The 288,358-nt window shown below is 48.4% G+C and overlaps 1 pseudogene across 1 annotated transcript; it reads right to left on the bottom strand.

The window, feature by feature from the left end:
• Positions 1–4,169: 4,169 nt before the first annotated feature.
• LOC149341139 (secretin receptor-like) lies at positions 4,170–136,492 on the bottom strand (annotated as a pseudogene). Its single transcript, XR_016282874.1, has 14 exons — positions 136,274–136,492; positions 124,309–124,414; positions 85,838–85,951; positions 61,777–61,904; positions 60,543–60,637; positions 58,380–58,518; positions 51,007–51,163; positions 50,572–50,632; positions 46,422–46,491; positions 39,167–39,258; positions 38,352–38,493; positions 34,018–34,059; positions 31,966–32,122; positions 4,170–7,261 (listed from the first exon to the last, which is right to left on the bottom strand). The product of XR_016282874.1 is annotated as a secretin receptor-like (transcript).
• Positions 136,493–288,358: the final 151,866 nt, after the last annotated feature.

The following is a 288,358-nucleotide window of genomic DNA, read 5'->3' on the forward strand; positions in this document are numbered from 1 at the left end:
TTGTAGCATCTGACACCGCTTGAAGCCGTTTAAAAGGGTTCTTACTGAAGTGAAGCTTTAAAAGAAAAGCTAACAGAGTGTTTCGATACCCACATGTTTTTCACTATCACTATCAATGGTTGTGTTTAAGCTGTTTAGCAGGGCTCGCTGGAATCAAAAGCTTTGGAGGATTGATGACTCGAATCCGTTTGTCGTTCGAGAGATTACGGTCGCTGGGGATGCGTAACGAGGTACGTGGCAGGTCTCACAAGTGAACCCTTGGGCTGTATACTTTTGACGGGGGGTGTACGCCTCACAACTGGTCACAATTCAAGCCAGGCCGCGCGCTCCTATTTACGCCTGTCGTCACTATTCATATGCAAGATGTGCCATTTGAAGTGCGTATGCAGCTCCATGTTGCTTGCCACGCTAGAGGTCTGTGGTGTCACGTCTTTGTAAGGTTCGTATGACGACGACCACGACGGCTTCTCGTGATGAGCATATGATTTGGTTGTTTCTGTCGTGTATTTTACTCAAGCCTCTTGACAAGGAAAACTAACCCTAAGCGGAAAGGAATGCGACAATTGTCTACTCGTTCTTTCCGCAGGGAGCCTCGTTCCCTAAGACACGATGACTCTTCAAGGGCCGAGGTTCCGGGCCGCACATGCAGCCGCTTCCTAGAAGGCTCTCGGACAAGTATCGAAAATAAAATACAAAATATGAAATGCTCCCTTGTATGCGTGCGTATAAAAAAGTTTTGCCTTTTCGAATTTTCACGGCGCTCGGTGACACATGTCAGTAAATCAAAAGAAGTGGCCGAATCGCGATGGGCGTAAGTAAAGAAAGGGCCATTTCGAGTTACACGTGGTCGTTCTTCCTACACTTGTCAGCCTATGTCACCAACAAACGACCTAGCATTTATTGCTTCCAAATCAGAACTGTGACAAAAACGACGATCTATCTCCCATTTCATCACCGGGTGCTTTTGGAGGTTAACGACGTGTTTCGTGTACGCCACAGATGCTATAACTGTGGTGACCCAGTGGTTTGAGCGCCCTCCTTGAATGCCTGAAGTGCGAGGTTCAATCCCCAGTGGGGCAAGACGTTTTTTCCCTGATCCGGTGCTCCGCGTCTCCGCGCTGAAATACGCTCGGAGGTTTAATAGCGACCATCTTTTTTTCGACCAGACACGTTACCGTGGCGCTCTTTGGCAGAGTCGGCGTTCAGATTAAACAATCACCACCTCCACCATCATCATGACCACGCTCACTGCAGGGCGAAGACCTCTCCCATGTCTCTCCAATTAACGCTGTCCTTTGCCAGCTGCGCTCACCGTAATCATGCTGTTACAAATCAATGAGCCGAACGAGCTGCCTGAAAAGAACCTTCAGAAAGTGAAAAACAAACTGGGCATGCTGAACAAATACACGGTTTGAAGTGAAGCTGTGATGGTCACTTCCATTACTTGCAGACTGCTCGCGCCACTTCACGGGCTACTTCTGCCTTGGCAGTTATTTTCTACCCTTCCAGGTGCTGCCTGTCAGTTCTAGCCGCAAAAATTTTCCATATATGCTGACCGCAAGAATTCGAATGTCAGGTTTGCGACCCACAGCATGAACTGTTTTTATATAAGCATGCTCACACAAAGTGTCACAATGCTAGGAACTTACGTGAAAGCAGCATGAAGATGGACATAATGCTAGAAACGCAAAAAATACGCCGGAGGGCAATCTGTCTACACGAGTATGTCGAAGGACTCGCTACCACACTTACCGTGTTGTGTAATACTGCTTACTGTGTTCGCTAACGGCGGCAGAAGGTTAGGTGGGCGGATGAGATTAACATGTTTGCTGGGATAGGGTGGCCGCAGCCGGCTCCGGACAGGCTTAATTGGAGAGATATGGGAGAGGCCTTTGTCCTGTAGTGAGCGTAGTCAGGCTAGGCTGATGATGATCATCATGTGTTCGCTAACGAACATAAAAAAATGCACCGCAGTTGCTTTGTAGACAGCGCTAAATTATTCTGCAATAAAGAAATCATAGCTGACTGTACCACACTCTCAGAAAAAGCTGCGAATTCGTGATCTGCGCAATTGTCCACAGTGCCTGAAAGCGTTATGCACGAAATGCTTTCAGTTCTATCGAACATCGAACATCGTTTCGACATCGAGGCCGAAACGAAACAGTTTCTAATGCGAATTTTTTCGTCCTCCAAGCGGAAAACTTTCCCAGCACTCCGAGTAAGATTCGAACAACCCTTGAGCAGATCGAACAGCTTCGTTTTCGACGCCTCTGATCCCCCGGGTGTCCTCGTGCTAGCGACTTACAGCTGATGTTACTGACTTCCTACTTACTGCTCTGGAGCTGTAAATTAAGGACAGCTTCACGCACGAACAGGATGAGCGCTGGTCTCCCCTAGTTTGGGGTACAAAACGTGGAGACAATTTACCGCAATTCGCGCGCTCCATAAACCGAAGTCAACGACAGTAAGCCTCTTCCGTACCACGTCGTCCCTGCGTGGAAGCCTGTGATACCTCTTTCTGCGCCACTTTATTCTCTTTCCATGTGAACTTGCAGTGCTGCTGTCCGGCATGCGCAAGTCTTTGGTTCGATAAGTGAGATGCACTTTGTGTAACAGTTTTCGAAAATAAGCCTGATTTACAAGCGTCACCCGTATCCGTTACTTTCTCTCGTCTGCAGTGTTAGGTGCTTTAAAGATTCCAGATGAGACACGATGCTCGTAGCAAAGCACTGTGGAAATCGCTTGATACTGAATCTGCGTGTCCTGAAATGTAAAGTGCCTGCAACCCTTTAAGTATCGCCTACACAGCAGGCTATCAAGTTGAATACTAAAGCACGCCTCATGCCACTTAGTTGCCACGTCGTCCGGCCTAGGCCAGTGCCGTTTAGATGCAAAATACCTCTACACTCCTCCTGTGACGTCAGCATACATTGCCCGGTTGACCATACCATGCCATGAATTTAGACCACAACGCGCAAGAAGCGATGGCCACCAAGATAAGAAACGACAGCCGACAAGATTTTGGTGACCATGATTTCTTTAGCCTTGCGGTCTAAATTTACGACATGGTATGGTCAACCGGGCAAGGTGCGGTGGCGTCACAGGAGACGCTCAGGGACCTTTGGTTTGTAGAAGGCACTGCCAAGGCTCCCCACCTGAGACCGACTAATGTCATGAAATGCGCAGCACTTTTATGGCATCCAAACATGGTTCCAGTTTCTCAGGGACTTGTTTTTCATCGCTGGATATTCTTCGTACTTACTTGGAAGTCCAGAAGTGCAGTAGTTGGGAGACTGCGCTGAGTCGTTGAAGTGCGAGTAAATATGAATGCGATGCTAACATGTTCTCAACGTTTCTCAAGGCGGCGAAGAAAATCCTTAATTTTTAGAGTATGCATGAATGATTCCCCAGAGGAACTCTGGTTCCATCCAGCACGCATGCTACCGTAGCAGGCGACCATGTAGGCAGCACACACACGGGATCTGTACACGCTGTGCCGGTTGCCTTCCGCCAGTTCACTCCCCGTGGCTGTCAACGCCAGTTGCTCGTTTAATGTACTTTCCGTACACCGATGGTTGCGTATTGCGCAACATCGTTTCGTTGTCCCATTTTCATAATAAGGGAGTAATTTCTCATTGGCATCCACCCGAGCGCAGCCATACGGCTACAAAGGAAAGCTATACAGTTTTCTCAGAAACTTCGCAGTTAAAGAAAAATTCGTCCTGGTCCGGGACGAATTACAAATCTACTCCACCTTGGGGAATTCCCCTAAAAACATTTGACCACCCCATTTTCATTCTTAGGGTTCTTAAAATGTCTTTGATAATAAACGGGTCAAGCTTCCATGTTACGAACAAACAAAGACCCCGAGCGCCTAAAGCACCAAAGTTTGAAGCAGCGGAATGCAACCGCTGATGCTGAGCGCCAGTACCAAATTCTGAAACTTCTTCGAATTACGGTTTGGCTTCGCAGCCTTCTTGGTGAGGCTGCCTTAAAAGGGGTTCGTAAGTCCTCCCTGGTGAGAAAGCCTGGTGGGAATCGAAAATTTACCCCTTGCTTCTTCACGTCTGTTTTCTTTTTTTCGTGATTCCTAGCACGAGCTAAGATATAGGCGCTTCTCCAGCTGCCTAGCCCAGCGAAACGTTATCGTTGACTCAGTCATATCATCGTCAGATTCTCCGCTATTTTATTGCTGCGATATCATTAAAAGCCGCATTGGAAATAAAAAACTGCGTTGTCGGTCATAAAATTCGCCCATTGGTCGCAGGAAGTGACGTAAGAAGACCAGATAATTCCCATTGGCTGGAGGCACGTGACGTCGCCAGACCAGATGTGACGAGACTTCCGCTGAAAGCATCAAAAGCTTCGAATGTTATCGCATTGGGAATACATAACGTAATTGGGCCACTCTGCGAATGTTATTTTTCTTGCAGCTGCTTCTGGTCATGGCGCACGTGATTGGCCGGCCTGCGGACGCCGCGCGGCCGCGCTTCGTCTGCAAAAACGTCAAAGGCCCCGTTACGCAGAAAATCCGGCGTCGGCGTTGTCCGCTTTGTGAGCGAAAAATAGGATGGCCACCCGCCAGAGAAGCAACCTAGATGGGCCACCAAGGTCACGTGACCTTGTGACGTCATCACAACCTGCCCACCGGATTATGAGCAAACTGACCACCGTGGCAGGTGGCTCTTAACCGCCGCACCATTGCGGAAGGAGTGTTGTGAGGACTCCCAGGGACCTATGAATGTAAAGTAGAGAATAACCAGTTCTGCATATAAGGGCATGAACTCATTAACACTATCGCATGGCGGAAGTAAGTGTCCCCTCCAATTTTTTTAGATTGTATTTCGCAGTTTTTGCTCTCGAAGGCATCTCGAAATCTGCGCACCTATGCGCGTTACGCGAAGAAGGCCTGAGTTTTAGAGCCGAAGCAAAGAGCAAGCCAATTTTCGAGCGTTATCCCACGTTCTCTGCTTCGTATAGAGGTGTAATAGCTAATCGAGATACTCATGGCACTGCCATTTAACGCCCGATCGAGTTTAATTGCGATGTTCCAAAAGTGTTGCAGTGCCCTGAAAGATATAAAACACTTGTTTGGATGCACAAGCCTATGCTGGACACATAAACGGGCACGAAGTAGCAGAAAACAAAAAAAAAAGAATCAGGCCACCGATTCAGAATCCTCGGATATTTTTGTATTGTCCAATCACTTCGTGTCCTTCTGCTTTAATAATTGACCCTCTTCAACTGATATTTCGAATTAGATAGGAACACATCTTTGCCTACGGTAAAACCTTACCGTGACATGAAATCACTGCTATCATAAATTTTATCCCCGGGTATAATTGTGCTGCGGCAAAAAGTCTGCAAGAATGAAGCCTGGAGAGGACCCACGTTGCCAAAGTAGTTTTAGTGCAGCGCAGCGAAGATTAGCTACACAAACTCAGAAAGCCAATACGGCCGAACTAAACGAGCTCAAAGGGCGAAACTGGCACAAATATATGTCGCCACTCTGTCAACCAAAAGATCACAAGGGCGGAGTGACATGAAAAAGCACTAGAGGGAAGGCTTAAGGATGCACTGTGATGGTAAGATAACACGAATTTCTTTTTTCTGCATCGAAGTGAGGAGGGGTCATGGCTTTTATAAAACAGGGGTTTCCAAACACGAGGCAGCGATAAACCGTCACGTTTACAACAATGGTAGTATCGCAGTCAGCACAACGCAGAGAAAAATGCAGGCTCACGATATAGGTATGAGATAAAAGACTAGCTGGCGTAGGCTGCTCAGCCTTAGGACACTGTTAGATGACGCGAACGATTGCAACAAACCGATGGAACGCTGCGTGGAAGCATGTAGGCGATTCACTGAACAAAGGTTGCCATGAACATTAAATTTTTTACGTGAGCTTTACGTTTTCAATGGAAATCTACGAGACCGGTTGTGTTTGTGTACCTACTAGCACAGTGAACTGACACATAACGGAATGGGCACATGAACACTGCTGCGGAGAAGGTGGTGACACGAAGATGTAAACTTCGGGAACTGTGCGTCCTCCTATAAAAAACAACAACAACAACAAAAAAAAAAACAATGTGTTCTACACCGCACAGAACATCTGGGTGGAGACGTCGTGAACATTTGGGAAGACGAGGGAAGCTCGTTTCTATGGATATGTCGGATACGTGAAGTGATTAAATGCAGACTCTGCGCTTCATCTGAAAGCTCTTTGAAATCGGTCAGTCCACAGACCGATTTGCGATTCTGAGGTGAATGGAGGTCGCATTCTGCCGTTCCGATTTAGCGCACATGATGTCACAAGTGATCACCTTCGGTACCCTGTGCCGGTAAAGATTAACAATAGCGTGCTGTGGTTCTGAGCACTCAGGAGAAGCCGATGGTCTTGAACTGCGGGTAGAACTTCCAGAGGTCCAGGTCAGTTCATCTCCTATGCTCGCAACTAGAACAGTAGCGTCCACACTAGCCAGGCCGAGTTGTGCACAGCTGTCCGAGAGCACGGCTTCCAGCTGAGCTCCTCCTACAAAAGCGGCGTATGTCCATAACTTCTGGAGCTTGCTGTTGAGGGTGGCATTGAACTCGATGCGCGCTCACTGGCGTCCTGTATGTGTACGATTAGAGCGTCCCGTCCTCTCTTTCACAAAAATAATGCATTTTTTTTTTGAGATGGCAACACGAGAAAGAACGGGCACGCAAGAGACATCGTTCTTGAAGCACAGAAACACACAGAGGCTGCGCTGTTCCTTCTCTCCAGCGGGCCATGGTGGCGCACTCGATTCTTGGCATCGTCACATGTTTGGGCGTCCTCGCCAACTGCGCCAACGCAATTTCCGGAACACTGACGTACCGCCCGAATGCTTACTGTGCACCCGAGGAGAATGCTTGGCGCCTTGCAGCGACAGTGGTCACGCGATGCAGAGGGAGCAATCAAGGACCACTTAGAGGCAGGTCTCCCTCTGTATGACTCCTTCGAGGAGGTTGTCCTTGCTTGTGTCTACGTGGTCGTGCTCAGGTGAGTCCCACTGCGTAGTGACGCCGCCATTAAACTTGCGCTGGCTGCCGGGCGTTCTCTCATCCTGTCCCGCGCGGTCTTTTCTGGGGCTGTCCTGGTATTCTTCCACGCTGGTCATGCGCTTAACCGTGGGCGTGTCCAGCTGATCGGCGTTGCTCAGAAGCCTCTGGCTGGAGCGGGCCTTCATGGCAGAGTTTGGAGAGGGGCTCTTGGTCGCACCTTCGCGCTTGTCCACTGCACCAGAGAGGGCAAAGGGAAGAGAAGCACAACACCAATTAGATGCATAAAACTGAGCGTACGCTTATCATTGCGTAACTCGAGATTCAACGACAACTATTTGCTGCTGTGAATATAATGTTTATTCTTTCTCACATGTCCTCTTCTCTGAGAGTGCGCGTCACGTCACTATGCTGTCACTCCAGACGCCATTGCGTGCTAACCAATAGGCTCGGCGGGGTGTGTCTGCTTCGCCCTCCCTTCCCGGTCTCCCCCGCACTCACTGGTGTCACGTGATCACCGCAGAATCGGAGAACATAAAGCATAAAGTGAAGTGTGTTACCGCTTTTCACTATGCAACGAAGCATGCCGAAATGAACAGGTTTTTTCCAACGACTGGAAAACGGCACTTGTCAGTGTTTAACGCAACCCCGGGTGCGATCGTATCTGGGCGACGGCACTGTGAACTCAAAGTTGTCTCTTTGAGACATCTGTGGTACGCTCATGCTGCCAGCCCTGCTAGCCTGATGATAATCAGACTAGACTGCAGAGTAAGTGACTGCCTCAAGTCGGGGCTCAGATAACGCTGCCCGTTCAAGGCTGAGCCTTTCTCTTTATTGCTCTGATAGTGCTGATATCACGCAGGATAGAAGGCCTGTTGCGTCAGACCTGCGATGCAGCAGAGGGTGCTTCCGGGCAAGCAGCCATTGGCAACTGAACGTTGCAAAGTTTGACGCAAGAACGATTTCGACTGAGGTTAAGCCAGCAATGATATTCGAGGAACTAAGGGACTTTAAATGAAATGTCATAGTGCTGTGTGAGGTTAGGAGGACAGATGAAACATATACAGCGTTAAAGTGTGGGCACGTTCTATGCAGTTACGTTTAACACACAGGCGAGAACCATGCGAAGGATTCCTGATATAAATATAGCCGGTATCATGATTGAGTTCTTCAGCATTAACGAGAAGGTGGTGCTTATCGTATTTAAGCTTGAGAAAAGGTACAATTTGAAGGCTGTACAGGCCTACGCACCTACATGCAGTCAAGAACACGAGATGGTCGAAAGATTATATGAAGACATGTAATTAAATATGAGTAAAGTAAAATCACAGTCTGGTGTGCTGCTGGGCGGCTTCAGTGCCAAGGTAAACAAGAAGAGGCAAACGACCAGGCAGTAGGGGATTACAGCACAGGTTCTAGGAATAGCAGGAGGATGCATTAAATTCTTCAAAACGAAACAGTTGACGAATTATGAATGCCTTCTTCCTCAAACGGGAGTACCGGCAAAGGACTTTGGAAGAGCCCGAGCAGTGAAACGGATAGCGAAATAGACATCAAATTGTGCGCTTATCCCGAACACCGTGCTTGATGTGGAGGTGTTAGGCGCGGTGAAAATTAGAGACCTTAACGACGACAATTTATAGGTCCCCCTTGGAGTGTCCACAAGCACCCGAGTGCGAACTTCATTGCGGCACATGAAAATAACTGGAGATGAACAGCGATGCTAAGCAACGAGGTTAGATAGTAGCGCCACTAAGTGGCCCCTTTGCGATGCTACACTAGCAGTTGCAAGGAGGATTAACCGTGGCATCATGACAATCGGACGACGTGAATGCTTGGAGGGCTTACTTTGAGGTCCATTTCTTGCATCTTTCTTGAGTTGTGTTCGACAGTAGACCATATCCGAGTTCACTGTGGTATAGGTCAATCACCTCAACCGCGTTTAAAGGGGTGGAGACACCAAATTTTGAAGCTATAAAAAGCCTGCTATGGGATTCCTATGTATGCAAGGGCACTCACAGCCAGGTGTTGGACGCAACAAACGTTTAAAAACTATTTTAATTCGGTTCCAAAGATTACCTAAATGCTCACTCTCACGATCTAGACCCATCGCTAGCGCCATCAACCATGACGTCACAAGGGGTGTAAAAAAATAAAGTTTTAGTGACGTCATACCAAAATACAGTGACGTACGATGAGCGGGGCACAGCCGCGTGAGAGCAGTCGACGCACCAGCGAGCCGCGTTTGCTGCTAACCGCCACTCGCTCGGTTTGCGGCGCGCCGGCGTCCGGCCTGCTAGATGTCAACAGCAGGCCGCTCGCGGCAACAACGACGGGAAGCGGCAGCCAATGCGAGCGCGGAGAGCGGCATGACATAGGGCGCACTCCTTGGAGTCGGGCGGTCTGCGCCAGTCTTCGTGCCGAACGCCGGCATCTGAAGAACACGATAGTATTGTTTGTTCACGTTCATAGCAAACCCTGGGATATATGAATATCAAAAATGCATCGTTTCTGACGATCGTTGGCAAATACCGAGTTCCTGGTAGAAGTGATGCCTGCGTTGCAAGCAAATTTCATCAGCCGGTTTGATGCTGCTGCTACCTGGTGCGGTTCGCCTGCCGTCTGCTAGCTCTGTTGCTGAAGATGTCGTGGAAATCGAACATATATTTTATTATGGGAAGAGTTCACAGTAAAGGGGTGCCGAGCGGAGCACGTTTCTGAGCGCTGGCCAGTCCCTCAGCTCCCTCAGCTGCGGAGTCGATATGCGAAAGCAGCTAGGCCTAGCGACGACTAGGGCAGTCTGGGACCAGCGCGCAGGTCGTCGGCCGGCGTTGCCGCAGGCAGTGTCGCTGCCGAAAGATCCACTTTTAGCACAGTCGTGCTGTCGTATCTCGAATCTAGAAAGCATCCTTTCTGGTAGCATGGCTGTTTTGTATTTTCTTGTGCGGACGTGAAGTACGCCGAGTCTGCCGGCCGGTAGGTCAGCCTGGATACCGTCTGCCGACGTCATAAAAGCGAGTTAAAGAGTGTTATTGACGTAAATAATAAACCATGGGACAAGAAATGTGAAAAAAGTGTCATTTTTGAGGATCGCTGACCAATACTGAGCTGGTAGTAGAGGTAACAACTGTGATATGAGCAAATTTCTCACAACCGCGCCTAGCAGCTGCCGCTGGCGCGACGTTGGGGTTCGGCTCGCCTGGCGCCCGCTAGCTCCGCTGCCGAAGGCGTCGAGGAGATTGACCATACTATTATTTTATTGTGAGATGATTCTGTTAACACTACAGCTATTTGTGAAAAGTACGCCTTTTATTATAGCGCAGGCGACTTCCGAAGCGCCAGCCGCTTGCTAAACAGGCTATAGGCCTAGCGACGACCACGGCAGCCAGGCAGCAGCAGAGCTCGTCGACCGGAGCGCCCGCGAGTGGTGCCGTTGCCGAAAGCTCCCAACATAAGCAGACATGCTTTGTCGCTGTTCGAGTATAGCTGCCAGTTCTGATAACAAGGCGATCTTGTCTTTTCTTGTGATATTTGTACACCATCCCAAGCAGCGCTCAGGTACTGCTGCACGGCAGCGAAGTGTGACACCGGTTGTGGGCGCAGCTTGGGTAGAGCGGAGCAGCGATGCTTACTGGTATTTTGCAAAGTGTTTCGAATCCTCACGCGAACCCGCGAAGGCGATATTAGCGTGCGAACAAAAAAGAAAGTCGATGTCCTCACTCATTGGAATCAGATCTGTCAGTATCCGAGCTGCTGGGATTAGACGTGCAGTTGTTTGTTTCCATGCGCTGGTCAGCACGTGTGTGGGAAAGCAGACGATGCAGCAGTAGGTGCGTCACAACTTTTGTGGGCCCACGTGACCAAGCGAAGCAGTTGATCTTCCCCTTCTGTGACGTCACTGTACAACTCGGCGTTCCGAAACCGAAACCGAAAATCGTTCACCTAAAAATGCTATAATAAATTATTCACTGTGAATATATGAATCTTTGAGTGTGTATAATGCTTCCTGGAGCCATAAGAAACGTTTGAAACTAAGAACGCGCGAACCACAAATTTGGTGTCTCCACCCCTTTAAATGTGTAGCAAGTTGAGAGAAGCAAAAGGAGAAAAGGGACAGACGATCAGACATTCTTACCCGGCGATACCGATAAGCAGTGGTAGTACTGCTTACGCAGTAGTTAAGCCATCATGCTCAGAGTGCACGCCCAGCCAATCATCGAGACAGCACCCAATCCCGCTTAGCACATCTCATCCGCTGCCAGGAATGACAGCTGTATGGCGTCCGTGTCAATGCGAAATTAGGACTTCTGGAGACGAATATGATGATGATGATGATGAATTTTAACGGCGAAAGACAGGCTTCGGCCAAAGAGCACAATCGAGCAAGGTATTTTCATTGCACAAGGTGGGGTAACGAACCCATTTCCAAGCCCATCACCCCATAGAAGTCGAGCTCCAGGCCTGGCAAAAAAATCAGCCGTTGGAAACCGTTGGTAAGCCGGCGGCACTGAGGGTCGAACACCGCACCTCCCGCATACGAGGCGGATGCTCAAAACACTAGGCCACCGCTGCGGTGAACATGATTTCCCTGGTCTTACTGTGCTTTGAGGCAACACCATGTCCAACACTATGCCAATAAATAACAAAAACAGCATGCTCAATTTGCATCGCCGGAGCCCTTCAAGTTTGGAACAGCGCAGTGAGATATGGAAAGCTATGGAGCGTTACAAATGTAAAGCTAAAAGACAAGAGGGCAGAGTGGGTCAGGGAATAAACGTGAGTTCGATCGTGATATCCTAGAAATTAAGAACAAAGAAAGAAACGGGCATGGGCAGGGCCTGTAATGCGAAGGCAAGGTAATCGTTGGTTCCTTAGGCTAACGGAGTAGATTCCAAGAGAAGGCAAGCGTAGCAGGGGGCACGCGCATTCAGGTGACGGATGAGATTAGGAAACTTGCGATGATAAGGTGACCGCAGCTGTCGCAGGCCAGAGTCATTTGGAGGTCAAGGGGAAGAGGTCTTTGTCCTGCAGTAGGCATAGTTAGGCTGATGATGATGATCATGGTCAAAAAGAGGGATTTGAGTGGCTTCGAGATATGCGATATCCGCCTCGCTGAAACAGATCTTACAGTGTGCGAATCTCGGTTCATGATATCAGCGGGCGCAAATATCTAAGACATGCACAAAAAAGAACTCGCCTGCAGTGTGCGCAGAGCTAAAAGACGAAGCAGAAGCGATGGTTGCCATGACCAACCAATAATGCTGCCGCTTGTAGCCAACCCATATGTCCACCCTGGATACTTCGACTGCCATGGCCCTCCCGAAAAGAAGCTTGTCTTGGGCCCCGCTGGGCTTTTACACCACGGCATGTTAATACTGACAGGGCGTAAACGGTCAGGCTCGCGAGCCTCCAATCACCGGAGCCAATGTGGCGAAACTACTGTTGGTGTTGCCTGTACGTTCAATCCGTTACGCTGTTATGTGCTATCAAGCCACAGTCAAATATTGGTAAAACAAAGGACACTCTCCTTCACATTTATCCGCAAGGGCTTGGTTTCTGCCCCGATATAGCTTAAGGTGGACCGACTACAGCGACATGACATCAAAGGTAAAAGGGAATTCACATTTAGTTTCGATCCCACCCTTCGATCCTAAGCGCACTCGGCAGAAAGACGAATGGGCGCTCCCCGTGAAAGGAGAACTCAAAAGCTGACGGCAAAGTGCTTGCAGCGCTGTAGCTGTAGCATCGCTTACATTGTTATTACGTGCGAAATTTTCTCAAACATCCGCCCACATTACGCTCGGCCACAGGGTTTTCTCCGTTCGCTGTCCCGATGTCTCAGCGAAATTGAGGCTCGTTCAGGTAGCCAAGTTCCTACGTGCGTAGCGTGCGTAACAGCAGCCACATCTGAGCGGGTCTCTGGGTAACCGCGACAGCAGCGGTGCCAACAAGCGCATCTAAAGAAAACTCACGGTGAACTCAAGTTGCGGCTCAAAAGAAAGAGCAAAGGTAGGCGCGCCGTGGGTGGCGGTGTCCATGCATTGTCGATGCAGTTCACGTACAGAGGCGCAATGCGGCCAGAGAATCACTCAGAGGAGGAGCAACAATGTAAATTTGCTAAACAGCCCGGCCTCACTATATTATGTAAACTAGGCCTGATGACAACATGCATATTAAACTCATTCCTTTGCTACTCACGCACAAATAAAGCGAGGAGAAGCTTTGCGTTGTTTTTGTTGGTTACCATCGTTGTGTAAAATATTCAGAGGTCAGACTTGTCCTTTTCGCACGAGAGCCTCCAGTTTCAACCGATGAGCTGTTCCCCGATTCGCGCAGCATCATGGTCCTTGTTCTGAACCGAAATTTGGACGCCTGCCGGCCTTTCACATGCATACCGTATACCACTGAGAAGCTCCTGGGGTTTGTAATTATTCATATAGCCGCGGTGGTACCAGAATGTGAGCAGAGTATGGGGAAAAACTCGTCTACTGCGTTGGCTGCGCATCATTTTGTTTTACAGGCGCTGAGCCGCTAAGCAGACCATGCTTCTTATAAACGCACGACCAGCGGTTCCTAAACGAACGGGACTGCCTTTGCAACTCACGACTGGAGGAAAATTCTCAAAGTCGTGCAGTAACTGACGTGAGACGGCGTTGCTTGCTTCGCTTCGACTGCTGCAACAGAGCAGGCGGCATCAATTGTTTCGCTCACCTTCCCAGAAGACGGGGCGGGGGAAGCGAGCGTCCTCGCCGCTCGCCGCGGACTGTTCTTTGTCCACGTAATTTGCCATTTACTCAACGCTCGGAGGATCCTCCTCGGGGAGCTGAATGCTGGCCTTGTTTCCGTTCCCCATTTGCAGCTGGCCGTAATTAATCCGAGCGGATAAAGCCGGTTCCGATTCCCAGCGGGGGTCTCGTATAAACAGAGGAGCGAGCCCGCGCAGCCCCGAGCTGGCGCTGCCATCGCTGTGAGGCAGTGACTCTATCTGAGGCGAGCCGTTCGTTCCGCCCGCAAACTGTGGTGTTGCTGCTAGCTTGACACCAGCTGATTGCAACAAAAGGGCACTTATTGCATGAAAAGAAACTGCGTGTGCACCCTTTACTCCTTCATTTTAATCATGAGAGAAACCGTCAGTACGTTGTCTGAATGGAAGGACAAAGAAAATATTATTTAGGTTATGCGATCGATACGCGCACTGACTAGAACACGTCTGCCCCATATCAACTGCTGCTGCAGTGGACGAACGCAGTATGGAAGCCTAAGGCAGTGGCTAAGTCTAAAAAAAATGAACAAACAAACAAAAGGATGGCATCCTTTCCCAGCCGTTTTCTCTCGTACACAGTTAAGCTTGAGGTCGTTGCCGGAGGAAACATGACCGCGTACAGCCTCCACCAAAAATGTAAATCTCAATGCTCGTAGTATAGTTGCTAAGTAAGAATCGCTCGAGTCCTTGCACTCTGTGTGCCGTTACCGAAGCATGGCTAATATTTGATACCCAAAAATCTGACATAATACCGCCAACATATTCAGTCATACGCAAAAAGAGAATAAAACGTGACGATTGAGTGGCTGTCTGCCTTAAAAAGGTGATACCTTTCACAGTATTGTCGGATGTTGAAAACTTGAGGCTGTTATTTGCAAACTGAATTTTGGCTCACGTAGCATTAGTATGGGATGTTTGATTTCTGATATATGGCGTTTAACGTCTCAAAGCGACTCAGGCTATGAGGGACGCCGTAGTGGAGGACTCAGGAAAATTTCGACACCCCGGGGTTCTTTAACGTGCACTGATATCGCAAAGTACACGGAACGTTTCACCTCCATCGAAATGCTACCGCCGCGGCCGCGATCGCACCCACGTCTATTATTATGGCGGCTATTATTATGGGATGTGTTTACCGCAGCCTTATACCAGATGGCGACGGTTTTCAGACTGTATAATTATTTACGGCGTCATGTTCCACGATCCAAATCAATACTGCTAGGTGATTTCAATCTCCCTGATATATGGCAGACGATGGAACTTCACTCGGCTTGCTCAGAACTTGTCATCGACACCATGTTAATACTTCAACCCATCGGAAATAGTAAATAACCTACACATGTGGAGGGATCCACACCAAACATTCTTGACACTCTGTTCATAAGTGACCAGTTTCCTGCTGATAAAGCCCAAATCGAAATCATTCATGCATGGGATATCTGAACACAAGCTAGCTTTATGTACTGTTCCCGTTTATGACATTATAGTCCTGTCACAATCGCAAATTTAGTTTTCTGACTTTTGCAATATTGACGACACCAGTATATATATGCTTGACTATCGGATAAGGTAAAGTAGATTTGTAATAAGGGACTAATTACTCACTGACATCCCTCCAGGCGCAGCCATACGGCTGCAAAAAAAGAAAGGAAGAGAAGCTATACAGCTTCCACTGAAACTTCTTAGTTAAAGAAAAATACGTCCTGGTTCGGGGTTCGAACCCAGGACCTTCTTTTTATCGAAGCAGTCGCTCCACCAACTCAGCTAACAGGGGCTTTTTTTTTCTTTCAAGAGGGGTGGCTAGCGTATGGTAGGGCGATAGGGAATTGATTATTAAAGGGCAACTGCATAGGTTTTAGAAATCGATGAGCTTAATAAAGGGGTCGAATGTGTAAAGCTTGCAGGTAAAGCAGGCGAAGTCAGTTTGGGCTAGCATTTAAAATGGTGACGTAATCGCCGATTGAAATCGCGACGGTCTTCAAGCTTCTTCGCAGCGCACAGCGCCAAGTGGGGGCGCGTGGTGACGTCATCGAAGGTACCGGTACATTTCCAACGCATAAACACCTGCTTTGAAGGAAAAAAAAAAATCAACGCCACCGAAGGCGAAGCCCGCCGAGCGTTGTTTGGCAGCATCCAACGAAGTATGGCATGATGTGGTTGACGGCAGGGAATTCTTACCTTCCATGATTTGATTTTTTTTTATGACGTCACACCGAGCTTCTCCGCATATCTCCTGTACGTTGAGGAGAAGCCTAAGCTTGGATCGCTGATTACGCCATTATTTTAAATGCGAGCGCAAAAATACTTGATATGCTTTACCTACAGCCTCTATAGACTTGAATCCTAGAATATCGCGGAATTCTGTAAAAGTGGTGCAGTTGCCTTTTAACTCCAAGTGGGAATAGTGTTGATGATATGATTCGGGGAATCTCCCAAGGTGGAGAAGGTTGAGTAGATTCGTAATAAGGGAGTAATTACTTAATGGCATTCACTCAAGCGCAGCCATAAGCCTTCAAAGGAAAGCTATATAGCGTCCACAGAAACTTCGTAGTTAAAGAAAAAAATATTCTCCCCCTTTGGGGATTCCTCTAGCCATTTGACCAACTTGACTATCTAAGTTTTGAACTTTGCTGTTTTGAAGATTTATCTATTAGTGTTTCTACAGACAATGAAATTTTTTGGCTGAGGTTCAAAATAATTGCATCCTACGGCATGAAAAACTCAGTACCTACTAAAACAAAGAAGTCGAAAAAACAATTCAGGGATTACGCGCGAAATTAGTCATACGAAGCGCAAAATACAACGACTGCGAAAACAGATGAAATCAAAGCGATGAGTTTAATACCTCCTTACTACAGCCATTTAAGACATCAAAAATTAAATCAGCGAAAACTAACCACTTCGCGAACACGCTTTCAAGCTTTCTAAAAAGTTCGCCCCGGATATTCTGGAATTATCTTAAACGTAACTGAAAAGCGGCGGAATTCTCTTGAGAAGCAATCCAAGTTTCTGCCACTCTGCTAAATATTTGTTTTCAATTAGTTTTCACTGAAGCTGATGGTAGCCTCCCAGGCGCACACCCTTTCAATCACAGGCACCCGGAACTGTTGACGGTACCAGAAGCAAGAAAACTCAATCTACTGTTAACAGACACAGAGAAAGGGCTGTAGCCAGAGAACATAACAATTTTTTTTTTCTGAGAAGTACTCAGTGTGGTTTACAAAATATATGCGCATTGTTTTAAGAAATCATTGTCATCATGCGCCGTATCCGAGGAGCGGTAAATTGCGAGAGTTATACCAATACACAAATCAGGAAGCAAAATCGACATTTCAAACTACAAACCCATAGCAATAACCTGCACCGTTCTCAAACTCCTCATACACATCATATAGAAACACGAAACAACATATCTTACATGGGAGCGTGTTTTATGTCCTTTACAACACGGATTTCGAAGGGGCCTTACGACAATCACGCATTTAATAAAAACACCGTATTTTCCGCACGTAGTATATAGTCAGCAGGAACGAATTGAGGCTGGAAATAAGTTTTTCAGATTGTCAGCGATGAGCAAAAATTCTGTTTCCCAATAATAAAACTCTGGGCCTTTTCAAGACCGGATAAGAGTCGGTTCTAAAACCCGTCAAAATCACTTTCCCCGGGGCTGTCGGCATAAAACAAGCCAAGCATGTCGGATTCAACGAAAGGCTCGTCGGTGTCTTCATCCCCTTCAGAATCCGACACTTCTATTCCAGCAGTTTACAGTCCCGCTTTCGTGAAACCGTTGAGGACAACTTCCCGAATACCTTCTTCAGCACGAGGCGTTACCTCGCCGCCTCTGGCGTTATTCATCCAGTTGTGCACACGTGCTCACATATCCGCGCTCTGAAAAGCAGTCGCTATTCACTTGGATATGGAAGTTGATTGCACATGGGAACGAATTTCGCAATCTGATCTTATCACAGTAAATATCGCAAGTGTAGTCGGGCCACGTATTTTTGTTTTTAAACTTTGACAGTCACTATAGGCTTCATCAGCTCTAACGAACAATCTTTAAAAAATTCAACCATGTATAGGCGGCGCACATTGTTAGTACGCAAGAGGCAAAATTTCAAATTTTAAACATGTACAGTCCGCTGAATTAGTACGGAAATTACGGTAGTACATCACATATTCTTTAGCATTGATAATATCAAAACAATGAATCGAATCCTACTAGATTTTTCGAAGGCCTTCGACCGAGTATCCAATCAGAAAATAATAAAAAAGAGTCGAATCTACGTTAGGTAATCGCCCCATGGAGATTTCGATTAAAGACTGCCTAAGTAACAGATCACAATACATAACAATTCATCACGAGACCTCCAGCTTAGTTTCTGTAACATCGGGAGTACATCAAGGTTGCGCTGTAGCTCTTGTTTTGTTCTTTATCTTTATTAATGATTTGCCGTCAACTATTTGCTCTAACATCAGGCTTTTCGCCGACGACTCTATCATCTACCGCGAGATTAATTCAGCTGCTTTGAACAACGCCGCTGAGACTGTAATTAGTGGTTTAAAGACTAAAAGATGAACCAAGAGATTGAAAAATCCGCCATTTAATCAATAACTATGAATGAAAATTTGATTTTCAGCACAATGATAATCTAATCATTCCAGTTTAGGAACATAAATATGTTGCATTAATTATGTCACGACCTCACGTGGGATTGTCACCTAAATTATATCGCATCCACTGTTTTCAAACGAATGCGTTTTCAAAAGGCGCGTAAAGCTCGCACCATCGCATTGAAGCTATTGGACTACAGTGCACTAGTAAGACTAGTACTAGAATATGTTAATATAATCTGGTTACGCTTAACTAAGCAATACATAAACAAAGTAGAACGAGCGCAAAAAAAGAATAAATTTGCAATAAATATAGGTAGACTGATTAAAAAACTGCCTACTTAATACAGCTGGTTTGCTTACCCTGCAGGCGAGAGACAAACTGGCCTGCATAAGATTCCTGCACCAGATACATCATAAACAGCATAACAATATATATATATATATATATATATATATATATATATATATAGCGAAGTATACGCTTCGTTAAAGGAAACATTCGACTCGACGTTTCGATCGGAAGACCATTTCGCAACCTATATATATATATATATATATATATATATATATATATATATATATATATATATATATATATATATATATATATATATATATATATATATATATATATATATATATATATATATATATATATATATATTCCGACTGCTTCAGGTACAGGTGCAGTCAAAAGTAAATGGAAGGCGACTTCGTCAAAAAAAAAAATAATTTCTTTAAATCTACAGCATACTGGTCCATTCTTGTTGGTGCACAGTGCAATTCGCAAAATCGCAATCAGGCTGCACATATGTATTCAAAGATGCATGAATTGGGGGGCCAATGATTAGTTTTTTTCGTGAATATTGCCTTCCATTTACTTCTGACTGCACCTGTACTCATTCTGTACGCTTACCATACGTGAATGAAGTGGCGTTGATCCGCTTATCACCAGCTGCTCATCATTAAGTTTGGTTTGGTTTATGGGGTTTAACGTCCCAAAGCGACTAAGGCTATGAGAGACGCCGTAGTGGAGGGCTCCGGAAATTTCGACCACCTGGAGTTCTTTAACGTGCACTGACATCGCACAGTACACGGGCCTCTAGAATTTCTCCTCCAAAGAAATTCTAGCCGCCGCGGCCGGGATCGAACCCGCGTCTTTCGGGTCAGCAGCCGAGCACCATAACCACTGAGCCACCGCGGCGGCTCATCATTAAGTAACTTGGTAGCTCTGGCCGAACTTTCCTTACTGACACTGCAATTACGAATGGACTTTCGACCCGATTAGGGGAGTATAAGCGACTCGTTGGCTGTGATGCTTATTTTGGAGCACTTGTTCTATCATTGGTTTTACTGCAGACTGGTAGTTCTTCACTACGTTGAATTCATTTGCTACAAATATCTTCCTTCCATGTACAGTTGACGTTCAAGCACAGGTTCATATACAGGGCTCGGTGGCAGAGGGTCAAAGCGCCCCGAACCAAGACGCGCACTCTCTGCCTCTTCCTCGTCGCTATCCGCTAGTCCCACAGGGATGCTGCTGGGGCATTTTCGTCACTACGCCATTATTTACCGTTACTGTGTGAAAGCGAAAAGTTCATCTATTTCTTCTATTACGCCCTTAACCGCAACGCTATTTTTTGTTGCATTTTGTACCGGGGTAATGCAATACTTGTCTACTTTATTCTGTTTATTTTTAACATGCGCCCTCATAGTTATAAAACAGTGGGGGATTGGCAGCATGTGTAGTAACTAGAGCCCACGGGGTTCGCTCCAGGGTGACTCGTGTAGCATCACCACCGTTTAGAATCTCTTACAGTCGGCAGCAACCCGTCCACGGGTCAGCAGTTTCAGTGGCGCTAAAATGACTCCATTAAACGGCTGGAACAGAAAGCCGGCGGTCTGTAGGTGCGAATCGCCAGCTATACGATAGTGCGATTTTTGTAGCGACCACAGTACTGGAAGCAGGTCGGAAAGTATCTTCGGCGTATTAGATCTGGCGCTTAAAAGTTGAGCGAAGTGAATTTTTGGGCGAGTTGGCATTGCATTCTTCAATAGCAGCACAAGAGAGCAAGGGAAAATAGAAAAAAAAGCACAAATACGGTGCCGAACCGACAATTTATATGTACTTAAGAAGTGCTCCCGAATATATGTACAATACAGAGAACCACAACCGCCACTAATTTCAGTGACTTCAACCCGGCGTTTCTTTCACCGTCTTGCCCTAAAAAACAGCAGCTCCTTTTCAAGAAGTGATTCGAAAGGAACCTTCACACGTGTTGTTCGCCTCGATAATTTCACGTGTGGTCCATCAGAACATCTAATGCGAAGGCAAGAAAACCGATAGTTGTTCAGGGTGACTGGATTCCAAGAGAGGACAGGCGTTGCAGGGGGCAGCAGAAAGTTAGGTGGGCGACAGTCCATGTGCGTACTGTCTGCGGACGTTTTTCTTGTTTCCAAGAAATTTTTATTTTTTTGGTGCGAAACCGTCTTTTTTACATGCAGAGGTGCAAGCAGGAAACCGTGGCACTCATCAAAATAATATAGACACATTCGCATCATGGTGGGAAAAATGGCACATGCCACTTAACCAAGGCAAATACCAACTCATGTCCTTCTTTCGTAAACAAATCTCTATTAACTGCACAAACCATATTAATTCAACTCCCATTGCCCGAACTTCCTCTTACAAATACCTTGGCGTTCACCTGACATCATCCTGATCATGGGTCACTCATATTAATTCAATATACTCCCAGGCCTCACGCACTCTTGGTTATCTGCGACGGAACCTAACCTCAACACTACCTGAAATCTGACAACTAGCTCATCAGACATACGTACGCCCAAAGCTCGAATACGCCTCACCAATCTGGCACCCTTCGCAAGCATACCTTACAAATGAATTAGAAGCCGTTCAAAATCGAGCTGCGTGGTTTATCATGTCACAGTACTCGCGTGATAGTAGTGTCACTGCACTAAAACGAGCCCTTTCCCTCCCAAGCCTCCAATCACGTCGCATCGTATCACGCCTATGCCTCCTTCATTCCTTTTTCTACCGCCTCATTAACAGGCATCCTTTGCTGCAGCCGCCATCAAGAATATCCCCTCGCCTAAACCACAGTCATCCCATAGCTCCCATGAAAGGCCCCACGTCAGCGATGAATGATTCATTTTTTCCAGATGCAACAGCCCGATGGAATGCCCTGCCTGATAATACTGCTTCTTGCACAGATCGAGCAATTTTCTGCACTAAACTAGCGAGTCATCTTTGTCTTACGTGATGTATTCGGCTTTACCAAATAATCTGATCCTGTGTTACTGTCTCTTTTCATGATTTTTTCGCTTTGTTTCGTTTTTTGCTTTTTTGTTTTCGTTTTTGTTGAGCTGGTATTTGTTACACACTGTTCTTGCCCCCGCCTTATGTAGTGCCCATGGGCCCTTAAGGCTTCAATAAATGAAAAATAAATGAAAGAGTGATTTTGAAGTGCTATTTATTGTGTTCATTTTGGTTCCATTCTGTTCGCAATAGTCGGCTGAACTCTTTTCTCTACTGTCCATTGACCTCGGTACAGGGACGAGCAGAGAGCAAAGTAACAAAAAATATTAAAGCTGTTTTTATATATGACATGTCGTGCAAGGGGCCTATTGGTTTTTATGCGCAATACACCGGGAAATGCACTCATCACGCGCCAAGCGAATTCGCTTTTTGCTTCTCCGAACGTTTTGATTTGTTCCGCGCAATGGCAGCTTCGGAAAAAGCTAAAGAAGACAGTACGGAGGACGGACATGTCCGAAGCAGCTCAGATGTGCCGCGTGAAGGTCCCTCAGCGACAATGGAAAACGCCGAGCCGCGCTTTATTCTGTTTGCGAATCTCAGGTCTTCGCAGATAAATTCGGAGACAAGGGCAGGGCTCTTTCCGGGTGCAGTTTTGAGACATGCTCGGAAATAAAAGCATGAGTTGCTGTTCTAGTTGGAGCGACGGGTTTCATGGTGCTGCTGCAGCAGCTGACGCGGAAACACGAAGCAGAAGGAGCGCGACACGACAGCGTCGCTGTGCTGAATTTCTTCTCTTTTTACCCGTTACGAATAAATAAAAATAGAGAAAATTAAATAAGCAACGCAGGACGCAGTGTCTTAACTTTGGAGTGATGCACAGGAGCTAACAACTGCCGCATAAAAATAAAATCCTCCTAAAAAAGAATCCACATAAAAAATTAAAGCCAGGGACCCTTGATGGGCTGTTACCATGACGTCTGCGCTGTTTCACGACTATAGATTTGCATGACAGGTTAGTTAAATGAAGCTGGGTAAAATTATAGTATCTGGAAAATTGTGTGTTGTTTCGAAAAAAGCAATATTGCTCGGTGCGAAAGGGGAAAGCTGAGAACAGTTCCCGCTGCGCGGATGTCCAGAGAAGGAGGAACACGTAAATTACGTTCGTATGCTATACCTTCGTATGGTGTAGATGCAACGGGTTGTTCATGGGCAGTAGAAGCGAACAAGAGAATGAAGGCAGCGTTGCCCACCGACATTTATGCCACTCGTAATCGGTGTCAGTCGCAGTCTTTACGAGACATGGATGGCGACCAAGACCGACGCCACTCGCGTTCGCGTGCAGCCGACGCGCAGCTGGCGTCCGACTTCATCCATTTTGCACTTGCCTGCAATGCACGCCAGCTGGGGAGAACGCTGTACTGGACGGTAACGCCAGAAGAAGCGGGTTCTGCCGGAGCAGGCTACTGTCATTGCCTGCGTGCTCATCATTCGTACGTGGTGTCAGAACTCGGCATAGTTCCGTTGGTACGCAGTGTCTGTTGGGGCCCAGCCCATGGTGCATGCGCAAATCAATACGAGAAAGAACGCACTTCAGCTAGGCGTATCCGCAGACAAGTCAGCCTGGTCATACACAATTCAGGTCATGAGAGTGCTCGAATGCATCCAGGGACGCTCATTCGACGCGTTGGGAAACAGTGAGCAGACGCACTTCAGTACAAACATTCATGACGCAACCAGCGATGATGACTTGCCAAGTGTGTTTGTCCTGCGCACTGCTGACGCTTCAAGGGAAGCGTGAATCGCTGGGCGAGTTGGTTATTCATGTTCTAGCAAAAAAAACTAGCGAACGGCGAGACACAGGACTGGCGACAGTGTGTGTGTATGTGTGTGTGTGTGTGTGTGTGTGTGTGTGCGTGTGCGTGTGTGTGTGCGTGCGTGTGCGTGCATGTCTGTGCGTGTATGTCTGTGCGTGCGCGTGTGTGTGCGTGTGTGCGTGTGTGTGCGTGTGTGTGCGTGTGTGCGCGTGTGTGCGCGTGTGTGCGCGTGCTTGCGTGCGTGCTTCTGGCCCTCAGTCTCGATTTTCGCTGTGTTTTTTTGGTGTCGATCGGGAGAAGTGCCTCTGGGTTTTGTTCTTGAGATGGAAGCTAAGTGGGCAAGGTGGTGAGAGATCGGTACTCCAATTTCAATTCGAAAATAATCCGCACATTGTAAGACACAAGAGCTTACCCACAGCTAGAATTTATGTAAAAAAATATATGTAGGAAGGAGTAAGGGCAATACACAAACTTGTGTAAATTTCGTATTCAACGTCCCGCGCCCGCATGTGAGCGGTGAGGGACACCGTAGTGGACGGCTCAAGGTGAACTTTGACCACATCGAGCTCTTTCACGTTCGCTGATAACGCACATCACACGAGTGCTTTTAAATTTCCTCTCCGTGAAAACGTGGTAGCTGTGGGCAGGATTTGATCCTATGTCCACTGGCAAAAAGAAAACGACAACAAAAATAACAACAGCGCGTGGGCACGTATAAAGATAACTTGTATCCAGATATGCGATTTTCTTCATATAAACATCCGTTGAGGGCATGCAGGTTGATGCAAATGTTTGGATTTTTGTTGTTACGGAACACCTCCCCAGTCTTTCTCTCTCTAATCAGGTGGCTCGAGTGAAGAGAACTGTAATTCTGTCATAAAGTAGATCACATTTACAGAATTGACAGTATGTAGCAGATGTGATTAGTCACCCGACTTCACTGATGCTCTGGCCGCACATTAAAGGTGCACTAAAGAGGAATCTGAACTCGTCTTTTTACCGCGGGAACTAGATCTGTACGTTCCGAGCCTTCTCAGGAACTTCGAATTATTGTCCGGTGCGGCCGATTTCCCTAATTTAATTCGGATTAAACGTCCCGGCTCCCGCCTTTTCTTTAACTCACCGGCGTCACCACTGAAGGTAGGAGCAGTCAACTAAAGCGTGGAGTGCCTTTCAGGCATTTGCGTGGCGGCTTCGCTTTCGCTTTTATTTTGTTTTTTAGGTTTCCGTGAGTAAATAGATCCAGTCAGAGACAACATAGCTGCAAATTAGGCCCACGTAAATAAAAATACGTCTGGACTGTCTGCTTTCGCCGATCGCTACGTACCACTCCGCCGATGGCAGAGCGGCAAGCCGACACGGGACTGGCTGAAAGCCACTCCACGCGTTGGTTGACTCCTCCTACCGTCAGCGGTGAGCTCAAAAAAAAAAAAAAAAGGCGGGAGCCGGGACGTTTAATCCGATTTAAATTAGGAAAATCGGCCGCACAGGACAATAATTAGCGGTTTTTAAGGATGCTTCGAACGTGTAGATCGAGTTCCCGCGGTAAAAAGACGAGTTCAAATTCCTCTTTAGTGCACCTTTAACTCACCGGCAGGTCTGCCTGATATATGCTTGGTCGCTAAATAAAGCAAGCACAAAAACAATCCGTAGACCATGTGATACCTTGAGCATGTAAAGAAACACAACTGCTCTTTAGCGCTCATTGAGAGCGAATATCCTTTCATCCAGGTAAGCAGCTTTACGGATGTCCGTGAATTCACCTGATCAGGGAATCTGGCAGTCTTTAATCTGAACAATCATGTATAAAAGCTTTCTTTCAATGTATGCAAACAGGATATCGAAAGTGCAACACGTGGACCCGACACGCAGATCTCATTTCCGACTACTCGGGGTGGCTCGTAGTAAGACTCAGTCAACAGCGGCTGTTCCAAGAGAGGACAGTGCAGCCAGCAGACATGGCCGAGTCAGTAGTGCAGCTCCAAGAACCGTAGTTAATTGTCCGTCAGCAACTGCAACGTACAAGTCAGCCCGTAGCCACATCGGTGTACTTATCCCTCCGACCATCCGATATAAACAGACGCACTTACTAACGCCATATTTTGCCAAAGCTGGCTGCTATGAGTTTTCGCTCTTTCCGATTACGATATCCGTTTGGAACCAACTTATAGCTTTGTCATTGTTTTAGTGAACAGGCATTTTAGTCCCACATCTGTGTAGGTATACTGCTGTGTAGACTTGCTTTGTACACATACTAAAATGCGCCTGTCCTGCTTGGGCCCTGTTGTGGCCTGCAGTATGTACTAAATAAGAAAGATGAACAAAAATAAATGCCACTCACTTCTAGACAGAACTTCAGTTTTGTTCACGAGTTCGAAGCGGCTGATTAGAGAGGTTGTATAGATTGTAGGGACGCACTCGTCCCCTGTGGTTCGCTTTCCCGCAATGCACCCTCTCTAGTTGTGTTACTTTAACTAAAAGAGGAGGGCGCTGGCGTCGCAGCGACACTAAAAGCGACATGAGCGCCATGGATGGCGTGTTTGCTGCGCGTGCGCGGGGGAGCGAGTACGACGGGTCTCTTCTGCTCGGCACCGGGAAAGCGCGCGGACGTGTCGCCCGCCGCTCCGCTCTTCGTCGACGGGCGCCTCGTGGTCGGAACATGCTCCCGCCAACCCGTCCCGTCCGGCCTCGGAGTTTTCCCTTGCCGCAGCGTGAGCGAACATTCGCTTGTAACCGTGCTGGTGAGTCGGACGACCTCGATTCCTCAGCGTATTTTGTTGCTAGCTGGCGTTATTGTTTTTGCAACAATAAATGCCTTGTTTGTGTCAGCCAGTGTGTCGTTCCTTTGTTCCCTCAGAGCACGGCCCGCCGTGGTCGGCGTGCGTTCGGTAGAGTACGCGACCACGGGGTGGGGTCTGGCGGTTTTGAACTGGGTCAGCCACGGTTAAACGGGGAAAACGTATTTACCTCCCCATTTTAAACCCCACAAGATACACTGCATATGAATAAAAACGCTAATATCTGCAGCAGCCAGTCACCAGTGGAGCTTTCTACGAAAGGAATCGCATGCCTATATGCAACTTCACTTTATTAAACAAGGGAGTCATGCACGTCCAAACGAGCACAGCCATGTACAGCTACGAAGGAAAGCTGCGCTGACAGCGTGATCAATTAGACCGCCACCTGTATATCCATCCTGGTTAGGTTAGTTGGTAGAGCAGCTGCCTCGGGCAGGCGGTTGTCATGGGCTGTAAAACTTTCCTGGGTAGCTCTAAGGCTGCGCTTGGGTGGATTCTAATGCATATCCTCTCGCCTCATGGCGTCAGCGGTCGTGGACGCTACATTTCAAACTTTGTTTCGAAGGGTGTAGGGCTGTTTTCACAAAGTCAGTGAAGCCGGCTACATTTGAAATCCCAAAAAGAACGCAATGGGAGGGCCATTTCGGGCCCAGAAGAAAGGATGGCTTTTCAAAAAAAAAAAAAAGATGAACGTTGTGAAGTTATACGGTGCGCCTAGTAAGTGCTGTTGACGCTGTAAATTTTTTCTTTTCTCACGCAGTACAGTGCTTTACTAGATGACTATGTAGGTTATTTCTCCTTGGGGAAATATCTTTAGATGATAAAGAAAATAATTTGTCATAAATGCGTGAGTGTGTGTGTGTGTAAGTATGCAGCTGAAATTCTGTGATCGTGGAAAATCGCGGTGTGAGTGAATTCTTGAAGTTTTTTGAGTCATTCGCGTCTTTTTTGTGAAATAGGGGACTCAAAAATATTGGTTCTACATTTCACTTTTACATCGATCACTTTCCCATTGCATCTTCGAATTTAATTTCGGCGTTTCTTTTTCGCTTCACTGTTGGCGGGCTTCTGGTGGAAGGTGGAAGATCGCGGGTACGAAATACATTTTTTTCCGGCGGTTGCTCTGGAGAAGGCTTGGTTCAGGCCCAGAAGGTGTTCCGATTTGCCATAGGGCCGCTGGTAGGGTTAAGCTTCACATACCCACACAACTAGACCACTGCTTTTACTGAGATAGCAGTTCGTGTGGCACTTGATGAAAATGCCAGTGTAGACTGTGTGAAGCGTCTCTAGGAAGCCTCGGTGAGCGAAGCCGCCCCCTCCAGAAGCGCGGCTCACCGACCACCTACCAACCTCCCCTCATAGCTTGGCGCATGCTCTCCCAACACCAACGTCCTCGATCCACCTCTCGACCCTCACCTGCCTTCACCCTCCAGAAGCGCCACCCACCACCAACACTCCTACTTACACCCCCCGCAAGGCCTCACCCACTAGAAGCGTATGCAAAACCCTCTGCCACCCTCTGCCCACCCCACCCCACAATAAATAAATGGCTGGAGTTCAACGTAGCTTGAACCTAGTCATACGAGTGAAAACGTTGTTAAGCATGGTATCCACTGTCTGAAATTAAGTGTCAAGGTCAAATGTCAAGGTAAAGTACCCAGTGGTATAGGTCATATGATCACAGGGCCATACTACCATACTACCACGCAGTTAAGTTCGGTTTGACCTGTCAGGCATTGACGGTCATTGCCGATGTGGTGCCCACTGTCTCAAATCAAATGTCAAGGTCAAGGTCAAAGGTTAGGTACCTTACGGTCATAGTCATATGACCACGTGTTTATACTACCATAGCCTGGGCCATACCACCACGCAGTTAAGTTCAGTTTGAGCTTGTGAGGCATTGAAGGTCATTGTCGATGTGGTGCCCATTGTCTCAAATCAAATGTCAAGGTCCATGGTCAAGGTCAAAGGTTAGGTACCTAACGGCCATAGTCATATGACCACGTGTTTATACTACCATAGCCTGGGCCATACCAACACGCAATTAAGTTTGGTTTGACCTTGTGAGGCACCGAAGGTCATTGTCTGATCCACATCGAAATCGCAAGTTGTGCCCCAAAGAATAGAGCTCTTGCTCTAAAAGCATTCATTGGAGTAAAAACGTTAAAGATTGAGCATAAATACAACTGCTATCGCAGTTGTATTCATGACCGTCCTGTCAATTTTTTCGCCTAAAGAGGAATATAGTGTTATTGTAAAATAAAGGCATTTGGTCTCTAGCCGAAGTGCCTTTACGAGTTCGAGAGTAGCCCCACGTAAGGGCCTTTTCACATGCTGCGACTAGAGCGAAAATAGTCGGCCTAGTCGGTGACGCCGCAGCGCGAGTTTCGGTCAGTACTTTCACATGAAACGCGTACCAAGCGAATTCGGTCGGGAGGACAGGCAAGGTTTTTCGATGTTCGCATAGGCAGCCCGTGATTAAACGCGGCAGAAACGCTGCATGGCATGTGTTGATGATGTTATGATTAGCGTGTTTTTAGATGCAAGGCAATATTTCGTATGTTTTGATTAAAATTAACAGTTCTGTTTACTCCGCGGCAACAGCTCCCACGTGACACCCCGTCGCACGCCGTCCCGGCGCTCCCCATTGGTCAGTCGCAGCGCGAACACACCGACGCTGCGACTGACTTCCAACCGGACAGAACTCGATCGCTGGCCGTCTGTGGCTAGACCGACGGCCCTCCCCAGTCGCAGACCGACAGAATTCGCAGCATCGCTGGGTTTCGCGGATCTCTTTCGCGCGGATGTCTCGATATATGTATGTGGCCAGGTTCAAACGTACACGCTTGTGCGGCTGTACGTGCGCCTTGCGCTGCATGCGCAGTTCTTATTTTTATTTGACGAGAAGCTCCTGTCTCCGTGATGGAATCTTTTGCAGCCGCACTGAACAGCGCCGTAAAATAATTTCCATTATTACTTTTGAGCAGCACCCCGCTTTCATGCGCCCCTAGAAAAAGAAAACGTGGAGAGTGGGAAGAGATCGGAGTTTTCTTCAACATTTATACCAACAGCCTGTGGCGCGTGCAAAACATACTCCATTTTATGATATCTGTACGATAACCGCGAGCAATTTCCTACATTGACCATTAACGATATGCTTTTTCGAGAGTAGGCAATTTCGACTGCGCGTCGTTGGGTGACACGTCTACACCCTTGGCCTTTTCTCTACACGGGCTGGTCTAGTAGAGGTGCAGCACGTTACATGGTTAGACTGACACGTTAGGGCAGCCAGAAGAAGCAGTCTGACTTCCGGTAGCACCATTCATCGTGCGCACGCCGCTTGGACTGGAGCCGGCTTGCGAAGCCGGCTACTTCGGGCGAAGAAGAGGTTCCACGAAGTGAGCGCAATTTGGTTCACCTGTTTGAACACTTATCATGCTCAAGAGACGTCGCGAGCCGATGGGAACAGGTCGCGCCGTCTTCGCGAGATGCCATTGTCAACACACCTACGGTCCCTTTTAGAACGCTACCTTTAAAGGCGAAGGTTCCTGGCCTATGCGTATTTGTGAAAGTCAATACAAAGCGTCCGCACATACGCCGGCTGACGCGCGAGAGGACGAGAGAGGAGGAGCGGAAGGGGAGCCGCGTGTGCAGTGGTGAGTCACCCGCACGCGCCGATAAACAGGAACTCGATCTCGTGATAGAGGGCGCCAATGAAGCAAGGAGCGCTCTTATTGCATCACCACTCCCGGAGTTGCCATGTGCGGGTGGAGCTCGCGTCATTCGCGTGGAGGAACAACGTCGAGCACAAGCTGGAGGAGCGAAGGACGCGGTGGGCAAAAGAGAGGCCAGGGCTTGCAAGCAGGAAGAGGCGCTAGCTGAGAAAGGGCCGTCGTGTCCACATCAGCGTTTGCAGCAAGAGAAATGCACCGAACGAGGCCTAACGCTTGGCACGTGCAAAACCCGTGGTGTGGGCACGCGAGCTGCAGGCCGCTCTTGAAAGACTCCAAGATGCTCGCGAAAAGCACAACAGAAGCCTTTTTAGCGCTCATCATCAGCATTACCACGAATCAGTAATCTACGTATAATGTTTTTTCGAGGACAATTTATTAGTATATATAAGCGCTTTGAGCGGCCTTCCAAGCTGGTTTATTTGTCTAAATCAACTTCCTGGTCCAAGCTTCTCACGTTTCATCATAATTTTATATGTAGCTTTCATTTTGAATACGCGTTCTGCCGGATATTTATCTAAGTATGCGGCTTCAGGCGTGTCCGTATGTTTCTGAACTCCTGTATTAGAGGCCCATAGCACAGAACCCCGAGAAATGTGTGCTACGCAAAAAGTTCTGTTTACGTTCAGCGGTACAACTAGGAGTATATTTTGAATAACGCTGACCATCGAACTTTCGCTTGGGTCTGAAGAGGATGTGGGGGCTGTGTATAGAGTGGCACATTGCTCAGATCTTTCATCGAAGTCGTGGTCCCTTGATCACTTCTACTCACTATGACATTGGCTATCCTATAACAAGCACGACAAGGGTTGTGATCCTCATGCTGATCTATCCAATTATGAAAGGTTACCGCTCGCTAGTGGGGTAGGCAATACAGCACTCAACTATGTGCAGAGGGAAGGGAGAAAGCAGTGCCCTTTGACGCGACATCTCTCCACACTTTCTGAAGCATAAACACTGCACGAAGACCCCTACTCAATATCAAGGCTCCGTAACTTATTACAATAGTTCGGCAGAAAAGGGCTTATCCCTATTCGGTGCAGAGCACACCTCTATTTGGGTGCATTAAAAAAAATACGTTTTTTTTTTCGGGTGCATACTCTTGCATAGCCCGCATTTTTTAGAGGGCACTGTTTGAAAACGGACAGTCCTACAAATGGGAACACTGTACACGACACGGAGAAATGTGTTAAAGCTCAACAAGACGGCTAAAAGTACTCGCTTTTTAAGATCTGCTAACGCGCTCTGTGTCAGGACTTATGACATTTTAACGAAACACAACAATGAGAAGGAAGTGCCTTGAGAACGACGTGGCAACAGACGTCTTTCAGTTTCCGGCTTTTCTTCGTGCACCTCAGTCCGGTGTTGCGTAAAATAATGAGCTTTCTTTTGTCTTAGCTTAATTCACAGGAAAAACTGTAGCGCCTAACGTTTCGTTGCAAGCACAGATGCAAGGTTTTTGCGCAGCAGTGTTTTACGCGCATACATCGGATTGTTGCGCGAAAGCTTTCTCAGGACTTTTACATAAGGGCTACATTTACAAGCATGCGACGAAATGTTTTCGCAAGGGACGCTCGGCGCGAGGGGAGAGGCTACAGACAGTGGGGAAGGAAGGGATAAAGCACTCCGGGAGCAGAAGCTGGACCTACTACGCGGGTTCAAGTATCAAGGCTGTCACTTTTCAAATCAATCTACGGCCCACACCAGTGGGGACCAAAATGGAGATTTGATGCTAGTGAGAGGGCAAAAGCAAGACGGGCTCGAGTTGCTCCAAATGTCAAGTTACTACGTCTAGCTTTGGGAACATTTTTCTTTGGCCCACTTTTTCCAGCGTGCATAGGTCCAGCCTGGGGTGGGGGCACTGAGGGGAGAGCGAGCGGGTGTCTACGGCAGCCCGTGGCGGGAGGACCCGGGCGAAGCGGTGTCGCGCGATGCTCACCGGAGTGCAACGATTGGATGGAACTCCGACCTCTGCTGAGGAACGTGACTGACTGCGTGAAGAGCGAGTGGCGGTGCTGGAGCTGCTTGTCGCCTCGGCCGGGCCCTCGCCGATCGCAGCGCCATCTCTGGATCAACTTGCGAAGCTCCGTCTGCACCTGGGGGTAAAAAGCATGCGCGATTAGGGTTCCGACCAACCTCACTTCACGGCGAGTACAGTTCAACCACGGAAAGAAAAAGGCGGCGATAGAGAGAAAAATGCCATCTATGTGAGAGGCAGCGAAAAAAGGACCGTATGAAGACAAGGAGAGAAAGCCACCTTCTGAAATAATGTTACAGCTTGTGAGCCGGCGGCTAATTTCAAGTTTCTTGGTGTCCATCATACGAGACGTTGAGACGTCACTGTACGTGACGGTTATCTGGTATTTAGTGAATGTTATTTATATGCGGCGAGGGTGGGGACGGCAGAATGCAATTTGTCACACGCGTAAAATAGGCACGTAAGTCAGACATGTAAAAAACTTCACCGTGATGCGTGTCGCTTTTGACAGCGTAACGCCCTGCACATCACGTACACTATAAACTACAAATATCAATAGTTTTAATTTCAGCTGGCAGTTAAATGTGAGATCCTCGCAATGTCACACAAATTTCACTGCCGAACATATTTCTCACAGCAAAGTCATAGCGTTGGCAGCAGAAGATGCACATTTTGAGATCGCTCAATGAATAGTCTTCATCGCGAAACAACTGCACATTTCAACGGGCTACATCAGCTGCGAAGGGAATGGGTTTCTAATTTTTCTGTCACTTCACTGCATAAGCTTGAGTATGTGGGCAGTGTGTTAGCATTTTTAGACATTCATATATTAGCCTATTTTGCTGTTCTCAAGTAAAAATTAATAAGGATTCAGCAAAACGTTTCCCAGATTAGCATATTTCTGTAATGTAGTGTGCTTGTGACGAACAATTTTTTGAGGTTCGAGACTTTCAGACACATTTTCATTGTTTGGGCATTTCAAGGTTAGGCAGTACGGCGCAAGTACTTTAAATCCCGAGCTACACGAAAAAATATCTACCACGTCAGGAAATTTTATCGCGATTCCCTCGGATGTCCTGCTATCTGCTACGGAGCGGCTCCATCCTCGAAGTGAAGAGAAAAGGGGGAAAAAGAAAAAGCCGGGCAGGATTCGAGTGACGGGCATTAGAAAAGGTAGTACCGGTTGTCAATGTGCTCCTACTCTCCTTGTTATCTACCGTTTTATGCTGCATTCATTTCTGCACGTACATTTCGTTACTCACTGCCTTGCACTCAAGTACGTAGTTGCGCCGCCATTAGAGTAGGGACAACTATGCAGGAAAGAGGTGTTTTAAAGCCAGATAGCGTTGTCATTTGGTAGCAGAACTTGATATAAGTATGAGATCCTATAAAGATGTAATGCGTTCTGTGTAACCTCTCTGTAGGGAACTTTCCACGCGATACCAATTCTTCTCAACTGTGTTTTTCTCGCTTTGACGGTTATCTAAATTTGCCACGGAAACGAAAACAAGAGGTTCGAAGCTGCACAGTCATTGCTGGCAGTTACCATCATATATAGGGAAGAAGAAGTGGGGACATGTTGATGGAGCTAGTTGTTGTTTGCCCACTATGTGCACAAAGCTACAGTTTATTGAAGAGTTGAGTGCATAAATTCAGAAAATATTAACGGATGTGCAGCCGACATTTCCGTCTGATTTAAAAAGCACAACTATACCGTCGCATGGCCAACGACTTTACTTCCGCCTCCGGCCATATCACAAAGTGTCGATTATACGCTGGCTTGCTATTCGATGGCTGATGAAAAAGCGATCTTTGAGTCCACTCACAACCTTGTTACTTCTGCCTAACTTTTTATAGCTATCGTGCTGTTACTTATTCCTCGTCCGTGTGTTGTGTTTTATGCGACCCCATACGCCCACCATAACCAAACGTTGTGTTCGTTGGAGGTAAATCTCTTAGATGAGCAACGCACAACCGATCGGCAGCTTTGGTCTATGATGACGTGGTACTCACCTCGCCGTTCAAGAAGCAGTACAGCAGCGCCACCACAAACCCCTGCACAGAGACAGACGAACAAGTGAGGAATGTATGGCGGCACCGGAAGAACACACCTGACGTCATGAGGTCACGTGCAAGGACCGGGGTAGCCTTACGGCCATTCCGTACACGCAAATTAACTTTGCTTCCTCTATGGGCCGTCCAACTTCGGCTCGTTTGAAAGCGTGGAGTCAGCACTCCTCGGGCGAAGCCATTTTGCTCTCCAGAGAAATGCAAAGCAAGCGAGGCGAGAAATGAGCATCTTTCGGGCAGCGAAGAACACTCAAGGAACCTCCGCAAGGTGGCGCAGTGCTACAGCTATTCCAGAAGATGGCATGCGGAAACTCCCTGGCCCTCATCCTTTACTGTGCGTGGCTCGCTTCCTCATTTCCTTTGTCCCCACAGCCGTCAAGATCAGACGGCGCAAACCGGCAGGCCAAAGCGCAAAAAGGGCGCCATCACCAGTCAGCCATTGCGCCTCGTGACGACTGTATAAAGGACATAAAGAACTCTCTATCTTTTCTATGTATCCCCGGCGTATTCCAGGGTGTGCATGTGGTAGAATCATTCCTTCTGCTTCAAGAAAGAAGGCCCGAAGAGCTGACGGGCCTTAGCCTGTTTGTTGGAATTGCATAAGGCCATGGATATACGAATCAAGCAAAACCATGTGCACGTACAGTACAGTGCTGACAGGCTATAGAAGAAAGTTTAAAATAAGGGCAAAAAGCTGCTTTATCTGGAAGCGTCGCACTCCGTGTGGCCTGAGTAAAGTTCTCGCACAATAAAGGGCATCGCGTTTCGCTATTACGCCACCCCATCAAGCCTGCTCTGAAGATAGCAAGAAGTATGGTACCCTGAGAAAACAACACAAAGAACCCATGTCGAAACCTCATGTGCAAAAAAAGTAAGCAAAAATGGCTCCGCGACGAAACATCGCCGCTGTTGCCGTGTCGTTTTTTCGGCATAATGCGTTGACGCGCGCTATTTCTCATGTGTGCTTCTCTTGCCGCTACGCTGTTTTGCCTCAGAGGCCGTTTTCTGCGTGCCGTTCTGAGCTGTTTTCTCATCGGCTGCTTCGTCGCACCCGATAACATTACACTAAATGCTCAGAGAAGAAAACATTGGGAAACTACACATAGTACGGTGCCTTTCTGCAGTTCGAAGTGCTTAGACAAGCCTCATTTATTACTTCCGGCTGCAGGGGCAGCCCCCATTGAAAAATTTCAACTAGAACATTTTTAGATAGTTAACCGCTTAAAGATTACATGCCATGGTATGGTATGGTAGGGCACGGTACAGTGGGGCACGGTACAGTATGGCATGGTGTGATATGGCATGTAAACGTATGGCAGGTATTGTATGGCTCGGCAGGTACAGTACGTCGCGGTATGGCATGTCTTGCATAGAATGACATGGTATGTATGGTACGGTACTGTACTGTGCAGTATGACATGATATGGCATGGCATGCATACGAATGACATGGTATGGTACGGTATGGTACGGTACTGTACAATACAGAATGGCGTGATATGGCATGACATGCATACGCATGGCTCAGCATGGTATGGTATGGTACGATACAGCACGGTATGGCATTACGTGGTATGGTATGACATGACATGGTAACGTACGGCATAGTATATAAGATATGGCATGGTACGCATGATACGATGAATGACTCCGGGGTAATTTCGACTGCCTGATATTCTTTAACATCCGCTGACACCACACGCCACACGGGTTTTTTGCCTTTCACCTCCATCTAAATACAGCCGGCATGGCTGGGATGTCATGCCACGACCTTGGGATCAACAGCCGATCGCCAAAGCCTAGCCAATCAGAAGCTACTGCTTCTGAGAACTTGCAGTGTGGCTGAGTCGCTCCTGGAACTGTTTTCGTAGAGCCAAGCACTACCACTTTGGAAGCTGGGCTCAGACGCTCTGCTGCTCATGGACAAAGCAGGAAGGAATAACAGAGATATCTGTCCGGTAGGAGAAAATAGAAGAAGAAAAGTGGAGCAGTCCGGAGTTCATTACACTGCCTTGCAAACAACCTCACCAGGCGGCGTCTCGAGAGCACTAAAGAAAGGGAAGAGAGCGGGAAATTGACCTACGCGGCTTTGGAGGCCAAGACTCTAGTGCTGCGACCAAGAAACACAGTAGGGCGTAAAAATGGCGCAGCAAGCTCATGAAAATGCCGCTTTCCAAAAGAACTATCTGATTATTAACAGCGGAATATGGTTTGGTTTTTGGGGTTTAACGTCCGAAAGTTACTCAGGCTATGAGGGACACCGTACCAATAGCTTCGGCCAATCCCTTCCCTGTGTAGACCAGAATTATAGTGAACTATAGAAGTATAGTACACTATAACCAGAATCCAGAGCCGCTCCGCGGCGCGGCCATTTTCCGCCGACTGGAGCGCCGCAGTGCGGGCGTTTCTTTGGGGACTGCGGGGCTGCGGCAGCTCCGCGGCCGCGCAGGGCTCTGGGAATTTCGTCCACCTGGGGTTCTTTAACGTGCACTGACCTCGTACAGTACACGGGCCTCTAGAATTTTGCCTCCATCGAAATTCAACCACCGCGGCCGTGATCGAATCCGCGTCCTTCGGGTCAGCAGCCGAGCACCATAACCACTGAGCCACCGCGGCGGCTAAAATGGTTCCTTCGACTGACATAAATAGAACGGCAATGTAACTCGAAGCCATATTGAGTTGTCAAGACTCCGCGCAGAACATATGGTAATAGGGATGAGCTTTTTGGCTGCGCGTTCAAAACACCTTTTACTGAGAATGGAAAAGACCACTTAAGTTCGGTTCTGGCTACAAAAGCCAGAAGCGTGTGGCGCACTTTAATTCGCACCGAGTGAACCCATTACGCCACCGTATCTCTGCCGGAACACGTCTGCCGTAACGTTTCGAAGCCGACACCAGCTCCGCGCTTCCTCGAAAGTGCACAGCTCCGTGGGAGGCCGCCTTCGAAGGCGCAAAGCTCGGCGCCAGCCCGCAACGTGCGCAAAGGGGGCACCTCACAACTGGAAGGCGACAAGTTCCTCGACCGGAACGCAGCCAAGCGCATGCAGTCTCGGCCGGTGGGAGAAGCGGTGTACGAGGGCGCTGCTCCGACCTTTGTTCCTCCTGTTCGGCATGCACCCGAGGCGCAAACGGGGCCCAAGGGTCGGACGCCGAACCAATTAAGGAAATAGCCTTTTCCCGAGCGCCTTTTCGCGGCGAGCAAAAATGGAAATGCGCTCGCTGGTCCGCGCCGCCGGAGAGGCAAGTTTGCGGAGGAGTTGGCACGAACACACTGGCAACAAGAGAACTTGCGTAAGCGTGAGGATAAATGAAACGGTAGGAAGCGCCGCAGGCGGCGGCGGCGGCTCCCCTTTCCGGGAAGCAGGCTAAGTGCGCCTGCAGCCCAAAGCAGGCCGCTGCTTCTCTTGTCTGATCAACTGCGTTACTCTAGCTAGTCACGCGCCTCCCTTCTTCCGAGCGGCCAGGCGCAAAGAGAGGAACTAAGGCCGAGGCTCAGAGAAGCCTCGGGAGCCGATGTGCGCTTTGAGCACGCGCAGCCTGCCTCGTCTGACGTACTCTGCGCCTTCCATCTATCCCATGCGCGGCTACTCTGCGCCGCCACCCGGCAATCCGTTTATCACCGGGGAAAAAGTTCAGCTTGCGTAGGCTACGTGTTGACGCGCTGCAGGCCTGTATACGAGGAATGGACGACAACGACGTGAAACTGGGGTAACTATATGTGCTAATACAGCTGGCGCTGGAAAATTGTTGCGCGGAAAAAGAACACGTTTTTGACACGTGTACCCTCGAAACATTTGGTCCTCCTCGAGGGGAAGTGCTGCAGCTGTACGCAGTAAAGAAAGCTGCCTACTTTTAAATGAAATACTTCTGCGGCAGCGGCGCCGCGGAACAGCCTTGTTCCATTTACGCAATGTGCCGAGAACTCGAGGCAAGGTTTTAGTGTGGTTACTCAGCTGGCTTGACAATGTCAGATACAGTCCACGTCGCGTAGGTTTGCGCCATAATAAAGGACTAAATAGTTCACAGCGGCGAGAGAAGCGAAACCGCTTGGCATGAGTGTGCAGTTTTTAGCACAGGCTGAGAGACATGAAAGGCTCATTATATGCGCCAGTTTCTCTTTGACAGGGTGAGCGAGGGCCAGTTGTCGCTAAGGTGCAATATCAATTTGCTTACTGTCTTATAAGGAGCTATGAGAGAAACACAATATGAAATCTAGGGGCGCAGTGCTGCGTTCACGTACTTCGGACGCACAGCTCGTCGCAGAGTCGTTTCACTTGCCTGGAATGAGGAGAACAGCTGGTCGATGTAGAGCCACACGAGCTCGAGCATGTCCCCGGCGGCGGCCAGCGACATGCCCAGCAGGAAGGCGTAGTGGGCGCCGAACAGCGGGACCAGCACCAGCGTGGACTTGAACCACTTCCTGCCGGCGCAGCGAAGGAGAAAAAAGGCGCATCATCGCAGTAGTAAATGGCGTCGCCGATCAAGCCTGACCGCATTGGAACAACAGAGAAGGACTTAACATAAAAGGGGGGGATCGACTGCTGACCCGTAAATTTGCGCCTTTTATGCCGGTTGTGCAGTTAAACACACGGGCTCCTCATGACAGTTCCCATTCAAGGACCTGTGATGGCCCAGACGCGCTCTCACTGGCCAACAGCCGAAGGGGACAGGCGACGCAGTTTTTCAGCTGAAGACTTCCGCATGGAGAAAGCCTTTGCCATGGCTATCGTTGCATAAGCGAAAGCAGTCGCAAAAGCCTCTCGCGCCACACGCTGCCTGTGCACATGGCGGCTATGTTCTGTTGGTAAACCTAGAACTTACCGCGTGCCTCATGATTTCGAAACTACTACACTATTCCAGACAGGGAGACGAGTCAGACGAGACACGCACAGAGCGCTCGCTTGTCTGTTAGTCTCGCTCATGCTCTTGCCTTGCGGTTCGCTGCATAGTTTCGAAATCATGGTACAGAAGCAACGCTCTGCGCGCTTGCATGCTGAGCCTAGCGACTTGGATGAACGTAAGGGCAACCGAAGGCCGGAGAGACTGGTCAGTGAAGTGCGCTGTCACAGCTACCAGAAGCGTGGTGGCCTTACCTGTAGCGCAATTTCCTTGCCTGCGGCGTTTGCGAGGCAAAAAGTTTGGCGAACAACACCCGCGTGATGTTTAGGAACAGGATGAAGTTCACCTGCGCAAAAGAAGGTGCAGCTGCGTGAGAACCAAGTTTAAAACGTCCCGAGGCACAGCTCGTCTGTTAACTGTTCACACGTCCAAGGTACACGGCCATCGAGAAGGGCTGCTAGTGTTTGCCAAACAGTGGAGAGCGTTCCCGTGGTCCCAATACTCAGGCACATATTGAAAGGATGAGTGGTACGGCAAGGCCTAGCACAGTGGCAGACATGGACATGTGGCCAGGTCACTTCCTCCACATTACCGCCGACGTTACACTGCCTTCGAATAATTTACCCATTCATTTTCCCGCATCTTGCGCGCCGGAAAACGCGCACGGTGGCCAATTTTAAATGAAACAGAAAGAAGACCTCTTTGTTTCATTGATATCGATCTGTGTTTTTTGTACGCGACCCGAGGTGCCGGTAATGCCGCTGCGAGCACAGTCTGCCGTCCTCGCAGGCAATGAGGCGAAACAAGAATAAACGCTTCTTTCTCGAGGAAAGTGAGGTGAAATTAAACGCGCTAATTAAACACACGGCTCTCTCTCTTGTTGCGCGCAGCCGAGCACACCGAGGGTCCGGACCGTGGATTTCCAATATTTGTTTTGACAGGACGAGATGAGCGCACGCATTTCAAACGAGCCGCTTTGAGGCTAAGCCGAGAGGGCGACCCCTGCGGGGCCAAGCGAAGGAAACGCGACGGCTACAAAGCGCAGAAAGCGGCAGAACAATGTGGAGTCAGCGGGAACGGAATGCGACAGGCGGATGAAATGCGGGCAAATAAAATCACTGCCAGCGTATTTAATTAGTCCTTTACAGCGGCGGCGAGCCCTCACTGCAGGCTGGCAGCGAGTGCCAACTTGTCTCGACGTGTCAGCTTAATTTAATCTCTGCCGCGATCTAATCTAATTGCGCTCAGCCGCAGCCAGACCGCGCTCAAACTGCTTTGTGACCGCGTCGACCGACTGTCGGCCCCCTCTTGTCTGCCGCTCTCGATGCACCGGCGCAGGACTCTATAGGAGGCCGACTGTCAACAGATTGTCACCTCGCCTGGGCTTCGCTCACCAGCGTTTGCTGGGCGCATGCTTGAGCATATGGATTTGAGTCGTTGAAAGATGACGGACTGCGCGGACGCGTGCTGATCTGAGGCCAGTGCTTTGGAACCAGGTCCTTTGATGTTTATCTTAAACGCAGTGGTGCTCACTTTTCGTTGCGCTCGATGAGCAGACGACCTCTACACTCATGTATTTCTGTGCAGACATGGGCACCCTCACGAGAGCATGTTCATGAGGGCATCCTCACCCTTACCTCATGAGGAATTCACTCGGTGAGGTGAGGGAGGGCAGAGGTGGTGAAGTGAGGGTGGGCAAGATGCATGGGTTGAGTTGAGGTTGAGGGCGTGTCACAAACTTCGTTCTTGGCCCCGGCCATTCGTTATGTTTTCCGTCCAGGGGCGCAGCCAATTCCAGAACGCGTGGACGACCACCAAAGGAAAATTACAAAACAAGCACTGTCTAAAAACGAGCTAGGGTACGAACGCCTTCTTTGGACAACCCTTCTGTTCTACGACAACCATCGATGGTCCTACTTATGCCACAGGACGTTCATCAGAGGCTCTTTTCCCTCGCAGCTCACATCGCCCCCGGACAAGCGCATGGCAGCGGATACTGCTGCACATGGTGCCGACAGGGGTTCACGCAGCCGCATGGCGGCGCTTGCTTCTAACAGGATGCTTGGAAGCTTCGTGTCGAACCCCGCGGCGCCTTGCTGAGTTGCTGCTCATTACGAGGCTTAGTAAGGTGTGGGTGTGGGCTAGTTGGCAATCGATGGTAAACGTAAGGCGCGGGAAACACAGGGACGTAAGGAACACGACGGACAAGCGCTACTTCCGGCTGAATTTTATTAGAATGATTGATCGGAATATATCGACACATGAAAGGGGGAAGAATATAGAACCAACACAAAGAGCATACAATACTAAACCAAAGACATGTCCCGCGGTTCATGCAGAGATACATAATCTCTTTTCTCGAAAGAGCGACTGAAGGCGCACTTAAGCAGCCACTCCCTGTCCTGTCTATCTCCATAGCTTCTAATATCTCTCTTACAGGAGCGGATGAAAACGGTGAAAAAGGAGCTTACTCGAAAAAGGAGATTATGTATCTCTGCATGAACCGCGGACATGACTTTGGTTTTGTGTTGTACGCGCTTTGTGTTGATACAGTTTTTTATCCCATATATGTGCCTATACATTCCGGTCAGTTATTCTAATGGAATTTAGTTGGAAGTAGCGCTTGTCCGTCGTCTTTCTTTTGTTCCTGTGTTTTTAGCGTCGGACGTTTATCATTCTAAGGGCCTATCGTTGTGCTGCTGCCCGTTTTTCGCTAATGGCTAAGCGCTGTAGAAAAGTCTGAAGACATACAGACTTTGCGCCAACTTGGGCTACCACAGCGATCGCAACGAGCGCACAGTCAGGTGCCTGGAGCTGGTCACTTGGGCGGTGCTGGTCAGGTTATGGCACGTGACGAGACGGCGATAGTCTACGCCCTGAATTTACCGGGGAGAGCTCCGTATAACAGCTTTCGCTGTGCATATTTTGTCTATTCCTTCAAGACATGTTGCATTATTACTACGTAGATATCAAACGGTCAAAATAGCCTATATATTGGAAAGCGAACGGTCACAGTCAAAATGCAAAACTCCTAAAAGAACCGAAAGCAAAAGAGTTAGAAGTCACTTAACCCTCCTCCGCAACTCCACAAGCACCATTACGGTACGCACGCATCCGTCTCGGAACCCCTTTCTCATTGACAAGCGCTCCTTCACCGCTCCTCTACCCCCAAAGCCACACGGTGCGCCCTATCACATGACTCGACGCGCCAACCACGAGCAGTGGAAACTTAGCACACGCTCTGACTGCTTCGTGTCTCGCTCTCATTGGTTGACTGCGGTGTGACGTGACGACCTCTGCTGAACAGTCCTGTATTAGTGGGACGACGCCCACGGCTTTTCCTCCGAACGTCAGCTCTAACATATTGTCGCGTTAAAACTGCGTGTTCAAGCATTATTACTCGAGTTCACGATGTGGCACTCGAAGGTAGCCAATTGAGATTTTGGTGCCCGCGCATGTCAAGACTTCAGTCATGTCTCATTACCTCTCACAAAAGTCGAATGAAGAAACGCGAAACAAGGTGGCTGGCCGGTAAAATTGTTGGCATATCAGTTTATGGCAGCGGGATGCAGGTGGCCTCATAGGGACAGGCAGGGAGACCATTCCTGTGCAAAGCGCTGCATCAACGACTAACTGCGAAAGGTAATGCACACGTACATGCGCGAAAGGTTACAGCGCCGACTAGACAACCTTGTGCTCTCTTTTGACTATTTGTGCGATGTGGCCTCCGCAAGCTATACGCCCGGTGTGACGAAAGCTGGGTCTGCCCGACACGTGGCGTGCGCAGCAGCCATCTGTCGAGGGAGGCTCGAACGTCGCTAGATATTATTTTGCCCTCGAGGGAACGGTGTGAGAGCGTAATGCAGCCGTCAGCTCGCTGAATAAGTGATGCCTGCCCAACGCCGAGGGGGCTTGCGGCTCGATAGCGGCGGATCTCATCGGCGAGGCCTGGCTAGACCCGCCTTTGTACTCATTTCTACACATTATTATTTTCCACCAAGGCCGAGTAATTGGCGCAAGGAGCCGTTAACAGCAAACAGGAGCAGGCGTGGATATATTGGAAGGAAAAAGTGGAAAACGCTGCCTTCAGTGTGCAGCGAGGGAGATTTGCTCGAGTTACTGCCAGTTCCGGACGCGGCCGGGGTGATATGCTGGTACCTGGTGAACCTCTGCGGCTACTAGTAACTACCACGAGAGACGCTCATGAGCTGAAGAAAAGAAAGGACTTTTAGCGTTCTCCAGGGCTCGTGGACTGCATGACTACGGTTGACGACAGTGGCTGTTTAAGCAGGGTGCTGTTTCTTTGAGTAGTTGGTCGTTAATTTGAGAGAAAGAATTGACGCCATGCCAGTGTGACGCGAAATACAGTGACAGACGGAAGAGGGCCCTCGATTTCGCTCATCCCCCTACACTACTCCTCACCCTGGCGCTCGTTTCGCTGTTACATTTAACTCACTCTTACTTTCAGAAGTTTTGTTGTGTCGAATTACTGTAGCCTCGACTGACTAATAACCGTATAACACAAGTTCGCAACGCTCTGGTTGGGCGAGAAAATTTTTTACTGTTCGTGGGAAAGATTTATGGTTGAAAGCTTATACATAATGTCCGCGAGATCTACCTATAGGTGGCGGCACCACCGCTACGTTAGTGTAGATACGTAGCCAGCGGCTCACTTGGAAGTACACGCAGCGGCAGTTCACTTTGAGCTTTACGGTAGACATGATAGTTTATTGTTTATGGTTTATTGGGGGAAAGGGGAGGGGGGGGGGGCTTAACGACCCAATGCTATTCAGGCTGTGTGGGATGCCGCAGTGTAGGGCTCCAGAAATTTCGACCACCTGGAGCTCTTTTATGTGCGCTGATATCGCACACTACACGGCTCTCTAGAATTTCGCCTCTATCGAAATTTGACCGCTGCGATGGGGAGAACCCGTGTTCTTCGGGTCTGAACCGAGCGCCATAACAAAAGTTGAAAAAAGAAACCTGCTCCTTGCAAGAAAGGGTAATACACTATTTAAAAGCGGTCGGCTTATGCACAAGAAAATGCATAATCCTCACATGGTGCGTAAAATAAATGCGAATTATAGGGAAACAGCGGGATATTGCACAACCGCACATCCTTTCGTTTTTGGTCCTTGCTTACAGCTTGTGCACGTGATCATATTGCGCTTTGCTTTCGCGCCTGATATTTGACTTATGTCATATTTGATGCAGTGTCTTTTCGCAGCACCCCCACCAGCACGCAATCCGCTGCCCGCCTTCGACTCAGCAGATAGCTGCTTAACGACGATGGTCAAATCAATCAAGTGCAGCTGTTAGTACACTTCATTTAATGAGTTTAATCGTTGGCTAGGTACGCTACTTTGAAGGAACTGCGAACGCCCGTGCATGAACGTGCTTAACCTTGCGTTAAGAGTTTTCAGAGTAGAAAGACACTTGATATATAATTATTATGAAATAATTCATTCGTTTTTAAGGCTGCCTTTAATGACATCAGCAGAATAATTAGCTGATTTTAAATCCTTTATATTTAATCACTAATCGTAAAAAAAAAAAAAACAGAGTTGCCTTCGTATTCATGGTACTAGTGATTTATAAGTTGACACCGCTCTCTCAAGGAACGGAGTGAAAGAGACGGACGCATCGGGCATTCAATGTTGCGGTATCGGGTGCCATGCTACTATGTTAAACATTTCGCTCATATTTTACCTGTCAGAAACAATAAGATGCTGATAGCGAGCATGCAGTCGTATGTCGTTAACATTCCCACAATGAGAAGGCACGTATGCGTTTCGACTCCCTGAAATAAATTCTATTAGACTTAAGTGTACGGAATACTTACTACGCAGATTATATTTAATTTGTTCGGACAAAGTTCGACCGGCGCACAGGTGTCGACGCCACGCTATTTAGGTTCATTACAAAAAGAAAATGCCTTCAATGCACCCTTGCGAGATCGGGTCACGTCGCAGTAAAACAAAACTTACTCAACGCCTCCCTGCACCGCCTGGCGCGGCACGCTCAGATGTCGCCTTAGCTATGTAGTCGCTCCGCATTCTCTTCTAGGCGAGCTCCTGTTGGCTTCGCATTTTTGACAGGATCACCGGTTTCTTTCCCCGTCTTGAGCACGTCCCAACGCTTGCTCGAAAGCAGGGCGGGCTTCCTTTGGCGACGGCCGGGCGTTGAACAAGGCGCAATGCAGAGAACAGCGGTGGAGAGAACGACGAAGGGGCGACGACCAATGATCAGTGCCTTCTCCTCTCAGCGGACGCCCCGGCCGACGACGATCACAACGGTTACCTGGGGATATTTTGACGTGCACGGACGCTGCACAGCATATGAGCGCCTTTTTTTGTTTCGCTTCAAATGAACATTGGCTGCCGTGGTGGGGGTTGAACACGGGTGCTATTGAACCGGAGAACCCGGGTTCAATCCCGGTCGCGGCGACAGCATTTCTATGGGGGCGAAACGCAAAAGTCGCCTGTGTGCTGCGGATGCCAGTGCGCGTTAAAGATCCCCTGGCGGTCGAAATTATTCCAGAGCCCTCGACTGCGGCACCTATTTCTCCCTTTGCTATTTCACTCCCTTCTTCATCTGCTTCCACATGGCGCGGTTGAGGTGTCCGCCCAGAAGTGCACCTATTTCTCCCTTTGCTCTTTCACTCCCTTCTTCATCTGCTTCCACATGGCGCGGTTGAGGTGTCCGCACAGAAGTGAGTTACTGCGCTATTTCCTTTACGCAAATATCAAAATCTCTCACCGTAAAGTTGAAGTGTCCACCGAGATGTGAGAGAAAATGTCCTTTTCTCAGAAAAAAAAAATTCCGCTCGGGGACAAGACCGTTTCTTCCGAGCCTCTCTCGTTTTTTTCGCGCAGAGTCGGGCATGCACACGGAGCTCGCATCTGCCAGTGGCCGCCTTCACCCATTCGCCCGGCTAACGCGGGCCACTGATCGCTCCGTGCCGTGAGAGCGGACCATGTGATGTGAGCCGTTCTCTTAGCTTGCATGCGCTCCCCGTTTTGCGGTTTTGCTCCCCGCACATGTGCGGAACGCTTCGTCGCTGCTGTGGTTGCATGATTAGTGACATGAATGCATGTTTGAGAGCAATAAACGCCCATTCGAGTAGAATACTCGTGTTTGTCCTCTGACCTGATCCCGCCGTGGGGGTGACTCATCGCACCGCAGGTCTGCTCTGATTGTTAGGGCTGCGCTGCAGAGGTGCTAGAAGATGAATACCACGTATAGCCGATTCAACGTTACTCACAAGAATAACTTCCGTGACTACGATGCCGACAGAAACACCGCTTGCTCCAGACGAGTTCTCATGTATTACAGCATGCATTGCTGTGAACGACAGTCTTTGTGTTTTACATCAATGGACACGTAAAATACACCGCTGACACTGTTGTCAGTACTTACCACTAACAGTCGACCTAGACGGTCAGGGACTGCTGCTGTGATAAATCGGTGGTTTCAAGGGTGCTGACTGTGTTAGGAATGCATGCTTACCACGATGGAGGCTGTGATCGGCCCTCGTATGATCCAGAACAGATCTTGCCTCGGGTTAGTTGTCCAGCAGCTGTTAAGAAAGAAAGAGAGTGAGAGAAAATATTGAGTGTTAAATTGGGCTGCTACGCTGCCACATGTTTGAACCCGTACTCTATCGCAATAATCAATTCCCAATTAACTGCAGAATCGTGGCTCAGCCGTACATCTCGAATATTACATACAGCGAAGCACGTCCGCCAAAGGCTCACAGCGACGGGCGCCCTCTTCAGAGACGCCGAAGTGAAATCTCCAGTGGCCCTTGCTTAATCTGTTAGCATATTGTCACGAGCGGGCCTGCCTTCGAGTTACCATGTGATGGATCGCCCTGAGCGATGAACCCCGAGTTGGAAGGAATAAGCGGAAGAGAAATGGGGAACTAAGGAGAATATTTCCATCACAGAAATATTCAAATTCCAGTATCTTCGGAAGGAAGTAACGATGATCGACACGCCTCGTACCTTTCTGCTCACAACGCAATATATCATCGCGCTTCTGGATTTCCCTCAGGCTTGCATTGCTGATTTCGTCGCAAGAGGGGCCCTAGTTTGTGTGCGCCGAGTCAGAAGCCACATTGACAAGTGCCTCATCATGGCTGCACACGTAGAACAGCGCGATGACTAGAAAATACGACATCAAGACACTGACGAGAATTCTTGTTTGCGTTTCTTGCTACTATTCTGCCTGTTACAATATGCGCTTCTAACACAAACTTTTTTTGAGAAGGCCCCTGCCAAAAGCGGTGGAGCAAAGCGACGCCTTTAAGTTATGTGCTTGCAGATCGAATAACTTCCGCTAAACGGTGCTGTAGTTTCAACGCATTAGATTTCTGAGCAAAGCAATGCGCAGTTGTCTTGCTGAGCAAACCACCCTTCAGTTGTCCTCAGTACGAAAGAAGAATTACTGAGTTACCTGCAGTTATAGTGCCGGTCTTTGCGTAAAGCGATTGCGCGGACAATTGCTTGCTTACCCAAGTAAATTTTGCTTAAAGTAACTGTGCGTAAAGAAACTGTGTGAGTTCGGCTTCATGCAGATGTCCAAGTCATAAAAGTGCGCGCTTGGAGAAAGGCCACCTTCGAGCTAGAGGCAGGTAGCGTTGACGGACTGCGGAGCAAGCCGCTCGAGAACCGCGAGTGTGTGGACGTCTGTATCAAAACGAACTCATATTAGTACCGCGTTACTTTATTTATTTATCCAGCCTAATGGCCTTTGATTTAAAGGAATATGACCTAAGGACATTTACCCTGGGGGCATTTACACTGGACAACTTCAGCCGGGTGTACCCTCCACGCAGGCCTTCACCCAGGTGAACGCCTGCCTGCCAGGTTGCCCACAACCGGGTGGGCAGGTTGGCCGCTTGCCACAAAGCACGCTTCAGGGACGTGCGTGCGCATGCGCGAAATCGGAAAATCGGCCAGTAGCGCTACTGCACTAAAATGCCGAGCCACCCGTTCTTGCTTTGCGCGTAAGTATTTCCGTCTAGCCGAAATGATTACTGTCATACTTTGCTTGAGGTGCAGTTTGACCTCGAGCCATCGAATGTCTCAACCCGCACTCATTACCATTTCAAAGTTCTGACATCGTCGTTTCGCACCAGTGGTTACCTGTACTCATTCATTTATTCTCACTTTAGACGGATAGAACCACCTTCCAACCTCCATAGTTGCGATGTCTGACTGTACTAAATTCGAAGAAGCTGTCACCAATTTAACGGTTCCCCTACTCCCGTATGTAATGCCTTCAGGCATTGAGAGTCCGGAAAAAAAAAAAAACGATGTTCGAAGAGCAAATGCGATCAGCACCCACCTTCACGGGAAAGAAATTTGATTCATATGAAAACCTTTCAGGGTTGTAGAACGTCTTGTTTTGGAGTTGTTGAATAAACACTGGATATTTGCTGTGGTCGTCTGAGGAGACTTTCCTCATTTTGTCTGCGCACTGCGGAGTCACCTGGACGCCGCGTAAAGCATGCGCATAAATAATGCGCCTCGTCGCTTTCAGCGGTAATGCCTGCAAATATATCCCTCGTGGCTACCCCTTTTAAGGACAGCGGTAACTTTTTGTATTTCGCCAGTGTTCCGGTACTGGGAGCGCGGATATTTAGATTTCGAGCGGTAACTGGAAAAGGTGTGACGCCAGAGAGTAGCCCTATTTCACGAAAGCTTGCAAATGCTAGAAACTTTGCTTTGCCGATAATGCAATAATCATTCCGCATGTGCTCGAAGGTTATAATGGAACAAGACGAAACAATAAAACTGTGCTTACGAGTCGTTTGAATTTGGAGGTTCAACAAGGTATGACGGCTTCGTTAAGCTTGGATAGCAGTGTTCCTAATGCCATCAAGTACTTCGGTGTTATTTAGTAGCAGCGTGCTTCTTACCTGCACCCTCTCGTCATGAACGGTTCCTCGCTATCAATGCTGGCCAATAAAGCATAAACAGAAGAGGAAGTTTTCTTAAGCAGCGCCGTCGAAATCAGCGTCAACACTTATACGCTGCGAAGCGCTTTCAATCGCCCCGAGGTGCCATCCAAGTCCTTCGCTTATTCTTACCGAACGAGAGGGATGTGGGAGAAAAGAAGCACGCCGTAAGGCACGGCAAACAAGAGTGTTTACAAGCCCCTTTTACGGGACGAGACAGGCAAATATACACAGGCCCTGCGCGTCTCCGAAATGCATGGAGACTCTGCGACGAGGCTTGGGGAGATTGAAGCTGCCGTCGCCCCGAGCCTTTTTCCTTCACGATCAACAGTTTTAGGGGAACGAAATTCGAGTAGACGTCGTTCTTTGAAGTGGATCCCCCCTCCGGGGTCCCCGCAGTGCGGCCGCGATTTGCGGTTAAAAGCGTCTGCGGAATGCGCCCAGCCTCCCGTCCATGAGTGATGGGGTTTGGCAAAATCTCGTCGGATCGGGGTCATTGCTGTTCCGCTCCGTCACCGCGGTGGTGGCCTCCGGCAAGCGGAGAACGAGCGCCGCTGCCGTTTATAATTTTTTTTTCTTCGCTTTCGTGCCGCGCTCGAGCTCCCTGTGCGGCTTATACCCGCCCGAACGCCGGCGCAGCTTTAAAAGTGGCTGTTTGTCTTTGCCTGACGAAGCTCAAACGGTTTCCTCTTGACCACGTGCTGTTAGCTAAAAGAGGTTGTTTGCTAAACCTCGAACGGTGGTCTCCCCACCGGATGCTTTCTGCATAGATGTACAATTCCTCCCGTTTCAAGTTCTTCCGCGGAAATTAACTTATTGCTATACATACCTCACTGTTACCGACAAAAGGTAGACTTAGTAAGAGAACCTCTGTTAAGAAAGAACACAGAACACTCAGAAAGCTCGGGGTTGGACGAACAAATCGCGAGTCACCGGCGCAAGTTAGGCCTCCTTGCGACTGCTTGGCGGCGCCCCAGCATAACGGTTTGTTGTTCGGAAACTTCATGCCGCTGGTGAACGAGAATTCCAAAGTGCCGCTGCCAGGAGTGGGGACTCCGTGAAAGTGCGCTGATGTCAAACGATGAAAGAGCTGCTTCTGAAGCTAATGACCGATTGTTAACCGCGGGTGCTCCATACAAGGTGCCTGGCGCAACGTGATCGGAGACCTCAAAACGGAAGAGGACACGAAAAGAAAGGAGCCGGTGCGTGTTACGACATTGAACTGAAACAGTATATTTGGTGGTGGCATGGTCTAGACATGAGCACCCACCAGCGGCACTGATCAAGGTTACTACCCTCAGCAGGATAAGCGTTTTTCTTTTGAATCGTTAGCTCACATCGCGTGGGACAACCTGGAAGAATGTATGCTCGGAAAACTGCACTTGTGAAGAGTACAAGATGAATTAGCAGCAGAGATAATGGGATACTTGCACGCATGTATGGCCACGTACCACGTAGATAAGATAATGGAACCGCATCTTGAGTGCAGAATTTTTGTAAAGAGACGACTTTTTATTTTTTTTTTGTTCTACAAGACCACCCATTGCGCGGTTCCGCAAGTGCAATAGGCGCTATAACCATGCGTAAGGATCCTGGGAAATGACTGCTGAAAGCACAGCTGAAGATAGTCTGAGGAGTTGCTGGTCATGCATTCTGAAGGTTTAACTTTTGAGAAAGGATTGGTGCTCCACTTACAGTGTGTCGTCCAGTATCGCCCTAACGACCACCCAAGGAACGATGAATAGCACTGGGAGCCCTGAAAAGAAGGCACAGTGAAGGACCCGCATTAGCGGAAGACGAAAACAAGCCCCAATAAAGTAGCACTCACGACACAACAGCACTTGTTGCCAACAGAATGTAAGTGGAAGTAACTTTTCTTCAAAGCTAGAAAACCAAATTTTTCCTAGAATATTATTAAAATTTTCACGAAACACTAAGCAGAATAATTCTTCGTTGCTTTTCTTACTGCTCTCTTCTACGCGCACAATACAGCGAATCACAATTATGCATAATTTCTTTCCTAGTTTTGTTGAATTGAGATATGTGTGTCTATAATCATTGTTTTTTCGGGAGTAGCTGAGTGTCTGCATCGCTCTCCTCTTAAATAAAAGGTGGATGTTTGGCACGCACCCCATCCGAGGGCGACGTATCGCAGTATGCTGGAGCTGTCGGTGAAGAAGGCGAGGAAGACGAGACTGTGCAGGTACAGGCCCTCCATGAGGATCCAGCAGTAGTTGGCCATGAGCACGTAGTGCCAGAAGCTGGTGAACACCTTGCAGTCCACGTTCTGCACATGCGCATCGGAAGGAATAAACACGCCGCCCATTTCCGAGAATATTGAGGGCTTTGAGCGACGCACTGAACAAAGTCTGCGCTGGATTTTCCAATAATATGCCGCCACTGGCTGAAACTGCAACGCCTCTCTGGATACGGTAGGTACGCGAACCTAAAACACAACGAAAACAGGGCAAACTTCACGAAGGACGCAGAAAGGGGACATGAGACACAGGCGCTGACTAACAACTGAAATTTTATTGCTCTCACACATCGGTAAATGTACTCAAGGCACCAAAAACAACAAGAAGGATAACACATGAATCATAGACAATCGCAGCAGGAAACGAGCAGGAAGTCATGGCTGCTGAGCTGTCGAAAGAAAACGAAATTGCTTAAAATACCCCTGTCCTGTGCGTATACACTGGATTCGCGGGCATGCCCAGGATCCGCATAATATTCATGTGGATGCAATGACACACCTTGACACATCCGATATCCCGCCACCTTCCCCTCTTCCCTCAGATCCGTTCCTGTCCCATGTTTCCGAGAAACAGTCTTTGCGTCAGCGAACACGCGCTCTAATTCCTCCGTGTTCGTACCCTCTCCCCCGGAGTCTCACTCGGGAGGAGGAGGTATCTGTGCGCCGGATTCGGGCAGGAGCGGCTCTGACTCCTTGTGTGCGTCATCGGTGGCGTGACAAACGTTACGAAGTGACAGACAAGTGTCCCCATTGTGGTGCTGCGCCCGACCAGTGTGATGAAAAACACTTGCTGTGGACTTGCCCGGCTACAGCTTCCGTGAGACGGCGTTTACTAAGAAAGGTTGGCCTGCGATGGGACGTTGCAGACGACTATACCAAGTGGACTCTAGATAATCGCTATATCACGAACTTTTGCCGCTTTTTAAGCGAGGCTTGTTTGCACTCCTTTTTATAACTTTCTTTCCTTTTTCATTATGCCTGACGGCAAACAGCTCGAATAAAAAAAAAATTGCTTATCCAGAAGGGCCACGGATGGGGTGCTGACACAGCGATCTTTTAGGCTCGCGATTTTTTTTTTTTTTTGGCTTCAATTATCTCTCGCGTGATTTGGTCACTGCACCTGCTCAGCACGCTCGTGTCACTCAAGTGAGGAGTGCATTTACAATCGTGGCAATAAACGCCCAGATGGCCTGAGATTCGTGTGCTCACATTGTAGTTGTTTTGGTTTTGGTTTTATGGGGTTTAACGTCCCATACCAACTAAGGCTATGAGAGACGCCGTAGTGGAGGGCTCCGGAAATTTCGACCACCTGGGGTTCTTTAACGTGCACTGACATCGCACAGTACACGGGCCTCTAGAATTTCTCCTCCAAAGAAATTCAACCGCCGCGGCCGAACCCGCGTCTTTCGGGTCAGCAGCCGAGCACCATGACCACTGAGCCACCGCGGCGGCACATTGTAGTTGTGCTCTGACAGTCTTTTGTTAAGGCATCTACCGTTTTGGCCTATGTAAGCATGACCACAAGACAAGGGAATCGAGTAAACTACGCCTTGAGCACAGGAAACAAACCGATCGCGATGATTCGTGGTGCAGCCAACGTATCTGCGACCCATCTGAGTTACACGCTTGACCTGGCTTGGCAGACAGGAAGGAGTTTGCGCTGTTTTCGTTCTGATGGAAAATCAACTAGCTCGTGATGTGTGCTTCAAGAACGTAGAACAACAGCGTGGCACTGGTGGCCGTGTTTTTATTGCTGAAACAGAGGCCACTTGCATGCAGTGCGGTTGTGCGTTCGGCAGAGAAGCGAATGGAGCTCGCGTTCTAATCAGAACTAGTGGGAAATTTGCGGACGCCTTTCACAAAGTAGCGCCGACGAACAGAAAGGGCGCTCCTAAGGAGTCTGTATTGCGCGCTTCCCGTGAAGGACGCCGCTAAGCCCACTTGTTACGCCCAGCTTAAAAACGGAAATTGTTTCGGAGCCCGAATGAAGTGTCGGAAGTGCAGAAAGTGATTAGTCAGACAGACGGACAGCGCGCATACGACAGGTAACTGGGCCGGAGTGATGTATAGAAAAACTCAGTTCGCTGGCGGCTACAAGGGAAGAGAATTGACAAAATCTAATTGTACCCAATATTTCTTGACAAAACCATTTTTTGAACGGCAAAGAGTTTATGAGCCATTTTTTATATATATTGTGAGAATTAACTACAGCAATCAACACATCCGCAGATCTCCCTTCGACAGTCTTGCATTTTTTTTTTGCGATTAATGCTTTCTCGATCGTCAAAAGCGTTCCCCATTGTTTTTGGATGATAGTATTAACTGCTTCATGCGAGCGACGGAAGAAGTTTAACAGAAAATTTTGCTACACACCGAAAGAACATACCACTACCTTCAATATTTCCGTAACATTACCTTACAATTTTTCAGTACTGAAATTTTTGTCCAAGAATGTTGGACATGAAAATAACAAAGTTTCACCGCAAAATGTGTTTCTTGCGTTTTCAGGTATCCTTCGCTGCGTGGATAACGTTGTTCGAAAGTAAAATGCACACAAAAGTAATAAGCAACAACAAAGATATTGATTGTATTTGTACGAGGCTGACAACTTCAAGAAATTCTATTCAATATTTTTTTTTTTTTGCGGGCGACATAGTGTTAAGAAAATGCGGTAGCTTTAAAATCTCTGTTCGAACAGTGCTGGAGTGTGGATAGGCTGATGTTGTCTTCTGAGCCTTGTAAGAAGAATGGCACAGTAAAATGAGAAGTGGACAGGTTGGCTGGCTGTTCAGATCTAAAGAAAAACAAAACGAGTCGGAATAGCTTTATGATTATCTCAGTAAAGTATCGGAAAAACGCGCGGAGTGAACGCAGAATCGATTTCACCTGCGCTCAGCTCGCCGTGCGAGAACAAAGAGACCGAATACCACACGAGCTAAGTGCAACGACGACAATAGGCGCAGTGAAACACGAAACTTCCAAGAATAATATCTTCGGCTTGACTGAAGCAAGAAAGAGAAAACCGCTTGCTGTCCCGATGCAGGCGGCTTTTAGCCGTGGACACCGGCTACTTTGGGCAGCTTGACACACGGGACAATGTGCTTTCTGCTGATCCAGTTCTAGAAAACTGCGGTCTCGAAATAAGAAAAAGAAAGAGGAAGAAGTGAAACGTATGAGCTTTTTACAATATATAATAAATAAGATGCAATATTACAACTTTTCGTTTAGTTCGGCCAACTTTTCAACGGTTCATACGAAAAGAAAAAAAAAATAAATATTGGAACGGAGAAAAAGACCTCAAAGTGGGGAGTGGAAAACGTAAAGCGTGCTTCTCCTGCACAAGCGTACTGTTGAGAAAAAGCCCCCTTTAGGAAGGTGAGCCCTGTGCTTGCGACAGGGGCGCGTGAGAAACCACGGCCTGCACAGCGACCCGGGCACGTTCGGCGCATTTGCGATGAGGTTAGTCTCCTATTCCAGTCGCACAGATGCATTTCCTGCAGCGACGTCTTCCTTTTGTGGCGGTGAAATTTTTGAGAGTGGAGAAAGGAAGAGGACGCCTCAAGACGGGGGGCGCTCGCGGAAGCGTCGAAAAAAAGGGACCGACGCCACGCGGAGCTCGGAAAGAGAATATGGCGAGACTAGAGCGGCTTCATCCTTTGACGTAAACGAGATAAGACACACCTGCACAAGCGCGCCTGAAACTTTCGTTCTACAGAGGAACGGGGCTTTCAAGGGTTGAGAGAGAATCCAGTTGCAGGGGACTGGACAACGGTGGTGTCCGAACGTCGCACTCTGGGGGGCGAATCGCTCGAGCGGGGCTCGCGAGTTGGAAGCCTCGACAGAGGAGACAGTTTGGAAAAAAAGAGGAAAAAGAAAAGATGCAGAAGCTCACGAGAAGGCGGTCAACCGGGAGGCTCGAAGAAAGCTCGCGCAGTAAATCGAAGAAGAAAAGCGGTTTTTGGCCACGCACCGAAGGCCCGCTAGAGCAGATCCAAGCCTTAAAGAAAGCAAAACGAAAACATTTACTAAAAATAGCAGCTGGGAAGCGTAAAACCTAGCGGTCGATTTTTTTTTTAACAATATCTTCATGGCTTCATGAAGCGCTTCCGTCTTTGGCAAGGTGGCTTGTTTTTAAACGAAAGAAAACACCTCCGAGTTGTTTCACCATTCAAGCGGGCGGAGAGATGCTTCGTGCTACCCAGGCAATTCTTGAGCATTCTATAGCTCTTAGAATGCAGCGTACTGTCCGGTGTACTAGAATGCGCCACTTGTGGCTATAGCAGCCGGTTTTGAACTAAGCCTGTCCTGGCATGCCGAAAGAATCTTGCCCTGCGGATGTGGTACAACGCCACAAGTGCTTCGGAAAATGATAGCCGGCCCGAGGGACTATAATCGGTGGGCGGGCGACGGCTGGCAGGCATCGAGGCGTGGTGTAGCTTAAGCTCTTCCACCGCGTAACTATGTCTGCCAAAGAAAAGCCATGTTTTTTTTTTTAGCGTAGAAATTTTGACAAAAGTGGCATTTTTGCTATCGACGATATACTATATTTACTCGAGTAAGACCCACATTTTTTCTCCGAATTCTGACTGTCTGCGGGGCTTACACAAGTCACGCCTTCATGCATCATGGAATGCTCGTAAACACAATGTGGCTTTGCTGCGACTTCTAGGGTGAATAATGCAAAAGCTGGTGTTAAGATACAAACACTTTTTTTTTCGCAGCTTTCGCTGTCGTTTCTCTCCGATGACCCCACCTAATTAGCGCGTTTCCGTGCTTTCACGTTAATTTCCGTGCGTTCCCGTGTGTGCTTGCGACCAGTCCTTAATTACTACATAATGCGTCGCTACAGTGGACCAATTGCTGGCATAACTAAAGCGAGGCTAATTCCACCTGTAGCCAACAACAACCTAAACCTCAACGCCAACCTGCCACTGAGCAGCTGGTGCAAAAAAGGATCGATTTCTAGAAACCGAATCTTCGGACGGGGAGGGCAAACAAGTATTGCGGAGGCTCGCGCCGCGAGGCACGCAACTGCTACTAGGGCGCCGCGGTGCGGCCACCGTGGCTTTCAGCGACGGTGGCCCGTGCGTAGTTGCTGCAAAGAAAAAAGGCATCCCAGAGCGCTGATACCTTGCCTGAAGCGAATACACAGCAGCGCTGATCTTCCATGTCCCGCCGGCCTTCGGCTGCGTCTCTTGTCTTGAGCAACAATAAGTTCCAACAATCATGTAGAAGGGAGGCTTTATGCCTTCTTTTCAATTTACTCCAGGACACGGAATTGAACTGCCGATGGTGACAGCAGGAGTTGACCATTGACTGTTATGGGTGATAGTGTTTATAGCTGTGTAGATCGGTCAGGTATCAGGTATATGCCTTACTTGTAGACCGTATAGTTAGCATTTAAGTGTCGCTACGGTAGAGAAATTCTCGGTAGAATCCGCAAGGCTGACCCCTTCTGTAGCTTGCAACAACCTCAACCTCGACCTCTACCTCCAGACAAGCAGCTAGTTTATCATTCTTATCTAGGCGGGCAGCAAACTTTCAAGGAATTTTTAACATGTTTACGAGCATACACCATGAGACATTCTTGCTCCACAAATAAAGATTTATGCAGCCTATATAGACATGATTTTTCAAAAAGCAGAGGAAAAGGATTGGAGATTTGAAAACGCTGTCAATAAAGAGAACACCTTTTTTTTTTTTTTTTTTTTTTCGATGCGTTGCTCGCAAAACCGCTCGCAGGACAGACTCGCTCGAAGCTACATGCGTCCCGTCGTAAAGCTCCCAGCCAATACGTAGCACACGTGAAACACGGGGTGGTAAAACCGCAGGCTCCATCTGAGCCCTGCTTCCTCTTCAGGCCTCAAGGAGCCAAGAAAAGTTTAATGCTTCACCCGCAAGCATCCCTGCGCACAGGCCGTCAAAACTGCGCTACAGGGAGCAGGGAAAAGTTCGTGCAAGTTTACATCCCGCCTGTTTCTCGAATAACAGAATGCTGCCACCAGGCAAAATATGGGCAGCGAAACAACAACAACAACAAAAGAAGCTCAGAGCTGCTCTCGAAGCCGCCTTATTACGAGTAGTTTGTGGGCTGGAGTACAGCTATTCGTGCGAAGGTGAAACCAGGTTAAGCGCATTGACTTGACTCGTTCAAAAACCACGTTTTATTCGTCTTTGCAACGAAGTGCGCTACAAAGCTGCCGAGCCGCCGAGGCAAGCCGATTCAAGGAAAGTCTGAAGAGCTAAAAACATTTCGATACCTCAGGATTAAGCGCGAATTAGGCATGCATTGACTAAACGAATTGAAAATTCCCGAGACTAAGTTAAATATTGACAGCGTTCTTCCTCCGCAGGTTGTAATAAACCGATATGTGACTTCGGCCAGTTCAAAGCGTTGCCGTAGCGAATGGCGCGCGCCTAGCTCGTGCGGTCTTTCTTGCTGAACGCGCACTAAAGTAAAATTTAATTACATGGCGCCCCGGGCTGAGGAGACGGGGAAGGGTTCATCGCCTGGCCGTCAAAGCGATTACGCAAGCATCGCCGGTGTTGGGCCCGCTGTTACCTGGCGCGCTGCTTTGCACGCGCCACCTTCATTTGCTTATGTTTAGCTTGTTAGCCATGAAAGCCAGACGAGGGCGACGAAGCGCGGAAAACACGGGGAAATTGAACGCTGCAAGGTGTATAACAAATTTTGTACCATCTTTTCGAAACCACCTTTTATTTTATTCATACCCGAGCATTTCAATTTTGTTTCTCTCGCTTTCGCATGTGTAGATAGTGTCGCCACACGTCGGTGGAAGCTGTATCTTGTCAGTACGAACTCCATACCGGCACTCGGAGTGTATAGGGAGAATAAGACGAAGAAAAAAAAGGGGGGGGGGGGGGGGGGGGAACGAGGAAAAAAAAAAGACCTGCGATAGACTCTCCTTGGCGTCGTTCCTTTCTGTTGAGCTCTTTTAGCCTTCGCTGTCTGCGAAGGCAGCCATGTTTATCGGCTGAAAGCTGAAAAATGACGTTCTGGCATATTAGCTGCTACTTTTCTTTTCACAAGCTCAACGTGGTATACCTGCCGTCACTGAAATGGGGTGAGCTGGGAGAACAACCCGCACCTTCATACTGGTCTCGTTTCGACATGAACTCAACGAGCTGTCGTGTCTTCTTTTTTTTTTTTTCCTGCTAGGTCAGCATGGAGTTTCAGTTCCGGAAGAACGGTTGCAAGGTGCGAACTAAACGCGTGCATACTCGCCTCTTTGCTGAAGTCGGTGTTTCCGCTGAGCCCGACGCCCTCGACGAACAGGGCGTCCTTGAGCAGGAAGGCCAGCGCACGCAGGATGAAGGAGACGAAGAGGTGCATGTGCAGACTGTTGCGAGGACAGCGCAGCCGCCTGCGATGTGGTAACGCACGCGTCGCATGCCACTATGAACTTCGCCTGCGTCGACAGATTACTGCATTCTCACGACTAAGACACTAGTTTCCCTGTAAATGTAGCTAGGAGAGTTTTTGGTTCTTGGTTTTTATGGGGTTTAACGTCCCAAAGCGACTAAGGCTATGAGAGACGCCGTAGTGGAGGGCTCCGGAAATTTCGACCACCTGGGGTTCTTTAACGTGCACTGACATCGCACAGTACACGGGCCTCTAGAATTTCTCCTCCAAAGAAATTCCAGCCGCCGCGGCCGGGATCGAACCAGCGTCTTTTGGGTCAGCAGCCGAGCACCATAACCACTGAGCCACCGCGGCGGCTAGCTAGGAGAGTTAATAAAATGATGATGTTCTTCTAGTTGACCGGGGAGGCTAGACTGCACTACCATCCGATGACAGTAGGGTGGACCTGGAGTCCTTGGTGCAGACTCCCCGAACGCTATTCTTTACTGTCGGCGGCTTGCACCTCCCCCAATTATGACCGGCTCTGCTTATGCTGTTTTTTTTCTTCTTAAGGTATGAAGATCAGCCGTCATGCTCTGTAAGATGAATGCTAGTATATTTAGAGTAAAAATATTGCTGCCGACGGTGTCGTTGTCAATTATGATGATTTTGTTTTCAATAAGCTTCACGATTGATTAAACATCACGAATATTTCCTTCCAACTTCTTTCAAAAGTACTAGGGTGTCCTTCTGTAGATTCTTTGCGTACTTTTTTCAGTCATCTTTCTCGTATATCTACAAGTAGTTTCCACTGGGCAGATTACTTTGGTTCATTTATTTTATGCTCTAGCTCAGGGATGGCTAAAGTGTTGCTGCCGAGCCGCATTTAGCTTCTTGCGGGTCCAACTGCAGCCCGCGACTCTGGCATCTGTACCCCCCTCTCGCTTTTGTCTGTTAAGAGAACTTCCTTTATGTTTTAGAAGAGCTGCTTGCTTTTCCAATGAAGAATCGCAATCCAGAGGCACAGTGAGAAATCGCTGCATGAGTGGGATTCACTGTTACCGCAAGCTTTGTTGCAAGAAATACAAAAAGTATTACCAGGGCCACTTTATATTACCAGGGCCCCTTTATATTATACTTATGGCTATGCGATGTCAGTGCATGTTAAAGAACCCCAGGTGGCTGAAATTTCCGGAGCCCTTCACTACGGCGTCCCTCATAGCATCAGTCGCTTTGGGACGTTAAACCCCATAAATCAAACCAAACCACACTTATGGCCCTTCGCACATGCCTGTCTGGCCACCCGTGATGTAGCTCATCCTCTATCGCTGATGTGCCTTATTTCAGCTGAGGACAACAACAACCACTGTCTCACGCTGCGTGGAGAGCTTTACATTGCCCCGAAGGAAGGCGTGAAGGAAGGAAAATAAAACAGGCAGCGGTAAAGACGCCCCACGCCTGCCGTCCACTCCGGGTCTGACTAGACGCACTTGTTTGAATCTACAGAACGACGCGTGCAACACATTAGCCCCGTGTAATGATCATTGATACTGTGCTGCCTGTAGCGACTACTTCAAGTTTTTAGTCTTCTGCTCGACTAGATGAGATTACACCTCGGGTGCGTACAAACTACGGGAAATAAATAATTGCGTTGTACATCACAAACTACACTGAAAACGGTTCGCTGAAATTTTTTACTGCATTGAAACATTACGAAAAGAGGACACTTGCGTGGGCGTATGTCAACTTTCATGCAGATCTGCGCTTTTTATTTTCTGGTTTACACTAACTTTTAATACCACGAATGTTTTGCTGGTCTGTGCTAAGCACGGGTCCCGTAGGCAAGAATATAACTTAATACGTCCACTGCGACGCGTGCGCCTACTTAAGCCCATGCAGCTCTTACACCGGCCTCAAAGATCTTGAAGCGGAGGGCATGCGCTCATTTAAAGGCGCTTTAGTTTCTTCGTGAGACAAGCAGAAATGGCACAATGACAGCGAGCATGAACGTGCACTCATGTACGCTTGCAATGACTGGTCACTTACTTTATTGAAGACAGTATCACGAAGGCGGCGACTAGGGTGACTAGAGACACGGTGTAGCCAATTTTCGAGATGAGCTTGATGGTCGGGAGATGAGGCTGCGCAAGAAGGAAAGAGAATACAAAAGAAGGATGGGAGGGATAGTTGGTACGACAGTTAAAGAAAATACACACGAGCCTAAGAACTTGAGCTAAGCGTCAACATCGCCATACATGGGTGCGACATCAGCGTACAGCTCGCTATGTTATTGTCCCCTGCCTGTCCAGCCGCACTTGACGAGCACTGCTGTCAGCCGCTAAAGATCGCAGCTCTGAGAAGGGTGATTTGCTTTTACCTGACTGTGCCGCATGGAGATTACTTTAAGCTGGAAGCTAGGCGTGAGATGATTGCTCTCTCGCTTGGCCGAGCATTGTTATGAATTAGTGATTCTATTGTCTTCCCATGAATTCACGATTCTATTATCTTCCCATCACTATGAGCAGCCACAGCAGGCACGTCGCTGTGAACATATTTAATTAGCATTGCCAATGCATGGCTCGAGGCTGATAGCTTTCCAGATTACCGAGGCTTCAGTTAGTTCAATATTGTTTTGTTATGTTTTTTTTTTCAATTGATGCAAACAGCGCCATGAAACCGCAAGTTTAGCGATAAAATAAGCGGAACATTCTAGGTAATTTTAGCCTATAGTTATCCGCTATACGGCAGCAACAGTGTCGTTATTTTCGCCGCGCAGGTTTCTCTAATTATTTGACTGAGTACGCTGCAGGAAACAGTGAAATTGATATGTAGCTACGAAACTACAGGGAGCGAGATGTCACGACCTCTGCCTTCATTGTCAAAAGGGCGCAGCTGATGGGGAAGAGCGTTCGCCCGGTTTGATGCCGAAGGGGAAACAGAAGAAAGAAAAACTACGAATGAAGCTGTCCCGCGAGCTCTCAGCAAAGAAAGAGAACATTGCAGCTGTTTCTGACACCTGTTCCCTTCAGAGGCGAATGGCGAAAAACTAGAGTTTTTTTTCTCGGCTGCGTCACTTTCTGTGAAAAACTTCGGGCAAGTTTTTCCACACAACGGCAACCAAGCAATTCCCCTTTATTTATTTTGCACGCCAATTACGCTTAGTAATAAACCCACGAAGTAATGAGTCGCAAGCAGCAGTCTAAATTGAGGACGGCAAAGGGTCACGCGCAAGACCAACTCTCTTTGCCCGTTAACCTCTGCGTCTCGTATTAAAGCGTACCTCGAAAATGGATATGTTCTCCGACATGTACGCCTGACGTGTGCAGCGTGTGTAGTTAGTCCACGTTATGTTGAGGGCCGTGCTGTAGAACCACGTTCCGTTCTCCAAGCACCTCTTGGTGGCGATCTCTGTAAGAAAACGGGATCAAAATTAATCAACATGGCCACGAAACAACGGTGAAAGAGAAGCGTTTTTGAAAGTGATCCCCCTTGCCTTCTAAGTTTGCGAACATCCGAATAGATTAGAATCAGGCGGTGGAAAAATTAAGAAATCAGCCCACGACGGGGTTTCCTTAATGCTGAAATGCATTCGCCCCCGCACTAAGTCTTTTACCGGTTCTCCGGCGCACTGAGATTGAGTTTTCCGCCGACGGCGAAGTTGGGCTCGCTTTATCCCAAGGCCGCTAAAGCTCGCATTTAGCAACTTCTTGTAAACAAGGTTGCCAGAAAAATTCTCTTCTGGCGTTCACCGAAATTCTGTTGGAAAGCTCACGTCCACTCTTAAGGTTGGAGAGTTTGAGGATGAGTTCACTTTTTTTTTGCTCGAGCCTTCATTCAGTTTTCAATCGGTTAGTGTTAAAACTTTGAGGCCGAATTCAATACTTTCGACGGTAGTCCCATTTTAATTACTGAATGTATGATTCTAGGTTCTGGAAACTAGCAAAGCTTTGCATTAGCCTTAGTCCAGAGGAACAAGGTAAGAGGTTTAGGAGAATTACTTTGAAGAAGAAAAGAGAAGAAGCTGTTTTGCGCTCGAATGTGAAATAATTCTACATTTGGCAGCATTCTGTATCTAAAAAATAGTAATAGAAAACAGAAAAATCAGGCAGTGAAGTTCCGTAAATAGACGCAAAAGACTACTAAGGAAGTCGGCATTACTGTAAGTCGAGCTGGTGACGGGAGCTCGTGTTCAGAAAGGAGCAGATCCGGATATGGCGGCTACGTGCCTGTCAAATGCCAGCCATTGGGCTGGCATTGGACAGACATTTAGGCTTATGAGAATCTCCCGAGCTAACCACAAGTTACCGAATGCTCTGGGGAGGTCACAAACGGCCAGCGTGCTGGAAATTTCGAGCTTAGAAAGAGTAAAACACAAAAGTCAACAGCAGAAAAGCACGTCCAGTGCCACACTGCAGTGCGCAGAGCCGGTTCCCAATGGCGTTAGTACATCCAGTCTTGAAGCGCGCCTCCGACTCGCCGCCAGGTGGCGGGGCTTAACCGCATTGCACACACTACTACTGCAGCAGCGACACTGCGCGGGGGGAGGAGTAGTAGACCGAGATGGATTGCCAGTAAATTTAGATGACAAGGGGTTGGGCAGGAACAGAAGATGCGAAATTGAGAGAACATGCACTAGGCAAGGAAACTAAAATAAACTCCCTTTAGAGTCGTACACGACGGCCGCATAACATGGACGAAAAACAGCAAAATGAGCGAACCGAGCTCAATTCCGTTGTTTATCAGCCGGAATACTGCAGAAGGCAGCAAGAGCCACGCTGCTATGCGCGCCTCGGAATAAAGCTGCAATCCCTTGCTCTTCTCTAGTCCGATGTTAATTTGCCGACGCGAAAAGTTGCGTTTCGCCCGAGCCGAAATATGTCGCTATGCAATCAGGTTCCATCAGACGTTGCCGGAATGAACACGAAGGTGCTCCTTATGCAATGTAAATTGTAGTTATTTATTAATTTATAACCACTGCAATGACCGGCACGGTGATTTCGCAAGGCGGTACAGATGTAATTAATAATACAATGGCAGACTGCTTAAAGGATAATACAATTAAAATTGCAGAAAATTCACAGGATGAAAGTATGGCTTAGCAAAAGAAGAATATGCACAACGCTTATGAAAATCGCGCGAGGTCAAAGAAGCAACAATGGAGCTAGAGATTTGCAAATAATAAAATTAAAATTCTATTACCGTAAATATGATCGAAACGAACAGAGGAGACGTCATTATTTAGCTCATTCCAGTCTACTATTGTGCCCTGGAAGGATGGATACTTGAAACAGCTTATTACGTGCGCAAAAGGAAATTACAGTTAGATTATGCGTTCCGAATTCTGGAATCCCTCTTTTATAAAAAAAATGCAATGTAAAATTATTGAATAGCAATAAATATTTCTGATTTCTGACCGGCAGCGTATACAGAAGCGAAAGACATGACTTCTGCGATATCAGTTTTATAATGCCCCTTAATTAGTGGGCGCAGGAACTTAAATCGCTAACAACGATTCCTTTGTGTCAAAGAAGAAAGATTAGTTCTGCTTAACAGGTCTGCAACAGAAGTCCCAGGAAAGATGTTAAAAAAAACACGCTGTTCTTCGTATCTTTTCTAGTTTAGTAAGGTTAGATTTTGTAAAACAGTCCCCAGCGTACAGTGTACCCTCATATAGGCAAAACAACAGATCTGCAAGCTAAGAAGCGAACTTGACTTAACCCAAAGCTGCGTTGCTGCGTGAAGACGAGGTCTGCGAAAGAAGATATGGTATGCATTTATTTGTTCTTCAGACTAATGTTCTCAGTTTCCTGCCGTTGGCGCAGGGCATTATAATTTTCCTTTCCACGCGAGATGTGACTTTGGCCATACTTTGTAACGATCCAGTGGACTTTGTTTTCCATTTAATTTGGTCATGACGAAACAACAGCTGCCGGGGAAGCAAACGACCAATCATGGTCTCGACGCCGCTGCATCCAGACCGGCTGAGTAATTAGGATCACGCAGCTCCAATCCGTCTTTGCTCAGCCGATGTCCAGTTTCTTTGCCGAGACTGGATTAGCGTCGATACACTCTGAAAACGTCGAAACTTTGCAAGCGTAACTGTTTTGATTTTTTTGCTCGCTTATTTTAGGCGTGATGCTTATGCACGCTTATAAAATAACGCTTTCTGGGCGTTTCACTCTTAAATCAGCCGTGCTTACCAAACATGGTCACATTTTCTGCTTTACGTTTGGCAGGCGTAGTAGCGATCATACCCCCCCCACCCCCCCTTCCTTCATTTTTTCATTCAGGGGTCAGAAACGAGCGATGGTGATGATACCTCCGAGCGCGAGCGTTGAGTTACCCCAGGCCAGACAGGTCGTGCTGGCTAGCTCTGACCCCAGAATGCAAGTTTTGGCGGTGGAGTGGGCTAACAAAGTCGTCGAGGGCTGCGTACTCTCGACCACTTAACGCGACCTCTTACCAAGCTCTTTCCAGCGAATAAAATGTTTTACAATCAATCATGAGGAACGCAAGTATGCCTACAGAAATTAATTTTTCTGTTGTGAATTGGCCCTTTCCGAAAAGCATGCATGAAAAAAAAATTCGAACAGCAGCGCCATTCGTGAGCTTCAAAGTGAATACGGCTGATTAATGACATCACTCCGAGGAAGAGCGGTCGACCAGAGCACAGTATCTTCAGAAAGAACATATTTTCTTTCGCAAAAGAAAGGAAAAGAGGGAGTAGCGAAAGGGGCAAACGCAGCCCATTCCGGACGGCATGCCAGGCGCATTAATTTATCACAAAATTCATACAATGCGCGAAAACCTCGCGAGCGAGATTTCGTGCGCGATCTCTTTTGAGGCTCACAACTCAGACACCCAAAAACCTTCACCAGCATGATCCGCGACAGGTTCACAAGCAGCAAAGCAGTCCCTCCCAGTGTTGAACCCTGACCGCGCCCGCTGCGGTCGTCTTTTACCAGCAGACTTCGTATTCTCATCACACTACTTCATTTTTTTTTGCATAGTGCAATGCCTTTGTTTTGCACCTTACATGTTTGGCCCATTCTTCTTTCTTCTACAATTTCTCCTAGTTAGAAAGTAAGTAAATAAAAAGCAAGCAGTTTGAGCAGCGTGTTAATGTGTGTGTTATCAGAGCAAAGTTTTGTTGGTGCAAAGCGCGACGCACTACCATATTTACTCGCGTAATGAACCCACTCTAATAACTAACCTGGCCTCCACTTTTGACGTTAGGAATGTACTTTTTTTTTAAGCGTCAGCTTTTCTTAGAGCGTTCCTCAGTTTTGCGTCGTCCACAACGCAGACCCTGGCAGCGCGCCAAGAAGCTGCGGGCCGATAACAGCACGGCATGTTTATATTATTAAGGGAGCTCCTGCGGGGGTGGCGCACTTGGTGAACTTGGCAGAGCGCCAAAATGCTGTGCGCCCTTGACAGGAGCGCCGGAGGCGATGGCTCCAGTGTATGCTAGGAGCGCTCTAGCGTCGGAGAGGAGCGTAGCAGTCTAATCCAGACCGCTATAAAACAACCTCTACACTGAAATGCTACTGACTGTTGCAACGTTAGATACGCACCGTAAAATTCTTCTCTCGCTTAAAGCTCTCGCTTATTCGCGCTGAAATCTGACGCAAAGATAACATACCCTCTGGCTTTTTTCAATATCAAGTTTGGATGATGTACTCGCCTGATTCGATCGTGCACTGACATCGCACAGTACACGGGCCTCTGGAATTTCGCCTCCATCGAAATTAGGAATACGCGTCACCTGTCGCATCGGCGACCCAAAACAAGCAGCTTTCGGATAACTGGTATCACTCCTCACCTCCATTATTTTTGCAGATCGAGATCAAAGTGCCCAAGCTTTGTTTTAGATTTTTTAAACAAGTACGATGTGTGATAAGCTCGACGTGGGGAAATCATTGCCTGCGAAAGAGGCAAGCAAATACTTCTGCCATATTATACCGTGCGGGGAAAGCGCGGTAAATGTGAAATCTATGCGATTCTCGAAAGCAAAGAACCAAGTGGATTGGGAAAAACTTGCGTAGAGTAGTCTTGCAGTTGCGTTAGAATAACCTTTCTTGAAAAAACAAAACAAAACAAAAAACAAAACATAGAATCCTTCTTACAATCGCAGAAAGCACAAAAAAGCAGTGAACACATCTATGCTACGCCTTCGTTTCGTACCCAATCACAACCAGGAAAAAGTAATCGCCGCTAAATGGGCCCGCACATTGGCAAGAGAGAGGCGCCGTGGTGTAATTAGCGCGGAATTTTATACACCAGCTTTACTGCACAAACAAAATAACGTACGCAGCAAACCAGAAGCAAAAGTGCTCTTCTTACTGCGATACCCCGAACGGTGATGTATGGCTTGATAATAGCCACTGAGAAGGCGCAATCTACGCGGGAAGCATTACCTGTGCTGACGCGGAACCCCTTTGTGCAGATTAAATCCTCCGTGCGTACGCAAAATCCAGGCAGGCGCCTGATGCAGTTCAGCTACGTGGACCTCATTCGAGCACCTGACGCTCATCACCATTGCGAAGTTGACGAAAAATCGCCGTTATACGTCGTCAATACCTTCAGCAAATCTAGCTCAACGGTCGTCGCTATTCGAACCTTCTACAGGGCTAATAAAATGTTTTTAGCGCAAAGACGGGCAATACGCAAGAAAGAAGTCCACACAAGTGAACAGGAAGACGTAACCTTAAAGATAATATTTGAAAATTGACATAATTTATCTCAGCTAATGCAATCTTTTAATTCTAATCCGTTTACAGGGTGTTTCGCGTAACTTGATCAAAGGATTAAAAATATATGGTGCACCGGAGCTGGGTGACACCAACAACATATTTCCCATCGTGCGGCACTCCTCAGAGTATTTTTAAAATGCCGCTTAATTACTTAAGATCGATTATGCGTAATTTTTTAATATCCACTTTAGTGTCATGTTCGTTTCGTTACATTGTAGAGGGGGCTACGAAACGACGAATCCAGTTTTTGTAACAACTTGTCGTTTACGTGGTCTTCCCGCATTTGAAGAAAGCCTGGGAATAATATAAAAAAAACGTGATTGCACTCTTGCGCTACCTCACTGTAGCGCTGTCAAGCGCCTTATGAGTAAACAAAGCCTGCGCGCTCACCGCGTCGAAGGGAGCGGCCGACGCCGCTCCCAGCATTTTCTTGAAAGTGCGTCAGCACATTCTTCCTGAACATGGAAAGCGCGCGCCATGATCTCGGATAAGTGGTAGGGAGCCCACCGAAGCCAATTCAGGCGAGGTTTTCATTCAGCCACCGCAGAGGCAAAGCAAGAAAGGAAGGGAAAGCAGTCAAGTCCCGTATTACAATGTAGCTTCTGTTTTTTTTTTATCATTCTGGGGCTCGTCGTACTGGACGGCAGCTGTCAACTTGGGCATTGTCAGCGCACACGCTTCCTTCGTTCAAAACATGATTGGGAACGCTGGAATATGATAGTGGATGCGCACTGTCACGTGTTCTTTTTTTTTTTTCATATTTGGCGGGCTTTATTTAAGTGCCGGAAAAAAAGGACCACGTAGGAGGTACGTTTTAGAAGAAACTGGATCGGTATTTTCTTAACCACCCTCTGAAACTTTACAAAACGCACGTAACCACAACGAGAATATTTGAGAAAAATGCACAATTTTTCGTAGCTAATTAACAAATGAAGCGGAATTTAAAAAAAATATTCTGAGGAACGCCACACGATGTGAAACAATCTGTTGTTCGTTTCACCCAGCTCCTGTACGGCACATTTTTTTTAAATCCGTGGTTCAACTGACGTGAAACACCCTCTATACAAGCGATTTCCCGCTAAAAGTAACGCCATGAGCTCTCAGCGCAGCCGAGGGAGGGATGAGCACCAAGAAAAAAAAATTCTCCATCAGGCATATACATGTCCGAATACTAAAGTATGCGATCAGTGGTACGGCCTCAGACAGCAAGTTTTCGTATTCAGGTATGTTCGTGCGTGTTGGAGAAAAGGAGCGTGAGCGCTGGCACCGATCTTATCGCCTGTTTTGCATTCCGCGCGCTTATTTTGTATGACGCGCGCAAGACAGCGGGACGAACTCTGCTCCCGCTTGGATAGCGCAAGATCACCCCTATTCTTGGTCATGTGGTGCTCAAAACGTCATCCACGCCTCACTAACATGCGCATCACACCTATAACTTGGCGTAAGCGTGGTGTTAGTCGGGGTCTTTTTTAGAATGTATAGTTCCCCAGGCTTGTTAAACGCGTCGCCATGCTCCGTCATTCTTTGTCGACAGTCCACCAGCACGACCTGAACACGGGACGCTTTTATGGAAGTAAGCGGGATCATGGGCGAGTTTCTGCCACGACGAGGGTGACGTCATCCACCTTAGCCTACGTCAGTGGGAGCAGCGACCACGTTAAAGAACCCCAGGTGGTCGAAATTTCCGGAGCCCTCCACTACGGCGTCTCTCATAGCCTTAGTCGCTTTGGGACGTTAAACCCCCATAAAACATAAACCAATAATAAAGGACGAAGCGAATGGAAAATAAAATGAACCGTTAGGGTATACGGTTCCAGATTTATTTGGAAATATTGCAATGACGCGCAAGTGTTAACACGACGCTCAAGATTGTTGACGGTGATTTTCGCGCCTTATCTCGAAAGTTCTTCATCGTCACATAGAGCGCGGCCGAGAGCTAGCGATGACTCCGATGCTCGTAGACCGCGGAACGTGCTTCCTGGTGTAGCTGCCGCCGAGCTCGATTACTGTTTGCGGGCACAATAGCGCCAAATGAACAGCTTTCGAGTGTGACGTGACCGTTTTTCCTTCTTGACTGTCCGTTGCCATGACTATCCTGATGGTTCGATTGCAGTCGCCCTTTCGAAACACGTAGCGCTAATTGCGTATGAAAACCGGTGATCCGGAGCAAGTTTTCTTGCTTCGCGAAACCAAGGAGCGCGTTTCAATGGACGATTTGGATTCAGATCCTGAGTTCTGATCGGACCGCGACATCATGGTTCCTATACTCGGTGGACATCTTACTCCTGTGCGGATTCATAGAGCTCCCCCGGATCCGGCGCCAGCTGTTCCTTTCAACGGTACAGTGCTCTTTCCATTTTGCAAAGAATTTTTCTGAAGCTGCTTAACGACTGTGAGGCAACAGACTGAGCGTTGCAATCTTTGAAGAAGCAATGAAGTTGAGCTTGGTAAGGCCAATCAAGTTTTCTTTCGGGAATGTCGGGTTGTGAGCAAAAACAAGTTCACCAGCGAGAGCCTTCAGAAGCGCTTTCGTTTTCGCAAACCGAGGGAATAGCGAAAATTCCGAGCGAGGTTGGTTAAGTTAGGCGCCGCTAAAATGAGTCGTGGGTGGTTTCAATTAAGAGTTCCCAGTGCAAAGTTTAGCCTATAAAACTCGGCCTTTACTGAGAGTGGTTGCAAAATGAGAAATATGCTCTTAACGAACGCATAAGATTTCATACTTGTGTTCTTCAATGCCCCCATAGATTAACCGCCGAGAAAGTTATTCAGTTTGGAACCCAGTCAAAGCGCCGTTGCTGTAGGCTCAGGTTTGTATGTTTTTCATGTCGACTGGCTGAGTATGGCGAGCCTTATTCTCGGCCCTACGCTGCCAAATGTTAACCCCCGATGCGCATTTGGTCTTGAACGAGGGTTGTCGTAACTTATACTCACTGGCAGCGCGCTGGCTTGCCGGGAAAAGCTCGTGCTCTGCAGGCCACGTTGGGCGCAAAATAACCAGGCACTTTGCGCGCGTTCCGAGTTGCTAATGGCTCTCGCGCGCGTTTCTATATGTAGGCGCCTTCGACCTTCCGCGCTGCCTCAGCTAACGGCCGCCTGCTCGGGACACGCCTTCCGGTTGGGCCCCAAAACAGAACTCTATCGACGTGAAGGAGACGCACTCTGGTTATCAGCGATACAAAATGGAGCGATAATGGGCTTTGCCATTTTAGACGAGCCGAGCGCACCCGGTAATGAAAGGAGGGAACAAAAAGGGTAGATTGATTGCTCACGGTTGTCTATTTACTTTCTGGTGAGGCGCGGGAATGAGTAGGCGAAGTGTCAGCCGCTTCCAACTAGTATTCATCATGCCAGCGAATAATACTGCGCGCAAATTTAAAGAATGAAGCGCTTGAAGGAGCCCCGAGATGTTCTGGATCAAGCAAAACCAGAATTAGTCGATCCTCGTTATAACGAAACGGTTTATTACGAAATAATGGAAGTAACGAAAGAATCCCGATTCTCCCTGGAAGCTCGGTCAACACGGGCTGTAACGAAGTAATCTTTCACTCCTACCTTCCTTCCTTCCCTTACGGCGCGGTTCGAGTGCGGAACGAGATATGTGAGACAGTTACTACATCATTTCCTTTCCTCAAAACCAATTTTCATTTTCATCAGCTCTCTATTTAACGACGTTTCATTGCACCTTCTTATCAATGTGAAACAAACATTCAGTTTTCGATCTTTTTTGCAAAGCGTTAGAACGTAGTGATAAAATGGACCGAAACCTGATAAGTAATTGATAAGTAGTTCTCGTGCACGGACGCTGACGACGCCCGTTCCCTTAGAACTGCAAGATGTGCTGGACGTCGGCTAAAGCCGCGAATCCTGTACGAGCCGCGGAGGGAATGCGTGCCAGGCAGCCGTATGCGCGCGCAGGCATTGGGCGTTTCGCTCGTAAATGGCGGAAACAGTGTGCAGTAGCCGGCTTCCATCGGCACAGCCCGACTCACGTCGGTGAATTTAGATAAACCGGCGATCGGCGACTGCTGACGACGCTCTTAGGGCCCGAGGAGATTGGGAAGTTTCACCGGAACCGGCTGGAGCTAGGCGTCCGTTTCTGGCACAATGGCCTTCCTCCGCTCGTGCCGGACAGCAGGCCAAGGAAACGATTCGGCTTTCCATGGGGCGCCCGATAGCGAGCAGCCCCAACAGGGCTGAGCGAGATCTCTGTAGGTTCTTCGAGGCTGCGGCTTCTCCTTTTTTTTTTTTCGTTTCGAAGGCGCCACTTGCCCTGCTTTTTCTACTGCTTTACTGAAGCCTTCTTCTTCGAGTCCCCATTTCCACGATCTTCCCTTTCTCAGCGCTAAAAGGAAATGAATGCGCCGTGTTAAGCTTTAATCCTCGGTGCGCCTTCCTGCCTCAGCTCGCCGTCAACCAACAGCAGCTGCACGGGGAGTTATCTCAGCTCGTCAAGGTGTCCCTTCTCGTTGTGACATAACCGCCAGGGCGTGTCCCGGCAGGTAGACATGATTATGCTCGTTCAGTATCGTTCAGTGCGTTATAGCAGGTCTGAGTGCAACATCTGTGTTTTCCACTTTTGTCCCATTCAATTTAGCACATGCGTTGTGCACCTGCAAAGTGGCCTCGATGGCTCCTGCGCACATCGACCCCATACATTCGTACCTGTGCTTTGTTTTTCTTTTGTTATCTAAATTCTAATGTTTGTTGCGCACTGAGAACAGTAAGAAAGAAGAGAGAGCCTTGGTCTTCTCTAAAGTGAACACCGCTCCTCTTCGTACTGTCCATCTTTTTTTTCCTCTTCGGCCGATGTACAGGAGCAGTTAGAGGTCTATGTGCTCGTGACAGTGCCTACCGGTTTCATCTCTTATTTTTCTTTTTCTCTCGAATAAGCCTTAGCTTTCAACTGAAGCCATCCACAGACATACCCAAGACAACCCGCTGCATCGCTTCTGGGATTGTTTTTCGCACTTTCTAAAGTGCGTTCACTGTTGTGAGCCCTGCACAGTGTATGAACAGTGTCCCATGCATCCTCCAGCAGAGCTCATCATTGATCGGCGCTCGGCTGACTTAAGGAATGGTGGGATCAGTGGGTGTTACGAACGGAAATACTTGCACACTTGTCTTCAAGAAACACACACCGCCCTACAGAATTTTCGCAACTTACTGCCACAATTATCTACACGTGGCAGGCAGCGCTTCAGCGGCTGCTGATTAGAGCAGCGACGGCTATTTCCGTTATGACCACAAAAGAAAGCGCTTAAAAATCTGAATGCGGCAACTCATTCCCGCAAATCGAAAAAAAAAGCAACAACACAAAGTGGGGATTCTGACGGGGCCAGAGCAACCCTAAGAAGAATGGTCGTCGTTGCCATTTCAGCTTTACCGCTGTTATGATTGTACTTCTGGCCACGTGGGCCCGAGCAAACAGCAACCGAGAACGGTTGACAAGGCCGACAACCTCGCGACGGCGGCAGACCAGTGTAGTGCTTGTGATGCCCCCCCAGCCTAAGTGGATTAAGGCAGCGGACTCCCTCGACCGGGGTGAACACGGCAGCAGCGGCGAAGGTCGAAGACCGGTGAAGGCCGAAGATGCGAAGGGGGCTGGCGAGGGCAATGGCAGCGGAAACAGCAGCGGAAGCAGCGGCGTCAGGTGGCCGAGTCTACCTTCGGGTCGCCGAACGACGGAGTAGTGCAAGGTCAAGCTGTTGCGGTTAATTGAAAGACAGCTGTGTCCTCGACAGATGTCTCGTGTTTTGGACATCCGGCGGGGAAGCACGAGCACGTTCGTTCACCTGCTGGTAGACTGCGGGAGGTTCATTTCCAGCAGTGTTTGATTACTCAGCATCTACCCCTTCCCATCGACCGAGCTGCGAGAGAGCGGGACCGCCCAGCACCGCCCCGGCCGTGGGTGGTACCACCGGCGTCCACATCTGCCCATGCGATTGGACATCATTCTTCGAACTTTATTCCCCAGTCAGGGATCTGGGGAATCCGAACCCTATTTAACTCGGCTGTGAGTGTGGCCGAGAGACGCCTGTTAACTCCTGTCGACTCCGGTTGGCGAAGACGTTCCCTTCCTCTGAGAGTTACTCTCAGTCGCTCTTTTGTAAATAATGTAAATAATTGTATAAAGTTTTCTTTGCCTTCCTCCTTTCCCAGTCTCCCATCCTCCTCGTCCCATCACCGGTCAGTCCATGCTACCCGGGTCGCAATACCTCCCTTTTACAGTACTCTGTTTTAAAATGCGCCGAGCATGCGACCCAGTGCGAGCTCTTAACCCAGCTTTTGGACGAGGTCGACGTTTTAGGCCGAGGAAAAGTTGAAACCGTCACTACTTTTATGTAACTTATAAAATTTCAACACTTTTTCATGCGTTCATTTGCTTTTGTTGTTTCACTGACTAACATTTTATTCCAAGAACTAAATTCTCTAGAATGACGCTCCTACCATCAATTTACTTGCTTTCCACATTTGCATAAATCAGTGCAGTCGACGATAAATGTATACAAGTGCTGCGAAAGCAATGCAAAGCCTGTAAAAGTGTGGATAAAGTGTCATGAAATTTAAAGAAAAACCACTTGAGCCAGGATTTTTATTTTTCGTCGATGCTCTTTTGAAGGCAGAAACTTTTTATCGAACGGGGGCCGAGACGAGGAAAGCAAAAAAACAAAAACAAAAAAGTCACTGCAGCTGTGCAGAGCTTGTCTGCCAGTGGGGAATTTTTCTCTTTCGCAGTGACACAGCACGCTTCTCGACAGCTGCGCAACTCGTATCAGCCGGCAACTCGACTGGAAACCCCTGCGCGAGTTTACGTCTTAGCGAAGGGCCGTGGTTATGGTTTCGTCTTTTACCTCTAGTCCGTCCCACTAAAATCATGCAGCATTGATGGTGTCAGCAATACGCGAGCTAATCTATAGTCGGATTAGTAGGGCCGTACTCGGAGGAGAACGCGTTGTGAGGAGCGCGTGCTGTCGGCAGCTGGGAGACAGCCAGCGATTAGGGAAGGGTTCTGTCGTGGACTGCGTGCAAGTCGCTGCTTGATTGGTTCTGAGGCTTTCTTTAGCTTCCGCAACTCTGCACGTTTCTCTAGCGAGACTGACTACAGTGCCCGTCTTGAATATTCATAAACCCGAGAAGATAGTTCGGCAACTCATTAAATTCCAATAGCACAACCTGTTTCTTTTTGCTTTCATTACATATTTAAGCGACAGGGTCGTGCTTAAAGATGAAAAAAAAGAATAAATTTGCCTTCCCAGTGCTCGCGCGAGAACTACCGAGATAGGCACACTTCGAGCAGCGACGCTTCTCCAGCGGTGTTCGCGCCAGTGTGTAGCATGACCGCCCGTCTTAGCGTGTCTTCCCGGTGGAAACATCGGTGACGGCGACGGTGCTGTTCGTTCAGCCTTGCTTATAATAGAACAAAAGTAGAGCTGCGCGAATAAGACAGGATAGAAAACAGAAACGAAAACGACACCCGGGGCGCAGGCTTCCATTTATTGATTGATGAGTGAAAGCACATGCTACATAAGCGCGAATACGAGATGCACAACGCCCTTTTCCAAATCGCACACCTACTGATATAAGATAGCGCACAGTAATACTATTTTTCTTTCCTCAAGCGAACAAAACTCAAGAAACAAAATCGATTCATTGGGGGAGGCCAGATAGAAGTAGTGGGAAATCAGACATCCTGTCTCTAAGAGCTCCATGCCAAAGCAAAATAAAATAAAATAAAATAAAAACAAGAACCGAGAGTAACAATCGACCTATACGAAGGTGAGGGGAAAATAAAACGCGACGTGACATTGTAGACTGCATAATGGCAAACAACAATCAACGAAGATAAAGGCGACGGTGTTAGGATAAAAGCATGCTACGAAGTATATAAAAACGACCATGACAGGATGGAAACAGCAAGGAACAAGTGCATGGGCGAACATTAAAACCAGATAAAAGAATACATTTTCAGGCCGGAAAAACAGTTTGCAGCCTGGCATGCCGCCTAGCACACCAGTGCAAGAAATGCCAAGGCAAAGATGGTAGGAAAAAAGTGCCTTGCGCTCCGGTCTCTCATAACCACACGTTTTTGTTCAGATTCAAAGACAAGACCGAAAGGGAGGTCATCGAAGCTTTTCACATTATAAAAACTGGCGAAAATTGTGTCAGCACTCCATATATTTCCCTTTCACAGAAAGAAATCGCTTTTCTTTAGAAGGCCGCTTATTATTTATTGATGTGTTTCATGTCCCATGCTCGGCCGTAAACTGTTTTAAGGCCCTAGAATGTTTTCTTTCATCTGGCTATAATGTTCACCTATACATTTGCTCCTTATGGTTCCCACCCTGTCATGCTTGCTATTACATTCTTCATCTCATGCTTTTATCCTATCACCATCACCATGCTTGGCTGTAAACTGCCCGCAACCTACTAACCAACTAGATCGCAAGAACGTTCTACCGCAATAATATGGCTAACTCTGGCTGGTTGGTTCGTGTTGAACGAAACAACGAAGGAACGCTGATAAACGGGACGAGAGAATAAGAAGACATACACAAGCGCTGACTAGCAACGAAATGGTTTATTGCGAAAAAAGGGCGGCAATATATAACCGCAGGGCAAGCCAAAGCACAGAGGGGAAACAAATCGGCACAATCAAGATCGTTACATACATCCGGGAGCTATCAAAATCGTGGCATACACCCGGGAGCTAACAAAACAGTCACTAATTAAGAAAGGACAGCTCCTTTGGGAATAGAGCCACAGACGGTTGGCTGACACAAGTCTCACCTAATTCATGTATGTCAAAAGCTTGCGCCATGATGTTGGTCTGGTTCAAGAACGCCTAACAGTCTTTGCGATCACGGAATGAGTGACTATGTTATTTCGGCGTGAATGATTTTCTGTGTCTTTTGCGTGTCCGCGCAGTCGCTCACTGACGCACCATCTGGTCTCCTCGATGTAAAATGGGCCGCATGATAGAGTCTTATAAACAACGCCACAACAACAGTTAGCAAATTTCTTTCGCTGTTTCTTCTGACATACCTTCTTTCTAATTTCTTGGTTCAATCTCTTGCGCAGCCCTCCCAACTTATTCCTGGCAGAAAAAAGAAGCTTTACGCCGGCTTTGATCACAATCTTTTTCATGTTGTGCGCGAATTTGTGAACATACGGTATGCACGCGATGATGTTATTATTTAGTTTGCGCGCAACCTTTTGAATCCTGCTTTCAGAAGTATTGACTTAGCTACGCTCAACAAGATCTTCATCGGGTAGCCTGCAACGGTAAGCCTGGTGACCTGCGCATCAATGCTGTTTTAAGGCTAAAGCCTTTAATAGCACATGCTCGCGGTGTCCGTCCATGCTCGCGGTTCCCGTCCTTGCGCTGGAATCGTGCCAAATGTGGCCTCTCCTCCTCGTTTCCTTTCCTCAAATTTATTTTCTTCATTACGGGCCCTCTTTCTGTTTCTCCTTTCATTACCACTTCCTCCCTTCCTTTACAAACTGATGACAGCTAGGTGTCCATCGAGATATGCGAGACAGTTAATGCAATTTCCTTTCCTCAAATACAATTTTCATTTTCTTCACTACGGACCCTCTTTGTCTTTCTTCTTTCACTCCCACTTCCTCCCTTCCTGTACGGTGCGGTTAGGGTGTCCACCACGACGGTTGCTAGGCAACGGCTCATACGGCCGCATCAACAACACAACAGCGAGATTCAGGCGTCCGTTGACCCAGGGAGCCGGTTATGCACGCTTCCTTTCCTTAAAATGATCGGAGTTGATGATGATGAAAACGTTTATTAAAGCCTTAGTTGAAGGGAAGGCTGATCGGGTCCCTAGTCCGGGACGCCGTTGGTGAAAGCCGCTGCCCGTGCTCTGGCGACGAGGGCTCGTTGTTCCTCGAGGTCCGAGCTGGACAGGGCCGCCTCCCAGCCCTCCCGCGTTGGCTGATTTATGATCTCAATGCTGTCATTTTTCTGACAAGCCCATACCATGTGGTACAAGTTTGCCTTCTGGCCACAAAATTTGCACTGTGCCGAAAAGGACTCGGGCTCAATGGCGTGAAGCGTAGCTGGGTTATTGAAAGACATAGTTTGTAGCCTGCGAAGGTGACATTCCTCTGATTTACTGAGACCCTTAGCGGGCCTCGGAAGTGTCTGCCTTTCAAGGCGCAAATGTTGCAATATTTCTGAATATGTCGTTAGCGGAGAGGGGGAGCCAGAATCAGGAAGGGAGGACGTAGAAGGATGCCGGGGAAGAAAAGCTCGGGCCGAAGCGTGTGCGCGCTCGTGTAAAACGTCAACGCCTACGCCAATGAACACAATGAACGCCCAACGGACAACGGCGACGACGACGCCGCGATACGGGCGCCAAAGAGCTGCGTTCTAAAACTACAATAAAAAAAAAGCGACCATAGTCGCCAAAGACAATAAAAACCGCACATGTGGTAGGCCTTCACGCGCCAAGCGGTTTGGTGAAGCGGCGGTAGGTTGACCACAAGGTTTTCGCCAAGCACACTTTAGAATTTCCAAAGTGTCTTCGGTATTTTTTATGTACGCATGACCTGCGGAGAACGGCTTTCGTGCAAGTTTTTGCTATACCACACTTAACTATCTTAGAGTGGGCCGACAGGAAGGGCAGAAGGCTCTTCTGGCAGCGCGAGGAGTACATCCAACATGAATGGTCGTCCGAAGTACAAGTTCCAGATCTAAAAACCCCACTTTGTTGTCAGCAGGAAACTCTGTGGTCAGTTGTAAAGTATTAAGTTTGGTACTAAACACGCAAAAAATCTGAGCAACTATTTGTTGGGTGTCAGCTTTTCGATAAAAACCAAGAATTCATCAACATAACGCATAACTTTAATGACGGAGCCATCATCAAGCTTGGCTCGAAGTCGTCTATCGCACGAGGCTAAGAACATGTCACTAAGGAAGGAAGTGGCGAGACTGCATCCTTTTCATACACCTTGTTTTTGGATGAAAAGCCTGCTGTTGCCTACACTAGCGAATGTGGACTGTAAAAAAGACTGAGCATTTCTAGAAACAAGCTAACATTCATACCACAAGAGTTCTGGAAATTCGTGACTTCATGACGATAAATGCAATTGCTTATTTATGCGGTCACAGCGCCTTGTGGCAGGGAAGAATGCAAGTCCTGCTGAAGAATGCAAGGCACACTCATTTTGAAGAAACTGACACTGTCTCAGGATTTCTGATGAAGGAAATGTCTTCAATGCCTAGGTGCGAGAGGCACAGTGCCTGTCATACCCAGACGTTGAAGACCCTTTCGTCAGTGGTTATGGCGCTCGGCATCTATGACTCAAAAGACTCAGTTTCGATCCCGGCCGTGGTGGTCGCATTTTCGATGGAGGTGAAATGCTAGAAGCCCGTGTGCTGTGCGATGCCAGCGCTCGTTGGAGAACCCCAGGTGGTCGAAACTTCCGGAGCCCTCCACTACGGCGTTCCTCATAGCCTGGGTCGCTTTGGGACGTTAAACCCTCATAAACCATCAATACGGACAACTTCTCATGCCCGCACTTGGGAATTCAACGGGGAAAGAGGCGGCAGACTGCGGGGTGGCAGGCTTAGGGTTGCGCCTATGAATGTAATTCAAGCACAGCTGCACCCCAGAATCATTGTCAGGAAATACTTGGGACGCATCGCAAAGTTTTTTTACAGAGTAAACGAACATTGAAGGAGCAATCTTCGGTTATTTTTGAACGTTTTTTTGGGAAAGTAGTTTTCTCAGAATAATTCAAAATTTTTAGGACAGCAGGACGCGGACGGTCAGCGCGTTGCCTACTAATCCTATGACAGCGCTCAATTCTCGAATTTCACACTTTTTCCAATAAGCCCTCGCAATCCTCGTTCGGGTCTCCAGGGAGGCCATGCAAGATTATATTATTTTTTTTTTGCGCTAAGATCTGTTTTCCAAGTGAACATTTTTCTCAGTTAACTGTGCAACGGCAAAAGTTGAATCAATCTCAGTACGCAGCCTTTCGCACAGTACCGGAGACGCAGCAGCGGCGAGCGCTGTCACACGAGATTCAAGACCTTCAAAACGTTCGTCGACAGATTTCTGAAATGACTTTATGTCTGCAATGTCAGTTTCAGCGCGTGGTTTGATGATGTCGCGCACTTTGCCGAAAATTGGATGCGCGGCCCGTTAGGCTACGCAATGCTGCTCATGGATTCAGTTGCCAAGGTCATTGCAGCTACCCGTTTTCCGAGCCTTCTCGCTGTAGACAGTCCACTGCGAGCACACTCTGCTTCTCTGGCTATATGGGCCGTTTAGTTTCCGTTTTCGTAGCATGGTTATAGCCTAAACAATATGAATCTTCCTGCGGGAATGGCACTGGGTTAGCGTTAGGTGAGTTTTCTGAGCAAGACTAAATTTGCTTGTAATGAAAACTTTTCATACCGAGGACCATGATGTATTACTCCAGAAATTCTGTAGCTATCGCCTCCGAGGTAATTTCCTCTTTTTCCTTGATAATTATTTGTGTGCTAGAGCTCAAGTCAGAGGTAACTAGAAATATTCAAAGCGAGCCTGCACAGCTGGCCAATGAAGTTCCGCACAGATCTATTTTAGCACGCCTCGTAGTTGACGTATATGTTAATGACCTCAGTCAAAAATGTTATCATTTCCAGGTCTTTGAGTACGCGCATGACACTCTTTTAGTATCGCGACATGTTAATTACGATCAAGCCGTCGCTAAACTACAAATGGACGCTATAAATGTCATGAGTTAAAGTGCAATATAGCTTTATTTCGGTTAATCAAAATAAACTTAGACTAACATGTTTACACCACCCTCTTAATTTTTTTTTCAGTAACCATTCCAGTATTTCTTCATTCTTCTCGGGGTAATGATCATGCATGCTCTCCTATATGCCAGACATTTCAGGTGTCAATTATTTCGGTGTTCATTTTAATTTCATAAGATCTTGTAAAAATCATTTAGCTTACGTTAGCGAACGTTGCACAAATTAGCATGATTATATGCCCTATTAAAACATTACGGGCTATTTATATAAAAAAATGCTTACACATTTATTAGCTTACGGTGATACGCGCTATGAATTTTGTTATTTTTATTCCTGACCGGCATTTTGGCGAAATATGATTCATTGTTTATTAAAGTCTATTATTCGAGCTGATATGTACAGTATGCCAACTACCAATGATTATAGCTTGTTTTTGTGCTCGCATATGCCTTCATTCATCTTGCTATTTAAATAACGTGTTATTCTTAAGTACATGTGAACTAAAAGGATTCTGCCTTCCATGTGCGCCTGTTCGAATATCGCGTCCGCGGAAGTGTTTCATTTTTATTCGACTGCGGAGAAGATATGAAGTACGAAATTGATCTAACGGGTTGTTAACGACTTGCGTGATATTGTCTTTTTTACAAGGGGTCGCAAAAATGTGAAGCCTCTTATCCTTATTTTATATGCTTGATTTTTTGTTTAACTTTTCTCACAGTTCTTATCTTCCTTTTCCTGCCTTTAACGCCTCTTTTTTTTTCGGTTTATGACGCGAACTGTCGTCAGCAGTTTGGTCTAGTGTGCATGACCTGGTGAAGAAATTACGTGGTGAAGAAATTACTCTTCTTTACGTTTCGGGGACAAGAAAAGTAGTTCCTTCCCCACTCTCCGTTCTTCAAGTGTGTATGTATATATATATATATATATATATATATATATATATATATATATATATATATATGGGTTGGTTGGTTTGGTTTATGAGGTTTAACGTCCCAAAGCGACTAAGGCTATGAGAGACGCCGTAGTGGAGGGCTCCAGAAATATATATATATATATATATACAGGGTGTTTCACCTAAGACTTTCTGCAATTTTTAAAAATAAGCTATTTGAATTAGATGCGCGCTTTTTCTGGCATAGCATTGCCAGTGGTGTAGTACTTACATCATAATTCAGCTAAGACGTGCTAACTAGCAGGCTTGTTAACAAATATTTAATATTTAACTTTTAAACTATTACCGTTGGGCTCCTTAATTATTGAGAGGCATGTAGCCCACCGTAAGTAATGTCCATATCCGTTTTTAGAATTTCGAGAACGCGATTATCCTCGGCGCTGTGGCCCAACAAATTTTGGCTATTTCGACGAGTTAGGTTCACTGGAGAGGTTGCTTTGCCTGCAAGCTTCTCAAACCGCATGTATTTTGGCGCGATGTAGGCGAAATTTGTTGGGCCACAGCGCCGAGGATAATCGCGTTCTCGAAATTCCAAAAACGGATATGGACATTACTTACGGTGGGCTGCATGCCTCTCAATAATTAAGGAGCCCGACGGTAATAGTTTAAAAGTTAACTATTAAATATTGGTTAACGTGCCTGCTAGTTAGCATGTCTTAGTTGAATTATGATGTACTACACCACTGACAATGCTATGCCAGAAAAAGCGCGCATCTAATTCAAATAGCTTATTTTAAAAAATTGCAGAAAGTCTTAGGTGAAACACCCTGGATATACATATATATATATATATTGAGACTGCGTACTTAAAGAATGCGTTATCGTTTAAAGAAGAAAGAGAAGACGAACCTATTTTTGCCTTTGACTTCCAGCTTCTGCGAATTTCAGTTGTGGCTCCATACACCTAGTCGCCTCATTTGACAGTATGTTAATTAACAGCAGTCAACGCTGATACTGGCCCCGTCCTTCATGATTGCACCTCACCTGATAATTATTCTGTTCATGAACAAGAGCGACGAGTCTGGGACGAAATCGGATCGAGTAAAATCGCACTTAAATTGGGACAGCTCAGTGAGCAAAAATTTTTCATTCTTCGCATCAGTCATCGCGTCATCGCTTAGCCGGTTTCAAGTGCCTATTAAGTTACAGGGTTGCAAGGTTGCAGAGTTCTCGCCTTCCTATAGCCTCTGTTCGTTCCAGGTGCAGTCACACGCTCACGTCAAAAAGTGCCTGGCTAAGAGAAGCTTCCTTGCGCGCCGTGCTGCAGCTGGAAGACCCATCAAAGAAAGTGCATCCACAGTAGCGTGCATTGTGTTTAGAACGCGCGTACAGATAGAGATGCAGTTTAAGGGGCAGTCTACTGAATTTTATCTACTATATTTTCTGTGCAAGAATCGAAAGATACTTGCCCAAGTAAACGAATACCCGGCTGTGTCGCGAAGGAAGACGACAGAAAAATGCATAACATAATTTTTTCACGTGGTAGTCATACTTTCTCGTTGTAGCCGGCGTCTGCAAACCATAACGTCGAGGACTCGATATATAGTTGGTATAGCAACCATGGGCAAATCTATTGAGATGACTGCTGCTGCGCCACCTAAGTCGCGTGGAGTGGTAATAATGAGCTTCACATTAACCGAGATGCAAAGGTTTTATTAAAATTACAGTCGAGAGCACTAACATCGTTTTAACATTACTATTCATAAACAGAGATGGGTAAATTTTTCGAGTTCCGTCATAATCAGCAGTTTCAGCGTTTTAGTTATTTTTCCTTATTGCCGATATGTGCCGATGTTTCTGGGTAGCACTAGGCGCAAGCTCTTGTGCAGTGGGTCCGGTCTCAGCTTTGTCCCTTTTAAGCTTCGCACTCCGAAGTTATGAGTAGGCGAGAGTAGCCGCTTGAAATGCCGTAGGGGCTAAACACATGCTGTAGCCGATCACTGGTAAGAGCCGGGTCAATTTGGTACCTCATGGCAGCGACTTCAATGCACTACGCCGGAGAATCGGGACCGTGAAAAGCGCAGCCAAACTTTTCACGAAGCTCTAAATAGCCATTCTTAGGCGGCTGCTGGAGAGTTGCATCCAGGCTTACCAAACAACACTTTACAGCGCCTCCTGTTTCACAGCTGCAACCACCTCCAAGACCTTCGACTCCTTGTGGAGTACTTGGGCATTACTGGTCTGGCTGCGGTTTTGTGAGCGAGCCCACGGTCAGCAAATCATGCCCCGAACTGACGACACCCTACTATATGCCCATATATGTCGAATTAGTTATTCTCGACTTTAATTCATAGATACCTGTCCACATACCACTCCTGGAGTTGTGGCGCAGTGGTTAAGCGATGCGCGACTGCCCGGCGATGGCAGGAGCTGCCACCAGTGGTGCTTGTGCGACCTATGTTGCTGTTCCCGAGTAACCTCTCGCGACCAATCATCAATTTAACTGCCACCTGACACGGTGGTCAGTTTGCTCACAATACGATGGGCAGGTTGTGATGACGTCACAAGGTCACGTGACTTAGGTGGCCCACTTAGTTTGCTTCTCCAGAGTTTTTTCCCTCACACTAGCTGCAGAAAGGGAGTTTTAATGCTATCGCTTTAGCAAGCAAGGCGAAATAAAATAAAAAACCATAGAAGACGAGAACAGAATAAGGGAAAACCCATGTTCGATTACCATTCCAATAGCACAAAGGCGTGCCTTTTCTCTTTCAGTAACGGCGATCGAAGGGGCCCTGTTAATTCCGAAGGCTTCTATTTTCAACCTTGAGTATTCGCTCTTATTCACGGAATGTCCGGGGCGATCGAGCTGAAGTTTGGTGCAGAGCTTTTTTAACATCTGCTTCAATAAAAGAAACGGTGAAGAAATGGGGGCCCCAAGTCCCTACAGCCACCCCTGCATTCTTGGGGAAGAAACGCAAGAGAAAGCCGAGGCCCTCTTAATGAGCTGCGCCTCAGCAGGGTGTCGCGGGGTTCGACGCGAAGCTACCAAGCATCCTGTTCTTGAAGCGGTCGCCGCCATGCAGATGCGTGAGCCCCTGTCGGCAGCGTGTGCAGCAGTGTCAGCGGCCAGGCGCGCGCACGGGGGTCGTGTGAGCGGGGAGGAAGATAGAAGAGCATCTGGTGGTTGTCTTGCAGCATAAGTAGGACCGTCCGGGTATGGTCGAACAGAAGGGCCGTCCAAAGGAAGCGTTCGTGTCCTAGCTCGCTTTTAGATAGTTCTTGTTTTGTAATTATCCTTTGGTCGTCGTCCACATATCCTGGAATCGGGCGCACTCCGGACGGGAAACTTAACGAATGGCCAGGGCAGGAACAAACATTGTGACACATCCTCACCCTCAACTCAACCCGTGCATTTTGCCCTCCCTCACCTTTACCTCACCACTTCTGCCGCGTCTCGACCTCACCTCACAAATTATTCTGCGCTCATTCTCCCTCACCCTCACCGACTGAATCCATCATGAGGATGCCCTTGTGAGGGTGCCCATCTCTGTTGATAATTTACGCCACCTCTAGTTACAAGAGAAGTTAAGCCGGCAGAGATTTCTCCCAGCAGAAATAACGAAAATAAGACTGTGTATCGCGATCACTGCCATTCATAAGGTGGTTTAGTTTATGAACTCCTGGCGGCGCTGCCGAACTACTTCGAGATCCGCGAAGTTCTCACACCACTGTACAGCGGTTGGTTACGGCCTGACATTTTTTTGCCCATTTAAAACATGAATTCCAGCTAAAACTGCGAGCTGTGCTCCCGCTATATTGCGACCACAAGGAAATATCTACAATAATATATCAATATATTTTCTTTTCTGTCCTAAAAAAATATAAGAAAAGAAGGCAGCCGACACGTGGAACAGCAACAAAAAAATGGCGGCCATGGTTAGTGTGTGCTTTGGTAGATAGCGTTTGCCCCTCACGCGCGCGAATATTCTAGGAAGCGCGCTCATAACCTGGTCTGAAACAGCCTGAGTATGAAAAAACAATGAGAAAACTACAGGTGAACGCAAGCGTTGGTCCTGTTGTTACCATGTTCTTTGCCTGTGTTTGTTCGCGCTAGCTATTATGTCTTCACATTCCTTTGCAGAAACTTCAAGCTCATATTATTTATTTATTTATTTATTCAATACTGCAGGCCTTTACGGCCCAAGCAGGAGGGGCATACAAATGACATCAGCGTATAGAACGAAGATAGCAAATAATAATTTCAAAACACTTGTTCTATGGGCAATAGAACATGAGCAAAACAAGGACTAAACGAAATGCAAATCGAGCTCTTCATTTGGGAAGTGAAACATAAACAAACAGATATATTTTTTCTTTATATTTCCCAGGCTTCACAACAATGGCCTCGTGGACATAAGAACTCCCTCTCTATCAAGCTTGGTAAGTGATGCTTCTTCTGAGATTTTAAACAAATTTTTGATGTCTTGTCTCTTCTTTCGCTACGGGGCCTTTCTGTCCCTCCAGCACAACGCAGAGTAGCAATGTGTTCTTGACTTTTACACTTTGTAAGGACACCCTGATCTTCATTAGAATGCCTTCTCTCTCTGCCTAAGGCAAAATTTATGCTTTTGGGAGAGTCATAGCGTAACGCGATCCGCTACCATGATCCGCTGCCGCGAGGTGCCAATGCGCGTGCGCAGAACGCCCTAAGGGCGTCAGATGGCGCCACTTGCCCGGTATTTGACGTTATCATCATCATCATCATCATCATCATTATCATTATCATGACTGCATGCGCGCCTGCCGCGTCGGGACCAATCAGCCCGTTCTCAGTAGCACCCGCGGAAGGGGGTCACGCTATGCTATCTCTCTATTGAACAAGTAGGCCACAGGAAAGGCACAGGCGATCGAGCCCGCACCCTCGTACCTGTGTTGTCGAAGCCGAAGACGTAGCTTGGGCAGGGCATTGCAGCCACGGTGCCGGCGGGCGTCTCCTCCCAGCACAGCAGGCCGTCCCACGTCTGCGGACACATGAGGCTCCCTGCACAAAGAGGACAGAAGCAGCGTTGGAACAATTGCGCCGACCGCTGCTCGGCAAAGTTTCGAGGCTGAGCGAGGTTGCTTTATTCTGCGGTTACCGACGACGCTTTTGAGGGCGCCGCCAGCCGGACACTTTCAAAAGATGCTGCGCGGTGCTTTGCGACCAGCAGTGGCGACAGCTCCGGCCCCGGCACAAGCGTTGCTCAGACGAGGCCGCATTATGTAACGATTCGTTTAGTTTTCATCTCATTTGGACGTGACGCCAGTCGTGAAGAAAGGAACAGGAGGTAGGGAAATAAACGACGAATCAGAGGCAAGCTCGGACCGATCGCAGGAACCACCACTGGCCCTCTTACTCCCGCCGCCGCAGCCTACATGCTGGTTGAGTGACACGGAATGTACTCTGCCATTTCACCTGGCAACCCCAGCACAGTTTCTTTACGGAGACGGGATTAGGGCCGATAAGCTCGTCAGGCACGTCATGACAGCACCGTATATAGGGGTATAAAGCCTGGCCGTTTCCTCATCTCCACGTGACTGACATTAGAGCGTTGGTCGGTGTCTGGCGGCGAGCACAGGCACTCCTCGCAACCATGGGCAGAGGGTAAGCCCACCATGCAAAGGACAGCTCTCGCAGATGGTTATCGCTTCACGGGAATGAAAATTAACCTGAGCCGTTTTTTTCGTCCTGATATGCGAAATAACACAGGTATTTGCTCTCACGGGCACTTCCCGCGGTTTACTATAATGATAATAATAAAAAAAAACATTTTCTCCCGAGATGCTGAAGCAGAATAGTCTCTGGTTCTCACGGACGCCTGAGACACCGGAAGACGATGAAATATTTTCTCTGGCGCTTATTTCTTCCCGGAACGCTGAACAAAAGATGGAGCTGCTGAGCCACTACAAAGAATACGAAGCCACATGTTTCTTACGCTCTGAGAACTTTGGGAACTCCTTAGACTATTTTACGACTTTCCTTTCCTGAAAGGCCGTCCCCTGCCCAGAGTAGCATGCTGACAGTTTTAAGCTAGAAAAAATACGCGCTTTTTCTATTGTTATTCCCTGTCTCGGTGTATATCCCCCTCTTAACGCAGATATGTACCGTACTTACTCGCGTAAACGACGCATCCCTACTTTGACTGTAAAAAAAATGCATTTTTTCCCTCTAGCGCAATGAACGCATTTCTTTTGGTGCGTAGTCAGCTGATGATGAAAATGAACGCTAGGAGGCGAACTTTCTTTAATGCCGAAACAATTACGCAATACTACGCCGTGCTATAAACTACCATCTATGGAATGTGAACATTACTGTATATGACACTACGGGTCGAAAGGCCGATAAGAATAGTACGAAAGGAATCTGAGAATCGACAGAAACCACGGCTGTCCCAAAGTTTTCTTTTTCATTTAACTTATTAGATTCTAGCAACTTTTTGCGGTTGGGTTTCGCGCTAAATTCTGTGGGCTGTGCTGAAGTAACCTGCAGTGGTGCTCTCTTTACAGATCAATATGGACCGCTATACGGGCGGCTTTAAGTTAAAAGTGTTTGACTACGCTCTCGATCACTGGTACCGTGTAGAAGAGAGAGCTTTATTTTATTTTGAAAGTGACACATACCGGATGAACTCTTTATTCCACCACCATACTTGCGATCCGGTTTTTGCCACTTTCAAATTTTTCTGAATATTTTATTCTGCGTAATGAATGCACTTCGATTTTGGTCCAACTTTCGGAAAAAAAAAAAGTCCGTTCATTATGACAGTAAATACAGTATTTCTTTCATTGCTGTTTAGTATATGCAATGCGTTTTTTAGCGTACCTTTTGGGCATAACGCCAAACGATTCTCGCGAATACCGCGACTGTACAAGAATCTCAATGCCCCTCGAAAAGTGCTATAGCCACGGCCTGAGCAACCTTTATTCTTTAAACCTCGAAACCCACGGCGTTCTACGGCGATTCGGTGCTTGGTTGATGTACACGTAATTCCCGTGACCTATCGCTACTCTGCAATGAGTGGCTGCCATGAAAGAGCATGAGAGGCATAAAAACTCACGGTCTATTTCGCCGTTTAGAGTAGACGTAAGCACACAACGCGCTGCAGGAAAAGCGTAGGGTATGCTAGGACGGCTCAATGATACTGATATCCGCACTCCAGTCTTGGGTAGCGTCCCGCGCCAGCGGCTTATCTTTCCTCAACTATCCTTTGCGAGCGACAGCGCTCCTCTTCTTATGGAGTTTTTGTGCATGGCGACCCGCGCGACTAGAGGCCAGGTTAGTGGCAGTGGTAATGGATGGTGCCATGGGACCTGCTTTGCCGGCGCGCGCATTACGTTATGACGGCAACTTACGCGGCGTATTCGCCTCGCTCTTGAAGTGCCTCCAGGGCCACCCGTGCGCCTCTCGAGCTGCAGGGCAGAACTTACAGGCTCCTTCTCGCCGCGTACTGCCATGGGACAACGAATACGCTGTTGTTGTTGACGCATGCGCTGCTTCGACGGGAGCACAGCACGTAGGCACCAGGGGCGAGTGAACTGAAAGTTTTGCCAATGTTCGCCTAGGTTCGGCTCCATGTTCTCCTCCGTTCTGAAGCCAAGATCGCCAGCGGTGCGCCGACAACGAGAGATAAAAGCATTTCATGCTTAAAATGCGCAGGTGATCGATCATACGAAGTGGCGCGAAAAACTGCGCTACATTTGGCTTTTACACTGACTGGCTTTCCATCGCACCTTTGAACTTGATTTCGCCTTCGCTTTTGCGCACCGCTGATGCGTGGGTTTCTGAAGGGTTGAGGCTTCTGGAGGATGGACGTTGATGCAGGGTGGAGGCGGGAGGAGGCTCGCAGGTGGGAGATGCATTTTTACTGGTAGGTGCCGGGAAGTGCAATTTCCAGCCCCTGAGGATGCCTGGGACCGGAGAGTGCCCGGTCCGATAGGGGCGCTAGGGGGTGGAGTATTGTCGCGTCAACCAGTCTCAGGCCGGAAGGAGGGAAGTAATGGCTGATTTATTGGCAGCACTGCCAGGGAACGATATTCTGTCTTGAGCCAGCCACAATAGACTAGCTCGAGGTACCAGAGCGAAGTTTCAGCCCAACTCAGACGTTCACTGGTGTCGTCGCCATCGGCGGCCGGTGTCCCCTATGCTTCGTGAGACCGGTGCTGCTGCAGCACACGCACACAGTCCACAGCTTTTTCTCCAAAACACGGCTACACTGTTAAATGAATGAAAAGAGATGTCCCTGTGCTCCGGTAAGATCGAACAAATATGCCTCAAAGGCAGCAGAGTCTCGAAGGCACAGCTCTAGAAAGGATACTGCGAGGTGGATGATTTGGATGCGAGACACCACGCTGTATTAGTGGGCACTACAGATGATCACTTTTAACGGGCCAGCATTAAGGCTGCGCAGAAACTCCAGCGTCGTCGTCGTTGGCGCTGCGAGCGAGAAACGTGCTGAGAAGCAACCCAGGTAGGCTACCTGTCATCACAACCTACCCACAAGATTGTGAACAAAGTGACTACGGTGGCAGGTAGCAGGCAATGATTGGTCGCAAAATGCTGCTCGAGAAGAGCAACCTGGGTCGCGCAAGCACCGCCGGTAGCAGCACCTGCCATCGCAGGGCAGTGGCGCGTCGCCTAATCGCTGCAGCACTGCGCCTGGAGTGAGGTGAGGACTCCCAGCCTTAGGGTCCCCTCCAATTTCTTTTCTCCTCACCTCTGCATATACCTGCTGTTGTCAGTTTAGACATTCGCCTCAAGCAGCAGTAAGTGAGGACTTCTGGATTTGATTGAAGCGAAGACGTTGAAGTTGGCGGCAACAGCACTAGCAAAAATCTCCATTTAGTTTTCGTGCGGCAGCCGTCTTCTTCATTGATGTCTTAAGGACTGAGATGATGCGTCTTCCTTCATTGACCTCAAAAACAGACGAATGGACCAAGAATTTGACTCAGACTTGGTGAAAAAGGAGCACAAATGCCACAGGGAAGAGCGCAATGGATTAAACGGTTAGCGCAGGTAGCGAAAGAATGCCTGCATATAATGCAAGGAAGCTTGGAAGCGGTGTAAGAGAAAAAATATTCACTCGTAAGTTGCACTCCCGTTAATAATTTAGTGCGGTGAGAGCAAAGTGCGCGCCTGTTTACGAACGAAGAAGAGTATTTTCCTGAGCGCAGTTAAGAACGCGAGTTCTCGGTTCTGAGAGTAGAGAGTGAAAAGAGGCCGCTTCATAATTCATTTCGCGAAGGCACGCGGAAGTCGTTTAGTTTCACTAAACTGCAAGTTTCATGGCTGGCTTTGAAGGGGCGACTCTACCCAAGCTTAACCTGAAAACTTCAGCTTCATTAGCATAGTAGACGGAACCTCACGTTGCTTTGCATTGACTTTTCACCCCTGTTGAGAGACGGCGAAACTCCCGGCACAGTAAGTAGCTTGTTTGCAGTTTAACACACCACGTGTTTTAAGAGCGCCCAGTGCCAAACGGGCGAAGAAGAAATAAAAAAAAAATGAGGGATGACACTTCTTCATAAACGCGTATTTTGCAGTTAAAGCGAAAAAATTAGCAATGGTTTATCTCTGGTTAAACCTGGACGATTGCGAAGGCAACGAAGAAAGAGAAAGAGAGGTGATGGAGAGCGCGCGGCAGCGGCGGCGGCCCCAGCACGCTAGCTATGCGCTGCTACTACGCATGCGCAACTGGCGAGCGTGGCGGCGACACCTCTGAGTCACCCGTGCAGCGACGGCGCCGGCGCGCCAGCTGTGCGCCCTGTGACGTGACTGTCCTCGCGCATGCGCAGTATGGCCTTTCCTCAGCTCCGCGAAATGGCTCGACGACTCGCGTAGTGTTGCTTTCGCAACAAAAGTGTGCCCCTATCGGGAACCAAAGTCCACAACGCCACTTTGATTAGCGGGAAAGTCCGTCCCGCAGCTACACTCTAAACAAAAGGGAGTAAAAAGGGACTAAACTGTCCTCTAGTGCGGTCCCTTTTATGAAAGGGAGTATGCTAGGAGGACAGCTTACGCTCTTTCTACTCCCATATAGGCGTATTTGTGTTCAGAGTGTACGACTGTGAATCCAGCGAACTTTCGTGAGATGTTTGCAAGTGCAAAGATACAGATGACCTGGAGAGATGATACTGCAGGGGAGTTAGTTCCGCGGTACAGAATTTGACCTAATAAGAAGGCTACAAAGAGAGGAAAAGACTTCCCGACTCTGGGCGGTAGCTTGAGCGCGCCGTGAGTCAACAGTGAAATGGACAAGACGGAGAAAGCAGAGTTGGGGTGGGACGCGTTCCCTGGACGGTGGTGTCGCAAATCACCATACGCTTCTTGCACAGTGCAGATGATCTCGCGGTTCATAAAAGTTCCTGCTTTCTTCAGCGCTTAGTTCATACATAGCGATGCGAATATAGATTCATTTTTTTTCTGTTTTTCCCGTACACTTCATAAATGGCGGCATATATAAAAATGCAGAAGTGGAAAAGCGTCATGAACAAAGAAAGTGGCGGGCAAAGGACGGAAAGACTGCGACGAGGAGACGTCCTCTCTGATGGCGCTTCTGGAGCTTTCGCACGCTTTGATGCCAGAGTAAAGAAGGCGTGCATCTGCTCACAAGCCTGGTCAAAACACTCGGCCGACGGGTCGGTGTCAACCCCCGAACGACTGCCAGATCTTCCTGGCATAGCCCCACACGCCGATGCTTTCCATAACTTCAGTAACTGCTGACTTCTTTCATATCTCTTGTAGCTGCGACAAAGTCGACGAAGAGCGCCTACAAAGCAATAATGCTAAACAAAAAAGTGTAAATCTCTCAGACAGCCACGCATCTCCAAGCACGGAGGCGCTGGTGCCAGCAACAGGTAAAATATGATTCATCACTACATATCTAACAATTCTAGACTAAACCATTTTTTAGCGAGAAACCTTTTGTGAACGCATTTTTTTTCATATAATGTAAGATTTCACTATAACAATCAATATATCGGCGGATCAATCGGCGGCAGTCTTGAAGTTTTTTTGCTACTAAAGTATTTTCAACCGTCAAAAGCGTTCCCCGTTGGTTTTATATGGGAGTCAACGGTTCGATGCCATCGATGGAAACACTTTAAAAGAAACATTTTGCTACATACCAGAAGAATCGACCATTACCTTCAATATCTCTGTAAAAATAACTTGCAGTTTTCAGTTTTGAACATTGTTGTCCGAAATTGTTGGACATGAAAGATGACTTGATTCCAGTCTTCAAGGGCCTAGTTTTGATTAGTGTTGATATTGCCGGTCAGATTCTAAGCGCTTCTGACGAGCTTCACTCGCCAAGAGCGGCTTTCCTGCTTGAAGCCGGTTCGTGAGCCCAACACAGTATTATTTCTGCTTTATTTAATTTAGTATGCCCTGAAAGCCATTAAGACATTATGAAGGGACACTAAAGGGAAATACCAAATGAAGCTAGACTGATAGGTTAAGGCCACCGGACGGAAAATATGTCATTTAACAACGCTTTCATTAGCCGGAAATTTACGCGAAAGCGAAGTACACGTAGAGCCACTACTTGAAGATCAGTGCAGCGGCGACGAGTGACGTATTCGCGAATTTCTGGATGAACACTATTTCACCGTCTCGATGTGCAATTACCGTCGAAATACGAGAAAAGTAGTGTGAAGCCTGCCATTTCCAATATTGGGCCAATTATCTGTGCTGCTTCGGACGTGCAAAGCCGACAATGCGAAGAGTCTCGTAATCGAAACAGCGCAAAATAGAATACGAAGACAAAGGTCAGTCACAAATACGAACGTTGAATCTTTCGCCTGGCATTCTCTGCACTCAGGCTGCGTGTAGCCTTTGCACAAGGCAAATTTAGAACTGCAAGCTCTCAGCGGCATTCACGGTGTGTGTGATGCTACGCGGCAGGTGAAGGGATTTCGTTCTCACTTCAGCCGTCTAATCGGCTACTTGGTACAGAGAGTGGGCGTTATGAAATTTCAAAGTTTTTGTTTGTTTATTTTTAGTAAGCGCTCATGCAGACGCGCTCATGCATGCACGTCGTCATCGTGTGAAGCTCTATGCGAGCGCGTAGTGTTTCATGTTTTCTGCGCAGTGGAAAGGCGAATACGCTTTTAGATGTGCATTCAATCATCTGAGTGGTATCACATTCACGCTCCACCACCTCTCATTTGGGTCCTGTGTTCCGCAGCGCGGGTGGCCTGCACTTGCACCATGCCGCCGTGACCACTGTTCTGTCGACTTTCTGTGTTCGCTTTCCGGCCGCGTTTCAGGCCTTTGGAAGTCGCGGCTCTGATTGGTAGGGATGTAAAGACGTCGCAGAAATGACATCACGGCAGTTCATTTTTCGCGGGTACTTTGATTGTGAAAGGGCTTCAGGACCTCCATTCGCGGCTTTCTGAGCAACGCAGCCACCTTTCCAAGCATAAAAAAAACTTTGATTCTATCGGTAAAAAAAAAAAAAAACTTTGGAGAAGGCCAAGCTCCTTTTGTACGCGGTACCCTTCATGTCGTTTTCACTGTAAACGGCTGCAACAATGCGGTTTGCCCGCCTTCAGTGTGCTCGAGTTTCTGTGAATAATCTTACTGGGATAAAAATTTACGGAGCAGTGTTACCCTACGGCGCTCCTCTAAGGTTAGTCTTCGAGGAATTTTTATGCCACTAGTGGTCTGGGATCGAAAATACCAGCATTTATACCTTTCTGCAAATACCGTTTCAGAATTTTGATTAGCGCATATAGACAGCATGAAGAGACAGCGTTGTGACGTTTCAGGTTGTTGCGAGCAATACCTTGGCCGGAACTAGCCGCCTTCGGGAAGGAAACCGTGGTACAATTCGTTTTCTTCAATGAAGGATCACCGGATTGTCGGCTTTCTGTCAGATGTTGACATCGCTGCTGAAAGTCATATGGAAATAAAGTGCACGAGTGCAAAGCACAGAAAGCTGAGACAGAACGGGAAGGGGACAAGTCTGTAGTGGGAGTCATTGTGGAAGCATGAAACAAATCAACGAGAGAATCTCGATCTCCGCTGCGCCGTACAAGTCCGCGCTGCGATTCTGTGTTCTACGCTCGCATGATAATTTTGGCATGGTTATCACACTGCCTTTCCGGGCATGTGCCTGGGAATTGTACGCACAAGAATGGAAGGCTGCTAGTTAACCAGCATCCATTTCATTTGCCGGGCGTAACACTTGGTCCAGGAAAATTCTTACTAGGCATCAAAAGTGGACAGTTCGGGCATTTCTAGTCCTTCGTCAGACTAGGCTGTGAAGCGCTTTGTATTTACCTTGGCCAGTCGGGAGAGAAGAAGCGGCAGACTGATGAGGGAGCTTAATAAGCTGACATATTCGTTCAAGTGAAGAAGCTCTCAAGAAAGTACCTACTATAACGACAAAAGAGAGGGCCGAACCACAGAGTGCTTAATAATAAAGTGACAGGTTATGCGCAGCGTAGCAGCGCCTTTTTTTTTTGACCGTTTCTGTAAATCGCCTTCCTGTGATGAAGCCTTTATAGCGTTTTCTGAATTTTGTAGCACTCTCTTTTTGTCACTTTTTTGCATTCCATTTTATAATTCGCCTGCTTTATCCCTGTCGGCCCCATCTGGAACCGCGAACCGTATATCAGGGCTGAAGGCGAGTCCGATATCGATCACTGCGAGTGTTCCCTTGCACACGGGGTATAGTTGCCCCGTTTTTAACGGGTGAACGGTGGCGTTCATCACGCGACTCCACCGTCGCGCCACGGCCCCATATCGGAAGACAAGGCAAGTGGTTGACCCCGTTAGGAGCGAGGGTATCTTCACGCCTCCCCAATTTCAAGCGCGCACAAAGGGGAAGCACGGCCGGGACTTGATCCTGACCAAGGAAGCGCTCTAGCATGGCCGGATTGGGTCTATATATCCTGTCGCCATTCTAAGTTCCTCATTTATTTCTCCCCAGTGCTAGCAGAAAACGGGCTTCGGGTTGTTTTCGATGTAATGTCGCGCGGCGTATCGAAAACTACTGGCCAGAGATGGCGTGAGGCCACTGAAACGGCCCCTACTAGACGGACGTCCACGACTTCCAAAGACCTACGGCTTGCTCGGGTGCAGCCCATTTTCACAGCTATTTTAGCTTCGCCTCTCGAGTTTTGTGCAGTCAATGGTTCCACATGCATGCTCGTATAGTGCATGCAGTGACCGTGCGGTGAGTTTTTATACTGGGCTACATGCTGAGCAACCGATCTGAGCATGCGTTCCGTGACATTGTCGACTACGTTGGATTGGTTTCGTACTCTGTTGGTTTCTACAGCGAAGTCTTGTGTTGCGATGCAGATTACCAGTTCGCTACTCCGGAAGAGGTCACGTGTCTGGCAAGACTGCACAACACAAACAAAGATGGCAGTCCTGTCCTGGTCCACGACGGCCCTTTGGCTTTGTGTCATGCTTCGATTTGCAAGCTTTGGTGGAGAATGTGGCTGCTTTGTCGAAGGCGAGAGGATCATAGAGGCCGATATCACCTAATCCTAATCAGCCTGAAGAACCACACCGATGGCCACGCCGAAATGTCACTCTGTGTGTAAGGACGTCTATATTGTAGCCTGAACCGCACCACAACTATTTCAAGTCAAAATGCCTCTATGTGCTGCCACCTTTCTGAAAGGTTCAAGAAGCTTTGTACTTCCTTTATTCACTAATAGATTCAAGTCACATTGCGGTCCTTACCAGACAAACTGAGCGTAGATACATATTCACGTTCGGCTTTTCTCAACCACTTGGGTGTTGAAACGCTGGGTATATATGCAACCGGCTATGGTTGCCTCATTAGAGCAGCATGAAATTATGGCAAGAGAAGTAGAGAATTAGCTGTACTTGCCGTTGACTGCAGTTCCATAAGCAAATTTTGAAACCACGCTTCGAGGCTTTCTATTGGGAGTCAAGCCGTATTGGCATAAAAAACATGGAATTCCTTGGATGAAGCTGTTGTCATGTAGTTTACTTTAGAAAAGTTTGTGCCATGCACGATATGGCAAAATAAGGCAAACAACTCTTTATCGAGGGGAACGTTTGAAAAAGTCGTATTGCGGTCGTACTTATTTACGCGAACCAATCTGCGTTCGCAGGTGGATTCGCCGTATGTGCCTTATGGACGACAGTAGCGTCTTGTGTGAGCACGGCGAGCTTGAGAAGGGCAGGCAGCATCGGAACATGATGCGTGAGTAGTTTGAAAGCAAGAGAGGATTTAAAGGGAAGTAAGAGGAGGTAGGGGCTAGAGGTTGAGAAAACATGACAATACTAAAAGCCTGGCAACGCCACCTTAGTGATCACTATTTACATCCACCGCTCTAATCACCTCATCACCTACTTGCGCACAATTTCGTCGGTCCAGTTCTGTATTCACCGCCGCATTGACGTACCACTATGCGGAGCGAAGCGCCATCAGGGGCGCGAGCGGATTGAAATCTTCAACACTATCATCATAATCACCACCATCATCACCATCAATATCATTCTGACTACGCCACTGCAGGGCAAAGGCCTCTCCCTTATCATCCCAATTACCCTGTCTTGTGCCAACTGAAATGTTAGCCTCATCGTTTACTCGTCGACGGCAAGCATCAAACATAGCAACGCAAAAGAGCTGGAGATGATAAGCGAAAGCTCGAGGTCAAGTTCAGTTCTCAAAGAAGCCGTGCCTACAAAATGAAACCACTCTCACAACGCGATCATGCGACATTAATCAGTGAATACAAGGCAAGTTTACGGTTACCGGGAAGAAAAAAGTGCCGAGTGAAACGCTTGGCACGAGTGACCATGGTGCCGGTCACTTTTTTCCAATCCTCAGGTTTTTGATCGATAACGCGCTCTGGGGCGCGTCGTCTGATTTCCTACGGAAACGACAAAATGACACTCTACGGACTTTCCAGCGAGAATACACAAAAATGGAACGCAGCAAAACGCTTTCTATATTAGCTTTTCTGTTTTTTTTTTGTTTGTCCTTCACACGGCGGCATCACGACGAGTCGAGGGCAGAGATGCTGTTTTACGACGCACGAGTCTTGGAACCCTAGAGCGCTTTACTATGCCAGTCTTGAATCGACGGTTCCTAGCTCCGTCCGCTGGGTGGCGAGGAATGATCTGGAGTGTCGAATTGCTTGCGTTTCACGACGCCGACGTTGAAGCGACGGGCTGTCGCTAGCGACTTGGCGAAGAGAGATAGAAACAAGCAAGGTATAGACTAGGCTTTTCGACGCCTGTGGCGGCGTCTTATTTCTCTTACCCCCTTATTTCGATCTTATTTCATTCCAGAGTCTTATTTCCTTATTTCCCTTCAAGGGAACTTGCAAGTGTGCAAAGTGCAAGCAGATCTGAAACCTGCACTGAATGTTCTGTAGGAATCCACTCTATTTCGTCATGCGCAGTCCATGACCAATGATTAGAATATGAATTTGTACCCTGCAGACGGTTCAAGAAGGGGCGGGGGGGGGGGGGGGGGCACTTCGGGTGCTATATTAATCCAATGCTATCTTAATTATCGTTATAGCATAATGAACAGCCCAGAGGACTTACAATTTGCTTCCGGTGGCTGCCGTTTCACGTTGTAGTCGTAGGTAATATTGCTGCAGATCTTGCCCAAGAATCTCAGCCATATTGTACTTTAATTGCTGTCTCAAAGCGCAAGAGCTTCACCTCTGCACACTTGCTTTACAAGAGGCGTGTCGAGAGAAAGAACTCCTCTCTTGTAGCGCTTGCGCAGTAACTCCCCCTACACGTCGTGGGAGATGTAAATAATCTTCTTTTAGCGTGCCCACGTTTTCGCGACGAGCGTGAGACACTCCTGCCGAACCTGAGGGGAATGAACGTTCATTTCGAAGATGTCTCTCTCATCGGGTACCCTGAGAAGCGAACGATCACAAAATTACTCGAAGTTTTCACAAGATAGTGACCTTAATGGACAGTATCCTCTAAAATACAATTAGGTGACTCAGGCGGAGCATTTGCCCGTAGACCACTGTAAGACTAACCCAGCGTGTACATAACCAGCACCACCAACACTATATGTTTCTTAGTCTTGACAGTTTGTTGTACGTTGGCACTGAGATTAGGAGAACTGAATCGGAATTCCGTTGTGCACGAGAGCAGTTCTGATTTATTCCGATTTCCTTTGGCATGCGGTAAACGGAGGATGCAGGGGGCGAACTCCACTGTGTAGTTGGGACTCCTAAAGCTTCACATCAATGGCCGTCGCCCGAAGGATTTGCGCTGTCACTGTTCATAAGGTTTGTAGGCGCGCACAGAAATGATGACCACTGAAATGCCGACAGGCATGCGGTAGTGTTTTTCTTCATGGACGTCGGAAAACTCCGGGGGATTTCCGAGTTGCTGAATTGTAGACGCGCCTACATCTACTGGCTTGTGACAACGGCTTTACCCTATAGCGCTTTTACTGAAGAGAGAAAGGGGAGGGGGCTAAACACAGTTTGTTGTCTCGGTGCTCATTCTTGTCAGAAATAAGAAGAGACCGCCTACAGCAGTGGAAGCTGCGTGCTGGAACTCGACATTTTCCTGGCAATGCTGCTTTGATGGCTTGTCATGATTTGTCGGAGTCACAGGTATCCCACTTATTATATAAGAGGACGATAGTGTATGCGAAGTCAATTTAAATAGCCGCGAAGCCGAGACTGAGTGTGGCCCCCTAGTCAAATGCCGGTGGCATGAACAGACCCTGCGAATGAAGCGCGACTATAGAATGTGCAATAGAATGGGATATAACAATACAATAATACTGGAAAATTATTAAACAAGAAATCCTATGTTTTTACATGTATAAAAAATTGAAATGCATTGTTTAGTATTGGCTATTGTAGTCAGGCGACTGTTGCTGGCAGAGCATATGGTTTTCGAAATTACTTTTTTAACTTTGGAGTTGAAAAGCCAGTAAATCCAGACACCTAGGACAGTACAAGCAGAATTGCGGGCAACTCACGTCAGTTTGTGGTAGCGAACACTCTGCGCGAAACCTGCGCATTGTATGCAAGTGCTGTCCAAAAGAGCAGCCTTATTGAAAAGAACACTGCTGCCATTGCGCATGCCCTCCTTCCCTCTCTCCAAGAGTACACAGTCTATTCAGACTCACAAGCCGCTATACACCACATACAGAAACGCACCCTAACCCCTTCTCTCCAGCAGGAGGTCGAACGAGTGGTCTCCGCACTGCAGCCTTCCATCGTTTTCCTCCGCTGGGTCCCTGGGCATTCAGGGATTGACGGCAATGAGCTGGCCCATCAGCTTGCCCACGACACACTTTTCCGGGCACCGTTGATCGCCTGGCCAAGCCCTCGGAGGACGGTGGGAGATTCACCCTTCGCCGCACCATAAAAGAGGTCTACCTCGAGCTCCGCCTCGACAAACGCCTTTACCCTCCCCCTCATCCATCACTCACGGTGCCGGAGGCTCGCCTTCTTCGGCACATTCAAATGAATGCAGTCATCGCCCCGTCCCGCCTCTTTCTCTATCGCTATCGATCAGACCCTTCCTGTCCCAACAGCCCCTGTATCTATGCGGACCTGGCCCATTGCTTCTTCTATTGCACGGCTGCTCAGCAGTCGGTTTCTACCCCCCCTTCATTCTTTATCCATCACCACCTGGCTCGACTGGCTTGGCGACTGGCGACTTCAAGTCGCCCAGGCGGTCGACATGCTCGGCCTGCAAATTATGGTCGAATAAAGGTCATCCTCTACTACTACTACTACTAAAGCTGCCACACTGGAACGGACGGAAATGCGACACGACTGTAGAAGCCTGCGCCATTGTACGTTTCATTGAGAGTTCTCACCATTTCGTTTTTGCCTATTAACATCGCGCGCGAACATGACAGGCTATGCAGTTATCTCCTTTGCGACTCCCTTGGTCCCGCTCCCCTGTGAGTAGGGGATAGTTATCTTCTCTGCCACTCCCCTCACCTATCTTTAGAGTCATGCCACACGTCCGTGACCTCCATGACGCCTTGTATACAGTTGTGCGCAGTCGCTGCTGAATAATAACGGAGATCGTTTCTCTTCGTAAAACAAGTTAATTGCCTTTCTTTGGACCTGCAAGGGCCATCTGTGGGGAGGATCGTTCTGGTTTCTGTCACGTGGTATAAAGAAGTGTGCGAGATCTCCTGCCTCAGCATTGCCTACATGATGAGGAAAGGCGTAAACAATTTTTTTTTTCTCCGTGAGCAGGGAGAGCTTCTCGTTCATCGTGCTTCGATTCGCTCGGGTGGTTTAAGTATAGGCTGTTTAGAACCGTCGGTCAGACGCAACGCAGGCCAGTATACTATCTGAGCTGTGCGGGCTTCGCTTGGAATAGATGCACGTGGCAGACAGGAGAGACCTTATCGGTAGTTTATCCAGCCGTCCAAGCAAGCATTGGTGACGCTTGCCGTGCTCCTAGCATAGTACAATCTCGTGCAGACTTCATGCGTACGCAGTCCGAGTCGCAACGTCACTGACTTCCTGCCGTGTTAAGGCACATGCAGCAGTAAAAAAAATAAGAGGGTGCCTAATTGCACCGCCACTGTTCTGAGCTTCGCATTCAGGTGGACACTCTACACATTACGGCAACGTTTTCCTGTCCACGGCTATAAAAGCCAGCGCTCTGCTTTTGAACCGAATACCGGCCATGTAAAGAATCGATAAATTGCCTTTGAAATTCTGTGGTTAATCTTAGCACCTACTATAGGATTGTTTTGTTGATTGTAGCGCCCTAGAGCACATTGTTTAAAACGCGCGCTACCGCGCGCCACTTAACCACGCAATCTCGTGGGTTCGCTGAGAAAGAGGACAGGAATGGCCAGTAGGGAGAATTGAAAACGAGGGGGGGGGGGGGGGGTGTAATCCGTCGCTGCTACCCTTTAGAAAAGGCCCCGGCGTTCTTGGGGGCGGTTTATTTTCTTGCTCATCGCCTGTTGCCGAGCGTGCGCTCGGCTGACCCTGCAAAAGCCCTTGAGTAGTTTCCGTTCAACCGCACGGCGCTTCAATGGCCCATCTGCGCTTCGTTGTTGTTCCTCCATATTGGCTACCTTGACCCCGATTAAAAGGCATGAGTTTCTTTCTACCTCTTTGTAGCGGAGTGTTCCTTTCCGGAACCGTGGTTACCCAGCTTCAGGTTCCACAAGATAGATTATAAATAGATTTTGTGAAAGCTATCACGGGCCACTATCTGCTCATTTAATCGAAGAACCGCAAAGGAAAAAGACAATCAGCACGGCAAAAATATTTACCGCACGTTTACCCTTCTGGTAATGGTAAATTCATCAACAGCTGGGGCGCTGCGAATTTCCGATTCAGAGTGTTTAGTAACCCTGCGGTTATATGTTTAGGCTGTCTACTGCCTTTGTTCTGCTTCACTTGCATTAGCGCCATGCTGTAGTAAATGCGCCATGAGGGCAGGAGTGATGTCACCGTGTTAGATGCAATCAGTGATTTGCATTCTGGCCAGTCAATGTGCCGCGTTGTTATGGCGTCATGCATGACGTCACTTCATTCTGATCAATCAGCGCAGAGCGTTGCACCTCGTATGCTGCGAAGCCAACGCCACCCCCGACCTCTTTCTTCCTTTCTGCTGACGCTCCCTCCTTTATCCCTTCCCTTCAGGCGCGGTTCGGGTGTCCACAGAGATATGTGAGAGAGTTACTACGTCATTTCCTTTCTTCAAAACCAATTTTCAACGTCACCATCGACGTCGCATAAATGGGAAACCTAGCCTTAGCAGCTGCAGCGCTATAAAATTGCTCGAGCGCCAAGGAAAATCAGCGCATAGCAGTGTTTGTACAACGCGTCTCCCGGAAGCGGGTATAGTACGCAGAGCACTGCTACGCAGGCGCCTCAGCGACGTTCGTTGCTGCCGTCATTACCACGGGATGCGAGGAGGCGAACAGGTGTGCAGACGCCTTACAAAGGGTCTGCGTAGGCGGCTAACCAGCGAAGTCCCGGAAAAAGACTGAGAAGGCCATTGCTGTAGGGCTGTCCGAAATTTAGCAAGAAGACTCAGTACAGTTTCTTTTTTCCAGAAGAGGAAGTCAGGCCAGCACAAAATTTCCACTGAAGACAAATCCAATGTGATACAAAGTTCACTGTTAGAAGATACTATGCTCTAAGAAAAATTAATTAAAGCATCTAATATCACCCGCTGTCAGCCTCGACAATGAGGCTGACTTTTGTAGTGTTCCCCTCAATATCTGATGTGCCACCAGTGATGGCGCAAACTAACAGGAAGCACGTGGTGGATACGTGGCCGACATGGGGAATTTTTAGCTAGCACGTTTCTGGAAGCGTTCCCCTCAATTAGAGCGCGTCCGTCAATGAACAGAAAACGTTGCACATTACCTATTCAGTGACGATGACTAGAGGGGACCTTCGCCTTTTGAGCCACACGGTCCTGGGCGATAAAAGCTGAAACGTCCCATTCGGCGAACTTCTAATGAAGGACTGGAAGGCGGCCTGCTATTGCTGTACACATGGTTATGGGACCTACTGGCGTCCTCGACAGGACAACGAGGATCCGGTAATAAGGCAATCTCAATGTATACCCGGCGGGAGTGCGCTCTTCACAGCGTGAGGGTTCCTCATCGCCGAGATAAAAAAACCGAGATGAGGTAAAGAAAAAAAAGCGAATGTCAACAGACAACAAAGAACGAATCAAAGAAATCGGCCGCTCTTCATTTTCTACGCACCGTGAAGACGCCTGCCTCTATCGCGTTTTCTTTTTCTTCTCCCTCCTGCCGCGGCGTCAACACATCATTTTCTCTGTTTTCTGTCCCCGAGAACGGTGCGTGCGCGCGCGCTCTCACATCATTGTGTGCCTCCGGGTCTTCCCCATCTCGCTTTGAGAAGGAGGATATCAGAGCGCGCGCTTTTCTTTGACGTGCGCCTGGTGCCGGCGTGTTGGTTCGTCGACGGGCCAGGGAATTGTTTGCCGACGCCTTTCTGTTGACTCGGCCGCTCGATGACTGAGCCGCGCTGCATTTACCGCTGCCCTTTCCAACCGACAACTGAGGAGGAGAGAACAGAGAGCCAGGAAGTGCTTGGAGACCGGAGCAATGATGTGACCCGAACACATGCGGCCTGCCAGCCGTGCATGGGCCGGGACCGTGCCTCGTTGATTGGAAACTTTGCTCACTCGCTCTCCGCTCCGATGGCCGCCCCGAAACACTTGTCCCTGCAGCGCAACGGGCGATGTTGACTGAAAAAGGTCAATCGTGCTCGAGGGGTCTCTTAAGGGATATATCTAAGGCTGTCAGCGTATTTTCACGACAGGCCACACGCCGAGATAAGGGCGTTTGTAACGTTCTTACTTATCGATTAGCTGCGAGCAGCGAAGAATCGAGGGCTGGAAAACAAACGACGCGGAGCAGATTAAGCACGTCACGTCAGCATAAAGCAAATATCGTCTCGGAGAATTGGGAGGTTGCCTTCTCGGGTACCGCTTTATATATATGGCGGCAAGAAGAAGAAGAAGAAAAAAAAACTAACTCGTCAATCGTCTGTTCTCTTTTTTGCTTTGCGATACTTATTTTCTTCTTCGTGGCAAGACACTGGTGAGTCACATTCGTTCGCCCGTTGACTCAAACAACACACAGGGAGTGTTTAGGCGGTTCTGCAGTATGCCGGCGCTTACGTACCACAGGTCAGTTGGGAGAGGAGGGGCTATAGTTACGAGAACGAAGCGCGATATTACTGCTGCTTTGGACATGAGACCATTCGGGCTGTTTTAACACATTTAGCTGTGAGGCAATCCGCGAAAGTACTGATTAGATCAAAGTTAGCGGAAGAAACTATGCCAACCTCATGCGAGAGCGAAACATTACAACAGCGGGCGACCGAAGTTAAGGAGAGCACATTGTTGCGTTTGGGTAAACGTCATTGTATTAATGTATTATGTGTATTAGTAGGTAAAGCGCGATCTGTGACTTTCGTTGCTTGCATGGAACTCATGCATTAAGAGAAAATGCTTATCTTTCTTAAGAACGGAACAACGCCAATTCTCACTTTGGTGTTGGGTGTGCTAGTTGGCATTCCTTGCAGCGTAAGCAGTGCGTTTATTTAGCTTTTTTTTTTTTTGTGGCAAGAATATGTCTCGTAGAGAAACGGAATAAGATGAAGTCAACTTCACGACATAGCATGTCCGCCGCGCCCGACAATCCGACGGGGACTGGTAACCTTGCACTGCGGAGCTTTGAACTCGTGAGTAAAAGACAAAAGCCCTCTGAATGCGTATTGAACCTACAGCGGCAGTCACGCCCCGCAAAAAAGTTGTGCACGGTCTTCATTCACGAGCCACTTGAGCCCAGCAGTGCTGCGGAATTACGAATATCATCACCAGTCCAAAGAACAGGGCTCTCCGTAGTGTGCACACCTGCTCGCTGCTCTGTATATCACGATGTATTGAACAGCTATGAGAAGCACAAACCGCTACGAAGCTCCATGGTTACAAAACGTGATTAGGCGACCGTCCGAGTGTCTCCGGTGTATTCAACGCTACTCTGCACAGCCTTTCAACTTCAGGTATTCCCTTGTACAAAGGATCTGCACGCCGCTCTTCAATACTTTCAACTCAATACTTTCCCATGGTTTAAATCCCTTCCGCAGTTCATGCTTAGGTAACTATTAGCAAGATACCTCTTGATACGTTTTCACTAGAAATTGCTTGAAAAAGACGCCTGTCGCATTATGACGCTTATACCTATACGAACCTACAGGAGTTGTTAAAAGGGCCCGAAGGGTCTTACTTCCACTGCGGTACTGAGAAAGCCCCGCTGAAGAGCGATTTTTTCTTCGTTGCAGAATGTGAGACTGAACAAAGATAAGCACGCGCGCCGCAGTAAGGTGGGGGGGGGGGGGGGGGGGGGGGGGGCGTAAGGGCGTGTTACAATAACCTCCTAATGGGAGCGCAGAAGATGGTTAACAAGGTCAATCGCAACTTTCGTTTCGGCAGAGGAACTGTACCGTAAACAGTAAACAATAATTTCGAGAAACTACAGTACCAGCAGTACGTTCGGCCGGAAACGAGTGGACGAAGTCTCCCTCGCCGTTTCGTCACATTCTTTAAGACTCAGTGTTTTGCTTATTTTTTTTACGGCTCTTCGCTTGCGAACGCAAAAAAATAAATAAAAAAAACGCCAACATTTACCGCCGTTTTTGTGGACGGATTGTTTCGTCAGGTCGCCGAGGAGGCAGCCATGGAGACGCAGCTGGCAGACCATTAGTCTCCGCTCGCTTGAGTCAGGCCGATGACTCTAAGGAACCAAGCGACCTTGTTTTTTTCGCTGCCGGCAAAGAAGCGAAATGTTCTTTTGCAGAACTTCCAGTTCTTTTGCAATCCGTATTGCCGTGTCCGACCGTACCGTGCAGTTCTGGAGAAAGAGCCAGTGTGTGCTATGAAAACTATAAAGGTGAAAGTCTACATCGGAGTTTGGAAGAAGTTCGTTCAATTTTCACCGACTCCTTTCCCCTCTCTCAATAGCGAAAGTAAAATAAAAAAAAAAAAAACGTACCACGCAGTTGGAGCACAACGTAAAACATGTCCTTTCTTGTTGCCTAAACAAATGCAATCACAGCTTGGTTCAAAAGGAGCTTAGCTGCGTGATTGGACCTAGTATCAAGCCTGACACACTCAACAAAACGTAAAATATCATGGAAGACTACGCGTATCAAAAAAGTAGGGAGGAACAGGATGCGCATGTTTTTAAAATATCATAGAACAAAAAGAAACCCTCAGTTTCAAAGTATGAGCGATTTAGCCGCACATGTATCAAATGAGAGTTATTCGTTTTTGGTTTCTTCCGGTGGTGGTGATTTCGTTTTTTGCACTGTGCATATCAGTAACTGGGCAATGACGAAAACATCCTTCCTTCATATCAATTGGGGCTACTTATAAACAAGGATTGGTGGTGAAATGCAGCTGTTCTGAGTCGGTGAAGAAACGGTTCTATTTAATCTTGACTCGTGACCCCGAGACAACTTATTCAGTTTATCGGGTTCGGTCCGAAAAAGAAAATCTCTTTAACGTGCCGTAATTCACTGGGACAGAGCGCTAATTCCGTGGGACCCAGCAACCGTGTTTAAATGCCCTAAGAGGCCGCATTTTGGGACGTGCTAGTTCGTCTGCACACCAACCTCTCACACCATGCGTTAAACGAACGAAAAAAATTCTACAAGTGCACTGCCAAGCGACGCTGTCAATTCGCCGACGGTGCCTATCGTTGTCGAAGAGCAGTGTACGACAAAACGATGAACCATTCGTGGCCGGCGGAGAACTCCTGTCACCAAGCGCAGTTGTAGAAATCCGCGAGTGGTGTCGCCACGTGTATTTCACTTCTGCGTGATTTTCTAGCTTATCAGAGCTATGTTTTTGATAAAAATGACACACTTGCTATCTCGCTAGGCTAAACTATCAGCGTAGCTCGATGGAGGCGAAATGCTTGAGGCCCAGGTGCTGTGCAATGACAGCGTATGTTAAACAACCCAGTGCGGTTGAAACTTCCGGAGCCCTACACTACGGCGTCCGTCATAGCTGAGTCGTTCTGGTACATTAAGCCCCATAAACCATCAATGTAGCTAGAGTTAGTGTTCTATTTTAGTGTCTACCGATATCCCTCTCAACCGCCAGCCACAGAGGCATCACGCCAGCGGGCTTGAAGGCAAGTCGAGGATGTATTCATAAATTTATGAAGCGGCACCATCTGTCCATACGCCGCCGAAGACGTTTTGCCAGAGGCTATACTAGCAGAATATGAGAACTTGCTGTTGAAGCTCCATCGTTTCTCCAACGCGCGTCATAGAGACACGGGTACGACCTGTCACAGATGGTAAATACGGATGGTAAATGCGGATCTACGCTCGAAATCTAGAATGGAACTGAATACTGAAGAGTGCGTTCATGTTGCTTTTACTCGCAAAAATATTAAGTTTATCTCTCAGTATATGATCCACAATAATATAGCGGCGCGAAAATTTCAGCGTAAATACTCGGATGCGACATTTTAAGCCGACTGTTCATGGAAAGCTCCTGTTTACAGCGTGGTTGCAAAGGTCGCCAGAGCCTTAAATCTTACACAGCAAACCCTGAGTCATGCGCCTCCTCGCTTAAAATAAACGGCTTACTTATCGTTTCTTCGAACACAGCTCGAATATGTCTATGCCGTATGGGACCCTTGGCACAATGAGAAATAAACTTGCAAATATTCACAAGAGATGGCCAAGGTTTTCCAAGGTCGGTACTTAGGAAAATTATAATTGCTCGACAAGAAATACGAAATGATGGGAAATTACAAAGGAATAGAAAAACTAGCAAAACAGGACGCGTTCACACGGCGAAGAAATGCACATGGACAGTGCTGGAACACAACGTCCTTTTTTACTGGTTTTGCTATTCCTTTGTAACATGCACTAACTGGCCCAACAAGCTACGCTTCTTCAATAGGATGGGGAATTATGTCGTCTCGACGAAGGAAAGCGCGCCTGAAACTCCTGTATTAAACATCTTACGAAAAAACGTCATTAGTAAGGGGAAACATACTCACATTGGCGTCCTTATTTATTTTGTTTTAAGGTCTTGGAATACCGTACCGGAATTAATACGCATGCTTGCTCCTTTTTTATTCGCTCCAAAAAGAAATGGAATTGCCTTTCGGGACAAGTGTGCTTTATCAATGAAAATGTGTTTTTTCAGCATTGTAGCCCACTGCTGCAGCGCCTTCGGACTAAGTCGGGTAATGATTGAATAAAATATGTATATAGACCAACATCCACCTGTGGCGCACGCAAGATGCGGACGAAGAGGGTAAAACCGGGGTGAAAAGTAGGCTTAGAGCCCATAGATATACATGGAAGCAAAAGCTTTAAAAGCTGATTTTTGATTTCATATTGCATCTAGGATGCCGTGGCTCAGTGGTTATGCCACTTGGATGCTGACCTGAAAGACTCAGGTTCGATCCCGGCCATGGCGGTCGAATTTCGATAGATGCGAGATTCTAGAGGCCCGTGTACTGCGCGACGTCAGTGCACGTTAAACAACCCTAGGTGGTCGAAATTTCCGAAGCCGCTCACTAAGGCGTCCCCATAGCCTGAGCGGCATTGCGACGTTAAACCCCCCCACACAAAACCAAAACCTTTGTGATGAACAATTAAGTTCATTCTAGAACAGATTCTGAAACTCAGAAGCGTCATTTTGAAGGCTATGTATTTACAGAATACCGTGAAAGGTGCGAATGGAAGTCGCCCGCCGCTGGGGTAAGAGGCACTTGTGCCGTTGCTCGAGCAATAAAAACACATGTAAGCAAAACTTACTAAATTATGTTACTCATTTGACGCAGTACCCATGGAGGCGGCCTTTCGTTACCAGTTGGCGAGTGCTTTGAAGAAGAGTGTGACGAAGTACACGTTGTCATTTCGAAGCTATCTTTTTATAATGCCACGATAAATGAGCGTTGTGAAGCCGGGCATACCCCCAAACGGCGCTCTATCCACTCCCACGCGCACATATGATGTTTTAAAAATACATCGCCTTTGAAATGACACTTCATACTTACGCAGTGTGTTCTAGGACGTAGTACTTGGGTTTTTTTTTTTTTTACGAGCGACGACATCATAGGTGCACTGTGAAATCAGAAACAGTGCTTTGAAAACTTTTGATTCCATGTATTCCTGTGGGCGCTAAGCCGACTTTTCAACCTAGGCGATTCAGGCTGCCGCGAACTCCCCTTTTTTTTGTAAGCACGGTGTTGGTATAAACAGGAGAAAAAGGTCAATTTCCAGCATCGCAACATGACTCACTCTCATACACAAATAATGGCGCGTGAATTACAAACGAATGGAAACTACGAGCCTTTGTCTTCTCGCGACATGTGAAGGAATCACAATAAAAGCTCCGCGCCGCCTTCTCGCCAGTGCGCACCCCGCGATACCCACCCACTCCGCGTGAATCACGCGAGCAGCAAAGCAAAAAAAAAAAAAAAGCGCGGTCAATTGGAGAAATGCGGAGGAAATTCGATAACATTTTTCTTTCACTCACTGATCAATTCCAATTCTGATTTTATTTTAATCCAGACTCCATTGTCGTCCACACACCATTCTGTTGCCATTCTAATTCTATTTTGATTCTATTTTGTTCTTTTTATTCATAAACACCTATGTTATTCATTTTTGCTGAGTCATTTTTCATTCGCTGTTTCCCTCCTATGTCCTGCAAATAGAGGGGGACGGAAAGGGGCCAGGAAGAGAGGGGGAAGGTACGTACGTAGCGGTTGGACCGAGGCACGCACGCCGACACCGCTGCCGCCGGACAGTTTGCGCCTTCATGGCCCTCCTACTGCTATCATATTAAAAGTGGTATCGATAAAAAGAAAATAGAATGACGCGTTAATTGCCTATTTTCTCAGTGAACACCTTAACCACACCGTGAGGGAAGAGATGAAAGAGTGAGTGAAAGAAGGATGACGGTGAAAAGGGCTGTAATGAATGGCTCCGCAATAATTTCGACCACCCGGGGCTCTTTAGCCCGCACTGGCATCGTCTAACGGACGGAAGGCTTCTGCGTTTCGCCTGCATCGAAATGCGGCTGCCACGGCTGGGATTCAATTCGCGTCCTAGCTGATATTAGGAACGGCGACAGCAAGTCTCGCCTGGAAGCTGCCAGCACACCTGTTTCTCCTGGGTGGTTCCGAGCACCCCCGTCTACTCGATTACGATTGCTCCCAGGCCTGCCGTAATGAACCACTCGGAGAGGGCGCCGTTGTCATCTGGCTCCAATCACCGCGCTTTGCAGCGTCGGAGTGGGGCCGTGTTCGACCCAAAATAACGACGGGGTGAAGTTCTAGCACAACAGGGCCCAATTTCCGGTGTCTCCTCACGTGCCGAGTGCCGCAGCCGCCAGAAGGTGGGTGGTGTCATCCCCAATTGCCGCGACCATGTCTGGAGACAAAGGTCCTGTTTCCGGCGATTCCCCTCCGGCGTGCCTGCCACGCGCTTCGGGGGTTATGAAGCACAGGTGTTGGCAAGACGTGTTGACCACCACCTGGCCATGGAACGACACGTGTTGGCCTACCTCCGCCTACGATACTTCGGCGGAATCCTCCTCTCCCTCAGGCTCAACACGTGACGGGGGGCGTGTCGATAAGTGCGGGGGTGTGAAGCTGTGCGCCAAAAGTGATTGTTACGGACCACTCCCTCCACGGCGAGGCCGTCCTCCATTTAGGGATTTAAAGGGCCCGTGACCACCCTCCGGTCGAATACACACTCTACCCCACTCGGAGCGAGCCTCCTCTCCTTCCGTTCCCTCCTCGAGATTTTTCTCTCCCGCTCCTCGTCGAGTAGGCTCGGCAAGGCAAAATCACCCCTTCCTTCTCCGATGTTAGCCGGAGGCGTGGTGTCTGTGGAGTGCGTCACATGTCTACGTCATGGCCCCGCCTTCAATAGAATTCTTTTCTTGGTTTTTGCTACTGGGTCTATTAGAGCGGAGGTGGGGGGGGGGCGATGCGGGTTTCCTAACACCCTCTCTGTTTTGCTCTTTGGGTCTCCTCGCGGTGTTTCGCCGCTAGACTTGTTAGCGAGCGCATCCTTTCATACATCTGTTTGTCATTCTCAGTTAGCGAGCCACCTTTTCTTTTTTTTAGGCCTCTCCACCGTTTCACGAGCGGAGGGCCGGAAGTCGGTTGTGTTCGAAAACCACGGCGAAGGGCGGACCCGGCAACCGCCCGTTTGCTTTTCTCCATGCGTGTTTGTGTTCTGTGTGTTTGTGTCTTTTCTCCGCTCCAAAGCCCATGTCATTCATTGGAGTCAAGGCGTAGGTAAGATGCACGAAGGATAAGCGGTGTGTGTGCGGAGTGGTCAAGTGGGCGAGCGAGGGAAAGGCTCTGCTGCACTAGTAATTAAAACCTTGTTTTGGGGGGCTTGCATAGAAGAAAAAAAAAAACTGAGAAGGGAGCGCGCACGCAGAGTGTCTCGTGACGTGATCACGGCGGAGGGGGGGGGGAGAGAACCAGCTCACTCAGTTTTACTGTTTTTTACTTTTTATGGCTAGGTTTCAAGGCTGTCGCCGTACGCTCCCTCCGCAGTTTTTTTATTGTTGTTGTTCCTTCATGCGTGTTTGTAGGCATGTGCCAAAACAGAAGGCGCTGCGGAAAGCGTTGTGCAGACGACGCGACGCCAAGGCTACGCCCAACCTTCTCCCGTCAGTCAGAACGATGCACCAATGGAGTGCCTTTAGCGAAAGTAACCCCCATGACGTCAAGGGGGTTCGAGTAGTGGGGCGGGGACGTTTTTGTTGAAGGATAGAACGAGCGGGCTTTGATTTGAATTTTTTCAGCTTTTCGGGGCGCGCATGGCTCTAGTATTTTGCAGAGGTTATGTTCGATGCCTCATCTATGCAGTGGGCTTGTTTTTCAAAAATGTCCGGACCCTGGTCAGTGGCGCTTTAAGGAATGAGAGCCCGATAAAACTCGGCAACGAGTGCCGACAGGAGACTCTCACATTTGATCTTTACGCTTGTACAAAATATAAATGAGTCCTTTCGCCTCCTTTCACCTCAGCGAACTCCTTCACTCTTTCCTGGTCGGAACGTGCGCGACCGTCGTTCCATCCAGCCGCGACCTCGAATCCCACCTTCAACACTGAGAAGATGGTGCAGCGTCGTACGCTGCCTTCAGCGTATGGTTCACACTCACGCCCTGTGCCCACAGTTTCCGGTTACGACATATTACGATGCGTTGAGCGTGGAGTAAGTACTCATGCAGCTGTTGGTACGAAAGCAATCGACTGGCCAACAATAGTATTTTAGGGATTTAGCGAGTGGACTACGTCAGACTACAGGCACAGCATCAATAGGCGTGATATCGCCGGGGCTATCTGCCCCCTCAGAACCGTTAGAGCCGCTGACAGTGGATGCTGTTTGGCGGCTCCAAACAGGCACAAACAGCGTGCGAGAAAGAAACTCTGAGAAGCTATAGCGTGAAGAATACAGCTTTCTCTCTCCGCCAACGCAGCATGCATGTGCGCACTGGCATGCTTGAACACGGGGCGCAGACGAAGTGAGGCCGACCGATCGAATCTAGCATCGCGGAGCGCACTACAATGGAAGAGGAGTGGGTCCAACAAAAAGAAGCGCAAAGCAGCAAACGGTGAAAGTGACACACGGGCGGTGCTGCCACAAAGAGCAGAGCGGGTAATCATAGACGCCTCCGGCCAAGCACACGCCGCAAGCACACAAACGCAAACAGGCCGCCAGGAAAGCTCAGAGAGGTGGAGCCCGCGGTCGCAAGGCGGGTGGCATCCGCACGGATGGTTCTGTCGCGCGGAACAGGCCTCGCCGATGAGGCCGCGGGAAACAGAGCCGTCACGGAGCCGTCTGCGCAGGATAGCTGGGGAAAATGGAGCGGCCAGGGTCATTTGTCACGCATCCGTGGCACCGTTAGGAAAGACCTTCCACTCCGTCGGCTCTCTTCCCGGACTCGACGGTGTGCGATGCGAGCGCGACCCAAAGGCGGTGAACCCCGTGGCACGATCCACGGCCTCTGGACGCGTCCCATGATGTGCTCATTGAGGTCGCCGTAGTGTGGTGACCTCACTGACGCCTAGGAGTCGTTTCGAGTGACGCTGCCGCGGCCCTAAAGTTCCATCGTTGTTGCGACGCCTATCACACCAAACAGGCAATCGCTGAGATCGTACTTGGACATAATTGGAAAGTATTTTTTTTTTGCCTTCTACCTTTCAGGGCACGGTGTGCGGAGTAGTTATTCAGGATGTAGGTTTGCTGTTCGCACAGACTGAGTGTCGACAGCCGTATAAACTTCAGTACAAAAACTAAAAACAACGTTTTGTATATATACGCAAAACTGATTAAGCCGCGTAGTTATACCGGAGGAAAACACAATGTAAAACTGGTTTCTCTGCTATAGTGCACACATTCAGAACGATTGGTAACGTTAGGGACGGCCAGTGCAATACACAGCGCGAAAGTGGGCCAGTTTAACAAGAAGCGTGATTGGTTGTTGCGGTAGCGATAGCGGCGCCGCGAACAGATCAGCTTCGCAGGCCGCTACGCGAGAGCGTTAGGCTACCGCCGCAGCCGATCACGTCTCTTGTTAAACTGCAACACACTCTCGTGCTGTGCAATGCACATTGTCGTCTTCATCAACTTTCATCTGCAAAGCGGACAGTTCAGATCAGCTTAACCTCGATCAGAGCTTAACCTGAGTCTAATATCGTCGCCAGATGTGCCGTCGACCTGCAGGAAAGCAAAACCATGAGCCAACCAGGCTAAACAGATGCTTTCGCACATCTACTCGGTCTAACTACGTTAAAAACATGCCACTTTTTTATGCGCCGTATCCTCCGTGCTGAATGGAAAGCAACTAGTCCATCTCTCAGTTCCATTGCATGACACGACGACGAGTGGTTCGGCTGCCGTTAGCATGCACAGTTGTAGGCAGAATAATATGGACCGTGCCTCGGTAGTGAAACTTTCCTGGCTCGTTACTTGACTAGAATTAATGGTTTTATACTTAGACACCTAAAAGCAAGAATTTAGAAAAAAATATGCTTAGTTGTTGCAGTTATGAAAGCGCATTCTTTTCTGCATCTTTTCCAGTATTGCACTTCTTCCACCGCGATATATTTCCTTTTAAAAAATGCCTTCGAAAAGCAGGGGGCGAGCGGCCAGACCCTTTTTTCGTGGAAGAAATGTTTTACCCGCCTCATGAAACCCAATCCTATCGCCGGAAGAGCAAGTGTCTTGGTCCAGATGGTGCGAGAACATATTTGGCAATAATCTTGGAGCTCTCAAGTCTCCGCGTTAGCCTCCGAGCTCTCCACTAGCATCGGTCATGGACAAAGCTAAAAAAAAATATGCCTCTCCAGTGCTGGCACTAAGGTGTCATATTAGATGCTCTCATAACATCGAATGACGGAACGATAGCAAAAGCTGAGGTTCTAGAGGCATACGGGCTGAAATCAAGCAGTAACACTCAACGCCGGCTGTGGGAAGTTGACCGGCGTCGAGTTTATTTTGCTCACCGAGCAGCACAGCAAATCAGTAAACAAGTTCAGAAAGTTAAACAGCGGGTAAAAGAACGCAAAAATTAGCTGAATAATGACTACGGAATAAATGCATCAGTAAATGTTAGCAGAGGGCAAAGTTTTTATTTTTAACTCATTTATCTCAAAACAAGATTTTTTTGTAACAACGGAACCATTGTTTTGGAAACCAAACGAGACAGAAGGTGAATTCTTTTCCTGTAGGTCATATGGTCATGCGGGAATGTACTGAGCTAAAATGAAGTATGTGCAATAAACTGCTTTTTTTCTTACAGCGAGAAACATCACAAAAAGTGATATTAAATTTCGTTCTCGAGAGAAAAAATAAATTTACAAAGTGTTCTATTATGTTAAGCAGTTTTGTTCAGCAGAAAGGGCAAGGCAAAAATCACAGAACTAAACGATATAAACAGGTAGCCGCTACCTCTATTTGTTTAGCACGTACTCTTGAATAAAGTATACCCGAAATTCCCTAAACATATCCGCGAAGGCTAGGGCATACCACGTCCCCTTACGCATTTAAACTTCGCTCGTGCGTTTTCACGCAATGATAGCAAAGTTTTATTTTTACGCAAGAGTCGGAGGGCCAAAGCGTGGTCCATTTTATTCTGCCCGCGACTGTACGTGACTTTGAAAGTCGTCATTTGCCGTAACCATCGATGAGTGAACACACTGCCTTCTCGGGAGGCACAGAAAGTCTGGGACGCGATTATTGTTTCTTCGTGAACGGAATGAAAAGGAATGAACGATGAGATTCCTTGGCGCTCATAAGATGCATGCGTGTTCCAATAGCAACTCCTCTAACGAGGAACTCATACGCGCCTCTCAAGAAACAAACAGTGGAATGGAAAACACAAGATGAGTGAAAGAAAAACTGCGACAGAGAAAAATAACAAAAATGCGCAGGCAGAAGACGCATGCAGAGTAGCCGAGGAATTTTTAATTATCTTCCGGATGGAGGAGTTGCTCATGTAGAAATTCCCAGACCGCGGCTCTGCTGGAGAAGAGCAGTTCTTTTTGCTGCTGGGCTGGGTGAACTATTTTCTTTCTTCTTTTGTGTTCTCTTTCGCCCTTTCGCTATTCGTGCGTCGGCAGCGCAGGAGGCAGAAGAAAACTTTGCGTAGAGCACTGACCGGAGAGATCCGTTGAGGCGGCGCAGGCAGAGAGAAGAGTCGCTTCGTGTACGCCGGCCCGCGAGAAACTCCAGCTTGTTGCGCCACTGATTAGACACGTTTGACCTATTCCTCATTATGAGATGCTACACAAGGTTGCGCTTTCAAGAAACTGAAAATTCTGCCTCCCATGGTGCTTCACGAACGGGGGAATTCGTCTCGGTTGCCTCTCAGTGCCTTCTTCATTCGTAGCAGCCCAAGAGGGATGGAATGAGGACGTTGCCCGTAGCCTTTAAATATGTCGGAATGTAAAAAAAAAAAGTCTTATCCTGGAGGTATTTTTGTTGCCTAAGAAATTTTCTGTTCTGCCGAATTACTGCAAGGACAGAACGCTTTAGGAGCGCTTGCATGCTTCCACAAAATGTAACGGCAGTACTTGAGCGGGTATAGCCAAGAAAAGTGTCCAAACTAAAAACGAGAGCAGCTGAATCCGGCAGCTTAGATGTCCACTCATCTAAGCGCTTCGCATAGTCAAAGCAGTGCGTCATTACGGGGCAACGGCTCGTCAGGGGTGGAGAACACGAACCTTGCAGCACGCAAGAGTGACGGCTGACTGGCCGGAGCCCCGGCCAGTCAGTTCCTCGGCGTCCGCAAATGCAGGCCAGAGTCCCGGGTGCAAAAAAGGCACGAAGCGCCATTACAGGCGCCAATCATCTCACGCAACGAGTGGCTCCTTTTGGATTGAAGCCACCATCGCAAAACTGCACACTTTTTCGTTTCGGATTGCTAGAGAGGAGCGACCAGAAAACGTGGAGTTGATGACTATCACGGCAAGGGCGCCAATCAAGACAGAAAGTTGGGGGTCAGTTTCAGCAAAGCAACAAAGCAAAACAGGAAGAAAAAAACCATATGTGGTGTTTTGTCACAAAATACGTGCTCTCGGTGTTGCCGGTTCCTGCTTGCAGTCCACGTGAGCAGCTGCGAGAGGTGAGAGGAATGGAAGGAAGGAAGGAGAAGGGGGGGGGGGGGGGGGGGGGCGTGGTGTCACGTCCGTTCCGCGCGCGGCGCGTTGCCTAACGCCACCGACATCCAGCAAAGAGAAGGCCGCTTATGCAACGCTCGCGACTAAAATATAAACCGGAACGAATGAGAGAAACTAGAAGGATAAAAATGTCGTCCCACTTCCGCACGTGTGCCGCCGCGTAGCGGTGACGGTGAGCGGGACCACCGCGCCCGCAAAGCGCCGAAGATAGCGCGCAACCAAAATTGCGCGGCCGGAGAGACCGCCGCGCCCTTCCATCTCTCCCTGGGGGTGGAGGGGGCTGGACGTAGGGGGTGCCCGAAGAAATGGCCGGCGGTCGCTGATAAGAACACGCATGGAAATCCTCAGGGCTTGAACCGCGCTGGTCTGAGAAGAAATATGCAGACACGCAAGGGCAGAGTTGAAAACAAAACAAAACAATAACAAAGCAATAATAATAATAGTGCAGATTTCTTATCGCTCCACTTTCTGCGTTCGTGGCGAACGTAGTGCGGAAATAGGGGTCCGGCTGCGATGTGTGTTGCACGGGCCGCCCACGCACGGCGCAGTTCTTGAAAATGAGATGAACACGCGCAGTTCCTGCTCCCCCTTACGAGTCGAATTAAGCGCCGCCTGGTTCGTGAAGAAGTACTGACACCGCACTTTCGTGCTCCGTCGTTCTCCCTCTCATAAACCAGATATTTCAGGGAAGGTGATCGCTAATATTCAATCTGATTTTTGAGATGAAGAGAAGCCTTTTTTTGCGGAATAGTAATACCAGTGTTGGCAGACGCCAAAAACAGGCGAATCATGTTTATCAGTAAAAGTGATTGACTAAATTCTATTAGTTAACTTTCTAACTATTACCGATAGACACCTGATTGCAAATAGAGATTTGTAGTCGGCCGTTAGTAAGAGCCATATCGGGTTCTAGAATTTCGAAAATGTTGATGCCGTCGGCGCTCTGGCTCGACAAAATTTGGCTATTTCGACTAGTTACGTGCACTGGAGGGGCTGCTTTGCCTGCACGCTTTTCGAAAGCGCCTGTATTTCGGCACGATGCAGCCAAATTTTGCCGAGCCACAGTGGCGAGGGTAATCGTGTTTTCAAAATTCTAAAAACTGACATGGCTTTTACTAACGGCCGGCTACAAATCTCTAATTGCAGTCAGGTGCCTACCGGTAAGAGTTAAAAAGTTAACTATTAGAATTTAGGTGATCGCTTTGCTAGTTAACGTGATTCGCCTGTTTTTGACGTCCGCCAACATTAGTATTACCATGACGCAAAAAGTTTCTCTTTATTTCAAAAACCCTATTTTTAAAGATTAGTAATTAGCTTCCCTAAAACACCTGACATATGCGGCCATTGCTCTAGAAAGCTTCGCGCGTAGCTTCAAATATTGCTCGAAGCGTCGATGTTTGATTCATAACGTGATCAGTTACGAAAGCGAGGAACGGTTTCATTTGCAACGGGGACCTTAGAGCCAGAATTTGTTTCTGCCATTTTGGTGCTGCCATCAAATGTTGCATTCCAAAGCCCCCGTAGATCTTTGCCGCGGTGCCCTCGTATCAGAGAAGGCAAAAGAATGCGAACTCTCTCACTGTCTGCCCTCTTTCAGGATGAAGGAGAAAGTGCTTGTAGCGGAGACCCCCCCCCCCCCCCCCCCCCCCTTCCACGTCAATGACCAGGCCGACCAAATCACGTGACAAGGATGGATGGATGGATGAAATAGGCTGGTGTCAAGGGCCATCAATCTCTGTAGGTTCGCGTTTCGAGCTGTTTCCTCAAACCTCAGAGACTAGTTACTTTAAATTCCTGTTCCTTTAAAAGGACATTAAGGAAAACGCCATTCAGTTATTGTGCCAGTGAAATTTCATTCCCTGACTTTTTCTGGCTATGTTGACGTGTGTCAGGCAGCGAAAGGCGCATTTACCAGTGAGAAAATCGGAATTAAATATCTTCCCCACAGTCGAATCAAGCTCGTAATGTCGAAAAGGACGGGTTGCCACAGTTTTGAAGTGAACGTCTGTCTATCGTAGCCTCTGGGATCCGCACACAATTTGCTTGCGAAACAGGCCGGTGATGGCGACACCTGTATCCCGTTTTGTGTTCTTTTCTAGCTTAAAAGAGCTCCGTTTTCGGTGACAGTGGCCTCTCTGCGATTAGAACGCAGTGCTCTGTCGATGCAAAAAGCCAACTTCTATTTGCCATCACGTCCAGTCCAGTCCAGTCCAGTCTCTTCATTTTTTTCTCTAGATTACAACAGATCTGACTTCTACAGCTCTTTCTTCCTGCATCTTCCCTGGTGTTGCTCCACCGATTCTCTAACCTTCCTATTTCCGTCTGAACACGCCCAGGTTCTTCCTTCGTCATCCCTCAGCACTGAGGCACTAGAAATGCTGATCTCGCCGACGTCGACGTCTTTATAAGCGTTAGTTACGATGAATGCTTTGAATTTAACGAAATGCACATTTAGTACCCGTGCCACACAGGCAGGCACGTTGAAAAGACATTTCAGTCGAATGGCATTCGACACTCGGAATCGCATTCAGACTCGAGAAGCTCCGCGGTGCTTTACAAAAGGATCCAAAAGCGTTCAGAATCTGGAGTATTCACTTCGCACATTGCAGTGAGGCTGCTGCAGCAAGTTTTAGTTTTGATAACTACAGCTGTAACTTTGGAGTACGCGGCTGCACTCTGCGAGGAAACTTGCTAGCAACAACAAAAGGTTTGTAATAAAAGAGTAATTACTCTTTAGCATCCGCCAAGCCCAGAGATACGGCTGCAAAGGAAAGGCATATAGCTTTCGGCCTACCATATACTAGCCTTCCTGCTTCGCTTATTTGGTAGAGCGACTAACCTGGTGAGGAGGTGGTTCCGGTATACAAGGCGGGGGTCTCGGGCTCGAACCCCGGACTGGGATGAGTATCTCTTTAACTACAAAGTTGCTGAGGACGCTGTGTAGGTTTCCTCTGTAGAAGCGCGGCTGTGCTTGGATGGATGATAATGAGCAATTGTTCCTTTATTACTAACCTACTCCACCTTGAGGGATTACCGTAAACATATGACCAATTAACAACAACTTGTGGCGAACGCAGTTCGACGTCTTCGTTCCTGTTGTTCTTTCTTCTTTGTGGGCTCGAATTATGTATGGTTCAATAGAGAGTTTTATAAAAGGGGAACCCAACGTTTTGGGATCTCAAGAAAATAGCGGGAATGAGAAGACAGGGGTCTTTTTCTGAGGCCTCCGGCCACCTCCTTTGACAACCCCCTTCCCGGTGTAGTCGTCGGCGGCTACCATATAGGGTAACAAGGGTCGTCGCTACGTCCAAATATGGGAATCATTCCGCGGGGACAAGATGCTAGGATGGCGCGGTCAGCATGTTCCAAAAAACGCCCCTGACAGGGGTCTTGCCGCGGCGCACGTATAGACGAACCGTCACATATACACTGACCAACAGTGAATGGAAAGACTGTTGCGTATCATCATCAGCCTGACTACACCCACTGCAGGGCAAAGGCCTCTCCTATGTCTCTCCAATTAACCCTGTCCTTTGTCAGTTGCCGCCACTGTATCCCCGCAAACTGCTTAATCTCATCCGCCCACCTAACTTTCAGCCGTCCCCTGCTACGTTTGCTTTCTCTTGGAATCCACTCCGTTACCCTTACGGACCAGCGGTTATCTTGCCTTCGCATTACATGCCCTGCTCAAGCCCATTTCTTCCTCTTGATTTCAACTAAGATGTCATTAACCCGCGTTTGTTCCCTCACCCACTCCGTCCTCTTCCGATCTCTTAACGTTACACCTACCATTTTCCTTTCCATAGCTCGCTGCGTTGTTCTTAACTTAAGCTGAACCCTCTTTGTTAGCCTCCCCGTTTCTGCCCCATAGGTGAGTACCGGTAGGATACAGCTGTTGTATGTTTTTCTCATGAGGGATATTGGTAAGCTACCATTCATGATCTGAGAGAACCTGGCATATGCGCTCCAGCCCATTCTTATTCTTCTAGTTATTTCCCTCTCATCATCCGGATCTGCGGTCACTACCTGCCCTAAGTAGACATAGTAAGTAGACTGTTGCGAATAGTGTGCGAAAATTCATTTACTCACAGCACATATTCACTCGGAAATTGTTGTTTATCGGACGATGGATAAGAAGAAAACTTTTTATCAGCACGCTGCATTGGGCAAGTTGGAAGCAGTTCATCTTGAGAACCAGCGCAAAACAGACCAAGAGAGAATACGACACGGGCGCTGTCTAACAACTGAAGGTTTAATGCAAAGAACTTGAAGGTCACCCTCGCCTGCCAGACTTGCATAATACGACGATCGCATACAAGAATAGTAACCAAATAGGGAGGGAAATTTTCGAAGCATATTGCATCGCTAAGAACTCGGACACGTGTGCGGGAAAACTCTCCGTTGCTTTACAGGAAAACGAGATAGCGTTCCTCTATAAGTGCCTTTCCTTTTCAATGTAATCCTTGATGTTTTTACTGTGTTTTGTTTAGTTTTAAGATTCGCGCTTTTCCACCTTATTTTTTTCCTTAGTTTTCGATTAAACCATAAGTTGTTAGACAGCGCCCGTGTCGACTTGTCTTTCGTTGGTCCTTTGCCTGTATTGCGCTGGTCCTTAAGGTGAAGAAAACTTTATTAAGTCTGGAAAATTCCAAGCGATGACGTGAAGACGCTGTCCACGAGGTTGAACGCGCCCGGGTCAGTTGGAAAGCATTTGAAATTCTAGAATGTCTCCGCGTCTCTCCGTGGTGCCCAGTAGACTTGAATGACATTTCAGCCACATGCTTTTGAAGCGCAGAATTTTGGATTGAGGCGAATGACATTCCATTCGAAAGGCATCTGAAGCCCCAATATAACACGGGTGTGTCTCTTTTTTTTTCGGACTCCGGGTTCCAAGCCACTCTAATCTCGCTTCAAACTTCTTGAATGAGTTCGTGTTGCTTTAAACCGCTTTGAAGTCTAACGTCTTGCATTTTCTCAAAACAATCCCTTTTTTTAATGCAGCCTTTAAATTTCTGTACTGGCGCATAGCCGCCCTCCTTGTCTTTGGAAATATTCAAGGGCATGCCATCTGCCTAATTGCAACGCTCTGTATTAGCCTTCTCTGATTCGGCGCCCATACTCCATAGTCTGTCTCTTCTCCTTCACTGCGAGTCAGTCGGGTACGAATACCCGAAACCCTCAGCTGCCCATCTGTTTTTGTGAATCTTCCTCAGTTAATCTACATGACATAGGGCCCCGAGACACTTGTAGCTTTTCGTCTGGGGTCCATCCTCCCTCCTCAAGTGTACGCGAAAGCTAAATAAGTCATTCATTCATTCATTCATTCATTCATTCATTCATTCATTCATTCATTCATTCATTCATTCATTCATTCATTCATTCATTCATTCATTCATTCATTCATTCATTCATTCATTCATTCATTCATTCATTCATTCACTTTTCTAGCCCGCGCTTGCCGCACACTAAACAACGTTCAGTGCATGTTCCTCTACACAGTTTAATTAGTTAATTTGTAGTTTTGACCTTAGCGCCTGATGCTAATTTTCCTGCAACTATCTGGTTGACTTCTGGTCCCAACATAACTTCTCACTTTACACGCAAAAGGCCGGGTATTTCCAAAAGTGAACCCTGCACACAGGGTAACGCTTTCCCCATGAAGGGCCTGAAGAGATTGCTTCTCCAGGGCTGCAATATTTAGGCAGAATTCATGCGATAAGCTCCCAAACTGGAGAGGAACACTTGACACTGCCACTGAGTTGACACTGCCACTCCTTAACCTTCTTACTTCGCATGGAATGAAGTAAACTATTTTTTTTTTGCCTGAAACTACTATTTCCTGACGCTGGTCTACTTGTACTACATCTATACCAGGAACTGCCAACGTTAATTTTATTTCACGGAGCCAGTGAGGATGCGAATACAAGCAGAACACCTGCTGCCTTAGATTTAAAAACACCAATGCAATAAAAAAGAAAAGGACAGACCGGAGTAAACTACGACTATAGGGATGCGTCCGAAGCGATGTGTCGATATTTTTTAAAGGGGAAACAAATAGGTCTACACAAGTACCCGCGCGCAGGCACAAAAAAACAAACGCACACGCGTGCACGCACGCACGCACGCACGCACGCACGCACGCATATGCACGAAAGTACGTACGATCGCTCGCAAACGCACGCCGTAGGTAATGCAGTGTAGCTTTTCAAATAACATCTCCGGCAATAACGATCCTTGGCCCGGCCAGCTGACTCGTTCCCATACAAACCTCTCAGGGATGACATTTAACGGTACATCGAGTCTAACAACACGCCTGACGGCACCTGCCAGCAGGCAGCACTGCAATTAGAGCTTTATTTTTTGTTTGTGAAGCACGAAAAGGAATTATTACCGTCAGGGGCGGCCTTAGACACAACGGGTTGTGAAATGTCACCCGCGCGCGAAATTCGATCCGCGAGCTTGGCGAAAGACTTCTCTTTTTTTTTTTTTTTGACAACGGAACAAAAACAAAACTTGGCTCCAGACTCGAACCCTGCGAAAGGCGAGCACGCGAGCTCGTCGGTGCGACAGCACTTCAGGTGCAAACAGCGGTACTGCATCATATGGCAACAAATAATACAGTTTTTGTCGAGGAGCTCGGTTAGAGTGAGGAATATCAACATTCTAAGAGAAATATGTTAGAAAGTTCGGAACAGACGAAATTGATGCCGCGAATTTATTCCATGCTAGCCCTTTGTGGCGTTTCCAGCATGCCATGCGCTCCATCTACACGTATAATACCGTGTCGCGAAAAGTGTATTGGTACTACCACGCACAAACACTCTTCTCGAATGCAGTAGCCACAGTGTATGGATAATTTTACGTTTCTCTGAGGGCGTTTGTTGTAACTTTCTGTCTGAGTATTACCTTTTGTGATTTACACTGAATAACAACAGAAGGTAAGCGCATCATGTGTACTTATATATTGATGGCCAAAATTTGTTTTTCTTAGACAGGTATAAGTTATTCTATTGAGCCTGTTGCCGCGGCTACCTAACCAAACACTTCAGGGATATCCGCAACTTCATACAGGTATTGGGAGTTAGCTGCAAGTACAGTTTTCTCTGTAACCGCGGGCACTGATGCTGGTGTCTTGCATAAAAATGGAGGAAAAGGTGAGGCCGGTAATTTAAACTTGGAAATATGGTCACTCTGAGGTAAGGGCGCGGCTGAGTTTGCAAGGAACTGGTGGTACGAGTGTGAACTCTGGACTTAAATGATTAGGTAATCACGGCGTAACCCCCTGGTTATACTGAACTCCGACGCGAAGACCTCTAAAATACTCCGACACCCTTCGTTTGATGAGTAGTGCATTGTGCGTTCTCAGCGTCGTGCCTTTGTGGAACCGTGTCCTCGGAATTTTCATTTGTAGTGGCGGAACACATGCTGGTAATATAAGTTACACTACCATGAAACCCTTTTCTGTGGCTAACGCAGAACCAATTACAAAACACAGAATCGATTAGATCGGCTTATGCTGCTGATGACCTTCGCGCCTCCGATAGCGAGCGGCAGGTGGCATGGCTGCACGCTCATGGAACTTTTCGCAGCTAGTCGAGCAGCTCGAGATTTTGATCTTTCTACTTGTCTCTCTGCAGCAGCGTCCCTTCATTTTATTCCCCTACTCCTCTTATTTCTCCCTTGACCGCCCTTCTTGCTTTCTTCTTTTCTATCCTTCTTTCTCCCCTGGCCACCGTTCGCTATTCTTTCAGTGTACCTATCGGTAACAGCCTCCCTCCATTTTCTCTCTCTGCTTTTTTCCTTCTTTCTCCCATCGACGCCCCTCCATTCGTTGTCCGATCTTTCTCTCCTGGCTGCTTCGATCGGTGACCTTGGACGGACTTCATCCACGCGACGGCTCGAGGTGGGCTCCGTATAACGGCTCACGTCGTAAAAAAATAAATAGGCAGAAATGAAACGAAATGAGCATGCAAGCTTTATGCGCCGTACCGTTTCCATGAAGCGCATCACGTGATAAGAGCGAGCATGAGGAGAGGAGTTAGCTTGGAGTAAACGACATGAAAGGCGGCTCCGTAAGGCAGGCTGTGATGCCAGAATACTGTAGCCAAGTTGTGGCGTCAGGGGCAGCTCGACTGACCGCAGCGTGCTCGCACTCACCGCCAGTGTCGAAGACGGCGCTGCTGTCAGCCGGCTCGCACTCCTTCTTGGCTTTCTCCAGAAGAAACATCTGCATATCGGTGTCGCGCGGGTCTTCCAAGGTAATCTGTCAACAAAAAAAGAGAACAGACAAGCCTTAGCGGCGATCAGGGCGCAGTCACGTTACCAGAAGCTCACAAAGGCACGACCCAAAACTCTTCCTCACTGCTTCCAACACATTTAGGTACCACTTTACCAAAGGAGATATGATATTACAAAAATCACGCGAGGAGAATAATTGGAGATCGCCTTGCAGGCTGACTACTATTGTTTCATCAGCTAAGCAATTAGTTGTAATTATTTGAATCTTTAAATAATGAAAACAACGGTAACGTTCAATAAAGGAAGTGGCAGACTTTCAGCACAAACTTAACTTCTAATGACGTCATAATAGGAAGGCAGATTTATTCAGGGCACCTCATCTTCATTACCGCCAAAGGTGAAGGGAGGAAAAGAAAATATTTTACCCATCATGCGCAACATTAGGAACATCTGAGCGCCCACATTGATGTCCCCGCATCAGGCGGCGCGCACGTGGTGCCGTCCAGACTTGGATGTAATGCGTTACAAATAATTGATCACATTTTTCTTCGAATTCTGTGATGGATTGATTATTTCTTAAAGTAATTCGAATGCATTCTTTCAGCGCAAAATTAGTCAAGACATAGCAAAGAGACACACTCAGGACAATCGTTCTCGACAATTCCATTATTTTTTTTCTCAATAAATTCATTACTAGTAATCTCCTGCATTTTTTGTCTCCAAAAAGAAGTTGTTGCCGTGGTATAACTTCGAGAACCCGAACTCGGCGGCAAACACTGGAGCAGCACAGACCGCGTTGCAGCGACAAGCATTGAGCTACGGAGAACCCGCACGCGCGATGATGTGCGCACATGCAAGCCCGAGAGGCCTGTGCCTGTCAAGCACGGGTTTCACGCTTCGTATTTCACCACAACGGCACAACCGAATGTCACGAGTCGCGCGAGCTTGGTCTTTCACTCCTTAGAGCGCGGATAACAGCGAAGTGCAGCGCTTACGCAGCTTATAGGCCATGCGTAACTCCTTAGAATATGCTAAAGCAACGCACTTCAATTAAAAAATTCCCTAGAAAACTTCGAAAAAGAACTGCAGGTAAAATTACCAAAGTATGTGCTGCAACAGACTATAGATCAAGCACGACTCAGAGCTCATTCTCGGCCGCGTATATTTGGGCTATTCTAATAAAATATGGATGAAAAAGTAACGTAGTAATAATCGATTATCTCTCTGTAATTGGTCAGTTACTTATCATGGGCTGTAATTGACCACTTAAATCTGTTACATTTGAGGTGGAGAAGTTGTAGTTGTAATCGGTCACTTGTTTTCATTTCATTTTATTTCATTTTATTACCTTAAAGACCCACGAGGGGTATTACATAAGGGGTGGGTACATATATTTTGGTGAGCAAGTGTTAACACAAAGAAACATGACTGATAACATTATTAGCAAAGTTGGATGAGCACATGATGGCTGCGATTTCGTTGGGTAGGTCGTTCCAGTCTGCTGCAGTACGGGAAAAAAATGATGCGGCAAAGGTGGTAGTACCGGCACGAGGTCTGGAAACTTGAAAAGGATGACGAGTGCGATGAGATATGCGGGCTGGAGGGACGATGTAGGGAGCGTGGCCTAGTGAATTATGGAAAAATTTATGGAACAAGCAAAGGCTGGCAATGCGGCGACGAAGCGATAAGGGCAATAAGTCGGATTCAGCTTTCAACGCTGATACACTGATGTTGTAAGAATACGATGAATGGATGAATCTGGCTGCTCTGTTTTGGACTGATTCGAGTGTATTTATAAGGTAAGCTTGGTGCGGGTCCCAAATGGGTGAAGCATATTCTAATTTTGGTCTAACAAGAGATTTGTATGCTAATTACTTTACATGTTTAGGGGCTAGGCGGAGATGACGTCTTAAAAATCCAAGTGTTTTATTAGCAGATGAAATTATGTTCGTAACGTGTGTGCTCCAGGACAAGTCGCTACACAAGGTAATGCCTAAATACTTGTACGATAAAACCGGGTGTTCAGGGACGTTAGCTATTACGCATGGGAAATGAAGCGGGTTGCGGCGACGCGTGAAGGACAAGATTTTACATTTATGAGGGTTAAGTTCCATTAACCAATTAGCACACCATTCTTGAATGCGGTTAAGGTCGTCCTGAAGAGATTTTTGGTCAGATGCGTTATTAACTTGGCGATAAATTACACAATCATCGGCGAACATCCGAATATTACTGCATACATTCGTTGGTAAATCGTTAATATAAATTAAAAACAGAAGCGGACCGAGGACAGACCCTTGCGGGACACCTGACGTTACTGGAATAGGACAAGAGTTGTGGCTGTTAACGATAACGCACTGTGAGCGGTTAGTCAGGAATTCTTCTATCCATTTAAAGATATTAGAGGGGAGGTTCAAATATGAAAGTTTCAGTAGTAAGCGTTTGTGGGGAACCTTATCAAACGCTTTCGCATAGTCTAGAAAAACAGCATCGGTCTGTAGGTTAGAGTCAAGATTAGCATGCAAATCATGGATAAAAATGTTTTCTGCAAGCGTGTACAAGACTGGTGCTGTACCAGATTGCTCGGGCGTACACAACGGGTGTTTCGCACGCTTCTCTAAATACTATCAACGAGGTCTAAGATACCGTCTAGAATATAGCCGACTTTTCGGAAATCGCGCTGCTTAATTATTATTTAGACGCACTACAACTCCCAAATTCAAACTCTTCACGCATTTTGAGCACTCGCAGAGTTCACTTATCGTAATTTATTACTTGGCCAGGCAATAAAAAAAAATGGCTGCGGCTCAGCTCGGCTGAGCCGGGTTATACGGAGCGAAAGGCAACTGAACCAGCGGCCGATGTCGACGCGGAGACGTTGGCAGCATCCGCCGCCCTTTTCCGCTTGAGATACTCTGCCATACTGCCGCCTCAACTGTGGCTGCGGCGCACGCGAGCTCTCCTTTTCAGTCCCCCTACATGTTATCAGACATGCGACACAGCTGGCGAAGCGAGCGGAGGCAAGCGCAAACGACGAGGCAAGTGGTGTGACGTCATACCAAACGGCGACGGCGGCTACGCGGCGAGGCGCGCGGTGTGACGTCATACCAGATGGCGCAGCGAGTTCGCGGCGTCCGCCAGCTGCGGCGGTTGCTAGGCAACGGCTCAAGGTCGGTCTCTGTGCCTCCTCGGAGCACCGCCACAGCGAAATCGCAAGTTCGTGGCCAGTGTAGCTTTCGCTACAAAACATCCCCCCAGTTTCACGCAGCGTCAAGAATACCAAGACTTTGTTGCCCAGAAATAAACCGGCATATTCTTAAACTTTGTCATCAGGTAGTTGAAACAGCATGCGTATACACGCCCAGGATTGTGAGACATCGGCAGCTTGCGTACCCTTTCGGTCGCTTGCTCAGGACGGCTTTGCATTTCAATAGGCCGCCTTTGTTAAAATCGTCTTCTTCAAAGCGTGGAATTACTCTTGCTCAGTACTAACAAAATATGAGAAAGCCTATTGCGTTGCCGTTCACGTGAGATATTGACGTAAACACTGCGTTCCTTTAGGAGTAAGGAGCAATTTTCTCTCATCCAGCTCGACGGTGCAGCCCCCTTGCGGACTTAGTAAAGGTGATTCGGTTGAGTTACTCTCAAAAACTGTCTGATACATCGTTCGTAGCTCCCGAAGAGTGGAGGTGGAAGCAATTTCATTAAATCCTTCGCACCCCTCACAGCCTGAGTCACCTTCGGTCGTTAAGCCCAATAAAACCGTTAAGTCCTTTTAAATAAATCCACTCGCAAGAACATTCGGATATGTTGTAGCATTGACATACACCAACGTAGGCTCAGAATGTGGGCGACAGCAGCCGCTTCATGCACCCTGAAAACACTACGGGAGGTGTTTAAAAATAAATAACAAAGTTTAACTGTGGTATTCGACTTAAAAGCCTCTGAAACAACAAGGAGGTACGGTATCCTAGGCAGCTTAGCTGGCCCAGGTAACGCGGCATGAACGGGGCCTAGTTTTGTTCATAGTGCAGGTAACCGCGTTGTTCTGGTTACCACGAAATGACATCAAACACGAAGGAAAGATTAGACACTCGAAGCGCCTACTCACGACGGATTTAAGAGCTCGGAAAAAAGTCGTTTTTATACAGAAACGTAGATACGATAGCAGGATACAAGGTTACAACACGAACCGAAAATCCTGCAAGCCACAGAACAAGCCAAAGAACAATATCTCCAGTTATTCCGATTCCCTATTTAAAATATCATTGGATTTAGTTATGACATAATTTAATCATTCCGGAAGTTGCATTCAAGTATACTTCAATAAGTTCCCATTACAGTTTTCGCCTTTCTGGTGGTGTCAGAATCCCAGCTCATTTAAAGACGGAAATCGAAATGATGGTGCTTGTATAGATTTGCCGGCAATAAGAGCAAAAAACATTCGGTGGCTAAAAAGTACGTTAGGTGGAAAAGGAGAGCAGTTATTGAATTCAAAGAGGTTGAGTTCATCTTGATTTGAAGACAGAACCGGCTACCCAGAAAGAGGGAGCAGAAGGCTAGAGAGCTGTGAGAAAAGTACGAAAGGCAGAGAAAAAATATGGAAGAAGAAAAAAACGCGAGTACGAGCCTGCGTTCTGCCGTTCCCGACAGGCGCAGAGCTTTGTCGTCGTACACGAAACAGCATGGCGCGTTGAATTCTGGAGGTGGGTTTCACCGCACTACATACAAAAAGTATTATTATTATTATTATTATTATTATTATTATTATTATTATTATTATTATTATTATTATTATTATTATTATTATTATTATTATTATTATTATTGGTTTTATAGCCAGCTTCTCCGCACCCTTAATTTGTTGGCAGGAGTAGGAGTGGACGATGACCCGGAATTACGGGCATACAAGGGGCAACCAAATGCGAAGGTTACGTACAGCTATGATGATGAGATGATGATGAATTTTTATGGCGCAAGGGCATCTGTGGCCGAAGCGCGCCATGGCACAAGGTTTTTTCTTCTTCTCAAGGGGGTGTCAAAGACCCATTTCCTAAGCATTTCACCCTAAAGAAGCCGAGCACCAGACTAGGGAAAATCTTGTACCCATTGTATCACCGGTGGGTGACCGGCGGCACTGGGGATCGAACGCCGCACCTCCGGCATGCGAGGCGGATGCTCACACCACTAAGCCACCGCGGCGGTTCTACGTATAGATACCAAGGCGCTACATTATCATCACAGCCTATGAAGCCGTCGGTTTATGAGAGGCGCAGTGATCAGGCCAGGCCATGTTATTAAATATAACCCTGCGTCACAGTGTACTGTGCACAGGCATTTCGTGTTCGCATTTAAGTGCGCACTGGCCGCAAACTGGAAAGCAGCTCAGAAGGAGGTCTTCAAAAGCCGCCCTGTACCTCCTCCTGTTGACGTTCGTACACGCTAACATAAGTGCCAAATCAGCCGAACTGTGGGCTGCTAGAAAGCGTATGTCATCATCACTGATGCTAGCGTTCACATCAACGTAGCACGATTTGTGTCAAGTGACAAAAAACAGCCGTCTCTATAAGCGTCGCTCAGAAGCCAGATGGCACTGACGCGAGCGTTGAGCACCGGCCTTGTTTCGACTCGGCGACCACCAGGGCTGCACGATTGTTCGTTATCGCAGCGACACTATTTATTTTCTGCGTCTTTTTCTGTTCCCCCTACTTTCTCCAGACGCTTTGTACCGATAAGTTGAACGGAACTCGACATAAGCTTTTCGAACAGAGCTAGCAAAAGCGTCTTTCACTGAGCCCATCTTTCTTCTTCGGTGGGTCGGCAGCCGCACAGTTACGCTGTTTTTCACCTCGGAAAAAAGGCACAACAGCAGCTCATTATCCCATTGTACCACATAATATTAAAGCGTGTACTGATTATGTGGTTTCATGCTGACCGCTGCGGCGCTAAGGAACTATTATGTATTACGATTAGTGCTTGTTCTTAGAATTGACACTTAAATTTGGTCTTAAACGGGGCTCCCAATCGGTTTCAAATGTCTCCAGCTCAATGATGGCCATTGTCCCATCTTCCCGCGTATGTGGTAGTGCCGTGCATTATCGGCAGTCCAACTGAGGATTAGACGAAAAAAAAAATGCCTTATAATTCTGCGCTGCCTTCGGCAGAGAGATACGAGACTGGGCGGCATAATTAAAAGAAAGCAAGCCCCATTTTAAAGCAAGAAGCGCTGTACTCACGAGAGAAGAGCACGCGAGAGCGCTACGGCCTAAACAGCGGGAGCTCTGAAGGCATCCATTGATAATGAAGGCGGCCAGGAAGTTTTCGTAAGACACAGAGTAAACAAGAGACGAAGAAACTTCTACATGCTTCCCTGTTTCAAGCTTCTGAGGCCGGATGGGGCTAATTCCAGCGGGTAAACACACCGGGCTCACTGCTGCTGCCTAGCACTTTTTTTTTTGCCGTTTTTTATTTTTGTTTTACCCCTCTTTCTCTCATCGGCAGCCAACATTCCTCGTCCTATTCTCGAACGAGGGATTGCAGGGAAGGGCAGGCTTCGATCACATTCTGTTACCAGGATAATTTCGCTGTGATACGGTCGCTCGGGCAGTTCAAAGTATTTGTGACATAAAATATGAGCGAGAATTTTAACGCCATAGCGTTAAAGATCCCGCTACGCGCTGAAACGGCGTTAACGCAGTTGTCGGCGTTGTCAGCGATAAAGGGCGGCGTAGAGTGGCTCAGGCGGCCACCCGCGGAGAAGCAACCAAGGTGGGCCACCTAGGTCACGTGACCCTGTGGGGTCTTCACCTACCCAAGATATTGTGAGCGAACTAACCACCGTGGCAGGTGGCAGTTGAATTAATGGCTGATCGCGAGAGGTTGCTCGGGAAGAGCAACCTGGGTCGCACAAGACCCACCGGTGGCAGCACCTGCCATCGCAGGGCAGTGGCGCATCGCTTAACCAATGCAACATTGCGCAAGGAGTGCTGTGAGAGCTCCCTGAGACATATTGCTGTAAAGTTGAGAAGGAACAATTACGCATATATGGGCATTCATTCATTAACTCTATCGCGTCATATCCTTAAGGTGGAGCGTAAGTGTCCCCTGATTTTTTTTTTTTTTTTTGCTCGATAGCGGCATGTTGCTTAGTTTGCTGAGAGTACGTCTACTGGCACCACGGCAGGATCCTGCTTCGTAAAAACAGTGCGGTTACAGTTTCCCATTCTGTGTTAAACTTCGTGATGAGAACGAAAGCGGGAAACGAAAAACATCTCGCACGTGGTTCGCCATGTATCATCTTGCAACTAAAAACTCCAGCGTTCCACCCACTGTCTCTACTAATGCCACATAGTTTTCACTCCACGCATTCGTGGTATCCAGTCAGTGGGTTGCAACGGAGCAAGCAGACATTTTGACACATTTCTGCACCTTTCGCCACGACCGCAAAGAAACAAAAAGCAAATTTTCTATATTCCGCGGCCTATCGTCTATCAATAAATTTCGGAGTTACCCTCTGATCCGCGGCGTGTGCTTACTGTACGGCCAGGCATGGCAGCAGAAGCTTTTGCTACGTACTGAGCGATGACGCTTGCGCTGACTGATTTTGCTAGTTGGTGCTCAGTTCACATCACGGGAAAAAAAAAAATAGGACACAGATAGAGAGACGATTGTCCGTGTCTTCCATTCGTTTGCGTTCCGTGTTGAAGGTAGAGAGCATGGACTTGGGAAACACGGAATGCCTCTTGAAACGATTCCGTAAGGTCGTTCCATTAATTCCGTATGACACCCGTAATTTCAGGGTGGGCATGCATTCTATGACGTGAATACCGACAACACAAACTGACCACGCGAACTACACATACGGACGCCCTTGACGTCATGTACTTTATACAGAAGCCTTGCAGAAATCTGTCAGAGAGGATATGGACTCCACTCATACGGAGGCCATATGACGTCATGTACATTATACGGAAACTATACAGAAATATTTCGGAGGGCATATGGCCACTATACAGAAAAGAAATGAAAAGCATAGGGATATCCGTATATTTTCTACATCACGTGGACTCTGGACCTTAATTTCAGCGATTGCTATATTTGCATCCAGATTAGCCCTCTGATGCAGTTATGCCATGCGCATTTCTATGTTCCCCTTCTCTGCGGTAGCCATTTCGCAGGTGGATCGGCGGGTAAATGAAGTTGCTGTTCTTACTTACTGGCCCTAAGCAAGGGACCAGCAAGTTGGTTCTTTGGAAGAGTGCTGGAAAAAAAAAAAACTCCCGGAAGTTTAGCTCCCCTTCAGAGTGAAGGAGCATCACCTGGGTGTTACCACTTATCGGCGCACCTGAATCACACGACCGCAGATCTCACTCCGGCATAGTCCAGCCCCATCGGAACGCCATCCTCATTAGCCGACTGAAGAACGGGCCAATTATCGGTCGCGGCAAGCTGCGTGGCAGCAACGACGCCGCCGCTTACAGCGAATAAGCTGCTCAGAGTTACAGTTAGTTGTCGGAACACGAAACGCGCATATCACTGCTATCCTTCCTCCTGTCTTCAGTGCAAACAAATTATCAAGATGTTTAGGCAGCGCCTTAAGTCTGAAAAAGTGCCCTTAGTTACGTATGAGCTCAATCTACTACCACTCACACTTTACACAGTACGAAAGCCGCTTCTTGAATCGAGATTGCAATTGTAATCCGTTTTAATTAGGCTCGGCTGCCCGCATTCAAGGCGATTTTGAGGAATCAGGACGTACACAGTGGGCCTAACGATGCGAGTGGACCTCTGCGTCGGAAGTGAATAAATTGTGAACACTGCCGCCGGATGGAGGCTCACAGAGTGTATACGTAATTAAGCTGCTCCGCGACGCGTTCTCCTCCCTAGTAGCTAACATAACTGCGGGTCTGTGGGGGTATAGGAACCAGGCCTTATCAGCCAGGTAATGGTTATCACGACTTCGAGCCCAGAGCATACCGGGGAACTCGGCGCTCTGATACTGCCTCAGCTTCTGACACATGGAAGGTTACATAGCGCAACCCGTCTTACAACATGCGGAACCTGGTGATCGCTTGACAACATTCGCAAGGGAGCCGCGCGCAATGTTTGCGCCATCGGCGGGCAACTCGTCGTCAGCACAGCAGATTCCTGGCTCGACAGTCACAATAGCTCGGTCAAACGTGATGGGTTAAGTTTATCAAGAGGCTATTATGGGTTTGGCTTAGCAAATCACTCCGAGAATGACAGTCTAATTTCCGTGATATGACTGATATAGTAAACCGTACAGCACTTTTAAAAGACAAAAAAAAAAAAAATTGCAGGAGACACTTAAGCTCTGCCTTAAGGATATTACGCAATAGTGTAAATGAGTTACTGCCAGTATAAGCGGAATTGGTCACTCTCACCTTTATAGTCATACTGTATGTACTTGGGGTCCTCATACCACTCCTTGAAATCATTTTGTTATTGGTCAAAGCTTGGAGGTGAGCAAGATATGAGATGCAAGACATCGATGGCACATTCTGATAGCCCGCAAGAAGATTCAGAACACCTACAGGGCCATCGGCTAGCTATGATAGCAATTTCTACACTTGGTAAAAGTATGGCAACTACGAAAAAGCGCGGTTACAGTAGACAAGTAAAAATAATGCATGAATTTCAGTGCCCACTACGGCTTAGTTTTCTTTTTATTTATTGCCAAATTGAGAAGTGAAGAGGTAGCGACGTATCAATTACACACGTGGATACAAAGCGTTACGAAACCTTCGGAAGAAAATTAAAACTGAAGTGGCTGCGGCCAACCACAGCAAATGTGTGTCGAAGAGCTCATAACACAGCTCGGCTAAACCATCTTGTTGATATCAGAAATGTTTTGGAGCCATATATAGGAGGGGTGAATTTAATTAGGCTAGTTAAGCTAGGTCACGATTACGTGACCGTAAATCACAGACGGTCACATCACAATAGCGTTGGATGCACGCAAGCTTCAGGCTGTCGTGCCGCACCGTGATGCCGCTCCATTGTTGGAGTGGCATTCGACGGAGGTGAAAGCAAGTGCGCCAGTAAGCTGTGCGATGTCAGCGCACGTTAAAGAACCCCGTGTGGTCGAAATTATTCCGACGCCCTCCACAAGAGCGTCCCTAGTAGCCCATGTGTCGCTTCAGGACGTTAAACCCCACCATTTACAATTTAGCATGCTTTGAAAACAGAGAATATGTCAGCTGAAAAAGGCTAGAAAACAAAAGGCAGTTGGCGCCACCATCGGCAGTTTTCGCAAGAACAGTGTGGCGACGACAAAACAATTTAGGCGGATCTATAAGGCTAGGCTACAACACCATCAACTTCCAAGAGGTGTTCACGGGGTCGTTCTCGGTTTCGACGTGACGACTACTGATTGGAGAGATGCAAAAATCTATAAAACCAACTTCCTGAACAATACATGCGCATTTCGCTGCTGAATGAACATCAACATTGCCAGCCATAGAATACATTTTTACTATATGGAACAAAAATTGGATAGCGTACGTAATTCAGTGTTCCTTTAACCAGCGCTTCCTCATGTGGTTGTTTGTGCAGACTGAAAACAGTCGAAAAAACGGCTGACTGCGCCGACTGGTGAGACAAGAGCACACCATGCATTATTTAGTAAAATTTCTAACGTACTAAGTGCTCCACGCAAAAAAAAAAAAAAAGTATCGGTTCAGTTTATGTCCCTTTACGTTGTTTGAACTGTATACCTCCATATGGTACCATGAAGAGAACGCAACAATCACGCACATCGCCAATCTGCAATTGTCGTCTGGACGCGTCTTTAGGCGAATAAGCATGATTGGTGCTATTAAAAGTGACGCTGATATTCTGCTCCGAAAGTATTCTGTGAAAAATTGTGGACGGGAAATCTGTGGGCACGCGTTTAGGTGGCGTCTTCTTGAAATCTTGCGATGTGTTCCCTAAGCCGGCCTATTCGATTGTTTATTTAACGGCCTTTCCTCGGAAGCGCTATACGTCTTTCAGAGAAATGCAGCAGCCCATTCGGCTCAGTATGCGGCACTACAGAGGCACGTATGTGTCCAGAGCCATAGAGACGTAATACGAACAGCACAGACGACAGTACGCTAGCGCTGGGGCGCAGTACACGCAAACTCCACAACGCTGAGACGGGTGGGCTTCCTTGAGTAGTGGATGATTACTATTACGGATTGATGCGGACGAAAACTGCCAGGAAAACCTAAATCAAAACACTATTTCGCGACGGCGCGCATTTGCACCTCGTTATCACAAACCAAGAGCATGAGTAGGATGAGTGACTGCTGAGTAAGGATTAACAGGTCACCATCGATGCACGTCGGTGCCGACAATGCTGGCCGCATTTATCCAGGCGGAGCTGTGCATTGCCTACCTGCTGCTAGCCACTGACGAGGAAGATTACTGCTTCAGGTTCTCTGAACGAGTAAGTTGCCGCGGACAGGGGATGTGTGTGAGTATGATTGTCCCGACTTAAGTGATACAGCGAGCTGCTTATTCCGACCGCCTTGCGCGCAGGACAATAGAAACGGGAACGGATAGAATGGAGAATTTGCCGACAGGGTTGAAGTAACTACGTTGTTACGCATACTTAAGGAGAAAGCTCAAGGCACGCCGACATGTGAAAGCTAACTCCGCTTTTGCTTAACCGCCATTTATACAGATTCCCGTTTTTCCAAAGGGAGGTTCTCATTCCGTTTGCGCGCGATACCACAACACGTTCAGCCAAGTACTACATCGTACATGTCCTCTTAACACAGCCCTAGCAGTAAGCACGATATGCATACATGTGTCCGCGTTATCCGTCACAACGCGAAATGCACAAACATCAGTGCAAAGCCAATATTTATACGCCATGTACGCACCATGTATACACACCATTGGGTGAAGCGGCGGAGGCCGGAAGTGACGCGGCTGCGCAGGCGGTCGTTGCAGGCCCACTCGTGTCCGCATGCGTGCACGGCCAAGCGCGCGTCGCGCTGCCGAGCTTCCCGCGAGTGTCCCCCGTGCCTCCGACGACGACGCGCGGCCGCGCTTTGCAAAGGTCAGGGTCCCTTAAAGATCGCCAGTTCTTCGACATTTGAGCGCGACGCCATTGTTGATGCCCGCGGTCGCTCACTCGCTCACGCCAGGCCCCGCGGAAAGGACACGCAGCTGCTGCAGCGGCAAGTTTGTTGCGCCGCCTCTTCCGTCCGCGTTGTTTCGTGATACTAGCGAGCGCCTCTCAGTGCCAAGTCACGGCGACTCTCTCTGTGTTCAGTTCATCCACTGCGTTGTGTCCCAATCCGACTCCCCTTGTCAGAGGGAAGGTAAGCGCTGGACACTTCACGACGGCGTCTCGGGGCAGTGTTTTGTTCGGCGTACAGCTGTGTCTTGTTTCGAAGATGGGCAGCTCCACGTTGTATCCTAGGGCCGGCTACATGCTTTGCCTGCTAGCTGTCAGCTCGGGCGTTACAGTCGGCAGCGGCCAGTGGTGAAGCCTGTGGAGGAACAGTAATTTGTCCGGAAAAGAACTGCTACGGAACAAAGTCGCCATCTATGTCTTTTGATTTCATTTCACTTTATTTTACTTCGTAATCTCGAAAATTTCCCTGAGCGATGTTTGAGGTTATGAAAGACGGGGTAAAGTCAAGTGAAGAACAAGATTTCGTGGTATTCGCGCAAAAAGGTTTGAAGTGACACCATCGCGGAAGGCAGATTGGCAAGCGATAGGTGCGGTGTGGTGATGGAGGTCATTCCAATCGGCTGCACTTCTTGGGAACAATGACATTAAAAATGTGCCGATACGGGCGTGCTGAACTACTCTGTGAAGCCCTAGTTTTCCAGTGCGGTACACATTTCTGCAACATAGCGTTGATTCGCAGCATTAAATTGGAACGCGATCGCCAGCTCCCTATAGGGCGCTTCTAAAAACCATCTCCTGCTCGTGCTGAACCACTACCAGAAATTAGGGACAACGCCCGGCCAGTGTAGCCTAGCGGCTTATTACGTTTTGCTCTGCAGCCACACGGTCAATCTCAATCTTTCGTACGTCACATATTGTGAACGCGCTATTTTTAAATGTTCAAAGCCATGCGCCACGTGGTAGCAGCCAAAGGAACTAAACTAAAATCGCTTGTTCCTATACTCGGTAATGGTAGAGGAATGTGATCGCTGATGGGTGCTGGGCCACGCGCGTTGCCTTCGTAGCGGAGCATTTGCATCTGTAATTCCCAGTAAAGCTTGTGCGGCACATGCGCGAAGTTTCTTCGTTCCCGTGGGTGTACCGCCAAAAGTCAACAAGGTCGTGCTTCGGTCGAATGAATAGAGCAATGCGGGTCACAAAGCTTGTCTGCCTGCGCGTCTTCCGTACGGCCGTGAGAACGGATAAGAACCAACCATCCCTCTTGGGTTTCATGTGAGACTCATTCAGTGCTGTTCGTTCGTCCTGATGTTATTTTGGAACTGACATAAACTACAGGGACAGCCTCTAGACATGTCGACAACTTGGATAATTTCCACACAAAGGCAGGCCACAGAGAGAGCGGTGAGCTCTTCCCTGAGCACACAGGACCAGCGATTGTAGTTATGTGACTTGCGCCGGACCGCTACTACCAGCGAGAAAGTTAGGGTGCACACGCTGTCCCCCGTCAATGCCTTCCATGTTATGACACATGTACTTAAACGTTGGTTTCGTTATGGTCGTAACTGGTACCGTGCCACTGCCAATAGAACCCGAGGCACAGCTTGGCGATTCGAAAAGAAACCAAGAAGTGTAAATAAACTTGCCGCGCGTCAGACAGCGTGCGAAGAAAACACTGTCCCAGCAAGTACAATGTGGTTTGATAGCCGTCTCTTGCCACCGCCGTTTTCCGACCACAGACTTCCGTAACCAGACCGATGTTACGGCTCCTCTTCTATTTGGCGGCCGGAGCGTGGATGCCCATCTCTTTTCCTTCAAGTCCGCTCTACTTGTGGCAAAACTGCGACGGACCCAAATACTATAAGCGGGAACGTCCAAAAACCACTCCGTCGGTTATTCTCCCTGCGCGAGGATGACATGTCCAAGATTTTTGTTTTTCTTTACAGCGACAGCTGTAAAAGCAACATTTCCCGTTTGTGCGTTGTCGGTGTCGTCGGCGTAATAGCTCACCAGCTCCAGCAAGCCAACTGGGTAGAATGCCAATCACTGATTGTTCCGAACACAGTGGCGTCACTCGTGACAGCACGAAGCATTCGCAGGAACTTACCCACGGGTGCTAACACGCGTGTAACAGCATAAACGCATCAGACATCAACAGTCTTATTCGTAATTCCTAAACACTACCACTCCCAAAATTACCACACGATGGTAAGCGTTCTGTAAGTTTTTTTCCCCTGCAAGTGGATTTCTGTCATTTCTTTTTTTCCTCTTTTCGTCTTGCTTTCAAATAAATGGCGGCCCAAAGCCTAAGGCGCCTGCATTATACGGACCCTAGGGCCAAACAGTCGATGTTTGACTTATAGCTGATGAGAAGGTGATATATAACGCCCCCCGGAGCTTCCTGTCGTGGAATCGCATGTGCACACTAGCGTGCAATACATGCGCGTGTAGCAGGGCGTAATGAAGAAGAGCTCTGCAAGCGTAAAGCCATGGTCAGTGAGGCGCAATCAAACGCGATTATACATTTGCCGCATATGCTATACTTTCGTATACCGTGCACGGAGATGCTACAACCGGTTTATGAGTATGTACTTCAGTAGACTGTTTACCCAGAAACATCAATCAGACTAGGTATACACTGCAACAGAAGGTGAGCTGGTAAAATAGTTTGTTTAGTTGACAGACGCTGTTTGGTTTCATTCTGACCTGACTATACATAAATGCGTATGCAGGGACGCGTTCCGTGAGGTTAGTGATTAGTAAGTGAATGGAGAAAATAGATCCTCACCGACTTCCCGGTTAGTAGAACAGTGCAGTTGCGAGCCCGGTATCGTTTTACCGGCAACAGCTTTTCGCTATCACAACACCTGTTCTGGGAACCATTCAGGCGGAGTATTCCTTGGATCCCCGCAAAGACCCTCATTTTTGAGGTGAATGCAATTGTGGTAGAAAATTTTCATTAAGCGCTTATTTGCTCGCGTTGAGTAAACGATCATCGCAACCCGATGAAAACGGCTGCACGTGGAACTGCGTTAGATGTCACTTCCAGTATATAGAGACGTGTAAATAGAGCCCATTTCAGTAATGCACGCTGCCGCCAGATTAAAGAAACATACTATGCACCCCCCTCGTTTCATTTTCTCTGTGAGCCGAGAGTGGTTGCCTATCGAGTAAAAAAACAGCACAATAACGGATAACTTGACGCTTTCTTGACCAGGAAACGAAAAATAGATGCGTTAAGACCCCACATGCCTGCGAAGTTCCTAGCCGGCCAGATAGACGGTGCTCCTCGCAGCACCTGCACTCTAAACACATATACGCATATATGGGAGTGAAAAGGGAGTAATTGTGAGCTAAACACTGAATAATTTCTCACCGACTCACCCATAAGGGTGCAAATCAGCTTGTTCCCAGCCGAACACCCATTGCCACCAACTTAGTGCTAAAAAAAAGTGCAGAGATAAGCACCCTTAATAAACGGTGCACAGCATGATACTTTAGAGCGTGTAATGGTTGCACGATTAGAAAAGGGTACTACTTCTCCATAACACCTCTACGAATGCATGCTGGAAGGGTGCTCCACATTGATTCACACATAAAGCAAACGTGTTTGATTGATGTACACCCTCTAAAATTGCATGCGGTGCACCCTTCCTGAGGGCTGCTGACTTCTGCACACTTTCTTATGAGTGCGAAATTGTAGTATAGCGCATTTTCTTCTGTAAAATAGAGTGCGCTAGAGGACAGGTTTAATCCCTTTTTACTCCTTTCTGTTCAGATTGTAGCGACGCTAACAGCGTAGTGTCCAAAGGATTCGAACCCCCACGATACGCATTATCTGCGTACTCTCCGCACCTTTCCTTCAAAATGGCGCTGCAGGATGTCCCACCTCGGCCACGGGGTCTCGCTCGTGCCCGTGATCTGGCACGGACTCGCCGGCGCTTTACGAGGCGCACTCAGGACCCCTCCCCCACAGGCCGATAAATGAACGCGACGACGTAATTCGTTAACTGATCGGCGACCCTTCGGGGACGCCCGTTTATGTGCCTGCTTCGCCCGTGGATGCACGGCTCTGATGGCAGGCGCGCCGTGCGGGTCGCCCGGGACCACCAGGCGCCCCTATGGCAGCTGTCGGCGTTAATCGGTTCGTCTCGGCGATGTTTTAACGAGCCCCGCAGGTCGCAGTGGCGAAGGAAATTGACGACGCTCGACGCGCCTCGAATTGCATAGCGGGGCGCGTCGAACGCTGGGCTCCCCCAAAGGGCGCGACTGCGTGGAGAGGCGGCCATCAAATTCTGCCAGGATTTAGACGCCCTTCTCCAAGAGGAACAGGAAGAGCAATATACTACGAGAAATGTAGGCACAGAACGCTTGTTGAGAAAAAGAAATAAAAACTAACGGACGCTGAAGAAATAAAAATAAACGGACGCTGTTGCAAGAAAGCAACAGCGTCCGATAGCAAAGCTAGCACGAAGGTTCTGTTTATTTGCAGCAGCAGCAGCACATCACGAACAGCTGCAGGCAAGAATTCCGCGCATGTTAAAGAGCAAAGGTTTTCTAAAGATTATTATGGAGATTCCTTGTTTCTGTTTGCAGCAAAAGGCCGCAAAAGCTTAGTGAACCTGCAGCCTTTGCCAGGTTTGTAGAAGTGCTCTCTTCGGGAGTTTTAGAAACGGTGAAGCCTAGCGCTTAATTCACTGTGTTTTGACCGGTTGTCTTAAGTTGATCATCGTACAGCGTTCTCTGTTGTGAGTTTTGTTGTATCGCAATTTTCCTTGCGTTTTGTTGCGTTGTGAACCCGTTTATTCAGTCCTCGAAACGTTTAGATCCATAGCAACTGTCACTGCGCGTTTTGACAGTTTTTTTTTTACAGTTACCGTTAGATGGTATTAGAGTCTCAGAAGGCGCTACTTTTGTTCTGGTGCTAACATGACCGATAATGAGTCAAATAAACGAATTAAATCTTTATCGGCTGTGGCGGTAAGGGATCAGCCTGACCGATAACGATGGTATGAGGTGCTCGTGCCGATTAGAAGGAAATAAATATAGCCCAAGGAGGCCCAATTATTGACAACCCTTAGTATTTGAAAATTACAGTTTTTCTTCGTCCAAGGACTTCAACTTCGCCTCTATTAAACCTAAGAAAGCAGTCTTGCAGGAATATTAGCGGCCCCTCAATATTGACGGCTAAATTATGAAATGAGTGGTATGCTAGGGAGCCATTTCAAGAAATCAGATTTCAATGAGGGCTTGTTTTGCCAGGGCGAGCAGTTTGCGTTACTTTTTTCGCTGCGTAAAGAGCTGAGGAGACACTCGGCATCAATTACTTAACTACCACTTGACAAGGCTATCTCCCTTCAATCTCACACTCGCGATAATTTTTCTCTCGTCCCTTGGTTATTCATTCTAGATAGGCGTACTCCTTGCTTCATTCGAGTATCTTTCAACGTATTTTTCTTTTGCCAGACTCTTCAGAATAATGTGATTTTAATCAGGTTTTAATTAATTTTTATTTCAGGTTTCCATTTATTCAACTTTTTTTCCTCGATTATTCGCTAGAACAATCGCGCGTGCCATCGAACGTAAGTCATAACCTCAGGAAGGTACGGACGAGACCCCCTCAAAAAGGTCTACAACAAATACTCGCGCGTTTCTGCACATATTTATCATTATAGTTAGTATAGTCTCTTTCAGCACGAAGAATATACCCATCGACCGGGATGTGGAGTAGGTCGTCTCAGTTTACAAATCAAGCAACAAAGAAACACCCCAGCACTTCGCCCAACTTCCTTGATAGTGCGCCATGCAAAAGATCCACGCATTTCATTAATAGAGAGATTATAAGTCTTCTTGACTGGCATAATTCTCTAATCCCTCTGAACGTTTAGATTTCATTGCGCGAAAAAAAGCCATTTTTCTTCACGGCTTCCACTGAGTCTCCATTATAACCTCAAAACTGATTTTTCTGGTTCTCGCGAAAGCTTTCGATCCAAAAGCTTTTAGAGCTAAATCTTTCCCGGATCATCTAATAATTTAACAAAATTTTCAGCTGACCGTTCCCAATTTGTTTTTGTTTTACTCAATCTTCCAGTTCCATCTCAGCAACACCAGACGTTCTGCCGAGGTCGGCCCTTGCTGCGTTTGCTTTGTGGCACCCAGCGGTGATAGCCGGCGGGCTAGAACGGCGACAACCTTCAAGCGTTTCCCTTAACGTCAAGCCATGCTATATGCTAATCTACACAAGTTTAAATATAACTGATCGACCGTAACTTCTTCCCAATACGTAATTTCCGGAGCCCTCCACTACGGCGTCTCTCATAGCCTTAGTCGCTTTGGGACGTTAAACCCCATAAACCAACCAAACAATCAATGCGTAATTATTGTGGTCAACCTCTTCTTGAATTATAATAAAATAGCAGTAATATTTCTTAGATTTGAAAAACTATTCGACAAAGCAGACCATGCAGTTTTACGAACAAAGCTCGAACATTATGAATGTAGAGGAATTCGTTAATATTCTTTAACTGTTATTTTAATAACAGGTGACGAAATAGTTCCCCATACCGGCTTGAGCTCTGAGTTTTAAACAAGTTATAGAAGGCACGCCTTAAGGTTCATACCCTGGTCAAATCTTTTCTTTTTGTATATAAATGACCTAACTCGCTTCAATAATGACTTTTCAGTTGTGTGTTTTTTTTTTTTTGCATGAAATAACTGTGTCCTTATATATGCGATTGGGGGAGAGAAACCCTTTAAAGAAGAACACATAATTTAGCCGGCGTTTAAAAATCGCTGACTTGCTACTCTGTGTGGAGAAGGAAATTTGGAAGATAAAGGCACGGAAAAGGTAAAATAACAGAAAAAAGGGGAGAGGATAAAATGCAGCCATTACTAAATGCGTAATAAGGTGCATCGTCGAATTATGATGGTGTAACGTATGAAATGATGAGGTGCATAGTCCGACAAATGGAGTAACAAAGTTTACTGTGTGGAGAATGCATGAGGTTAACATGCAAGGTGAAATCGGAGCTTGTCAGGGCGTCCAGAGACATTTAAACATGCAAATAAGACGTTCATTGCATGCCTGTGTTAAATGCGCACGATTCTATGCCTGGACTGATCAGTATTGTCGAACAGGAACGAGAAAATCTTTGCAAATAGATTTCATAAAAAAAATCTATTTTATACGCTGATAAGACAAAAAATACTAGTTCTAACAACTAGAGGAAAACAATACCCGCAAATCGGCTTGCCGTACCACGGCAGTGCAACTGTTTTGAACCCACTGTGAATTATATTACTTACCCGAGAGTAATTCTAGACGATAGTTTAAGTTGCGAACCCTGTAAACAGGCTGTCTGTAAAATGTGAGGCGCAACGCGCAAGCATTTCATAAATGTCGCCATTACTTTGACAGAAACACACTTTCAATGACTTATTTTTCCATTTCAAAGCTAATGGATCTACTATAAATCATGATGCACTGTAAATATAAATACACCTGTTTGGGAGCAAAGAGGGAGTAAGCTATCCTCTATTGCACTTCCTTTTAAAAAGGGAGTGCGATGAGGAAAGTTTACTCCTTTTTTATTCCTTTCTGTTCAGAGTGCAGCCCATCCAGCCGTCTCTTAACAGTTTAGAGTTTTGCAAAGACAACGTTTCGTTACATTACACACAGTAATTCGTATTCTTCCCTTTTTTAGGTAGGTGAATATGGTGCCACTTGATTAGTTAATAAAGTGCAGGGCCTCTTCTGATATTGCTTAGATGCAGTGCATAGATGCATTGCCGTTGAAAGCATCTGTGTTTACCCTGCCTCCGTACTTGATAGACGCAATGTCACACCCCGGAAATGTTCCTATTCCGACGCAGACTGGAAAATTCACAAGTGCTTACCCTCGCCGGGTAAGTCGCAGAACTAAGCGAGAGGAGTGACTCACTGCTGCTGCTGCTGTTGTTGCTCTTTCGGATTAGAGGAGACTGTTGCGCTGTGTATGGCCTTTTATGTACATGTTTCACCTATGTGCAAGAAACAATTGTTTTTCAATGGGCAAAAACCAATCAGTCAAACCAGGCTTGTGTTGCACTCGAAAATGTTTGTTTAGGCGAACGTAGGCCCTAAGAAGAAATAAGCGTGGCGGTGGTGACACGTGACCTTGGCTGTCCTTACGATCAGCAATGGTGCCACGCTCGTTGTGAGGACAAACTTTCCAGATAAAGCACCTAAAACACCGACAGCAACTCTCGACACTGTAGAGTCTGTCAGGAGCGATGATGATTGTTCCAGAGCGTTATGGTCGACCCTCGCGTATAGCAGCTGGAAGGTGATGACAATAAACAAAGAACAGAGAAAAACAAACGCTACAACGTTTGGCGGTAGTACGCTAAAAAACTTACACATGTTCTAAGTAATGTCCGCATGTTTGCTGTTTACGCGGCTATCGATCTGCCGCAGAGTCACGATTCAGTCCGGTCAATGTGACCTGCGAAATGATCTGATCAATGTGCAGGACTAGTATAACGAAGTACTCGTGAAATTTAGTCTTGATGAATGCAATCTCGGGTCATTTCCGTCTTTCAACGAGAACGCAAGTCAGTTTTTTTTCTTACATAACCACGTACGTCTGTGGAAAACTAATTTTTTCTGTTCTTATAAGCGTTCATTATTCCGTCAATCTTGCGATAATTCTTACAAGTGCCTGGGAGTCACTTTGTGCTGTGGTAGTATTTTAATACTTTATATTGTCAGCTAATAGAACACTTTTATCTTTAAAATGCCGTTAACGCCAAGCTTTCTACACCCCCCCCCCCCCCCCCCACCAAGAAAAAAAAAAACGAGGTTCCTCGCGCGCGAGCCCCTCGCTCCATCTAAACTGAAGTATGCGTCTCCCACCTGGAGACCCAGCAAAGGGTACGTATTTATCCAATGCACCAGAATTACTACAGAATCGAGCCTTTGCATGAATTGGTTCTTTCTGCTCCTGCAGTATTATGAACACATCGCTGAAACCCGATATATATTAAACCCTCCTCGTCGCCGTCGCATCTGCAGTCCCAAGTTTCTAGGTCGCTCACATCGTAGCCGGGGCGCGCACTGCCCACCCCGCTGTTCGCATTCATTCATTCATTCATTCATTCATTCATTCATTCATTCATTCATTCATTCATTCATTCATTCATTCATTCATTCATTCATTCATTCATTCATTCATTCATTCATTCATTCATTCATTCATTCATTCATTCATTCATTCATTCATTCATTCATTCATTCATTCATTCATTCGTCATTCTGCAGCCCCACAGGGGAGCTATTGCAGAAGTGAGACATAGAAAACAGCCTAGAATACAAAAATACAAGGCATAACAGCACGTGAACTGAATGCATGGGAGACAGTATACAAAAAGGTAACAGATTTTGTCAGTAGCATGCATAAGTTTTTCTACTCGAAATAAACGGTCTGGGACCCGCCGCGGTGGCTCAGTGGTTACGGCGCTCCGCTGCTGACCCGAAAGACTCGGATTCTATCCCGGCCGCGGCGGCCGAATTTCTTGAAGGCGAAATTCTAGAGGCCCGTGTGCTGTGCGATGTCAGTGCACGTTGAAGAACCCCAGGTGGTCGAAATTTCCGGAGCTCTTCACTACGGCGTCTCTCATAGCCTTAGTCGCTTTGGTACGTTAAACCCCAATAAACCAAACCAAACGGACTGGCTCGAGTTGTCCGTACAGGTGCTCGCACCACGTGTCATGCCATTCTTTCCTCGCACAGGTTTAAGCTGGAAAGGCCATGCATGCAGCGACACCGCCATCACTGGCCCATATATGTATTCGTAGAATTTGCGATGACTCATTTCAAAGTAAGGATGAATATACGTGATAAAATTTCTTTTTTCTTCTGAAAGCCGCCCCTCATCTTATTATCGAGGTTAAGTGTGGCTGCATGGTAATGGTATTCGCACCTAAGGTTTAACATCCCAGAACTGCAAACGTTTTACGCGAAACGCCGGTGTGAAGGGCACCGGGCTTATTGCGACCAACTGGGGTTTTTTAAAGGGGCTCTAAAACACCTTCTGAGGAGACTAAATAAACGCGCATTACATGCCTTGCCCGTGTCCATTTCTTCCTTTTGATTTCGACTAGGATGTCATGAACCCGCGTTTATTCCTTGACCTATTCTACTCACTTACTGTCTCTTAACGTTACACCTATAATATTCATTTCCGTAGCTCGCTGCGTTGTCCTCGTTGTCTTCAAGGGAGGGTTAACGAACCCTTTTCGTTAGCCTCCTCCCTTCTGGCCCATAAGTGAATACCGGTAAGATACAGCTGTCAAGATAAAGCTGTTATATACTTTTCTCTTGAGGGATATTGGTTAACTTCCAATCATAATCTGAGGGTACCTGCCGTATGCCCTCCGCCCTGTTTTTCTTAGTTATTTTGCTCCCGTTATACGGAACTGCGGCAACTACCTGCCCTAAGTAGACGCATTCCCCTAACACTTCGAACGCCTCGATACGAATCGTAAACTGCTGTTTCCAGCCGTGACTGTTGGAGATTACTTTGGTTTTAACTCGATAGCGCTGAGGCTCCCACTGCGCAGAGAATCCGTCGTCGTCGGCGTTGTGAGCGATAAGTAGGGTAATGTACGATGTCCTAGGCGGCCACCCACGGAGAAGCAACCAAGGTTGGTTACCTAGGTCACGTGACCTTGTGGCGTCATCGCAACCTGCCCATCGGATTGTTAGCGAGCTAACCACCCTGACAGGAGGCAGTTAAATTAATGACTGATCGCGAGAGGTTGTTCGGGAAGAACTTGGGTCAAACAAGACCCACCGGTGCCAGAACCTGCCACCGCAGGGCGCATCCTTTAGCTGCTGCACCATTGCCCAATTAATTGGTATGAAGGCTCACAGGTACATATGAAGTTGAGAATTACCAGTTGCGGATATATGGACATTAACTCATTAACGCTATGTTGTCATACCCTTAAGCAGGAGCTTAAGTGTCCCCTCGAATTTTTTTCCGCATATGAAATTTTAGGCCCGCCGTTCTGCTTTGCCTGTGAAGTCCTTGATCACGCTTTGCATTTCGACCCCTGAGTTACTAAGAAAGGCAATGTCACCAGCAAACTGCGGAATACAAGGGTGCTCTTCATAACTCTTGTTCCCATCTGTACCCAGTCCAGGTCTCTGAGTACCTCATGTGAAGATGCCATGAATAGCATTAGAGATCGTGCCTCGCTGCCTGACGCCGTTCCTTATCGGAATTTCGTTGCTATATTTGTGAAGCAGGGCTTGCTACGAAATAACATCCCTGAGCTGGCTACGAAATAACATCGTCGGATGAGCTGATATTGCGAAGCTATTGCCTGTTAGTACTCACGCCTAACTATTACTAGTTTAGCACTCTGAATACTTGTTACAAGGGCGTGCTAAAGAGAAATGGGTTGGCTCTTGGTGTTTTGAATGGTAATTACCACTCCTCTTCTGGTGCATTAGGTCCGCTAGACCATCCGAGCAACTTTTCTGCAAAACTGAATTTTATACGCCCCAGTGGCGCCCTTACGTTCGTAAACACACCCACACTGTTGGTCCATTAAAGCCATATCGTACCCGCCGCGGTGGCTCAGTGGTTACGGTGCTCGGCTGCTGACCCGAAAGACGCGGGTTCGATCCCGGCCGCAGCGGCTGAATTTCAATGAAGGCGAAATTCTAGAGGCCCGTGTGCTGTGAAATGTCAGTGCACGTTAAAGAACCCCAGGTGGTCGAAATTTCCGGAGCCCTTCACTACGGCGTCCCTCATAGCCTGAGTTGCTTCGGGACGTTAAACCCCCATAAACCAAACCAAACCAAAACCATATAGTAGACGGCTGTTTATAGTAGAGGGAGTTCTGTTCCGCTTTGCTTACAATAATCAACGGCTGCCCGCCGTATATCGGGGTAGAATGGTCAAACGCGCTTTTTTGTTCAGGGCAGTAGCCTCCGGTTTACAACCGAAAGTCGCGGAGTTATAATTTTGTGGTTTGCCTCATAATGCGAACTTGGCTAGTCGCTTTTAACTTGGAGTCTGCGGAGGCAGTAGCGACGGCCCTGTGCGCAACGCATGCAACGAGCGGCGCCAATGTGCTTACGCGACGCAAGCGTATCTGCATAGGCGCCTGTTAATCGTGTTAGGCGAGAATCGCCGTTTAAAAGGGCAAATTTTCGGCGACCTCGCTTGCACAGGAGAGATAACGTGGTGCAGGAAATGCACTATTTCGAGAGCAACATACACACAAGCAAAGCATAGTGCGCACACTTCTCGAAAGAAAAACAAAAACAAACAGCTCGAAGCCTGTTGTATATACAGAAAGCTCCCAGCATTGTCGGACATGGCTGTATAGTCCAACTCGGGATTCTGAAAACGTTTTCTGAGGCATCTTTTCTTTAGTGTATTTATTGTTTCCTTCGAACATACCGAAGTCACGGAACAGCCAATTAGGAGATGCAAAAGGAAATGAAACAAGGCTTACGCTTTCCTTCTACTGCGCACACGTGTTCCAAATAACCCTTTACACGTTTCCGGGATTGAAACTGCTGTACTTTTTTCTGAAACACACAAACGTGCAAATACGTTAAGAAAACTATTTTTTTATCGTGCCAGAAACAAAATCTGTTTTACGGCGCGTACCGAAAACGAGAGTGCATGTGCGGCCTAAAGCGGCACGAACTTATTGACGGCAGCCGCGTAGTGGTCGTATACATCCGCCACAAGAGGAAGACCTGCTCGAACCACGGTTCGAGCTCAGTATTGGCGGCGCAGGGCCGCTGCCGCCAAACGCGAAAACGACGAGCGTCGTCACCCGCTGTGCGCCTTACGACCTGGCCGCAATGATGGCGTCTCGGCTGGCTCCCTGCAGCTCTTAGACAGTGGCGAAACGCGCGCGCGCAGAGTCTTGTGCAAGGGTCGGGGTTGGGTGCTCTTCGCGCCCTAGGCTCTAATCGCGCTGGGACCGTTGGGTCACGCGCCGGCCGCAACCGTAACGCTTTATTCGCGCAGCAGCCAGAGCCGCTCTTTTCTGCCGATTGCCGACGGCTGCCCACCCCCTCCTCTCCTCTAGCACCGCAGCGCTTAGCGCGGGAAAAAGTCGACATACGCGCCAACATAAAAGCAGCGCCATGCGTCGGGGAAGATAACCGCTAGCGACGAAACTGGCCCCCCCTGTCGAGCGGTTCCACTCGGCAGACAGGAAACGAGCTGCTGCTTCGTGGCCGTCGTCTGCGAAAGCGGGCACTGTTTCTCTCCTTTCTTCGTGGATGCCACCGTCATTTTATTCGCCTCCCGGTTTTTCGCCTGAGAAAACTGCTGCCGCTCTTCGCTCTGCAGGGCTCCGCTCAACGTCTCCGCCTCTGCAGCGCCACGGCTTCGGGTGATATATAAGTGCGAGCTATAGTTCCCTTCTCCGAGCAGGTTTTTATTTTATTTGTTTCTCTTTCTCTGATCTCGGCTTTTCTGGTGGTCGCTCACCGTGCAATTTCTGGCAAGGTCTACAAGCAAGGCACACTGAGGTGGTTCGTGTTTCTGCGGTGAACTGCGTCCTCGCCGGCAGCGAAGGGCTGCGCGACATACACGGTAATTCAACGCGCGACATGGGGCAGTCTGCTGAGAACAAATTACTGCAACGTCGGCCCGTGCACATGGCCTGCCAGAAGTAAAATATGGCCGCACATAACATAATGCGACAAGTAGAATGGTGAGGCCTTGGAAGAACAAGAGCCCAGTACGAGGATCAGTTCATCACGAACTATTAACTCGACAACGTTAAGGAGCTGATGCAGCAGGAAATCCGGCGTCGTCCACGCCTTTGGCTGTGAGTGAAAATCCAAGAGAAAATCCCTAAAGAAACAACCAAGGAGGCAGGGGGGCCACCAAGGTCACGTAAACTTGTGGCTTCATCACAGCCTGCCCACCGGATTGTGCACAAACTGTGCACCGTGGCAGGTGGCAGTTAAATTAATGATTAGTCGTGAGAGGTTGCTCAGGAAGAGCCTGAGTCGCAAAAACCCCACCGGTGGCAGCACCTGCCATCGCAGGGAAGTCGCGCGTCACTTAACCGCAGCGCCACTGCGCCAGGAGGGGTATGAGGACCCCCGGGGACCTATGAATGTTAAGTAGAAAATGACCAGTTCTGCATATATGGGCATTAAACCCATTTAAGCAATCGCGTCATACCATTAAAGGGAAGCTGAAGAGATTTTCGAATTGATTAAGATGCTCACGTATGGATGTGGGAACCTTAAAAATCATGCGGGTGAAATTTTTTTGCAGATTAATCACTTAGGAGCGACGTAATCGCCGTTTAAAACTGCGCGGTAGCTCCGCCCCCCGCTGTCCGCCGAGCGCTGCTGATGACCCTGACGATGCGAGCCGAAACCGGAAACCGTGGGGTGGTGACGTAAACATTGGTGTTCCGTCGCCACGCAGCCTCCGCGACCGTGCTTGTTTCTGCGTGCGTGCCATCGTAAGCTGCTTCGATCTGCCGTGTGTTCCTGTATTTGTGCTTTTTTATGTTTGTGGTGACGTACAGAAACGTGGGCAGCATCGAGTGAAGCGGTGGACCATCATGCCGGCGTTCTGCGCAGCCTTCGGCTGCACTAACACCAGCGGCCGCGACGATGTGGTCTTTCATAATTTCCCGCAAAATAAGAAGCTTTCCGCGAGGTGGGTCGCTGCTGTGAAGCGAAGGGATTTCAAGCCCTCAAAGACTACAGTGCTATGCTCTGACCACTTTCGTGATGAAGATTATAACCATAGCCTGTCGATAATGCGTTCATTGGGCCTGTCAACAAAGTCAGCTGGACTGAAACCCGGCGCAATACCGTCTGTCTTCGCGCACAGGAGCTCGTCACCGCCACCGAGGCCAGCTTTCGCGAAAAGGAGGAAGCTCGAGGTAAGAATTTGTGTATTAACTCTATGAGAATTTGACTGCGCGAACCGGTGTTCTGTGTAGTGTATGGCGCGTAATTTCGTGGATGCAAGACTTCCGGTAGTAGTGAGATGAACGGCGCTGGAATGAGAATGTCAGGACGGCAGCAAACTGCAGCTTACAAAATAAGTGCTTAGCTGTTATGCTTGCAGGCATGCATCATGCATCTCGTACAGCATTACTCATATCAGAACTCGGCCCTAAATTTTTTGGCTGAGTAAAAATCGTTAAACTGCTATTAATACTGCAAGAGGTGGAGCGACGCGAAGTGCCCCTCACAACCAGAGACTGCGCGCCGCGCGTGAGCAGAGAACTTCGTTCGGTAAGCGAGCACGTGAAAAGACATTATATGCAGACTCTTTACTCAATTATGTTGGAGCTCAGATATTCTAGGATTCATGCGTAGCCCTCAGTGGCGAGAACATAGGGAGTAGTACGCGGCACATTTTTCTTCGTGGTTGGAGCGCCGAGAAAACTGTTTGCACATGTTTCTGGTATACGGGCGCGCGGCGTTTCGTTTTGAATTTGGTTTCGCTTGGGGCCTGGCTGATAGCAGCCTCGTCAGCGCCCAATGTGCGCAGTCATGGCGCTTGCAGTCCGGCCCCAAAGCGCACACTTTTTTTTTTGAGCGATCTACGTCGGACGCGGCCGCTGATTCTGTGTTAGCGCTTGAAGTTGCCTGTCAGGGTTTTTAAAGTGATCTTTTTTGCTTGGCTATAGTATTTGCAGGAGGTGCTCCAAATCTGCAAATACAACATAATATGAAATACAACATAATATGAAAATAAAAATTTATTTAAGATGTGCATTTTAGTGAGCTAATGGAAGCCTTCTGCCTATTACTGGTATCTGCCGTATCCCCCAATATAGCCCCAGGTATAAAATTAATACAAGGTTAGTTACCCATTTTTTTAAATAAATTTTGGACCTTCTAAAGGAACACCTGGTATATAATAAATGATCTCACTTCGCACGGAGCTCGCCAATCAACAAAATGGTTTATGAAATAAACCAGCAGATTTTACTCATACTGAAGCACACTTTTCTTCTGTTTGCAACAGTAACATCATGTGGCTTATGCCTTTCAGTTCCTTGCTGAACTGCTGCAAGATCAAGACTGCGCACCAGACGAGAGTGCAAATGAAGAGTGCATGGAAAATGACATCACACCTGGAGGCTGCACACCACCAGGAAGTCAAGAATCCACACCAAACGGCAATTCAAATCAGGACTGTGCAACAAGTCGAATGCCACTGGCAGATGCTGCTGAGGACCCTGCCATCGAACTTTTCTGAAAGTGATGACAAGGCTGACAAGTCTGTTCAAGTTCTAATGCAGCCAATACCAGTAAAGTGTTCTGCCAGGAATACGTTTATAATAACACATGTAGTCGTAAAAAATTGCCGAGTGCAGCATGGCTTCATACATTAATAATAATATTACATAATTGTGCGCCACGTGTGCTACAGCCAGCCTTGCGATTCGGCCTGCTTGGTTGCAGCACGAGGCCATCGAGAACAGCGCGATAAAGGCGGCCGCAAACGGATGGAGATATTCCTACAAGGGCTTGCAGTATGAAGCAACTCGCCTAAACAAGGATTTCAATTTACTGCCAGATCCCATCTTGGCACGCAGAACGGAAGGCGCACGTTTGTCACCTCGACGAGTTCTGCCGCAAAGCGCCGCGAAGTACTGTCTTTCGCGTGTGTTATGAACCGAGCCGGCACGCAGCGACCATGAAGCGATGCCAGCATAAAATTTGCGTGCAAAAAGAGCCTGATAACTTCTTGCGCTTGTTAATGGTCTGTGTGGATTACAAGCAGATTTGCGGCAGCACCGACAAGCGGCAAGACAACAATGCCGACGATCGCATCCCGCTTACATTGCATTAGGAAAATTTCGTGGAGCAGTGCTATACTACATTTGCTCGCTTCAAAATTAATTTATTGTATCTCTGAATGAAGTTTGGCTAGAAAAGTATGCTTACCAATGGACATTTCCAACACGTGGAGATGCTGACGCTTCGCTTTCGTTCAAGCCAAAAGCACCGCTTGCGCCAGCATCGTTGCTTCCTTGGAGCGGTTTGCTCTTTGCGATTGGTTCGTACATGAGGGGGTGACGCCAAGATCCTCCTGGTAATCTTCGATGTGTTCCATCGTGATATAAGCATCAAACCAACAACCGGAACACCGCGCGCCGCGCTTCATGTACTACATCGGCGGCGACCGAGCCGGGCTCACCGAGCCAACGCCAGTGTTTACGTCACGAGGCGCCCAGCCAATCACAGGCGGCAACGAGGCGCGCGAGCTGGCTCGAGGCTGCTGCGGCACTTTTCGCCAAAATAAAATAGGTTTGCGCTTTCTTTTGCCTAATTTCGATGAGAAATTCGAATTCCGAGGGTGGAAAACTGTAAAAAGTATCTCTTCACTCAATTTTTTGGGGAAACCTTTCAGCATCCCTTTAAGGGGGAGCTTAAGTGTCCCCTTCAATTTCTTGCTTCTCCAATCTGTTTAGACAAATCCCTCGAAGAGGAACTGAGTTTCTAGCTTTAGCGAAGAAGCGATTGCAGTTAGCATCCTCCAAGAACGGTCATACGGTTGCAGTGGGAATGTATGCAGCTTTTTCTAATGTTTGTCACTCAAACAAACAAAAAAATGGGTCTGTGCAGGTACAGGCAGGTTAAGACCCGCGCCAATGCCGAACTTGCCCATCAGCTCGTGCGCTCCATCCTTCAGCCGCGGATAGTTCGCCTTCGGGCTTCTTCTTTCGCGCTGTTTTCACTAATGATAGTGTACCAGGCGCAATTTCATCGCCTCACCCGCCGACAGTGGGACTCCCTTGAATCAATCAATCGGGAGGCTATGCGCGCCATAACTTATCTTCCTCGTATCACACCCATACCCATTCTGCAAGAGTACGCTCAACTTAATACATTGAGTGAAATTATCGACCAGCGTGAGGCAAACAGAGCACCCAAGATGTCGCTTCAGCTTCATCGTTTCATACTGTCAACTCACATACAATCGCTCCTCTGCTTCGACGCCGATATCAGCCGCCCACCTTCCTTCAGGGGGCATAATATACACCGATGCATCACACACAGCACTGCAGGGAGTTACTGCAGTTTACAGCCCCTCCCATCCTCATCTTAACTCCCGCGCTACATATAGCGCGGATACTTGCTCCCCCCTTGCCATGGAGCTTCAGGCGATACACATTGTCATTGCTTCCCTTCCACTCGTACCTACTTTCGATATTGTTCACATTTACACCGCCTCCCTTGCCGCCCTTAAGCAGCTTAAGGCTGTCCGGCGCACATTCCAAGTTACACAATCCATTCACCAACTTTGCACAAAATACCCCTGTCCTGTGCGTATACATTGGATTCGCGGGCATGCCCAGGATCCGCATAATATTCATGTGGATGCAATGACACACCTTGACACATCCGATATCCCGCCACCTTCCCCTCTTCCCTCAGATCCGTTCCTGTCCCATGTTTCCGAGAAACAGGCTTTGAGTCAGCGAACACGCGCTCTAATTCCTCCGTGTTCGTACCCTCTCCCCCAGAGTCTCACTCGCGAGGAGGAGGTATCTGTGCGCCGGATTCGGGCAGGAGCGGCTCTGACTCCTTCTGTGCGTCATCGGTGGCGTGACAAAAGTTACGAAGTGACTGACAAGTGTCCCCATTGTGGTGCTGCGGCCGTCCAGAGTGACGGAAAACACTTGCTGTGGACTTGCCCGGCTACAGCTTCCGTGAGACGACGCTTTCTAAGAAAGGTTGGTCTGCGATGGGATGTTGCAGACGACTATCGCAAGTGGACTCAAGATAATCGCTTTATCGCGAACTTTTGCCGCTTTTTAAGCGAGGCTTGTTTACACTCCTTTTTATAACTTTCTTTAACTTTTTCATTATGCCTAATGGCAAACAGCTCGAATAATAAAAAAAAGGCCTGTCGCGTTGCAAGCTCAGCTAACCAGCTCAGCTAATGGCGCGACTGCCTTACATACCACGGCGAAGCCGCACTCATCAATACGTGGAAGAGGGAACCATGTTAGTGCTGTATCCGTGCGAGGGGATTCGCGACCACCCTCCCTCACCTGCTGAAGTGTGCCGTATAGTAAGAAGAGAGCGGCGGTGGACCATTTAGGAGAGCAGCCAAGTTATCAGCAGTTAGCAACCTGGCTGCTTGCAGATGCACGTTCACTGCGATCGTTCCTACTTTAGGTTATTTGCAAACTTCCAACAAAGTTACTTTTGACCACCGACAGCGCGAAGCTCCAACCATCGTGGCTCAGAGCGGCTGTAAAGGCATGAAGGGAGCGTAACCGCAAAAGCTCGCTTGCACAACTTTGGTGAGAACCGAGGTGTAAACCATGAATATCGGCGGCTATCATGTCGAGGCGGTTAGAGCAGCAGCCTCGAAACACCAGCCAACAACACTAACACTGTCGGGGCGGGACCGCGTATCAGAACGGCTGCGCTGACTCGCTGGCTGCAAGGAAGGAAGAACGGCCTCGCGAGCCAGCCGAGCCAGCTCCCCCCTTTTCTTTTCCTCCGCAGGCGAGCCCAAATATTGCGGAGAGGGAAGGCGCTGGCGAACTCGCACGCAAACTTGGGCGCAAACCAGCTGTCGCCGGGCGTCTTGCACGCACGGTGGGCACAAGTTTGCAGGGTGCCCCAGCCACTGTGTGTGTGCGGCGTCCGAGAAACAAGAGTAGGAAGCCAAGCAAGGAGCGTCGATATACGGGGCCATCACTCGCTTCACTCTTCGCCACGTGTGAAAGCTATAGCCGCCCTTTTCGTCGTTTTATGGCCGCCGCACATTGCCGATGCGCGATTCTCCGAGCTGCACGGGCTTACTGAGGAGAATTAAGAAGGGAGAAAGAGCGTGACGAGCACAAACTCCAAGGTCTGAAGGCATGCAGAGCTCTGAGAAAGAACTAAGCGGCCGAGAATGCGGCATTAGAGAGACTCGATTAAGAAACGTGGCAGGGTCTGTGTACGATATCAGTCGACGATTCGATAGATACGCACGAGAGTTCACTTTGGGGGCTTTTTGAATTTAACCCGCTTTCGCTTCCCGTCGTCGGGAAGTTCATGGAGCCGACTGGCCGAACTTTCTTCTGGAGGGAAAGCAAACAAAGTGAAGGTCGAATAATTAAAGCGTCGAAGTTCGGCTGTAGTTGACAGAGAAAAGTTTTGTTGGGATTCCGTTAGACTCGGCTCTCTGACAAATGAAGAAGATACTGTAGAAGCTTGGGAAAGTTGGTGTGACATTATTTTTCGCAGCGCAAGGGACAATGGACGAGACAAGTTCACAGACACGTCGCTGAATTTACATCTGGTTTTATTGAGGCGATTTTCACTTTTTAAATGCAGTGGCAACCAATCTCAAATGAAAAGAACACAGATACACAAAATGTAGAGAATGACAGTTCCTGAGCAAGGGCTACAGTGACACAAGACCATCTGCTCACGTTTTTCTATTGCCATCAAGAAAACGCAGTTATTTTGCAGACAGAGCTAATGAGGTAAAGCTTACGCATTCATCTTTGAATCTATGGATTTCATGGGCTTCAATGATTTCACGGGTGATTTTTGTTCTATTATCTGACAGCGTGCGGAACTGACTGAAAATTGGAGAACACGGCGCTTTCTGTGAAATCATTGACGCCCATGAAATCCATAGATTCAAATATGAATCCGTAAGCGTTGCCTCAATAGCTCTGTCTGCAAAATAACTGCGTTTTCCTGGTGACAATAGAAAAACGTGTGCAGATGGTCTTGTGTCACTGTAGCCCTTGCTCAGGAACTGTCATTCTCGACGTTTTGTGTGTGTGTTTTTTCATTTAGAAAAAACACCTTTGTTTCTTTTGTCTTTTGTCCTTTGTTCCTTGCGCTGCGAAAAATAAAATGAAGAAGCTTAGGATAGCTTCGAGCTGTTATGGTCACAGCGTACGATATATTTTGAGCAAAACTGTCCGCCGTTGCAATCACAATTAGTGTCGCGATTGCCAGCTCTTAGTCAAGTGAGTTTGTTGCTTAAGCTCATGCAGCTCTCCGAGATAAAAGAAAATCGTTCAGAGATTCTGCAAATTACTTCGCACCTGCTAACGGTCGCTGCACAGCCAGAACACATGGGCTCCCTACCCTGGGAAACACTGAGGTCAATAAAAGCGCGCTAGAATTGTGCAAAAGTTTACAATGTTACATATAACGCACCACAAGATGAAGACAGCGAAGAAGGACAGGAGACAAACGACCGCGCTGACTTGAGAAAATTTATAGTGAACTGCGGTATATAAACTGCACACACATACATACAAAATATTAAGAAATTCTGGTTTGCGCTCTTTTTAACTTAAATTCAATTCCTTTCGCAGCCACACAGACGTCTGTCGAATGTTTTCTTTTGAGTCTTTTTCTCCCTTAAAATAAAGGCGTTAATTTCCTGTATATCAGGCTACTTTTTTAATGAAGACCACCCATGCTGCAGCTGTGCGCCTGGAAGTAACAAACTTTTGCTTGCGTACCATTTGACACAGTCTAGGCTGAGAAAAAGAAGCATCGTAAACAGGTTTTTCTTTAAGATGGCACTGGAAAGGCATGTGGGCACTTGATGAACAATAGTTTCTATGAACAGGTCAAACGGTTACAACAAGCTGGCTATCCTAATGTTATTCTGGTGGGGTAGCATAAGATATGATCCATTGGAATAATTCTTGGGGTCAAAACCTGCTCGGGAAGTATAAGAAAGCCGCAGTGGTTCCCTATATCCACAAGATTTCACATAATCTGAAAAAAAAAGAAGATAATTGACCAGGGAGCAGATGATCGAGTAGTGCTCTAGGCATTTTATAAACGGGCGAAACATTGTATGACAAATCCTTTTTCTGTAAAGAAGCGAGCGTTTTACGGAGAAGCACAAAAAGAAATTTTTTGACTGTGCGGAAAGGGCGGTGTACTCTCTCTCCTGTCATGTGGCAAATTGTACATAGACCAAACCGGGAGATGCTGGAATGACAGCGAAAGGCACCCCAGAATTATTGTGCATCATTTATTTATCATTTTTTTGTATTCTGCTCTGTAATTTTTTTCTTCGCCTGATGTCTCGTCTTTTTGCTGCACATGAAGCAAAAAATGTGCTGGTTCATAATATCCTGTTGGTTGACATGTGTATATTATTTTTTTGTCATTTCTTGATCCTTTTGTTTGTTCTGTAACACATTGTGCCACTTGTCAGCTGTGCGTCGCTCTGCCAACTGCACGGAGTCAGTCATGCTTTTAGCTTGCCCCCCTTTAACATCAAAACTGTGAGTGGACGCGAAAGGCTGAAAATAAAATTTGACTTGTCTTGGACACATTAAAGGAAACCTTGCCGAACACTGCTGCACTGCACGCACACGCGCTCGAGAAGCGACTAAACGCCACAATATGTAAAGCCCCTCAATACGTGAAGGAAGCGAAGCGCGCTTCGCGGCTGACGGCAGAGGCTCCACAAGACACGAAAGCTGCCATTGAGACCATGCGTGCTGAATAGCTTGACGAACAAAACAGACGGAGGGCGAGCACTTCGAGCAGCCAAAGGACCTGGCCAATGCCTGTGCACGTGGGTCATCGCCTCTGAGCCGTTCTGCAATGTGCTACGCCGTTACTGCATGCGGAGTATTCTGTAATTACATCTAGTCTCGACGGGGAGGTAATCTACGATTTTACAGCGAAAGATGTAGCTTTGGTTTAGCTGTATAGCCCTGCACTCTACTGCTGGATTTTCAGTGTGAGCTGTAAGACCGCTAATTAATTAGTAGAATAATTGAATTGAATCGAATTAAATTTCGTTTCATTTAGTTAAATGATCGCCGCCTACCAAACGTGGCAGGTGGTGACCGACTGCCATGAGCTAAACGCGTAAGCCTAAAAAGATAGAGATAGAGATGTGTTTAATGCATAGAAAGGTTGGGGGGGGGGGGGGGGGGGGCTTCATTCCAGAAGCGCATTGACTTTTGCCGCCCTTCTTGCATGGTTCATCAGCGAATGCTGGTCTTCCAAATGTGAGCTGGACAGCGCTGCCTCCCAGTCCTCAGTTGTTGGGTTATTGATTCTTGGTATAGCTGGGTTTTGCTCTACAGAAGTTCTTTCTTTCACCGTGTCATGCCGGCCCCTGCTCGCGCCTGCGCGAGTGCTGGTGCCAGTGGCAGCTTTGGAAGACAACCGATTGTTTCGCTCCTGATGAAGTCGCCAGTGAAAGTGCCTAGACACGGGAGGAATATCCAGATGCTTCGCAGCTGTTAAAATGTCTGGAGCTGCCTTTTCGACACGCTAGTGCTTCGTGTCAGAAAAAAATGTATGGTAGCAGGACTTGCGTTTGCAAGCTATGAGGCAGCGATAACAATGCGATAGGCGCAGATGAGGAGATGGAACAAAGCGCATGCCCTTGACTTGGAGGAACAAAAAAAATCAGGCATGCTTTCGTATATCAGATAAGAAATTATTTTTAATGCGTTAGTATTAGAGCGCTCTTTTCGCAACGAGTGTCCGGCGTTGGCCCGTGAAGCCTCGGTTGTCAGGAGGCGAAGTTAGGAGATACCCTCTCTCTCTTTCAGAGGAGAGGGGGAGAGAGAGAGAGGAAGAGAAGCCGGCAGACAACTGGGAGGCCCACCGCGGTTGCCAATGAGAGTCGAGGGGGTACGGCGTGTCTCACGGTGATCGATGAACGGTGACCGATGGCGCTGCATGAATCCGCCAACGGCAGGGCTGCTGCGGCCGAGGCGAACACGAATGCTAACGCATACCATGGCGAATGAAACGGAATGATCGTCTGTGCATTTTTTAAAGGCCGCAGTCTGACTTGAGGCGCTCAATTGGACGGCACAAGCTCAATGCGTTGAGTAAAAACTTTGCATATTAAGCTCCTCCGTAATTAGCCTCCACTCGTTTTCAGTGACGGTCTTTGGCAGCGTTGGGGACTGACAGAACACCTGTCTTCTTGCACAGACAGTAAAGGGAGTCACGGGCGAGGGGCCTGAACGACACAAGCGCGATGCGATCAAGACCTGCGCTGGCTAGAACCGGCGAGACAAGTCGACCGAGTTAGATGTGCGCCTCAGCAATTCAACTGCCTGGGATGGCCACTCCACCACTTGTTCCCTCGGATGGCAAGTGCTACACGCACAGCGGTCGTCCCTATTGCCGCCGGAATCGCACGGCCACGCTTCACCCTGAACGCGGCCATCGCAACGAGAGCCCCAAAGCAGCACCGCGCATTCGCGGGAATTGCTGGCCACGCCATCCACAGCCGTGAATGCGATCGTCTCGACTCCCTTGGCAGCGACGCCGCAGAGCCGGGTCTGTTTACCCCCACACAATGTGTGCGCTGACACGCGCGACGCGCCGGAACCAGCGCTGGTTCGCGTCGTGGCGCCGGCGTCGGGGCTCTTTTAACGTAATGGCGTCACGTCGTCGACCGGATCGTGGCGTACTGCGAGTGGGTCCTGCCTTGTCTCGGCGATGGCGACACGCTCCGCGCTAATGCGGCCCTCCTCTGATTCGATGCGCCGCCGACAGTGAGCAGCCGCCGCAATCCCCCCGCGGACGACCAGCGCGTTATGATGGTGCACCGCGGAGATCTCCATCTGCTGAGATCTCCAAAGAGCGCCTAGGAAGAACTCCTCCACGCAGCAAATGGAGGGAATCCCACAGAAAAAGAACAGAGAAGGTTTACATGTCCAGGATAGCGTTTCTTTTCTGCCAGCTGATGAAAGTGCCACCGACTGAATCGGGCTAACACTGCGAGAGAGCTCGTCTCTGATATCTCCTTTCAAAGAGCGGCGGCCGGAAGGCGAACATCGTTTCGAGCTTTACTCCGTCTTGTACCGTGCGCTCAAAAGTGGCCCAGACTGCGAAGTTCTTATTTCCGAGCGCTGGCGTTCGTCCCTCCCGCCGGCGTGTTCTTTTTGCGCACCGAGACATGCCAACAGGAGTGGGTCGGTGTGTTTCTGAGAGGAAAATACTCGGGCTACCGCGACTGTTTTCTTCCAACGAAATGCTGTCAGGCGCTATACTGTCCCGTGTTTCTACGCCTGCAGATGTTCGGTATCAATGCAAGCCTCTTTGGGCAGCAAAAAATGCCGTCGAGACCACACGCGACAGCATTAAAGCACTGTGTGCGTTGAGGTTCACTTTAGATCACTGAAGGGCATATTTACAGTTTTAGCTTGGTGACTGCAGCTTTTTCGCCAAGCTTTGATAGTTGCAAATCCTCGCATTCCCTTCAAAAAGTCACCTAATATTTACATCAGTGGTGCCTTGAAGCATCTTCCGTTTGCATACTTCGCCAGAAGACAAATAAGTCAAAGAATCATCCCCCCCCCCTCCTCAAAAAAGAAAGACAGAAAAGTGTTCAGAATAAGTAAAAAAATGAAACGAATAATATACCATAGCATGTCAGCCGAGAGTACACTTAAGTGCCTTAAGAAGAATATATTAGGCCATTCTTAGAATAATTGCTCAACTCACAAGCTCCTTTCCACTTGGACATGCGCGGCACAGTCTGATCACAAGAACTAAATTTTATGAACGCGCGTTTGCGTACCCGACAAGCATTCATTGTTGTTGTTCTTATTTAGTTTCTTTCCTTTCTCCACCGACGGATGATATCAGCGGTGTGCTTATATCATTGTTTCAAAGTTCCGTCCAACTAAGCTAAGCTATCTCGGAGTATGTGCTTCATTGTGACTAAAATTCTGCGGTCAAAAAAAAAAATAATTGGAGCGTGTGGCCGCCGCACTTCGCGAAGCGCTGCCGCCGACATCCGGACCTACGATAACTGGCACTAAAAGCGCATGCGCAGTAAGCATGGGCTTCCATGTTCCCTTTCATACTGAGCGAGCCTGGACACCTCGGAGGGCGGATTGCAGCATCGCTGCATATATGCAGCAGCGTTCGGGATAATGCCACGAGCGACGACTTCTCTTTTTGTGGGGGATCCGCATGCACAATGCTTGTTTGAACCAGTCGATAATGACCGCGTTGCTGCAGTTAAGAAGAGTAATATTTTAAGGCGGAAGCCTTTAATGCCTCATCGTTGTAAGCAGGAGTTGTCGACAGAAATATCACGCTTTTCAATTGGGGGAAACGGTCGTGACGTCACAGTGGGCGAATTTCAAACGGGGCCAATCGTGCTTTGGCTAGTAACAGTGCAACCAATTAAAGGGATGGTATAGTGATGATCCATGTAAATGGGACTGAGTTTAGTTAATTAGTTGAGTAACCAATTAACCTAATTAACCTTTCTAGTCAGACCAGAAAAATAAATAAAAGCGAGTAGGAAATTGGTCGAGTTGGGGAATTATACCAGGGTCTCCGGAGTGCGAGATAAGCACGCTATCACTCCGCCATGCCAGCTCGATGGTTTGGAATGAACAAACGCGCGTCTAGTGAATACGGTGTCTTCGTTCCCTCCCACCTTCCTCCCTTCCCTGACGAAAATATAAAAAAACAAAAAATTAAAAATAAAAGATAAGAAGTTAAGAAAAAAGAAAAAGTTAAGAATATATAAACTGGAAGCCACAAAAAAACAATACAAAAATAAATGCGAACCAGTGCGCAAGGAAAGGCTTTCGCCTTGCAGCACTTTAGAGAGCCAAAGTGCTCCCTGAATTTTTATAAACTTTGCTGGCGCCACAAAATAGTACCTCTCCTCTGCTTGCACTCGTCTTCCTCTGCTTGTAGGCCTGGAAATATCGACTGGCATGTTATAATACTCCAGTTATAATAATACTTCGCCCAGACGAAGACAAGTCCCCTTGTCGAAACGTTGGTTCCAGCAACCTGAGGTTTTCCCCTCCCTTGTTCATTTTGTGATCGCAAAGAACCATCTACCACACCCTCTCTCTACCATGGACTCCAGGAAACAACGAACGGAGAGAAGGTAAAATACGATCAAAGACGACAGAAAAGAAACAAGGAGTCTGCCTGACGCAAATGAAATGTAGCTCACACTAATTTGATTACCGAGAAAGAGTTATTTGCGTCGGTACTAACCTAAACCTTCTTTCACATAAGTTGAATGTGCTTAGGCGTAAATACTAAATGAAATTCTTGTTATAAGTGAAATAGTTCAATTATTTTTTCGTAAGAAATATCTCGACGCTCATCCATTGAGGCAGCTAATGCGTGCGCTAGCTAGTGATGCCAAAATGCTTAGCCGAGGTGCTAACCGTGTCCATAACCGTTCAATAAGAATCCGGTATCCTGGATTAGTTGAGCCGACGCTTCGGCTAAAGAATGACAGCTTTTTGGTGTATAGCGCCGGGTTTACGAGTAGCATTGTGTTGTTATCGTTCGTGCTGAAAGCTGTCTTATTCTCTCATGTGTCTCGCCTTCACGCCTGTCCTGAGTCCGGCCTTGTGCATGGCGCCTTTCCGACTCGCCCATAGCACTGTTCTCAACGCGAGTGATCTGCCACACCGGCGCGTTAGGTTTCAGTAACGGTGCCGATGACATTACGGTGCGCCGCTGTCAGCGTGGCGTCGCCCGTCTGTGATTTGTCGTCGGAATCTGTGGCGCGCAGGTAATGACGTCTCCCCTTTTGCACCGCCTCTTCTGAGCTTGAGCTAGCCCCCCCCCCCCCCCCTCCCCCGCTTTGTGTACTACACCGCTGACAAAGCTATGCCGAAAAAAGTGCTCTTCTGACTCAAAACGCATATATTTTTTTTAATTGAAAATTGTCTTAAGACTTAGATGAAAGACCCTGTATAAACGTTTCGAATTTTCTCACGATCTCAAGTCTCCCGTTTGCTCGTTAGCCAAATAAGAGGTGTCAAGACGGTAAAAGCCATGTTCAACTCAGCTACATTCTAGCTTCAGGCAAAGCACTGCGGCGAAGAGCCGGTATACTGCTCGGCGAACAACGTACGCATGGACAAATGTTTCCCCTCATTTTGTCATGCCGCCATGGACCTTGAAAGTATGTTGCATACTCTCCCTATGCCCGTTTGTTTGCCCACATCAGTGCTAAATTCCTGCTGAAAAGGGGGGGGGGGGGGGGGGTAACTCGAATATGGCAACAAGCAGCCACGTCGCTAAATTGAGCATAACTTTAAGAACCTCATCTTTGTCTGGCTGAATTCTGAGAAATCTCACTGCCGAGTTCATCCTTCATTGCTTTACAGCCATTGCAGACATGCGTATGACATTTGGAGGTGGACAGCTGACGTTGACACCGAGGCGCGGCACGCGTGATGGCATTTTACCCCTAACGACAGAACACGCTTAGCATGCCTTGTCAGCAACAGTTTTTAAGTTAACGATAAACACGCTAGCAGTATGCTAGTTCTGCTCGACGTCATGCCTCTCTAATAGCGAGCTGAACAGAAATGCCAAGCACAGTGCCGGACAGCCAGCTGACGTGGGACTGCCTCTAGAGCACCTCTGCGACTACTACTGAAGTGCACGCCATCCCGAATCAGCGGCTCAAAAAGGGGCGATCGATTGCGGCTGTAGCTTCAGGCTTATGAGCAACAACCTTGGAAACATGAAGCTTCACTTGTATCGCATACGTTGTTGCACTGCAGTCACACATGACGCAATCAAGGACAATAAGGAGAACCCCCGAACGAAAAACCAACGCACAAATCGCCCATGGTGGTCCTTCCCTGCGCTGCTCCTCAGATACCTTCTCTGAGAGAATGGAACGAGGCCTATTAATAATGTAATACCGGTGACAGAAGTGCACAGGACAGGCAGGCGCGCGACAAGACAGCGCTGCCGGCGATATATATTTTCTTTTATCGCTGTGTTCATTCCTGCTGAAAGTGTGGTCGGCCGAGAATATCACCGGAACGGTGTTCCAATCATTCGGCTTGATACACGAAGCAGCGCTCCGGCAACCAGCTGCCGGTAAAATCCAAAAATAAATGCAGCTTGCCGGCGCTTTATCACAGTGGCGGCATACGTCGGGAAACGCCCCAGCTTCTCGACTCACGTGTGGGCTGCCTCTCGCACCGAGCACGGTGCAGGCAGGGCCCACATTTCTAGACGCGCGAAATGGACGCGCCATTCTCTGGACACCACGCGACGCTGGTGACGCAGCGATGAATTTGAACCAGGCGCTTTTGTCACCGATAGTACATAACTGTCTCCGCGTAACTAACATGTCTGATTATGAGGCACCAAAAAAGGCCTTGGGGTTACCTTCCCAAGTTGGAGTTCGCTAACGCGCATGAAATGCTGAGCACACGGGCGCCTTCATTTCACCACTACCGAAGCATGGTCTCTGCGGCCAAAAATCGAGCCTCGTCCAGGACTTTGTGGGCGAGTCCAAGCAAATGGCAAGGAAAAAGGTTGGTGTTCCTTCCACCGCTGCCATATATAATCTGCTTGGTTGCTTCTGGTAAAGCAAATGTTATTTCCCCTGATATCAGTTACTGTTGAGGCGTAAAAGATACATTAAATTGATATTGTACTTCTAAATAGCCAGCATAACCCTCGCTGAGCCTGCCGATACTGACGCCGTCCTTACGCAGACGGCTGCAGTGAAAATGTACTTTCGTATTCATTACCAGGAATCCTGGACAAGCGCTTGTAGTTTGACATCATCCGTGAAGCAGAAAGGAAAGAGAATGACAGAGTTTCTGTAGTACGGAAGGCTTAGCGGCGCTGGCTTGAGCTGTCCCGAATTCCTGGTAACGAGGCTTAGGAAGGAAGAAACAACGACGTCGTCAAGCAAGCCGAACTACGTGTTCTGCAACCGATAGCTCAGCTGCGCCTTCTACTGCCTTAGTACTTTAATGCCCTGTGTCCAGAATTCGCGGCATATCGTTTGCATATCAGTCATGTGCGCATTATTACATGGAGCCTGCATGAAAAGTTTGATTCAGAATTTGTTTTCAGTAGCGAGCAGTTTCCGATGAAAATGTTTTGCGTCACTGAGAGGACCAAGCGTGAAGAGGGGCGCGAATGTGCAGCTTCGAGCCAACGTTTTAACAATTCCGCGTCCCTCATTTTCTGCGGCATATAGAAAGGCATCTGCTCGAAGAAAAATTGCTCAGTGTCTCTGGGTCTTAGAACTGGTTTTAGGCCTTCAATTACGCGTTTCGCAGAACTCGGAATAGAAGCACAAAATCCCGTCATATCGAATTCGCGACATATCGACTTCTCAAATTTCAGTGGCGCTAACAAAATTTTGATATTGGCTTTTTAAGGTCGGTACATTAGCTCGAATGATACGGAGGTGATGATTATTTTTCTTTCATTTATTCATAATGTGGCCATTAAAGGGTTTTAATGCTTTATAAACTACTTTCGCGCGAAGCCTTCCCACGCAGGTGCGATACGTTCCGCGTGTTGCTCGGTTTCCCGGCCGCACAGGATAGCCGGCATCGCCGTCTGCCAGTTTCACGGACTTATGAGCCGTTGGGGGATAGCAGGGCGTTGCACATCTTCGAATATGGTACCAGATAATGCACTAATTATGTTTCAGTTGTGCTCCTTCGATAGAGAAGTACTAAGCAGAACCAAAGGAGAAAAAAGCTGTCTGTTAGCGCGCTCCGAGGGCGTGCGCTAGAGGTCAGCTTACTCTCTGTTTACTCCTTTCTGCTTAAGGTGTACCAAACGCCACGCGTTCCGATGTTCGCGTTGCATGCAGACCCGATAATACATTTCGCTTTTACATTAATCGTCTTCCTATTGCGTCTAGGAGTTTGATTTCGCCGTCACTTCTTCGTTCCGGTGCTGCGTAGGCTTCTGCTGGGTGGAGACAAACTGTAGGGTGTAGGTGGGTGAGTCGGTGGTGGGCGCAGCCCTGCTGATGATTGCGATAGGAGGTGGCAGGGTGGAAAGTGCGGGTGGTTGGCCAGCTTCTCTTACTCCTTCCCTGAGTCCTCGGCTTCGGCTTCACACGGTCCACTCTGTTGTGTGGGTGGTGGGCGCAGCTTCTGGAGGGGGGTGGCCGCACTCGTCAAGGCTTCACACAGAGTCGCCGTTTTGGGGTAATGTCGCTCATACTGCTAACGCAGTAAAACAAAATTACGCCTTGCTGGATGGACAGCGCACAAGCACGACAAAGTAGCCAGCGGCTCTCCTCGTGTCCGTCGCTGTCGTGGTTGGCAGGCAGTTCCTCTGCGAAACTCATCAAGCTGAGAAGACACGAAGAAGAAAGAGAGCAGCTGGGCGTTATCCTCAGGTTGGTTGCAGTGGAGAATGCGAGTGTCGTCTTCAACAAAGTTTCGCCCCCCCCCCCCCCCCTCCCCACGGGCGGGCTTATGGAGTCCTCGCCCTGCTTAGGAATCGACCGGCCACCCTACAAGCGCTGCTCCTGGTGCTCTTCTTCCCTTTTACCATGCAGCATATCGATTTCGTATTTGCCCACGTTTAAAGAGCGCGCCTCCCGAAAAAATCCCTCCGGGGAACTTTCGGGAGGTTAGAATTTCCGGACCCCGGTGGGCGCACTTCCCGAGGAGGCGCCCGGGACACGCGCGTGGAATAACAGCCGCCCTGGCTGCTCGCGCGTCAGCGCAATATGGGATCAGGAGGCATTTTGGCGCCCCACTGCCACCGCACATCGTCGCACGCACACACCGCGCACACTAGCGCCCCAGTGTGTGGACCAGAAGCGCACAGACGCAGCGAGCGAGTGATCCCCGCGCCAGGGAAGCAGGCGGGAAGGCGGGCCGGAGAAAACGAGAAAGAGGTGAGAAGCTCCCGGCACCGCCGGATGAGCCGATAAAAATGATTTCTGGCTTCTGAGACCACGGCGCGAAAGCAGAGGCGGCGGAGACTGGTGGACCGGGAGAGGAGGCTCCGGTATGAGGCCCGTATAGTGTACCGAGGATAGTCTCGGTCCTTCCCCGGAGCATTCCGAAGCGTTGGAGCCTCCTGGGCGCTCTCGCCTTCATCTCGCCGCATCGAAACGGTGGGACAGTTAGGCACGCTTGTTGCCCTGCGAGTGAGGGCCGGAAAGGAACTACGGGCGGCCACGCGCAGATGCGGGCGAAGGGCAGGAGCCCGCATGTGAAGGAAATATGGTTTCACCCGGCAGTGCCGCGGGCGCCGACCGGCGTGGACGAGAGCATAGTGCATAGAGCTGCCGCGGGATGAAGCTCGTTTGCCGCGCGGAGGTGTGAAATGGAGGACTGTCGAGCCCCGCATATTTCGATCATGGTGCTTCTGGCAGCCGAGCTCTGTGCACTCATTGGCAACCTAAAACCACATCCCATTAAAGGGACCCTGAAATGGTTTCTTCAATCATATTTTATTCCAACAACTCTGTAGAGGTGGTCTCTGCGAGTATTCTAGTCTGATTCAGAAAGCTGCGCGTGGAACCAATAATTTACAAACAATTTTTCAAACTTGCCGCTCACAGCCGATTAGGGCGACACCTCACCGCGCGTTTTTACCCGCCCCTACCACTTGACGTAAACTGGGCAGCCTTGGCCATGGACTGGGCGACCCTTCTCATTGGCTCTGCCCATTGACGTCACGCGCAATTTTTGCAACATTTCATTTGAAACTGAGCACTGATGCTTCTTGAAATATTATTTTATTGATTGCTTATTATTTTTTTAAAACATACGTATACAGAGATAAGAATCCAGCGCATTTCTTGAAATTAATGTGGTACTTCCGGTAAAGAAGGAAATCAGTCTGCGCACAAAAGCATGTGTTTTCGTCAAATCTCGGCGCCCGCCTTTGCGAGTTTCCTGGCTGCGCCGACGAGTCGCTGCTATAGTGTACTAGAATTATATATATCGCTGCTGTCGTCGCCCTGTGGGTCTCGGTATGGCGTGTACTGAAAGGCTCGAAGCCCATCTCAGCGGTGGCTGCACGCAGCCGCGCTTCGAGCTCCGGATCCATGCTGTTCGAGCAGCAATCAGGAGACAGATGTGCGAAAACTTGGACGGCGCGGCACCGATCGTCATCAGAAAGACTGCCAGCTATACTCGAGCAGCGACAAAGCATGCCTGCTTATGTTGGGAGCTTTCGGCAACGGCACCGCTCGCGGGCTCTCCGAGCGACGAGCTCTGCTGCTGCCTGGCTGTCGTGGTCGTCGCTAGGCCTATAGCTCGTTTCGCGTCGAAGAGGCAGCGGCCGGCGCTTCGGAAGTCGCCTGAGCTATAATAAAAGGCTTACTCTACACATCGCTTTACAGTCAACAGAATCATCTCACAATAAAGTAATAGTATGGTCACTTTCCGCGACGCCTTCAGCCGCGAAGCGAGCGGGCGCCAGGCGAGCCGGACCCAACGTCAGGCCAGCGGCAGCTGCAAGGCGGTTGTGGCCAGAAATTTGCTCGTATCACAGTTGTTACCTTTACCAGCAGCTCAGTATTGGTCAGCGATCCTCAAAAATGACACATTTTTCACATTTCTTAGCCTAGGGTTTATTATTTACGTCAAGAACACTCTTTAGCTCATTTTTTATGACGCCGGCAGACCTGATCCAGGCCGGTCGGCCGGCCGGCATGCTCGGCGTACTTGACATTCGCACAAGGAAATACAAAACAGCCATTCTACCAGAGATGATGCTTTCTAGATTCGAGCAACGACAACATGTCTATTAAAAAGTGGTTCTTTCGGCAACGACACCGACTGCGGCAACGCCGGGCGACGAACTGCGCGCTGGTCCCAGGCTGCCCTAGTCGTCGCTAGGCCTAATGGTTTCGCATCGCTGACGGCGCTTCGGAAGTCGCTTGCGCTATATCAAAAGGCCTACTCTTCACATCGCTTTACTGCGAACTCGTCCCATAATAGAATATATATTCGATTTCCACGACGCCTTCAGCAACGGAGCTAGCAGGCGGCAGGCGAAGCGCCGCAGCAGCGCCAAAGCGGCTATGGGATGAAATTTGCTAGTATCGCATTCATCACTTGTACGATCAGCTCGGTATTGGCCAACGACCGTCAGAAGTGATGCATTTTTGACATGCATCTATCCCAGGGCTTGCTATAAACGTGAACAAACAATACTAGCGCGTTTTTCACTCGCCGGCGGCCGGCGTCAAGGCTGGCAGGCCGGCCCGGTGTGGCTCGGCCCCGAGCGCCCTGAGGAGCGCGCTGTACGTCATCACGACGCTGCCGCTCTCCGTGCTCGCTTTGGCTCCCGCTTCCCGTCGTTGCGTCTGCCGCGCGCGGCTCGTCGTTGACATCTAGCAAGTTGCACGCAGGCGACAAGCTGCGATCGGACGTTGCGACGCCGTTCGCAACAGCGCACCGCAGTGAATCGCACTCACTTTCGCACATGTGTCTGCGACCACCGGAAGTAAACAAGCAGAGCGCCATTGCCTGACGTATGCATGGGCGGAGCATCGGCCCGTCTTTTCTTTTTTTTTTCGGAGCGAGCCCCGCGTGTATGAGTTGAGGGTGGTATGTGGGGGAGAGGAGGAACATCATTTTTAATCGGCGATATCTTCGGTGTTGATGGAGTTCGCTTAATAATTTTTGCGGTGCGGCGACAAGTGATGGAATACCTATCTCTCGTGGGCTTTTGCTAACCTTGGCAAAGAGCTTTTCAGGGTCCCTTTAAAGCCTCCAGCCCTCTAGGCTCTAATTAGCGGCACCATTTTCGTGTTTCCGATGTGTGGCTCAATATGAGCTTGCTTACGCATAGATTTTAAACGACGGCGCGATAATTATGGCGCGCGTGAATCGAGGGTTTGGGAAAACTATAATTAACACTGATTTAAGGGCTGCTAGCACGGAATTAGCTTTAGCATCCCTTTCTACCCACATTACTCCGAAAACAGCATACGCACGGTGTTCTTACGTCATATCGCTGTCTTGCAGCGCTAGCTGTTGAAGCCAAGGCTCGGGACTCTGCCTTCGTCGTCGTCGTGACCGTCCAGCGTCGGCAAGGAAGAGCAGCAAGGCGATATACCGCTCTGACACGGAGTAGACCGCAAATTTTATCTGGAGTCAAGTGGCAGTCAAGTACCCGTCAATCAATCAATCAATCAATCAATCAATCAATCAATCAATCAATCAATCAATCAATCAATCAATCAATCCATCGATTAATTAATTAATTAATTAATTAATTAATCAGATCTTTAATTGAGCATTTTGTGGCGAAACTGAGTTTTGAATATTGGTAATCCGTATATGGGAACGAGTATGCCTGGAGCAGAACAGTAATTTTTAAATTACTGCACTAGTGTAGTTTGTGATTTTCTTGCACTCTAAACATTAATTCCCCTAAGTGGGAGTAAAAAGGGAGTCAGCTGTCATGTAGCGCACACCTTTTTATAAAAGTGTGTGCCCTAGAGGACGGCTTACTCCCTTTTCATTCCTTTGTGATTACAGTGTGTGTGTGTGTGTGTGTGTGTGTGTGTGTGTGTGTGTGTGTGTGTGTGTGTGTGTGTGTGTGTGTGTGTGTGTGTGTGTGTGTGTGTGTGTGTGTGTGTGTGTGTGTGTGTGTGTGTGTGTGTGTGTGTGTGTGTGTGTGTGTGTGTGTGTGTGTGTGTGTGTGTGTGTGTGTGTGTGTGTGTGTGTGTGTGTGTGTGTGTGTGTGTGTGTGTGTGTGTGTGTGTGTGTGTGTGTGTGTGTGTGTGTGTGTGTGTGTGTGTGTGTGTGTGTGTGTGTGTGTGTGTGTGTGTGTGTGTGTGTGTGTGTGTGTGTGTGTGTGTGTGTGTGTGTGTGTGTGTGTGTGTGTGTGTGTGTGTGTGTGTGTGTGTGTGTGTGTGTGTGTGTGTGTGTGTGTGTGTGTGTGTGTGTGTGTGTGTGTGTGTGTGTGTGTGTGTGTGTGTGTGTGTGTGTGTGTGTGTGTGTGTGTGTGTGTGTGTGTGTGTGTGTGTGTGTGTGTGTGTGTGTGTGTGTGTGTGTGTGTGTGTGTGTGTGTGTGTGTGTGTGTGTGTGTGTGTGTGTGTGTGTGTGTGTGTGTGTGTGTGTGTGTGTGTGTGTGTGTGTGTGTGTGTGTGTGTGTGTGTGTGTGTGTGTGTGTGTGTGTGTGTGTGTGTGTGTGTGTGTGTGTGTGTGTGTGTGTGTGTGTGTGTGTGTGTGTGTGTGTGTGTGTGTGTGTGTGTGTGTGTGTGTGTGTGTGTGTGTGTGTGTGTGTGTGTGTGTGTGTGTGTGTGTGTGTGTGTGTGTGTGTGTGTGTGTGTGTGTGTGTGTGTGTGTGTGTGTGTGTGTGTGTGTGTGTGTGTGTGTGTGTGTGTGTGTGTGTGTGTGTGTGTGTGTGTGTGTGTGTGTGTGTGTGTGTGTGTGTGTGTGTGTGTGTGTGTGTGTGTGTGTGTGTGTGTGTGTGTGTGTGTGTGTGTGTGTGTGTGTGTGTGTGTGTGTGTGTTTTAATTGTTTGCCTCTGAGTCGAGCGAAGCGCAGCCGGCAATGGCTCCAGAAAGCTGCCCGGAGAGAGGCAAACGCTCAAGACACGCGGCGGCGCGGCTTTGCACCGGCGAAGAGAAATGAGCGGCGCGTGACCCGAGGCATTTCGACATCTCGCGCCGCAGCTGTCGCCCATAACGGAGCCGACCGCACGCGCGCGCGACAGGTCGTTTGAATTCGACGGCGACGCACGACACGCCCACGGAGACGCTGGCATTCCGCCCATTCGCCACGCAGATTCCGCGCCGACGGGCGCGCAACGCTGAGCTGCAAAACATGGCAACTTGTTTGTTCCCATGTTCCATCGAGCTGGCCTTTCTCCTGCCTTTCTTTCACTTTTCAACGTGGAGAACAAGCGATGAATCGCCTTCGTGGTTGCTCGACGACGAAGCGTTTGGGGTTGGACGCGAGATGCATAATGGCCCGCCATATCTATAGCGCCATCGAACAGCGAATATTGGTGAAAAGGTTGGAGTTCACTTTTACTATTTGGCTAGCCTTTTTTTACATGCTAATGCAAGTGATCGAAACATAAAGAAAAAATGCGTTGACGGTTTTGAACGACGACATTGCACGCATTTTAGTGCAAGAACGCATACGCTTAGAGCACGCGCTTCCAGAGCAGTTAGGAGGCGTCAGGCTAGCGCACATTGATTTCTCGTTCTAGACGTCGGCACCGAACCATGCGCTCCAAGTTCCCTGCGGCTCTCTCTCATCTCGTTTACACAATGCAAGCAGAGCTAATTCTTAACTGAGGGCGCATGTTACCGTGACTAAGCGGACGTACAGGTTACCTCCGTTATAAAAACGGACGGGCAGTTAGCACGCACAGTAACTAATTCTGATGTTAATGTTGCAGTGAAGCTTTAAAAAATTATCCATTCAGAGGAAAACTACTTAGAAAAGTAGTGCGCTTGTAACTTGTGCTTCAGATCAGTCATTTGTAGAATGCACATAATGAGTTGCCTTTCATATGGAGCTTCCTGCTTTTGCGCTTTGAAGTCATTGGCGGTGACGAGAGTCACTGGTTCGATGTGCCCTATGAATAGCGCCGAATTAAGGCATGTTAATTTCATGAGCATGACGAATTCTTCATTCGGCTCACATGGACATCGAAAGGACCATGCGGAGTCTGTATACGGACAACTCATGAGAAAAAGTCGAAATTCATACGAAATGCTTGGGACATCACTCAAACCGTGCGGAAATTGTGTGGAAAGAACATGGAAAGCATACAGAAAGCGTATGAGTTTTCATATGCTTTTCCTTATTACTGTATGAATTCGGTATTCCCGGCATACATAAGCCGGTCCTAATGTGTCGCGTCTCAGTATAGGACATTAAAAATGCTTAATCTGCGTGGAAATGTTTCGTTGTATGTTTGTTCGCTCTCCTAAATTCTGTAATGGCCGTCGATCGTTCCCGCACTCTTTACGGCTATCGCATGATTTGCAGCACTCTTCCACGCATATTAAATTTATACCTCGCACGAGGAACTTTGAAAGTTCGAAAATCTGCTTAAATTATGCGCCTCATCAAGTTCACATTGTGTGTGCTTCGTTCTGAATGGGCACGTATATTCTGTACATCTTCAGTAGTACTGACAACAATGTTTTCGAATATGAATGTGATCGAAACAATTTCCACTCAATTTATTGCTATTATTTGCGAGTGACTATTACCTCTCATTTCTTTCGCACCATTGTATGTGCTGAACAGTGTAGAACATATATGTGTCGCCCTATTGTTATTGTACTGCGGTTGACGACACTCCAGCTGCTTACTGCAGCTTTTACCTAAGCTCACCCGTTTCTCTTTTTTGAAATACAAATAAACTACGACAGACATGCAACACGAAACCACAATATGAAGATATCCAAATCGCATACCGATGACTTCAAGGGATATCGCGGATTAATAGAATTTGACGTGTATCGATCGATAGTGTATCGCTTTCCAACCACAAAGTGACAACTCTAATTGAAAACGGTGCTTTTAGTATAAGCTTCGAAAGGTTATAAAAATGCCGCCGCCGTGGCTCAGTGGTTATGGTGCTCGGCTGCTGACCCGAAAGACGCGGGTTCGATCCCGGCCGTGGCGGTCGAATTTCGATGGAGGCGAAATTGTGTTGTTGTTGTCGCGACTGAGAGAAGGATGAAAAGGAAATTGCACGGGCCTGCCAACTGGCTCCAGCCGAGCCACCACCGCTGCCACGTGCAGATAGAGGAGAGTTAAAAGATCAGAGGAAAGAGTGAGAGAAAAGAAAAGACGCGCGTCGCAGCAACAACCGCGTCCGCCGAAGCGGACGCTGGCTGAAAAAACAGATAAGCTAGAGGCCCGTGTACTGTGCGATGTTAGTGCGCGTTAAAGAACCCCTGGTGGTTGTAATTTCTGGAGCCCTTCACTACGGTGTCTCTCATAGCCTGAGTCGCTTTGGGACGTTAAACTCCATAAACCAAACCAAACCAAAAGGTTATAAAACGAAATACAGGTGTCGCTATCAGCGGCCGATTACGCAAGTAAAATGCGTGCGCCGAGCCCGATTTTCGGGGTGCGAATCTCAGAGCCCAGAGACTGCACACCACCGCTATTCACTTCATAACGGTGACAAAACGTTCTTCTCTGTAAGGACGGCACGAGTTTGAATCGGCTGGTGGGAATATTTTTCAACCTAATTTCTTCGCCGAAAAATGCCTCTTTTGCCGCGGGAAAAACGGCAACATAGCCAGAGAGAGGCAGAGAGTCTATTTATACTGAGATCCATAATTGAATGATGACGCAATCAGTGTCCCTTTAAACAATTGTTATGCGGGAAACGCGCCCTCCTTGTGGCAGCGGACTCCGCTTCATCGCTTCACCATTGTAGTACTTCCCTTTGTGTGGAATGTATCTCGAGCGAATGAAATCTCGTAGCGCGCAGCGTTAGGTCATCGCACATTTCGGAGAACGCGCTTGGGGAACCGTTCGTTCGAGTCCATTGCTATCGAAATCTCGTTCTGGACTGTTGCCTACGAAAGAGCCCTGCGAAAGCGTTTCTTGGCCATCAAAATCAGGGCGCCTTCCGTCTTGAGGAGAGCAGACTAGCTTTCCGCTTGCTTGTCGGTCCAGAAAACGACCCTCCCCCTCCCTCCCTCCCTCCCTCCCTCCCTCCCTCCCTCCCTCCCTCCCTCCCTCCCTCCCTCCCACGCACAGACAAGTCGTACCGTAATCCTCTCCTCATACGAGAGCTCCTATGCACACCAGGTCTCAAGGTCGGGCGCATATGAACGCAGCAGTTTTTGGTTTCAATATAATACGACTCCACTTGGACCAGATACAGTTTCGTTCTACTATGTATACAGACCCCTTTTTTTGCTGTTTTTAAACGTGCCTTCAATGTTTGAGAATTACCTGTCGTACACGCTGTCTCGCACGTTGCCTTGAATGATTGCTACGGGATAGCGATTTCCTTGCAGGAACTTGCTCGCATATCTACTGTTGTCGAATGCTTCAAGATCTGAAAACGGAAACGCAATGCTAAGAAATTCTACAGCTACCACGCCGCATCAGCTTTTACATCGAAACTCCAGTGGCAAGGACGGATTGCATGACATGTAGAGTCGTACGCACATATGCGTGTCAGTATCATCATCGGAGAGTGCAGCAACTATGTTTGCAAACGTTTCTGTGACTGCATTATGAAACGTAAAAGCAGTCCCTTCAGCATAAGGAAACATCTACTTTTTCGTGGGCTGTTTGTATTATAGGAATACAAAATCAAGAGACAGAAGTCAAAGAAGCCCTGGGTAAACATCACGTTCGAAACCACGTTTGTTGCGTATTTTGCTCAAAAATCACATAAACTTAAAAAAAAAAATGTCCTCTATGTGCAGCAACTGCCTGAATGTAACAAGTTTTGCACACCAGCCACGCCCTTTTTCAATTGGCTTTCCGGCAGCCACTTTTTAAAGCGCTGCTACAGCTTTTACGCGCCTGAACGCCTAGAAACATGGTACACCTTTCAGGAAGGTAAGTTAGAGTGCGATGCCTTTGAGCGCTGTCCGCGGCTCTAGGCTTCAACAAAAAAAAAGAAAACATCACCGCAATTCCACGCACGGACATACGCACACGCACACGCACGCACGCACGCACGCGAGAACAGCCAGCAATCAGCCATCTTTCGTAATCAGTACTCCCCGACGCAAGCATTTTCTCCCAACGCACAACACAGTATAACGTGTCCCCTACTCCCTGCACAAAGTTCATCAGGGTGCTTTGAATATGGCAGAGGCCAGCGGCCGCACTTACTATAATCCCGCTCCGCTTCTCCGCACAAACAGCTCAATCGACGGAACGACGCGCTTCCTCCCTCCGCCAGTGATCTTTTTTTAACCGAGTCGTGCACACCGTCGCGTGCGTGCGTTTGAACCTCATCGACCCCTGAAATGGGCTGCTCGGTGTGGCCCGCTCTTGACGGCGTTGGAAGCTCCCGAAAACAGCGACCGCGTAGTTTAATCTGCAAAGTGATTTGGGAAAAAGCAGCGCCGCGCAGAGCGGGGAGGGCGGTGGCGCTGACGGGACCCTTGCTGTCTGCGACCCACGCTCCTAATATACGCCGGCGAAATGACCCTGCGAGCTCGTTGTGGAACCCCGCGGAGAGGTTACGAAACCGAATCACGGTAAAGCAAAGCGAAATGAAGGTGGAAATGAAACGACGGAGACATTGCGAGTTTTTGCGAGGATTAGATTCGGTCCGCAACGAATTAGCGGACGTGAAGCGCCTATTTTAATAGCCTCGGAAATGCAACAAAAATGGCGGCACGCGCCAAGGATATACAAAAAAGCTCGACGGTGCGAACCTTGTCGAGATAGTTTCCCCTCGACGTGTAAAAGGCTGACTCTCCGCGATTCGCGAGGCAGAAATCCCCGGCAGATTGCAATCTCGCTGGTTGGAGTAGGAAGGTGCGATTGTCGACTGAAGTAACTGTCATTTTAATTTTTAACTTCTTACTCTGGTCTTAACGTGCCTGTCTTTTTTTTTTTGCCGCGAGAAGTGGATTTTGCTGTAGATCGCTTCTTTGAACCGCTCGCCTCGGAACGCGGGCACATCGTCTACAGAATGTACAAAATAAGTCGTCGCACGTTTCTCCTTTTCGTCCACTAAAATGTGGCGATGACGTAAGGGTCAATTACCAAGCGAGCTTCCACTTGTGTGCGAGAGAGGGAGAAGGGAGTGAATGAGGAATGATTAACCAGATAACCGCTTGGGTATACCTTGCTTGGACAAGATGAAGATAGTTAAAAACGACAGATGGTGCACATTAAGACAGACGACGGGCATATAGAGAAGCTTTTAGTACACAGTGTGCTTAACTGTTTACAAAGCCTGTGACCTTCAGATAGCGCGGTAACAGTTGAAGGACCCCGCACATCATGAAACGGTGAGGTCATTGTTCAAGCATCCTGACCTCCTGGTCTTGCGCGAGGCCACGCGTGGGACGTAGAATAAGGCAGAGTATGCACTCCACGGTTTCTCCGCATCCACGAATGCATTACACCATTTTCTCATGGGCGCTGGCAATGCACAAAGAAGTAGCGACATCTAGTTACAGTTCGGGGCATGACCGCCCTGCTAGCTTGTGAGGGCGGCTGCAGCTGCATTTGGCCGAGCAAGAGCCGTCGCTAGCTGTCCTGTGCAATCGTGTTCTTTTGATTGTTTCTTTTCGGGGCGGTGACTTTTTAAGCAGAACAGCGACCTGACATTGCTCCCGAAGCTGTGCCCGCCCTCATCTCTGTCTTATCTTATTGCTGTCGCTAGCCCAGAGTGCCTGCGCGTACGCCATATGTGTGCCGAACAAGCAACGTGTGCTCAGTGTAAATAAATAACGCGGCTGGAAAGCAAGATGTTGTTCGGAGTGTTGAAAGAAGAGAAATTGTCGAGCTAGGTTGACATGGTCGTACTTTGGCAGCCTTCAATCCGGTGCGCACCGGATATACACTCAGCAAGAATATATGCGCAAAACACTATCTCTACAGTACAAAACAGAAGTGCCCAATTTTTAATTCAGGGACTAATCAGTTCTGGGCTGGTTCTTAGCATAGTTTGCATTTTTGGAATCTGATGCTTCTCATTTTGAAACGAATTCAAGCGCACAACAACACGCACACAAGAGAGGAAGACACAGGACAGGCGCTATCCTGTCCTGTGTCTGCTGTCCTGTGATGCTTCTTCCGCTGTGAACGAATCGCTTGCTGGTAAATACTGCTTATCAGCAAAATTCAAACGGTACCTCACTCTCGTGAAATATGCAGCGAGATTCACATCTGAAATTTGCTCGTCGGTTCCTCAGAGAAAATATGAAGGCTGCTTGAGGTTATGCGCGAGCGCACCACCGACATTTGAAAGCATAGGTATTATGCGTCTCATAAGTTTCGCTTGGTTAGGCGTGTGTTACCTTTATCGACGAGGCATGCTCCTTATTGTTATGGCCGCGACTCTACAGCCGGAATTTTCAGTATCCGAATAAAGAATCACTTTGGGCTTCACTGAAAAGGACACGTTCTGGACAACGCTGGCATAAATATTTCCTGGCATATTTTTAATTAAAGCGTGCAGCCTACTACTTCTTTCGATCCGAAACATTAAAATGAAGCGAGATGGGTTTTTTGTTTAATATATGACTATGCGACACTTCCTGAATAAAGCGACCACACCAGAAAAGCAGTAAGCCGCGACAGTTGGTGTACAGCAGCTTTTTTCGTTTTTTTTACCTTAATTAGAATATGAGTGGGTGAACCATACTACTTCCGCAGATTCATCTAGAGTCCACGTATACTGCCGAAAAATTATGCCTTGTTAATAAGCGCTGAACGCGCAAGAAAGTAACTGGTTCCCAAGATCAACGCAGCGTGCGCAGAACCATCACTCGTCTGGGGCACAAGCCAACGCGAGCAGGAAAGGGCCCTTCTCGGCTCCGCGGCCGCATTCCTCCTTGCCTATGAAAACGGCCAATAGGCGGAACAAAGGAGTTGAGTATTGCATCCAGAATTCCATCGAGAGGTAGAGGTTTTCGAATGTCACAAGGGAGCAAACGTAGACAAGCCCAGTCGGCTAAAGCGCGATCCCTCGCGAAAAGGTCAAGCTAACAGCTCAGTTCTCCAACAATCCGCGCTGCAGCTCAAGCTGCTTTCGGCCGCTTCATCGGTGACGTCGTTACTAACGGCACTGGATTGTGTCGCCAGCCACTCATGCCGTGTCGATTGCTGAAATTTTGTCGACGCATTTCTATGAGTTATCTAGAAGCGGTTTGTGAGTACCGCGAAGTGAGGCGGGTTTCCAAACATCTGCAAGAGTCACTCAACGGTGAAAACAGCACTCCCGTAACAGGACGTACAAGAAGGCGCAAAACATTGCACTGACTGATAACCGCGTTTCATTGCGGGTGCATGCATTGCGTACACATCAGTGCCTGGGATGAAAAGACGAAGTCAGAAAGAAAATTAATGGGAAATTCGTTTAGTTCAGAATTCGTTTTGTATGCGGTGCAGTCGTAGGGTGCTACAGCGTAGCTGCTCTGCGATTTCTCTGATAACTGATGAATCCAACGGGCGGATGTGTCCCCGATGAGGTTGTAAATGCGTTTTGCGCAGATGCAATCTGACCAGCAGCATACAAAGTTCTCGGCGCGTGCAGTGGCAAGTGTACTCCGTGGATGTACTCCACGGCGTCCTAGAAATTAATTTAGCTTGGACATCCAAATGTTGCACTAAAATTACGCATAATCCATTCTCGTGTATGCGTAATCTTAATGCAAAACTCGGAATCCATGTAGTGGTAATTTTTTTTGTCATTATTCTTGGGCCAGTTCCACTGTCCCAGCCAGAACTGAGCCCCAAATATTCAATAAAAAGAAACAGTACAAGCCATAATCCTGCCAGCTTCTCCATTTAGTCTCTCAATTCATTCGCAAGAGTCGGTTAAAAATGCCCTTTGTTCGCACAGAGCAATAAACTAGTAACAGTGATAACGCCGCAGTCTTATCCGGAAGGTTTATAGGTGGCATACCGTGTTCAGATTGGCGATCCGTAGCAGCTCTCCGAATCAGCAAAGGAGCAAGATATCTGTCGCGGGTCAATCAAAACTCAGTATCAAACCCAAACCGCCCACAGAAACCCGATGTTCGGTTTCGCGGAGCAAGGAAAAAAACTTGCTCGGAGTCGCCAATTGGAACATGCCGTAAGCCTTCCCTACGACAGGGTTCTTGGTGACTCACACACGGGAGCATTGCCCTGTTCCTTATACGCGTAGGCACAGCCGGGACAAGTAACCGCGCCCCACTCCCGCGTGTCTGACATCGCATAATTTCCTCGTCAGTGCGCGCGGACCGTGAGTGGCGACATGGTTCTCGCATTTCCTGCTGGGCGCCGAGCCGCCGTGTCTGACGGCCGGCTGTCGACGGCGCTCGCGAGCGGGCAACACGTGTCGGTGGCCGTGGCTGCTTCGATTTCTGCGCCTGATGAACCCGCGAGCGGCGGACGCCGAGTTCCGCTAATTACTGCGGCTGCTCCGCGGGTGCTCCCTCTTTCGAGACAGCTACATACAGGGCTTTGTTAGCCGCCAGGTTTACAGCATTCTCGAGCAGCAGAATCATTAGAGGACCCCAAATGGGAATAAGCCCCAGCTCCGGGAGATCACGACGAGAAAAAAAAAAAAGGCTGGGGTGCAACAATACGGTGTGTGGAACAAACGCTGTTAGCCACCGAACTCGTCGAAGCGGATTTAATGGGATGCGAGGCAGCCATACAGAATGCGCACGAGATCGTCATGAGTGGGCTGATTACGGGGAAATAATTTCTGTGTTTTGTCGAGAACGTCGGCTAACTTACGAGCGCAATGAGTTGCCTCTTCTCCCGCTTGTAACGCTTGTATACAGTTGTGAACGGCCAGGACTGCTGCCAGAACTTAATGGCGCACTAAGATGAATCCGGTACATAAGCCTGTGCACAATGAATAAAAGACAAAGTTCCCTCAAAGCTTGTGCCCGAATTCCTCGAACACCTCGTCTAACACAGGTGCAATGAAAGAGGCGTTCAGCAAGATTGTGGTAATTAATTACTAGGCGAGTTCTTTATCCTTTGAGAGAGATGGTTTTCGGGACAAATGAGTAACCGAGCAGCGGAGGAAGAGCAATAGGAGTCCCTATTCAACGGTGAATATTTGTGATTTGTCCAAAAATTTTGGATGGCGTGACACTAACCATGGCAGCAGAAAGGTTCGCATCGTGGTGGCAACTACAGCAGACACTTTAGCTAGAGTTGCTGTCGGGCTAGTTGGTGTGAAACTTGAAACGCCATAAAAGGTTGCAAACAAAGACCTCATGAAAAAGTAAATATTCAAAGCTACAAGCGCGCACAAAGGCTGCGAGAGGAACCTATTAGTCTTCGGTAATGCATATTGTATTGCAGATTATTCATCCGAAGCTTTCTGCTTAGTCAGATAACTGTAACAAAGTATTCCACGCCTCTAACAGCTTCGTCACTTCCTTGTACCAAAATCGGGGCTTGGACTAGTTGCTTCTGTATAAACTCTAGAAAAGTAGCCCAAGACAAGAAACAGGAAATAATACAATTAAATAAGCAGGCACTGCCTACCAGCTTAAGTGGTTCGCTTTGGTCTATTGGGGTTTAACATCCCAGATCGACTCAGGCTATGAAGGACGCCGTAGTGAAGGGCTCCAGAAATTTCGAACACCTGGGGTTCTTTAACGACCACTGACATCGCACAGTACACGGGCCTCCAGAATTTCGCCTCCATCGAAATTCGACCGCCGCGGCCGGGATCGTACCAAATTATGGAATTTGAAAAAATGATGCTAAAATAAAGGTAAAAAATTTACAGTGGCAATAAGAACTTAGGATAACCACAGGCACATGTGGGGCATATTGTAGCGCAGAAGTTTGACTTGGGATCTCGAGGCCGCCCAGATGGCAGGAGACGCCAACACCGAGGAGCACCGAGAATCGGCCGGAGCGGAACTTGTTTCTTCACCAAAGCCACTATGCGCGAGCTTCGTGCAGCCGCCGATAAGTTATTGTTGCAGACGCGGCATCACCCTCTTTCTTGGAAAAAGCATTTGCCCGATGCTTTAGCAAGAAATTAGGGAGAAGAAGAAAATTTGAAGGGACAGTTGAGCTTCGATCGCAGCGGGTTAATTCCAATATATTGCAGAAGTTCATTCTCTATTATAGATTCATAGGTCCCTGGGAGTCACCCTACCACTCCTGGCGCAGTGGCACAGCGGTTAAACGATGCGGCACTGCCCTGCGATGGCAGGTGCTCCCCAGCGGTCAACCCTGTGCGGCCTTCCCGAGTGACCATTCATTAATTTAACTGGCACCTGTCACGGTGGGCAGTTTGCTCACTATCCGGTTGGCAGGTTGAGATGACGCCGCAAGCTCACGTGACCAAGGTGGCCCACCTGCCTCCTAGGCTGCTTTCTGGGGACCACCTGCCAGAGCCATGCCCGTGAATTTTCTCTCACAACGCTGACACCGGATTTACTTGTGGACGGGACCTTTAATGATATGAGCGTTAAAACAAAATTGTGTAGCGCGCGGCGCTTAGCCACAAAATGTCTCGCTAAAAATAAGTCTTCACCTGCATGACATGGACGATCTCAGGTCTCCGCTGACGGTGAGTACTGCTGGCAAACCCATCCGGAAAGACTTCGAAAGCGACGTCTCTTAGTTGGCGGAGCAATCTGTAGGGGCCGAGGCACTGTAATAGTAGTTTTTCTTAAAGACACCGGCTGTCGGTACCCCCCCGATGTCGTCGGGTGCGAACGCCACCCCTCTGCGGCTGCGGTTGTAACGCCGTGTGTCATGACCTTGTCGGTGCTGGATGCGCAGCCTCGCAAGTTGTCGGGCTTCTTCTGCACGAAGAGTAAATTCCTCGGCTCCAACTTCGGGATCGTGGCCATCACGGGGAAGCATTGCTTCCAACATTGCCGACACCTCGCCGCCATACAACAGAGAGAAGGGCGTCCTCCACGCGCTTTCTTGATGCACCTTGTTGTACGCGAAATATATGGCAGGATATCGTCCCAAGAACGATGCTCAACGTCAGCTTACATGGGCAGCATGTCGAGGAGATTTTTGTTAAGACGTTCGGCCAGGCCATTAGTTTGGAAGTGGTAGGCGGTTGTTTTCCTATGAGTAGTGCCTCTCAGTCGAATGAGGGATTCCAGAAGCTTTGCAGTGGAAGCGGTGCCTTTGTCCGTCATAAGTGCCGGGGCGTCGTGCCTCAGGACGATACATTGGGCGAAAAATTTCCCTTCCTTAGCTGATGTGCCGCGTTGGAGTGCCTTGGTTTCAGCGTAGCGCGTAAGGTTATCAGTGCCCACGATTATCCACCTGTTTCCCGAAGATGAAGCTGGAAGAAGGCCCAGAAGGTGCATGCCAACTTGCTCCAAAGGAACTCTAGGCACTTGCACATGATGTAGAGGTCCAGCTGGTTTGACAGACGGTGTTTTCTGTCGTTAACAATCATGGCACGCGCGCACATAGTGTCGCATTGTCACCGCCAGCTTAGGCCAATAATAGCTCCGTTGGATGCCAGCCAGAGAGCGGGCATAGCCTTGGCTACCGGCGACGGGCTCGTCATGACACACCTGCAAGATTTCTTTTCGGAGAGGCTCTGGGACGACGAGGAGGTAATTACAGCGCAAGGCACAAAACAAGAACCAACCAACGCGTCAAATAACTCTTGTAGACCAGACGAAGACAAGTCCCCTTGTCGAAACGTTGGCTCTAGCAAACTGAGGTTTTCCCCTCCCTTGTTCATTTTGTGATCGCCAAGGACCATCTACCGCACCCTCTCTCTACCATGGTCTTGTAGACCCAAGTCAGACAATCTGTGCGCTCCGTCACACGATTTTCGAGCGCGTCTCTCGCTATTCTCCGGTTACGAAAGGACGAATCACCAGCAACCTGCAGGCCACTGAGAATGCAACTTTTGCGCGGTGTCTCCTTGCTAATCTTCTCGTTATGCGAAAGCTTTCAATGTGTAGAAACACGTCCCGCCATCATGTGCGGGTTTTTCTCGAGTTTTCTGAGACAATGATCGTGCGGCTTCACTGTACCTTCGTGCTTCTGGGCATAAAAGCCTGCCTGGAGGCTCAAATAATGCCACTTGGTAGTCGGCGCCTATTCACTTCGGTGGTTTCGTGTTCTTCGCGCTGCTTGTGATGAATTGCGTTGTGATCTGTTTATCTTTATATCATGTATCTTTTTGTTCACGTATTATTATATCATTATGAAAGCGCAGCTTACAAACGTCGCCAGCATCTGTAGTTATGTCAGAGGTAGATAAATAAACATGAATAAAAGTTTAGCAATGAAAACAAATGAATTAGCCTCCACTAGAAAACCGTAACGGCTGCAATCCCTCGCGGTCTCAGTCCCCATCATAATCCCTCAAAAAATATTTCATTGCTGCGAACGCACGGGTGCACAAACGCAGCGAGGAGGCGCTCTGTTCTTGAAAGGTAACGAGAACGATGTATCGGTCCAGTGCTCCATTCGGCTTGTCAAAAGAACAGGAAGCTACAGGAAAGGAGTTTCTCGGTGGGGTCTAATCCAAACGCATTATGGTATGACTGTTATGTAACCTCATTTTTGAGAGTGCGGCCAAGCGTCGAAAATGATGGAACGAACTTCAGGATGCCGCGCGTACCCGGTGCCGTCGGGAGATTGCCCGAGGGAGCCACCCATTTTGAATACGACTTTGCGAACCATAAAGAATTGAAGTCAAATCCCGCGCCAGCACCGAAGCCGGTGCGTCGCTTCCCGTCTTTCTTTTGCCGAAAGCAGGCGAATAACTCTTCGAATAAAGAATTCGGAAGTGCACTACGCGAGCTATAATCCTTTAGGATTGAGGCAAGCTTTCAGCTGGGTTCACTTAACGAGGTCTGCCGCTCTATTTCGACACGCGCGACCCTGTTTCTTTCTCAAAATTATGTTCAAGCGTTTCTTACGGCGAATGGAATGTTCGGCAGAGGTGCGCATAGTTGGTGGAAAAATTACTCCGCGTTTCATCTATCCTTACAGATTTTGTCTTATTACCTGCAATGGGAACGAAATACCTCGAACAGGTCATTGAGTTTCTTCAGGAAGGAAGCCTTCCGATTAAAGCTAACTATAGAAGCAAGCTTGCGCCTTTACTGCTCCCATCTTTTGTACCCCGGTTCCTTCAGCAAATTCTCTAGCTCTGATTCCTAATAAGGTATGCGTCGACTTCTCTTTTATTGAGTGTGAGCCTGGTAGGTGGAAAGAGCTGGTGCTAAGCTTGAGAGAGTGCGCGCTTTCTGGAAGAACTGACGGCGCTAAAAATTTAGCAGATATAGTAAGGGTGCACATTCTCTGCACATAGGGGAGAGTAGGACAAAACGTGACATTTATTTATTTAGCTGCTGCTCTTGAATGTGCAATCATAGTAACTGGATATTTATAGCTGGCATGACTCGCCCCTTGTCCATTGCAACTGATCTTGAGGCTGTCGTCATTGGAAGTGAGCCTTCGCGAACGAGAAAACTGTCGAAAAATGTTCGAAGTTCCCCACGCCAATTTTTCAAAAAGCGTGCAGCTCAAGCGACCAGATGCCCTGGATTAACGTAAATATGTATTTATTAAAATTGGTAATTGGTCCTCTCTCATAAAGCTGTGCCCTTGTGGAATCATAGTTTTTCATTGCAATCTCAAACGGAACCACAAATGTGCATTTTGGCTCGACTTTTGTTTAACATTTATGTAAATGATCTAAGTGATTGAGTTTCTAATTTTCATGTATTTCATGACGATACGGTTCTAATTCGCGTCATGCTGAATATGCAATCACTGCTGCAAACCTACAAGAATACTTTCGAGATATCGAAAAAGGTTTTTTTTTATAATTTAATATTTGCCAACAAAAAGGCAACCAAGCCTGTATGCATTCGCAATAATTAAAAATACATTCCAGCTACTGTCCATGCCTATCACCACATGTCGGGATTCTGATTGCCTTTCTATCGAACGTGCGATCCCAATGAAATACTTAGGAATACTTCTTGATTTGCACATGTCACGGAATATTCATTCCGACCACGTTCGCACGAAACTACGTAAGATTGCCCGGCTTATATAGGCTGTTAAACCGCTTCGACTGTGTTTTATACGCGAGCAATTTGTTTGTGCTTTGGTGTACAGGCTTGTCCGCTATGGCATTTGCTGTTTTATTTCTGTAATAACGTTAAAAAAAAGCGTTGTGTTTTAACCTCGGTGAGCTACGGTTTGTCTACTGATCCGAGTCTAAGGTGCGTGTCTGAAAATTCCCACTTTCGAACCGGTATTCACTGAAACAGTTGTATTGAAATAGATACGGTGTAAAAAATATTTTATTCCGAGCGCTGCTTGGTGTCCTCCAGTCCTTTCTTCATGCCGTCATCATGCCACTGGGTAATGAGTTTTATGTTTGCACATTCAGGCCATCTATATGAGAGAAATAAAATTAATATTAATATTAGCTTTCATTATCGTTTTATCATAGTGGACGAATTCGGGTCTGCCGAAGACGGAGGTTGTCTAGACTGGCAGCGCCCGGAAGATAGCGACACAACACAGACAGAAAGCTGTGCAGTTGTTGATACGCACGAACTAGTAATATTGCGAAAAAAATTTAGAAAAGTACATATATATACAATAAACAGGGTCGTCTTCACTGGTCTAATCGTCTGCAAAGGAAACGTTTTTTCGGCATTCAAAATCATTCAAAATCCTCTGTACATATCACGGGCGGCAATGCTCAGCTTGCCCACCCGAATTATATATATATGAGCATTGCCGCCGAAAAATCGTTTCCTTTGCAGACGATTAGACCAGTGAAGACGACCCTGTTTATTGTATATATATTTACTTTTCTAAATTTTTTTCGCAAAATTACTAGTTCGTGCGTATCAACAACTGCACAGCTTTCTGTCTGTGTTGTGTCGCTATCTTCCGGGCGCTGCCAGTCTAGACAACCTCCGTCTTCGGCAGACCCGAATTCGTCCACTATGATAAAACGATAATGAAAGCTAATATTAATATTAATTTTATTTCTCTCATATAGATGGCCTGAATGTGCAAACATAAAACTCATTACCCAGTGGCACGATGACGACATGAAGAAAGGACTGGAGGACACCAAGCAGCGCTAGTGCCACCAACCACAAGAAATTGAGGGAATATGCATAAATGGCAGGAACTGCGCAAAGCTGTTCTCTTTTTCTTCAACTCAGGCGCAGTCTTTCTGACTATGAAGAGTGGCTGCTTGTACATCGCATTGACAACGGAACAAACTTTGTTAGATCTGACCTTCCGTGTTGCCGCAGGGGGTATATGGCAATTCTGACATTTCCAATTTTTTTATACCATACAATTTTGCTCTGTTTCGCTCCAGCTTTGCCTTCCCGGCGTACTCAGCGGGACGGTAGGATGGTACCAAATAATAATGTCATAATGCTTCTTGATACCTATTATTATAAAAAAAAAAAGGTGATCGTATACAAATTTGTCTCGTGGTTTGCCCCACTGTCCCCTGTAGAACACTGACTTTTGAGGAAAGCAAATGACGCAGTAACTGCCTCACATATCTCGGTGGACACACTAACCGCGCCGTAAGGGAAGGAATAATTGAGTGAGCGAAAGAAGAAAGGAAGAAAGAGGTGCCGTAGTGGAGGGCTCCGGAATAATTTCAACCTCATGGGGATCATTAACGTGCACTGACATCGCACAGCGCACTGGCGCCTTTTGCATTTGCCGCCGCGGTGGCTCAGTGGCTATGGTGCTCGGCTGCTGACCCAAAGGACGCGGGTTCGATCCCGGCCGCGGCGGCTGGAATTTCTTTGGAGGAGAAATTCTAGAGGCCCGTGTACTGTGCGCTGTCAGTGCACTTTAAAGAACCCCAGGTGGTCGAAATTTCCGGAGCCCTCCACTACGGCGTCTCTCATGGCCTTAGTCGCTTTGGGACGTTAAACCCCATAAACCAAACCAAACCAGCCTTTTGCATTTCGCCTCCACCGAAACGCGGTCGCCACGGTCGGGTTCAAACCCGGGGCTCCGACTCAGTAGCCGAGCACCCTAAGCACTGAGCAAACGTGGCACTCCTACTTCTCGAATATAACGCCAGCTTGTCCCGTTGAGACACTCTCATAACAGCGACATATTTTTCGAAGGAACTGCGTCATTAAATTATACGGAAGGTTGTAGGTGCTGTACACGTCTTCCTATACAACCATAGACTTGACAACCAAATAATTAAAGGCGCAGAAAACTGTAACCAAGCGCACTTTCGCACCTCGTGCCTTAGTTTGTTGCATTGGCGAAACTGACAACGCGAATCGGCAGCAAAAGCATGCCACCTTCCCGGACTGCCAAGCGCAGTGCTTCCTGGCAATCGACTGCGCTGAAGTCAGCACACGCGCCGTGACACGACCAAGCTACTGCACAATGCAGAGAGAAGGTTCGCACCTGCAGGGGGCAGCTAATTACGAAAGTTTCCCGTTCACGGCTCTGCGCCAGAAGGCACGGAAGGGGAAAAAAGGACGCCTAACGTTTTGTGCTTTTGCGGCACGAGTATGGAGTGCGGCGCAGTGTGAGACAATGGCAACGTCATCAGCAAAGCTGCCGTTAACAGTCTCCAGCACCGTGACGTATAGCTCCTTTCGATCGTGGCCGTATAGCTCACCGCAGTGTAATTGGGTGCGGTCGCTGCGCCCCCGTGCGTGCCTCCTGACGGCTCGTGGAGACGCACGTCTTACTGAGGGAAAACGAAGAGCGCGGCGCCGTAGCCACGCCCGGGAGTCGCCGCCGAGAGTGCTGCTCCCCCGACGCGGGAACTCAATTACGCCCTTCTATAAGCGCCGCGCTGTTGGCGAGACCGGCCTTCGGCGTTATACGACGCGTGCCGGTTACGTCCGTAGAGGCGTCGCCGCGTCGAGCACTCGTTCGCAGGCGACCACGGAGATGACGGAAACGAGCAAACGAAGAAGAGGACGTGATTCGATCCCGGCGCGCGTGGCAGCGTCTCTACTCTCCGAGGAGCAAAGATGGCGGCAGGCATAGCGCGCGAAGCAATAGCAAGAGAAGTCGCTTCGCCCCTATGTTACGGCGCCGCACTGCGCAAGCTAACGATGGCTGCGTCTGAACGGTTGTACGACTCGCAGCCGCCGACCCCGTGTCGAAGATGTCTATGGTCGAGAAACGCTCGCGTGTTGGGTGATTACGACAGCCAACGATGCGATAGCGAACGTGTTCCTTAGGTTCTCGAGTTCGACCTCTTGACGCACGATCCCTGGGCTTCCGAGCGCTGCACCTTGGGTGAGGTCAGTTCGGGCGGGCGACGGCGATACAGAGGGACTATACGAGGGAGATCCGCAGCGACTCCATCACTGAACGAATGGACTCGCCGAGCCACTCGCACTGAGCACTCTGTTGGAAGCGTCAGCGCATGTTGACGGATTATAAAATCAGCGTTGCTGAAGACACGGTTTGTTTGAATGTTAGTTTGTTCGTTATTACGAGCAATTTGGGACAGCGTCCAGCCAGTGCCACTAAGCCTAGCGGTCCGTCATGTTTTATTGTGCAGCCACTCGGTCATTCTCTTTCTTGAATTCTTACGTCAGGGATGACGTCAGAGTGCTCTTTTTCATTGTTCGAAGCCATGCGCCGCGTGGGTGGCAGCCAAGGCAACTAGAAGCACTTGTGCCGATTTCCTGGCAATGCTTCATCTGGCTCTGAGGCAGCGGATGAACATCAGTTGAGTACAGCCTCCAAAAACGTATTGTACGAACGTGTAACAGCAGCTGGATTACATTAAAAACGGGTGTTATCACGCTTTTTTCTTTTTTCCTTTTTAGGAGAGCGCTTGATGAAGTCACTCGAGAACTGTTGTTTCAGCGATCTGTGATGGAACGGTGGTGGTCGTGGCCAAAGTGCAAAGCAACCGAGTGCTTTCCTTAGCTCGGTCAGCGAGCGCTTCCATTCGTTGACGCGCCCGTATGACTCCGCGATATCAGCAGTGGGTTCTCTCTTGTTTTCCCATACATCACGTAGACGTGAAAAAACATGACATAGAAACGCACAGGGCGACCAGAAGCTGCACTCGGCTGAAGAGGCAGGCTGACATTCGTCGCCGCCATCGCTGACCTTCGCCGCGGTGTCGTCAGTGTTCTCGTGCGAAAGCGAATTCTGCGCTCTGTGCTCCTTGTAATGCAGTTTCTCGTCCCACGCTGGACCGATTATGGCAAGGGCAAGATATCTCGTCACCGGCAAAAAAAAAAAAAAAATATGTAGAATATGTAAAAAAAAAACGATATACTGGTGCGCGTACACATAGAAGGCCCAACAATGCAGCTGAAACCTCCCATTAGCCATTCTTCTCTTTTAGCGCTTCAGGCTTCTTCTGATCTATCGTTTATCTCTGTTTTGGTCTTACCACGAAGGGGCTCGCAGGACAGTATAATTCTATTAAGAATTTCCACGAAGGGGCCATTCGCTTCAATTTACTCGGCCGTTGGACAATGTCGCGGCAGTCACCGCGCCGAGCAACAGTAACGAGCGCGGGCAACCCAATTATCCCGATTACAAAGCGTTGCAGGGCCCGGCCACAAATCTTCGCCAGCATAAATCTCCATCTGTACCTCGTCGAGGCGTGGCCGTGACATGGGCCGCGTCTGCCCGCACCGCCGCCTCGGCTGCACGTGTGTCGCCCGCAGCCGTTGGCAATGAACCAGGCACGAAAAGGTGCCCGAAAGGCGGCAGTCTATGCGCGCATTTCGTGCTCACCCCCATAAGCTACCAACCAGATTCACGCCATCCCGGTGAGCTTAACGATATTCGTGTGTCCTGTTCGTAAACCGCATTAAGCCCAACCCTTACAAATTTTTTTTGACAGTCTGTAGACTGTCTACTTCTGTCTATAAATTCTATGGGCCCTTTATAGACAAATCCCAGACAATAGTCTATAGGCAATATAAATGCTATAGACAGTCCATAGACAATCTAAAGTTTTATGGCCATAAATCTATAGACTTCTGTTTGTAAATTCTATAGACTCGCTATAGACAAATCCTAGAGAACAGTCTATAGGCAATACAAATGCTATAGACAATCTATACACAATCTAGAGATTTATGGCCATACATTTTTAGTAGACTTTTGTCTATAGACACTCAATAGACTATGAATAGACAAAAAATATCTATAAGAAGGCAATAGAGTCTATGAAATGTCTATAGGCTGTCTACAGACCTTTTTTAAAAGGGTTAAGTGAAGGCGCGATAGCTTCGGGCGAGAATTCTCCTGGCGGCGAAAAGGACCTGCGAGGTACAACACGTTTGGAAAATTCAGCGCGAAACAAGACGAAACCGAAAAGGAGGAACGAACACGCACGAGCGTCATCCCGTGTGTGTGAGCGACAACTGGCCCAATTCAGCATCCTCATTCAGCACCATCTAACGTGAACTACTAAAACGACGGAAATAGGGATTAGAGGAGCGGGGTCTGGTCTGTTTTTAGATAACAACTATTGGGCCAAGCAACGACGTGGAAACGTGACAAAAAAATGCATTAATAATATTGAAACATCTGCATGCAGGAACTTTTAATAAGCATTTCTAAACTTTTACAAACTGTTGCAACCTCTCTAGGCACTGCACAATTGATCCCATCTCAAGTGTATGCATCTCAAGCAGAGCTTCAAGCCCGCTGATTATGAATGGCGTTCGTTTGAAGGTACTCCTTGACGGCGAACAGTGAAATGTCGTGTTCGTGGAAATGCTGTGCAAAAAATGCATGGACAAAACAGGGAGCGGGAGACTCGCCGCTGATTTTATTTAGAACCAAACACTATTTTTATTGCCAGACATGTGCGAGCAGCGAGAGGTTGGTCCAATATCTCAGAAACTCGCTTTCGTTAGTGTACTTTCGTGAAATACTCCTATTCTGACTAGAGAGAGTGCTGGAGGCTGATGAATTAAATTTGCTACACACAATGCCAGCTTTCAAACAAGAAAGTGCTCCCTCAGAAGCACACTCCTTTCGGCTATTCAATTCAAGAAGGTACAACGGCAATCGGCCACCCACACAGCACAGCGCCGCTGCGCCTACCTGATTTTTGCGCCATCTTGGACACCAATAGATTAGGGATTTGAAGGGCGAACTATTTTTAGGTCACCGTCTTACATTCATTGTAAACAGTACAGGCAAGGGGAAATAGATTTGTTTTTCAAGACGGGAGTGATTCCACGTTATAACTCTGCAATAGGGTGCTCCCCGGGTGCTCGTACACTCGCTGAAGTGCATCAGCACCCTATGTGCTCACGCACTTCACCGATGCCGTTCTCAAAAATACTTCACTGACATTACGCACCGGTCACTTTTTTTGTTTTTGTTTTAGTATGGCGTTCCAGTGTCTGATTGCAGACTGAGCAAATAAGTGCTCCAAATGCATTCCGGCAAATAGTAAGTGGAGCAAGATTAATGCAGTTGCGAAATTTGGATAGTACATCTGCGCCTCTCTCACAAATCCTGCTTTTCTGAAGCTTGCCGAGGCTCGAAGCGAGAGGAGACGAGGACATTCTGCCAGAGCAGTGCGCCATCTAAAAAAAAAAAAAAAACTCCCTCAGAAACTGAGCGTTGTTGCAGCAACCACTCTCTCTCTCTCTCTGCCGTTAGTCTAAACCTGCGCGGGTTGAGTGGGATCGGAACTAGCAGAGCGCGATGCTGCAAGAGAGTTGTTTCGATACGTGTACGGACGCAGAAGAGTCCGACAGTTTACGACGATTTACATAGGACGGTGCGTAAATAGAATAACAAAATTTCCAGAGCGAGAACGCTTACACGACCGATTCCAATCCCTTTGGTAACATATGTTTGACACCGGGGAAACTTTCTCTGCTGCAGTTGCCGCGCATTTCGCGCTTCGCCACCGTGAAACGCGGCCGCCGCGACGCGACGCCGGAGAATGGGAGAAAAAGCAAAGCAGCGCCGCTTCGGAAATGAAAAGGCAGCAGCAAATCGGGGTCCGCTCAAAGGCCACAAGCGAGTGCGGTCACACGTTGAGAGTAAACAGGGAAGGGCACTCCGGCTGAGCTGAATGCGGATCGCCCGGCGGCACACTGCGCGCTCGCTGAGAAGGGGCTTCAGTGCGAGTGCAGCGGAGCGGACGAAATAAAAAGTTGCGAAAGTATCCGCTAGGGCTGCGGCTTTCCAGTAGAGAGCTAGCGATGCCCTGTTCGCCTTCGCGTGGGCAGCTTTGCTGAAGCGCCTCTTCTTGCTGCCTTTCATCTCCCGAATTAAGTTCCCTGCGGACGGCCGCTGCGGGCACGCGACAGTGTCTGCAACGAGCCCATTCCCGTTCGCTGTGGTGAATGGAAAAATTGGTACGGTTTTAATGTAGTCGAACCGAGTAGACGTGCGAAAGCTCATGGTTTCGCTCTGCTGGGTCGTCGGCACGTCTGGCGATGACATTAGACTTAGGTTAAGCTCTGGTCGAGGTTAAGCTGATCTGCTCTGTTCGCGTCGCAAATGGAAGACGACGATGTGCAGTGCACAGCTCGAGAGTGTGTTGCTGTCTAACAAGAGGCGTGACCGGCAGCGGCGTTAGCCTAATGCTCTCGCGTAGCGGCCTGCAAAGCTGATGTGTTGGCGCTACCGCTGTCGCTATCTCAGCAACCGATCATGTCTGGTGTTAAAGTGGCCCACTTTCGCGTTGTGTATTGCACTGACCGTCCCTAATGTTACCAAGCGCGATGAATGTGTGTACTATACCAGTGAAACCAGTTTTACATTGTGTTTTCCTCCGGTATAACTACGCGGCTTAATCAGTTTTGCGTATATATACAAAACGTTGTTTTTAGTTTTTGTACTGAAGTTTGCATGGCTGTTGACGCTTAGTCTGTGCGAACAGAAAACGAACACCCCTTTTATTGTAAACTCTCAAGAAATGAAATAAAATAAACAAAAATTGGAGAGGAAGCCCGCACCCAACCAGAGGTTATCGCAGGCGATCCAATTAAACAGAAAAGAAAAGGGGCCAACGCCCAAGAGAAAATTTGAGAAAAACCAAATACAAGAGAGGAAAAAAAAAAGAGGCACAAATGATGGGCGGGGAAAAGTGATTTTGAAAGCAAGACGCCCCTGAAGGATTAAGAAGGACGAAATGAACATGAAACAGGGATGGGTCCAGCGTGCCCAGAATCTTCAGACAGGCTCGCAGGCGGCCAGGAGGAGGGAAGGTGCGGGGATCTATAAGAAGGAAGAAGAGACAGGAAAAGAAAGCGAGGAGAAAATAAAAACGAACAAAACAGGAGATACTGGGCTTAAGAAAGCAGAAGGGGTACATAAAAAAGGGGAAATAGAAAAGAGGATCAAGTAAATGACAAAAAGCCATGTAATAACGCAAGGAAATAGAACGAGCGAAAAGTTGAAAAAAATCAAACAAACAATTAAAACGTGAAAAATATAACAGCTAGAGAAAAGAAAAAGGAATGGCAAAAAATAAAAATAAACATGAAAAAACGAAAAGCAAACAAACAACACCCCAAATAACTACTCCGTACGCCGTGTCCTGTAGCGTAGAAGGGGGAAAAAAAATGCGCTCCAACTTATGTCCAAGTACGGTGCTTTCGCACTAAAACGTAGACCTTGATACCTTGCACTGACTTCCTTATTGCCTCGCACATTTCTTTGGGTCCCTTCGAATCTTAAGATAAGGGCGAAGTGAGCCATTGCATTTAAGCTCGCGCATTGCACGCTCATCCAAGCCGTCTTCTGCTAATTTCCTTCTCTGCTGCGTTATTGCAACAAAAAAAGCTACAAGTGGCACGGAAATCAGGCGTAAGGGAGACTGGGGCAAAACGCGAGACAAATTTGCAAATCACCGCCTTCTATTCAGTATTCATAGGTATGACTAAACAAATATTGGCCGTCCGGACACCATGTTCATTAAATACAACCGGGCAGCTGAAGAGGAGCGCATTCAAATTTAATGATAATAAAAATTTCCAAATGTCGCATTTTCCCCATTGCGCTGGAAAAAATGCAACTGTACAAGGGGAAAATGAGGTGATCTTCAAAAATGATGGTATTGCTCACCCTTGCAATATAGCCGCCGCGGTGGCTCAGTGGTTATGGTGCTCGGCTGCTGACCCGAAAGACGCGGGTTCGATCCCGGCCGCGGGGGCTGGAATTTCTTAGGAGGAGAAATTCTAGAGGTTCGTGTACTGTGCGATGTCAGTGCCCGTTAAAGAACCCCAGGTGGTCGAAATTTCCGGAGCCCTTCACTACGGCGTCTCTCATAGCCTAGTCGCTTTGGGACGTTAAACCCTATGAACCGAAGCGAACCATCACCCTTGCAATGAATGCGCACGAAGTTGTCTCCATGGGCGCAAACACAATTTTCTGAGCCTACCCGCGCGCATGACAAACGCTGCATCAAGACACAACCCGGCGCTTATTCATTTCACAACCCGGTAGAGACAAAGCAGTTCCAACCCAAGCTTGTCCCGGGGCAATAGGATTCTTTTGAATTTTGTGCTTTTTTCGATTTTTTTTTTGTCTTAGAGTAACCGCTTTCTTCTTTCTTTCAAGCCTGTTGAATGCACGCGCGATATGGCTCGATTCAGCAACACGTGATCACAACGCTTAGAAAGTGATTGTAGGTCAGACCGAAAAGTGCTGGCTCCATTGTCAGAATGTGTTGTAGCATTAGGTGTTCTTGCCGGCCGGAAAGGGTGCGCCCCTTAGGTTCCGAAAACATTCTATGCAGTTCTAGCTTTGCATGTTCCTTCATTTCCTTTACTGCTCGGTGGTGGGCGTCTTTGAGAACACTAAAACGCGCGATGGCATTGGAGTTGCTTTGCTGCTCTCTGGAACTTTCTTCGCGTCTTTTGCGCCCTAGTCAGCAGTCACTGTTTTCGTTCTGCATGTTCAGAGCTTCCTATAGAGGGCGATAAAAAAAATAAGGATAGAAATTCGCAGCGAGCACCAAAATCGATATCTTTTCTTTATGCTCTGCGTAACAGCAAGATATTGATATCGTGAGTTATTAAACCTTGCTAAAAGGTACGACCAATTACGCGTTGTAACATATAGACACTTCAGTTAATGCACGATGCTAAGTCGGTTGAGCTGGACAGAATCTAAAAATGTGGCCTGCAGAAATTCATTACTTTTTGACCACTTTTCCGTCCATCGTGCTTTAATGCGCTTCTTTTTCTCTGCTTGGGGGAAAAAAAAAATGATCGTGTAAGCGTTAAGCTAAGTCGCAGTATACACATAACGAGTCCGAGCAGATAAATATACAAATAATTGGATTGCTTGTTTAAAAGTTAGGGGGGGGCTCCAACCTCTAAAATGTGGCGTTCTGCCCCACGTCCTGCTCAACTTTCCGTAAATGGCTCAAGATTTGAAAGCCATAAGTGCGCAGAGGTCATGCATTCAGGACATGAGGCCAAAATCCGAGAGTAAAAATCCAAAAAAGTAGCTTAATATACCGGCCGCCAAGCGCGACCGACAAGCTGATCAATCTAAGCTACTTAAAATTGCTCTCCTTTTGTGTCCACAAATTCTCGTCGAGCAAAAATCCACTTTTCGGGATGAAACAACTGCTTTTCTTTTTACCAATTTGAAAACCGCTTAATCACGCACGTGAGTTAATATCGTTTTTTGACACCAGTCGACACAGGTTGCAGCAGCAGAGCACCGATTAAACCTCGAAGGTACCGCGTTCGTAGGCAACCGTATATTTGTGTAGCTATCTCTCGCTATCATAGCTTCATTTTAACCAGAACTGCGAATAAATTACTACGAGTTCGAGTCTGAGAGCGCTCGTGAAAATGTCACAGGGACGAAACGACGCTAGCCGTCGCAATAGCACGCAAGTGATTTAAAACTAGTTAGACCTACTTTTGAGGCGCCTTTCAGCCAAAGTCATGACAAGTGATCCCACTTCTAGGTGCACTACTCCCGTTTCCACGCGGTATGGTTTGAAAATAGGCGCCCGAAACAGTCGCTGCACGACTAAGCTAACCAGTATACGACCTCATACGAGTGAAAAATGGCAAAGCCAGGCCCAATAGGCGAAAAACTCGAAATGGGAAAGGTGTTAGTGCTATATGTCGAAGAAAATCCTCAAAGGTGGAATATATGTCAGAAAAAAGGGAGTAGTTACTCGTTATCGCTCACGTATATAAGCGCAACTATAGACCTTTTCACCAGGCGAAGGAGATGAGGATACTCCCCCTTTCTTGGCTGCTGCGAACCGGTTCCGCAGCCGCTTCAACCGTATTAGCACCAGGCGAACACAGCAGCCCAGCGAGCAATATGGCCAAGCCCGGGAAGCCCTTTTTGGGAAGGTCTATACGGCACACCCTAAACACATTGGGCTTGTGTCGTTTATTCGGGTCCGTTATAGAGCAAGTCAGCATGCGGTCTCGCCTTCTTTTCCCTGCCGAGCAAACGGGTCTGTCGCAAGGCGACGAGCGAGGCTCGACGAGGCGCCATTACATAACGTACCGCGCAACGCCTGGAGTGTCAGCCACACGCCGCGGCCGTCGCAACCACGGGCTCCCGCGTTCGGGGAGTATGGACGAGCAAGAGCGGCCAACAATCCAGAGACGGCACCCGGCCGCCGAGCGGGCCCCCCTCTCCAGTGGCGCGCGCATTCAGTCACGTGCGTTCGCCAATTGCGGAGCTGGATTCCAGTGCATTGTGCATCCCATCCTTGAGTACTCTTGTAGCGGCTGGGGCCCTCCAGCTAAGCCAAACATAGAACTTGAAAGTATACAGGCACGTGCACGCTGACCGCTTATTGACAGGCGATTACGACTTCTCGGAAAGATCCCCCGACAATTTAAAAGATCTTGGGTGGCCTCTGCTCGAAGTAAAAAGAAAATAACGACGCTTGTCTATCTTTTGTAATATCCTGAATTCTAGAACAGTGTTTGATAATAAAGATATCTCCACGTATCTCCACGTACCGACCGTTATTTACTAGACTAGGGAATACACTTGCAGAGCAAACGTAATTCAGTGCAGATTTTTTTTTGAAAAACACTGCATAAGTTTAAGTCGTTGCCAGAGGGAACTGTCTCCGGCACTGCTTCATCTTTGAGCATTAAGGTGATTTATTTAAAATTTTATTTAGAAATAATTTTGTTCCTGTTTGGTTAATATTTTGTTACGTCTCGCCCCAGCTACTGAGTTACTGCATGACTTAAGGGTAAAAATATTGTATACAAACAACTGCACACAATTATTAGTTTCTCGTCGACGCAACTGACCATGAAATTTCATCTGCTCTAATGCCGTTTGTTCCCTCCCCTTAAAATAACGGCCATAATCAGGCCGCAGAGTAAGGGAATAAATACTGAGTAAATTAATAAGAGCAATATATGCAACACAACCGCACATAATATAGACAACTCTAGAGCGTATACAAACGAAAATTCCAGCACGCTGTGAGCAGCTATACAACACATGAAGATTGCCGATTCGTCTTTGTGGTGCTCACTGTTTCTTACATTATATTCTGAACAATTTTATACTGGTCAGGGGACCCGCATACGTTCTCAGAGCAGCAACCAGGATTAAGATCCTATGGGTCCAGCTAGCGAAACCCGTATGGAGCAATACCTCTCTTAGAACCTTTGTAGACGCGTAGAGCTTCATGTTACTAGTAATGTTGGCCTGTAGCCAACGCGCACAATAGACAACGAATGAACGCAAATGGCTTTTAGAAGAGATATATTGCGCGAAATACGCAGACAAATGTTAACGCAATAGCCCATATCATGTACTACGTGCTAGGGAGATAATGCTCCTCGTATTCTGTCTGCTACAACCTAATACGCCGAACCACTTGCTCCCATTCAGGAGTGCAGGAACGCCAGCACAGAAATGGAAACACGGCTTGAGTAGTTTAAGTGCTGCATATATATATTTATATATATATATATATATATATTGTGGGGATCCATGTTGCCCCTCGCCCGCCGGTGCACCCTTCTCTCTCTCATGGCCTACCGCGGCTCTTCCTCTGGCGGCCCCCGACTAGACGCAGCAGCGGAGGGAGCGGAGGGGAGGAGCCCGCGACTACGCGTCGTCACGTGGGCAGCCCTCCTTACCCACCCTCTCGGTTTCGGCGGCCGCACGGGCCGCGCGCACGGGACACAGAGAGTCTGATGAAGAGTTGACACCGAGACGTCAGAGAGAGCGGACGTGACACCAGCGGCGGCCCAGGTGACCAGAACTGCTCTGTGCCTGTCTCCCGTGCCTGTGACCTGTGCCTGTTGCCTGCCGCTGCTGCCTGCGCGCGACCGAGGAAAGACATTGGGAGATCCCAATTAAAGGTTTTGCCTGCGGGCTTATTCCTTGGTGGTGTTATTCTTCGCGGCCACAGGTGTGGTCGAGCTAGCGGAGTGGCGTTGGCTCTGAGTGCAGGGCCCAAACCGTGCCAGTAACCCCACATTTTGGCGCCCAACGTGGGGCCCCTCTGGAGTTCCAGGTGGGGTGCTAGCTCACGAGGAACAACATGAACAGCCCGCGCTACGGGCTGCCGGACCTAATGATATTGGCCCATGTATGCGGCGAAGCACGGGAGATCTCGAGCATCGTTTCCGTGGCCACATCTATACCGACCGCGGATGCGGTAGCCAAGGTCCGTCGGGCGCTATGCATGAAGCCGCAGTCGCGGCTGGCGTCCGACATATTGCGCCAGGAGTTCCTGGTGAATACTCCGAGCTGGAGCAGCCAGATGGATGTGGCTACAGGAGTTCCGTTCTGCTGAACGTGTCCCCAGGCGCTCCCGCAGATGCGGGTCGCGCAGCTGGTTACGTGCCGGGAGATCCCGGCCAGCAAGGAAAGTCCAAGCCAGGTGGCAATGGCTTCCAAACGCTCCGCTACGTCTCAGGCGCGTCCGCAGATGCGGTTCGCCAACCGAGTTTCCACCCAGGCAATCCTGGACTGCTCGTAGAGCCATTGCCAGTTGGCGCCGGCTACTCGCTCCTTTCAACTCCTGCGCACGCATTCAGAGCAGGTGGTCTAACTGCGTCAACGCCCGCAGATGCGGGCAGCGCTCCCCGCCAGTTGGCAGAGGGTGACGCAGCGCACCTTGCTCCGGGAGGACCCGAGCAACACTACAAGCCACCGCCAGTTGGCGAAGGCAACCCTTTTCCCGCCTCAGTTAAAAGCTGGCCAGTTGGCCCCGCTCTAACTACGCCCGCAAATGCGGGACGCGCACCCAGCCAGGTGGCTGACGAGCGCGCAGTGTGTCCGGCGGAAGGAGAGAGCATCGCAAACGTCCTCGCAAACGCTTTGCAGCAGATGTTGCAATTAGCGCGTTCGCCCGGCCCTCGGATCGGAGTGCCGATACCGAAATATAGTGGCTACAGCGACAAGCGAAGTGCGAATGACTTTCTGCTGGCCCTGCGCCGGTACGAGCTGGCGAGTGACCTGAGCGAGAGCGAGATTCTGAGACGAGTTCTCCCCGTCGCACTCGTTGATCAAGCCGCCCGGTGGTACCAGTTGGTTGGCCACACAGCGGGCAACATGGCTGATTTTCGACGCTTGTTCAGGGAGGAGTTCCTTCCATACAATTACAAGCTGCGTATGCGACGAGAGCTCGAGATGCGGACGCAGACCCTGGATGAATCGCTTGTCGAGTTCTTACGAGCGATGCAAGAGCTGTATGAATATGCAGACCCAGGAGCTCCGAGTTCGGAGCGAGTGGAACGTGTCATCCGACAGAGCCATCCGACATTTTCCCTCTACTTGAGGGGCTGCAGATGCAGCGATTTGAACGAGCTTGCCATTGAAGCGCGCCGAGTCCAGGCTCAAATTTCAGCGGCCCGTAAATACCGGCCCCCACCGCCGGCTAAGGAGTGCCTCGAGCCAAGGTGTCCCTGGAGCGGCATTGCAGCGGTAAGGGGTGAGATCACTCCCAAGGCAGGTGCGTTCACGAACGAGCGCATGCCGTTCGAAATATCGGATCGTGCTCTGGATCCCTACAGGTACGGGCTGCGGAGTTCTGATACACAACCCCCGGAGATCTGCGGGGTAACGCCACAAAAGCCCACACCTGCTCAGAAAGCACCCACGGAGGTCCGTGTACGGCTGGATGGCCGAGGTGCCACTGAGACCCCCCGAGCGTCGCAGCGGGAAGCATGGAGATCTGTGCGCTGTGGTCACATAGCCAGAAACTGCCCCTCGAGATCGGGAAACGAGGCACGCCGCCGGTAGCAGCACCGGCGGAGGCTACCAACGCTCGGGAGCCCATCCCCGTCAAGTCCGCATTCAAAGTTGGAGAACCAATTAACACGCCTGCTCCTTTCATGGACCTCGCAGTTGCGGGGAGAACCTTTAAGGCGTTGCTGGACACGGGGGCAAGCATCTCGCTAATAGGAGACGAGGTCGTTTCCCAGCTCCGGCGGAGGTCCGTTCGGTTGCGACAGCGAAAGACGCCACTCCAGCTAGCTAGCGGAGAAGTGCGGTCCTGTGGTGACGTTCGCCTCGCAGTGCGCTGGGATCAGCGTGTGCGCAGAATGCGTTTCGTTCAACTGCCTGGTCTCACAGTGCCAGTTATCCTAGGCCGAGAGTTCTTGGCGAAAACTAGACTGGTTGTAGACATCGCCCGTGGCGGATATCGGGAGAGCCCGTGCGCCCCACTGAGGCCCCTTGTCGGCCCGCCGACTGCAACGAGATCGTTGTCAAAACGCTCGGCCGACACGCCCGCGGAGGAGCGAAATACCTCCCACGAGCAAAGCCCGCACCGCCAACTGCCGGGATCGGCACCAGAGGCCCGCCTCAATGCTCCGTCTCCGAGGTCGGAGAAGGGAAAGCATGCTGTACCGACAGATGTCGGCGAGCTAAGAGACAGCGGGTTTCCCCGTCCAATGCCGAGATCGGCAGCGGCGGCCTGTCAGCACGGTTTTCCTCCGAGGTCGGGGGAGAAAATGCACAACTTACTGGCAGATGCCGGTGCGCTGACACAGCTCGAACGTGACCACCTCTTGTCTTTGTTAGATGACTTTGACGAGATATTCACGGACCAGCCGGGATGCACTAGTTTGGTGCAGCACCGCATAGATACGAGTGACGCGCTGCCCTGGAAATGTAACCCAAGGCCCGTCAGTGCTGCCAGACGGCAAGCTACCGACGAGGCGCTCCAGGAGTTGCTCGATGCTGGTCTCATATGCCGCTCTTCCAGTCCCTGGGGGTCCCCAGTGGTTCTTGTGCCGAAGAAAGATCGCACGTGGCGCTTGTGCGTTGACTATCGGCGGCTGAATGCGGTCACAAAGAAAGATGCGTACCCCTTCCCGAGAATAGACGAGATCGTCTCAAATCTCGGTGGTGCTAAGTTCTTCTCGATTCTTGACTCAAGCAAGGGGTACCTGCAGGTCGAAATGCGACCGGGCGACGAGTGCAAAACGGCCTTCACGTGTCACAGAGGTCTGTTTCACTTCACGAGAATGCCTTTCGGTTTGTCCGGAGCTCCGAGCACATTCCAAAGGCTGATGGACCGTGTACTCGGAGACGCCAGGTGGCATCACGCTCTCGCATACCTGGACGATGTGATCGTCTACTCTCAAACTTTCGAGGAGCACCTCGATCACCTGAGAGATGTCCTGGGAAATCTCAGGGCGGCTGGCATTACGCTCAATCCCGCAAAGGTGCAAATCTGCCAGGCTCAGGTGAGCTTGCTTGGATATCGAGTAAAACAGGGACAGGTGTCTCCTGACCCAGAGAAGCTTCGGGCGATCCTGGAGTTTCCTGCGCCTAAAGATGTGAGCGGTGTTCGCCGTTATCTTGGCATGGTGGGATACTATCGCCATTTCATTTCTAACTGTGTGCGACTGCAAGCGCCCTTGGCAAGATTGCTAAAAAAGTCTTCTCCGTGGATATTTGGAGACGAGCAGGAAAAGAGCTTCTATCAGCTCTCGCACGCTATCGCTGAGACGGCAGCTTTAGAGCTGCCCGACCTGAACCGCCCATTTGTTATCCAGACAGATGCCTGTGATATCGGGGTGGGAGCAGTACTCCTTCACATGGAGGGGCATGAACTCCTACCTGTGGCATTTGCGAGCCGCGCCCTGACGCCGGCAGAACGCAATTACTCAGCGACAGAAAAGGAATGCCTGGCCATCATCTACGCACTTCGAAGGTTCGAGATGTAAGTAGAGGAAACAAAGTTCACGGTCGAGACCGACCATATGGCCTTAACCTGGCTGAAACGCCTGCGTGAGCCTAGCGGGAGGCTTCGCGGTGGGCCCTGACACTGCAACGCTTCGAGTTCGAAGTGCGTTACCGCAAAGGCACTACAAATATAGTCGGGCGTCTGTCACGGGCGCCGTTCACTGACAACCAACCGGCTGTCCAGGACGAGGAGGAGGCAGAGTGGCAGCTGTCTCCGCCTCTGCGGAAGGAGCTCGTTGCGGGGAGTGCTCCGTTTTCGAAGCCCCGAGAGCACGTGCACCTCGTTGGAGCGGGGATCCCTCTCGAGGTTGCGTTCAGCAGAGAAGAGCTTGTCAAGGCTCAGCAGGAAGACTCATTCTGTCAGGAGTTGATCAATAGTCTTAGTGAAGAGACAGACACTCCGACGAGTCAGGCCAAATTGCGCTGTGAAGCCACTGGCAGTGTGGTTGGCGCTAACTCTAGTGTCGCTGGTATGGTGGTGAGTGAGTTGGAGAACTTCCTGCTGGACCGTGATGGAGCTTTGCTAAAATACGTGCCAGGCAAAGAGGCGTCGGATGAGAGTTTCAAAGCCGTTATTCCGCGCAAACTGCGGCGCGCCGCTATGCGGCACTATCACGACGCAGACGGTCACGGGAGCGCTCCAAAGACATGGCAGAAGCTTTGACGGTTTGCTACCTGGCCGGGAATGAAGGCTGACGTATGTAGACATGTACGAACATGCCACGTATGCCAAGAGAGAAAGCCTAGAGGTGGAAAGGCACCCGGCTTACTCCAACCCGTCATAAGCACCAAACCCTGGGAGATCCTAGCGTTCGATTTGATGGGGCCGCTGCCGCGCAGCAAACGAGGGTATAAATACGTGCTGGTAGTCACGTGTCACTTCAGTGGGATCGCTGAATTGTACCCGCTGCGAAAAGCGACTGCCCGGGAGATCCTGGCAAAGCTGTGTGAAGTGTTTTGCCGCTACGGCTTCCCAAAGCGGCTGATCACTGACAATGCCACGTATTTCACATCGAAAGTTTTCCGTGATACGTGTGCAGCAATGGGTGTCCGGCAGCAGAGAACCACGTGCTACCATCCCCAGTCCAATGTGAGCGAGCGCCAAGCCGCTCCTGGGCGCATATGCGAGATCGCACAATGATTGGGACGAGCACTTGGACGCTATCTCCTTCGCTCTGCGCACGAGCACAAATCGCTCGACCGGCTTCACGCCGGCTTTCCTCATGTTTGGCAGGGAGCTAAACACGCCTATGGACACAATTCTGATGGAAGGGTTGGAGAGTGCCCGCGAAGTCACGGCAGATGTTGACGACTACGCAAGGCGATTGCGCGAGCGTTTGGCAAATGCCATTAAGGAGGCGAACCGCAGCCGCGCGAAGGCCAGGGCAAGTCAAAAGGCCACTTACGATCGCGCACACAGAGACGTGGACTTTCAGATGGGAGACCTCGTTCTCAAGCGCAATCACGCACTCAGCGATGCAACCGCAGGTTTCGCGGCCAGTCTAGCGCCCAAATGGGTGGGACCCTTCCTGATCGCTGAGAAGCTTTCGCGGCTGAACTACCGGCTGAAAGATCTGAGATCGGGCCTAATCAGCGGACCCATTCACGTGGGAGAGCTGAAACAGTACTTCCAGAGGGAGGTTGCTGCGGAAGCAGAAACGCCACCCGCGCAAGATTGTGCACAGGCGAGCGAAGCCCAGAGAGATCTCTACAGGCATCGCTATAATACCCGAAGCCAGCGAGCTCGCTGGGGGAACGGGAGAATGCCGAAAACGTGAGATCGCGCACACGGCGGCGTCGGTTGGCCAAAACAGCTCGAGATCGAGCAAACGGCGAAGGAACGCCAGACGCGCGAGATCGCGCACGATGGGCCTAATGCAAGGAGGTCCTTGCCCCCGACGTCACAATATCCGAACTCGGCGAGATCGCCGAATGTGACCCATGCCGACCACGGCGAAGGAACGCCAGACGCGCGAGATCGCGCACGGTGGACCTAATGCAAGGAGATCCTTGCCCCCCACGTCACACTATCCGAACTGGGCGAGATCGCCGAATGGGACCCATGCCGACCACGGCAAAGCCTGGTGCGAGAGGTCTCGTGCCCACCCTGCCTGTGTGGATACACAAGCCGGTGTAGTTCCTGTACCCGGAGCACTGCAAGACGCCCGCTCGGAGGAACCGAGGCCCCACCGGCTGCCCTGATTTACGGCCCTGGGCTTCAGCGATGTCCACGGAGAGCGGCGCGCGGCCGGGGATCGAGCCGCCGAACTTCGCCCCCACACCATCGCACGGGGCATCGGCGGCGGTTCCGGAGCAGCGCGAGGCGAGCTTACGATGGGCGGCCTGAATACGGAGCAGGCCGGCTTTCGCGGGCGCCATTATGGCCTGGCCCGCGCCCCAGACGCAGAGCTGCCATCCCGAGGCCCAGTCCCCGGTCAGGCGGCATGGACCTGCTGAGCCGCCGAGTTCGCTTCAGCGGGTGGAGGCGTGGAGGTCACTATTGAGAGAGGGAGGGTGTGGGGATCCATGTTGCCCCTCGCCCGCCGGTGCACCCTTCTCTCTCTCGTGGCCTACCGCGGCTCTTCCTCTGGCGGCCCCCGACTAGGCGCAGCAGCGGAGGGAGCGGAGGGAGCGGAGGGGAGGAGCCCGCGACTACGCGTCGTCACGTGGGCAGCCCTCCTTACCCACCCTCTCGGTTTCGGCGGCCGCACGGGCCGCGCGCACGGGACACAGAGAGTCTGATGGAGAGTTGACACCGAGACGTCAGAGAGAGCGGACGTGACACCAGCGGCGGCCCAGGTGACCCGAACTGTTCTGTGCCTGTCTCCCGTGCCTGTGACCTGTGCCTGTTGCCTGCCGCTGCTGCCTGCGCGCGACCGAGGAAAGACATTGGGAGATCCCAATTAAAGGTTTTGCCTGCGGGCTTATTCCTTGGTGGTGTTGTTCTTCGCGGCCACAGGTGTGGTCGAGCTAGCGGAGTGGCGTTGGCTCTGATTGCAGGGCCCAAACCGTGCCAGTAACCCCACAATATATATATACATGGTCTGTTCTGAAAGTAGTAGGACTCATTTTTTTAAACAAAATTTATTCAAGTGAATAGTACAAACGATTACAATTTTTCAAGGTAGCACCCTTCCGCACCTACACGCTGCTGCCAATGAGTTTTACAGTTTTCGTACGCCTCCAGTAACGCCTGGACCGGAATGCTATTTAGCTCCCTCGTCACGGCCTGTTGAACTACCTCTACCCATCCGTGATGTTCCCCCTTGAGCGTCGATTTTATTCTCGGGAATAGAAAAAAGTCTGGCGGGGCCAAGTCGAGGCTGTAGGGGGGCTGAGGCAGCGTTGCCGCCTTGTGCTGGGCAAAAAATCGGGGTCCTCATTCACATGATGAAGAAGATCCTAACGGTTGGCCATTTCCTCCTCTCACAACACTCCCGGCACCAGCTTCGCGCACGCTTTCCTCATGGATACTTTTTCTGTCGCGATCTCGAAAACTTCGGTTTGAGGAATGCTCAAGACATCAGCAATCATTGTGATATTCATTCTACGATCACTGTTAAGTAAATGTATCACTAGCTACACATTTTCGTTGGTCTTGCTGGTCGAAGGGCCTCTGGAGCGGTCGTCTTCCTCCACTCTTTCTTTACCTTCTCGGAACAGCTTGTGCCACTCAAAAAACACCTGATCTACTCATGGAAGCGTCACCGTAGGCCTCCTTAATCATGTTGTGAGTCTCTTTGCCCGTTTTACCAAGATTTACTCAAAATTTGATCGCGTATACCGCTGATCCAGTAAACGCTCGATGATTCTGCGTGACGAGACGTTTCGACAGGGGTTCACAGTACAAGCGGCCTCCTCTCTTCAACGGCCGAGAGCCGACTGCCGATTTTCCCCAGCATTCCCAATATCCCCGTTCAACGATCCTGCACGCGCAGACCACCTCTCGTCCGCCCGTTCGCCCAGGAAAAAACCAGTCCTACTACGTTCAGAACAGACCCTGTATATATATATATATATATATATATACATACATATATATATATATATATATATATATATATATATATATATATATATATATATATATATATATATATATATATATATATATATATATATATATATATATATATATATATATATATATATATATATATATATATATATGAGCTCGACGACTACTTTTTTTGCGTTGTGCTCCACTTTGTACAAATAAGGAACAACTCGAATCTTCTTTCATTGGTCACTTCTGCTCTCTTTTTCTTGGCCTGCGTAGTGACACGGATTGAAACAGTATGGCTGTAAAATTTTTTCACGGAATTTTGGAAGGAAGCTTTAACAACAGCGCTCTTAATCAGTTTTGAATGATTAGAATCATAAGACAAGAGTACTTTTTCAGTTCTTGGTGCGAACTCTCCTAGAAGCAAAGGAGCGCTTGAGATGGCTCTCGATGGAGTATACGGGTATCTCAGATTTCACTCCTTTTTCCAGAATCGCCGCACTCCTACTGAGGATGGATGGATGGAATGGATGGAAGATAAGAAGATGGGGATGGATGGATGAAATGGATGGAAGATAGGAGAGTCCCCTTTTCGAAACGGAATATTGGTAGTTGCCACCGTGCTCGAATTTTTTCTTTACGTTTCTTTAACGGTGTCATAAACCGGTCTATAAATTCGTCATTTTCTTTAAATAAATTTTTAATTCTATACTTCTAACCTTATTTCACCTCTCTGCTTTAGAGCCACCAATGTTCCAATAGCTTTTTGCTAACTTCCACCGCAGATTCATTCACATGACCATTGCTACCTCGAAACCCTAGGGCCTCAAGGAGAGTCCGGATCAATACTATCACACTGAGTACCATCACAAGATGCGCAATTGTTTCTACCGATTTATCACACACTGCACATGTGCCATCTTGTTGATTAAATTTCTTTTTATAGCTGCGCATTCCAACACACCGTGATCTAGCTTAAAAGGGAACGGCTCCTTCCTCATCTACCTTTTCCAGTTTAGATATAGGTCTACACTCAGGTTCTTTTGCAATAAACTCATCCAGTTTTTACCTTCATTTTTTTTTACCTGTCGCGTAAAGCTCTTTAGTTCTTCATCCTTGTGTCCTGCTTACTTACTGGTTAATTTCCTAGACCTTTTGAGCCAGTTGTGAGTCAAAGATAGTTCTGTATAAATATTTAAAGACTTTAGCTGCCCACCTGTCGTCATCCAATTTCTTAATACGTTCTTCACGTAGTAATTTGCTCACAGCTTCGCTTGCTTGGAACGATGCCCAGCCCTTATCACCCTGTACTGCCTCGCTTGTGGTTTTGCCGCGGGCACGTAGCGCTAATCTGCCAACAGCTGTCTGATTTATTTCTTCTTCCGACTGAACTTCTACCCTTAGGCACAAAACCGCATTCCAGAAAGTAAGCCCTGGCACCAGTATTCTTTTCATAACCACCTCTCAGTACTTTATATTTGTTATTGAGCTAGAGTGCAGCGTACGCCCTCTCCAGGAGTGATTATGGTCCTTCTATTGCGAAACTTTAGAAAATGCAAAAATCTGCAGGCGAGCGGAGAATAGCACCGCTTGACTTTCGCCGTGAGCCGCGCGCGCTATCTCTTGGCGTCGGTCGTATAGTGTTTAGCATACCTGCCTTCTCTTGGCTGGCGCTGGAACGCGTGTCGTTGCTTTTGAACACATATACATATATGGTTCATTTTGAGTCTCGGAGTGGCTTTCTGCCTACATTTTGTCATTTTGTCGGTTCAGCTGGCCAGCTATTTACAGATCGCTGCCACGTTAGGAGTTGTCGTAGCTTATTAAACGATGAAAGAGTCCGGGGAACCGCTGAACGCCGCAGAAAATCTTCGCTCGTAAGCAGTTTCATGGCTCACAGTGTGTGCTTCCTGTTGCACAATTATTTCCGTTAAAAATCTTAAGTAGCTTCATTTGCGCGCGCGTGAAGTATTCACAGCGTTAGCACTGCAATATGAAATATTTGTACTGATGTGTCGCGGCGAAACGCGAAGGTGTGCGGTGATATGACGCAAGTGTCTTTCTTGAAGCGAAGCGCAGCTCGTTTCTGTGAAGCGTATTTTCTAGGAAGATTGCTGTTTTGACAGAGATGCACAGAAATGTGATCCGTACCCCCGAAGGACATAAAACAATTTGTTACTTAGCGATGGAGCTGTAATTGTTTCGCAGAAATCGAGACAGTTACAAAACAGTATCTTCTCATACTCAGTAGGCAAGGGGATGCTTTCGCTGAAAGGTACCTATTGAGAATCTTTATTCAGGTATATGCCTTTTTTTTTCCCGGCAGCTCGAAAGGCGATCTCTTTATTTACATTCAGTGAAATAAGCGACGAACCTATTTTCCATGAGTCGTGGGTCGCAGGTGATCATAAGGCTTCGAAGCATTACGAAAGCGAAGAAAATAAACGTCTTCCAACGGCATTTGGCCATAGAGAGAGGAAACTGACAGTTATACTCTTTGTAGAAGAAAACGTTTCACTCCTTAAGCAATTTGGGAGGAGTAAACAGCTGCTAGAGATAGTTCAGCAGTTGGTATGCTCTATCTGATAGAGTTACATTTTTTAGACTGTACTGTCATGAACACTATAACAGGAAAGAAACTTTTTCCACAAAGTTACGAATTTGATAGTTATTTCTGTCCTAAATTTGAGAATGACTTGTGCGGGTTATGTGCGAAGAAGAAAAAAAAACTGCACTTGTCCAACATAATTACGGAGCAATAAATAAATGCTAAAACTTCGTATCTGTCATCTTTCTGACCACTGTACATACAGCACACATGATGGTTTCCCGAAAAAGGTAGGAACAAGTCAAGAAATCGGATGGAGTTATCAGTGGCTAACTCGTAAGTCAGCTTGAATTTAGATAAACAGCGTCCAAAGGCGCCAAAAATGCATCCTAATACATCCGGATAACACTCATTTAGTCCTCACAAAATGAACAAGGGAGGGGAAAACCTCAGGTTGCTTGAGCCAACGTTTCGACAAGGGGACTTGTCTTCGTCTGGGCAAAGCGTTCATCATTGGCAGGGATTAAATAGGGCCTTCGCTCCGAGGAGGAAGTCCCCGGGGGTGGGGAAGGAAAGAGGTGTGAGAGGGGATGCGTGTCAGGAAGGGGAGGGAGGTGAGTCTTGATTCGTTAAGCTGCAATAGTGGAAAAACTTGTATCCCTCCTCCTCCCTCCCCTTCCTGACACGCATCCCCTCTCACACCTCTTTCCTTCCCCACCCCCGGGGCCTTCCTCCTCGGAGCGAAGGCCCTATTTAATCCCTGCCAATGATGAACGCTTTGCCCAGACGAAGACAAGTCCCCTTGTCGAAACGTTGGCTCAAGCAACCTGAGGTTTTCCCCTCCCTTGTGCATTTTGTGATCGCCAAGGACCATCTACCACACCCTCTCTCTACCATGGACTCATTTGGTCCGACGTTCAACGTCGTCAACATACCTAACAATTCCCAGAACACGCGCGTCGTTCAGAAGACTTTAAAGGAAGCGCTCAAGCTTTGCTGAAGTTATATTGCAAAGCACTAGTCTTATGCATGCTCCCATGCAAATCCCATTCTTCTCATACTTAGAACCATCATTAAAATGAACGAAACTCGGCGATAAGTACATAGCGAAGAGCTAGAAACTACTTTCGCTTGAAAGTCCATATCGTGTTCGAAAGGCCAATTCGTCAGACATGCAAATAAGTTCTCTCGCGGCATGGAGGAGTTCGTCGTGAGGGATCGAGTAGACCTGCAGGGTCCTCGATGTACATTGAAAAGACCGAATCCGCTCGTAATAGGTCATGTTGGAGTTCATCAATGAGAGCTGTTGAAATCATTATCTCGAACGAGTCTTTGGTATAAGGCTATATTCAGATGTTGGAAACACTGACCAACCACCTTTTGCTATCAGCCTCCTCCTGCGACTATGGCCCTTCACGGCACAGATCACTTACGCGTCTTTCCCGAGCAAGAGACATTCAGGGAATTGTCGCAGCTTTTTCCATGGCTTTCCGCAAGTGGTCCAAATTCAGTTCTTCAAGAACCTGCTGTATACCGTGGACCTTGCTTTTGTTGGCTTTTACGCAGAGCGAACAAAAATCTTATCCATGGCTGCGGCTTTTCTATTAAACCGCCCCATGAGCATGCAGGTCTATAAGACGGCCTAGAGGTATTGCTAAGATTGCTTCCAAAACACCTTGAAAAAAAAAAAAAGTTGCATCCGTACTATTTCAGTAAGTATCGCCACGCAGGCCATGCACTTGTTTGTTGCGAACTCCCCATCAGGAATGATGACAGCGGTAGTTGAACTGGTGTAAAAACAAAATAATGTGTCGAAAAAGAAAAGAGGTAAGATGTTACGACCAAAGAAAAGAAATTAAAATTGTGCTTTGTTCGCACAAAATGGTGCACAATAGTTGCCTAGCTACGAGGCGTTTGTGTGCTTTATCAACTCCAGCAAAGCTGTCGGACCTTTGCGCTCGGATTGTCAGGTCTGTCAGGTTTTTGCGCACAGTTTGCCGGAGGAGCAGTTCATCACCGAGGGAGCAAGAGAGGGACACGTGAGCAAAGCATCCCTAAAAACGCGTCGACCACTCGGCATAAAAATGCCAATGAAAGCATTTTGAGGAGATTAGAGGCATTAGAGGCATAGACAACGACTCACTCTCGGCAGGCACCCGAAGCGCTGAACCGCGTAGTAAGGGGAAAACACGAAAGCAGGAGTCAAGAGAGGCAATAAGAGTCGCCTTATTGGAGGGCGGCTTAATAACTTCATCCGCCTGGGATTTCCTAACGCACTGTGAGATCGCACAAAACACAGTAGATGTTGCACTTCACCTACATCGTTCGCCTTCAGTTGCGCACGAGACGCATGGCATCGCCGAGGTTCGATAGACGTCCTCTGGACATCCAGTGAAGAGATGTCCAGCGCAGCCACTCTGCCACGGGGCCGTTGAGTATGCATGTACAAGGGCCTGGACGTCCCGAACGTAAAGCGAATAAAACAAGAAAAGTAAAGAGTAGGCAGTTTGAAGGAACGATAAAGACGGCGCAATTTTTGCATGTGCACAGAGGATTCGTGATTTCTTATGAAGAGTGGACTTTCGGTGATGTAGCCGTGCCGAAAAATATTCGCAAATATTTCTATCCGCTTTTCGTTTCTACCCCTTTCCAGCGCTATGTGGCTGTTTCTGTCAGCCGCACCTGTAGAACCTGGGCGCGACGATGGCCAGCTGTCACAACGCGAGGTCGCGCAGGTCACGCACCACCTTCACAGAAAAGAAAGTGAGCAGTCGAACGGGGAAAGCACGTTGCAAAGAGCGCACCTCCGTACATCCGATGCTCGGTAGATCGCACAGTGACATCCTGCAGAATCCGGGGCCGCGCATCGCGTCAGCCAGCAAAGGGAGAGTATACGCCTGCAAGTCGAGGTCTGTGAATAGCGGACAAAGTTCGCTCGTGGTGGCTCCGACCGAAGAGTGACGCGTTATCGCTACCGCCGACCCCGGAACCTAGAGCGCCAGCGGTTGTTCAGGTCGCCACCGGCTGCCAGTGGCTCTTGAATAAACATAAGCTGCTGCTGCTGCACCCACGGCTGCCTGAGGCACGTCCGCCCGGGCTGTTACCGTGACCCGCGCTGTACGTTTCGACATGGCCAGGGTCCCAACAAAGAGTGTACACGCGTCGCCGAGCGGCGTTTCGTACAGCGGGACCAAGACCGCAGGCTGATCGAATGCGAGGGAGTGACTCCAGCGCTCGTTATCCGGGCCAGCCGCGGGCTGCTCGCGCTTCGAGCGTTTGCCGCTCCCAACTTCTTCCTTTGCACTGGCGGAGGCAGGTCAGGGGCAGGCTTAGCTCGCGTGTCGCCTTTAAAGCGGTCTCCGCCGAAAGCGCAGGTCGCTGGCACGCAGTTCGCGCTGCGCCCAACTTCGGGAACGGAACGCGGGTCCCGAACCTACGTAGGGCTAGAGCGGCCTGCGATAACGAGACGTCGGCGGCAGGGCACGGAGAAGGAAATGAGAGCTGCGCGGCAGGCTATGCACGTATCTGGTTCCTATATGCACGTCCTCCTCGTAGGCCACGTATATAAGGGAGGGGGGAGGAGGGTGCGAGGAGCTTCCCGCCCAGATAACAGCTGTTGCGACGTTTTTGAATAGAGCGCGAAATCTGGAGAAAAGACCGGAAAGGGCCAGTCGTGTGGGTCGGCGGTGTGAGTGTGTGCTAATGACGCGCGATTTACAGGCTCTGCGCGGCTGTCGTGTGTGCAGACACCGGGAACAGCGCGACGCTCTCTCTCCGCTGTGCTGCTGCGCGCAGCTGTATTTGAAAAGGCCGCACCTAGGGTGCTGACACGGAGAGAGGGAGCTTGCGTCCCCAGGAGCCCGCAAACCTGGACCCTCGGGTGCTGGATGAAGCTGGCACCGCAGCAGGCTGCTTTATGTCGAGGTTCTACAGCGAGCCATGTCGTATACGGGGTTGCTTGCAAACTACTGCATCAACTGTGCCCGTGTCATGCAAACGATGTAAATACAACTGCAGTCGATTCCTGAAGTCGTTTGGTTTCAGTAAACCTGTGCGCTCAAAATATGTGTCCTGATTCGTCGGACGCTAAACAAACCTACGAAAGGCGAAGAAGACGAAACACGAACAGGCAAGTCGTGGCCTCATTAACATCTTCACTTACCCTGGTCTTTAGAAAAGTAAAAAATTGCTTAACTAGTAATTACTTATTACTCGCAGTATTCAAGTGAGATCACCTAGGGCTATGCCACATAAAAAAAAAAACTCTTCAGAAGTTGCAGAACGATGGGCAAGAAATTATCGCCATACTAAAAGCTCCTTTAAGACAGCTTACAATGAGTTTAGCTTTCCCTATCGCTTCTCACTCCTCGAAGCACGCGTATACTGCATGACGGCCCTCGGCCTGCACGTTCTCACGCTGGCAGCTCGTTTGCGTCTCGGGAGTCAAGAGTCCATGAGAGGCTTCTTTTCTCGTGTTGGGGCAGCACCAAATAGCCTGCTCCTAATGAGGCTCTCCCTGTCGCAGTCAGCGCGGATAGCAGTTGCTCTAGCTTTCACCCCAGGCTCAAGTGTCGCAGCGTTGCCCTCGATTTTTTTTCGTTTTTTTCTTCTCGCATTTCCTAGAACCGGAGTTTTCTATGTTTTGCTTAGTGCTCCCGTTGGAGCAGTATCAAGGAACTAAGAAGAGACATGAGTGTGCGACCGGCCATTGCTGATGGACCTAACCATACTTACTCTCGCTTGTCAACAATTAACGTTGCATGCCGCTGACATTTCAGCACGGTCTGGAAAGGAACAGCGCGGGTGAGACGGATTTCGCTCTTGTAAGGGAAGAGTTTTCGGCTCAAGGGACGCGCCCGAGGGGATGAAATGCGGACTTAAACAAAAAGCCTCCCGGTGCGGTACCGTGAGCTGTGAAGAGAGACGCTGTAGCCGAAGACAAAGGGTTGCTGAATCCACCCAGAGCCTCTTCAACGCGGTTCAAAATCTGGGTTGACGGACAAAAGTACACACGTTGTGCTGCCTTACAAAAGCAAAGTTTTCAAAGAGCTATTAAAGCCAACACGGCGGGCGACACAGGGAACAACCGAGACAGGGACTCCTAAAGGTGAAGCAACTTTGCACAGATTCCGTCCGTGCACTGTAGCTCGCGAGCACGGCGCGCGACCTCGCTATTGCCCATCGAAGCCCGAGGAGGCTGCGTTACGGCGAAGGCCGTAGGCAGTCTCCAAACTCTCAGCTCTCACTCGCCGTCCGTCGCGTTCCACTGCAGTCTTGACGAGGGAGCGCAGTCGGTGCCAGCGGTCCAAAAAAGACACGAATAGGCTGAAAGTGGAATCGCCCGCTATCGAGGGTCTTTTGGATATCGCTCTTTCATTCATCCTCCGAATGGCGGCCGCTCAGCTTAGCGAAAAACAGGCTACTGGATTTCTTCACTGAATAAGTTATTTTCCTGAACGGCGCGACCTCTTGCAGCACGCAGATGTTTGCTCCGTGCGTCAGAATGGCCCTCCGTCGTTATTTTTTCACGATTCTTGGAACCATCCGATGCGAAACTATAGGTAATGTACTTGTATTTGCAGACATTGTTGCTTTGTTTCCTTACTTGAACGAGGGCAGTTCTAGCACTGCTACAAAAATCACTCAAGAATTTTGTGACCAAAGTTGCTCACTGTTAAATATGGATAAGTTTTTCGGGATATATGGCTTAGAATGCGAGATGCGACTCTATCGCTCCATAATATTATCGGGGTCCTAAGGCAAAATGCACACACAGGACAGCCGCTCGATCAGTATCGTTGGAAAGTTTGTTGCTTGTGCTGGAAGGAGATTACATTACCTAATTCCAGGAATTCTAACTAACTCGTCCTCATGCAGAACAACAGAAGGCTTACTATAACACACTGGTGTGCAACTTTTGCGGCGTGGAACGCTTCCATTTCTCGCGAGATAGCTGATCTCGGTGCTTATACAGGTAACGAGCATATCTTGCTATCTTCGGGAGCCACCGCGCTCTAGGTCGCAGTCGCGACAGCGCTCAACCAATCTGGAATTGGACCCGTTTTTCACGCTCCATTCGTGTTTTCTTAAGCGCACATTCAGGCAAAGATCCGCCTGGCCCACGTACATCCTATGTTCCGTGAGTAGTTTTTATTTCTTGGATGCCTTTACTGTAACAGCTGATCAGAAAAACGGGGATTCAATCCGCATCCGCGGCGGAGGTGAAATGCTAGAGGCCCATGAACTGAGTGATGTAATTCCACACTAAAGAACCCTATGTGGCTGAAATTACCCACAGCCTGCCGTTTAGAAATTGCCCTGAGCTCGCCATTTAGGCGCTTTGGGACGCTGAACCCCATAAAACTGAAAAGAAGCTTAGGCTGAGTTGTCTTTCTCGTCCCGCTGGTCTTCTGCGCTGTTCACTACTCAAAGCAAAGCAAAGATAGCCCAACCCTTGTCCTCATCTTTCGAGAGCTTTTGGTCTTTCTGGGTTGCGTAATGGCTCAACTATACGGCTGAGAAGCATCCGCGTTGCGTGGTTACCTTTGCTAAAGATGGTACTATCCGATTTGTCGGTGCCAACACGAGCTGGCGGTTTTTATGGTATGTCGCATAATTTATGTAAAGTTGCGTGCCACATTGTGTACTTGTTACTGGCTTAAGTCTGATTTCTTTGCAGTAGTAACTGATCGTGACGAGGAGGCCACTAATCCACCTGCATAGCTTTTCAAGTGTCCTTCCAACAGCGAACCGTTTGGAGCAGGTTAAAGAGAAATAAGTTCCGAGATCGCAACGTTGCTAAGACGCTGTTATTTAAACTTAACACTGGCATGCTTCTCATTGTGCAGAAGAGCAGTTTCTGTGCATAATAACAGGGAACAGTTTCTTACAACGCGGCAGAAACTATTTAACACATCGTCTTTACTGCAACCATTAACATTAATGTGGGGTGCGCTGCAGGGCATAATAAAAAATACTTCTTCCACAGCATGCGATTCGGTTTTTGCCGCTGGACGACGCCGCACTGCCAAGTGAAGTAGTTTTACTTCATTGACTGCTAGTACTGCCCCGTAGCTGACTGGCGTATACGGACACTATGATGGCGACGCCCTTTCGGCAGGACCCCACGGGAGCACTGCTTGTGGTCCTACAATGGCTGGGCCTACTTACTCGATTTGGGATTTGAGCACGCATGAAAAGTACCGACCAGTTCAGTACCGAACCCGGTACCGCAGGGCGCGCCGTAGATATGATTTCGCCCTTGCCTAGAATGCACTGCATATAAAATACAAGACATGAGCAGACGCTTATGTTCAGCAATAAGATACGTGAACGTGGCAGTATTGCGAGCAGCGGAGGCTGCATCTTTATTGCACATAATGTGCAATGTGACTGGCACCCCAACTGCCACATAGCTGTACTCTCAAAAGTTTTCTCGAAGAACTGTTGCGCGCCTGGACGCAGCGTTTCCGGTTCACAGACCTGGAAAAGTCGTGAATAGGGCGAGCAAACCCCGTGCGCCTTTTACTCAAGTCCCCTTGTCGGCGCAAAGCTGCACGTCACGAACGAATGAAGTGGTACCCTGGGCAACGCCCCATAGCCAGGCGCCTCGGAGGAATCATTGTGCGTGTCAGCGGTGTGCTACTTCGATTATGATTACTTCACCGCGCGAGCCCCCGAGGGCGTCGCCTGTGTACCCGTCCTCCAGCAACTGAAATGAAACGCTCTCCAAGAGTATACGTGACACGCGCTAAAAGAAATTGAGTTCTGTTTGACGAGCGCTGACTATAGAGAGGGACTGCTGGAACGAATCTTCGCGTGCAGGGCAAGGTGGCGGTCAATATCTTGCTTCCCTCAAAAGCTACTGGGTTCCTCGGGCCACAGTAATGAATAAAGGGGCGCCAGTAGAACGACGTTCATTTCAAAGCTGAGAACTCACCACGAAGCAGGCTCTTGGAATCAAGTGCTCACCGATCTGTTGGGACACGATGAAGCTGCAATGCATGGATGACACAAACGGTAGGAGGACATGACCCCCTCAGAGGTGCATGGCAGTCAAGTCATCCTTGAGAAATTTCAGGCGAGTCTCAAAGCAAACCTTTGCTGTCTTCAGCAGATAAAGAAACCGTATTACAAAAACAGTGGACGGAATGGAATGTAAAGAAAAGAGTAGCACCGCTCACTTAATCAACACCACCACGACGAAAATGCAAGCCACGACGTTGCGTTCCAAAAGTACATCTGAGCGTGCACCACTGTACCAAGCTTGCTGACTCAATAGCGGATGTGATATGTTGTACGAATACCACGGCACAACAGTGCGGGGCTCAGTGCTGTGGCTGAGAGAAGTTCTTCGCGTGATGCTCGTGCCACGTCAAGCAGGGCGAAGATAACGCCGGTTTGGATGCCAAGGGTCTGAGAAAATGCGATGGAGCTGCGTTCTCGCAGTCAACTGCAGACACCTTTGTGTTGATCTCCCCTCTTCAGTCCGCTCCAAGAAACCTCTGGCAACCCCACGCTATGCAATGATCAACTCTCCGAATTTTCGATTCCGAAAGTCGGCGACTACAACTACGAACACCTCAGCGCCAGCAAGTGCGCCAGTACTGCACTTAGATATGCTGTTTTGTCACTCATCCACGTTTTGGCATTCATTTTCTGCTTTGAAGAAATTGTGTCGTTAGAAAAAATCTGTGTTGCCACTGAAAGCAAGGCTTCTTACTGCTGCATCAGTCAAAACATATATAGCGAGTCTAGCTCTCACGGAGAGACCAGGGCACGTGACTTCGGCAACAAGAAAGTTTTTCCCTTTGAACTATAGAGATTCCTCGTGGTGTGTGAGAAGTCACCGCCGAAGCGTCACGTGGCGCGGGAACCTTACAGTTTATCTCGGAATGACCTGCAGCTTACACTGAAAACAAGATTTGCTTTCAGTACAGCTGCCTTCCTTTGGCTTCATTTTTTCGAACCCTAATGTCTCTTTAACGATGCACTTCAAGCACACTTGGTAGTAAAATATATTACTGATGACTTATTTATTTCTATATTTTTTCATATCCATCGTTTTTGCCCAGATTTCGGTTATTTAATTGTGTGCCCTGCTATGAATTCTTTCCTACTGAGCCCCGCAGAAAAGCTGCTGCCTTTTTTCTTCGCCAAGCCGTGAGCAAGTTTTCAAGTCCCGCTATTGAAATGCATTCTCTTCGCTGTGGGTTGACATGTCCCGAGATAAAAAAGACAAAAGGCCGTTAAACGACAGGGGCGCGTCCTCACCGTCTCAGAGCCAAGTTGAATAGTCACGCACATTTTACAGTTAATGCAGCACAGGCATGAACCTACTCTCTCCTCGCCCCCTCCCCCTCCCCCTTCCCCCCTACCCCCCGAAGAACGTATACAGCCCTCTCTCTTATGGGGCTTTCAGGCCGGATTTTGGCTGTCATTTCTACATTAAACGCGGCGTTCCCTGACCGCATACTGGCCGCTGCCATTAGCGACGATAGAAAGGCTCGGTCCACAGACAATGCAGGCTGTCGAACTCGAGCTGAAGGGGGAGAAAACGGGGAGAAAGCAACGGCCAGCTCCATAGGCGCCTGCCGCGGAGGAAGCCCCTTCGAGGCACGTTGGCTCTATTCGCCAAAAGGGGGCGGAAAGACCTGCGAGGTGCTGCTGCTGCTGCTGCTGCTACTGTCTCGGGAGAACGCTATGCATTGGTCTACCAGCCACACCTCTCGGAAAGCGAAGGCGGGGGAGGGGGGGGGGGGGGGGGGGAATGGTCTCTCAAGCTTTTCTTCCTGTGCTCGCTTCGCCTTTCTCCCTGCTCGCGATGTAAGGCCGGACACGCGTCGGAAGTGGCCCCGCAACAGCGGCCGTCATGATTATTTGATTCGGGCGGAAAAGGCTAATGGCCCATTCGCCAATGCGCGCCGCTCCACGGCGGCTGTTGCTCTCCCCCCTGATTGACTGCGCGACGCCAACTCCAACTCGGCGCCCCGTGCATCGACTGGCGCACCTGCCTCCAAGTTGCGCCATCAGGAAGAGAGAGCGCTGCTGGTGAATGGCGAGTAGGCGGGGAACGCTAGGCTTTCGCTCTTTTACGCTGACAGCCGCGCGTGCACGCTTACGCCCGGAACAGGATGTGATAGCGCGTAATGCACCGCTGCTCGAAACAGAGCGCCACCTCGGCCGTAGTAGCCTGTCGTCGCGACCCCTTTGCGAGGCGAGACGTGACACGCAAAGCAAGCCACGCGACCGTGTTCAGCACGGAATTAGACGAGCTGGACACAGGCGACCAAGAGTGTAAGCGTGACGTTCACAAAGCGCCGATAGGAGGGGCGTTGGACGCTTTCGCAGACAGTTTGTTCAGTTATTTACCCCTCGATATGGGATTCCATATTGGAGTTCAGATGTCGCGTATGTCAGTGGCATTTTTCCCCACAGTGGAGCCGAGCAAGTACAACTTCCGCGGTGTTTCGATAAACATCGGCGGTGTGTATGGCTGACTGAAATGGAGGAATAGTAGGATCACGGACCCACTAAACAGTAATACGACGACAAGCGTTAAATATAAGTTCGTATAGATATACATCAGTAACTGTTCCATTTTCTACCGGAAAGTGGCGGTCATGCTGTTTACACAATCCAAACTTCGCAAAGTGCATACTTGAACGGGTTTTATCTATTTTGTTTTTCAGCTCTAAATCAGTTTCAGTGAGGCGGTTTTCTCGGTTGTATTTCCCGAACTATATAGCTGCGACTGGCGACGCCGTTGGTAACATCACTGCAAAGGTCTCAACGTCTGGCCGATATTTATTCTGGTAGAACCCATTTGCACGTCGTATTCACTCTGGCTATATATAGCAAGTGGCATGAATCACTGATAGGCCAACGCGGTCCAGCCAACGTAGACAAAAAGAACAAATCAGTACATCACAATAAATGTCTTGGTCAGTGTTTTTCTCTCTTTTTTTTTTCTTGCGAAGTTTCATGATCAAAAGTAGGCTCTAAAGCGTGATAGGGCCTCGAGTAATGGAGGTCGACGCTGTCTTAAACATCTAGTTCTACGAGGTAAGCAATAACTCAAATTGGATGTCGTGCCTCTTAAGCTAAAAAATGACGTTTTTAAAGATCGTTCTTTGGTGGCTAAAAGCTACACTAATGCCTGGAAAGCTCTAGAAAGATAAAAAAAACCACCAATATACCTAAACAAACGAATAACATGATCGCTGTTCAGAGATGTGCAAATGAGGTTGTCCATTTTATCCAAGATAGTACCGCAAAGAACGAACCACTGGGACGGTAGACCCAATACAAATTCCTTTATTTTGCAAAAACACGCGGCCCAAAAAACTCGGCTATGGTAGGCTCCAAATAACAAGATAGCAGCAACAACAACAAAAAAAATGACCCACTGCTCATGCCAACTTGGTTTTGGAAACAAACAACCCACTGAGCTCTCTTGCTTCGCGCAAGGAGGGCGCCCGTCCGTGTCTAACGTCTTTTCTTGTGTACGCGCCTCTTGTATCCGCTGGTACCCCCTTTTGCTAATGAAGCGCTCGCCCTGCGTCTTTATGTAGCTTGGTTAAGTTGTGCTACGATCTTCGTCGTTAACCGAAGCTTCTTTAAGTTGCGCGATCAGTCAGCGAGAACGACACTACTTGGTTAAAATGGTCGGCCACCTTACGCTGCTATCCTGCCCCGCTCCCCTTTCCGTCGGGCTTTGCTGCAAGGCTGCCGTCTTCGCCGTTTCTGTGCTACGATGTCGCCGAGTACGGACGACGACCTTCTCCGTGTTCAAGCCACACACTGAATCCATCTTTGTCTATTATCGGTGATAAAATATAAAATATAATCAGTGTTGTATTGGTGCAATGATATCAGTCATCATAAGCGGCACTAATGGTAATCAGTGACAAAAATGCTGTTAAAAGTGTCCGTACAATGTTTTCTACTTCACAGACAGGGTTGCCTCTGTGCGACTGGAACTACACGCTAAAGAGCAAAGGCAAAATCGCTAACTACCCTTAATGACGATTGTGTTCATGCTAACTTGAGCCTCGTTTACAACGGAAGAAGTCTGCTGTCCAGTGCGTAAATCGTGAGGCGCTTCAACACACCGCGCTGAATTGGTTCAAATATGTAAGAACAAAGAAGAAAGGAAAGAACACAGTTGTCAGAGCCTACTATGCTCTGGAGTGCAGAGGGCAAAGTGCCTCTTTAGAACAGACCGAGCTGCGTGTACCGGTCCGCGGAAACAGCTGCCAAAGCCGTGGCAACCAGCAAGCCAACAAAAGACGAAACAATCGCGCCCTTTTCACCGCTCATGATCACACCCAAACCATGCAATCTGTCTCTAACCAGGCGTCATCACTAGATGTCGTGCGTGCAGTACGGAACACACAGCTCGGCCGGTCTAGGTAAAATATTTCGCCCGGCTGCACGTGTTCATTACGCTACGGCCAGAAAAGTCTCTGCGTATCCGCTCTCGCTGTTTTCGGATGACCTACTCACACCCATCAGCTTCGCATTTCTGATACATGTGCCCAGATTCCACGCACCAGATGAAAACGGTGGTCCACGAAGCCGTAAGCGAAGCTGGCGCGCTGTGCATGAGCGAGAAGCCGACCACGCATCACGCGTGTGTTAGGCTTATGAGGTGGGGAGGGGTGGACTGCTCGCATATGGGGAGCTGTCGATTTACCTTTGCAGCACGAGTTGAGCGACGCATGCCTGGCGAGACCACTGTCAACATGGCGCGGCCAGACCTCTGCTGCTGGGCGATGACACAGGGCACAACCTTAGACCACTCAACGCACATCCGAGAAAAACGACGTCGAGGTCACAAACGCCGTCAACTTCTATGGAGGACTTCACCTCCACCGTCCGTCGAACGTATGCCAAAGCCCAAGTTGCAGTTCGGTGCCGCAGGTGGCCACGATAATCCTTCAAATTGCCGAGAATGCCGCAGCCCTCGTTGGGTCCATCGATGCGACGCCGAAGGTGCGCCAGAACGGGCGTTCCCGGTGTCTCGTGCGTCGGCTCGCGTTGTACGATGTTTTTGCGCCGCTGCCAAGTAGTCGAGGTCTGCACTTGGTGTGTTCGCCGTCTCAAGCGCACATGGACCGGGAGAAGACCGTTTGCTCGGCAAACGGAAAGCTCAGCCGGCTATTTTGGTGGGCTCAGCAGGGACGAAAGAGGGAGGCCGCTTATTATTCCTCGCGTCTTTTTCTTCTTGCGACGCGCATATTTCCTCCGGAGAGGGCGCAAATCAGGGCTTGCGTAAAGGTGGCCGCCCTCGGACCTCCTTCGCTTACGCGCGCGCTTCGCTCGAGGAAGGCGGCCAGGCGCGTTTGAAACAAAGGCGCTTTCCCCCTGCCGACTGCGCGGCCCGCTCCCTGGGATGCCGACATCTCCGCGCGTCCGTGGGAGCCTCGCCGAGAGGTGAAGATACACGCGTGCTGAGGCGCCTGTCTTCAGCGTGAATCAGATTAGCAGTTCCAAAGCAGAGTAGCTTCGACTACTCACCCAGGTGCATGTCGACCCACCGTTTCGTGACTTCAGGCGGATCATCAAAAGATGGAGAAAGGGAGGTGGTCAGACGCAGGACTCGAACCGACTCATGCCCATTCCGCAGACCTCTGGACAAGGAGTATGGGGTCGTAAGATAAGCGGACGTTTAACTCGCTCAAGTTTAAATGTTGGAGAATGGGTGCACGTAAGCTACACTTTGAAACTCTTCCTTGTAAGAGACAGTACATGCAATACAGTAGTTATTGTGTGATGTGTAATAATTATTGCGTCAATCACGGAAACTTAAGCGTCCGCGCAAAGCAGGCAACCAAGACGAAAAGAGAACCAAGCCAGCTGGTTCACCTGTGACGCAACTGTTCCAGTATTTGAGATTACCTTGGTGCTTCCTACCCCTGAACTTATTCGTGAATATTCATCGATCTGAACTTACTTTGCTCTCAATTACAAGTCAAATTTTAAAGTACGCAAAGCACTGTTATAACACCGCAATACCAGCCTTAGCCTTATTAGCAGTTGAGCCAGTTTAAATTGCCCGTCCGGAAATTGACTAATCTTTGCATCTCTGCTCTGAAACCTTAATGAAAATACTTCTTACACTATATTACATCCTCCACGCAGCCATCTTTACGGTTTCTATGACAAAATTCCGATGATAAATGTCATTTTTTCTTGTTATTTTTGTGCTCTTAACCACCTTCACCATGGCAAAGACGCCACGCTGTCCCGCACGGCGGCTACGGTTCAAAGAGGGCACTAAGTTGAATCTTGATTACTGCTGTGTACTATTGACGTGAATGATTAACACACGATTAGTTGTTTCTAACGCAGTTCAGGGCTATTACCTGTTTACAAAACGCAGAAACATAAAATATCTGAAGTTTTTCCTCCGCGACAACGTGAACTGCTGCGCGCGGATTAATCGGCCTTATTATCTTGGATTAACCAGTGACGCAGGCAGGTGATCAAGTCTGCATCCCCGCGCTCACTGTTCAGCAAGCTGCTTGTATGACAAACAGCGCTAAAAGCTTGTAAGGACATCACTAATGGGGTCACAAGTCACACTGTGTACTTGGGGGAAATAACCGACATTATTGGACGCGTTTTTCACTAGAGGAAAAGAAATGCCCCGAACATACCTGAAGATACGAAATGAGGACAACAACTGAATCCGCTTAATGAAGCGGATAATTTGTGACAGTGTCTATGATGTCCATTTAAAGGTGCACTGAAGAGGAATCTGAACTCGTCTTTTTACCGCGGGAACTCAATCTACACGTTCTGAGCATTCTTAGAAACTTCGATATATTGACCTGTGTGGCCGATTTTCCTAATTAAATCGAATTAATGTCCGGCTCCCGCCTTTTTTTTTTTAATTCTCCCTCGTACGGTGGGCGGAGTCGACCAACCCGTGGAGTGCCTTTCACCCAGTCCCGTGGCGGCTTGCCGCTCTGCCATCGGCGGAGTAATACGTAGTAATCCGCAGAAGCAAATAGTCCGCGCGTATTTTTATTTCTGGGGGCTTATTTTGCGGCTATATTATCTGCGAATGAAACTATTTATTCACGGAAACCTAAAAAACAACATAAAGCGAAAGCAAAGCCTCTACGGAGCTGGCTGAAAGGCACTCCACGCGTTGGTCGACTCCGCCCACCGTACGAGGGAGAATTCAAAAATAAAGGCGGGAGCCGGCAGTTAATTCGATTTAATTAGAGAAATCGGCCACACAGGGCAATAAGTCGAAGTTTCTAAGAATGCTCGGAACGTGTAGATCGAGTTCTCGAGGCAAAAAGACGAGTTCAGATTCCTCTTCAGTGCACCTTTAAGTCTCTAAAGTTTCCTGCAGATTCTTTTTAACGCAATATCGTTAGAGCTCTCGTTTTATAGAAAATGCGGCGTCGTCGGTGTTGACGCCGTCGGTGTCGGCATAGTCAGCGTTGTGGGTAAAAAATCCCAGGAGAAGCAACCACTTAGGCCACCTAGGTCACGCGACCCTGTGGCTTCGTCACAACCTGCCGACCTGATTGCGAGCAAACTGACCGTAGGTGGCTGTTAAATTAATGACTGGTCGCTCGAGAAACGCAACTTGAGACGCACAAACCCCACCGGTGGCGACACCTGCCATCGCAGGGCAGTGGTGCATCGCTTAACTGCTGCGCCGCTGCTCCAGAAGTGGTATGAGGACTCCCAGGGATCTATGAATGTAAAGTAGAGAATGACAAATTCCGCATATATGGGCATCAATTCCATTGCGCAATCGCGTCATGCCCTTACGGCGGAGCTTAAGTGTCCCGTCCAATTTTCCTCTCTTGCTTCTTCAAAGGAATGTTTAGACATGCCCGGCATGAAACTCTGTAGTTACTTTTTTTCTAAATGCGAACATCAATCTTTTTCTTTGCATTTTCCAAAGTGTACAGCGATAAATATAATCTTCCTTACTGTGTTTCTATGTTTGCTTTCCCACAGTCTTCGTCCGCTGCCATTATAGGTGCACTCACGATATCATATTTTCCCTGGCTCGCTTTTTGGCCGAGCATTATGTGTGCTCGTAATGCTGGCGATCAAAAAAGTGGGCTCTGATGCGATCACTGTTACAATTTGTCACGCGTTCGCCTCCCGTGTATCCGCGTAATTTCTAGACCAGGACACAGGCGCCGGCTGAGCAGCCGTCGTCGTAACACGATTTGACGGCGTCCACACATTACGGCGCATGACTCGTGGAGGCGCGCCATCGAGTAGCGCGCGTCTGCTCTGCTGTATTGATGAGCGCCGTGGAAGCATCGCCTGAGGGGAATTCGCCACTGTAGCTGCGTCCGCTTCGCCGCTGAAGCACCGCCTCGCGGATACGACTGGTATCGCGAACAAAGGGCTCGCATGCCTCCACACTTGCTCAAGCGAAGTGTGTAAAGAGAAAAGAAATGCCGATAAAGAGAATGTCCGGCGAAGCAAAGTGCGTAGCTCTGGGCGGAATCTCTCGTTCTCGTAGGGTTCTCCGGCTTGGCTCTTCACTCAATTCGTATCCCGTTTTAGCTCCGGACTTCTCGCTGCCGCCGGCTCGGTTTATTTTCCTTACTCCACCGCGTGTACACTCTGTCTCGCTTAAGCCGTGCTGCGTTGTAGAAGCTGAAGCCGGCGTCAGCCACTTAGGAAACCTGGCCACTGGAGTACAGCGGAACAGCGGCTCCCGACAGTGCCCAATAATGCCTGTAGGTTTATGTCGTCTTCCTCAGGCCGTACAATGCTCGAGAGCCGACTGCTGTGAATTGACACTACATTTTGTTGCGCACTGGTGTGGCGCCGTAGATTCGCCTTTGCTGCCTGGTTTCAGTGAGCCGAGGGTGGCGCGGTCTGCCGCTCTCCCGCCCTTCGCTTTCGGAGAGGCCCCTCCACGCGTGGTCGATTTGTTTTCAATTCGCGCAACAGGGCCTGACGAGCGCCGTGCTCTGGTTTCCATCAGACGCCGCGGAAAACAATTGAGGGACCAGACCGCGACGGCCCTTGTTGTTCGAAACGCATCTCGGTTTTTCATTGCTTCCATTCGTTTTTTTTTCGAATACCCCAAGACTCCAGCTCGCCCCCTTTCTAAACTTTGTGAGCAGTGTTGTCCACAGCTCCCAATATGAAGTTGTTGCCTCAGTGGTGGTACTTTTCTTTCTCGCCATTCACTGCGCCCTCTGTGTGACCTGTGTCAGCCGAAGCATTCGTCACAGGCAGACGCTAAGTGGTCATTGGGGCAGTGTGATAAGATAACACACTGTACACTCCGAACAAATTAATTTTGTCCATCCACCAACATGCCGCGTTACTTCCTGAACGACGCCACTTGTGTCCCCCGTACCAAAGGCACACCTCCGTCTTTCTAAAAGCGTGCATCGTTGGCTTCAACTGTCTTTTGTATGGCTTAAAGTGGCCGGTAACTGGATTCTCAAAGCTGTTCCCAAGTGAGAACAGTTCCTGACTGGTCGGCGTCATTGCCGAGATCAGCTGACATAGGCCGCGAAGGCGGAACTCGAATACAGAACCAAACGCCAGCGGCATTAGTTAACGGCGGTGTAACTGAAGCGCCAAAATGAGAACAGTGGACAAACATTAGAATTAAAGAAATTATTTGAGTGCGTTTTGTGGTCGATAACCTCGAAAGCTTTGCTAATTACTCCTATTTAAAGAAAAAACAACAACTTTTAGTCACGTACACTGCTTGAGAAAGAAAAACGCTTTTCTTATAAAACGAATATCTCGTTGGCGCGCTCTCAAAGTAGCGGCGGCTACAGTTACACCACTAGCTCTCGTCCTTGGCCGGCTTTTGAATGCTTTGTTATCTCGTTGATTTCAAGTGCTTGTGCCAAACTCATTCCGACGAACAAAATGCTTTACAGCAGCTGTTCAAGGGGTCGATTACTTTCGTCGTTTCGTGCTATATTCTCGTCAGCAACATGTGCGCGCTAGTTTTTTTTTTTTCGCCATATCAGCCGCAGTTAGTATTAGTGGTTTATTGAAAAGAAAATAAAATACGGGGGACATTAAGCTCCGCTTTAAGGGCATGACGTGATAGCGACAATGGGCTCCTTCAGCCGCTGGGCGTCCGCATTGCATATCAGTTCGCAGACACGGACACTCGAACGGAGGTGCCTCAATGGCATTAGGGTTAACGTGTCTGACTCGTGTTGCAGGTTCGATTCCCATCTAATTGCCGCCATTTTATTTTCAGCGCAATGACGTTTTGGTGATGTTGCGACCTTATAATAACAATTTATCTAATATTTTAATCACTTTTCAATTCCGCAGATCCATGTATGACGTCACGACCATCTCGACCAATCCGCATTTTCTCGACACGCCAACTGCGACGCCAACTAACATGCCGAGTTCTCCGCTGAACGGGACCGTAAACGCTGTTGCGTCAAAACGGAAGAAAAACATTTTTCTAGCCGCTCCAACTGTTATCGAAGCTTGAAGCACCTGAGCTGCGGCCAGCGGAAATTAAAGGGACAGGGAGAGGACAGGTAGAGCGAAAGAAACAGGGGAACGACAGAAAGAAAGCACAGAGGTAGGACCATATACAACACTGTACACAACATAGTTGCAGTCGTAGGTCTTGGCGCTGCTGTCCTTGTGAAAACCACGTGGTTAAATAAAAAGAGCACACTGCAGTTCGCGAAGCAATGTCGCTTCGTAATGAAGTGTTAAATGGCCTAGTCCAACCGACGATCCGGAGAAGCTCTCCGAATCTATGAAGGAACAAGATATTAGTCACGGTCCAATCAGAACTCAGAATCTGAATGCAAATCACCTACTGAAACACGTTCTTCGGTTTAGCGGAGAAAGAAAACTTGCTCCGAATCGTCGAGTCGAATATGCCCAATGTGAGAACCTCTCCTTTGGGCACAGCAAGGTACGGTATAACAGTCACTTCGGTACTGTGCTATGCCGTTGTCAGTTGGCGCATTTAGCAGCCAGAAAGGCGTCCTTATAACTGCTGTGTTGGAGGTGACGGATGGGACTTTCAGATTACGGCCAGGTTGTTTGTAAGGAATAGCGTGTTCCATTGCAAATTCTGTTAATTCTCTGGCACTGGCAACAGGACGGTATGGTTGTGCGTTGTGCCCAAAGGCATGCGAATTACCTGTGCACATGGTGAATCAGCGCGACTCAGTCAACGAGAACTTGGCAGCACTGAAATGTCTGAAATGTGATGCACGAGTCTTGCTTGCCCTGGAAGTTTCGGGGATTTGTAGAGTACATGTGCGTTTTATCTCAAACATTGGGGATCGCTTTCGAGAAATGTAGAGCTCTATTCCTCGCAAAAGCGAAGAGAACGGTGTCTTGAACGTTCACGCTATTTACATGCACTGAACACTGGAAACTGCGACTGAGGAGGTTTTTGTACATAGCCAGTTTTGTAGATATTTTGTTGTCGAGACACTGCCCTATTATGCTGCCTTATTAGCGTAGGTCAAAGAAGATTGTGTTGTATGTCATGTGTCATGGCCTGCTCTCTTTGCAGTCTCAATGCTCAGATGCTATTTCCATTTGTTCATTAGGCACCGAGCAGTCTCTAAATGAGGCCAGCTGCTTTAGTTCTCCCGTATCTTTTCTGGCACCCTCGTTGTGTGAGCACTTTGTTGTGTGGTTTTTAGTTTGTGCAGCTTTTGACTGTACCAGTGAAAATACATGTGTCCCATATATTCTAAAAGGCAGGCCTAATTGTAATGGGAAAGTGCAGCGTCATTTTCGGCACTCTTGTGCCATTTATGCGCAGCAGGCAACTATCTTGTCAAACTCTGCGCGTGTAGGTTTTACAACTTCTTTTGTGGGTTAGTTAAAGAACGTTTTATTGCGTCAGTATTCAGAGTCCGAGTTGTGCGGTGGTTTTCAAATAGCAGATTGCGACTTCTGGTAAATCTGCACAGTTGGTTCTTTTCCTTTGAGCAAACCTCGATCAAAAGAATTCTGTCACCGACACATTGCTCTCAGGTGCTCGAAAACAGCTCCCGAACTGGGAGTCAGTCCCCTAATTTATATCTCTAATGGATTAACCAAATATGTGGGCCTGTTGATACAATAACATATTCAAAGTTTACCGCGACACACGGGGTGAGGACGAAGGAAGAAGTCTCAACGAGCCTTTACGATCCAAAAATTGCTTTGCTAGTCAAAACTTGTGCATTCTTTCTTTGTCCCGTCTCGTGTGACGAGCTGAAGGCATGGACGCTTTTTATTTTGTTTTTAAATTATGACATCTTTGTTTGGATGTCTCTATTCGATTTGGCGCTGGGTCCGCCGCAAGGCCGCCATATTGGAACATATGTGCTTCTATGCAAGCTTCTCTATCACTGTACGTCTATCTTGTCACTGCTACTACGGCTCGGCTGCCGTGAGTGACGAGTCGTTGCCATGCGCGGGCATCGGTGAATAGCCTCCCATGGTTAGCAGGTTTAATGCGGTAGATGTGGCAGCTTGATTTTCCAGAGTTTACGGAGTCATTGTAGTCTTTCCCTACAGAAACACAGTGCAGGCGCCTCTTCTGACTAGCATACTGACATCCTGACCATGAGAATGGAGCACGTACTGTTTAGTAACTGGCCAGTGAGAATGCGCTATATGGAGCCATCTTATTATGGAGAGAGCACTCTGACGCCATCTGGTGCACCGAGTTCAAAACAACTGCTCGGATACAACGGGCATATTTGCGAATTTCTTGCCGTGGAGTGATTTAATCGTCGTGTTCAGTGAATTCTGGCCTTGTGCCTTTCAGAACGGTTGCGGAGCATATCGCGATGGCTGTGAGAAGCATCGTCTCCACTAGCCGGGCGAATAGCTTGGGCGAGCGCAGGATACATATATAAGCGGAAATACTAATGCTGTTGTTACAGTATTTGATCTTCACGCTGAAGCGATATGTCACACTTTACCAGTCGGTTTAACCACTTCCAACTTGATGCGACAGCCAGAGAAATAAAGCTGTGGAAAAAGACGAAACTTAATCCCATGATCGAAATACACTGCCACAGGCCTTGCTGCTGCGGTCCTGGAACGCTCTTTCTGCACCGTGCAGACCCCGAATAAATTTATGACTGGGATGAGGACACTCAACACTGCTTTTGTTGGAATGCATATTTTTGACAGAATACGTATGGTCCATATTTTTGCCTTCCAAGGGTGAAAGGCGCCAGGGCGGCGAGGTTTGTTAAAGGATTGCACTGTCTGCCTTGTTGCTGCTGTAGGGCTCATTTAATAGTAATCACTTATTTAATACTAATTACTTACAACTTACCGCGACACGGAATATACGTAGTTGGCCACTCGTGCACGTGATTTGTGAGTTGCTCTTGTAGATGCCGGAGGTGTTTTGAGTGGACGTCATGTCAGATTTTATTCTTGTATCATTATCATTGCCTCGTAGTAGAGAAAGGTATTTATAGGGTGGACAGTTCTCGAGAATACCGTTCATTACGTTAGCTTCGTTCTAGCGCGTTGCGGCCTCCAAGGATAGGTGTCATGTTCACTGAAGTGCGCTTCGACAGGGCACATCTAGAGGGGAAGAGAGCGAGAAACCTAAAACACGATGTGCAGGGGCTACCGGGCAAAAAAGCCACAATTTATGCGTACCTCCTCGTGAAGACGTGCATAACACACATCCACACTCCGCGGTAGTTACTCTGGCGGACTGTGCGCGAAGTTTCGACGGCGCGTTACGCACGATGTGCAAATGGGGTGCTGGGAGAGGCGTTAGGTCTGACCCTCTGAAGCCTCGACATGCCGACTGCGCGACCGACAGCAGACTGTTCCCTCAGCCTTTCCGGCGCAAGGGCCGACCTTGTGTTCGACGTTGCGAAAGACGTGTTGGCGACCAAGCAGGAGTGTTTCTTTGGCAAAGAAGTGTCGCAGCGAAACGAGGCGTAGCAGAAACGGAGAAGTGGCTGACGTCAGCGCAGCGGCTGCCACGCAGCCTGCGCCGTGTACAGGGAAGCGAGCGGAGCCGGGAGCTGCGCGTTGCGCGAAGACCGCCCCCGGCGCATGCGGACGCGTTAAATTTGCAAGCGGGACCACACGATTATTCCTTTCACGCGAGTGCGGTGCACATTTTCGCGAGATAAACCCGCCGCACCGAGTTTGGCTCAATCCGAGAGGGCTACGCAGAACCGACGACGCGGAGGCGAGCGAAGCTGGGGCTGCGGTAATCAATTCCGCACCTTTCAACTTCGAGCAGGTGCTGAGACGGGCTTCTTTGAGCGTGTCACGGTGAGGGCCTTTGTCTCCGCGTCGCGTGCCGCGTTTGATAGTTTCCGTACCAACCTGCTCTTGCAGGCGAGGGAGCTAGCCCGTAAAAAGCAGATGCTAGGAACAGAGTTTTCAATGAATACGGCGAGGGCGCTCTGTAAAACGACGGGCCTGCTGTAGAATGGGCGGAGGAAGCAGAGCAGACCACCGCACCGCTGCCTGCACCCGTGTCCGCAAGGTCTCCATTCGCTTTCAAGCGGCGAGAAAGGCCATGTCTCCGCATTTCGATTGGCCCAGAGTTTAACACTTACCCGTCTCCTCCAGCGCTCGCGCTGCTCGGCGGTATCTCAGCCCCTCCAACAAAGTGCTAGGCCAGCATCAAGCGTGCACTCTTCTTCGGCCGGGGTCCGAGTGGCTCTCTCCGTCGTCCAGACGCACGCCGCCGATATAGCGTTCAATCGACACCGGGATCCAATTTTTCGGCACATTTCGTCAGACAGGCGAAAAAAGTATTCCCCTTTCATTACGTATTCCTTTCTTCCTACCCTGTCAAACGGGGCCTCTGTCCGCTTGCGCGCCGCCATGTTCGGCCCTCCCACGTGCGTATTTATTCATTTCGATTCGCTGTTGCCGGCAGCTCGTCAAAGATTCATGGCGGCGCAGGTAAGGCACATGGCCGCCGGCTGTCTCCCCTTTTGCGCCGCCGCCGCTACGCGCTTGGGGGAATCTTCGTTCGGACATTGTGCGTACGCTCTGTGCATTTCGTCACGTGCCTGCTGACTGCATATAGGCGCCGCGCCTCCACCACTGCAGTGGGTTGTCCGGGCTCTTCGTAACGTTTCACGCCTCGTCGTTTGCCGAATTATGGGCTCGAGTGCGTCGAATTAGCTGCGAGAGGAGCTATTGTCTGCTGTTCACTAAAGCAGTCGTCCACTCTGGCGGAAGGGTGGCTTTACAAAAGGGTGCAGCAACTGGCGAAGGCAGATCACAATGGGGCAGTGCGAGAAGCTGTATAATTACGCTTCTCAAAGTATTCCGCTAATGCTTAATGTTCGTGTTTCAAGGCTGTCTCCTTTAAATTCCCGCTTTCTCCAAACTTTAATGCAACTGACAACTGTGCAATTATAGGAACAGATGAATGAGTGCACCTCTTCATTCATTCTTGGGTATAGTAGGCGAGAAGGTGAGCTTTAAAAGAACTGAAAAAAATTGCGCAGTGTAAGGCAAACCATTGGGCACTCGCTGGAAGGGAATGACAGTTACGAGAGTGTAAACAAGGCCATGCAGCAACCTTTTCGCCTCGGCACAGGACTCACAGAGTTTCTGCCAAACCTGCCGGCATTTTGTTTTTAAATTAGGCTTTTTGATGTGTAAAGACGTCTTGAGAGGCATTGATACTGTGCAGTCTCGGAGAACGCCAGAGAACAGGTGAATCATAAGCTGGATAACTGAATATTAATAACTATCTTTTAGCTATTACAGTTAGTCACTCGGTTTCAAAAGCTGGCTATGTGTAAGTGCCTTGTGAGAGTTTTTATAAATTCAAAAACGCGATATTCTCGGCGCGCTGCGCAGCTAATTCCGACCCTCCCGCGCGAGCGGCTATTTTATGCACACACCCATTAGCATACGTGACTGGGTGGCGCACGTGTCCCGTGACCTTCCCTGCCCCTCCCGGGTCGCTGCTCGCTAATCCGGCCTCCGTACTCGGGCGAGACAGAGAAGGCCACGTTACCTGCTGCCTAGGCCTACTTGACTATCAACAAAACGAAACAAAGCTAGAAAAAGGAAACATGTGGCTCCACAGCAACAGGACAGAAAGAGCGGGTGAGTGTGCGTGCGTACGTGCGTGTGTGTTTTCAGCAGGTTAGGCCTCAAGCATCTGCCAGCAGCGCTCATTCAGAGAATGTGACGCGAGGCTGCAATATCGGTCCCGCATCTGGGCCGCGTCCGGCGGTCTTATGAGCCACTCGTGCGTGCGTTCGCGAGCATTGTGGCGTAAATATAGCGGCGGCACCTGCCCCTCAATGGCGTTCTATCTCGTAAGCCTGCCGTGAGTAAACGCCGGCGCACAATTAATTTCTCCGATCTGTCGTGAGTGCTGTGACGCTATTGACCGACCCTCGACGGCTTGGACAATATTTGTTGCCCGAGAGGTACTGGTGAGTTTTTTTTTTTTTGTGAATACATGGCAGGGCTCCACGGTGGAGAAGGGTGAAGGCTCAAGGTCGTGAGTGTGACATAAGACCCCAACGAGACTGCCCGCAGTGTTGTGAAGAGAAATATAGACCTTTGCTCCTAAGGTCTCGAAAATATAAGGTGCTGACAAATACTGCTCTTTCGATCAGCAATTGGAAAGAGCTCTCAACTCTTGGTTAAATTGCTGCAAAGGCGTCAGAGCACTTGATTCGAGTTCGACAGACGCGCGTTCGTAAAAGTAGCTTAAAAAGGTTGCTGCCTTACGATTGAAACGTTTAGACTTAGCCACTCACTTATTTATTGATTGATTGATTGATTGATTGATTGATTGATTGATTGATTGATTGATTGATTGATTGATTGATTTCAGGTTCCTTGATGGCCCTTGACAGGGCATTAGAGAAGGGAGTAAGCGGTTACAAATTCGTACAGAATGATATACACAACGGGTTATTTAAAACAATAGCTAACGCGTGTATTTAGTAGCATCATTGCACAAGATTTCGAATTGAAGAGAATACAAACTAAACAATATTGCGAAAAAGTATGAAGCGTGAAAGAACTTCTAGGTTTGTGAAACAAAACTAAACAAGGTAGTGTTAAGGCATCAGGTCATTTAGAAATACTCGTAACACAAGCCAGAATACAAAGCAATGACAATACAGTTAGCAAGAGCAAGCGGCACAAATAACGCAAATACATGCTTAAAATTGGCGGAATCGCTATATATGGGATAGCAACGTGAAAATAAATGAAACGACCATTTTATCTAATCTACTACAAAATGATCCTGCAACCGTTTTTTAAATTTTTCAATGTTGTTAGTAGTAAGTAAGGCTGCAGGTAGGTGGTTCCACTCCGATGACTTCCTGGTAATGAAAGATGCCAAGCAAGCAGTAGTGCGGCAAAGTGGGATACCGACTTTGTGCGGATGATCAACGCGTGATGAAATGTAGGCAGGTGGAATGAACAGTGCTCTTTTTAGGTATACGTTCGTTTGATAAATTTTAGAGAAAAGGCTCGGTCGTGACACTTTTCTGCGCGTCCCAAGGAGTGGTAATGGCAATGCATTTTTCACGAGTGTCACGCTATGTGAACGACTATAGTCAGAAAAAATAAAACGGGCTGCTCGATTTTGTACAGCTTCAAGAGCTGTTATTAATGCTTTAGTTTGCAAGTCCCAAACTGAAGAAGCATATATATTCTTCCTTAGCACGCACCAAATATTTATAGAGTGTTAATTTGACAGAAGAAGAAGCAACAGAAAAATTTCTTTTTAGGTATCCCAATATGCGATTAGCGTTGGCGACAATGTGGCTGACATGATCATTCCAAGTGAGGTTTGGGGTTAGATACACACCAAGATATTTAAATAATGTAACTGGTGTTACATCGATGAGAGGACACCAAACCATGATGTGTGTGCCATGCAGCTTTTGTTTTTCGGAAAAGGGGGGATCTTGTTCTTAGAGTTTCCTGGGCACTGGACACGAATCCTTGAAATGCAAGGAAACGAGCCCTTGCTGTGTATGTAGATCAGGATTGTATGTAGATACATTAGGTACAAGCTTTCCCCTGGCCTGTTGCTCGGCCTGTTTAGAGTGAAATGCTTGGAAAATGGGTCTTGGCCCGATCTTGAGAAGACGAAAAAACTTTGTGCCATGGCGCTCTTTGGCCAGAGATTCTTTTGCGCCATAAAAATTCATAATCAACATCATCAAATCCTTTTTTTTTATTTTTACGTGTTTGTTTTTACAGCCCTAAGATACTTTAAATTGGCTTCGGCAGGGCATGAGATATGCAGAATAGAGGGACGATGGCCCGCTGTAGTGTGACTGTAGGGTCTCCGTGCGTGAATGAATGTATTCGGTATTCGCTTGCCGCGGTGGCTCAGTGGCTATGGTGCTCGGCTGCTGGCCCGAAAGACGCGGGTTCGATCCTGGCCGCGGCGGCTGAATTTCTTTGGAGGAGAAATTCGAGGCCCGTGTACTGTGCGATGTCAGTGCACGTTAAAGAACCCCAGGTGGTCCAAATTTCCGGAGCCCTCCACTGCGGCGTCTCTCATAGCCTCAGTCGCTTTGGGACGTTAAACCCCATAAACCAACCAACTAAACCAGCTTTGCTTTTGTTATCTTGCACTGACCTCGGTGATGCATCGCCTAGGCTTCGTGCGCCTCCGCAGAGAGTGGTTTCTTTATCACGTCGACATGGGGCCCAGACTCCCTACGTGAGTCAGCCTGCGGGTTCACTACATGCTTTGTTTAACGAATTTTCTCGAATGGACCTGAGCGAAACTCTGCGCGAATCGTTTATGCTTTCGCTGGAATTCTTTGTTACCATTTCAGCTCGGAGCACAGACGCTTCAGGAGCTACAGTCCCGACTAGATTGTGTATCATAAAACGACGGGAGCGTTGTCGCAGGGTTTGGTGCCTGGACATAGACCGGCCGACGACCGTGATGCGTGGGAGTGGGAGCTGGGGTCGGAGCTCGGAAGGAGACGGACGACCTCCCGCATGTTCGGTTAGGACGATGAACTCTCCTGAGTCAAAAGGCGCCAAAGCTCAGCTGTTCTCATAATCAATTCTGTCATCATTTTAATTATGCTGCACTCTATTCTGTCAATAAGTTAACTAAATCAGATTTCTCAATTTAATCCGGCCCGGTCGAGAAACTTATTCGGCGAAGCAAGGAGACAAGACCAGTCATCAAGAAGAAACACGACACAATAATTAACACTAGCTGGGCAGTACAGGGCATGGCCGATTAGAGGTCATTGCGAGAGAAGTTTGTGCTGCAGTGGCCATTGACTAATGACGGCGACGACTGTCGGCGTACTAAAATAATCACGCAGAAGGAAAAGCTGTTTACTTCTTTGATCATGTTCGTAACGATACGACGATCTAGGCCGTACACGGTGACATGAGAACGCATTTGGCAATGTTTTGAAGAGCAATAATAAAACATAATGGTCGAGAGTACGCCGCCAACCTTTCTAAATCGAATACTATGCAGGTTTTGGTTTCTGATCATCTCAAAAAAAACTTATGAACATATGCGCATTTGTTCGAATTTCGAAACTGAATGCTTCGAATTTTATTCCGGATGCTTGGTAAGTAGGCCACTTTGATGTCATGAAAAGAGGATGCGGTACTCATTCAATAGGAGTAGTTTGCATTAACCGAACTAATGCTGATGAGAAAAGAGCAGATGTGGCGCGAAGCAAAACCCTTCACACACCTTAGGCGCTTTCGTACAGAAAATGCAGTGACACTCCAGCACTGCTGCAGGTTCCCTCTACAAGCATCCTTGCCCACTGCTGCATGGAAGCTCCCCCAAAACGTTAAAATATTTTTATCGGACATAAAAAGAACTTTAAAGTGTAGTATAATTTCCGCACATCCAGCCGCCACTTCTGGTCCAGTCGCCTACGGGGGCGAATGGGGCCTTCTTTGAGAAGTGGGTCTAGTCGATTAACGACTGGCAGAATTTCAAATACGAGATCGATGCGGGTATTGCGACATGTTACGATGCAGTTACAAGGGAGAGGAATGGATCGTGCAGTTACATGAGCTGGACAGAGAGAGAGAGGGAGCTCCGTCAGTGCGCCTGGACTCCAGTCCGACCCCTTTCCATGCTCTCCTAGCTCCTCCCCCGGTATCCAATCTGGCCACTCTTTCTTATGCTCCTCTCTGCCTTTCCTACTCGCCCTCTTACATGGGACGCAAGTCGCCGCTCAAGCCAGGAGAGAGAGAGAGAGAAACAACTTTATTGCCATAGATTGGCGGGATTTAGGGCAGGTGGGCTTGGTGTGGCCCCCAGGTGGGGGCGACTTCCTGGGCCCACGAAATGAGTGCCAGTTGGATGCTCTTGTCTGGCCTTCTGAGGAGTTGGTTCCATCCGTCTTCGGACGGAGCTGGCAGTAAGGTTCGAGGGGGCGGATTTCCCGCGCAACCCCAGAGGATGTGAGCCTGGGTGGCGATTTCTCCCTGGTAACAATTTTGGCAGACGGGGTCGTATTCCCCGTCTTTGATCCTCTGGGGTTGCGCGGGAAATCCGCCCCCTCGAACCTTACTGCCAGCTCCGTCCGAAGACGGATGGAACCAACTCCTCAGAAGGCCAGACAAGAGTATCCAACTGGCACTCATTTCGTGGGCCCAGGAAGTCGCCCCCACCTGGGGGCCACACCAAGCCCACCTGCCCTAAATCCCGCCAATCTATGGCAATAAAGTTGTTTCTCTCTCTCTCTCTCTCTCCCCGTCTGTGATCAGTGAAAGTCTAGAATGGCTAAGGATGGAGTGTGTCTGCAACCTGCGGAGCAAGGTGGCTTGCGCTCGATTCAAGTCGGTGTGTGGAGGCGGGAACTGGCGTCTCATCTCTCTGTAGAGGTTGGTAATTTCGGCAAAGGTCTGGGGAGCCTCGGCAAGAGCTTCTGGGTCCGTGGGGCCGGCCGCCCGGTTGGTTAGTCCTCGGGCTAGTCGGTCGACCCCTTCGTTTTCAGAGTTTCCCGCGTGGGCGGGTACCCAGACCAGGTTGATCTTATGGTCGGGAGTGCAGCCGCGAGGGATGCGTGCAGCGGGGTGGCAGATAAAACCTGCCGAGTAATTTTGTATCGCTCTTTTGGAGTGGTTTGGTTTGGTTTATGGGGTTTAACGTCCCAAAGCGACTAAGGCTATGAGAGACGCCGTAGTGGAGGGCTCCGGAAATTTCGACCACCTGGGGTTCTTTAACGTGCACTGACATCGCACAGTACACGGGCCTCGAATTTCTCCTCCAAAGAAGTTCAGCCGCCGCGGCCGGGATCGAACCCGCGTCTTTCGGGCCAGCAGCCGAGCACCATAGCCACTGAGCCACCGCGGCGGCGCTCTTTTGGAGTCGCTGAGGACTGTGCGCGTACGTGGGTCAGCGATGGCCAGCGCGATGGCGGTTTCTTCTGCCGCTGTCGGAGAGTGAGCTACTACTGTGGCGGCGGTGAGGATAGTAGATTGTGGCGTGGTTGCACAAGCCACGTATGTGTTTGCACTTTGCCGTGCAGCATCTACGTATATTGCGTGTTCGTCGGCAAGGCATGTGGCATCTAGTGCTTGGGCTTTCAGCTGACGGCGCGTATCATGGCGGCCAGGTAGCATGTTTTTGGGGATTGGTTTTATAACTAGGCGGCTATAGACCCCTATCGGAATGGGCGTCGTGGGGTGGAAGTCGCCTATGGGGTTGATGTTGAGACGGTGAAGTATGAGCCGCCTGTGTTTAGTGCGGTAGAGGCGGTGGATAAGCCAGGAATGGACGCTTAGCAGCTGCGCTGGATAAAAATTGAGGAGGCACTTTGACTGTCTAAAGTGCGTAGAGGCGAAAGCGTTTTCCGTGCCACTTTGACTGTCTCTGTGGTAATGGTGACGTCACACATAATTAATGACTAATTACTGAGTAATGACAGATTACTAATCAATGGCTAATTACTAATTAATAGCTAAATACTAATTAAATTCTAATTAATGACGCTTAAGCTTCGCCTTTAGGAGTGGAACTCGACAGCGTGTTGTAGCGCTGCGAGGGCGTCCACGGAACGCCATCACCCGTTCGGCGGCGATGCCTTGCCCTTTGAACGCATTGCTTTTTGAGGAAAGGAAGTCGAGCAGTAATTCTCTGCCATCTCGGTGGACACCTAAACCGCACCGTAGAGGGAGGGAGGAAGTGGGAGTGAAAGAAGAAAGAGGAGCCGTAATGAAGAAAATTTGTATTTGAGGAAAGGAAATTACGCAGTAACTGTCTCGCATATCGCGGTGGACACCCGTCAATACGCCTTGCTGATCGGTAAATTGGTTTTTGAGGAAAGGAAATGTATCTGTCTCGCATACCTCGGTGGACACCTGAACCTCGCCGTAACGGGAAGGGAGGAAGATGGGAGTGAATGAAGACACCGTATTCACTAGACGCGCCTTTGTTCATTGCAAATCATCGAGCTGGCGTGGCGGAGTGGCTGTCTCGCATACCTCAGTGGACACCTGAACCTCGCCGTAACGGGAAGGGAGGAAGATGGGAGTGAATGAAGACACCGTATTCACTAGACGCGCCTTTGTTCATTGCAAATCATCGAGCTGGCGTGGCGGAGTGGCGGTCAATAAAGAAAAAAAAAAAAGAGCTGGCGTGGCGGAGTGGGTAGCATGCTCGTCTCGCACTCCGGTGACCGGGGTTCTATTCCCGAACTCGACCAATTTTCTACCCGGTTTAATTTATTGATCTGGCCTGATTAGAAAGGTTAATTAGGCCAATTAGGTGATTAAGCAATTAACTAATCGCATTCCCACTTACTTGGAGCATCACTATACGGTCCCTTTAATTGGTTGCATGGTTACTAGCCAAGGTACAATTGGCCCCGTTTGAAATTCGCGCACTGTGACGTCACGACCGTTTCGACCAATTGAAAAGCGTGACATTTCTGTCGACAAGTCCAGCTTACAACTATGAAGCATTAAAGGCTTCCGCCTTAAAAATGCCACTGCGCTCCGAGCAGGACTCCAACCCACTCCCCCCATCCCCAACCCAACCCGGGAGGACTGGGAGGCGACCCTGCTCGGCTGCCACGACTTACAGGCCCAACAAGCCTTAGTCGGGCGCGCCCGGGCGGCGGCAACCGCCACTGGGGTCCCATACTAGGGACCTCCACCTAGTGTTTGTAAGGATCGGTCCCTTACGGGCTGATCCAAACATACCTCCTGTTCATTCGTAATAAATGTTTTCACCACCACCACCAACCCACTCCGTTGCGAACCAAGTACTGGTTGGTTTGGTTTATGGGGTTTAACGTCCCAAAGCGACTCAGGCTATGAGAGACGCCGTAGTGAAGGGCTCCGGAAATTTCGACCACCTGGGGTTCTTTAACGTGCACTGACATCGCACAGTACACGGGCCTCTAGAATTTCTCCTCCAAAGAAATTCTACTGTGCTCGGCTGACGACTCAGTCCACTCCGCAAAGGTGAACACTGCGCTTGTAAGAGACGCTTTCCTGAGCCACACTTGCCAGAGATGAGATGACCGGAATGAGTAGCGCTGCCTTCAGCTCGCGCCATTCAGAACAGTTTCGGCTGTGGAATTTTTGAACGCGTGTGACGCGTCTACGGACTCTGCGGCACTGTAGAGCTGCACTGGTCGCGAAGGCTTGATTATGCATGCGCCTTCGAAATCTGGACCTCACCACGGGCTTCTTACTGGAACACAGAGGCGATCGACTGATTGGCAACAGCTCTTTCATGTGGGCGCACGCGACCGCGGAAAGGCGTCGCCGAGTGCATAGAAGAACACTGCACAAACGCTGCCTCCGTCAGGCCTACAACCCGGTCGCGACCAATTCAAATAGCAGCATCTATGACCCGTCCCAGGATGTGCTCTACGCTGCTCCCGCAAAGTACTTTGTTTCTTCCATAAGAGAAGTCTGTTGGACTCACGATGAAAGATGGACATCCGTCCCTCTATAAAACAAAGACAACTTGCATGTCCACAAAGAGAAATTTATTGTGTACTAACCAAACAAATAATTCAGTACACGCATCTAGACAACAAACTGTCATGGGAGCGTTACGTGTGATACTAGCGTTACTCAAGGTCAGCCTAGTATACAGCACAAGGTCATTCAAGTGGGACCGGTGGGTGGTACCTTTGGCACACATATTATGGACTACCTAATTGGTGCACAATCTTCGGAGTGGTATAAAACGATGCAGCGCGTTACGGAGCATACGCTTACTAGTCGAATCAAAGCGTAGCGCATCATAGGGATTCGCACCGACGACCTTTGGTTCCCCAAACCGTGACTTCTTGAAACTTTAAACGTCCATTACGGCCAAACTGTGTGACGTTGCATATCCGAAGTGGTGTCAAACGATCTCTCTTCTTGCGCTGTATATATACGTTGACATCAAAAAGATGAAATCCAGATATAGCGAAGATGGCTGACAACGCAATATTCGTTCGGTATTGTTAACGCTCGATACTCATACGCTGACTCAGCGTTTTTTATTTTAGCCTTGTCTCCGTTGCGGCACTATGGCTTATAAGTCCAACGCTAAGCAGCCTCCAATAAGCAGAGTATAACGGTATACGTTCCTTTTGGGCGGGTAACGAGCGGGGCATTAGCGACGTGCTGCGCTCGACACGAAGAGGTTGGCGCTAGGTTACACGAACGGCTGCGTCGCTTTTTCGTTGTTAATTTGCTCATATTTTCTGCATAGTAAGCACATTTTGTTCGTTGTGTTTTGACAGCCGCTTTTTTTTTAAGTTCATGTGTGGCTTTTATCGCGTGTAGCCAGTCGGGTGACATTTCATTAGCAGCGGCTTGCCTTGTTCGTGGTTCGCTCCTAACTCTTCGTAGACCGCGTGAGCCCGTCTCGTTAGTAACAGAGCACTTCTCTGTGCCTTTTTGCTGCCGTCGCTTCTGTCAGCTTTATGCGTAACTAAGGCGAGTTTTTCCTAACGGTACATGTTTTTTTTTCGTGCCTGGGCGTTTATGTGAGTCGAACTATCTTTTTTATTCCCCTGGTTTGCTTCTATCCTGATTAAATCACCTATCTGGTGGTAGTTACGGCTAGTTTGCTAAAGAACCTTCCATAAACGTTCATATAAAATAAATTACGTATAAAAAACGAAGATGGACGGAAATATAATACACGACGCCGTTGTGGCGTCTCCACCCGTTTTTTTGTGCACTGTGGTGAATTCCAGTGTAAGTTATGCTTTGAAACATGCGCAACCATCCCGTATACTATGGTACAGTATTGCTTGCCTTTACAGGCGGCTGGGAAGTGGTGCGCCGCTGCTCTAAGTCTCCACACCTCGCGAATCGAATCGCGAGTGTGTACCGCTCCGATCTTTTTGATCACACCGGTGGGGAAAATCCTCTACAAATCCTGGCTAGTCCCAGTGGCTACTCGAGAAGGTTAAGAAACGGTCGTGCCGCCTGTATTTGTTGTCCTGCTGAAATGTGTAGGGGAATCCCCCAAGGTGGAGTAGATTTGTAATAAGGGAGTAATTACTCATTGACATCCACCCGAGCTCAGCCATACGGATACAGAGGAAAGATATACAGCTTTCTCAGAAACTTCGTATTTAAGAAAAATTCGTCCTGGTCCGGGGTTCGAACCCGGGACCACCGCTTCACCGGAGCAGTCGCTCTACCAATGGGCTAACTGGGACGGCAAGCTTATGGTAGGGCGAGAGCGAATTGATCAATAATTCGAAGTGGGAACTATGTTGGTCAAATGTTTAGGGGAATCCCCCAAGGTGGAGTAGATTTGTAATAAGGGAGTAATTACTCATTGACATCCACCAGAGCGCAGCCGTACGGCTACAAAGGAAAGCTATACAGCTTTCTCAGAAACTTCGTAGTTAAAGAAAAATTCGTCCTGGTCCGGGGTTCGAACCCGGGACCACCGCTTCTCGGAGCAGTCGCTCTACCAAAGAGCTAACCAGGACGGCAAGCTTGTTTTCCTGTCATCTATTTGTGGCGTCCGACAACTTTACTCGTCTATTATATCCGTGTTTTTCTTCTATTAGTTTCGTCTAAACGCCGCGAGTAGCGCGACAGGGTGTTAACCTCCGAACTTCGGCCCATTCGGAATGCCGCCTTTCAATATATCGTGGTAGGGTGAGGGTTATTACCAATAGTACCAAAGAGCTCTGGTTTCAGCGACTGCGCTTATGCGGTCTGGAGCATGTATTGTGCGAAATGATGGGGGTAAAGGATGCTATTATTATTATTATTATTATTATTATTATTATTATTATTGTTATTATTATTATTATTATTATTATTATTAGTGCGAAGATTCCTGCATTGTAAACGTACTCTAACGCATGACCACGCGTACGGAACAACTTTTACATATTCTATCCGACTCCAAACCTTTGTTGTTCCGACCAGAAGCTTCCTTGTTTGTTATGGAAATCAGAAGCCATTTTCTGCTTTTATGAACTCTCGGGCAGCGCGAGACACTCAGAAGAGGTCGACACATACCTCACTGAATCGGAATATACAGTGTATCCGCGTGGTTTTGGTGGTTAACTTCGCGGTATCTTGCAGGTCTGCTGCTATTTGGAGGATCGCTAGCTCGGAAGTTGACGGTGAGGAGGAGAACGGACCCAAAGTCAGTGTGAGGATAGTTTATGAGAGGGTGCCGATTATATAGCGAGTCCAGCATCTTTGTAAATGAAACTTTACAGCGGGCACCGGTGATCGTCAGGTCATACCCATCGTCCGGAACAGAGGCTATTCAATATCGGAAACAGATCAACATACACTATGGCAACCTTCAAGAATATAAGCAGACCATTTCATCACCCCACCCCGCACCCTCCACGTCATCCATTCGTATGCTACATAAAATTAAGCTTAACAGCCTTTATACACTGGCTAGGGCATATCTATGCCGTCACCGGATCGCACCTTCATGACCCAACTGCCCAGAACACTACGCCAACCTCTCCCACTGTCTTTTGTTGTGCCCATCAGCCACCACATTGCCCACACCCATGCACACCCTACTCCGTAGAGTGCTTGGCTCGCCTCGGACCAGCTGCAAGATCTGCTGGCCCTCGTGCGGCAAGCCTGCTACCATTTCAGTGGCTGACATAAAAGCCTCAAATAAAGTGTTTTCTCTCTCGTTCTATTTGATAAACTATTTGTTTCAACTGGCATACGCTGTTGTTGTTCAGGCATGCAGACCGCGGCCACAAGGAAGAGCTTTCAATAATCTGCCGACCGTGGCCAGGCGCACTTAATTCGTTCCATCTGCTAAACCTCCATCACTAGAGGGCTGGAGTACAGATGCACTGAAAGACAACCATGGGTCTATTATTGCTTAGTTGTTTACGTGGGCAGCTGGAGAATTATTTTTAGAAACACTAGCAGAAGCTCTCGTGTTCCTGCAATCGTGGCAAGGCACCACACGCACGTATACTGTTTGGCAGTAAAGACAGTTTTATTTATGCGCACACAACACTTTTGGTTATGCGCAGTCAGCTTCCGAGAACGATAGTGCGCATTTGAATGCTTGGAACGCAGTCGTGCACACGAGCCCTGCACATTACGTACGCATACAAACCAGCGGAGTTTGCATTGCGGTCTCTGCGGAGGTAAAGTGGATAGCGTTGAGCGCACGGCGGCACTCTGCCCTCCCGCTTCGGGCTCAAAAAGCGTAGCCGCTGCAGTTTTCGACGCAACACCGGGCATAAATGGTTGCATTCGCTATCAATCGCCCTTGCTTATCACTACGTAAAGGTATTGAGAAAAAAACTAGTCGTTATTTGTCAGACAAAATATTAGCTGTCTTTAAGGTATTAGGTCTATCCGTACAGGGTGTACTAGCAAAAATTGTTTAAGATTGAAAAAACTCTTCCACATATAAATCAAGCGTATGCTTTTAGTAGTTATGTAAACTATCGGCTGGTACTTTTTTCGTTCCGCTACCTTTAATAATTTGTAGACAAATTAATTAACACTTGAAACGTGGCTGTAAACGTTCGGATCCCACCGGCTGCATGTGATTGTTTTTCTTCTCCTTTCTTATCAGTTGTTTTTAAGCTATAAAAAAATTACGCTATTAATCTCCCATTGATCGACACCAAATTAAAAAAAAAAAAAACATTCTCTATGCTCTGTAGTTTCGGTGGCTTCCTTTATGCACACTCGAATAGGAAACTTGTCAAGTGCCATTCATAAAAATGTTCCGACCCAGGTGCTTCTGGAAAGGTAGCCTAGTGTAGCCCTTGTTAGTCGGCAGAAATGAAAGCCGCGAAATTTTAGAAATACCACGTGACAGCGAGCTCTGTGTGCCAGAGTGCGCAGTGATTTCTGCGCTCCCATCGGCTACTTGGTAAGCGGCTAACAGCTTTCCATTTTCTGCGCTGTCTACGAGAGAGCTTCGCTCTGCTGTTGGTTCTGAGACAAGGGGAGCGGCTGCTGGCCCCACCCACCCATCACACCAAGCCCCCTGTGTTCACCTTCACCTTCTATAAAAATTGTGCTCTTACGTGACTCCTCGGCTTAGAGTAAAAACATCGAAGTAATCATCGAGGGTAAATCCAGCTGCTATCGCAGCTCTCTCGTATCCACCCTGTAAATTGTTACCTAGCCGGGCGCGTTTATATAAACAAATTCAGGGGGCACTTTGACTGTCTAAAGTGCGTAGAGGCGAAAGCGTTTTCCGCACCACTTTGCCTATGTGACACTGGCGACGTCACTACTGGATGACGTCACACATAATTGTTGACGAAGTAATGCCAAATTACTAATTAATGACTAATTACTGATTAATAACTCAGCACTAATTGGCTGCTAATTAATTGCGCTTAAGCTTCGCCTTTCGGAGTGGAACGCGACAGCGTGTTGTGGCGCTGCCAGGGAGTCCACGGAGCGCCACCACCCGTTCGGCGCGATGCCTTGCCCTTCGAACGCAACGCTTTTTGAGGAAAGGAAATGGCGCTGTAATTCTGTGTCACCTCGGTGGACACCCGAACCGCACCGTACAGGAAGGGAGGAAGTGGGAGTGAAAGAAGTAAGAGAAAGAGGGGCCGTAATGAAGAAACTGAAAATTGTATTTGAGGAAAGGAAATTACGCAGTAACTGTCTCACATATCTCGGTGGACACCTGTCAAAACGCGGACACATCTGCCGACACGGACGCAGACACGGCTGTCGACACGGACGCAGACACGGCTGCCGACACGGATTGCTAAAGACAGCATGAGGCATTAAAGGCTTTCGCCTTAATATTGAAAAGAAAGACGTGCGCAGCACTCCTGTTTATCCCATGATTCTGGAAAGATTGCATACAACGCTTTGAACCGCTGGTGTACGAAAACTCGGAACCTATACAGATTGGCATTTTCCTCAGTGTAAAAGTTCTGGGCATGGCATTAGGTTTGAACGCTGCCTGGTGCTGTGCCTCAGAACGGAAGGAACCAGTTGATGACTCGAATAAATTTGACACACTGACCATCGCTTTTCTCTTAGGAACCTTGTTCAGTAATTCCACGTTAAAGACCTGCAAACACAAACGTTGCTGAATATATGCGGAGTCAAGTCTCTTTTCGGAATGCCGGTCAAGGCGGTCCCCAAAAGTAGCTGTTGCATTTAATATCACGCTTGTGAGATCGGTACTTTGGTTAGCTTTAGAGTTGTGAGAGGGAAAAAGTCGTCTGTTTCGATATTTTAGGAACGAAAATGCAGCAATTTTTACTTCCGCGCTCATGAACGATTCCCAACCCATCGGAAGCGATGCACTCCGAACAAAAAAATTCTATATCGAAACTTCAAAGGTGCGTTCTCAAACGTCAATGATTATAGACTTCATACGTTAAGAATCTCAGTCCTAGGATGCTTTGGGTGCATAAACATGTTTCGCAGCTGTTTTGAACCCGCGCAACTATTACACACGCCCATTTTCTACGCGATGTTTTTAACATTCAAAGCTAAAAAAAGTATGCGGGGCACAGGACAAAAATACAAGTTTTTCATCATCACCACCTTCGGCACCTGCAGCAAGCCAAGCGCCGAAGGTGGTGGTGATGAAAACCTTCACTAAAATCAATTGTCGTTTTAAGAGTGACGTAGGTCATCACCTTGTTTTTTTTTTTTCGATTTTCGCTGGCTCAGGTTGGTAACGCAGTTGCTTAACAATCAACCGTTTTCACAAGTGCGCAATATACCGGGTGTCTTTTTAACATTTCCAGAATGTCATTTTAAAAACTGCGCGAGATACATCGGTTTGATTTATGCAGGAGGATTGTACAGATAAGCGGACAGTATGTACAGTACGGTCCATTGTTAAAGGGAACATGCGATCGTGTGGCTTCCGCGCTTCGCGAAGCGCTGCCGCCCAGAACGTACGAGAATTAATGGCACAACATGCATGCACAGTAAGCATGGCGACCGGCTTTTCCACGCATCCGCCCGATGCCGTCCATTCTCGCCGCATCTAGGCAACAGGGCTGCGCGAAGCGCGGAGGCCACGCGATCACATGTTCCCTTTAACAATGGACCGTACCACATCGACGTGCCACATCGACGTGCCTCTCAGAGTTTGTCAAATACAAATCTGTAAGCCTTAACAAGAATCACCCTGTATGTTACAGGAGAAATTATTCTGAATACTGTCATTGTGAGAAGTATAATATATGAAGGAAGCCAAGAGCCATCGAAAACTAAGGGCGATGGGGCATGTTTTTTTTATTTGTGGTAATGATCAATGGGATATTAATGCTGCAATTGGATGGATGGATGGAAACAACTTTATTACACCAAAAAATAAAAAATCTTCCAGGGTGGTCCCCTACTGGTCCAGGAGTCCACGGGCTTGCGCTTCACGTAAAGCCCGATCCAGATCCACTAGCCATTTCTGGCCGGCGGGCTGAGCGGTCCGTAAAGCAGCCTCCCAGGAAGAATGAGTGGGATTGGGGATGGGGAGTACTGCCTTTGGGGAAGGACATTCCCAAAGGTAGTGGAAAAGTGTAGATCTGGGCACGCCACAGGTGGTACAATCAGGAGGAAAGGTGGCGTGAAAGCATGAGAGACGGTGGGGGGAAATAAAACAGCCTGTCTGTAATTGCCGCCATGTGGCGCTGGATGAGGGCGACAAGGTACTGTGGGGTGGTGGCAGTGTCATGCGGCTGAGTTTGTAGAATGTTGTAATTTGATGATATGTATACAGGACCGATGTAGCCTCGTTCGCAGGGTTGGGTGCCTGATCATCCGGGGTCCGGGAGGAGAGTTCTCGGGCCAGCGCATGAACGCGCTCATTACCGGGGATCGGGGCATGCCCAGGGACCCACGACAGAGTAACCGTTCGGTCGAGAGAGGTGACTGTGGCAAGAATACGATGTGTTGCCGGCGTCGCCACGCCCTTTAGGTAGTGGCGGTACGCGGCCTGGGAATCTGTGCAAATTTCGGTTACGTTTTTGTCAATGGTGGAGTGGGCCAAAGCAAGTGCGATGGCGGCTCCTTCCGCTTCTGCAGGCGAATTAGTCCAGATAGTGGCGGCGGCCCCCACTGTGCCGTCTTCATAGGCTGCGACTGCCGTGAAATATCCTGGTTTAGAATTTTGTGCCGCGTCGACATAAGGGATATCGCAGCGGTTGCTGCATGTTTTGGTGTAATAGCTCGCTCGTGCCTGCCGCCTACCCTGATGGAAAGTAGCGCTCATGTTGCGCGGTAGGGGCTTCTGATATATGTGATCCTGAGTGCGCAGAGAGATCATGTAAGGTGTAGGACTTGTTGGGGTGGGAATGGGTGGATTGAGACGTAGCTGTCACAGACCAAACAGGTCGCTGCACTTATCAGGCGGGTGGCAGCACGCAATCATGGGCTGTCTGAACGGGAGAGCCTCAATATGACAAATGCACTAATCATTAGCCGCATTATATACCACCTCCCATACCACATACTCACTCAGCGGCAAACACAACAGGCAGACATCCTAATACGCACGGCTGTCACCTCCGCCCTACGGCTTCCACGGACGGTTAGCACGAAACGTCTCCTGGCCACTGGTACCCACAATACAGTGACCGAATTAATAGAGGCTCAACGCACCAACCAATTAGTCCGCCTGAGTCGCACTGAAACAGGACAATGCTGCAATTACTTTATGGCTTAAATATAATTGATTATAAACCAGAAGAAAAAACAACCACGTGCCGCCGGTGGGATCCGAAGCCACGACCTCCGTATTTCGCGTCCGGTGCTTTAACAACACAGCTATACCTCGAAAGTGTTCACAGGCGCCGCTCTCGCCCATAGCGGCCGCCGGTATGGACGAGGGTGGCGCTGGTGAACACTCTCAAGGTTCGGTTACAGGCGATATAATTAATACCCCCGAAAGCAGAACATTGGAGAACCGTCGCCGTAGCTCAGTTCGTAGCCGGACACGAAATTCGGAGGTCGTAAGCATTCGGATCCCAGCGGCGGCATGTTCTTGGTTTTAAGGCGAAAGCCTTTAATGCCTCATACTGTCGTTAGCAGCCGTGTCGACAGCCGTGTCGACAGCTGTGTCGGCAGCCGTGCCGGCAGGTGTGTCCGCGTTTTGACGGGTGTCCCCAGATATGTGAGACAGTTTCTCCTTTCCTCAAATACAATTTTCACTTTCTTCATTACGGCCCCTCTTTCTCTTTCTTCTTTCACTCCCACTTCCTCCCTTTCTGTACGGTGCGGTTCGGGTGTCCACCAAGATGACAGAGAATTACTGCGCCATTTCCTTTCCTCGAAAAGCGTTGCATTCAAAGGGCAAGGCATCGCGCCGAACGGGTGGTGGCGTTCCGTGGACTCCCTGGCAGCGCTACAACACGCTGTCGCGTTCCACTACTAAAGGCGAAGCTTAACGTCATTAATTAGTTAGTACTCAGTCATCAATCAGTAATTAGTCCTTAATTAGTAATTTTCATTACTTCGTCAATTATGTGTGACGTCATCCAGTGTCCCATAGGCAAAGTGGTGCGGAAAACGCTTTCGCCTCTACGCACTTTAGACAGTCAAAGTGCCCCCTGAAATTTTTCTTCTGCTTCTTAATCAGTTATCATTAACCGGTAAAATAATTACAGTATTAATCTTCCCTTTGTCAAAGGCACAAATTAAAGAAAAAAAGGCAACATTCGCTTACGTTTCTTGGTTTCACTGACTGTTTACTTCCCACATATGTATGCCATAAGTACTTATACTTCGTTTCATACATAGCAGGCAACGCTGCGGAGGTTGCTGAAATAGTGCGTCCGCGAAACCTTATTACTCCGCCACGTATCATTCGTTCTTCTCGAAACTCCGGTAATTGTTTGAACGAATACAAAGAGCGATATAAAACGATGTGGTAGCACTGAAAATCACGGTCGAAGGTGTGAGGCGCTCACTGTTCGGGTTCTCTGGCCATAATCTGTACGGAGTGTGGACTACTTTTTGGGCGCGGATTGAGTAGGGGCGATTCGCCCAACCAACAGCGTATCATACCGCCACGGGTACTTATTGCTTCTCGAAATCTCGATGAGTCGGAGGAAGAAAATGTGACAAGAGGTAAAACGAAGTCCAGGAGGTGCCAGTCACGACACTTAAGATTTGTCGCAAGGAAATATGCTTGTGTTCGCTTTGGTTGTGTGACGAACTACTTTTTGCGCGCGGACTTAGCCGGCGCGAACAGGCGCGTTAGCTTTGGCAACGTTGCCTGCTATGTATGAAACGAAGTATAGTCCCTCTTTTTCCTTCCCCTTGTCTGCCGAGCGCTACTGTGTAATATATGCGAACATATACATGTATTCTTGGCCTCCACCTCGTATTGTCTGAGCGTGCAAAACGCGAGGTAGTAAGACACCGCCAAGCGCTTCGAAACGCCTCTTGTATGCTGTTAACAGGGTTAATAGCTAGGTTATAAGTAATAGGAGGTTATAGGTAGCTCTAAACGAAGGTTGGTGGGAGGTGACTGGTAGGGGTGTATGTGGGTGAGAGGTTGGTGGGCTCCTTTCGGGCTTCTGGTGAGTGCAAGCCTTTCGAGAATGGAGGTGGTGGGGTGGTACCGGTGCGGCTTCACACACCGGACCCGCCGTGCTGTGGGGAGTACCCCTTATTGCTAACGCAAGAGAACAAACGTACTTTAATTAGTTAATTTGTCTTGAATTGTGATGCAACCTCTCCTTCCAATCCTGCTTTCACTTTTGACGGCTCTGTATTCACGAAGCCATTCTTCTGCTCGCATTTGTTTTCTCCGGTCAGCAATCTCAGATTCATGGAGTTTATGACGTTCCTGGTAACTTCTTTTTCCTCTGATGTTGCTTGCGAACTCTGCAGTTCTTCTTATTCTTCTCCATATGAAAATGGCACATACCCACGCGGGGGAATTGGCCAAGGTACGGTGGTTTAAGCCAAGGAGGTATATGTGCGGGAAAAAAAGCTGAGTAAAATAGTAGAATGTTTGAAATTAGAAAATATGTATGAATTGTTAAAAATCTTTAATTAATAAACAAATTAGATACATCAGGAATAAAATAAAATACGCTTTTTGGACATTCGATGGAATTTTATATGGATTTAACAGGGTAAGCGACCAGTTGCAATGATGTAATCATGAAGGTAGCCGCAAATAGTGCTTAACGAGAATCCCGTGGCGCTCGCACCAAACGAGAGCAGAACGGGTAGAGACAAAGGGAGTCCTAACCTCGAAAGAGGGACTTCCAAATACTGCTTTCTCTGAAATGCGAACCGCCGGTAAGAGGGGAGATAATGGTCCCTGTAGTCCTTTTCCTCCACCGCATGAGAATATTTAAACTGCACATGTGGTTAAAGAAGATGGTTGTCCGTCTCTGCTCACCCGTCTTTCTGTCTGCCTTCAGATGATACGTTGCTCTGTGCTTCGCGTGCTTCAGAAGAAAAAAAACGAAAATAAAACGATCAGCCCATATTCTTCAGTACAGTCTACATAGTTGGATTTCGTTGGTTCCCGCTATCAGCGCCACGGTGCAATCGTCCTGAGCACAACCCTGGGCATACGAGCGCTCTTACCAGTGTGAAGTGGAAACGAGCGAGCAGTCCCCGTGGAGAGGTAGAAGAAAAAAAAATGGCAGCTACAGAAAAACACAAACGGAGCACTATTGAACCACTGCACTTAGAGAATAATTATAGGGTAGCAATCGTTGATTAATCGCGCATTTACTTACTATCAGGATAACACCCGCACTAGTCCTCTGGCAGTCAGCACAGCTGGAAGTTAAATGCAAAAGCACTATCTTAATGGTAGCGCTGGACTGGGTGAACTCTGTGAATAATTGGTTATCTCGTTACTCGCAGGAGTGTTGTGAGCATGTGCAGGGAAGCACAGCGCACGCGTCAGTGCTTTGCAGAGCTTCGCGGCAGTCGGAATGGAGGAATTCATCTATACAGCCAACCTTAATTTCTCCACAGTGTCACTGTAATTATTGTAGTTAGGTGATGCGCAATTTTTACAACTTGATCACAGTTCTGAGCCCTCTCCGGAATCCGTGTTGACTTAAATACAGCAGTAGCAATCTTCCAAATAATTCCAAACAGGTTTATTTATAATGCGTTTCGTTAGTTTGCAGCATATATTGGTTAATAATATTGGCCTGTACGTTTCAACCAGCTGCTTGTTTACACCTGGCACGGCCCTCGCGCACAACCAGTCTGTAGGAAGCGCACCGATTTCCAGTGTCAGAGTGAAGATCACACTCTGCCGCATAGCGTCTAAGAAATCTAATACAAATGTCATCTGGGCTGGATGATTTTTCGAGCTCTGTCTGCAAAAAGAGGTCAAGAATGCGACGGTCTGTTATCGTAGTCCCTGTCGTTATTGACGTACACTCTGCCACGGGCAAGGTTATGACTCGTGCAGATGCAGATATTAACCGGAAATAGGCACTACAAGTTCGCGAGAGCGAACGGATCTCGAATGATGCTGTCAACTTTAGACAACTGTCAGGTTATGACAGCTGTGAGGTTATGACAACTACTCTGGTAGACCTGTCCACGTTTATTGCTTATTTGCTTATTGTGTTTCTGACATTGCACGAACACCATCATATAGAGCAGAGGCAAAAAGCGACCCCAAGGATATGAGCGTTGCAGTAGGCGCTCCAACGAGGTGAGTACCAAGGAAGTGCGACACAGTTGAGAAGCCAGACGGACGCGGCAACAATTTTTGTGACAACTGCGAAGCCAACCACATAGGTATTCCGCCCACTTTCGCTGCTTTTTTGCAATCCTTTCTTTCTTTCTTTCTTTCTTTCTTTCTTTCTTTCTTTCTTTCTTTCTTTCTTTCTTTCTTTCTTTCTTTCTTTCTTTCTTTCTTTCTTTCTTTCTTTCTTTCTTTCTTTCTTTCTTTCTTTCTTTCTTTCTTTCTTTCTTTCTTTCTTTCTTTCTTTCTTTCTTCTTTCTTTCTTTCTTTCTTTCTTTCTTTCTTTCTTTCTTTCTTTCTTTCTTTCTCTCTTTCTTTCTTTCTTTCTTTCTTTCTTTCTTTCTTTCTCTTTCTTTCTTTCTTTCTTTCTCTCTTTCTTTCTTTCTTTCTTTCTTTCTTTCCTTCTTTCTTTCTTTCTTTCTTTCTTTCCTTCCTTCGTTTCTTCCTTCTTTCTTTCCTTCATTCTTTCCTTCATTCTTCTCTTTCTTTCTTTCTTTCTTTCTTTCTTTCTTTTGTTTTATATTTTCCTACCTGCTTTGTTTCAAACTTTGTTTTCTTCGTGTCCTCCACTGATTCTTTCACTGGTTCTTCTTTCTTCCCCTCTGTTTTCGTCCCTCTATCACGCTACTTTCATCCTCAGTTGCACTTCCCTTGGAAGAACATTGTCAGTGCCCGTCGAAAAACACCAAGTGGTCGACATTACTACCCGGAGCCCTCCACTACTACGCCTATTTCTCTCCTCGTTCTTCCACGCCCTTCTTTATCCAACAAATCCCGCGACGACGCGGTCCATGTGTTCAACGAGAGCGATGCAGTGACTGCGCTCTCCCGTCCCCATTACCGATTATTACCGACAAGAGGCGCAAATATATTCGACTGGAGTGTAGCAGCGTGTAATGGCTGCGCGTACGTCGTCCTTCATTCGTCGTGAAGTGCCGGAGAGGTGCTCAGGATGAGCACCTCTCCGAGCATCCGCGAGGAGCAGACACCCCTATCATCGGCAACTGCACTTCACTCGCGTGATACATGATGCGCTTGCACCAAATCTCCGCGGCGGGGGGATATCTTCACCGGAGGCGAAATCATGAGACGCAAGAGATGAAGGCATACCGACACTGGTCACGGCTGCACTCTGGCAACAGAATTTTCCTTCTTTCCGCCGGAGTTTCATCAAGACGGACTGATCGTGAGAAAAGCAATCACAAAAGACCATGCACCGAGGCAAAAACAATGATGGCGTGCACTTCTAATCAATGAGAGAGTTATCCGAGCATACGTGAGTACGGGAGGATGTAGTGGATCGCAGAGCGCACGGGATGGCGAGATCCACTTTAATCAGAGGAGCGGCGGTTCGTCGTAACAGCCCCGACCGTGGATGCGGGCTGGAGGCAAGGAAACGTGCCTTCTTGACGCCAGTGCGCGTTATGTCCCTTCGGAGAGGGCAGACAACACGGCGGACGCGTATACTTAGCGCAACTCGCCCAACTTTCTATTCTGCTGAAATACTTAGCGCACTCAGATCGGTGCAGCGGAGCGCTGAGCGAGGCCATGTTAAGTTCAAGGCGTATAGAGAGAAGATTTCGCCGCTGACATTTTCACGGCGCCCGATGACCTAGCTAAACTGATGTATACGCTTTGCACTTTAAAGTAAAACCAGGAAGACGTTGGCAAAACACGAAACAACGCTCGAAGGGTGAAAACAGCCAGAGAGATGCTAGGCGTCGCCATAGACCAGATTTTACCGAAAGTTTTTAGACCACGGAAGTAATGGCAGGAGTGGGCGTGTGACCGAATGGGGACGCTTCAGTCGTCGACGCCTCTTAGTTACTTGGTTTTCGAAAGAGACGCATTACTGTTCTGGCACTGCTTCAGCGGATGATACCGGGGACCTGTGGCAGCTCGTGCGGCACCCGGTTGCTTTCTCCTTTGTACCAGCGCTAGCTTATCACGACCACTTCGTTAGAAGTGGCACTGCGACTGAAGGAGGGAAGCGTAAGAAGCGCGGCGTGTGAAAAAAAGTGAGCACTTTGTTTCCTTTGAACAACAACAGCTCCAGCTAGGAGATGGGGAGAAAAAAAATTGGAGAGTACACTTAAGCTCCGCCTTAAGAGTATGAGGCGATTTCAAGCTTTAAGGCATGAAAGCTTCAAAGCTTTCAGCATAGAAGCTTGAAAAAAGCTCAGAAGCTTTTTTAAACTTTCAGGAATGAAATGCTTCTAGCTCACATTCTCGGCAAACTCGGGTAAAGGCTATTCGGAAAGCAAGCATAGAGTTCCCTCATGGGGCAAACACTGCATCAAACATGAAGTCGAGCTTGAGTCAGACCATAAAGCACGGTACCGAGCAGGGAAAAAGATTTATCATAGTATGGCCCTAAACGGGATTTGATATAGCCACAGTCTGAGCTGTTGTAGAGCTTAGTAGGAAAAATGAAAGAAGAAAGAGAATGGCAAAGAGCAACTTAATACCTGGGAGAACCCGCGCCTCAGAGCGAGGTTCGGGGCTTCGGGGCGTTACGTGTGCGCGTTCCGGAATGTACACAGCGCTCTGTGCAACAGTCACGCTGTCCCCTACTTTAGGCGACGCGACAGACCGAAAGACCAAATTTTTTGGTTTTTTTTTGCTTTGTCAGTCAATGTGTCGGTTATTTTTATTGAGCACCATAATTTTACTGCTCCTTTTGAAAAGATTCTTGTCGAAGTTTGATCGAAGTCGCGTAACCCACTTTGCGGTAGCTAGGCGCAGCATCGCATAACATTTTTTTTTTATTTCTTTGAGGTCATTCTTTCTTCAGCACCGACTAGATTCGTGACAGTATTTCGAATAAACAAACAACTAAGCTGTCTCTCTCACTGGAAGGCCCCCTTCGGGCCGGTATCCCGACACTTTGACGTGACCTTAACATCATCGTTAACCTACGCTATAACTCAATTCCAGCCCGCGGCGCAATATGAGTGCAATATTTACCAAGGACCCGCCGTCAGTGGCTGAGCGGCCAAGAGTGCCACCGCTCAGTAAGACGTTGCCGTGTGCCCGCACGTCCGTCTCGGCAACCGCATTTTGATGGAGCTGGTATTTGAGAAAGCTCGCTTGCTGATGTTTTGGAGCGTGTTGAAGAACTGCAAGTGGTGCCAATTTTTTAGCGGCGCCGCTCATAGCCCGCGCTCGACTCTAGCATGTAACTGTCTATAAAATATTGAACGTATATTCTAAACAGAAATATTCCTATAAGAGGATAAAAAGGGAGCAAATTGCCCTCTGGCACAATTCCTTTTATAGAAGGGACATACAGACAGAAAAACATTATTGGTTGCAAATGAGTTTGAGACCCCGCTGGGTCCCTGGGCCACCGCGTAGCCCTGCACTGCACCAGACTGATCATGTCGGGACATGGCGTTGGCAGCCCGACTTACCGCAGCAAGCTGCGGTGTTGGGTGTGAAAACGTGAGCGGGACCTCCCAGTACTCCCAGCTCGATATGGCGTGCTGTCCATGCGGGGGAGGATCAGCAGGGCAGCCGAAAAGGATGTGGGAGAGTGTAACGTGAGGGTCACCGCATGGGGAGCATGCAGGGGACGTGCCACAATATATAGTGGGATAACAGCACAGGGGATCACAGGGGAGAGCGGATCTTGAGGCGTCTGAAGAGGATCTGTTGGGAGTGCGTAAAAGAGGGGTGGGGAGGGTGTAAGTCCGGTGGTCCAAACCGGGTATTTGCGTGAGCTCTGCAAAGGTGTGCGCCCGTTCCCTCGAAAATCTCGGATTGAGACTGTCCTGATCCCATCAAATCAAACCTCGGGCCAATTTATCGGCAGCCTCGTTTCCTGGATTCCCAGAGTGAGCCGGCACCCACTGGAGCTCTACCCTGCGTGGTAAACTTTGGGTAGGGGTGTTCAACAAGTGCCAGACAGGGGTATAAATCCTGCCTCTGGCAAAGTTGGACAGAGCCGTTTTGGAGTCGCTAAAAATGTATTGAGCTTCTGAATATGCACGGGTTAGGGCGGCCTCCTCTGCCTCCTCAGGCGTGGAGCCCGAGGGAATACGGTGAGTTAGGGGGTGGGGTAGGGTTGGATTGTAGCCAACTGCAACCGCTTCATGCGCTCTACATGCGGCGTCTACCCAAGTGACATCTTAGTCTTGCCCGTAATACTTATTAAGGGCATTAGCGCTAGTCACAACAACAACAACAACAGCTAGCTACGTGGCGAGGGATATGATATTGGGGATGGAAATTTCGAGGAAGGGGTTTCACAACAAGAGGTGTATGCATGTGTCGAGGGATGGCAGTGAAGTTGACTGGTTAGCAGGTGTGTTAATGCGAAGGAACGAGAGTAAATAGCGGCCAGTGGCGCTCACAACAGGTCTAATGCACGGCAGGTCTAATGCACAACTCCTGAAGGGTGTTGTGCATGCCCAGTGCAAGGAGTTTGGCTGTGGTAGTGCTACGATGTAGGTTTAGGTCTGCCTTAGTCGTGAGGTGGATCATGGCGTTCACGCGTTCGGTTTCCGTGCGGTTCAATTTGAGATATGGAGTAGCGTATAGAATGCGGCTAAGCGTAAATGCACGCGCTTCTTTCATGTCTGCTTCGCTTCGTCTAAGCCCCTGTTAAGGGAGGATACGTGGCGCAGAAGGTACAACACTGATTGCGTGGAGACCTTGAGTGTTTTAAGGGTATGCTCGTTTCGTCCAGAATCCTTCAGGTGGAGGCCAATGTTACGGAGGGCGGGTGTGATGGGGATAAGGAATACTTCTAAAGCGATCTGGATGGCGAGTTAGCGACAGATTATGGTCTAATTAAGAAGAGCGGGGATTTAGACGGGTAACATTCAAGCCCGATGAATGTCTCGTGAGCGGAGATGGTGTCTGCTGCTCACTGAAGAGTTTCCTCAATTTTCCCATCAGAACCATGAGTGGTCCATGTGGTAAAATCACCAGCATACAGGGTATGCTTTAGGCATGGAATTAACGCCAGTCTGTGAGCTAGGGGGATGAGAGCACTGTTAAAGAAAAGGGGAGAAAGGACCGCGCCCTGAGGGGTTCCGAGCTCTCCGAGTGTGTAAGGGGGTGTGCTAAGCTCATCTATGTGCAAGGAGGCAGTGCGGCCCGAGAAAAAGGCGCGAGCGTAGTTGTAGGTTTTAGGGCCTACCTGCAGTGCCTGCAGTTCCCGTAAGATGGCATCGTGTCGAATCCTGTCAAATGCCTTGGTGGGGTCAACTGCCAGGATAGCTTTAGTGTGGTGGGGGATTGTATCATGAAGCACGCCATGCGTAATTTCCAGTAGGGCACCCTGGGCACCCGCCGCAGTGGCTCAGTGGCTAAGGCGCTCGTCTACCTAGCTGGAGTACCCGGGTTCGAACCTGACTTTCTCTATGGCGTTTCCATGGAGGCGGAACGTGTACTGTACGATGTCAGTGCACGATAAAGATCCCCAGGTGGTAGAAATTATTCCGGAGACCTCCATTACGGCACCTCTTTCTTTCTTCTTTCACTTCAACCTTCTCTCTTCCCTTACAGCACGGTTCAGGTGTGCAACGAGATGTGAGAGACAGATACTGCGTCATTTCATTTCTTTGAAAGCTAACTTAAATGCTGTGCAGATAGATGCGCACGAAAGCCGATCATACTATGGGGGAAAAGGTGGTTGTCTTCCATGTACGTACGTTGTTAGCGGGGCAAGAATAATGTGCTCGAAGGCCTTGCCTAGACAGGATGCAAGAGAAATGGGGCGGATGTTTTCTAGGGTGATAGGCTTGTGGGGTTTTGGAATAAAGATGATTTTTCCATACTTCCAGTTATAGAAGGGTGTGCGCTAGAGGACAGCTTACTCCCTTTTTACTCCTTTCTGTTCGGAGTGTAGAAAATTGGTTTTTGAGGAAAGGAAATGACGCAGTAACTGTCTCACATATCTCGGTGGACACCCAAACCACGCCGTAAGGGAGGGAATAAAGGAGAGAGAGAAAGAAGAAAGGAAGAAAAAGGTGCCGTATAGTGGAGGCCTTCGGAATAATTTCGGCCACTTGGTGATATTTAACGTCCACTGACATCGCACAGCACACGGGGCGCCCTTTTGCGTTTCGCCTCCATCGAAACGCGGCTGCTGATCCTCATTGACATGACCTCGCGGGTTCAATAAAGTGCGAACAGTGAGGTAAACAAAATCGCGAAGAGCGATTCAGTTCATAAATTATTCAACTAATTATTCTACACATTCTTGCGCGGCGTATTCGAGCGACTAATTACGAGACGCGTGCCCACCGCCGATGGCGAGACAACGCCCAGTTAAACGCTCCAAAGCTGCTCGGCGACATTCGCTTCCAAGAGATGCAAGCCCAGATACGACGCGGCTACTTCTGTGCGGTTTCACCAATGAGCGGAGGCGTCAAGTATCACGCACTTGCGTGTACGAGGAAGGTCTGCGTTCCGCAGTCGCCGCCGGACACGGGAGCGCGGACACTTTGCTCTTCTAGGGAGGGTGGCATTCGGCCGCGGCCCGCGGGCTCGAAGGTCGCGCAGACCTTCGCGATTAAAAGGTTGCACATCGAGCCTTGGTTTTGTGCGCTTCTGGCGACGGACGGTTCTAGTGATTTGACGGTGCGCGTGACGTGCTATAAAGAGCTGCCGCGAAGCATCGAGAACATTTACCACAGCAGTTTTGCGTCGAAAGCCGCTTGTGTGTTGCGTTGGAAAAGTTGTCGCGCTGGGCTCAGGTTTACGCGAGCTAGGCTTTTTCTTTTGCCGCCGCTGTTGTCGTACCATCTGTTCAATTTTATCTCTATCGGGGTTACGAACATCGTGGAGGTGTTTGCAGGTTACGAGACTTGTGTAAATTTACAGTAGCATGTAGAGTACGGAAGTAGAACACAGATGAGATGGTTGCCGACTCTTAACATGGGTGTTCGTACGAAGGAATACAGACGAACCGTATTAAAGCAAAACATAAGGAGGCACAGTTGATACGCAGCTATTAGCGGGCGGCACTCGATGGTAAATAAGTCTCAAGATTGCGGCATAGGTGGCCGAGGTGAAATAAAAGGCAACGCGGAATGGAATCGTGGGCTGTACTAGGAGAGAGCGAGAAAATGCTGGCCGTGAAAGGAGGAAATGGAAAAAAATCTCGAAGGGTAAATTATAAACAACGAGGACTATCCTATGGAAGGGAATACAAGTTTGACATCTGGTCCTGTATTCATGTCACGAGAAGTTGTTTTTGTCCGGGATATCTGTTGTGCAGATGCTGTGGAGTTCGGCGCTTTAGCTGGCGCTCAGCATGTTCTGAAGGTGTTGCGACGTTAAATGCGTGTGGTAAAAACATTCAAAGCATAATATGCAAGGCTTAAATATTTGCAACGTGTACAACTGTAAACCGTTTGATGCGGGTCACACAAGCTGTTATTTGCACAAGCATCTCCTTTTACCTGTACGTGTGTGCTTTGTGTTTAGGCATGCGGCAGTGACGTTAAAGGGACGCTCACGACAAATCCGTACAGTTGTTGTTCTCAGTAAAAGCTGATACTCTGGCTCTTTCCTGGGGCGTTGACGTTCGTCGGGCAGCAAAAGACGCATTTATTGCTGAGAAAATTGAATTTGAAAATTACACAATCATTCGGTTAAAACACGTGTCGTCCACAACGAGAAGGATTGGTTGCCGCCGTTGTGAAGTGAATGGTGGTGAAGCCTATCATATGGGATCCACGTCAAAATAAGGGTGCCGACGCATAGATTTTACCTGCGATATCGGCCGGTGGTGGTAACGCCTGTACATCGTTTCCCGGTCTTTTGTAGATTATAAAAGCTCTGTTTTCAGTGAGGGTTGTTTTTTTGGTGACAACGAACGCGGCATTTTATCTAACTACAATACGGCAACAGCGTCCTTTTAACAGTTATTAACAAACAACAACGGAAACCGCCAAGGGCCACCGAAAAAGAAGCCTAGATAAATACGCACACTATAGGATACAACTCCGCAAACGCTCACGAACTGAGGGGCATATTTTGTGAATAAAATGAGTTATATGCATGGCTCGGTCTCTGCGAACGTGTATTTATTTTCGTTCATTATGTTTCATGTAAAGGCACCTGTGGTTATTTATTGCGTCGGCAGCTTTCTAGTTATGACGGGGTAAATATGGAACCTTCATCTCTTTTCATGCGTTAGCATTAGAGCCCCCGTGTTGGAAATATCTGTCCGCACGTCCGTCCGTCCGTCTCTGTGAAGCCTCGGTTGGCAGATGGCAAAGTAGAGAGAGGGACATCCTCCTCTCCACTTTCAGAGGAGGGAGAGGAAGTGGGACAAGGAAGACGAAGAGAGGGTGGAACGCGACGGGTGACGCATGGAGGAGTGGGAACAAGAGCATACGGAGATTACCTGACTGGATCACGCCACCTGCTCGCAAGGTCTGAGCCCGTCGATGGCATCACCTGCTTCGTTCGGGGGAACACTAATGCTTACGCATACTGTGCCACATCAATTGCATTGATCGCCTATAATTTTTTTCAATGAAAGCCTAAGGTTATTCATTAAGAAGCAAAACTTGGGATACAATTTGCAAAACATGTACGTCGCTAATTCACGCTAAACGAGGAGGCCTGCCTTAGCCACAAAAGTCGACTAGAATCAGCGCCGTCCATTTCCGTCCTGTGTGGTTTCCTCGCGACCCAGTGCAGTTTCAACGTGACCCAGAGTGTGCCATCGTGGACCAGCGTAAACCCGTTTTGTTCAGTGCGACCGAAAAATTTTCTTAGTCGCCTAACAGCTTCATCGCGCAATCAGTGGCCGCTTCAGTAGGTCAAAGTAAAACGCAGCCGCTTCCAGTACCTTAGAAAAAGCCAGAGTCCGAAACATCCTGGTTTGCAAGGCGCGGGAAGACACTAGTTCTTACAGGTATACGTAAAATGATTAAAGGCACCGAGCCTGCGTAGCGTAGAGGTCTTGAACTCATCCCGACACGCGGGCCCTATACGGGCCAGTATCCGAAAATGGGAGAGGAAGAAAGTAATAAACGGGCATGGGCAGCGCGCCCCTTACGGCGTCTATGACCACTTGTAATTTTTCAACTGTCTTGAACGTAGCGAAGGTCAAACGCCGACAAATGTACGGATAATGGATATTACTGTCTATATATGCTTGCACTAAAATATCCCTACTTGTCCACATGTAAGTAGAAGTGGTGGTGAGAAACTGGCCGGTGTCAAAATGTGAACGCGACAAAGCGGTGCACTACGTATGGAATAGCAACAAAGATACTGGCCTACTGCTTCCAAACAAAGACGGAAATCCTCAGCGACTGTAAGCCGCATGAGAAGGCCTCGTGGCGCGCGCTTTCGAGACCCCTACCGAAGGAAATAGTGTTCGGCGTGTGTTCATCCTTCGTTCCTAGGCCATTTCATGAGGCAAGTTTTTTCGTTCTAACGTTAGGGGCGGCATACATGGGCTTGCTTTTTTCGTTTCTCTCATCGTAGGCGGGCGCAATGCAAGGACACTGAGGTCTAACTGCGACTTCGCGAATTACTGCCTGCGCAGAGTACATGGTACGCACCAACCTTTGCGAAAGAAGTGAAAGCCAGCGGCTCGCTTTAGCCAAGCAAGTGAAGACCTTTCATTGTCCGCCGCAGGCACTGCCTACACGGTCTCAGTAGCACGCTCAACGTCAACAGCACTCGACAGCTTCAAGCTCGAGTTCGTCATTGAAAGAAGCAACTGCGGCAAACATGACTTTTCTAAATAAACACAGTGACGCGCATGACTGAATACTTCGTTATGTCTTTCAATCCCCGTGGCTGCTCATTCAGATGCGTTGAAAAAAAAAACAGTTAATCGGCAAGCTGGCAAGCGTCCATTCTCGCGTACTTGAAGCGCAATGAAGGCACAGATGGTGAAAGACGACTACGCGAAGCGCTTCTTTGTCGTCATGTTTCATCGTTTTTGACTTGGCGTTGCGTTTCAGGATCGCTTGAACCTTTAGAAGCCATCATCGACCAAGGTTACGAAGGAATAACAAAATAATTTCTATGTAATGCTAGCTCTGTAGCCACATCAAGAAACTGAGTTAAAAATGTTGTTAGAATTGTTTGAATTTTGAAAAATCAGAAGTGTTGTATTCTTAATGGAAAGGAAATTATTTCTTTACGGGGGTGCCGACTGCATCTTTGGCAACGGAAATAAATATAACCATTGTTAGGCAAATATACTGAAGAGTCCAGAAATTGTGCACCCGGAGCTAGATTTTGCATCATCTACATAGTCCCCGTATAAAAACTAATTAGTTGGCATGGTAGAATTCGTACAAAATAGAGCCGCTCGTTGCAACACACGTGTCTTTAGCCCCCATTCGTGCATAACGAAGATCAAACTTGACATATCTCTCAAGATATTAGATATTTGCCAATCAATCGCTCTTTTATGCTTATTTCATAAATGTCATTGGAATGCCAAGCCATCTTACTTGTCTCTCAAATTGCGCATTTCAGGCCGCTTACATGCAGTACCCAAGCATTCAATAAGCCCGCACGTCCACGCGGCATCATTCTTTGTAGTGAACTTCCTGACATCGTCGCTTCCATCTTCAACCATCAATCATGCGAATATCAGCGGCGCAAGTATTATCTCAAATTACATCGTGATATGTGCAATTCTTGTTCTACTGTCTCATTAAGTTCTCTGTGTTGCTATTGCGTTGTATTTTGGTCTTTTGTGCGTTATACAATCACTCACATTTCTATAATAAAAAGTGTTTATTCATAAGTTCTGTATTTGCCATTTTGAATGCCTGCTACTTCGCCTGTTATATTATTATGTGTACTTGCACATTATATTGCCGTTCTGCCTTTAAGTTTTGCGCAGTGCAATGCGTGCCCTCTTCCTTTTTTGCCTTGAGTTTCGCGGTGTATTTTGCTATTTGTTCCTCCTGCGCTGGTATCGCTTCTTCTGGTACTTATACCCACACTCAGTGCCCTTTCAGGCCCTGTAAGGTGTACTGAATAAAAAAGTAGATTAACTGTAGTGCAGCCGTTCTATCCCTGCTGCTAGCCAATGTGACATTCTCGAAGATGTTTTTTTACCGTCCGCTTCACATGTTTGTTTCCCTATTGAGCTTATCCTTCTCGGTATCATTGCTGCTGTTGATAATATTCGACTGATTCCTTTTTAGAAGCCATGTGCAGACTTATTGGTCCTGAGAGAGCTGGAAAGGTTGTCCTCGAAATGCAGATTTTGACAAATGGAGAAGGGGGTGCGGGGTGGTCTTCGTCAAGGCCATTGCTATCATCCTTGATGAGAATCATATATACCCTTATAATAAAGGTTCAACATGCGAGAAGAAAACGCCTGAGTGGGATAAGGGAAAGGAAATAGTGTGTGGGGGAGGGAGAAGAGGCCCACACTAAGATTGAAGACAACACTCTCGAGACGCTTGATTTCATACAAGAGCCCCTTTTAACTGGTGACCGCATTGGTGGTTTGTTTTTTACTTTTCGGCTTGTTCAAGTTCATGCTTCGTGCAGCGATTTTCACCGCATTTTCTGACAGACAGGCGTTAATTTTTTTACTAAATAAACCAATCAGAAGACGACGGACAGCGGAGAGACGAGGCACACAATGTGTGTGCCTCTGCGTGTACCTCGTCTCTTCTCTGTCCTTCGCCTTTTGACTGGTTTATTTATTGAAGACTATGTAACAACTGGCCCAGATTGCAACACTCCTGCAAGACGTTCCTTACACAATAGGGCTCGTAATAGCTTGCGCAAAACATTATTTATCAGGAGAGACGTGGAAATATTACAGCCGGATGGATTTCAATATACCTTCATGAACAGATTCCACCACTCCCCTAACCCCCTCATTCCCACTATCCCCACAATAGCGAATACGCGAGAAACCAGAAATAAAAAAATATTCGCCAAAACCAGCATTTCAAAGAATCGGTAATGGCACAAACACACGTTAAGTGCCGAAGTCAACATTTTTTTAGGCAACTGATTTTTACCTTACTCTTCCAGCAACAGTGGCTACAAAATGAGACATGATAAGTAGTCAGCCATAGGCTAGCAGTCGCACATGCGTGCCTCCTTTTCCTTTGCACATCTTTCTCGAGGTGACTTCTTATATTTTTCATCAGAAAATGCTGGCTGCAGGAAACAAATTTTCATCTAAATTTGTATCCAATATCGATGGGGCAATGAGTACACGACCTACACTTGGTACGAAACAAATGCGCAGAACTGGGCTCTTTGTGAAGGGTGAAGGACCACGCTCAGTTTTCAGATATTCTTGATCGGCTTATGGACATTTTCTCTCAACAAGGGTGTGGATTCACGCGGGTTGAGTCAGAGATGCATCCTTTAAGCTTATACGACTCCATGAAACCTTACTCTATCTCGCAAAAAAGGGAAGTCCTTAAACTATCTCTGAATAGCTCGCGAATGAGTGACTCAAAGTTTTGGTTTTGAGCAACATGTCTATGGCCCGCTCTTTCCTTCGTGTTTAATACGAACTATTGGAGGACCAGCGTTTCGACAGTTGGAACCTGAGGGGATTGACGGAAGCTGAAAGGCTTGTTTACAGGAAGCACGGGGGACACAGTTTTCAACTAATTGCAGCACAATCTGAGATTAACTTGGCTGACGCCTAATAGCTGGTCTTTGTAGGTATACGTTTACAAATGGTTCGGCACTGCGTAGCATCAGAAGATATCACTGCACTTCTATACAGCATCCGCGCATTTGACGCAGCTAACGACGACAGACCACGCGGCCTTCCACTTCGTGCACAGGAAATATGGAACGCTATCCGCGAGCACTCGGCGAAGAGAGAAGGTGAACTTTGGCCATCCTGTCCGCTGAACTTTCTCGGGCCGCGTGATCATGCCTTTCTCGTTTGCTGCAGCAGCTGCGCGACAACGTGTTCCAAAGTGCGGGCGGCAACTAACAAAATGACAGACTTTTCGTTTCGAGCTCGGGAGGAGCTGTTGATGCAGGAAAAAAAAAATGTCAGAGCCGAGCAAAACGCGCGAACGTGTTAAAAGAAGCCTGATGGCGAGGGCGGTATTAAAATGAAAGATACATCGTTGGGCAACACTGCCTGTTGCTATGGCGGCTCGCAGCAACGGTTTTGTTCGCGTAACGGTTTTGTTGCTGCGTTTAGCTGTAAGGGAGCCAGGTGGTTCAAAACAACGTGAAAACGCCTTGGTGAAAACTTCATGTTAGCAAACAGCGCGATAAATGGGACTTGCGAACAGGCGGGACACGGTGCTGCTTAGTATGTTTTCAAGCCGTGTCTTTCGAGGCTAATGACCGATACACAGTAAAACTGAGCTGTACTTTAGATGTTGATTGGGAATGGCTGCCAAGAACAAGTAGTTTGTTGTCAGTCTTCTGGCAAGGTATAGACACTGTCTTCTTTACGTGCGTATTGTTTACCACGTGGAATTCCTCTTGACGTGAGCGCTCAGCCTCTTTGCTTGACAAAAGGTGAACGTTTGATTTTGCTATTAAAGTGCGAGCTGCATTTGGAAATTCATTTCGACTTTTCAAGAATACAGTGTGAACCGAGGAGGTCGTTGCTGGAACGTAGCACGCAGGAACAGATGAAGTTAAAGGTTGACTCACCTGTAGCAAATACTAGGTGGTCATGCCACGTCTCGAAGAACAGGGAAAAAAAGTCTCTGGGAGGAGAGCTCGGAACAGGTTTTCGGAAAGTTCACTGCGGAGATGCTGCGGTGCACACAGAGAGGCTGTTCGTGTCCGGCATTCGTTCAGTGCTTCATTCGCGCTCAACGCTGTGGACGAAAGATCTCTGTCTCGAAGCAATGCTCTTAGTTCTAACAAAGAATCATTTGCAAGGAAGGACCACGTTAGGATGACTGTTCATTTGGGCAGACGTCCTTCGATGCGCCACTATATTTTGGAGCGCAAGACGAGCGAGCAATAAAAGGTAAGGTCCGTATGTTTCTGTTTCGAAACAATCCTTCGTCTTCAGTTAAAACCCAGTAAGGAATCTTTGAGGGGCTGGTATTCTTTTAAACTCTCTTCGAGAAGTAACGTGGCAGTAGTTCACACTTTCATTCTCTAAACATTCCTCAACGCAGTATTACCGGTGTCCATTCTCGAATTCCGCGCAATGTTGCAATCGTAGATAACTGCCGCGCTGGTGCTGCACCGACCAGAGGTGTTCCGTACTGTCCGGTTCAGCCGGAAGTTCATACATTTGTTTGGTGTAGAGGAATGCTCGCCGCCTCGACGTTGCATTCTTTCGCTACTAGGTCCTTCAGCAACACCTTATTTTGCATGGTGCAAATATTCGACGCCGGCAGTACGTTTGCGCTTGCTAGGCAAGGCGTATACTGATCTTGCTAGCCATGATTCTATGCCCCGAGGAGGTCAACGCAGTAATGACTTGAGAATGGGCTTCTCAAGAGGGCCGCCTTGTGCTGCTTCAAGCTCGCTGAAGCTGCCAGCGACGAATGCCACACAGCCTGCTCGAAGCGACCCGGAAGCCAGCGGCGGTTGGAGCAGTTCACCACTGAGGCGTGAAAAACAACATGGGAAACACTTTCTCCGCCGCTGGAGACAATAGGCGACGAACGCAGAGGCCGCACTGACGCCGATGGTGAAACTCGGTGCAGTCAGGCCTGTGACAGAACCGTCCACGTTGAGGGGCGGCGAGCAACTGCAACAGCGTGTGCTTCCTGTTGAGGGGACCTCGATGAGGCACGAAGTAGATCACTGTCTCATCGCGGTACTCAACGGTCCCGATTGGAGAACGATCTCTGCTGGCGCGGTGCGGACGAACTGGGCGCCTTCCCGGGACAGGTGGGGTGGCGCGCCGGCGACGCGCGCGGTTCTGCGGCCGGAGCAGCCGAGGGCGGGACTTGGGGCCGCTGGGCGAGAGGCGGTCGAGGGGAAGAGCAGCAGCCGCCGGACGGCGCTGGCCCGCGGCGCGCGCGCGCTCAAAGTTCGCGCCTACCGCCCGCGCTACACGTTGGCGACCGCCAGCGCTGGCGCCAGGCTCCGATGTGTGGCCCGCGCCTCGCGGACCGAGGTGGCGAAGCGTAGCGCTTCACCGCGAGGGGGGCGCTGCTGTCAGCAGGTGCTCGACAGCCCCGCATGTTCTCGCTTTCCGAAAACTGGAAACCTGAAACTGCGAACAGAGCAGGAAAAAACCTTGCTCTGCTTCTGGCACGTTTGTTTCGGTCAGGGGTGTCCTGGTGAAGGTCCGAACTGTACACCCGTTCATCGCAGCTTTTACTGCAGGAATGCAGTCTCGGTCTCTACCTAACACTTTAAGAGTACGCCTAGCGACTTAGTGTTTTCCTACTTATTTGTCGCTGCATGGATCCTGTGCTCTTTGTCGAGAGCTGTCGAAACTTAGCCCTCAGTATTCGCCTTACACTCCACAGATGACAGCACTAAGGTGATTCAGGCGATGAATACACCAATTCATAACGCTCATTGCGCGTAGGAAGAGCTTGTCAGGTTGACATGACACCTGCAGTACTCATCGCTTTTCCGCTGTATTGAAGCTCGAAACATCATTGAGAGAGGTACCCAATATACGCGGTCTGACTGTGGCATATAAAGGAGGGTTTCGCACCACAGTATATTTAACAGCTATAGCTGCTGTAGCTTTAGGTTAGTGATATATAGCCTCGCATTTTACTGTAGTATCTACGGCGTCAGCCGTAAGCTATCAGTTGGTGAATATTCTGTCACCTCAATGAATATAAATTTTATATTATTTAATTAAATTAAGTGCAGTTGATTTGTTACCTGCACACTGCAGCAGGTGCAGAGATGTGAAATAGTGAAACCATAATTTTACATGTTCACTGGGAGTCTGTAGCTCAGTGTCAGTTTTGATCACGGCAGGCGCAGGTGAGCCAGATGAGAACATTAAAGCGTTTTTTGGACATAATTAGTTATGTCTTCTTAAATTTGCGATCAATGGCAGATTAAAAGTCGCAGACGTGAAACAAAGAGAAAGGACAGACGATAGTTTTCTCCTCTTTCCTTCAGACAAGCGTTTCTCTTGGCCCTTTGCATCACGTCTACGTCGTTTAATCCGTTAGTAATTATGATTTTAGGGAGATAAAGGCTTTTTATTAGCCGCCAAACCTGCGCATCTATCGAGAAAGGACCGAAAGCGCCGTGCAGATGTACGAACAAAGATGGAGGAGGACGCTGTTGGCTCGTCGACTACGTGTCACGAACGTTCAGTGTTGATATGGTTAGTAGGCTTCAGGTGCCGACCAAAGCAACGGGAGCATGTGTATACACTACGTTTGTACCTCGACCAAAGTTGCTCCCGAGGGGTGCTCCACGTTTCCGACTTTAGCTTTCATACGGGCTTCAACTTCACAAGCTGGAAGTTGAATTGCAATGAAGAAAGACGATAAAGCGTAAAGTGCCAGGTGAAATGGCTGGATAAAAACTTCTTGCCAGGACAGTGCTTTTTATTGCCGTTATGAATTAACGGTCCTGCGCAGGCGGCCACAACCAAAACTTCGTCTTTAGCAAATGCATTTCACATGGCGTTAGACATCACAGGCAGCACCGAACATTCGAATAATGTTATAAAATCCTTGCGTAAGTGGCAACAACGTTATATGCAGCATTGGAACTCACTGTACATGTGATAAATAAACCCATAATGTTATATGCAGGGGTATTATTTTTTTTTCGGCGAACGTTATTTTCTACGGGTTAATTAGCGCTCTTTTTTTCAGCAATATAAAGGCTTTACTGCGCGGAATGCCAGTTTAAACTACTTTAATGCTCGACCTGAACATTACTCGAATGCTGTGCTCTAACTGTTAATTTAATATTCATATCATAACTAGAAATCAACAACAAACATTCTCAATCTTGTTATAAAGTTAAAATTATAACTATAGAACAGCATTATCGTTATATCTCACACACTGTGTCTCAGAAATATTACACTGCTCGCACAGTAGTGGCGTTATCCGAGTAGCAAAATTTTGCTGTTGCATGTGAGGTGATGCCTGCCATAGTGCGTGCAGAGTCCCAAAGTTTGACTAGAAATAATAGAATATCATCCATTCGCTGCTCTTACTTATGAAACACCCTTTTCGGGTGGTTGAACTAGCCGGATGCCATGTTATCCGTTAGAAGGTAAGTGCATGAGTTTCATGTGTTAGTAGCGTTGTACTGGAATGTTTAACAGTCGCCCTCATTGTTGCTTGCAGTGCATCTGCTGGACTGTCACAATTTACCTTAATCATGCTGTTGCAGCGTTACTCTACCATTGTTGCGAAAGTTGCATATATGTTGTTTGAATGTTTAATAAAGTTCAGAGTGCTTTTTCCAGAGCTTACTTGTAACATTTTAGTAGCACTAGAAAGAGAGACAAAGAACGATGCATTAACGTTTCATTAAAACATAACTGTAACGTTGTTATAACGGTTCGGCGCTAATTAGGTTGTTATCTCGGGGCATTTCACAGAATGAGCGAAGATAGCGCAGTGTCTCGCAGTGTTAACGGGAAGCGCAGCTTTTCTGCAAAATGGCGCAGTCCTGTACTAGCTGTCGCCTTAGTAAATTTTTGCACCATTGGGCGTCGCTCGAGCAGAGACCGCTGCCTTTTATTTTTTATTTTTTTTTGCTTATGGTCTACACGGCATTTTACAGCTTTATTCTCTAGTTATCCGCTGCAAAACGCTGCTTGCGAGTGTATAAGTTTAAGTGGATAAATAAATGCACTAATTGTTTGGTTTATGGTTTATCCAGGTTTAACGTCCCAAATCGACTGAGGCTACGTTAAACCCGGATAAACCATAAACCAAACAATTAGTGCACTAATTGGTAAATATTATTAGTCAGAATAGCTCCAAAGCTCCGGCAGCTGCTCGTGATAAGAGGTGGTTTTTATGCCGTCCTTGGTTCGCATTCATATAGGGCTCGTAACTCGGTTAGCCGCAGCATATCGTCCATACACGTGGTCACGACATTGGAGCCTGATGAAATAGAGATCATTGTTCTCATTGTTGCTTAAATTATTTTTGGCAGACTTCCACAGCCTTTTTCACGCCATTTCAGCTTACGGGTAAACATCTTCCAGCTGCACCTTTGACTACATATCCCTCCACACTTACATGCGTTGAGGAGGGCTTGATTTTTTCCCCTAAAGTTTAAAAATTTGGCGATATATTCGTGGAAGTCACCTGGAGGTCAGCTACCCCGAAGCAGCAGCTTGGAATAGCTTCTCTTCATCTCCCTTCATGACTGGTATGTGCGGCAGGCGCTTTTCACCAGTCAAGCAGTCGCTTGGTAGATGTATATGGCATCCTTCTATCACGACCTGCGGCATGAGTGTCCAGTAAAGACGTGCGGCATTTCTCGAACTCCAGAAGCCTCCAGCGCTGCACTTAATTTCTGCTCCCCCTCCCTCCCTCCCTCCCTCCCTCCCCCCCTCCCTCCCTCCCTCCCTCCCCAAAAAGTGGTCGGGCCTCCATAGTGAAGGAGTGGTCACTGTGCAGGGTAGCTGACTTCTGGATTTCTGCAACCCGTCCGATTGGCCGTTCAGTGCCATGACGTCCCTTTCGGACTCTGTGTGCGCATTCGATCACGCGCAGTATTTTTGCCCCGAGGGGAGGCTGATTGCCATCGACATTAACGAGGGCAACCGGAAAACTCGCGCCCCAATTGTCAAAGCACCCGTGGACCACTCCCATATGAACGGCTTATTTCCTTCACTATCGCCTCATTTCTTGAAGGCGCACCCATATTCTTCTCACTAGGAATTTTAATTGTGCACTTCACCCCCGTAGAGACTTGAAAACGCTGCGAGGGCAATGTCCCAGATTAACGCGTACTGCTGAACTGCGACGTATATAGTCAATACAAGTTAATTGACAAATGGGCACACAGGCATGGCAACTCTTTCGCACCAAACACGCGCGGCGAGTATCATGCTACACTGCATCTGCGTCCGAAACGAGTTGTCGTCTTATGTTGTCCAGTGCGATCTGTGTGATTTTCCTGACAGAGTCGGTCACGTTTCGGACCGCCGAGTCCTCTCCGTCGCTGATCCAATATTTAGGCGAGTCCCCCAAAGTGGGATAGGTTTGTAAACATGGAGTATGATACTACACATCCCTGTCGTGCTCTGCCGGGTACACGTGGTGTGCTGTGCCGCTTGGCGTTTCGCTGTGTCTATCACGCAACATCCGACTGCACACCGCGAACTGTGCGAGGCCGTCGCAGGATCGCTCGCGTGCACTGGCCTTGGCACGCGCGAGTGGGACGCACTCAGAGATGAGCGGCACGTGAATTTGCGTGGAGCGGCGGAAGCGCGTGTGCACGAGGCGGCTGTCCTGAAAGAATGCGTGCGCCGGATTAGGGTAGCGAGACTCGGTGGTTCGCAGACACCAGAGGCGCAGGCGTATTTAAATTTCAAACTGCGCAAATACTCGCGGTTCCTCTGCCAACATACGCGAGTCGCTGAGCGCTTGCCCGCGCAAAACACAAAGGTAACAGGTCCAAATGTTCTTCGCCTGGCCCGACAGGCCAGTAGAGGGAAAGGTTTTCACTCATATTTTCACTGTACTCAGGTAGGGCGGGGCAGTGTGCTCCGATCCACGCGATATTGTGCGCGTCTTTTGGAGCTTCCCCAACATTTCCTCTTCACAGCTCGTTGACAGCGAACAGGAGGTTACAGCGCACTTCAAGTTTCGGCTCAGTTCTACCGCGACCAGGAGACGAAGACGCGGAGTCTACTATGCAGCCAATAACTGCCACTGAAGTCTGCGAACTCTTACGAGCTATGAACACAGCTTTTGCTCCAGGAACTTATGGAATTCCCGTTGCATTTTACAAACCATGCTGGCAGCACCTAGGTTCTAAATGCTACACTGACCGGGGAGTTTGTGCCAGTTGCGGTCAGGATAAGCCGCATCATGCAAGCTGCCGAACCGGCGGCTGCCCTTTGGGTAGAGCCCCATCATCTTACTAAGCACAGACTATAAAATCCTCCCGTATTAATTAATAGCTTCCTTCCATAATTCATTAGCCCTCATCAGCCCACTTCCTTTCCAGGTAGTAGCCTCTTTTCCACGCTAACCTTCATTCAATACCTTATCGATTACGCCATTGCTCGTGTTGTCGACGGGGCAACAGTCAGCCTCGATCAGGATAAGGCGTTCGACAGATTGCAGCCTTGTTTTTTCTTAAGGAAATCTCGCGTTGCAAAGTTTCCCAACAGTTCCCACCAAACATTTAGGCAAGTATTACACTAACATGAAGCGAGGGGTCCTCTTAATTGGAATGGCCGCAGCGCAGGCTGCGGCAAAGCGGTGGGTAAGGCAGGGCTGGCCCCTGTCTCCCGTATTCTTCTCTTTTGCGGTTGACCCCTCTTGCGTAATGTAGACAGCTCGGCCTTGGTCTGCGGCCTTCCGCAACCCATTTGCACGTATTTAAAATCGCGGCGTATGCCGATAATGTAACGCTGTGTTTACGCGACGCAGACAGCCTAGCGGCCATTGCGCAAGTCCACAACGAGTACATCTTGTTCTGCGGCGTTAAGCTAGAAGTGAGTAAATGTCAAGCACCTTGTCTTGGACGATGCCCGCGCTCAGAAGCTCACCATTGCTGGGGTGACCTTTCCCTAGCACTGGGCAGCTGATTATAGAAACGATCCAGAAACAGATCGCAGCAGTAGGCACGACGCCACTGTTGCTCAGACAGCGGGCGTATTTGGTAAAAAATCTGTTCTGCAGCTGTGCGCACCGTGGCCACTTCGGATTTCGCATGGCTTTCGGAGGGCGAAATGCAGCTTGGCGGGGCCGTATTTGTTCCTACCCTTATAAAAAAGGTCTATAGACAGCCGCCGCGGTGACTCAGTGTTAATGGCGCTCGGCTGCTGTTCCCAAAGACGCGGGTTCGATCACTGCCGCGGCGGCCGAATTTCGATAGAGCCGAAATGTTAGAGGCCCATGTACTGTGCGATTTCAGTGCACGGTAAAGAACCCGAAGTGTTCAAACTTATCTGGAGGCCTCCACTACTTCTTAAAGATTCTACTGCCTTCTCATAGCTATTTCCTTTTCTGCATTCGCAGTCTATCACAAAAGTTATTGGGGGGTATGCTATTTGTCTATTAAGAGTCTATAGATGAAACTCGACTACGGAGTTTTTGGACTGCCTGTAGGCAAAAGTCGATTAGAAGTTTCTAGGCTTTCGTTCTTTCATAGTCTACAGATAAAAGTCGACTGGGTGTCTACTAGACTTTTGTTTATAGAAAGTCTCAAGGCTGTTTACATATAATAAAAAAAAAACTGGATTGGGAGTTACTGGACATCTCTTTTACCTGGTCTATAGATTGTCTCTACACAAAAGTTGATTGGGAATATATTAGAGCTTTGTTTATTCGCAGCCTATAGACGGAAGTCGATTAGGAGACTTTTAGACTTTTCGTCATTCATGGTCTATAGACCGTTTATAGACACTGATCGAATGGAAGCTTTTAGACTTTTGTCTGTTCACAGTCTATAGACTAGTCCGCGCTTGTGTCTTCTCCTTTCTTAGTCTGTGGTTGCATGCTTTGGCGCGGCTCCTTTTCTTATGTTCTATACACTGTGTTTAGACATAAACAGATTGAAAGTATTTGAGACTTTTATCTTTTTATAGTCTATAGGCTTTCTATAAATGCAAGTCGAGTGTTTCTAGATTTTTTTAAAATTTTAGTCCATAGACGAAACTTAATTGGAAGTCTAACTTTTTTCGAATCATTGCCTTTAGATGCAAGCAGATCGGAAGTCTGTTAGGTTTTTGTATTTAACATCTATAGACACACATTGACAAGAAATCTTTATTTCCTCTTTCTCGAGGTTTGCAGACCAAACTATATAGAGAGAAGTCTATGGGAATGTATACGAGGTCTGTTAGAAAAGTATCCGACCTTTTGCCGAAGAAAAAAAACTGGCATAACTGGAGCGTTGGAAACCTAATCACCTTCAAAGTAGTCTCCTTGGGACTCCACATACTTCTCCCAGTGGTGCTGCCATTTTTGGAAGTATTCCGAAACGGCCCCTTTCGGAATGGAGTTTAGCTCAGCTGTCGTTGCAGCCATAATGTCCTCTCTTGTCTGAAATCGCGCTCCTTTCAATGGCCTCTTGATTTTGAGAAACAGCCAGAAGTCACAGGAGGCCATATCAGGAGAGTAAGGAGTCTGTTCGACTACAGCAGTCTGGTTTTTCGTGAAAAAAGTGTGAATTTAGTGCCAGGAATGTGCAGGAGCATTGTCATGATGGATGCGCCAATTTCCTGTTGACCTCAACTTCGGGCTCTTGGGCCGCACACCACCACGCAAGCGACGGAGGACATCCCTGTAGTATTCTTTTGGTCAATGTTTACTTTGTGGGGTGTGTACGCGTGGTGTGCCACACAGAGGGAGTCAAAGAAAGCAGTCAGCATAACTCTGACATTGCTGCGCACTTGGCGGGCCTTCATTGGTCTTGGTGACGTGGAATGCTGCCATTGTGACGACTGGGATTTGGTTTCCGGGTCGTACCTGTACACCCAAGACTCGTCACCAGCGATTATGGTGTTGATGAAATCGGGGTCACTGTGGAATCCAGCATATCCTGTGAGACTTCAACACGAAGCTGCTTTTACTCGACCGTGAGCAGCTTCGGCGCGAATTTCGCCGCATCTTTCTCCATGGCCAAATTTTCGGTGATAATGGAATGTTCAGAAAAATTGGTGATGTCCACCTCTTCCACAATTTCTCGGATAGTCACACGATGGTCCCGCGTCACCACAGCGTTCACTTCGGCAATGACCTGGTCATTTCGGCATGTTGATGGCCGACCGGAGCGTGGCTCTCTCTGCACCGATGTGCGGCCGTCTTTAAACCAATTGTACCACTGCTTAATCTGTGTGATGCTCATAGCATTGTCACCGAAAGTCGTCTGAATATTCCGAATGGTTTCCACTTGGCTGTCGCCGAGTTTCTGGCAAAATTTGATGCAGTAGCGCTACTCCTGTCGCACCGCCATTTTCCTTGCAATAAAAAACCGACGAGAGCACTGCGCACTGCCGCCTCACTCAAACTCTGCGTACCAGTGACTGACGCTATCGGCAGGCGAGAAAAAATTTGTGCATGCGCACGAAGGTTCAAGGTAGGCTGGTGCAAGCGTGCTTGTTTCAAATCCATCAGGTGTTTGTAAGAAAAAATAAAGTCGGATACTTTTCTAACAGACCTCGTATTTTGTCTGTCCAGTCACATTCCATAGTGTCCGTAGAGGTAGGCATAAAAGTTTACCTCATGATTTTATAGTCAGAAAACCACCTGTGGTAGCTGGCGGACTGAAAAATTTGTTTCCGTAGCCAGTTTGTAATTTATGGCAGTCTGTTCAGATGTCCACTTCTGTCTTTTCAGTGTGTATAGTTGGCAGATGCAACTGTAAAAGAAATTTCTCTTTCTTGACATGGTAATCGTTGCCTTTGCTGGCATAACTACGCACACAGCTTACGTTTTGCTTCCGGCCCTTATGGTCGTGAACTCGAACCTCCTCCGTTGTGCATCCCTTGAAACATCTTTTACAACTATTTTTGTTTGAAGCTGGGAGGGTGAAACGCAACATTGTCTCGCACATGTGATGGTCCTTTCTTCAAGTGTCCGAACGGTGAATAAGCTGAGCAGGCATAACTGCGCGCTGGGAGCACGCTAAAATTACGAGTATTGCGAAAATTAATTTTTATTCGGACCGGATGATGTGACACGCATGAAAGTAGTGTACTTAGCAGGCCTTGCAAGTATCCTTTTCGCTTTTTCTTGACGTACATTGTACGCGCAAATTAACAATTTTTTCATGCTAACGGTTAAAGTGAAGAAAGAAGCCGTTCGTGAACTCAGGGTTCTCGTAAACTGTACTGCATAAAATAAAAAAAGCTACCTCTTCAAGTAATAGCTTTAGACAATTTTATTCCATCGTTCGACCAATACTCTTCAACGCGCTTAACCTAGACGTTTCATCAAACGGTGTTGGTCAAATGTTTAGGGGAATCCCCCAAGGTGGAGTAGATTTGTAATAAGGGAGTAATTACTCATTGGCATCCACCCGAGCGCAGCCTTACGGCCACAAAGGAAAGCTGTACAGCTTTCTCAGAAACTTCGTAGTTAAAGAAAAATTCGTCCTGGTCCGGGGTTCGAACCCGGGACCACCGCTACACCGGAGCTACGCCGGTTAGCTCAATTGGTAGAGCGACTGCTCCGGTGTAGCGGTGGTCCCGGGTTCGAACCCCGGACCAGGACGAATTTTTCCTTAACTACGAGGTTTCTGAGAAAGCTGTACTTTCCTTTGTGGCCGTAAGGCTGCGCTCGGGTGGATGCCAATGAGTAATTACTCCCTTATTTCATCAAACGGTCAGTCATCTTTCTTCTTACGTTCGTTTTTTGGCAGATAGACGGCCTATATGTTGCCTTTCTGCACACTCGATGACAGAGGGACGACGAGACAGGCTCACCGTTATGGTAAAAACGACACCTCTTCACCGCTATTTCAAGTTGCGATGGTTGCAAACAGAAATGAAAAACTTTCGCCTTCACGCTCAGGAGCATTGAGAACATTTGTTGTTAACTTTTTAAGCAAAATAAAGGTATCGCAGTTTACCAAGCACGCGTCTATGGGGTCATCAGCACCGGTCCGTCAAGTGCATCAGCTGACGCAATCCTTTGGTTTGAAGGAACAACGCTACAACAAGCTGTAGCTCTCAGGAGACCCTAATGAAACTTCAGTTTCTGAGCTATACTTCGAGGATCCTCAAGTCGACGTGGCTATCACTCCTATCACTTGGTAAAAGGCACCTGTATAAAATAAAACTCTGCGACGTGTTGGTGTCCTCCTTTGGAGATTGTCTATTTATTTCCTTCGCTTAAAGCACAGCCGGAACACGGGCTGTTTCAGAGCCGCGGTTTGAGGAAATGCTGCTACTGCCGTTAAGTAAAAAAAAAGCAAACAAACATCTAAACAACATATACTAGCAAAATAAGTTTTGTCTAATAAAAACTTTTAGCCCTTATATTTTTTTTTACTCCTTCGAGCCTTCAAAGAAGAATGTTACGCTTCAAACGTCTGTTAAACATAGTGCTGAGGAAACCGTTCGGGTTTTTCGAGCGCACGCATCCTTTGCCTGTTAGCACAGGGCAAATTCAGAGGCAACCGGTAAATACTGCACAAACAAACTAAGAGCACCAGAAGCAGTTTCAAGTTTATTCATGTTTTGAAGTGCTCAAAGACCGTTTCGCATGAAGAACATTAGCTTTAAAAAAGATTTTTCTGAGCTTCTTATGGAAGTGATCGTTTCAACGTTACCATGGCTTCAGTCCGATGCTAAAGTTTTTTGCGAAAGCGGTTGCGCCGACAGTGGAGCTTAACAAAACTGGAGTTTAAAAAGTCCGTGTGATCAGATTCGTTTCAACCGTTGCGAAAAAGTGCGCTGTACCAAATGCACTAAAAATTCCAGAAACCACAGAAAAATTTCGTGACTTCGCAAATCATATTAGTAGCGTATTAATTTTGGCGATTTCTGGGGTGTATCGAAGTACTGACGAAACAGTATCTATTATATGTGCATCGGAAGTAAATTTTGGTTCGCTATTTTGTATGAGTATCGGAAATTCAATTTTTGAGGGCATCGTGTATCAGTATCGAAGATACTTATTGAAGTATCATTCCCAGCCCTGCTAGGCGCCCTCCTCGAGCTTTGCGCTAGCGTTTTCAAGCTTGGAGGTAAAGGCGCGGGCGCAAAAATCACCTAGGCCGGGAATAACAACCGAAATAGAGCTGTGCACTCATTAGCGCGGAGTCATCTCGATTCACCTCGGGCGTCTGGAAACGCACACTGTCCTGCAGAGGTCGATTACGTTTATTTATTAGTCTTTGTGTAATCGGCTGTCCGGGCTATGAAGCGCTGTTTTCAGAAAACCTGTGAGGGCGCATCATTCCTTACGTGTTGACATTAGCACTCGGCGCGCGTCATGGAACGCGGCGCTCGGCTAAAGGTGTGTTGTGACGCTATATGATCGCGCGCTGGACGTTTGTCATACTTGAAGTCATGCTGCATTGGTGGGAAGCTTATATACAGTTGACTCTCATTATAACAAAGTTAAAGGGGCCCGGCTACTGCTTCGCTATAGCCGTGGCTTCGTTATGGCACGTGTTGACCGAGCTTACAAGGGGAATCGTCATCACTTCGTTATATCCATTATTTCGTTATTAACCGTTTCCGTATAACGAGCCTGGACTGTAGTGGGATGGCTGACTAAAAGCCGGTGCAGGTGCGGGTGGCCGGCGTGTACTTTATAAGCACCGCGAAGAACCTACGTACGAGTTGCAACACATCTCCTCTTCCGTTGCACGCTGTTATAGTTGTGTCCCGGCGGTCCCGCATGCACAGCGAAAAGAAGGAAAGAAAACAGTCGTAAATTACCAACCGAAGGCCCTCGGTGAGGACCACGTGTTTGGGCATTGTCTCGGAGGGATCTACCCTCCCCTGCGGGGATCTCCGAGAGGAGCACGCGTTCCCCTTGAGGCCGGCCGTGGTCTCGGTGAGCATCCCTGGCTATGCTACACCGCTGACCCACTGTCGCCGCGGAAGACCAGGTTCAAGGAGGATTTCCTTCTAACCAGTTATCCCGCACGATTCGGAACTGGGGCTCTGGCCCCTGCTGCAAGCGGGTGCTGACGACTGCAGGCGTGAAGATCCGGTTGCTACGAGGACGCCTCGACTACCGGCCAACAAAACAGTCGCCGACAGTGTGGACATAAGATCCGAGGAGAGAGGCCGCTACTCTGGTCGCTCTGGGACCACCCAGTCTCCGTTTCAGCTATAACGTGCTGCACAAAGTGTATATACAGTTTGCCTCTTAATTCCTACTTCCGCTGCTCGTGTCCTGACTGAGTTCCTCTCGCAACCGGCGCCAAGGATGTGATTCTGTACCGTATGTTCGGCCAAACCCAACAGCGCCTCTTGTTCACGTGGACTCGTCATTCCTGTTATCCGAGCGGCTGCCCGCTGCCGTTGGGCTTCAGGCAGTTCGTTTTGAAACTTGTGTAAAGCTTGTTTCGACGAAGAGATGGTTTACATTTCGTTTCACGAGGTTGCTTCTGCACACCGCTCACGTGTGCACAAACTTTTTGCAGCGGTATTTCTGCGCTAGGCAGAGTATGCGTTTCTGATCTCTGAATACTACATAACGGAGACGGTATAGAGTTTGACCCAGCAGTGATGGATGAACACGAATGTAATTTTCGCTGTGGTTGCAAACGTGCACTGCACTGTTTCGGTGGAGTAGCACCTATTTCGAGCCCCTTTCTTGTTTTCTTTGACCTTTTGTAGCACCTCTAGGTAAGGTTCGTTCCATGCAAGAAACACCCCTTTACATGCGCTGATCAGGCTACCCTTAAAGGAGAAGCTTACTGAATTTCGAATGTATTTTATCATTAGGGCAATGCGCATGTTGTCTCTCGCTTACATCTGCTTTTAAAAGGCACAGATGCAGCCTTAATGTTGCCCTCGATTTTTATGGAACCTTCGTGAAGCATGGGCGCGCTGCAGCCGTTCTTGTGTCTAAGAGAGCGCTCTTATGTATGACAATGATGCGCCTTCTTTGGTCTTTAAGTTATGGGATCGGAAAACTGCGGCGAGCTGGTTAGCGGTCTGCCGGATAGGTTTTCCATGGCTTGTGACTCTTCGATCATAGGTGTATCAAGTTTCACGCAGCGTATATTATAAGGGGCTTGTTAAATAGCCGGTATAAAAATGAACGTTATAATAGTCTACTTTTGCCGCAACGGTGTAGGAACTTTGAGTGCGCTCTTTTTGGGAGTGTCATCCTCAACAGCTCAAGGGACCAACCGCAAAGCATGGTCAGGCAAATCAGGACGGTGGGTCTAAAAATTAATCTGCAGATCACTAAAGCAATGTTCAACAGACTTTGAAGGCAACAATAGTTAAGGATAGGTGTCCAGGCGCTAGAAGTGATAAAGGAATACATCTACTTAGGGCAGGTACTTATCACAGATCCGGACCACGAGAGTGAAATTACTAGAATAATAAGAATTGGGTGGAGCACATTTGGCAGGCACTAACAGATCATGAATGACAGTTTACCAGTATCCCAGTATTCCTTAATAAAAAAAGTGTGTAACAGCTGTATATCACCGGTACTCACCTATGGGGCAGAATCGTATGGACTAAAGAAAAGAATTCAACTTAAATAGGGGCAACGCAGTGAGCTGTGGAAAGGAAAATGTTAGGTGAAACGGTAAGGGACAAAACGAAAGGAGATTGGACCAGGGAACAAATGCGAGTTAATGACATCCTATTCGTTCGGGTTCGGATCCCACCGGCGGCATGTGGTTGTTTTTTCTTCTGCTTTTCTAATCAATTAGCTTTAAGCGATAACATATTCAGTAATATTCTGAATTGATCAACACCACAAAATAAATAAATAAATTAAAAAAAAATCCCCTGTGCCCCTTGGTTTCTGTGGCTGTTGGCTTCTCTCATATTTATAACGAGCCCCTCATTCCCTTTCCCTTGTTTGCTTAATTGCTTAGCGAGGGCCTCGGTTCTGGCAGCCTTGACGCCATAGGAAGCATAAGAGGGTTCTCACGCAGCTTCCACCCTCTCCGTTCGATGACGTTCTACGTCACACCTGCGGTAACTCAGGACGTTCTACGTCCGCCGCTTATGAACGTGGGTGGCGCTGATGAACACTCTCAAGGTTAGGTTACTTGGAAACATAAATACCCCCGAAAACAGAGGATTTGACAGCCGTCGCCGTAGCTCAGAGGTAGAGCACCGGACGCGTAATTCGGAGGTCGTGGGTTCGGATCCCACCGGCGGCATGTGGTTGTTTTTTCTTCTGCTTTTCTAATCAATTAGCTTTAAGCGATAACATATTCAGTAATATTCTGAATTGATCAACACCACAAAATAAATAAATTTAAAAAAAATCCCCTGTGCCCCTTGGTTTCTGTGGCTGTTGGCTTCTCTCATATTTATAACGAGCCCCTCATTCCCTTTCCCTTGTTTGCTTAATTGCTTAGCGAGGGCCTCGGTTCTGGCAGCCTTGACGCCATAGGAAGCATAAGAGGGTTCTCACGCAGCTTCCACCCTCTCCGTTCGATGACGTTCTACGTCACACCTGCGGTAACTCAGGACGTTCTACGTCCGCCGCTTATGAACGTGGGTGGCGCTGATGAACACTCTCAAGGTTAGGTTACTTGGAAACATAAATACCCCCGAAAACAGAGGATTTGACAGCCGTCGCCGTAGCTCAGAGGTAGAGCACCGGACGCGTAATTCGGAGGTCGTGGGTTCGGATCCCACCGGCGGCATGTGGTTGTTTTTTCTTCTGCTTTTCTAATCAATTAGCTTTAAGCGATAACATATTCAGTAATATTCTGAATTGATCAACACCACAAAATAAATAAATTAAAAAAAAATCCCCTGAGCCCCGTGGTTTGTGTGGCTGTTGGCTTCTCTCATATTTATAACGAGCCCCTCATTCCCTTTCCCTTGTTTGCTTAATTGCTTAGCGAGGGCCTCGGTTCTGGCAGCCTTGACGCCATAGGAAGCATAAGAGGGTTCTCACGCAGCTTCCACCCTCTCCGTTCGATGACGTTCTACGTCACACCTGCGGTAACTCAGGACGTTCTACGTCCGCCGCTTATGAACGTGGGTGGCGCTGATGAACACTCTCAAGGTTAGGTTACTTGGAAACATAAATACCCCCGAAAACAGAGGATTTGACAGCCGTCGCCGTAGCTCAGAGGTAGAGCACCGGACGCGTAATTCGGAGGTCGTGGGTTCGGATCCCACCGGCGGCATGTGGTTGTTTTTTCTTCTGCTTTTCTAATCAATTAGCTTTAAGCGATAACATATTCAGTAATATTCTGAATTGATCAACACCACAAAATAAATAAACTAATTAAAAAAAATCCCCTGTGCCCCTTGGTTTCTGTGGCTGTTGGCTTCTCTCATATTCGAAAACAAGTAGAATAAGTGTGCATGGACAGATGCAATGGGAAGGCAAGACAATCGATGGTCTTTAAGGGTGACGGACCGGATTCAAGAGAAGGAAAGCGTAACAGGCGGCGGCAGAAAGTTAACTGAGCGGATGAGATTATGAACTTTGCGGGAATAAGATTGCCACAGCTGGCACAGGATCGGTTCATTTGGGCAGATATGGGAGAGGCCTTTGCCCTGCAGTGGGTGTAGTCAGGCTACTGCTTATGTTGATCATTATAGTGATCGCGACTTCTAGAAGCGCCCGAGCGAGGAGCTGAAACACTGCGTTAAGGGAGCCCGGTGACGAAAGCTATTTGGTGCGTCACCGCTCAACTAAGCAGATGCATTGGTCGGGAGAGTCGGTCTAAAGGGCGAGAGAAGAGACGGTATGGGTATAAGCGGGCACCTCGCTACTGTCTCGGGTTTGGGACATGCACCGACTACGCGGAAAGGATGTGGTTGCTACAACCAATAGGCGCTCTTCTTTTGAATTCGCGCCATCGGTCTCGTGCAGTGCAGAGAGACAGAGGAAACGAAGGGCTGTGCTCTCCAAGGTATGACCACGGCTTCGGAGAATCGAAAAAGCGTCAGTTTATGGAGCCTAACGTCGTGATTTATTGCCGCAAGCATCGCAGAGTGCCCGCTCCGTGCCTGATGAATTTAGCCAAGACGAAACTTGTAGCGCTTGAAAGGCGCCGACAGATACGAATTAGACAGCACGTGCTAAACCAAATCGCCCGAACAGCCACCCTTATCACTTCTACCACGCGTGAATTCCTTTACAGCAGCCGTAGTAAGAGGCCAACCTTTGGGAACTGTGTCTTACGGCGTCGTCAACATAGTCCTATTTCGGCGGGAAGCGATGGTCTAGCGTGTGTTTGTGTACGTACGGATCGGAGAAGAGCGAGACACCTCCCGGGCACCCACCTGGCCCCGAGGGTGCCTCCTCTAAAGCGCCCACCGGTGGTTGGGCGTACGGACACCCACTGGTAAAAATTCTTTTCCTACCAACCAGCCTGCACCCACCACAAGCATCCACCCACCAGGAGCACAGGGCGAAAAGAATCTTAGAAGACGTGAATGGAAAGCCATCAATGTAAAAGTGAAATGTACAGCTACCACTAGTGACACAGATTTGTCGCGCGGTATTGTATGATCGCTTGTCCATCTTCCTTTTTTTTTACTATTTCAATTTGGCGATAACCAGCAAAAGTTATTACGGACGTGGCATACCTCAGCCTATCTTGCGATTTTTTTAGGGCCTAAATGCTTGGCTATTTCGGGCTTTTTTAGTGCTTGCACACTTCAGGGCCCTAGTCATCACACATTACTTTATCCTTTCTAGCAGTGCAGCGCTTACGCGCCCACTCTAAAAAAAAAACAAAACGCAAGCGCACACGTGAACGTGTGACCACGCACGTAAAAGGAGAAAAAGAATCAGATATAAGGCAGCGGCAACAGGCTGCAGGGAGTCCAACTGCTTCCGAACTGCTGCCAACAAGTAGCGGCGCCCCTCTAAAATGATCGGTTCTCGTTCGGGGCAGCCTGTAAAGCAAGATAAATGGCGCCAGCGCCGCCCTACTTTCAATGCAGCCTTCGATCAGGCGCGTGAGACGTGTCCTGACCACTGGCTGTCTCCTCGTCTCCGTCCGTCCCCAACAACCCGCCCGAGAAGCGATCGAAGCTCCCGGAAGAACGAGCGGTTCCGCGGGCGCCGATAATTCCGAGCCATCGTCGTGGAGGCCGACCTCGGGCCGTGCGGCGGGTTCCACCAGTGGCGACGCGCACGCTGCCGCCTTGTGCGGCGGTTCCACTGTGGCCGCGCTTCTTGGGACGAGAGCGGATAACGCGACGCTGATGGAGTGGCGCTGGGAATGCTAGTTTGAGCCAGTTGGAGGGATCATCTGTAGAGAGTGGCAGCTCGGATAGGTCGCAAGTTTTTGTTGCGCTTCTACATGAGATGCAGAGAATTAACCTTTGGAAAGAAGCGAGAAAAAATTTAGGGGTGGTCAATCGGATTGAGGCGCAGGATATGTGATAGCATTCGCCTTGTCGACTCCACTTTATATTGTAATGAGAGACATATTAAAGATGCTACGCAACCAGTTTATTATGCTGTTTATTGAGTATTCTTGTTCACTTTAGGCGATTTCAACCATGACTGTATTCTTGTAACCGTCAACGTTCGCTCTGGCAACTTTATCCTTTGCTGAGGCATTCTACACCATCTTTAATTTTGCTCAGTCATTCTTAGTCCGGCCCTCTCTCTCCTCTCTCTTACAAGTGGAGAGGGGCACTTTCCTCTCTCCACCTACCTCCAGTCAACCGTGGCAAGTGGAAGGTGTAGAAAGAAAGATCGCTTAAACACCACCTGCCATCCGTGGCAGGTGGGAGACATTAAATAGACCCAACGCCACCACCGCCACCGCCAACAGTTTTCACGGACAGTTTTCGTGGACAGCCTCTTAGTTATGGGGTGGGATGGGGAAGTGGCTGGTGGGTGGAGCTTTTTTCACGCCGTCGATTTTTCGTTTCGCTGCTGCGCGGACTTCTAGTGGTTGGAAACCTTGCGTGGAGTGGAGAATATAGGCACGTTGGTTGGTGTTGGGTGGCGCTTCTGGACTGTGCAGGCTTCACACAGACCACGCCGTCATTTTCACCAAGTGCCACAGGTACTGCTATGGCAGTAAAACAGCCGAGCTACGCAATAACCTTCTCATCTTTGTTCCCCTCCGCGATAATAGATAGCTTTAGCATACCGTGTACCTTGTTACCGTTAGAGTTACCGGAGTATCGGGCACGCCCACTGCCGGTGAGTAGGCGCTGATTGGTCCCGATGCTGCTGGCGCGCGCGCAGCTGGCAGGTGCTGTACCTTTGCCGTCAAGAGGATTTGCGCATGCGCATTCGCTGTGCGCGGGCTCCGGTACCGGTATGGTAACACAGTACACGGTATGTTAAAGGTGTCTAATCTTCCATGCCGGCGCTTAATTCTCTATCCACAGTAACCAGGTTTCCTATCACTCGAGTGCGGTATCTGCGCCGTATCTCATAGCGATTTTAAGGAGCAAGCCTTACCTGCCTCATTGAACGAAAACCCGTCCGTTGTGTGCGTGATAACACTCGATTGCACCCATAAAAGATGGCGTCTTCATGCAACCTGGCAGGTGGCAGTGAAATTCTTGATTGGTCGCGAGAACTTGCTCGGGTTAACCTGGATCACACAAGTTCCGTCGGTGGCAGCACCTGCCATTGCAGGGCGGTGGCGCATCGTTTAACCGCTGCACCACTGCGCCAGGAGTGGTATGAGGACTCTCAGGAATCTATGAATGTTAAGCAGAGAACGGCCAATTCTGCATTCATGGGCATCAACCCATTAGCTATCGCGTCATACCCTTAAGGCGGAACGCGGATCGGAGTAAGGCGACTGACTGCCTTCACGAAGTTAGCGCACAGATCAGATATAGTGCGGCAGCGTCGCGCCGGCGGTTACGTACAGCCATGCAGAAGTAGAATTCCCAGCTGCGTGGGATCGGGTTACATCACGCCGCAGCGAGCCGCGAATGCGTTCGCAATGTGAGCGGGCGGGCTTACGCCTTCTCACACGAAAGCAGGC

This window comes from Amblyomma mixtum, chromosome 5 (assembly GCF_055824585.1).
Source record: "Amblyomma mixtum isolate Tamu chromosome 5, ASM5582458v1, whole genome shotgun sequence".
In the NCBI taxonomy this organism is placed as follows: domain Eukaryota; kingdom Metazoa; phylum Arthropoda; class Arachnida; order Ixodida; family Ixodidae; genus Amblyomma; species Amblyomma mixtum.